Source organism: Pituophis catenifer, unplaced genomic scaffold (genome assembly GCF_029215685.1).
Source record: "Pituophis catenifer annectens isolate HBS135680 unplaced genomic scaffold, rPitCat1.0.hap2 SCAF_3, whole genome shotgun sequence".
Classification (NCBI taxonomy): domain Eukaryota; kingdom Metazoa; phylum Chordata; class Lepidosauria; order Squamata; family Colubridae; genus Pituophis; species Pituophis catenifer.
In genome coordinates, this window is record NW_027256883.1 from 41,067,951 (window position 1) to 41,356,308 (window position 288,358).

General features: G+C 37.4%; 11 protein-coding genes and 1 non-coding gene across 14 annotated transcripts in view; 8 read left to right on the forward strand and 4 right to left on the reverse strand.

The window, feature by feature from the left end:
• Window positions 1-34,952: 34,952 nt before the first annotated feature.
• PENK (proenkephalin) lies at window positions 34,953-47,487 on the forward strand. Its single transcript, XM_070942270.1, has 3 exons — window positions 34,953-35,001; window positions 35,954-36,094; window positions 46,855-47,487. The coding sequence occupies exons 2-3, from the start codon at window positions 35,957-35,959 to the stop codon at window positions 47,485-47,487; spliced, it is 771 nt and encodes a 256-aa protein (XP_070798371.1). The 5' UTR covers window positions 34,953-35,001; window positions 35,954-35,956.
• A 13,226-nt stretch (window positions 47,488-60,713) lies between these two features.
• SDR16C5 (short chain dehydrogenase/reductase family 16C member 5) lies at window positions 60,714-72,931 on the forward strand. Its single transcript, XM_070942272.1, has 7 exons — window positions 60,714-60,817; window positions 61,848-62,189; window positions 63,059-63,190; window positions 66,282-66,381; window positions 67,029-67,173; window positions 69,169-69,294; window positions 71,779-72,931. Exons 2-7 carry the CDS (start codon window positions 61,872-61,874, stop codon window positions 71,921-71,923), a joined length of 966 nt encoding a protein of 321 aa, XP_070798373.1. The 5' UTR covers window positions 60,714-60,817; window positions 61,848-61,871; the 3' UTR covers window positions 71,924-72,931.
• Window positions 72,932-79,812: 6,881 nt separating this feature from the next.
• On the reverse strand, window positions 79,813-93,124 carry CHCHD7 (coiled-coil-helix-coiled-coil-helix domain containing 7). The gene is made up of 4 exons (XM_070942273.1): window positions 93,048-93,124; window positions 86,366-86,470; window positions 82,710-82,808; window positions 79,813-80,134 (listed from the first exon to the last, which is right to left on the reverse strand). Exons 2-4 carry the CDS (start codon window positions 86,414-86,416, stop codon window positions 80,030-80,032), a joined length of 255 nt encoding a protein of 84 aa, XP_070798374.1. The 5' UTR covers window positions 86,417-86,470; window positions 93,048-93,124; the 3' UTR covers window positions 79,813-80,029.
• A 19,101-nt stretch (window positions 93,125-112,225) lies between these two features.
• PLAG1 (PLAG1 zinc finger) lies at window positions 112,226-114,601 on the forward strand. Its single transcript, XM_070942274.1, has 2 exons — window positions 112,226-112,657; window positions 113,134-114,601. Exons 1-2 carry the CDS (start codon window positions 112,416-112,418, stop codon window positions 114,395-114,397), a joined length of 1,506 nt encoding a protein of 501 aa, XP_070798375.1. The 5' UTR covers window positions 112,226-112,415; the 3' UTR covers window positions 114,398-114,601.
• Window positions 114,602-126,386: 11,785 nt separating this feature from the next.
• MOS (MOS proto-oncogene, serine/threonine kinase) lies at window positions 126,387-127,427 on the forward strand. The gene has a single exon (XM_070942275.1). It carries the CDS (start codon window positions 126,387-126,389, stop codon window positions 127,425-127,427), a length of 1,041 nt encoding a protein of 346 aa, XP_070798376.1.
• Window positions 127,428-132,367: 4,940 nt separating this feature from the next.
• RPS20 (ribosomal protein S20) lies at window positions 132,368-134,929 on the forward strand. Its single transcript, XM_070942276.1, has 4 exons — window positions 132,368-132,499; window positions 134,064-134,163; window positions 134,524-134,597; window positions 134,701-134,929. The coding sequence occupies exons 1-4, from the start codon at window positions 132,497-132,499 to the stop codon at window positions 134,881-134,883; spliced, it is 360 nt and encodes a 119-aa protein (XP_070798377.1). The 5' UTR covers window positions 132,368-132,496; the 3' UTR covers window positions 134,884-134,929.
• On the forward strand, window positions 134,397-134,461 carry LOC139316090 (small nucleolar RNA U54). The gene has a single exon (XR_011600340.1). It is a non-coding gene; the product is annotated as a small nucleolar RNA U54 (small nucleolar RNA).
• Window positions 134,930-140,188: 5,259 nt separating the features above from the next.
• Window positions 140,189-161,258, forward strand: LOC139315805 (kinesin-like protein KIF20A). Its single transcript, XM_070942277.1, has 18 exons — window positions 140,189-140,302; window positions 141,075-141,152; window positions 142,465-142,584; window positions 143,593-143,731; window positions 143,810-143,994; window positions 147,296-147,374; window positions 147,913-148,107; window positions 150,210-150,321; window positions 151,143-151,214; window positions 152,569-152,715; window positions 153,034-153,199; window positions 154,180-154,356; window positions 155,516-155,655; window positions 157,665-157,830; window positions 158,306-158,411; window positions 158,513-158,580; window positions 160,002-160,109; window positions 161,091-161,258. Exons 1-18 carry the CDS (start codon window positions 140,189-140,191, stop codon window positions 161,256-161,258), a joined length of 2,340 nt encoding a protein of 779 aa, XP_070798378.1.
• Window positions 161,259-163,664: 2,406 nt separating this feature from the next.
• LYN (LYN proto-oncogene, Src family tyrosine kinase) lies at window positions 163,665-202,742 on the reverse strand. The gene is made up of 13 exons (XM_070942278.1): window positions 202,705-202,742; window positions 182,777-182,914; window positions 179,286-179,331; window positions 179,083-179,191; window positions 177,094-177,192; window positions 176,895-176,998; window positions 174,633-174,782; window positions 171,861-172,013; window positions 168,837-169,019; window positions 168,426-168,502; window positions 165,544-165,697; window positions 164,803-164,934; window positions 163,665-163,867 (listed from the first exon to the last, which is right to left on the reverse strand). The coding sequence occupies exons 2-13, from the start codon at window positions 182,906-182,908 to the stop codon at window positions 163,665-163,667; spliced, it is 1,542 nt and encodes a 513-aa protein (XP_070798379.1). The 5' UTR covers window positions 182,909-182,914; window positions 202,705-202,742.
• A 25,627-nt stretch (window positions 202,743-228,369) lies between these two features.
• On the reverse strand, window positions 228,370-248,917 carry TGS1 (trimethylguanosine synthase 1). Its single transcript, XM_070942280.1, has 13 exons — window positions 248,750-248,917; window positions 247,211-247,275; window positions 245,528-245,709; window positions 244,042-244,855; window positions 242,265-242,367; window positions 240,737-240,823; window positions 239,629-239,803; window positions 238,492-238,783; window positions 237,948-238,121; window positions 236,741-236,884; window positions 236,142-236,360; window positions 234,193-234,269; window positions 228,370-228,517 (listed from the first exon to the last, which is right to left on the reverse strand). Exons 1-13 carry the CDS (start codon window positions 248,866-248,868, stop codon window positions 228,401-228,403), a joined length of 2,568 nt encoding a protein of 855 aa, XP_070798381.1. The 5' UTR covers window positions 248,869-248,917; the 3' UTR covers window positions 228,370-228,400.
• A 68-nt stretch (window positions 248,918-248,985) lies between these two features.
• Window positions 248,986-269,705, forward strand: LOC139315808 (DGAT1/2-independent enzyme synthesizing storage lipids-like). Of its 3 annotated transcripts, none has more exons than XM_070942283.1 (7): window positions 248,986-249,025; window positions 253,229-253,328; window positions 259,296-259,460; window positions 262,293-262,486; window positions 267,487-267,547; window positions 268,151-268,290; window positions 269,343-269,705. In XM_070942283.1, exons 2-7 carry the CDS (start codon window positions 253,307-253,309, stop codon window positions 269,442-269,444), a joined length of 684 nt encoding a protein of 227 aa, XP_070798384.1. In that variant the 5' UTR covers window positions 248,986-249,025; window positions 253,229-253,306; the 3' UTR covers window positions 269,445-269,705. The 3 variants fall into 3 exon arrangements, with proteins under 3 accessions (XP_070798384.1, XP_070798383.1, XP_070798382.1); XM_070942282.1 differs by lacking the exon at window positions 248,986-249,025 and adding an exon at window positions 251,748-251,791; XM_070942281.1 differs by lacking the exon at window positions 248,986-249,025 and having other exon boundaries at window positions 253,016-253,328.
• Window positions 269,706-286,069: 16,364 nt separating this feature from the next.
• LOC139315809 (DGAT1/2-independent enzyme synthesizing storage lipids-like) overlaps window positions 286,070-288,358 on the reverse strand; it is a 17,812-nt gene continuing 15,523 nt past the window's right edge. Inside the window, exons 6-8 of the mRNA XM_070942284.1 lie at window positions 288,146-288,206; window positions 287,162-287,301; window positions 286,070-286,174 (exon numbers count right to left, since the gene is read on the reverse strand). Of these exons, the coding sequence (XP_070798385.1) occupies window positions 286,070-286,174; window positions 287,162-287,301; window positions 288,146-288,206 (306 nt within the window). The remainder of the gene's footprint in view (window positions 286,175-287,161; window positions 287,302-288,145; window positions 288,207-288,358) is intronic.

Consider the following 288,358-nt stretch of genomic DNA (forward strand, 5'->3'; position numbering starts at 1 on the left):
GATAATAAGCCCAATTGGACTTTTGAGCGCATAGCAATAAGGCCAAGCGCTTATTTCAGGGTTCAAAAAAATATAAGACAGGATCTTATTTTCGGGAAAACACGGTATTAAGATGAGAAGATTACTGTATCTTCTAGATTCTAGAATTGGATATCTTCTCTATTAACGCATGTAACCTGGTGTTTTAAAAAGATAACTTGTTATTACTTCAACTGAAAATAAAACTCAATATCTCAGATGAAAATTCTGAATCTTTTTATATCTATCTGTTGTGAATCTAACTTAATGGGATTCTATTTCTATAGTTATGAGTTGTAACACTTATGCATCTAGACATTTATGAAAAGTAATAAGGAATAACATAATTTCTGCTGCCATGTTCACAGACTGAAGCACAAATCTTCAAAGCCAGTGATAGATGTCTGGCAGAAGGATGTTGCTTCCAGACAACCTGTTTTGATGAGGTGCTTCATCTTGCACAGAAACATTCACACTGAAACACAAGTTATCAAGATGTACTGCTTCATCTCAAGAGTGTTTTTGTTATTACTATTACAGTTTTAATATACTAAAAAGAAAAGGCCTGGGGGAAAATAATTAAAATGTGAAAAAGGAAACAGTTAAAACAAGAACATATGATGTTACAATGAGATGCTAGTCTGATTTTTAAATACAACGCTAAACTTTGAACGAATTGAATCAAACAGTTCAGTCTTCCAATCAGGAGTGAAATGCTCTCGGTTCAGACCGGATCGCCTGATCTGGTAGCAATGGAGACGGGTTCGGAGAACCGGTAGCAAAAATCCCTGCCCCCCCCATTGCCCAGCTGAGCCGCGCAATCATCAGAGGCTTTTTTTTAATTTTTAAAAGCATTTTTTCTACAAACTCTTTGGCCGAAAAAATGCTTTTAAAAGTAAAGAAAAAAGCCTCTGATAATCGTGCAGCTCAGCTGGGATCATCAGAGGCTTTTTAAAAAAAAGAAAGCCGGACTTCCTGTGCTCCGCGAACGCCGATGGACGCTCCTTCGAGAGCTCCAGCCCCGTGACTCTGTTAGCCGCTAGAACAGCGAAAATCTGCTGTCTAGCGGCTTAAAACTCTCCCCCAACTCCCGAGCAGGGGAAGAAGAGGGAGAGAAGAGCAAAAGGGTCTGGGTAGAGCTCCCCTAGACCCCCAGGTTTTTCTTTCTAAGCCTGAGGTTTGCAGGGTGAGAGCTTCCTGAAAGCCCATCAGTTGCTCCGGATCTGGGACAAGTCTGCTTTATGCAGACCAAGGCGTTCGTGACCACACCAGCAATGCAACTTTAAGGATTACAAAAATTTTGACCATGGATGCTGGCAGAGCAAACTCAGGAGAACAAAAAAATGCAAGTATTTTGAAACTCCGTTTAAAAGGAGAAGAAATGGCGCCTGAGGGTATGGAGACGAGGGCTGGAAGATTACTGCCGGGTGAGTCAGCAAACTCACAAGCTGTGACTGTAAAGGGTTTCAAGTACTTTTAAACTTCTTTACTTCTGCTCTTTTGGAATCAATTGATAGAACTTTTCAAAAATATAATTTGCAGCATAACAGGGATTTGCTGGTCGGGAAAGAGGCAGAAATTATCCAGCCTATTTGGGAAGACAAAGAAGTCGTTAAGATAAAGAACCTTAAGATGGAGGTTGACGGCGAAACAAAGGACTTGGCAGAGGTTTCCATACAACTAATCAAAAAGCAACAAGTAGATTCTTTATTGCTAACTGATAAATCTTATGGTGACAATTTTTGGTTCTACAGACAAAGGAATGGATTGATCGACCATACAAGCAAGAAGAGTCGATATGGGGGTTTCAAACCAGAGGAAATAAATCTAAGAAGGGAACGGGTTTTAAAGATTTTAAAGATACATCAATGTCAAATTAAAATTCAAAAACTCTCCAAAATAAAAGCAGAGGAGAAGAAGAAGGACTGGAAAAATATAGAAAGAAAGGAATGAAGAATGTTTTATTGATGTATTAAGATTTTAAAATGTTTGAATCTTGGGAATAAAAGCAGGAGGAAGAAAGGAAGAAGAGTAAAATGGTTAATTAAAATTTAATGGATAGTTTCCTGAAGGTTGTGAATTTGGGGGCAATGTAGGTGTTCCCATGGATTCCTGGAGGGCCGAATTTCCAACCAACGGCCCTGGCCCAGCAAGTCGAACATGAGGACAGCCTGCTGCGAGCTTTTGGACTCTTTTGAGCCGCTCGTGAGGCTGTCTGGGGCTGTGGAGCGCTGTGAGGCTATGGCGGCGCACACGGGAGGCTTGAAATTGATTGTGGCGGCGCCTTTTGCCTTGGCGTCCCCCCAGCGGTGGCCGGATGGGGTAGGGGTGTGTGAGGGTGATGGCGGCATGCATGAGCGCCGCTGGACACCCCCCCTCCCCGAAAAAAGCTCGGGACTGCCAGCAGCAGCGGCAATGTTGGGTGCGGCGGCTGCGGCGGCGGGACTGAAATGGCGGTTGCTGGGGCGACGCCGAGGGGAGTGGCACAACCCTGGTGGAACTTTTCAAACTTAGACCTTTTCCAACTGGTCTATTGCCAGCTGTGGAAGGGGAGTCCTGGCGAACTGATTTGGAGCTACCTGATTGGTAGCTCTCCTGAAGACCTTCTGAAGACCTTGGGACTTGGGGGGGGGGGGAATTAGAAGATCTTGTGGAGACTGGAGGGGTTGGGAAGAGCTAGGCTATGATTGGCCTATCGCCCCGGTCCATCTCCCCCTCCCCCCCCCTTCCCCCTTTTCCCACCGCGGCCCGGTTGTGGGCGTTGGTTGGGATCATTATCATCCGGATTGGAGCCTTTCCGCATCTGGACTCATTACCCCTTAAAATAACTACAGCTGACCCCCGCCTCCGGCTATATCATCAGTACTATTGTCATCTGTACTACCTTGCTGTCAGGAGATGTTTAAACCTGAGCATGGGCACTGAGGGAGTCACTTTGTTGCAGCTGTCACCGAAGAAGATCTGCTGTTACCAGCCGCCCTGAGAGGATGGCTTGGTCACTGCTTTCCCGGGGCAGCGGCCTGAGACTCCTCTCCACTGTAGTGAGAGGACAGTGGAGTCCGGTTGACCCATGCCGAAATGGACCTTCTCTCCTGGACCTTTTTTTAATCAGCACCATTGAATCCTTGGACTTGTTCATCTTCCCCAGACAGACTATAGGATGTATTCACCGGCTGAGCTCTTCGCGCTGCGAGACTCCCCCCTCTCGCAGGCCTGGCCCTCCATGTTGTCGAGGGCCTATCTTGATGATGGATTTTGGAATCCTGAGAGATGGCATGCAGCGAAGAGGGGGTTGAGGGGGTTTTTATTTAAATTTTTAATGAAAATTTTAAGGGGACCCGGGAGGAAGGGAGGGGGTTGTAAAAGTGGACCTGGGAGGGTACAGATAGCTACTGAGCGGGGCGATAGGTTGATTGGTTGCAGCAGAGGGGTCGGGAAAGGAAATTTATCGGGGGAACAGGGGGGCAACAGGAAGGGCAATGAAATTGAAATAATTTATTTATTTTATTTATTTATTTAATCAAATTTCTATACCGCCCTACTCCCGAAGGACTCAGGGCGGTGAACAGCCAAGATAAAGTACAGATAATACAAATATTAAAAATCCCTTAAGATTATTAAATATTTTGGCCGAAACACAGATTAAAACACCCAATTTATAAAATCACAAATTAAAAAATTTAAAAAATTTAAAAGAGGGGAGTTAGGCCAGGCCAGCTTGCTGAAATAGAAAAGTTTTGAGAGCACAGCGAAACGTGTGCAGGTCCGGGATCTTCCGTATCTCTGGGGGGAGCTCGTTCCAGATGATAGGTGCCCCCACAGAGAAGGCTCTCCCCCTGGGGGCCGCCAGTCGACACTGTTTGGCCGATGGCACCCTGAGGAGCCCCTCTCTATGGGAGCATACTGGTCGGTGAGAGGCTATTGGTAGCAGAAGGTGGTCTCGTAGATACCCGGTCTGATGCCATGGAGCGCTCTAAAGGTGGTAACCAAAACCTTGAAGCGCACCTGGAAGACCACCAGGAGCCAGTGCAGCTCGTGCAAGAGGGTGGTCACATGGGAGCGCCACGTCGCTCCCATAACCACCCGTGCGGCCGCATTCTGGACCAGCTGGAGCCTCCGGGTGCTCCTCAAGGGGAGCCCCATGTAGAGAGCATTGCAGTAGTCCAAGCGGGAAGTAATGAGAGCATGAGTGACCGTATTTAATGAGTCCCGATCCAGAAAGGGACGCAACTGGCGAATCAGGCCAAATAATGAGTGGGAGGGGCAGGTATGACGGGTGCAGGGGGCCATATCATGTGTCGGGGGTGCGCACACGCTGTTTACGAGCAATTGCTCACTCCGGCCCCCAATGTGCGACTTGTGGCCTGGGTTGTGCAGAGTCTCAGGCCCAGGGTCAGCGGCTGATGTTGTGTAATGCCAGGTCGGTTGTTAATAAGGCCCCCTTCATTTGTGATCTTATTTTGGAGGGGGGTGCGGACCTGGCAGGTATTACGGAGACCTGGTTGGGCCAAGAGGGGGGTCCCCCTCGTTGAAATGTGCCCACCAGGTTTCTGTGCATTTCATCAGCCAAGGGCCCAGGGGAGGGGTGGGGGAGTGGCGATGATTATTAGGGAAAGTCTTTGTCCGAGGGAGACCACTGTTCCTCAGATAGCCGGATGTGAGTCCCTTTTTGTGAAGTGGGGCCGTGGGGTGCAGATGGGTTTGCTAACTACGTACCTGGCTCCCTGCCACGTAGCAGCGACCCTGCCCGAGCTACTTGACGTCATTGCCGGGGTGGCGGTTGAGACTTATTGTCATGGGGGATTTCAACCTTCCATCCGTGGGTGAGGCATCAGAGGTGGCTCGGGAGTTCATGGCTTCCATGACGGCCATGGACCTGACCCAGTTAGTTCAAGGCCCCACTCACATAGGGGGACACACTCTGGGCTTGATTTTTGTCTCTGGTCAGTGGTTGAATTATCTTGGTAGAGGGGACCTAGATATTAAACCCTTGTCATGGACAGATCATTCGCTCCTTCACTTGGACTTTCCTACCGTTTTCCTCAAGAAGCCTTCCCTGGACCCAGCTGAATTAGCTAACTACCGTCCGGTCTCCAACCTTCGCTTTGTTGCAAAGGTTGTTGAGAGCGTGGTGGCATGACAGTTTCCCCAACACCTGGATGAAGCTATCTATCTGGACCCATGCCAGTCGGGCTTCAGGCAGGGGTACAGCACAGAAACAGCATTGGTCACGTTGGTGGATAATCTCTGGAGGGCTCGGAACAGGGGCTGCTCCTCTGTCCTAGTCCTATTAGATCTCTCAGCGGCTTTTGATACCATCGACCATGGTATCATGCTGCAGCGGTTGAGGGGGTTAGGAATAGGGGGCACCGTTTTGCGGTGGTTCTCCTCCTTCCTCTCTGACCGCTCGCAGTTTGTGTTGGCAGGGGGGCAGAGGTCGACCTCGAGGCACCTCGCATGGGGAGTGCTGCAAGGGTCGGTCCTCTCGCCCCTTCTGTTCAACATTTATGTGAAGCTGCTGGGTGAGATCATCCGTGGTTTTGGGGTGAAGTGTCATCTGTATGCTGATGATACTCAGCTGTACATCTCCACCCCAGACCACCCCAACGATGCCCTTGATGTGATGTCTCGCTGCCTGGAGGCCATGTGGGTCTGGATGGGGAGGAACAGGCTCAGACTCAACCCCTCCAGGACTGAGTGGCTGTGGCTTCCGGCGGCCCAATATAGTCAGCAGGTGCCATCGCTGACTATTGGGGGCGAAAATTTGCCCCCCACAGAGAGGGCTCGCAATCTGGGTGTCCTCCTGGATGCACGGCTGTCTTTAGAAGAGCATATGACGGCCGTGGCCAGGGGGGCCTTTTATTAGGTTCGCCTGATTCGCCAGTTGCAGCCCTTTCTGGACCGGGACGCCTTGCGCACGGTCACTCATGCCCTTCTCACCTCCCGGCTGGACTATTGTAATGCTCTCTACATGGGGCTCCCCTTGAAGAGCACTCGGAGGCTCCAACTGGTCCAGAATGCGGCCGCGCGGGTGGTTATGGGCGCAACTCGCTGTGCCCATGTGACACCCCTCCTGCGCGAGCTGCACTGGCTCCCAGTGGTCTTCCGGGTGCGATTCAAGGTGCTGGTTACCACCTTTAAAGCGCTCCATGGCATAGGACCCGGGTACCTTCGAGACCGACTTCTGCCACCAATAGCCTCCCACCGGCCAGTTCGCTCCCACAGAGAGGGTCACCTCAGGGTGCCATCGGCCAAGTTATGTCGGCTGGCGACACCCAGGGGGAGGGCCTTCTCTGTGGGAGCCCCAGCCCTGTGGAATGAATTGCCCCCGGAAATACGTAAGATCTCCGACCTCCAGATATTTCGCTGTGCACTGAAGACTCTGTTGTTCTGCCAGGCCGGGCTATCGACATGATAATTTTAAATTGGGGTATTTTAAATTTCTGGCGTTTTAAATAGAGCCAAATTTATTTAATAATTTTAAATTTTAAATTGATGTTTGTCTTGTGTTTTTAAATAGGCTGTACACCGCCCTGAGTCCTTCGGGAGAAGGGTGGTATAGAAATAAAATTATTATTATTATTATTATTATTATTATTATTATTATTATTATTATTATTATTATTATTATTATTATTATTAATTATATTCTGAGAAACGAAGTAAGAATATTTTATTGATGTATTAAGAGATTTTTAGAACGTTTAATATGAGATTTTAGTATTTTAAATGTTGAAATAGAATAGTGTTTGAGGGTTTGAATGAAATTTATCAGTGTTTGTTAATGTTTCTAAAACTCTAAAAGTTATTGGATTATGCTAAGAAAAAGGCTTTTATACTTAGGAAGAAAGAATTTAATTTAATTGATTTTCAGAATTTATAAAGGGAAGGTTGATGAATAATTTGTAAAAAGGGAGTTAAAGTGTGTGAGGGAGTTTTGAATCTTGCAGTAAGTTAGAATATTTTAGCATATGTTTGTTAAATGTTATACCCTGTTTTTGCTCTGGGAATTCAGGGGTGGGAGGTGGGGAGGGGGGGGGGTTGAAGGTTGGGTTAGGATATAAAACGGAGAGACAGATAATTGTATTAACAGATAAGTAAATGTGAGGGAAATGTTACATTAAATGAAATGAAAAGATGTACTTAGACGATACAATGAATGATTGATTATATATTGTATATTTGTTTGTTCATAAAATAAAAAACTTTTTTCTTAAAAAAAAAAAGAAAGGCAAGTTAGCTGGGATTGTCAGAGGCTTTTTTAAAAAAAAAGCCTCTGCCGATCAGGCTAGGAGCTGAGATCGTCAGAGGCATTTTTTTTACAACCTCTTCAGCCGAAGAGATTGTAGAAAAAATGGTTTTAAAAGTAAAAAAAAAAAAAAAGTTGGCCACGCCCACTCAATCATATTACCCCCAACACCAAGCCACACCCACAGAACCGGTAGTAACAAATTTTACATTTCACTACTGCTTCCAATTAAATAATAGCCATTGAAAGTGAACACATTTTATCAGTACAAAGACTAATAATGGATAGTCTTTCCAACTTTAAAGAGTAATTTTTGTTATTGCCTTTTTAACTACTCCCCATGAGGTTTGTAAACAGATAACTTTCATATAGTAATAAATCCCAAATTTGGGGTATATCATTTAAAAGCATAGTCACACCCTTAACTCATATTGTGGGTGAAGTTTAACCTCATCCATTCCTACATTTAAGGAGTAGTGAGTGGTCCATACTGATGATGAGGCAAGCAGAAAAGGAAAATCTGCTCTTGATCCCAATTCTTCTTGGCAAGGGGCAGAGATGATGCCTTTTCCTCAAGGTGTTTGACATCCAAAATTCACCAGGCAATAGTTGACTGGGAGCATTAAAGGAGGTCCTGCACATTAAAAAGTATGCACTCAGAATTTACTTCCAGAATTGCTGAGAGAAACTTCAGAACAAGGCAGAGCAATACAGTCTGACAATTGTGTATCATTTTAGGGCTAGGAGGAGAGGTTAATATATAGAACTGCTTCAAAGAGATGCTTTGCATGAACATATATCAAAGTAAAGCATCCCATTGAAGCTTAACGGAGGTCTGTACAACTGAACAGGTTTTTTTCTTTTAAAAAATATATGACTTGGTTTTAAAGCAGGACTAATTATATTCAAGCATCACTTTGATTGAACTTTTTTTAAAAAAATCTGAAGTAAGTTAAATTTCAATGAACGCAGAGTGAGGAAAATTACACATAGACAATATTATAACAAAGATTGATATATTTTGCCATGTGTTTGTGCTAGCAATCCATACGTCTGCATACAGTTAAAGAGTTAAATATCAGCACTACTTGAACGGTTGTATTATAGATGACCAAAAAAGTTACTTTGAAAAGGAGCTAGATATGCCTTTAGATGGTGGCAGTTTATTATGTGTAACATGATAAAGCCTTGATCCTTTAAAAGCTTGTATTGTTTGCTTTGAGTACAATGGCAGAACTATTTATTTACTTCTTACTTTTTATTACTGAAGAATTTTCCTGCTCTTGTACTAAGAAAAATAATGGACATTATTTCAAACTAATGTTCAGATGGAACAGAGGGAACATATTATAAATTTTGCAGTAGGGAATATGCTGTTATCACAAAATGAGCCCTATTCTCTTTTTTTATTGATTCTTTGTGTCTGACTCCTCAGCAAAACCTCAACAGAAATTGCCAGACATGGAACTTCATACAATTGAGTTTTAGGCATGAACTCAGCTAGAGGCTGTCAGAATAAGGAATTTTTCCTGACCATCCGAATAAAGATAGATTGACTAATTGTTCTCAGTTAATTAATCTCTACTAAAGTGGGGGGTACAAATTCCCTCTTTATATCACACAGTCCACAGGTGTTGCCTTTTGGTCTACTCTATGGGCCAATAGATTTTTCTATGTAGTGTTTTATAGCTTTGAATCTGGGTGGTTATTAACTATTTGTTTAAATAATGTCTATTTCCTGGAAATCACTGGTTCTTATCCATATGACTCTTCTATATACCCATTTTTCTAATTTCTGTGGTATATCAATTCTGAGAATCGCTACTTGCTTTAGTCATCCAAATATGTTAAGCCTTATTCTTATATATCAAATAATATAAAGAGGTTAAAAAAAACAATTTAAAAAGAAATCAGTAAAAGTCATTTCAAATCTCAAATTTTCCACTGACTGACCTTCAGGGAAGAAATAACAGACTGAAGACAGTTTCCTGAACAGCAGAGTGACAACAACAGCAGAATGAAAAGCCAACGAGTAGACAAATGTCTGTGAACAAAGAGAGGACTTGAGATTGACCACAAGTGTTCCAGACAGCTGCTCCTCATGAAGACATTACAAGATAATAGCATCAACAGAGACATCAGCCTCTGTGGAGAGACTGTATTTAAAAGATGTTTTGGAAGATGAAGAGCAGGAGTGTCAAACTCATGTCGTCACAGCAGTGTCACGTGAGGTATCATGATTTACCCTCCTTTGCTAAACTGGGCATGGGTGTGGCCAGCATATGATGCATCTGGCTCGCGGACTGCGAATTTGACACCCCTGATATAGAGGCACTGTGGAAGACCATTGTATTTTGAGGAATTAAGTGACATACTTTGATTTTTCCTTCATATTAAAAAAATTCTGAGCTATTTTACCTGCTTGATTTTCATTTTTGCTTGATGAATAAGGAAAGAGAGGAAGGGGGGAAAACTTCACAAAACTGTAGACTGTTTAGGTTAGCAGGTTGGCTTATCAGTAAAGTTTTCAGAACTCTCATTTCCATCCCAGTTATGCATCATCCAGTCAAGGTCATCATCCAATCTCCTGGCCATGGAAATGCCAAGTTTTAATAAAAACTCTGAATGTTGTTCTTTTTGGATTTTGGCTTGAGCACTCAGTGTTGTGCAAAACCGGCCTTTCGTGTCTCCCCACTATTGTTACTAGAGCTTCCAACAGCCAAAGTGAGAGCATCTGCTTGGTATGTTATGCTTTTATGATTGTTTACATCTGCCTGCTAAAGTTATTAATAAAGTTTAATATCTTCTTATCCTCTAGTGTGCTCATTATCTCTGGATCCTCAAAGAACCAATTGTCTGGCACCTGGCCACTATCTGACATTGGCAAAACAGAGTAAGTTTACACGACAAAATCAAGACTAAGTTTAAAGTACATTTACAAATGATAGGCTATAAGAATGATATGGGAAAAGATGCAACCCTGGACATACAAAAGAAATTGACTATGAATAATTAAAAGGGATATACAAACAATAAATCAGTAGCTATTATGATAGCAGTTGAAAGGAATGATGCTAGCAGCAGCTGCATCAAAGTTACCAAAATCTGATCTGCTTGTGACAGCAAGCTAACTTTTTTCTCCTTACATCATCATACTTTCTTCCAGTAATAGTGGATATTCTATTTCCTAGTAATAATGAATAGCATTATTTTTTCATATTTTTATATTTCAGGTACTGCTGATATAATCTTTTGCTTCAGAAATACATGCTGGTGTTGATCTAAGAGGAGATGCACAAATTCCTCTGCGTGCCCCTATAAGAAAATGTTATCTTATCTTGGGGGGCGGGGGCTTGTACCACTCAAAGCAGGGTCTGGAATGACAATCTGCAGATGCAATAAGAGTGATATACTGATGCTTCACCACCCTTACCACAACAAAGTTGGCCTTAATTGCAGTTCTAACCCATGTTTGTTCTAGTTTGCCTTTTGTTGAGTGTCAGAGATTCTGTTGACATCTCTTCTCTTGTTTCATCTCATTCAGATCCAAGGGGAGTGCCAGCATCCCAAGAAGAGAGAGATTGCATGGGCGCAATCCAATCCAAGACCCTTATTCAAAGCGGCAACCAAGATATTAAATGGACCATGCAACAGACCAACAGGGTTAACCCCCAGTTCCCTCTGAAACTGTTCTGGGTCCATCAAGTGCCAAGGGCAGACCAATTAATAGGTCCAACTTCCTTACAGCAGGCAGTGGTACTACAGAACCCATAGAAATCAGTGTGTGATTCTACCATGACATATGGGACCCTGAGAGCTTCTCCAATTTCAGATCACTTTGCCATTGCTCCAATAGGATTACAGAATCCAGAATGTGTCCCCTATCCTGAGTCAAGCTCTGGCTCTGGATAGGCACATGGCTGTCATGGTAGCAATGAATTCACAAAACACTTCAGATCCCATTCCAGGGAAGGGAGATTAAAGTCCCCAAGAACCATAAATCTGTGGAACTCTATGTGGAAATCTGAGACCACTAACTCAGAAATCTCATCAAGGTGCTCAGGCAAGGATGTTGCTATGCAGCAGGGAAGTTGGTGCAACAGCAACAATCCCAGCTGATTTCTAGAGCCCATTTTAAGAAACAGAGTCTCAAAATTCAATTTATGAATCGCATAAAGGTTTGAATTTTTGTCCGTCATTCCTCATATGTATCAAAGGAATAAGCGAGGCTTAAGTTAAATGATGGTTAATTCAATAAATGTTTTGCAAATGAAATTCACTCTACACGATAATGAGTCACCAAAAGAAGACAAACTATTTTGGAAAGACATTATAGCAGCATCACACAAAGAAAGAAATATTCATAAATATGCATTTTCCTTTATGATGGCAGAATTTTATTATAGAATCACAATGCCTTTGCCCACAAGCAAATGTTAAAGTTCTCACACAATATAGGAAGATTGAAATGAACTCTTCACTGAGAAAGTAAAAAACACTGGTATCTATTCATACTAGCTAAAATTGTCTCATGTTAAGTATTCCCAAACAGTGCAGAAAGTATATCACGTGTTCTTTCTATTGATGGTCTTATTAATCATGAGATTAAATTAAGGATCCATTCATCTGTGGAGACTGGCAGGCATATTTTGCTTTCATACATACATACCTATCCTACCATTCTGTTTCAGATTAAACAACATGATTCAGAAGACAAAAAAACGAATAAAAAATAAGAAGAGGAAAGAAAATCCAGCTAAAACTAGTTCAGATAAATATCCTCTATTTTTCAAATGTATAGATCACCCATTTTATAATGACTCTGCACAGTATACAAACTAAAAACAAAGTAAGTACAGTAGAAATGCAAGAAGACTAATGCTAATTTATATAACACGTCATTTTTTTTTATCCTTGCAAGTCAATTTTGCTTGCACCACGTTTCCGCCAGACTATATGTTGCCTTTCCTCCTTTTCTGGAGGAGCAAACACTTAAAATCAATGTGCAATTGTTTCCATGGCAAAATCAAGGTATACAACAACTCAAGAGAAAATGTCAGTCTTAAAATATGAGAAGGGAGACAATTAGTCTCTGAAAACTCAGGTCAGGTTTTTGTAAAGAAACAGTCATTTTCAGAAAATCCAGGAAATATGTGGGCCTTGCTACCAAATATATCCGATGAATATTACTAGGGAAAAAAATCTGGATTAATTCTATCTTCATTATACTGTAACTCAAGGCTTTTACTTGTAATTTTTAAAGATATGCAGTAGTATGTCAATTTAAAGACTATTTCTTTTAAAAAAAACTGCCTCAGAAAGTCATCATTTTTAAAATCAAATTCTACCTCCCTCATATTATCCTTCGGTCTAATGCATGCCTTTTTATTAGCTTTTATTTTCTATTTCAAATGGTACATTAAAAAAACTGAATAAAATAGCTTCTTTAATCTATCTGGGCCGTCAAACTGGTGGCCCACAGGCTGGATGCATCATGCGCAGGCCACACCTACTCCACTTGCCACTTGCAATGGCAAAAAATGTCACAATATGTCACGATACATTATGTGACACAATCAAGTTTGACACCCATGATCTATACAGTTTTTTCCTTTTTGTTTGCAATTCAGTTTTACTACAGTATAAGTAGTAAAGAAATTTCCAAATCAGATTTGTAAGAAGGAGCATTTTCAAACCAGATTTATAAGCAGGCTGGATTACTAGGCTGATAAAACTGATGATACCTTAGTGTGCTTCCACATTTTTAAAAAAACAGAATACAATATCATTGGAACATACTACAATTCATAGGCCCACCTGTTGTACCACAAAATATTCTGTGTATTTTTAATGATTTCTTTAAAACAGTATTTTATTTTTCCTATTGAACTTCAATACTGTATCATTAGTGACCACCCTTCATTAGCAAATGTTTATAGAAAAAGTGAAAGTACGTTAAGGAATGCAAATACAAAGTTCTTTGCTTTTCTGAAACAGCCTACATATTTCCTGGGCCTTATTACTTTCACCATTGGAAAATATTTCTCAGCATTTACATTTATTTATGGTTATATGTACAATTAAAGCAATATGTATGTGATAAGCATTTCCCATTGTGATCCCTTGTTATGAATCACATTGAGAATTCATTGTAGTATTGCAGTTATTGTTTAGTATTCATGACGCCGGGTAACACATTTTGTTCCATTATAATTTAGCTATACTTAATGGTTATATTTTTATTTCTTTTTTGGAAGGTTCAGTTTACAGCACATCTGCTGTGGAATACATATAGAAACCACATTTTCGAATGTTTCTTTGAAATGTTATTGGGTTCAATACTCTTCTGCAGGAGGTTGTGGGAGGTGCACAACAAATGTTATTGATAATTTCTATATAGTGATCAAAGCCTTTGGTATCAATGTACATGAAAAGAAACATACATATAAGAAACCAGTATAATCTTATTCTCCATGACAAAGAAGATTAGGCAAAAGTCTGCTCTGCTTCTCTTTGGAGAAGGGATACAAACTACTGTATATGTTTTTCAAGGAGATCTGAATTCAAATGGAACTGAACTAATATTGTCAAAATAATTTTATTTTGAGATAGCATCGAAGTCTGACACTATGATGGGGGATGGTCAGGTCTGGTGAGACTGAAGTAACCATAGTTAACTTTAAAAAAACCAACATGGACATGTGTTTCCTCTTTTTTGTTACACTTCTTTTGTCACTCTCTTTTTTCATTTCTTTCATTCATTCACAGAAGCTTATTTCACATACATTTGGCAGGATCTATTGAGTAACGGAAAAGAAAAAGCTGACTTCAAAGAAATCTACCTTCCAAAGCAATATTTTCCACTCTCTGTATAACCAACCATTTGGAAATTAATCTACCAAAAGAGACTAAGAAATACTGGATGAAGTAGAAATTCCTCAGCTGCAAAAATCTATTTTTCCCAGTTGCTCACCCCTAAACAGGAGAAAGCAAGCAACTGCAGACAATTTCAGGGTGGAACAACAAAATCAAGTACCATAAATTCTAAGAAACTGTCAAAGATGAAGGATGAGAATGAAGATGAACCAATTCTGGTCTTTTTTTGAGGAATGCAGTAATATCTTTCATTGTCTCAAAAATGCTAGGAAAATATTGCCATTTGAAAGGATATATTGTGGATTAATGTCACTCAGAAGATACTAAAATACATTCCTTTCCATGATTTTCACTCCTGTAAATATAATCATATGTTACCTTTGTGAAGGACTAGCGATTACAGTCACACAACATACTGATCCATATTTCTGAAACAATTCATTTTCTAGATTTCTATAATATATTGGAACATAATGCCTCAATTTTGTGTTAAGCCAATATGCTAAGCCTAAATAAATAAATGCATTTAACCAATGTTAACACTAACCAAGTTTTGTTATGAGTGTATCTGCTAAATATTTATTTTGGTCTGATTAAATGTATTTTGTGAATACAGTCATTGAGCTTTGGCTCTTAAAAAAAGAAACAAACAATCCAGAAACGCAATTTGAGGATTTGAAGCTGGTAGAAAAGTTCTTCTAGCCTTGATTAAGATTACAAATTGTTCAAGATGTGCTAACATTTGGCTATGATATTACCTTTGTTGGTTCTGAAGCTCTTATAATCATTTCAATAGCTATTGATCTTTCGGCGGCTTTCAATACCATTGACCATGGTATCTTGCTGGGAGATCTCGAGGGGCTAGGAGTGGGAGGCACTGTTTTGCGGTGGTTCTCCTCTTACCTCTCGGGTCGTACGCAAGCAGTATTGGCAGGGGAACAGAGGTCGGCCATGAGGCCCCTCACTTGTGGGGTGCCCCAGGGGTCGGTCCTCTCGCCTCTTCTGTTCAACATTTATATGAAGCCGCTAGGTGAGATCATCCGTGGTTTCAGGGTGAGGTATCATCAGTGCGCTGATGATACCCAGGCTTTTAAATCCACCCCGAACAAGCCCAGTGATGCCCTCGACATGATGTCCTGGTGCCTGGAGGCGGTACGGGTCTGGATGGGGAGGAACAGGCTTCGGCTCAACCCTGCCAAGACCGAGTGGCTGTGAGTACCGGCATTCCGGTCTGATCTAGAGGTTCCATCTTTGTCTATAGGGGATGAGGTGTTACCTCCGGTAGACAGGGCACGCAACTTGGGTGTCCTCCTGGATTCACGGTTGAGTTTAGAAGATCATATAACAGCCGTGACCAGGAGGGCGTTTGCCCAGATCCGCCTTGTGCACCAGTTGCGCCCTTATTTGGACCGGGATGCCCTACGCACAGTTACTCATGCGCTAGTCATCTCCCGTATTGACTACTGCAATGCTCTCTATCTAGGGTTGCCCTTGAAGACCATTCGGAGGCTTCAGCTGGTACAGAATGCAGCCACGTGGGTTGTGATGGGTAGTTCCCGATACGCCCATGTTACACCTCTCCTGCATGACTTGCATTGGTTGCCGGTTGCCCTCTGGGTGAGATTCAAGGTGCTGGTGATGACCTATAAAGCCCTACATGGCTTAGGTCCAGGATATTTGTCGGACCATCTGCAACCAGCAACAGCTCCCCATCGCCCAGTGCGTTCTCACAGGGAGGACCTACTCAGGGTGCCATTGGCTAGACAGCGTCGACTGGTGACCCTTAGAGGCAGAGCTTTCTCTGTGGGTGTTCCCACCCTCTGGAACCAACTTCCTCTGGGGCTCCCGTTGGCCCCTGACCTCCACACCTTCTGCTGCGACTTAAAGACATGGTTGTTCAGACTGGACTGGGGGGGTTAATATGTATTTTAACACGCTTTTATTTGGATATTTTATTGTTGCGAGCTGCCCTGAGTCCTAACGGAGATAGGGCAGCATATAAATCAAATCAAATCAAATCACATAAATAAATAAATAAATAAATAAATAAATAAATAAATAAATAAATAAATAAATAAATAAATAAATAAATAAATAAATATCCAAGGTCTTGAATCAATGTACTAAAATTGTGCAGAACACAATTCTGCAATTTTCACCAACTTGCTTTCCAAGGCCATCATACAGATTTCCACCTGATACTTCAGTCAACTTGTGATTTCTTGCTTTAGTTCAGTAACGTGCTTCCATGGCTTATGCAATATGTGATGAGCCTCAGTTAGGAAATTTACAATCAATTCATGGTTTACTCTGCTCAATTCACACCTAGGATCAAACCAATCTTTGCTTTTAAAGGACTTATTCAGCTGTCTGTTTTACCAATCAAATCTCATTCAGTTTTCAGAAAAACTAGTATGCATTTCAGTTCATTCACACCCACATACACTTCTGTGCCCTAATTAGGACTGTACTGGCATAAATTGATATATCAGATATATGCAATTCACAAAAGACACTTAAATTACATGCAAAAAGCTACTGCACCCAATATACTTTGACACAAAACAGTGATAAAACAACTTAACCAACTCAACAATGCTACATTATGCTCCTACCTTATAACTATAAAATGAACAGCAGGAGAATAAATGCAAAATAAAATACCAATAGCACTTAGGCTTATATACCACCTTATAGTACTTTACAGTACTCTCTAAGTGGTTTACAGAGTCAACATATTACCCCCAACAATCTGGGTCCTTCTACGACCCTCTAAAAGGATGCAGATTACCATCCTATAAATCCTTCCATCCTTCCAAATCCTTCCATTAGGTAAAGAAGCAAAAGATCTTCAAAAGAAAAAACAAGAAAGTCCAGTTGCCTCCTGAAAAAGAACCTTTGGGACAACCATGACCTGGATGACTGAGAATCTCTACAGAATTCTGCCCCATCTTCTACATGACAACTCTTTAGTAGTTGAATACAGCTACCAGTATTATGTCTCTCCCATAAATATCTTTTCTCTGGGTTAAACATTCTCATTGTCTCCAAACAATATTCATATTTTTCTAGCTTTCTCATTATTGTGGTTGGAAAAATTACAATTTCTCAATGGTCTTTCTAAAACATGGTGTCCAGAACTGAACCCATGGTGCAGAAGGGAAAAGAATGTTTTTTTTAAATACTTCTACTAATGTAACCTAGACTGCATTAGCTTTTGTTGCAGCTGCATTGTGTCATGTTCAGCTTATAATAGCAATAGCAATAGCACTTAGACTTATATACTGCTTCATAGTTCTTTACAGCACTCTCTAAGAAGTTTACAGATTCAGGATATTGTTCCCAACCATCTGGGTTTTCATTTCAGCATCCTCGGAAAGATGGAAGGCTGAGTCCACCTCAAGCCGGTAAAGATTGAACTGGTAGTGGGCAGAATCAGCCTGCAATACTGCATTCTAACGACTGAGCCGCTACGGTTCCTTTTGATCCACCTAAAATGATTTTTTCCCCCCACATTTGCTCCTAACCTCCTCCCTAAATCTTGTAAGCATTCCTTTGAATTTTCTTACCTCAAAAATAGAATTTGCCCTGTCGGATTCAACTTGTTTGTTTCTCTCCATTGTTCCAGTTGTCAGGCTCCTTCTGAACCCCAATTCTGTTTTATAAAGATATTTGCTATGTCCCCCATCTTTCTTTTAGCTGCGAATTTGATAATCAAATTTCAAAACACACATCCAGGTCACTTATAAATATCTTGAACAGCACAGATCCTATCACAAAAGCCCTGTACTATGCCATCTGAAATTTCCCTCTAGGAAGAGATAAAACCAATGACATAGAATTGTTTGGTATAGCTTTTTAGCCAGCTCTAGATCTCTCCTTCAAGATTCTGAAATGTAATTGTTATAGTACTAGAGATTTAAGCTCATTCAAATACTAAAAATAATTTATTTATTATTATAAATAAATAATAAAAGGGATGCAGTGGCTCAGTGGCTAAGATGCTGAGCTTGTCAATCGAAAGGTTGGCAGTTCAGCGGTTCGAATCCCTAGTGCTGAATAATGGGATGAGGTCCCGTTACTTGTCTCAGCTTCTGCCAACCTAACAATTTGAAAGCATGTAATAAATGCAAGTAGAAAAAATAGGGACCATCTTTGATGTGAAGGTAAGAACTTTCCGTGCATCTTTGGCATTTAATCATGCCAGTCACATGACCACCGAGACATCTTCGGACAGTGCTGGCTCTTCGGCTTTGAAACGGAGATGAGCACCGCCCCCTAGAGTCGGGAACGACAAGCACATACAGTATGTGCAAGAGGAACCTTTACTTTTACCTTTACATACTTGCTAACTATTTTTCTTAGCTAGATATTTGCTAACTATCTCACTATTTATCTTGGCTTAGCTTTACCACTTTTTGTCATTATTCAGTTTAGGTTCATTTGCACACAATTTGTCTTAGCAGAACCCCCTTTCGATACCCCCTACCCTATCATTTATTTTCCTACCAAAAGCCTTTCTTTTTTTTTTTTTTTACTACCGACAATTTTAAAAAATGGTTGTTATTTTTAGCTTGCCTTGTAAATTAAATTCCTTTTCCATTTAAACCTTTTTTTTTTGTCTGCAGATATTAGCTGCTTTGGTGGTACATCTCCTTGGTGATGAACCAATCTTCAATTTCCTTTATATTACTTTTAATTCTTTGCTCAGTCAAAAGCACTCTGTGTGTCCACAATGAGTTCCTAAGGTGCTTCTTTTAAACTCTTTTTTTCTTATTGGAATGACGTGCAATTATATTTTCAGTATCATATTCTTAAGAGGTTCCCGCATTTCCTATATTACCCTAAACTGAGGATTTCTGTCAATTGTGGAAACTGTTAGTCACTGCATATGCTTCCTTTGCCCAATTAAAAAAATATTTATCATGCTGATGAGTTTTTCCTCTTACTCCTTCTCTTCAAGCAGAGCACTCAACTTGCACTTGTAGCATGTATGGTTGTTGTTGTCTTCAAGGATGAAAACAGTCATGGCACAGGTAAGAGGAGCAATTCTGTTCCTTTTTGTGTTCCTCTGATAAGCAATAAATGTCTCCCACTTTCACACACAAAGTGTTCATGCACTATTTGTTGGACTTTCTATTTGCTTACTTAGTGAAGTGATTCTGTGGGGATCTGACTTTCTTATATATGTCCTGAAACTCCCTCAACTTGGACAATAGCAACTAATACTCTGATTACACAAAATTGACAATGAGCAACATAGAGTACAATCAGCAACATTCAGAAAACAATCAACAGTAGTAGTCAATCAGAAACAACTTATAGTCCAGAAGTCTCTTCAGAAAGTGAGTGTGGTCTAGATTATTAAAATATTGTTAACAACAAGTGAGGAAAGTGAGACACAAGGAATAAATTATTTTATAGATTCTGTGCTATTTGAAACACAGGATCGGTTGGATATTAATATCCAACTGCCACAGAACATCCACTTTAAAATATAATGAACTAAAATTATTTTAAGTCTAGACTTGGGATGGGCAACCTGAAGCCTATTAGCCATATATATCCCTAGATCCTTATTTGTCCATCCCAGAGCTATCCAAATATGCAATTTGACAGCAGCTTTTCTCCCTTTTTCACAAACAAAATAGATCTGTAACAAACAAAAAGATGCATAGACTAGATAGAGTACACTTCGGCATATTCAAAAAGTAAAACAAAATGACCTCCCTCTAAATGAGTTAAAGTGTCCACCTCTAAATTAGTTAAAGTGTAGTCTTTGGCTGAAAAGGGTTGGCTTCTTGGATAAGATTGTTTGTGTTATGACAAAAGTGGCAAAAAAAAAATTCCATTATTTCATTGCAAGATTATTTTCTCCAGTTTACAAATCGGTGATTTTGCCGAACCATCATCCAGTCAGTCTGACACCATAGCTTCCAGGTTGAGTTTGTTGAAAGGCATGACTGCACAGGAATTTGGAGTTCCCCTTGCTAGGATCAATGGGATAGTATTAAGCTGGATCTGGAAGCATGTGTAAAAATGAAGCTCTGGTGTAAACATTCTAAAATGGCCTTAAAGACTAACAAACTCACTGTGATGTAAACGTTACATCAAAAGCATGAGTTATTCTCATTACTATTATTGTTGTCAGAGCCTTTCTGGATGAAGAGAAAAGAAAAAGCACCTTGGGTAAATAAAATAAGAAATAGATGGATAATATATAATATACATCTGGTATTCATTCATAGATCCTTTAGGATGATTAATAACCCAACAGAGTTAGAAACTCAAAGATCGTTTTTGTTTGTTTGTTTGCTTGCACGGCTGCTGGACTGCTTCCTGCAAGTAGGTTGAGCATGAAATAATTAGATGGTCACCTCTCTTGCTGGGGCTTGCAGTCTTTCTAATTAAGGATCACAGTTTTCAATCTCCAGTATATGTTAATAGCAGATTCCTTAGGGGCTGAACTACATGTTATCTTCAGGTAAACCACCCACATACAGTTTCAGGTTTTCAGAGGTACAAATTGTCTTTAAGGACAAAATAAACTAAGAGGAAGCCGAAAGACCAGTAAAGACTTATAAAAATTACTGCTGAAGGAGAAAGGATAGAAATTAACAGATGTGATAGAAAGAATGGCATAGAATATACTGAAAAAGGCCACAGATAATTGGTTGTTTGGTGACATCACCCATCAGGCAATGTTTTGCTGCAGCTGTTTTCTCCATTTAAGATGAATCCAGCAGTAATAAGCTTTTTACTTGGATACATAAACATCTACATATACAAAACAGCCCTGTCCTTAGCATATAGATTGTTTTTCCAGAAAATGTCTCATGCAACAGGCGTAGAGTACATAACACAGATTATATTTTTGCAATATAGAAACCACCAAATAAATGCCTACAAACAAACTGTAAACACTACCATCTTCAGCTAAAACATTTCAGAACTCTGTCAAAACAATACTTTAGTACCATCAGAAATACTTTCTGAAACAGAGAAAAAAACCAGCCAAATACTCATTTCCTGGTATGCGAATCAGAGTAAAACTTATTCATCTGCAATAACAAAATCTTGGTGAGTAATTCGAGAGTCTGAATCTTTCATTTGTTGTTGCATCCATTTCAAAACTTTCTGGGCTGCTGAAAATGACCAAAATGGCCATATTTTAAACCTTGTACTGACAGCCTTTTGGAATTAGCAGTATACAAGGAGCATTTATACAGCATGTACACAAGGAAAGAGATATGTGTGTATGTATGTATGTAGGGTGTATGTATGTATGCATACACTGTGTATACAAGGAGGTAATGAGCAACACTGGGCTCCCTTTCCACCCACTATTCATTCAGAAATAAGTGTCCAATATGGTCTTTCAATGAGAATATACATCAGAGTGGTAACTCACATGCAATGTGAATCCTTAAGACTCATTTATGAAACTGCAAGAATCCCCGTGGTATGCAGTCATTACTCAAGAGTTATTCCATTTGTATGAATTTCAAATTAATAGAACATAACTCACTATAACTATTAGTAGGAAATAATTACTAGAAAACCCAGCACCTTCAAATCCTACTCCTCCAAATAGAAATGTTAGTTATACATATTCCAGTAACATGCTCTTTTACATGACTTAAAGTGAAGGGGAGGGAAGGGCATTAAGATTAGAGCATTAAAACTGGAATGTCAATATACAAAATATTAGCATGTTTATGTATATGTTCTCTTTTTCTTTCTTCCTAAAACAAATGTATCAGAAGCTCCATTGTTGAAAACTAAAGTTGTTTCAGCAGCACTGTGCTGCCACACCCATTGACTAAACCATATTATTATTCTGAATCTGATCAATGTTAGGTTTCTAAATTAAAACAATGAGATTTATAAAGCTCACTTGTCAAAAGAGGCTGATAAAAAAACCTACATTTTAATACCTTCTTCAATCGTGCCCATTAACTCTCATTGTTCTTTTTATACTGTGTGTGTACTTTATGCACTATGAATGAAACAGAATGAGTATATGTATCTATCAGTTACTTGATTCAATAACTATACCACCTCTTTATTTGTATATCCAAGGCAGGCCTAGGTGGCAGGCCTTTCTGCTATGGTGCCAACATTGTGGAATCTTCTCCCTCCTTAGATAAGGTTGGCCACATCACTGTTGAGATTCTGGAGGTCCCAAGACCTGGTTATGTTAGCAGGCTAGGGACCCCAGGGAATAGATGAGGTGGCTCTGCTATTTTTAATATCCCTTCAACTATTTTTTTCTTTTTATAATTTATTTTCCATCAAATTCTGACAAGATATCTTCTCAAGTATTTATCGTTAGGATAAACTTGCCAAAATTTAATATCTGCAGTTTTTATTCATTTTCGTGTGGATACTTTCAAAGAAGGTATCTAAACTGAGTAACTTTAATGCATTTACACACAATTGTTAAGAACTTCAAATAAATATAATTGCTGTTTCCCAGCCTAAAAATTACAAAACTGAATTCTGACTTCTGCAGTTTAATATTTTACTACCTTAGGCCATCTAAATTGTGCACTCTTCATTTCATCCATGATTTAATAAGATTTGATTTGTAAAGAACAGTCCATCCATATAGACTCATTGTTTCTTTTCTTTTCTTTTTTTGTCTTGTAGTAAAAGGCAACACTTTTGCAACGTTTCAATAACTCACAGAACACAAATTATTTTTCAGTGTGGATCCTATTTTAACTAATGATTTTATTAATGTTAAATTGATTTTTTTCCTAGAGAACGTTTTAACTAGAAAATATTCAACTCATGCTGAAGTAATTATTTATATGAAATATATGATGCATGGGAAAAAAGAGGTGTCAAAGTTGCCACCTTGACATTTTAATCTCGGTCCCTATGGTTGAAACCTTTGTTTCAACTATAACCCTTCTAACCAATACGTACATAAATGATTCAGACTTAGAACAAACACAGATATAATTAGCAATGGGAGATGCACTTCCTCCAAGTCTGACAACTCCTCCAAGCATGTTAGCTAGGTATAAAAGATGATCAATGCATAACTGTAGTCAAGAAATAATACAGTAAAAGATTGAAGGTTAAAACTTCCTCTCCCAGAAGCCCCTTATGTCTGCAAACCCTAGCTCTACTTTCTGCCTTGGTGTGTGATGCTTTGTAGTTATTGATGTGACCATCTAACTTCCAGGAGGGCACCTTACCTTTTAAACTCCCCATGTGAGAGACAGGGGTCCTACAACCTACATTGCTTTTCTGGCCTTGTAACATTCAAATGTGCAATTAGCAGCATCAGCAGTCTCTCCCCACCTGCCTCATTATAAGAGGAACCAAATTCCTAAGAGAGAAATCAAACTTTATTTTATGAAGGAGAAGAAACATAGAAATAATGCCTTTTACAAAAATTTAAATTATTGCATACAAAATCTTCAATGGCAAAAATACAGAAAACAATATGAATAGGTAACATATAGAATAATCAGAATACAGAATAACAGAGTTAGAAGGGATCTTGGAGGTCTTCTAGTCCAACCCCATGATCATTTGTACCATTCCAGACAAATTACTGGACAAATGACTGCTCAATCTTTTCATAAAAACCTCCAATGATGGAGTATCCACAGCTTCTGGAGGAAAGCTGTTCTATCGCTTAATTGTTCTCACTGTCAGGAAATTTCTCCTTAGTTCTAGGCTGGCTCTCTCCTTGATAACTTTCCATCTGTTACTTCTTGTTTTGCAAGTGGTTTGGAGAATAGTTGATTTGCTCTTCTCTGTGACAGCCCCTCAAATATTGAAAGACTGCTATTATGTTACCCTTAGTCTTTCTTCATCATATGTTTTAGCTACCAGTCCCCTAATCATCTTTGTTGCTCTTCTTAGCACGTTCTAGAATCTCAGCATTTTTTTTGTATTGCAGTGACCAAAACTGGATGCAGTTTTCCAAATGTGGTTTTACCAAAGCAGTATATAGTGGTACTAACACTTCACACCACTTATTTTATACCTGTGCATTTGCTTGTTCTTGCTTAAGTGTAAAACCTTACTTTTCTCACCACTGAATTGCATTTTGTTGGATAAACTCCAGTGTCAAGATTCTTTTGGATCTTAAGCCTATTTTCTAAAATTTGGCTGATTTCCCCAGCTTGATATTGTCTGCAAATTTGATGACTTCCCTTTCTATCCCCTCATCTAAATCATTTATGAAGATTTTGAAGACTACTGGGCCTAAGACAGAACCCTGAAGTACCCCTTGCATGTTTCCCTTCCTGTAAATATAGTTCCATTGAGAACTACATGTCGAGTGGAATTGGTCAGCCAGTCACAAATCCATCTGGTGGCGATGCTGTCTATTCCACATTTTTCAATCTTACCAAGAAGTAGGTTGTAGTCTGTCAAATATAAAGCTGTGGATAGGCAACTAAGTTGAAGAGGTTCCAATTTGCAAAAAACCCACTCAGAATTACTGAGCTTCTTCCAAGAAAATAAAAACCAGAAACAAAATATTAGACTTATTTACAAAATAAAAGGTTAAAAACATATACAATATTTGTACCTAAGCATTTTTATATCACTATTCAGAGATAACAAAAAAAATTTCTATCTCAATTATGTCTGGGCTCCCCTTCCAGGGTCTTGGGAACTGTAGCAGAACTGCTGGGAAAATGAATCAATCCTGTTCCTCTTCTTAATCTCAGTTCCTAGCTATTGTCTTCATTTTTAAGAGGAAGGGATTTATAATGGATCTCCCTGCCTACAAGATCCCAAGCCTTATCTCTGTCAGCTTAAAAGTTCATCGGAAGAGAGACATGTTTGGCTGTCAGTGGATTTCAAGCAGGAGCTTGCTTGTCCATTCACCATTCACCAAGTTGGTAGACTGTCCCAAATGCCATAATTCTCACAAAGTTTTTGAAGTCAGGGAACAGTTTCTTTCTTTATCTAGATATGAATATAGAGTCATAATACTGAGTATCAAAGAAGTAATTTGTAATACAGAATTTTAAAAATAAATTTTGAAGAAGTTTATATTGTAATTCAAGTATGGCATTCTACATAACCAGAATGAATATTTGTGATGAAAAGAAATACTATTCCTTCTTATCAGCTTACCAAACAAGTTTCAGAACTCCTTCCATGTTTTAACTGAATATTTCATGCCTATAGTCAACCTAATTGCCTGCCACCCAGCATGCAGTGGATATGATCTAAGGACAATCTGCTTCTTAGTTTATATGAGGCTGTTATTGTACTTTTCTTCCTGCCATTCAAACTTGGAGACTTAACAGAATAGCTGGAATTATTCATGTTGCCAATTTGTAACTGACTCACTACATTTCAGTGAAATAATTGCCTTTTTGTATAGAGAAGGACATAATGTCCTACAATGGATCACAGCAACGTAAAAATCTCCACATACTTACCCAATTGCATTATAATCTCTCAAATTCTTTTCAGGCTAGATACATAATTATTGCTTAAATATTTTTTTTTTAATGAACCACTTTACCTTTGATAGCATTTTCCCCTCCTTGCCTTCCTCTGTTCCTTCCCTTCGTTCCTTCTCAAAGCCTGAAAGTACTACTTAATGAACATAATATACCTAGCTAAACAATCTTCCACTAACCTATTTCTATACTTTAGAAAATTACTTCCAATGGTAATGGAGAATTTCTCCGTGGCTATTTTTCCCTTTTCTATCCTGTTATTTGTGCATTATCATGAGAACATTAATCCTTGGGAGAGAGAGAGAGAGAGAGAGAGAGAGAGAGAGAGAGAGAGAGAGAGAGAGAGAGAGAGAGGAGGGGAGGGAGGGAGGGAGGGAGGGAGGGAGGGAGGGAGAGAGAGAGAGAGAGAGAGAGAGCATTTTGATAGTATACCCATGCTGTCATTTAGCCAGTGTTTATCTTGTCATAAGCCATATGACAGTAAATTTCAGAATGTTACTGATATTCTACATACAGCTAGATCTAATGAGGCTCAAGAGGTAAACATGTAACTTGAAAGTTAGGAAATAAACCCAGAATTTTCTATAGTGCCATCTTTTATATATTTTTCATGATTGTCTGAAATCATTGAATGATGTTTGGATTCAGATATTATATTTGTTTTAAAAAATGAATTTTTATTGTTTGAAAATGACTCTGTCTTTATTCTTTTCTTTGAGAAAAGAAAAATTAATGTCCATCCCTTTATCATTGTTTAACTTTTGCCTTTTTTTTCTTTTTTTTTGTGTGCAGAATATACACTACTTTAACTAGAGAACATTCTATTGCACAGCCTGCAGATTTTTTGTTAGTTTTAGGAATCTTAACTGCAATCAAGATAATAGTTAATGGGTTTTGTTTAATTGTCAATGTGCCCTTAGATGCCTGCAATAATTATCTCTGGACTTTGGTGTACAAAACAAAATCCAATATTCATGTGAATACATATTCTTAGCCTAAAGGAAACAAGAGTAGCTTCCATTAAGCTAAAGAATCTGTATATGTATATCTATGTATGCTTATGTTATATGCATATATGTGCATATGTAAGCATATGTATGTATGTATGTGTTGTATATATGTTACACTTGCATAATATTTCATAACTGGCTTTTCTTTTCCCAACTTTCACCCCTAATTTCAGTACTGACATTAATTGCCTTTTTATGTTTCAAGCATGTTGCTGAATAAGAATTATTTCGGATGCAATTCTAAATTAGGAATAAACTTCATGAAAATCAATACTAATTCTGCTAAGACTGCACTTTTAAATGTTCTTGATGAACCTGTTACAAATGGAGGAAAAGAGAGAGGAAGGGAAGAGTTGTTGTTTTCCAGAAATGCAGCCTGTACTATTGGCATGCATTCATTCTGGTTCCTTTTTTCTGGATTGCATGAACAGTATGACCTTTCCTAGGTTATTTTTCTTATTGCTGCTGCCAATGCTAATTTGCTTGACCTCCAGCATTGGTTACAACCCAACTTCATCGCTGCTCAGGAAATGAAACCAAGATGAGTAACCATTTCTTGCTTGCCTGCTTGAAAAATGTGGCAAACAGAGAACATCATCAAGGCAGGAAGTTGAAGTCCCAATGGAGACATACTAAGCTGGAGATGGGTAATACATTGACAGAGAACGCACCAGCCCCACTTCACACAAGCCCCTTGATTTCTTTAGCCTATATTTAACTTTTGGAATTTAAAAATGATTTAATATTTGTAATTGCTTTTAATATTTATATTTTTATTGTATTGTGAGATGCCCAAAATGGTTTTGGATAGTGAGATCGGCAGCATATAATTTGAACAAAAAATAAATAATAAATAAAAGTAGCAAGGCCAAAAGCATTGAAAATGACTGCTTACTGTGTATCACCTTGTAGATATCTAAATGCCAGCCTCTGGCTCTAGTTCTAAAAAGATTGGCATTTCTGAAGGCAGCACAAAGTTTTGAAGAGGTGAAGAATTCCTCTTAAGATGTTTCACAAAGCAAAATGCTCCCAAGTGCTTCTAAAAGTAAATTGCTGTTTGTTTCTCCTTTAAAGATTGTGCCACAGTGTGGTGTAACCCTATACAGTAGCAAAAAAGTAACCCAACAAGGAAACACACACCTACAAGAGTCGTGGTGGTGCAGTGATTATAATGCAGTATTGCAAGCTAATCCTGTCAACTGCCAGCAGTTCAATTCTCACTGGTTCAAGATTGATTCAGCCCTTCATCCCCCCAAGGTCGGCAAAATGAGAATCCAGATTGTTGGGGGCAATCTGCTGATTTTGTAAACTGCTTAGAGAGGGCTGTAAAGCTCTATGAAGTGGTATATAAGTCTAAGTGCTATTACTGATCCTATTTTGCAAGGCTCTAGGACAGGAGTGTCAAACTCACGATCCGGATGTATCACACGCTGGTTACACCACCCATGGTTTAGCAAAGGGGGGAAATGTTGCGATACATCATGTGACAATGTGTCGCCGCGAGTTTGACAACCCTGCTCTAGGATATCTATGGCATAGGATTTTCTTCTTGATATCAAGATTTTATGATTACAGCCATAAAATGTGCAACAGAACTATATGACATAGAGCCACATAATATTGTGTAAAAGTGTCTACAAATGAAACAGTATTTCTTTTACTCCTCTTACATTTATTCATTGATATACTCTCTTAATTATTAAAGACAAAGAGATATATTTGATATTTGAATATTCCTGCTGTGGCTCATCAGCCTTCATAAGGAAGATGACAATTTAAAGTCCTTCCAATCTTCAATTCTTTAACTGTAATTCAACTCTTAGAAAAAGCAGATAGTATTAAGATTTTTCTTTTGAAGAAAATAAAAAAGAATTACTTTGGATGATAATATAAAAAATTAAGTTGCTGTGAAACAAACCAGAAGAGAGCCACTTCATGAGGCCTGATGCAGAAAAATACTAATTATTCACTCTGCACAAGAGACAGCAAATCACATTACTGATGAACGCAATTGGAATCACTTATCAATTTATGATTTGCAATGTTCTTCTACAACAATAATTCTTCAGCTTTGCATTTCTCAAATCAGTGAAGCACATTTTAGGACCTATTTGTTTTGTATGAATGTTGATTATGAAAAGGTCTCTCTATAGTATTAAAACTCCAAATTACAAATTGTTTATCACTGAGAATTCATTAACTTGATTATAATAAAGTTATTATTATAATTTCTTTTGTTCCCTTTGGAATTGCATTTTTATTTCTTTGATATAGGAGTTTTGATATAGGAGACTAGCAGCTAAATCAAAGATTCCAGCTGGCCTTTAAGTTGTTTCAGCATTCTATTCAATGGTATTATAGCTTTAAGAATTTCATTAAGTAAATCTTTCATCTATGAATTAATATTCAAGGAACTGGAATAAATGTAATTACGTCACTAAATCTGACTGACGACAATAGAATGGCTCATATGTAAACTGTGTACTAACTGGCACAACTGCATTCTATCTAGCTTGAAACAAGATATTGTTATGTAGTGTAGCTATGCATCACAATATGTATGATCCATCAGTTGCAAGCTGATTAAAATCCCAGTTGACTCTGTAATTTCATTGTTTATGCTTTTCAACAGGGTTTTAAATTGTGGTCTATCCACAACCATAACTGTCTTAACTTTTTGCTAATCCCACAGCTCTTGCATTAGTCAAAGTATTTGACTAATTATTTTATGGATTACTTTTGAGCTTTTTTCTTTTGAAAAGTATGGCTTTTAATTTGCTTACATGCTGTTCCTTGCCCACCATCTGAATTTAGGCTTGAAATAATTAATATTTATATATATTATCTCAAGATTTAGTTAGTATTATAACCAAAGTAAGAACTATTTATGTCTGGAAAATATACTTCAGTGTGACATTTAAATCAGCTGAACTATAAAATATAAAATTATTTCATTTTTTTTCCTTTAAGTATCAATGAGCATTACATAATTTGAGAGTATTGCAGATTAAAATTTCCAGTCTAAAAGCAAACATTATCTTTTAACCATTATGATTGTTCCATTTCTGTTTTAGATAATGCTAGCTGACCCTTTTTAACTATTCTGGCTTTTGTAAAGGAGGATTTTGTTGGGAAACAGATTCCAGGTTCCTTTCTGTAGATTACAGCTCACTGCTTGATTAGAACCCACTTAAACCATAAAAATAATTCTTGTTTGTTAGAAGTTTGTTTATGTGGAAAAATATCCAGCTATTATTTCTTTGTTTCATGCAAACCAGGCCAGAGCTATTAATCTGTGGGTCAGTATACAACCTTAGGAAATCATAGCATTTGCAGAATTCATAGTTAGGTTAGGTATGGGAAAGCAAATATGCAAATGAAGGCATGTGGTACTTATCCAATAGTCAGCAAGTGCCTCAATTTAAGTAATTCAATTCAACTCAATTCATTTAATTACAAAATATGGGAGCCTATCGGAGAATCATCAGGCTGTAGACTGAACTGGGAAGTCATAAAAACACCCCAGAAGAAGCCCAAATCATAGCACTTCTACAATGCTGCTAAGATAGCTATATGGATCTGTGTAGGTTGTTTCCAGATGCTGAGCTGCAAAGGATTCGTCTGTTAATTTAATAGGTAGTCACCTTTTAGGGCAATGAGTTTAACTTGCTCTTAGCATTAGATGGTCCTATTGACTACCATGATTATAAATGTAATAAAGAAAATAGTATTATAGTCAACTTTGTTTAGTAGACTAGAAGAAAATCATTTCAAGAAAAAGAAAATGACAGCATTCTTATAACCATAGAATTCTACTGCAAGAAAGTGTTGTGGTTTTCCACTTTTTGTTCCTTTTTCAATATTTAATTATGTTTACTGTTTAAATAGTTGCTACTGTTAGAATTTTACAGGAGTGAGGAGATTCTGTCTCATCCACAGCAGTTTCACAGAAACTAGTCAATAATTGCCTGAAGATTCAGGAAAATGTGTATTACATTATAAAAGTCCATCAGCCTCTCTCTCACAGGTGTACTGTTCACTGTTCAAAATACTTAGCAAATGATTACTCCAGTGAGTTTAGAAAATCATCCCTCCAGTTATAGAAAAGCTGAAGATATTTTCATTACTTTAAACTCTCAGATTATCAAAACTGAACTGCCAATAGCAATCTCCAATAAAACATTTCTGAACATTTACCTCCATGTTGATGGAAAAATGTACAAGAAGGTTAAGCATTTGCATTCTACAGAAACCTTCATATTTGCTGTGTGTTCATGTTATATTCTAATCATCTTCCAGACACAAGAATGTATTTAAATAGGGTGCTTACAAAACCATTACTGTAAGCTAAGTAACAAAATAAAGCTCATTGTCTACTTGTCAGAAATACTTTGCATTTTTGTTTTCTCATTTTTCATTCCTTTGCAAAAATTCAAAAAAAAAAATCTGAATAATTGACCTACACAACAATGGAAATGAAACAAAATGAATTTCTTGTCTTTAAAAAATTATCTGAAAAACAAAAACCTATGACATAGTTATGCTCTGGACTGAAAATCAGATTTTCCTCCCAGACATGCCTGTGGATTTTTTTTCTTATAAATAATTTATTTTAGGTTAAATTATAGCAGTTATTTTTTTTAATGACATTATACACTATAGAAATGAAAGATTGAATGTAATCCATGCTAAATTTGTAAAATACAGCTGATGATTATGATTTATTTTGTCAATGTATTTACCAAACTCTGGACTGATAAACTAAGCAAAAAAACTTGCAATTTGCAAAGTCAGTGAAGGCAAATCTGCAATCATTGGAAGATAAAAGGGACAAAATCCTATGATTATTATCAGACTATCTTAAGAGAGGCTTATATGAGCCAATTGCCTAATTCACCACAGAACGATGTTTTGTTTTCCTATAAATACAGATGTAGATTTAAGGATTTACCTAGCTCTCATTCATCCACTTTACCGCAAATTCAGACAGCACACTAAATCATGTAGTTCCAGCCCTGGCATCTCTCTGATTACTTTGAGACCATCAGTCGATCTGTTCCAACATTTCAATATTGTAGATACAAAGAGAAACCTTATTCAGCTTGTTTTCTTCCGTCCAGGTTTACAATTGACTTAAAGCTTTACTCTCTAGAATATGAGCTACACAACCACACAGCCATACCCTCAGATCACAATTACAATGGCCAAACATGTTGTGCTTGTTGTGCCTTAACATATGATTTTCAGTCAACATCAGTGTTGAATAAACTTTCCTTGCTGTTAAAAGTCTGCCTTTGAAAATCTGCTACAATGTAACGAGTGCCCTCTAGTGTACAAAACTGGCTGAAAAAGATGCAGGGAGAATTAAATGTGATGTTGAAGTCCAAGGAATGCCCAAGATAGCTGCTGCCTTTTGCTTTCGCCTGGGTTCTTTTTCTGTAAATAAAAGATGAAAGAGCGTCCACAAGAGGAAAAATTATAATATGATAAGGGAAGTGTTACAAAAATTTAAAATAGACAATACCTTGTGGGAATTATTTGTGGAATCATAGAAACATAATGTTGATACACTCATGTGATGTCTCCAAATCACTCCCACAATGAATTCTTCTTTCTCTGTCTCATATTTCCTATTAAGTTATTACATCAAAAATAGAACATTTTCTGGATCATTTGTAATTTGCAAACAATAGTGACACCATCTCTTCCCTAATATGAATGAAATAAAAAAGGTTTAGGGTAGCCAGAAGTGAATTTTCATCTGGAACAACTATGAGTTGCTATGATTATTTAATGGATTACTTTAAGAATCTTGGAATCCTCAGACTTCAGGATTCTATTTAAAAAACTATAAAGCAATTTGGATCCTGCAGACTTGAAGACTAAGTATTCCAGTCCTAGTACTCAGCAGTATTTTGAACTCTTCTTCCTCTTTTTGGCTACGGTGTTGCTGACCTTCTCAGTTGAAACTATAATAAGGACAATATCCAGTGAACAATCTTCTTTTCTTTCTTTGCTGTGCCTCTTCAACTTTTTTTTGCGAAGTATAAGTTCTGTATCTTTTCAAAACATCTGTATATCTAATTTTCATTTCAGTTTTTCTCTGAGTTTAGAATAGTTTTAACAGCTATCCATTCAATTTTTATGAATTCTAGTAAAGTATGAAGCAATCAGAAGCAGTCATTTCAGACCATTTTATGGGGATGCTTTTTATACATGGTATGAATAGAAATACACAAAAAATGGACTTCTGGCATCTGGAAAAAATGAATAATGAGGATAAAGGACAACAAAATAAGAGGACATGAATTACTAAATATCTCATATCTCAGCTAAGAGGAGCCTAAGCAGAACCAGATAAATAGACAGGCTAGACTAGATTAAAAAAAACTTTAAAAATCTGGATGAAGGTAATGGCAAACTATTTTTATATTAATATCAGTAAAATAAGATATAAATGTCCATGTAGTCATCAGCAATCAGGCTCAGGGAACTTTATATTCTATTTGGAGTTCATGTACAAAATAAGCACATGCCCCTTCATTCATTTCACCAATAATAGAACAACCAATTAAAACCTGCTTCCTTATATTCCACTAATGGGATTTATGGATGTTGTACTACAATATTAAAATAAAGAGAGATGTATTTCAATATAATTAATTGAGACACTTTCTTGGCTTCAAGCCTTTCTTCTAGTTATCTACCCATGGCATGAAGAGTCATTTAATTGATTAATCAGTGTTCTTCCTGACATAACTGAATTCATTGCTTCTCTTCTCAGAGATGCTTCCCAAAATGTACAGTTTTAGAATGGTAAATGTAAAAGACAGGTATCTGAACTTGTATATTTTTTTCTTTTTTGAAAATGGCATAAAGTTTATTCCAGAGTAAGGTAGTAAATAGAATCAGCCAATACTTTATATACAAGAAATGTTTATCACTTTTTAAAGATAATTGTTTTGAAGATATCTAAAAGTGTATTAAGAATCATTCAAAGCCACAGAAACCTCACCTAACATCACAAAAATTTTGTTTAAAAGTTTTGTTTCAACCGGTACATTAAACATTTTCTGCTGTCTTTGAACATTTATTGATTCTTGCTTTCTGTTTTCAGCACACACACACAAAAATCTAACTACTGTGTGGTAACATTTTTTCCTGTGTGGGTTTACTGTGTGGATACCATTTTTTCCAAAAAGAAATATATAACAGTTGTGTGTTATCTAAAGCTGCCCTTCATAACACAGTGTTAATTGTTTACTGCCACATTTTTGCAGTAAATTGTTTTCCTGATGGATCTCTACATAGCAGTCAAAGTACACTCAGGCAGTCAAACCATCGTGTGTTCTTAAAATTGGATTTCATTATTAGCAACAGACCCTTATACATCTGACAACACAAACAACAAAATCCTAAGTAGCATCTCCTAGAGCCTTTGAAAAAGATTAGGAATAAACGATATAGACTAGGTTTCCCCTACCTAGTGCTCTCCTGATGGTCCCTCCAGCTAGGAAGGGAGGGAAACTCTGCAGACTCTAGTCCCAATACAATTTAGACCCAGTTGAGACCATATCTTTCTGGCAAATTTCTGGATGTGACAAGTTTCTTATTACATCCTTAAGTGGCTTCTGTCAGAAAGAACTAAATAACACTCCAGCTTTCCCTGGAAACGAGGTCTGGATCAGAACCCTCCAGCAGAAAGGAAGAACTTTTGAAAAACCCATGTAGCCAAAGTTGATTGGACCCAAGGGTCAACATAGAAGGCCCCACTTGGGATGGTGGGGAGAAGCTATCCTGGAGTGAAATATCATTCTGATCAGGTGGGGATGACTACCACATCCACCCACTCACTCAAGGGAACAACAGAATCGTGAGTCTTGCTTTGGCCCTAGGCACGCTGATACGTCTCTCCCCACTTCCCCCCACCCCTTACCAGATGCTTCACTCCTACTGGATGTCGTAGATCTTGCGTCACACGGAGGGCAGTAGGCGATTGGGAGAATGCTGCCCGCGTCTCCTTTTTTGACTAATTATAAAGTCGCCTTCTCCACTTCTTTGCTCCCGATTTTGCTGAAGAGTTCCGAAGCCAGAAGAGATACCCTTCTTGGAAGCGAAGGAAGCAGTCCCACCAGCGCCGTCGTCGCTTCTCTTCGGTAAGATTGATTTGTATTATTGCAGCGGATCGTTCTTCGTCATCTGCCATTCCTTTCCTCCCTTCTCCTCCGTTGTTCATTTTTCTTTCTTTCTTTCGTTTTCCTTCCTCCTTCTGCATCTTCGTTAGTTAGCATCTTGGAGAAAAGCCCCGCGAAGTTCTTCCGTGGAATCTTCTGACCTCTGAGCAAGAGACTTCACCGCTCACTTCAGAAGCGCACCGTATATCGCGGAGCAGAGGAGAAATGTAAGTCTGGGCGTGTGGGGAAGGAAGGGACAATTGAGCTCCAGGGCTAGCTTTATCCAGCTTTTTCTTAGCCTGGATTTCACTCGCGCACCTCCCGTGGCTCATTGCCGGCGGAGATGTAAAAGGAATAAGATTACGCAGCGAACGGGATGAAATTCGTTCGTCGCTGGTTATATTATAGCATCTGGAATTGTTCATTGTTCAAGGTTAAATAATCCCATAAAAGTACGTGAAGTATTTTATTGTTTACTTAGTTTGTTACTAAGATTTCTCCCCCCCCTTTTTTTCCCCCAGAGTTATACTGAAACTCTGTAAAAAAGGCAACATTTATAAAAAGGATCGTTCTGTTTATTATGTAGTGAGCTACTTGAGATCTGATAAAAGGGAAAAAATTACACTCGATTTCAAATAATGTATTCTAATTGTATGTTCTTTAATTGTTTCTAGCATCATGCATGAAATTGTTCACATATGTAATAATAGACGTTATTGCAGGATCCAGTTTGGGTTGGTCAGCAGGATCAGAGGTTTAGTCTTCTGAGCTTTCGGATTGGTGCTGAAGCCCATCTTCAGGGAACTTCTCTCTAGCAGTGTGTGTGCTTTGGACTATTCTATGTGTGGTTATATGGCCGCTCAGGCACCTTATAAATACAACACAGAATAGTCCAAAGCGCACACACTGCGAGAGAGAAGTTCCCTGAGGATGGGCTCCAGCACGAATCCAAAAGCTTGTAAGTCTAAACTTCTGGTCCTGGTGACCAACCCAAATTGGATCCTGCAACATTATGCTGGGACACTTATATTCGATGTCATTCATGATATACATTATTGCTGGCGTAATACAGCTAAAAATACCTCGGATTCTTTTTCCATATGTATTTCTTAATGCAATGTTTGCTGGTATAAAAAAGGAAAATACTGTAACTGAGTTTAATTCTTCTTCTTTTTGCAGACCATGACATTGCTTCTGAGGTGTTATTTCTTGCTTTTGGCTCTTAACGCATACCTTATCCTTACCATTCAGGCAGAATGTACAAAAGATTGTGCATCCTGTGCCCATCAATTGGCATATCATGCTGATATCAACCCCTTGGTAAGCAGACTTTACTCATTGTTATTTTGAGATTCTTTCTCCCAGCTCAGCTTGATACTTCATAGTTGCACAAATAGATGACAAATTCAAAATTAGATAGATCACTAACTTAGATTAGTTACTCAACGATGGAATTGAATTATCACTGAAGAACTTAAGTTATAGTTTATTGTCCATGTATATTTTCACAGTCCATTGAATCTAATATATGTCAACTACAGATAGAAACACTACAAGACTGAATATTAGCATATGTTCTTAAGCAACAAAATTACAAAAGTACATAAAGTGTTATTTGATTTTTCTCCCCAATGTGTTTAAATGTTATAACTTCACTAGTAAAATATTTCTTAAAAATTGATGTTTTCTTATTTTATATTATTATTTTAATTTAATTTTTGTACTTTCAAGTTAATTTTGACTTCTGGCATTAGCCTGGACAAGTCCCTGCATTTTTCTTGCCCATGTTTCTTTTTTCCCTAAGTGGTTTGCCACCGATTTCTTCCTCGGGATCAGAAAGAGTGACTGGCAGGACTGACCCATCTGGGCTTCTGCCTAAAACTGGAACTCATGGTTTCCCAGTTCTGGCCCATTGCCTTAAACCACAACACAAAGTGGATCTCAATCTTAATATTACTATACATTAAATATTCAAGTTATATATACTTCATTGATTAATTAATAGTGAATATACATTAAATTAATTGGCTACATTCCTGTACTTCATCATAGCCAGATAAAGGAGTTCACTAGTCCTCTTTAACTCACTGTATTGGAAAATGCTTGCTCTTGCTGTAACCACTAAAGAACAGATGGAATAGCAAATAAGACAAAAGGAATGGAATGCCTTTCCCATAGTTCAGCTCGTGATGTTGCAGACTTAATGGAAGCTATGCATTTTAGAATTAGTACAAACAACAGTGTCTCAGTTATATAGTTTATTATTGTCTCCCTGTATCCTGCTAATCTCAAAATATTATAGTGATGGCATAATTATTGCCATTGTTGGTTTCTGTAGTGCCTTCTTTGGGTCAGTTTGATGAAGACACTGTCAACCATCTCATTTTATCAAGCTGGATCAATTATATCTCACATGAACGCTTAAGTGAGAATAATATGATCCAGGAAAAACTGAAATTTCTATTTAAGTTTGGGAAAGTATAGCACACAATCCAGTTCTTATCTGGGTATTCTTGATTGTATGTATACCACATGTGCCATATTTATAGGAAAGGTTTTATCCAATTAGTGTCTGCTTTCTTACTTTTTTATAAGTACGTAGCTACACTGATATGCAGAGGAAATTGAGCTTTTATTGTTTAAATAATGTTCCTCTCTTCTAGAAAGCAATTTTTTTTAAAAAAGATACATGCATACATACATACATATATATATATATATATATATATATATATATATATATATATATATATATATATATATATATATATATATATATATATATATATATTATATGCCACCCTTCTCCGGAGACTCAGGGCGGCTTACAATGCGTTAAGCAATAGCCTTCATACTTTTGTATATTTATACAAAGTCAGCTTATTGCCCCCACAATCCGGGTCCTCATTTTACCTACCTTAGAAAGGATGGAAGGCTGAGTCAACCTTGATCCTGGTGAGATTTGAACTTGCAGTAATTGCAGGCAGCTGATGTTAATAACAGTGCTTTAGTCTGCTGCGCCACCAGGGCTCCTGGTGTTTGTTTTATTCTGTCAAGTCTAAAAATAGGTCATGATTCTCTTCTTATTGTCTTTTCATATTGTTCTCACAACTTTAGGAATTTGGTGTAATGTGACACCAAATCGGGTAAAATGCTCCTGGTTCTGACCGGATCACCTGATCTGGTAGCAATGGTGGCGGGTGATTTGAAGAACCGTAGCAAAAATCCCTGTGTGCCCTTCCCCCATGCCCAGCTGAGCCGCACAATCATCAGAGGTGTTTTTTTTTAACTTTTAAAAGCATTTTTCTACAACCTCTTCCGACGAAAAAATGCTTTTAAAAGTAAAAAAAAAAAAAAAAAAGGCTCTGATGATCGCGCGGTTCAGCTGGGAACAGGCTGCGGTGGGGGCCCTGGATCGAATCGCACCTTTGCGGCCTCTGATCCGACGTAGATCCCGGGTGGCTCCTTGGTTTACCGCGGAGCTCAGGGAAATGAAGCGTCGGAAAAGACACCTGGAGGGTGGTTGGAGATCCTCCCGATCCGAGTCCGACCGAACACAACTAAGAACCCATATTAGGTCTTATCTTGTGGCAATGGAAATAGTGAAATGTAACTATTTCGCCACTCTCATTGCATCTGCAGAAAATCGCCCAGCAGCCCTGTTTAGAGTGACCCGCTCCCTCCTTAATCAGGGAGCGAGGGAGGACCCCTTACAGGGCCGTGCTGAGGACTTTGCACAGTTTCTGCAAGATAAAATCACTCAGATTCGGACCGGGTTGGACTCCGACTGGACAGAGTCCGTTGAGGTGACAGGGCCTAGTCTCGGTGGAGACATCTGGGTTGAGTTTGAGCCTGTTTCATTGGATGACGTGGACAGGATTATGAGTAGGCTGGGGTCTTCCACGTTTACTGGACCCTTGTCCCTCCTGGCTTGTTTCGGCAGCCAGGGAGGTGACTGGAGACTGGATCCAGGCTATTGTCAACGCTTCACTAAAGGAAGGGGTCTTTCCCGCTGTGCTTAAAGAGGCGGTGGTTCGACCCCTCCTTAAGAAGCCTAACCTGGATCCTGACGTACTTAACAACTACCGTCCAGTCTCCAACCTTCGCTTTTTAGCGAAGGTTGTTGAGTCCGTGGTGGCACAGCAATTACCTCAATTCCTGGAGGAAACTGACTACCTGGATCCTTACCAATCTGGTTTCAGGCGTGGCCACAGCACGGAAACGGCATTGGTCGCCCTAGTAAATGACCTCTGGCGGGCCAGGGATGGGGGTTGCTCCTCCATCCTGGTCCTTCTTGACCTCTCAGCGGCATTCGATACCATCGACTATGGTATCCTGCTGCAGCAGCTCAGGGGGATAGGGTTAGGAGGCACTGTTTTACAGTGGTTCTCCTCCTATCTCTCGGGCCGTCTGCAGTCTGTTTGGGCAGGGGGTCAGGGATCCTCCCAGAGGCCTCTCGCTTGTGGGGTGCCTCAGGGCTCGGTTCTCTCTCCTCTGCTCTTTAATATCTATATGAAACCGCTGGGTGAGATCATCCGTGGTTTTGGGGTGAGGTATCATCAATATGCTGATGATACCCAGCTTTACATTTCCACCCCTGACCACCCTAGGGATGCCTTTCCGTGATGTCCCACTGCCTGGAAGCGGTGCGGGTTTGGATGGGGAGGAACAGGCTTAGACTCAACCCTTCCAAGACTGAGTGGCTGTGGATGCTGGCATCCTGGGATCTGGAGGTTCCATCCTTAATGATCGGAGGTGAAACCCTTGCTCCCTCCGATAGGGTCCGCAACTTGGGTGTCCTCCTGGATTCTCGGCTGTCTTTAGATGACCATCTGACGGCTGTAACCAGGGGGGCCTTCGCACAGGTCCGTCTTGTGCGCCAGTTGCGCCCGTTCCTAGACCGGGATGCCCTCGCCACGGTCACTCACGCCCTTGTTACCTCTAGGTTGGACTACTGTAACACCCTCTACATGGGGCTGCCCTTGGGATGTGTCTGGAGGCTTCAGCTAGTCCAAAATGCAGCTGCGCGGGTAGTTACGGGGGTGTCTAGATACTCCCGTGTAACACCTCTCCTGCGTGAGCTGCACTGGCTACCGGTGGCACTCCGGATACATTTCAAGGTGCTGGTGCTCACCTATAAAGCCCTTCATGGCTTAGCCCCGGGGTACTTGCAGGACCATCTCCAGCCGTTCTCCCATCGTCCTGTGCGCTCTCACAGAGTCGGCCTCCTCAGGGTGCCGTCGGCCAAACAATGTCGGCTGACAACCCCCAGGGGGAGGGCGTTCTCTGTGGGAGCCCCGACCCTCTGGAATGGATTGCCCACTGAGCTCAGGACAGCCCCCGACCTTCTTTCCTTCCGTCGCAAGCTGAAGACGTGGCTCTTCCGCCAATTAAACTGATCCGTTTGGGGGTACACTGGTATAATTTTAAATCGTTTTTTAATTGGGTTACTGATTTTAATTTGGTATTGTATTGTGATTTGTATTGAAGTTGTCATTTTGTAAGCCGCCTTGAGTCCCTAGGGAGAAAGGCGGCATATAAATCGCAATAAATAAATAAAATAAATAAATAAATCATCAGTGTCTTTTCAAAATATTTTTTTCTGCAACCTCTTGGCTGAAGAGGTTTGAAAAGTCTCTGACGATCCCAGCTGAGTTGCCTGATTGCAAGAGAGGCTTTTCAAAGCATTTTTTAAAAAGCCTTTCTGACGATCCCAGTTGAGTTGCCTGATCATCAGAGAGGCTTTTCAAAGCATTAGAAAAAATGCTTTGAAAAGTTTAAAAAAAAAAGTTGGCCACGCCCACCAAGTCACATTACCCCACCACCACCAAGCCCCGCCCACAGAGCCGGTAGTAACAAATTTTACATGCACCAAATGGTCACATTATTTCAGTTACAGGTGATACTTGAACCTGGCTTGCATTTTACCTTTTGGGGTCTAATCTGACCCAAAACAATATAAATTTCAAAAGCACCATATATTAATGGAGGTCTTTTCTTTTTCCCCTCCCTCTGTCTTTCTATTTCTTCTTCTGTGAATTTGTTTTTAAAATCTCATCAGATCCATAAGAGAATGTGCGTTTTTCTATATAATCTCCTTGGTTAATAATTAAGTAAAGACAATTGGAACTAATAAGATTGTCATAGAGAAAAACATGTTTTCTGCCTATATTCTTAGATACCAAATGCCCTTTGCAATTCAAAAGCAAAATAGCAGCCGATACTTCATTTTATTAAGCTCCCAGACCTTCTTCCAAAATATATTTTTGAGGAAAAAAAGTACTGTTTTTCAAGTTTTACACTCCTCCTTCAGCATGCACATGAAAAGTGAGAGAAACAGTTTGGGCTTGGGTTCAATCATAAACCTGTTAAATAATTAGCATCATTAGTTTCATTATTATTCCAATAAATTTATACATTTAAAAGATAATATTAACCTAAAATCAGGTTATTAATTATTATAAAGAAAATGGAGGCAAAATAAAAGTAAACAGCAGAGCCAAACTGTTAAGCCCATCTTCCTTTATCAGACTTTCATTGTGAAAAATGAATAACAGCCCTCTGAAGATAGAGAAAAATAGTACAAGATAGAACTATGGCCACCAAAGGCAGTTACAATAAACTTTTGAAGAACTTCAGGAATGTATTGGTTGTATTGGCCAAAAATAAGAGTTATACTCCAGTATTATTGAATAGAATCTGGTGAATAGTTCTACGTAGACTTCCAAGAGTCCATCCCAATGAGTAAAGATGGACATACTTCTAAGCAAATAAGCATAGGTTTACATCAGATGAGGAAGCAAAATAAACGGAAATTAATTATTTGATATCTTAGCTCATAAATATCTTGTTTAAATTTGATCAGGCTAGTCATTTATGTTTCCTTTTGTTTACTCACATCCTGAATAACAAGTCCTTTCCATAACTATCTTATTTGATTTTCCTTCTTAGTTTAGAATAGCAGAAGTAAAAAAACAAAAAGAAATAAGTATTATTCCCATAAAGAACAAAATATTTTTCATAAAGTAAAATCATATACTGGAGATAGCATAAACTAATGCTACAGGGTTATCACAATTCAATAATTACATATTTGGTTCTTGTTCCTTTTAGCTTGCTACAACGTTTTTGGCTGTTCTTTAACGCTAATCTATTACATTCACTTAATTTCGCTGTTTCGTTCTTTTTCCCCATCAGATCTATTAAGTTAGGTTATCAATCAATGGTTGATAGTTATCCTGGTGAATATATATACATTCACACCATAATCATAATAGGATATACCAATTGAATCTGCCTGTAAAGATTAAAAATGTTTTGGATAAGAGATTTAACATTAGCAGGAGGCCAAAAAAAAAAAAAAAAAGGAGCAAGAGCTAAGTATTCTGTTAGACTTCAAAAACCAAGAAATATTTCAGTATAATAATGTTCACATACAGCTTTATGCTGATGATAATTGCATCACGATTCTATTGAAGTATACTGTATATAATTTATAGCCAAATATTCATATTTAAGCATGCAGGATTTTCTTACTTCAGAGAAAAGTCATGATTCCCTATGGGTTCTCAAAAGATCCCTAATGAATATAAATTATTCCTTCATCAAAACTGAGCTGTAAGAAGTAAACTGGTAGAAGAAATCCGCAGTAAATCTGGTAAATCAAGCTAGTTCAATTCCAAGCATGAAAAACAAAAGCAAAAGTAAGAAACAAATGTGTAAGTAATGCAATAGCAAACTCTTGGTTTGAACAAGAAGCATTTATTATAAAGAAAGCTAATGACCAACCTCAATAGCTTGAATTAATCCTTCTTTATTCTAGCTTCTGAAGTTCCTAACATCCTTTTAGTAATCAGAAATTGGAGAAAAAGTCAGTCAAGGAACGAAATTATATATTTCATCTTGCAAGAATGTGACCTATTTGCTTCCAACCATGATGAATTCAAAACAATTACAATTATTCCTCTTTTGAAAAACTAAATTATTTCAGTTAGACTGACATATGGAAGAAGACAATGAGTGTCAGAGACTTAATAAAATCAAAAATTGCTTTCCAAAAACTATGCATGTAAATGGTTAGTCTAAATGACCATACGTTTTAGTATTAAAATTTGCAGATCTTAATGACATACCAAGAATAGGCCAATTTTGAAAAAAAAGTTATCAATCTCCACAATACAAAAAAGAGACCCTATAAAAGTACAGAGAAGAGCAACAAAGGGGTCTGGAGCAGGTGGGTTCTACTTACCTCTGCTACCGGTTTGCAACGGAAGCGCACGCATGCACACTTGCAATGGGAAGGTGGGCAGAGCCTCCCGCTGCCGTTACTACCGGTTCATAAGAACCGGACCAAACTGGGAGCAACCCACCACTGGTCTGGAGTCTGATCCATATAATGAACGGTTGAGAACTTGGTATGCCTAGTTCAAAGAAAAGGACTACGGATGATATGATAACAGTTTTCCAGTACCTATGGGGCTCTCACAGAGAACAGGGGGTCAACCTATTCTCCAAAGAACCTGAGGTCAGGAGAAGAAGCAACATGTGGAAGAACCTTAAAGAAAGATCCAACTTATAACTAAGGACAAATTTCCTGACAGTGAGAACAATTAATGAGTGGAACAACTTGCCTCCAGAAATTGTGGGTGCTCCATCACTGAAGGTGAATAAATTAGGAGTAGGTTCAGTATATGTATTTATCTTTGTTCTACTTGGCTATTCCAAATGAATTCTCATGGTCCAAAATGTTTTAATATTACGTGTACAGTTTTTATACAATTTAATCTTTAATAGAATATATAGGGATGTCAATTATAAAATGCATTTCTTTCTTCAACCTGTGTTTGAGATCATCTTTCATATAATTCAACAACTACTCATTGAATCAAGCCAGCAAAATATTTTTAAAATATTTTATTTGTATGCATGTATGCATTTTTATCTGTCTTGTTGCCTGCCTGCCTCCCTGCCCATCCATCCATCCATCCATCCATCCATCCATCTATCTATCTAACAACATTCCTACCAAGATTCTGCAAGACAGTTCTTAAACCAATTTCCTTGAAAGCAGCATTTGAGTAGAATTTTTAATTATACCATATTCCATATACCAGAATGGATGCCATTCCAGTTTCTGAGAACACAATAAGGAAACTTTTGTCAGACCCAAGCCCAAAGACAATATAGTGAAATCCAATTGAGTCCAATTCTTTATTTGCTTATTCCTAATATACAAAATCTTGCCAGACTAAAGCTAAAACTCTCTAACATAATAGACCGATGCTAAGAGATCCTAGGATGTGGCTACCCTGAACCTCTTTCTTCCTTACCCATCCAGTTTTGGATTACCCAGTCTCTTAATTTGGGTTTATCTGCCTCCATGGGAAACTGTCCCAGGTGCATATTTCCTCACGTACATATTTCATCACACATTTGACTTATCAGCATCAGTGATTATAGAATATCTGGAGAAAACCTTACTAGTTTTAAAAGTAGCTGAACTGCCAACTAATACATGCTTTTTGTTTTGCTTTGCTTTTATCAGCTTAAATCCTTAAACTTCATAGACATATATAATCGTTTAAATGGAGAGAGCATAGATATGTGTATTTGTATATGTTATCTTTATTCAAAATTGTTTTCAATCCCTTAAATGAAGGACAAACAGGGGATTTATAACTTATATGTGATTCAAAGTATTCAAATATAATACATGATGAGATTTACAGATGGTTGCTTGAATTATCATTCCAAAGAATTATGTAAGTACTGAACTACTTATGCAACATTGCTGACATACATCTCTTTAACCTAGTTGTGCAATACAAAGTAAAGGTAGTTAGCTTAGGCAGCACCAGTAATCTGTTTGGATAGCCGCAAATCCTTGCGTGAGAGCTTTACTTTCAGTTCCATCAGATAATCAGAACGATCAATAATTGAGCATGCAATTATCTACTAAATATGGGTCAGAATATGCATATAATCCTAGAAACTAAATCCAGAGATCATACTTAAGCAAATGTGCAGGCTATACCTCCTTTATTTCCAAACATTGCCCTCACTGAAATGGAATGAGCAACAATGTAAATTCAGCAGGTAGGGAAGAATGGGATTTAGGTCTGAACCTTAGTGTTTCTATGAGCTATGCAGGGCCTGGTGGCTCAGCAGACTGATAGCATTGTGATTAACACCAGCTGTCTGCAATTACTGTAAATTCGAATCTCACCAGGCTCAAGGTTGACTCAGCCTTCCATCCTTTCTAAGGTAGGTAAATTGAGGACCCAGTTTGTGGGGACAATAAGCTGACTTTGTATAAATATATACAAAAGTATGAAGGCTATTGCTTAATGCATTGTAAGCCGCCCTGAGTCTCTGGAGAAGGGCGGCATATAAATCAAATTAAAAAAAAAAATTCTGGAATTACTTTACTAATCCAACTAGATCATTTTAAGCATTACCCCCTATTTAAAAATGAATATGTCTTATTGGCATCAATTGCTCAAATTATAACACTGTATATAGCCATGATGGCGAACCTATGGCACGCGTGCCACAGGCGGCACGCGGAGCCATGTTGCCTGGCACGCCAGCTCAGCTCCGGTGTGCATGCGTCAGAGTCTCTGGAGGCTGGGAACAGCAAAAAAGTCACTTCCTGTCCAACCAGAAGTTAGGAAACGGGCCGTTTTGGGCCTCCAAGGGGGTGGGGAAGGCTGTTTTCGTCCTCCCCAGATGCATAGAGAGGATCTGGAGCCAGGTGAGAAAGAAAAATGGTCCTACCGGGCCATCGTGTGCTAGGAGCGGGGGGAAGGGGGGGTCACATGCACGGGGCGGGGTGCATAGAATTATGGGTGTGGGCATACGTGCACGTGAACCTCCCCCCCCCCTTCCTGGCACACGATGGCAAAAAGGTTAGCCATCACTGGTATATAGAATAGACAAATTCATGTTTAGTCATAGACTCATTAAAACAGTGTAATTTTAATTAATAAAAACTGATGTTTCTTGTTGATTTCAAGGGATCTAAACATAATTTAGTATAGTCCTTTTCATGCTATAGAAATGGGGCAGGAAATAATTGTCATGATTCTTCCCTATCCCAAAGTTCTATGTATTTTTGCAAAGGCTGGGAAAACTAAATGCAATATGCATTTAACGAAAATTACTCTTATTTCCTTCCTTTAGTGGAAAATCTCCTAGTGTCTCCATGAACATAATGAAGAAAGACCATATATTCATTATTTATATTTAAAGTTGTTAATAAACTTAGTAAGGTTTTACTTAGGAAGGCTTTGGGGATTAATTTTAATAAAGTTATTCTGCAACATTCTTAAAAATTTAGCTAATCTAAATTATTTTTTATGAAGTGATTTTGTAGCAGTTTTATTGATATAACATGCAAAATTTTGAAATACTTATTTCAAAAAGAAGTATTATAATAACCTCCTTTAAAAACAGTTTTGTGCAATATATATCTATTTATTTGCAATGAGTTTATATAATCTGATCATTGTTTCAGTCACTTTTCTGCCACTGCTCTTGGTTTCATCTGCCTTTCTTTATTTCTACACTTTAGTTATTCCCAAATATTTTTTACAGAATTATTATTTTTCAACAATTGGAAAGACAGGGGCAATCTGACTATATTCATTTTCATTACTGTGTGGGATATGTGCTAAGCAAGCAAAATTTCTTCACATGTACATTTTGCTGAAGATATGTTTGTAGTAAGTCATGAAGGTGTGTTCCAGTAGTATAAGGATATGTCATGTATAGAACTTTTGAGACATTATTTTTTTCAAGAGCACTTTCTTCTATCCATAAACTCAACAATCCTGTATTTCACAAATCATGCAAAATCTTTATCACTATTGCCAGATTACTGTTTTGAGGAGTACATCTTTTTAATTCCAACTTTTCCATTCCTATGCTTAGAAATTGATCGTTTTGATCAACTTTGATAATCCATTCAGAAAGATACCATATTTGGCCATATTCAGAATTTAAAGTTCTGAAACCTAAGACGATATTTCAAATGTTATTTCTACTTCTAAAATAACTTTATAAATCAAACTATTTTTCAGGCATGTACACTAGAATGTGAAGGGAAACTGCCTTCTGCCAAAGCCTGGGAAACCTGCAAGGAACTTCTTCAGATTACTAAACTGGACAGTCCAAAAGAGGATGAAAGCCATTTGCTAGCCAAAAAATATGGTGGCTTCATGAAAAGGTATGGTGGCTTTATGAAAAAGATGGATGAGCTCTATCATGTAGAACCAGAAGAGGAACCCAATGTTGGAGAAATTCTTGCTAAAAGATATGGAGGGTTTATGAAGAAAGATTCAGATGATGATGCTTTAGCTAATTCGTCTGATCTTCTGAAAGAGCTTCTTGCAACAGAAGAAAATGCTGAAATAGGACACTATCAAGACTTGAGTGATAGTGATAGTGAGGTCCTCAAGAGATATGGTGGCTTCATGAGAAGCATAAAGCGCAGTCCAGAGCTGGAAGGTGATGCCAAAGAGTTACAAAAGAGATATGGTGGATTCATGAGAAGAGTAGGAAGGCCAGAATGGTGGATGGACTACCAGAAAAGATATGGTGGATTTCTCAAGCGGTTTGCTGATACTCTTCTTCCTTCAGATGATGATGGAGAAAATTATTCCAAAGAGGCTCCAGAGATGGAAAAGAGATATGGTGGATTTATGAGATTTTAGCATTCCTTATTTTGTCCTTTTGATCCCAAATCAAAGACTGCCTCATTAACCATAATTTATTGTAATGTGTTGCTTGTACTGTACAGTTTTTTACTGTCCTGGTTAATAATGCAACTTATTGTCTGTTATTTCAGGTTTTGTGGTCTTTTAAGTTAAAAATAATTTGTTTTAGTCTAATTTGTCTATATTGTACTTTCATGCTAAATCTACTTTAATTACCATATCCATTTCTTTAAAGAATGTAATTGTTTAACTGTATATATAATAAATTATTCATCTTAACTGCATAAAATATCCTGAAGCAATTTTTGTAGTCACTAAATTTATGAACAGCAAAGATTTAACAGTAGACTGTTTTATGTGAATTTTATGCTGTCCATGAAATAGAAGTTATTCACTTTCTGAAAATATTCCACATGGTTACTTTTAAAACTCTTCTGTATTTCAACAGCTTAAGAAAATCTTAATAATTTATATTTAAGCTTACTCTTTACCATACCAGCCTTTATGTTTGTAAAGAACACATTTCATCACTTCAAAGCAATAATCTAATTTGATTTAATCCAAAGGGATATTATTTTCATAACCATTTATATAATTGGCTTGTAAATTGAATAAACAAATGCAATTTTCCTAAATGTTAGTTTCCTTAAGAAAATTAAGAATATAATCCTATAACCTTCTATTATGTAATGATTCAATTAATTCTACATAATAATTTCTGAGAATTTCACCATAAAACTTTTATAGCTATGAAATTAAATAACTACTAATAGATCTTAAATTCAGCAAACACATAGCTTGTAACAGAATTATCAATTTATGTAAATACATTTCCTAAATTCAGAATTGCTTTCACATGCTATATTTCAGGATTTTAAAATTTTCCATGTCTCCAGATATAATTAGTTGCTTGTCTTTTGCGATCAGGTCTGGGCAGCATGAACCCATACAGTAGCTATGTTACCTTCTTCAGTTATAAGAGATTGTATATAGCTATAGTTATTTGTAAGGGGTACAGTTTCTCCAAATGCTCATTAATACTAATTTGTGACTTTATAATGGAATATGGATGAATAAAAAGAAAACAGGCTAGAATGTATTGTATTCATCCCCCTACCCTGCCCCCAGAAATAGTAAAGTTAATAAGAGCAGCCTACATCTTTTGAATACTTCATGTGTTGCATTGCAAGTAAGAATAGAAGAACTGTATATACTGAAATGCAAAATTGCAGCATTCCTCTCTTCTAACCTAGGTATGGCATATTTAGACCAATACTTTTATAGAAAGACATTTAATAAAGAGTACTTTGCTGAACATATTGGGAGAGAGCTAAACAATTTTATATCTCATGCACTATATCAAAAAGACTAGCTCCTTTTGGCCCACTTCACCTAAATTTTGAAAAAAAAAACCTTAATCATTCTGCATTGAGGAGATACAAAATAAGGTTTTAAATGGTTCATGCTCTGTAACAAGCATAAAAATGATGCTGTGAGTTGTCTAGGATTAACACTACACTAGTTATCCCATTTGTTCTTTGCTTCTACATATAATTCTTGTGAGATAATGGTCAAGGCCAATGGTGGTATTCAGCCGGTTCTATCCGGATCAGGCGAACCGGTAGCAGCTGCAGGAGGCTCCGCCGAGCCTTGACATAATCACGTCCCATTTAGCCACATTTTTTGCGCTCTGCGCATTTGTGGAAGATGGTGCACACTCACATTTGCTAACCGGTAGCGAAGGTAAGTGAATACCACCCCTGATCAAGGCACCAAAACCACCCTTCCATCCTTACTTTAAAGAAGTCCGCTAAGAAAGGAAAGGAACCAGGTTCTTCACATGAAGTGGCATAGGTTCAGCAATAGCACAGACTAGTTTACATACAGATTATTCCTTGCAGGGAAAAGTTGATTTTATTATAAAAAGTAATGATACGTACTAATTTGGCTTGGTGTATGTAAATCGTCTGAAGTCTTATTTTCTTAGTGTGATAAATTATTAATTTCTATCTATTTCTGCATATCCTAATTTATATCAATTTCACCCATCATAAAAAGTCTATGCTCAATCCTTTGGATTATCTTTTATTTTATCGTATAATTTATTATATATTTTAACCTACAGTTACATTCTCTATTCTTGAAACCCCTCTGTTGATTTCTATCCAACCTAGCTATAGTTCTGTTTTCCTTTAATAGATAGTGAGATTCACAGCCTTTGAGGCTGGTTAATAGCTCAGTAGCTCGAGTCCTAACCAAGGACTTAGGAACTGTTAAGGTATCGTCGGAGGATGTAAGCTGATCCGAGTAAGGTGGTTTTTTGTAGAGTCAAAATGTTCAAGTCCGGTAAATTTAGAATTTCTAAATAGCGGGGTAGCCCTTTGGGTATTGCTCCAAGGGCTCCAATTACAATCAGGACAACACACGATTTCTTTTTTCACAGTCAACTAGGGTTGTTTGAGAATAGAGGTTTGTGACTTGATCCTGAAGAAAACTTTGTGCCCTCCATTTTGTTCCATGCATGCTATCTCTAAACATTTATTTTATTTTATTTTATTTTATTTTGAATTTATATACCGCACCTTCTCCCAAGGGACTCAGGGCGGTGTACAGCCAGATAAAAACATACAATACAAACATTAAAAAAAATTAAAAGAATATATATTAATTTGGCCCCAGTTTAAAATGACAAACCAATTAAAAATATTTAAAAATATGTTAAGGCAGCCCGGCTTGCTGAAAAAAGAAAGTTTTAAGGCACGGCGGAAGGCACCGAGGTCTTGGATTCTCCTTATCTCTGGGGGCAGCTGGTTCCATAGGGTAGGTGTCCCCACAGAGAAGGCCCTCCCCCTGGGGGTCACCAGCCTACATTGTTTGGCTGATGGCACCCCGAGGAGGCCCTCTCTGTGGGAGCGCACGGGTCGATGGGAGGTTGTCGGTAGCAGCAGGTGGTCTCGAAGATAACTAGATCCTATGCCATGGAGCGCTTTAAAGGTGGTAACCAACACCTTGAAGCTCACTCGGAAGACCACATGTTGGATTGCAACATGATAAACATGTTGCAATCCATTGACATTTGTATTGTCACCACCACTCACTGACTTTTTTGTCAACTGACGCTCTTAATTCCTGCCATACTGGTTTCTTGAACGCTATTACTACTCTTCTCTAATGCTGCCATTCCTGTTCTGGATGCTGCCACTATCACTTAATCATTGCCTCTGCACAGTACTTGGATTCATCCTCTTGTGATAGATAGATAGATAGATAGATAGATAGATAGATAGATAGATAGATAGATAGATAGATCAATGCTATTTTTTTAAGGACAAGAATGTTTAACAAGAAAAGCAGCCTGGACAATTTTAGTTTTGTTAGTAGTCAGGGACGTGTACATGTCAGCCTATAAATCTACAACAACGACCAAAGCCCATACTAAGTAAGTGGGAGGGGATGGCAAATAAAGAAACAAAATTTCCAATCATTGTCTCCAATATCTGTTTTGGAGGTGAGAATGTTTTGGAGAAGAGCCTTGGTACTACAGTGGTTTAAAGCACCCTGTTATTAACACAGCTGCCTGCAATTTACTGCTGGTTCGAATCTCTCCAAGGCTCAAGGTTGACTCAGCCTTCCATCCTTTCTAAGGTAGGTTAAATGAGGACCCAGTTTGTGGGGGCAATAAGCTGACTTTGTATAAATATACAAAAGTATGAAGGCTATTGCTGAGCACATTGTAAGCCGCCCTGAGTCTCCGGAGAAGGGCGGCATATAAATCAAATAAAAAAAAAATGTGTTCTGCAGGGAACAAGAAGAGGACTTGGCATACAGTTCTATGGCAGATGAGAGTAGTTGGCACTAAGTAAACAATATATAGCACCATGACTGAAGAACCAAAGATTTTTCAATAGTGAAGGAAAAGCCAGGAGTGATGGTAGCAGAGCTGGGACAAGTGAAGTCATGGGTGAGTGAAGCATAGGCAGCAGCAACCCCAGAGATTATTTATTTATATCTGTTAGTTGTTTGTTTGTTCGTTTATTTATTTATTTATATTCTCTCTTTATTATTTTTTACAAAATAATTAAGGTGGCAAACATACCCAACATACCGTCCTCCTCCTATTTTCTCTACAACAACTCTGTGAAGTAACTTGGGTTGAGGGAGAAGGACTGACTCAAGGTCATCCAGATGGTTTTCATAGTCAAGGCTGGACCTGAACTCCAGCCTCTTGCTTTGTAGCCATTAGACCACACAGCCCTCCACAGTAGGATGACACACTTGGATTAGCAGCACCAGCAAAACATTATGTAGATCCCAGTGGCAGCTCAGAGCCAGAGAGAACAGAAGTTCAGTTGTGGGGAAATAATTAGTTCCTCTCTATTCCACAGCTGGGAAAATAGCCAAAACCAGTTATGCCCTTGGTAATTGCCAGCAGGAGGCTATAATAAAGACCCATTCCAAAAAAAGGCAATGGAGACAAAATATAGTTAACGTAGCATAGATTTATGAGCTAGAATTAGAAAAGCAAGCAATTGAGAATATAGATAAGAAATAAAGGCTATACGGTAACTATAAATAGCATATAAAAACTATAGAAGGGTCTATTTTGTATAAGGACTATACAAGTTATGAACATGATCAGTGTAGAACACTGTATAGGACATAGGGATTTTTATGAATTGAGTATAAAATTACTGCACTAAGAAATCACAGCCTGGTTTGATTAAAAGCAAAAAAAAAATATTTTGTACCTTCCTTTTTATAATAAAAATACTTTCTCAATGGAAGTTGGCTTGTCTCCCTCCTGGGTCTGCCACAGTCCCTCAACCTAGGAAAGTCTGGTCTCCTTGGCCAAAATCTGCCAAATTTTTTTCTTGAGTAATTTTATACTGCTTGGAAAAAGACAAATACATGTCTATTGGCTCCATGTGTCAGCACTTCCCTCATCCTATTACTTCACAGGGAATAAATACATATTTTGTTTCACATGTGCAACTGATGCAGATTAATTGTGGGTGTTTAATTTAGATTGGGTTTTCCTTAAATCTAATCTTTTCCTTAAACCATTTATGGATCTGATGTTATTTCTCATGTAGGCACAGTATTACTAAAACAAAGAAAAGAAAAAAGAAAAAGAAAATGTAATTGGCAACCAAAAAACGTGGAATGGGAGAAGCTGCCTAAGTTGTTCTACAATATCTTAAGGTGTGAAATCTTTCGACATATAAGCAGTTGCAAGAGTATAAGGTGCAATTTGACATGAATTATGTAAATGACTTGGCAGAGACTGACAGAATTAAGAATTAATGGCAACTCACCTGACTGCATTACCACATTTGGACTAGAAGAACAAATAAAGTGGCAGTTTCCGTTCCTAAAAGTAAATCCATTCAGTTGCTTTAAGCTATGGACCTTAATAAAATATAAAATGAAGTTAATCGACTATATTATGATTAAATCAATACAAATTATTTAAAAGTTGAGGTTGCCATTTTAGTTACCTTCTATATTACTTCTTTTTCACTGATATTAAATGAATAGTAAAGGCCATTCTGTACATTCTATACATTCTATATACATCAGGTAACAGAAAACATCTCCCAAATTATATTTATAGAACCAAATTAAGACCAAAAACAAGTAACAAATTACAATAAAATAATATAACAACCTAATCAAGGAGAACCCCAACCAACACTGACAAGGCAACCTACAAGTATATATAAAGACAGGAAACCCCATTCCCTTCTAGCATTGATGATGTTACTTAGCTTGGCAATGAAACGTGTGCAAGAAACAATCAAGCTCAGAGAGCACCAAAGACCTCACACTTCAATCCTGAGCTACTACATCTAGTCTTTTCTAGCAGTACCAGGGGTGAAATGCTCCCGGTTCAGACTGGATTGCCTGATCTGGTAGCGATGGTGGCGTGTGGTTCGGAAAACCGGTAGCAAAAATCCCTGCACCCTCCCCCCCACCATGCTCAGCTGAGCTGCACGATTATCAGAGGCTTTTTTTTTAAAGCATTTTTTCTACAACCTCTTCCGATGAAAAAATGCTTTTAAAAGTAAAAAAAAAAAAAGCTTCTGATGATCGTGTGGCTCAGCTGGGATCGTCAGAGGCTTTTCAAAGCATTTTTTTTCTGCAACCTGTTGGCCGAAGAGTTGGTAAAAAAAATGCTTTGAAAAGTCTCTGACGATCCCAGCTGAGTTGCCTGATCGTCAGAGAGGCTTTTCAAAGCATTTTTTAAAAAGCCTCTCTGACGATCAGGCAACTCAGCTGGGATCGTCAGAGACTTTTAAAAAAATGCCTCTCTGATGATCAGGCAACTCAGCTGAGATCGTCAGAGAGGCATTTTTTAAAAAGCCTCTCTGACGATCCCAGCTGAGTTGCCTGATCGGCAGAGGCTTTTTAAAGCATTAGAAAAAAATGCTTTGAAAAGTTAAAAAAAAAAAAGTTGGCCACGCCCACCCAGTCACATTACCCTCCCCCCACCAAGCCACACTCACAGAACCAGTAGTAACAAATTTTACATTTCACCCCTGAGTGGTGAATATTAAAATATGTATCTAAGTGGATTTTGTTTCTTCTTTTAAAAGTCTGCTCTATTCTAGGAAAGTACATCAGGCAACTTTGTAAAACAGAGCCAATCTAATCATATTTAAATGAAGGAAATCTTATCACACAATGAATAAGAATGTGGCTTATGAAAACTGTCTTTTGTTGGGTTTTGATGAAGTAATTTCATCGCAAAAAAATAATTAAAGGTTATTTGGAATAACAAAAAATTAAAAAATAAAAGGTGGTGACAGTGGTAGAATTTGGGTTCTAGCTTTTGTTACATAGAATTAATTTCTTGCAATACTTGTTTAATTGCAGTCTTAATTATAATTTAATTATAATCTTAAATACAAGCCACCACTTTCAGTGAGCCTCTAAATACTTCCTGATTATTTTTTTCACAATCCAATGTCCTTATTTAATTTGTGGAATATTATTAGAGGGCTTTAAAATACAGCTTTTTCATATATTTCTTCATTACTTTTTCTATTTTTTTATGATACATATATTTCCATTTGAGCATGCTGAATGGTTAGGCAATGTAAGTTAAAGAAATCTAAAATGGGTAGTATGACAAAAATCTGGAAACTTACATATTCAGTAGCATCTTTAATAACACTGCCATGTTTCCTTTTTCATGCAAACAGTCTGCTTGTGCAGGGTTTTTTTCCAGAAGACCTCCAGAATCTCTTTTAATTCTGTTATCCTATTATTTAGCAGCTGCTTCCTCTACTCCACAACCCATCCAGTTCCCTTTCAGTCTAGCAGAATCTACTGCCAAGCTCCCATCACCACAAGTCCCCCTCTACCTTCTATCTTCTCTGACATATTTAATGCTTCTTTCTTTTGAAATCTCTGTGCCAGCTTGGAGTTGTAAATTTTCTTGTCTTTCCCAGTACCTGGCTGAGAATATGCAGGTGCATATTTAAGGTATGCACCTGCCAGTCAAACTACTGGAAAATATTTCATCTTGAAAGTGATATATAACCTTTTTTTTTATTTGACTTCAGGGCATCACATTCTTACACTTAGCAGTAACTGAATTGCTATTAGATCCTAAGCATGAAGAGTAAAAAGGAAGCAGCCAATCAATAACACTACTAACAGGACAGAAAATGAATAATAATTGTATTGTAAGTTATGCTTGAAAATATATATATGAAAAGTATATCATACGTACAAGGTCTGTATTGTGAGATTTCCTGAAAACAGGGAGAAGCAACAGCATGATCAATTTGTTGCAGAATATTCTTGTGTGATTGGTTCCAGGATTTGTAGTTTGAGAGAGATTATGTTTCCTTACATGAAATGGTCTGTCAAGAATAAAAAAGTTCAGTGTCCCTGGTATAAATGCAGAGGAGAATGAGACAGTCAGATTTCAACTTTTCTTTCCTCTCAAGAGTGTCTGGTTACATGTACAAATGAGGCAGCTTGAAGTGCAGTTAGAACAAAATGTTTTAAAAGATAATGCAGGACAGAAATAGGTAGTTCATTTTATTTTCTTCTGACAAAAGCAACATGTCAGTAAGTTGTAGATAAAGAAAACAGCACTTAGATTTATATACCGCTTCATGGTGCTTTACAGCGTATTGCCCTCAACAATCTGGGTCCTCATTTTACCAACCTCGGAAGGATGGAAGGCTGAATAAACCTTGAGCAGGTCAGAATCGAACTGCTGGCAGTCGGCACAATTAGGCTGCAATACAGCATTCTGTGGTACCATGGCTTCTCTAATAATTAAGAATAAGATTACAGGACTTTAATGGCTATCAATGAAAACTTACACTAGACACATGCTGAAAGTCTAATCCTAATACTTTCAAAATATAGTAAAGCAAGTACTACCAGTACATTCAAAAGAGTATTTGAAACCCCCTTACACAGAAAACCCCCCAAGAATATGAACATGCTGAACATGCTTTTTTTAAAAAAACAGACTTGTGATCTAAACTGATAACAGATTGTGCCCGACAAAAATAATTTTATCTGGGATCCTATTTGAAGAAATTCAGAAACAATACGAATTCATTATAAACCTCTGAGAGAGGGTTGTAAAGTAGTGTGAAGTGGTATATAAGTTTAAGTGCTATTGCTATTATGTTGGTTAGCATCAGTTTCCAAATTTTCTTTTCATGTGTAAGGCTTCTTTTGGAGAACAGCTGCCGAGAAACTGGTTTGCCTAGAGTTTTATTAATCAAGCTCAATATTGTTTCATGCCAGCTATTTCTGAATATTCATAATCAAGAAGCTAGAAACAGGACAAAATTATGCAAGGACAAACTTACCTTTCTGGAAAGTGTTTTCTGAACACTGCTAGAAGAGTATGCAAAAAGCCCTGCTTGCTGGGAATTGGAGCACAAAGAATCTTGATTTATTAAGGTTTTATTACAATATTTAGTGCAGATAAATGAAAGTTTTAATTTACTAAATTGGATTTAGGACAGCATTTTCAGAACCTCACAAAAATATTTTTCTGAGATAAAATTTCAGGATATAATAACGCTCATGCTTTTCTGATAAGCTTTGATTTTTATTCTCTTCTCTAGCTTCTAAATTACACTGCTACAAAGCCATCATTTGGCTTTTTGTAGCTTAGTAGGAAGAAAGGCTATATCATGATCCATTCAAGTAACATGAATATAGAATTTGTACTCATTAATAGAAAACTATATGCTATGCTAACAGATGTGCACTTCTCAGCTAATAATAAGAATTGGTCACAAATGGTGAATGTCTTGATTTATGTCTTGATTTACAAAGACTTAAAATGAGAAATCTTAATAGATGCAGAAAACTGATAATAATACAGGAAAAAGTACATAAATAAATTCAGACCTTTTTGGTAGGTCCTATGCTGTTCAACATATTTATAAATCATTTGAATGTAGGGTTGGAAATTGTGATTTGATGTTATAACACAAAGATAGGGGGAGGGCTAATATCTTAGGGAATAGTAGTTGATGCTCCCATTAGATGAATACATATCTGGGTGAACAATTACATCAATGAGTATACATCAGAGAATATAGTAGAAATATAGATCCAGTTTGGTCTATAGTTAATGCACCAGGATAGAAGCAGGAGACTGTGAGTTCTAGTCCCACTTTAGGCATAAAAGCCAGTCAAGTAACTTTGGGCAAGTCACTCTCTCTCTCACCAACTCATCTCACAGGGTTGTTGCTATTGGGAAAATAGAAGTGTATATTCGCTGCCTTGAGTTATTTAGAATAATAAAGGCAGGATATAAATAAATAGTGTGGGGCTCTTTTCCTAGCCCTCAGTTATTCAACATACTCATAAATGGCTTAGAAAAAGATTTTAAAAATATTATCAAATTTTCAGGTGACATAAAAATAGCAAGGCATAGCAAATGCCTTAGAGAATCTTAAAGCACAGAAGGATCCTGACAATAGGAACATTAGGCAAAATTCATTAAGATGAATTTCAACATACAGAAATGGTGACTACTGTGAAAAGGATTTAGCGGATCACAACCTGAACATGTGTGAACAGGATGTTGAAGTAATTAAAAAAAAAAAAACAAATACAGTCCAAGGCTACATAAACATATGTACAACATCAAAGTCAAGATAACACATTATTCTTCTCAATTCTACAATAATCAAACTGCAACTAAAATATAATGGCCTTCTCTGGGCACATTTTAGGAAGGACATTGACAAAGTGGAGTATGTCCAGGGGAAAGCAAACTGGACAAGGGCCCTGGAAGAAAATCTTATGAGAAACAATTTTGATTGAGTGGTGGGGAGTCTTATTTCTCCTTGTTGGTTCTGCTGGAAACTGCCTTCTCACAAGGATGGTGCCAAGCTGAATACAGGCCAACCAATGTCAGGCTTGAGCAACAAGCTTGTTAGTAAATTTTTATCACAACTAACGGATCAACTATTTGATTCTGGTTGCTGCATTGGTCACGTGAAATGACATTTGTTAATCCAAAAAGCAGACCCTGCACATGGGAAATGCTAGGATAAAGAAGAACAGTTCAAGTCACTAAATGATTGGGGGAAAGACTGCTGAAATGTCTTCAAATATCTCAAAGGTTCTTATGTAGGAGCCGGGGCAGAATAGTTCAGAACTATTCAAAATCAGAACAAGAAACTGTGGGTTTAGAGAAATATTTCAATTAGCCATCAGAAAAAAAACCCCAAAAGATAAGAACTTTTCAATAATATAAAATCATGTGTCAGAAAGTGATGGACTTTCTTTCACTGGGAGTATTTAAACAGGATGAATGGCCATCAGTTGGGAATAGTACAATAGTTGAACCTTGTAAATTGGGCAGAGTTAGACAAGATTCTAACCTTTATATTATTACATTATATTTATATTTATATTATAACATTTATAACATTATTTATAACTGTAGAGGTAAAAGGTCATGGTGTCAGGCTGAGTGCAGCACACTGCCTTGCCTCAGACACTATGTATCTTGCCTGCTTGTATGATCTCATTCTGGCTCTCATTTGCATTATCTCACCTTGCGTTCACCATCAGGAGGATGCAGCAGGATGGCATCTTAAGGGGGGGGCGAATAGTATCTACCAGTTAAAACACTGTTGCTGGTTTGCCTTTTCTGCTTGTAAAAAACTGTATAAAAAGCAATAAATGCTGCGAAGGAGAGAGACATCTTCGCACAGAGCAAATGCCTGGACCCTGATTTCTACATATAACATTATAACCAATGTTCTAACCTTTATATTATATAAAATGAATTGCATTAGGTATAAGAATTTACATCAATTCTTAGAGCAACATGTCTTAACTCTCTAGAAATACTATTCCATGTTCCATAACTATTTAATGGATACATAGGTATGTCACAATGTATGTATTATTGCTTATTGCATGTATTATTGAAATTTAATACATATTCTATGTATACATGGAAAGTTACCTACTAAAGAAGTCAAGCCTTGAGTATGTGTTTGTGTGTCAATGTCAGCTCGTTTTGAGTCCTAAACCCTTTCCTCTTGCCATTTCGAATAAAATAACTTTTAGGCATTTTTTTTTTTTTTTTTTTTTTGGCAATCAGAGTTTGAAATATTTGTTTCATGTTTTCATAATAATTATTTCTAGCTTGAAAATTGCTAGTGCTCCACCTTTACACCAGATTATCTATTTGATTTGACCTTTGGATAGTAGGCAGATGCTCAGGATTATTGATTACATTTTTCTTAAGAGGTACGAATATGTAATATGAAAAAAGTACCGAATGGAAATTTGTCTAAGATATGTGTGACTGTCATCCACATTTTAATAAGGATTTCCCCTTTTAACTTCCCCAAAGAGAGGGGATTATCCTTCCCAAGAGAGTGGTTTAAGTTCCCTTCCCTAAAACCTTTTTACTCATTTTCCAAGATATTACCCTGCTTTAATTAATCATGCAGCTTTTTACAGAGATGCTTAACATATACATTTGCTAATTAGTTATGAAGCTTGTTTTATATTTAGTGCATTAGAAAAAAATGTTGTGTACAGTGTGCTAAAACAAATATTACATAGCATACAGCAATAAGCAGCTTTCTGGGAGAAAACAATACTTCTATTTCACAAGCTCCAAAAAGAAATTGCACAAGTGATTAGATTATGTAAATAGTATTATTCTACCATGGCAATAATGTCAAGCTCACCGATAATAAACTGAAACTTCACATTTTGACAGTTCCACATTCTCCAATCTTTTGGTATTATTTGGCTTAACTGTTGAGTTGCATCACCTAACATCAATCTTCATCTTCATATGTATCTTCATATCTATCTTCACGATTTACAACACTTGACTTTTTTTGAAACTCATTCTGCATTTTCACTAACTTCATCACATGGCACATAATTCAATTTAATAATTCAAATTTGGGAAGAGTTTAATTGGGCTAACTAAATTCCAAATGATCATAAACTGCTAGATTGTATGGCTGTTATAATGAGGTAAACCCCATGCTTTCAAATTTTGGGGATGGAGAGTGGGGATTAGTTTCACAGGCTAAACTTGGTCTGAATCTGTCTTTCCCTGACCACACTCCTCTTTTTCACTGCCTATGCTTAGCGTGTCTTTTCTGTTTCCTGAGACGACCGTCCTTCCTCCACCGGACCTCGCGCCCAACAATGAGAAAGTGGCAAGAAGCGGCTGCTCCGAGTAAACTGCCTCAAGCACATTCACCTGGTTGGCGCAGAATGTGCCGCTTTCAAGTGAAGAGTTATTACGCCCTGGGTCGCTCAAGACCGGAAAGAACAATTACTGCGGCCAGAGTTGGCAGGGATCCAATTGCAACAGAGATTTCAGCTGTGCCAAGCGGAACGAGAGGCACAAGTGGCGCCGAGCATTTTTTCCCTCTCTTTAAGGGACGCGCTGCCAAGGAGCTGCTCAGTTTTCTTGCCCCTCCTCCCGCCCCCTCGGCAGCGAAGTTGGGATAACTGGGCTGAACGATGGAGGGGAATTTCCCGTCTCCTGTGGAGAACCCACCCCCTTCAGTCAACTTCTCCTCTCCACTGTATTGGCTGAACAATGGGGAAGATAAACTCGATCCTGGAACTGCAGAATTAGGCTACAATTAGACTAAGGCAGTCGTCCGCACGTAAAGCAGGTGGTAGGACCGCCTTTGGGGTGGATGGGCGTGTCTTCTTCTGGACTGCCATCTAGAGAATCGGCGCTGGCGATACTACTTCGTGGTGGCCTTCTTGTTCGCAGTACGGACGTAACCTTTTCCTCTTCAGCGAAGTCTGGAGCCGGGAGGAGTAAAAGAACTGAGTAAGTCGGTGCGCGGGGCCGATAACTAGCTGGAGAGCTTTTACGGCGTAGCTCTGGGGCGTTGAGGATTGTGGTTGTTTCACGTTCAGGGCTAGGACCCGAGAGACGCTTAAGAATACTGTAGTTTACATTTCACTTCGTGTGTGTACGCTCTCTCTCTCTCTCTCTCTCTCTCTCTCTCTCTCTCTCACACACACACACACACACACACACACACACACACACACACACACACACGGGTGGGGAGGGTGTGGAGGAATAGAAGGGGCCGCTATCTGCGGGTTCGCCCTGTTGTTCTTTATGTCACTGCTTCCTCTAATCCAAAGTTCAGAGTTACGTCGCCTGAAATGGCTGGTAAGTAAATACAAGAGCAGATCCTTTTTAGTGAGAGGGAATTTCCTCTTGTTTTTGCACAACTTACGGTCAGGCCGTATCTTGTCGAAATTAGCAGAGGCAATGTTAAACTTTTTGCCTAATCCATACGTCTGGTTTGCTTCTGCTACCCAACAAGACAGACACAGACTTCAGAGGATAATTAGAATTCCAGAAAAAACAATTGCTACCAACCTGCCTTCCATTGAGGACCTTACGATTTATATTGTTTCCTAGTATGATTTGATTGCTTATTTGAACCCAAATAAGCAATCTTATATGTACCCTTGGGTACCCCAGGGTACATATAATAACTATACCATGAAATCATATTGAATTTTGAATTATCTGTAATAAATTTATAAGAACATAAAAATGTTTCTTATTATTTAATTTCTCTATGCATAATTACAAAATTTTGAAAATGTTAAAACAGCCAAAAATTATTTAGAGCACTTTGTTGCTTTAGTTTCATCATTTACACTGCCCACAGGAATGATATACACATGCCTCTTTCTCACTGATAAACCCTATCAGTTTTGATCTACTCCTCTGGAGGATCCCAAGGAAGGAGGAAAGGATCCCAGCTGAAAGGAGGTGAAAACAAGACATAAATGTTTGGCAATAGATTTAACTGATCTTTGAATTTATTCAACAGGTAATCTGAAACGTGGTCTCCAAAATGAATTTCTTCCTGGAAACGCTGAAAATCATTTTGCTGTGTATATATTATCTGATGGAGTTTTTCTTATCGTTTATCTATGCACGGAAGAAAAATGTTGCTGGTGAAATAGTGCTTATAACTGGAGCTGGAAGTGGAATGGGAAGGCTGATGGCTTTAAAATTTGCTCGACTTGGAGCTACTTTAGTTCTTTGGGATATTAATCTGGAAGGAATCAAAGAAACAGCTAGATTAGCACGTAATATTGGGGCTATGAGAGTACATGACTACATTTGTGATTGCAGCAAAAGGCAAGAAGTCTATCAAGTGGCAGGCCAGGTAATTATATAGTTATAGATTTTGTACAACATAAAATAGTTTATTTAGCCATCAAACATTTGTTCCATCTGCTAACATGGCATCTGTAAATCACTGGAATCATATATTGTATTAAACTATAGTTTATAGTTTAAACTATAGTTTATTTATTAAGCACTGTGTCTGGTTTTATACAACATATAAAATCAAAATCATGTTATAGATTCACATGTGTGAGCCCAGTTGTAAGAGTGCATAATATGTAAACCTCCAGATATTGAAGCAGAATCCCCAGTAGCTCTAGCCAACATGACCAATAGTGAAATATTCTGCTGGCTGAAATTCAGAAATATCTGAGGACTGTACATGGTATTCAAAACTACTTGCATGTATATGACACCATTATGTCATTTTAATACCACCTGTAGTCTTTGATTTATTCAGATAACAGTCTTTTTCATGGAGACTTCTAGGATAGCATTTTGGACCTCCTGCTCATAAAACACATGCATCCCAATTCTTGTGATGTCTTTTTAAACAGCAGTGAAGCCCGTACCTTTACCACAGATCCTTAATGCTGAATGACAAATTGAATAGAAGGGAATGAAGGTGAAATTTAAATTAGAGAAAAAATGTTTTATTTTCCAATTTGCCCCAGTGTTTTTTCCCTTCTTTGAAATTTAAAGTCTACTTTGCTGAACAGTGAAGTGTATCTATAATTGAGAGATGAAATAAGCCACCTCCATTTCATGTACTGTAATGTCTGATGGCATGCTTAATGTAAATGTATGAAAATCTCTATATGAAGATTTTGGTAACTTGGCTTTCTTTTGAATTATGTAAATTTACTACAATTGTTTTAACTTGGGCCTGCTCTGTGGCTGTTCTAGGTGAAAAAAGAAGTTGGTGATGTTGGTATCCTGATTAATAATGCTGGCATCATAACAGGAAAGATGTTTTTAGACACCCCAGATATGCTTCTAGAGAAGAGTATTCAAGTGAACACAATGGCACACTTTTGGGTAACAAGTTTTTGATTAATTTTTTTTTTATTTGATTTATATGCTGCCCTTCTCCGGAGACTCAGGGCGGCTTACAGTGCGTTAAGCAATAGCCTTCATACTTTTGTATATTTTATACAAAGTCAGCTTAATTGTGAAAGTATATCCAATATTAACTTGAATTGTGGTTTTTTTTATTAGTAAAAATGGCGTTACAGATAGAACTCTTGTGGAAAGTCCTTTGTCTTTTCTCATCATCTTCTGACCAATAAGAGAAATATTTCATAGTAGAATATCTTCTCTCACTAGCTTCTGATCAAATTTCTAAAGAGCAAACAAATAAACAGAATCCAAGAAAGATGATAGGGGCAAGAGAGACCACATGAACATGATTGTAAGAAAATCATAACTAGAAATCCTGTTTCTCAAGCAATTTCAAAGCTATGCATAACATTATCCTCAGCCCCCAATCAATTCTATCACCACATAATACTTTTCTATCCTACTGAAGAAGCTATTAGAATTGCACAAAGGCTCTCTTAGAAGACAATTCAATAATTTCAAAACAGTAATTCTACTATGATGGGATCATGTTCATTCACAAAAGGACTACTGGTATATGGTGATCTCTAAGATGCAGCCATATAGTGAGCCCCTTAGCATTAATAAACCCCTTACCATTTTCAACCTACAGAGTGCTTGTAGCCCACTGTCCCTGATCAACAAAAGATTATATTTTTAGTAATTTGTTTCTCCATTTTTTTAATATCCCTTCTTAACCCTTCTCTACTCAACTATTGTCACTCAACTTGAGAAGTTGAAAATAATGAAAAAAGTTCCCCACTTCTAACGTAGGCCGTATTGGTATACATTTATGGCTTTTGTGCTGCTATAAAAGAATAGTATAATTATTGTAAACGTGATAGAAATCTGGACAAGTTTTATTTTAGTGGAACAAGTTGAAACGAACAAGTGGAACAAGTTGGGCGAACATAATTAAAATGGACAGGATATTATCTAACTGTCTTGATTACTGGCCATGCAGATATGAGATGTAAGCCAGCATTCAACAAATTTTGGAAAGAAAAAAGTCCCAAAATCTGGAATGCTACCAATTGCTTAAGCAGATAATATTGATGTTGATTTTGACGAAGATTCACACAATCAGCCATTGCTGTTGGCAATCACAGGTTCAACCCTAGAAGTTTTTAAAAACCTTTCAGTCATGCTTCTCTAAGTATAGACTTTCTCAAGAAACAACAAAAAAATCTTCTGTCTCCATAGCAAAGATATTCAAAAATGTTGTTTTTCTTTGTTTCTACCTTTGACTTCGGTCTTGATTCCTGGCAACTTCCTCAATTAGTCCATGCAGTTTTAAAGTCTGCATTTTTGCTATTGATGCCCTCTAGTGGTCTATTAAAAAAAACAAAACAAGAATCATAGCTGTGGTTAGCTGTATATACGAAATAGTAAATTTGAACATATCACAGCAATAACATAGAAATGCATAGCAGAAAAAGAGCCAGTGATCCATTGAATCTGCCCTTTCAGAGGTTTGTTTTGTTTTTAATTTATTTTTTTTAATTTAATTTAATTTTTATTTTTGTTAGATGATAGACGTGTTTATCACCTAGCACATTTAAATTCAGTTACCTAGGATTGATCCACTACCTCCACTGTAAGTTGGCTCCAAGTTTCGACTACTCAACAGCAAAGTACTGTTGAACTTCTGAAATAGAGCTAGATTAGATATATTAGCATTTATCAAGGGTTCAGATTTTACAAGGGTATTATAATCTCTTGCATATTTTTTCATTGGTCCTGATGAGAAGATTTCTTGCAAAATAAACTAACATATTTATTTATAAAACCAGCAATGATATTACTTTAATCAAACACCCTAGAAAAAATGGAATAGTATAGTATAGTATAGTATCAAATTTTATAGTATAGTATAGTATAGTATAGTATAGTATAGTATAGAATACAACACAACACAACACAATGCATAATATGGACAAATAGCAAAACTAACTGAAAACTAAAACCATTGCTAAATATAACAGCCCTAGTGAAATGTAAAATATGCAGAATTTTAAACAATGATATTTATTATGCAGATGACAATGTTAAACTGGGTTAATTGTAAAGAAATAAAACTTTCAATCTCTGGTACACTCTCATAAATGATTATTTATTTACATAGTGGAATAAACATTTATTTCTCCTGAATGTATTGTATTTCAGCCTAACATTTCTTGATAAAATTAGAAATCTACTCTGGAACCAAATAATTATATTAGGAGAGTGGCTACAGCAAAATCTAACATTGCCTTCTAATGTAGTACTTAGTATTTACATAAATGTTATTTCAATAAACAATAGCCCTGCAGATACTGTGATTATTATTATTTAAACTTGTTATAGTCATGAGGCATACACATTTGAGAAGGCCTGGGTTTTTCTATCAACAGATGAGACTGATATCTGAGGAAGGAGGTCAACCAGTAAAAGTCAGTTCCTCCCACTTCCATCTACCATAGCTAATCTAGAAGGATACCAGGATAACATGGTCAATGGTATTGAAAGCCACTGAGAGATCAAAGTGCCCAAGAATGGAGGTGCCACTCCATCCTGGCCCCAACAAATATTATCAACAAGCACAACCAACCTTTTCTCCATACTGCATTTCAATCCAACTGAAACAAGTCCAGATAATCTGTTTTCTCCAATATTCTTTATAGCTAAAGTCCATCACCTTTTCCACAACATTTTCCACAAAAGAAAGTTTGGAGACTGGATGATTATTATTCCAAAAAGAGGGATTTAGTAGTAACCTCCTGAGGAGAGAATGTACCCTTCCCTCTTTCAAAGAGATTGATACCACACACAGACCCATCCTTGGTCACCTTCAGATTGCTTTAACATTCCAGAAGAGACCAAAATGAAACAGATAGTTGAACTAAGACTGGAAGACTTTTCAGAAAATCTGAAATATTGTTGTATCTACCCGATTAGGTCATTTTTGAAGTAAAATTTTAAATTTAAAAAAATATATATTTTTTATATATTCATATGCTGAAATGTATTTGTTTTTACATCTTCTTCATAGACTGTCAAAGCATTTGTTCCAGCCATGGTAGCTTCTAATCATGGACATGTGGTGACTATTTCAAGTGCAGCTGGTTGTTATGGTGTCAACAAAATGACAGGTTAGTATATGGCAAAACTCTTAATTTGACAGTTGAGGTAGGCCAAAGAGTTAGCAACCTTTGTTACAAGTCATGTTTCCTTTGAACAAGAGATAAAAGACTGTAGTAGGAAAAAAGAAGAAAGAAATATGAAAGAAAGGTAATCAGATTTATAGAAGTATTAGTCATTTTTGAAAAAATGATAGGGCAATGTACTTCAAGTAATTGAATTAAATACAGTGAATATGATGGCTGCCCATTTATTTAGTTATTCCTTCTGTCACATTTCATGATAATATTTGAAAGAACCATTTAGGGGTTCCCCTCAAATAGTTTTAGGTATAGCGCATTTTATCATAAACATGAGACGAGCTAATAACAAATAATTACTGTGGCTATTAAGTATAACATGTATGCATAGTAATTAAGAAAGTTGCATTTTCACACATCTGGAAGGACTTCCTTCTTTACCCTCAAAATTCTCAGCCTCTTTTTAGCAGCAATGTTGTAAACATAGAAAATAGACCTCTGAAGGTACAAACAAAAGATGCCAATTGCCATTGATTTTTATTCAGTTAGTTATGCTTATGTGTGATATCCAAAATATTTTTATAGGAAAACTATTCTGCTTCGTGCACATACTATTCTATTTCTTTCTCACTTTTCAGATTACTGTACAAGTAAATTTGCAGTTCTGGGTTTTGCTGAATCTCTAGCTTTAGAGATGTTCGCAATGAAAAAGAATGGTGTTAAATCTACAATTGTCTGTCCATATCTAGTGAACACTGGAATGTTTGAAGGCTGTGAAACAAAGTGAGTTGTTTGCATTTCATAAATATATGTGTGGCCTTAAATAATTACATAAAATAATGACAGGTTTGAATAAAAATAGTGATAACAGATTTAAATATAGCAGAACTTGCTTTTGCAAGTTGCATTTTGCAACCTTAGTAGCAATTGTGTATATGAATTTTTCCAGTTTCTCTACCAGAAGCCATTTCTGATATTTCTATAGTTGAAGTCCACACATTTGGAAGACTTCTGTTGTATGTTGAAGTCATATACATGGAAGTACATTCTTTTGGAGAAACTCTTTCTAGTCATGACGTCCTGTGCTCTGAGGAGTATTCAGTACTGGTTGTGTTTCAGCCATCTTGTACTTTCCCCAAAAGGAAAGCCAACAAGAAAAGATGCTTTGTTAAAGAAACTGCATGTTCAATTGTGAATCATGCAGAAAGGGATGATTATGGTGACTGGCTCAATCCCTCCCTTTCCGATCCCCAATTCACTGCTTCTCATTGGCTATCTTCCAAGTCACTTTCCTGATTTCTTCTTCGTCAGGTCACAGGAATGTCTCCTCCCTCCCCATCTCCGAGGAGACTGAATCTTCAAAGGGATTTAGCAGGCAAAAGTTCAGGCTTCTCCTCCTTTTGTATGTCAGTTCTGAGACGCTGACAACTACTTTATTCAGCCTACCAGATCTTTCAGCACAAGAAAATCAAGACGTAAACAATACCCTAATCAAGGAACAGCCAGACAAGCTAACAGTAAACAGCCCAACTAAAAAAACCTCCAAGACTACCCCAATCCTCCCACACACACACACCAACACGGACAGGGCAAGCCACTGGTATATAAACGGAGAGCAAACCCCACTCCTTTCTAGCACTGATAATGTTACCTAGCTTCAGTAATGAAATGTATGTAGAAAACAACCAAGCTCAGAGATCACCAAAGACTTTTCAGCTGTGGTGGCACAATGGTTAGAATGCAATATTTCAGACTAACTTTGCCCACTGCCAGTTTTATCCTGACTGGCTCAAGGTTGACTCAGCCTTCCATTCTTCAGAGATTGGTAAAATGAGGACCCAGATTGTTAGGGCAATATGCTGATTCTGTAAACTGCTTAGAGAGTGCTGTAAAGTACTATGAGATGATATATAACTCTATTGCTATTGCTATTTCAACCCTGAACAACAAATATTCTCCTTTATTGGTGAAATCTGGTTTTGGTAAAGCCTGCTAAAAATCTGGTAAAATGATTCTTTACATGTATAAAATGCTTGAGCCATGCATGCTGTTATAGTGATGTTTCTATACTCTTAGCAACAGATTTTACACTAGATTTTACACTAAATCCACAAAAGAAATCTCACATTTGCAATGTTAGATGTGCTTCTCTGAATGCTATTAATGGAGTATTTGCAAATTACTCCATTAGAATTGTGAAAACTACTTATAAAAAGTTGAAATGTTGTCCTAAGAAAATAAAGAGTTCATATTCTGATAAAACAGTATAATAAGCCAAATGAGAAAATATGGATAGATGGTAGTAGGTACATAGGTGCACAAATGGCAAAAAATGCCTTAAAATATTATAGAAGGAATTTGCTGGATTGATAAAATACCAGATCTAAAATCAATTTTTGACAAAGGTTGAAAAATTAAACTGAGGGAATTATTTATATAAATTATAACTTGCTTGAAAGCCTTTTATAGAAAAGGCATATGAAAAACTGAGTAAAGTAATATGACAAATTGAGGATAAAATATGAAAAATTAGTCCAAACATTTTAAGTTGTATTATTGTAATAGTAAGTGAACATGTATGTTTTACAAATAGACACATAAGAAAAAGGGCACGAGGAAGAGAAGATATTGAGGTTACTGAGAAAGAGAGGGAGACAGTATTAGTTGGTTGGTGCTGGTTCCAAGCATATTGATAATTGCTTTAAGCTTCAATTGCTATTATTACAGATGAAATTCAAGAAAAATGTAATTCAAAGTGGTGGTGTTTTATTCTGTCAGGTGGTCTCACTTGCTGCCCATTATAGATCCAGAATATGCTGTTGAAAGAATTGTGTCTGGGATACTTCGAAATGAGCGATATATCTTTATACCACGAAGTCTACAATTGTTTAACATAGTAAAAAGGTAAGATTATTCTGCTAGAACTAATCGAAAATGTCAAGAAAGGACCAGTGAACAACAAAAAAGTGGTATAAAAAAAGTCCCCAAAATGTGTGCTCTATTGAAAGAGATCTCAGGTGTATGTAAATTAGACAAAATCTTACACAGGTTAATTTTATTTTGGAAATTGATCCAATTCAGTTCAGTTATTTTAATTGAATTAAACTGAATTAGTCAAAGATAAAAGAAGGCACCAGGCTAAGCTACCTAAAATGACACCATTTCTCTTTTAGAACAGATTCTAAAATTGATGTTTCGTATAAAAGTACAAAAAAAGATGGATTCACCTATAGTTGGCATTTTTTAAAAAAAAAATAAAAGCAATGAGAAATCAGTGTCGTAACATACTTTCATCCAGTAGCACAAATAAGGAACACAGAGTGAAGACTGTATCTGAAATGTAGCAGAATGGTACTTCACAGAAAAACAAGAGCAAAAAACAGTGTAGCAGATAGAGCATTAAATTCCTGATGTATATTCTTTGAGTGTGCCACCAGTCCTTGGGAAGATTTCTTTCCTTTAACTTGAAGTGATATCCACTAATCTTTGTTTTGAAAAGATCAAGGGAGAGCTTTGTCACATACCCCAGACCAGCTGCACCTATGCACTGAAGTCAGGCACCATCAGCATTCTTTTTTGTTTTTGTTGTTGCTTTAAAGAAAGAAAATCGAATCATATCCATGGGGATATGAAAGTTTTACAGAATATTGGAATGTGTAACAACAGAGACCACCATTGATTAGTGGGCATACCTGGAATTCTGAGAACATATTGGGAATTCTTTTACAAAAGGATTGTCCAGAAGCCTGCCCATTCAAAAGAGGCTGCTGTGGAAGATGTATCCAGCGGTGACACTGATTTTACAAGACACTGTCTTCCTCTCTACTACCTTCTGTCTCACTGCAGAATTTACCATGCTACTTCCATTTATGCTCCTTTCTTTGCCCTTTTGGGTGGAAGATTAAGTACTAGTTTGCAACCATTCATTTTTCTTTACCAATAATATAAAAAATGATGGGCACAGAGCCATAGTTGGAAATGCATATGCTGTTAGAAATAGGTATTTTGCTTTGTAGTTTATTACTATTATATTTTAATTGATTTTAACTTAAAAAGTAGGGGCAATAAACCTGGTGGGTGCAAAAGATTAAAAGTATGGCAAGCATTTTATCAATAGAATCATTTCTAGGGAGAATGTCAGAAATTCAGATTCCATATCGTAGTTTGGATATTGTTGAAGGCATATTTTACTGCTTGCAGGCAGCATAAAATAAATAGTATCATACACAATGCAGAACAAATATGGCTTGTCTCCAATGCTTTCCTGCAGTCACACTTGGAGCAAAATTGAAATGTGGTCATCTTCAGGTATTGTCTAGAGCCCTGATACTGTAAATACTCCATCAGGAAAAGGGGCTGACCCTTGGGATGGGTTACTTGTAGAGATTAAAAATCTGCAACATAACCTTTGCTTCAGTGATAGCCCAGCAAAGGAGAAGATAGCAGTTAGCAATAGCACTTAGACTTTTATACTGCTTCATAATGCTTTACAGTCCTCGCTAAGCAGTTTACAGAGTTAGCATATTGATTATTCTTTCTAGTCTTATACTCAAAAAGGCTGTTCCTTTTTGTTTGAGACAGAGCCTGGATGAATTTTACTGTAAATCCAGCCCTGGAATAGGGTTAACATTTCTGGATAAAATGGACATTGTTCCCAAGGGAAGAAAGCCCACAGTTCAACCAGCATTGTGTTCCTATACACAAAACATCAGGACAAAAAGAACAATCGTATTAATGTGAAGAAGAAATAGACAGGTTTTATTTGCTTCTAAATTGTGAGAAGGGATGCCTGAATCATACTCATAGTAAAGCCAAAAAGCAGCAGTTGGCAGGGATGTTAACAGCTAGTGATGGCATGAATCCAGAGAACTATTATTACATATCAGTGTATTTTTATTTGTGGATCAGAATAGAAGAAAGAGTGGTTTACTATACTCTGCATTTCTACATCTCCAAGAAAATTGGTAAATCCAAATAAGGACATTTCTGTTTCATCAATAGCTGATCAAAGACACTAGGATATTTAAGAAAATTTATATGTGTATATGCCCCCGAGTTATAGACATCACTTCCAAAGAGAATTAAATTGGTTCTCTTATCTGCTGTCATCCTTTTAATATGACTGAGAGGGGCTTTTATTTTATTGGCTACTACAGATTATCTGCTGTCTACAATTTTATTTTTTTTCTATGTTATAAAATTTAATTTTTATGTTGTTTGTTTTGCAATTAATATTTATTAAATTTCTATACTGTCCCATCTCACCTAATTTTGTTTAGCTTCTTAAACAATCTGTAAAATTAGCATAACACTAATTTAGCAAAACTGACAGCAACTCAAAGTTTAATACAGTATAGAGTGGCTTATGTTCTTCTCTTTTCTTTTTAGCATTGTTCCTGCAAAAACGCTTGATATCCTTTATGACTATTTTGGAATTTTAAAAGTTATGCATAGATTCAAAGGTCGGACAAAGAAGATGGATGATTACAAATATCAGACAAAATCAATAAAACCTCCAGGTTCTCTTGACTAATTATAAATTGAGAAGCCAATATATAGAACTTCCAATTTAATTATGTTGTTGCAAAGGGTACACTTAAAACAACAAATCTGGAATGGCTTATTAGCAACAAGTTAAATACTGGGAACAGGGTATGAATAATTTTAACCATAACTGTTTTTACAATTACTGAAATATAACCTAATGGTGATGCTTTATTTTAATGAAATTACTTAATTATAGGGAACAAATTACTTTTTGGTGGACTGTTAGTAAACCAAGGAAAATAGTAAATTAATAAACTAATGATATATAAGGTGAAGGTGCTCAAACCTAGTTTAGTCTAATTTCCCCATTCTGACCAGGAGATTGTGGTTTTTCACTTTAGATCAGAAGAGGAAGAGGTTCCTGTGACTTCTCCCAAAATGCTGAGTTATTATTTCATAGTTATGTTTTGTATCCTAACCCAGACTGACTACAACTGCCTATCTAGAAATTGAATGGGAACATCTCATGAGCTCTGGCTTTCCAGACTTTGCAGTAGAAAAATCTTAGCTTCAAGGTACCCAGCCATGACAATTTTGTTATCAGCTAATTTGGCATTTTAGATACAAAATGAAGAGGCTTGCAGCACCAGCAATATTTTTGAGTTCAATTATTGTTCAGATTTTACACAACCAAGAATATTTAGACCTCTGCTTGGATATGCCCCAGTAAGAATCATAGGCCTTTATCTAATTAAATTATCCATTTTAAAATACAATGACTAAAAACAATATTTTTAATATTAGCAAATTTTAAATTGTATAATGTAGCAGTCTACATCAACATTTTCTTTACTAACATTCCGCACTTCAGGGGCCATCTATTCGATGTGAAAACTCTGTGGGAACCAGTTTATGAACGTTTTGATTCACTGCTCTTGCAAAATGTTTCTTTCATTAAACCGTTGTTTATAATTATTAAGATTATATTACAGGATCCAATCTGATGCAAATGCTTCACATGAAAATAACTGCACTGTTCTTGTGAAATATAAAATGCTTTGTCTTATACCTCTAATTTTATTTCATCCCAGTGAAGAATGGAAGTGGGTACCATAGTTTTGTTTTTACTATTCCAGATTATGTATGAGAGACCAGGTAATAGATGTCAGTTGGGTCAACTGATTGACTTCAAATCTATGAAGTATAGGGCAGAGTCTAGTTGAAAAAAAGTGGGGGGGGGAACAACACCCTACCACCACCATCACCACACCCAAATGTATAAATTGCCATAGATATAATAGTGAATTACACTCCCAGATGTTTTATACAGCTTAGAACTAGTTTTATACAGCTTAGAACTAGTCCACGATAAAAGTTTTATCTTGAGTGTTTGAGAAGTCTGTGGAACTCTAAATGTAGCAGCCTTGTTAAGGTTAGGGCTTGATTCATTGGTCTGAAATCTCAGAAGAATAAATCTCTTTTTCTGAATTCTGCTTCTGATCTGGAAAAGGATCAGGTAATTTCCAAAGATTAGGCCTCTGTCAGCTTCCAGAAAAAACCCCAACTCCAAGTAAACTCCAGCTCACTACATATCCCTAATACAGAACATATATAATCTCTTTCATTTAATCAATAACTTTAGATACCTTAGCTCAGGGGTATCAAACTCTGGTTGTCATGTGACGTATCGTGACTTTTTCCCCCTTCACTAAACGGAGTGGGTGTGGCCAGTGCGTAACGTATCCAGCCCATAGGCCGCAAGTTTGACATCCCTGCCTTAGCTGGTAAAGCTACTATTTCATATAAGTAAGTAGTAAAATGATCATCACATGATCAATTTATGCCGAGGAACCAGTAAAGGCTTACATTTAAATATGAAATTCTGCTTACAATAATTGTATTCTTTAGCTATTACTGTTGAAATCATTCCTCAAAATTATTTAGCAAGCATAGTGCTTCCATTGTGTTTCTGGAATCCTTTGTCTCAATAAGACTGAAATGGTGATAGGCAGCTCTTCTCTCTCTCTGTCTTGATGTATAGATAAATAGTACAAAAGTAGCTTAAAACAAAGATAAAACATGCTTTTTGTAAACATGCTTACAAATAATACCTTATACATTGGTTTCATTTATTACAAAGAAATGCAATAACATACAAGATATGCCAACTCTATATGTGTTCTAAGAGTTAAAAACATAAATTAACTGCACTTTATAGATGCCCATATTCAACTTTAACGATACTTGGAAGATAACATGGTTAAAAACTACAAAAACACAAACAGGATCGATAAAATATATAGTGGTTGCCAAGGACAACTGTCACAACAATAAAATGGATCTCGCAAGCCTATCAGCCTCCTCACCCACAGGCTAAAAAAAACAACCATGTTATAAAGTTTTATGGAAGTCCAGAAGAGTCATGCCAGCTGGATCTCCTGAAATATGGTGTTCCAAGGAACAAGGGCTATAACAGAAAGGGGGGGGGGGCATTTCCCAGGTTACATTAGTTGACATTTCCTAATTTCCTAATATTCCAGCCTCATGTCACAAAAGGCTTTAGAGGTGACTGCCAGGACCTTTTAAATACTACTAAGCCCAGTTAGAACCAGTGCAGTTTACTCAGCAGATATAATATTGATATACAGTGGTGCACTCAAAACTGCCTGCGACTGCATTATTGATCAGCTGAAGTTTTCAGATGGTTTTTCAAGACAGCCCAGTTAGATCACATTGCAATAATTACACAGTAGGAGAATATGAGCAATACCACCCAATTTAGGAAAGGGTACAATTGCACAAGTTGTAACTGCAAAACTCTCTGGCCACAGATGCCACATACTTTAGGCAAAAACATGAGGTCATAAGACCTCCCAAATAACACATTGGTTCAGTTTGGGTACTGCCATGCCATCAAGAACTAAAGATGGCCAATTGTAATTTTATTATAGTTACAGAAACAGAATATTGCAAGTCTGAATGTGTGTCCTCCTTCCTGTCTTTATCTTAAAGAAAACTAGGAAGGATCAAGTCTGAAATGTTTTCTCAAATTACATGCTTTGGACTCAGATTTCTTTTATATGATCTTTGTCTTGGCTGCAATTCTCCTGTTCCTCAAAGTTATTCTCCCATTACATCCCCTATAGCTTCCAGATATGAAGCATCACTTGGTTGTCCTTGGGCAGAGATCATGAGTATCATAAGCATATTGAAAATGTTTCAATCCATGCTGACAGATAACCAGCAGCTTCACCTATATTTAATAAAAAAGAGCAGGAAGAACCATTACAGTAATCCAGAACAGAAAATGAAACAGACCACCTATAGACCATCTTTCAAAAAAAAAAAAAAAAAAAAGATGCCCACACAACTTTATCCAAAAATGCCTGACTACTCAAACCACTATAGCACAACCAACATAAAGTCTGAAAAAGATAAGATTACCACACATTAAAAACATCTTACAATCAACACACTGTTACAACAATATGGCATCATAGCAGTACACAAACCAACTAAAACCCTTCAAAACGTCTTAAATAAACCAAAAGACACAATAGCCCAGGAGACAAAATAGGAGTCATCTACAACAGGGATCTGCAACCTTGGCAACTTTAAGACTTGTGGACTTCAACTCCCAGCAAAGCTGGCTGAGGAATTCTGGGAGGTGAAGTCCACAAGTCTTAAACTTGCCAAGGTTGCAGACCCCCGATCTACAATATACAATGTAAAGTATACAATGTAAAGATTGTAACAGCCACTATGTAGGACAGACAGACAGAAGACTACCAGAGCGCATCCATGAACTAGAACTCAAAAGATATAATGAAAACTCCTTAATCTTACAACATGAAGACAGATGCAAGCATACTTTTCACTGGGAAAGTGAGCAACCTAAACCAAGCTAAATCCAACACACTAGGGAATTCATGAAAGCTTGGCATTAAAACAGATCAGCCACCAATTGATATATAGAAATAAACCATATTTACACACTATGCAAAAGAGACAATAAAAAAGCTAAACAAAAAGAACAGAACACATCCTCTCCAACAGCCAACACCTAAATAAATAGGAATTAAGATCAGGCAAATAATTAAATAATTAATACCATAATCAAGGAACTATCAAGGAGAAAACTGCACCCACACCCACACTGGCAGGAAAGCTACTGTACATAAACAGGCAGCAAACCCAGTTATACTTATGACATTATTTAAGTAGGCAATGAAACATCTGCAAGCAAAAACCAAGCTCAGAGAGAACAACCAGTTTAGCATTTAATGAGTATTAACTAAGATTCTGGGTTAATAAAATATATTCTTTATTCTAATCCTTAAATAAGTGGATGAAATTTATAATGGGCTAGACATAGGCCAACAAATGAAGACTTTATCCAGACTGAGGAAATAGACTTGACTGCATGACTTTAGGTTGCAAAAGAATTTAGTTATTTGCAGATTCAGCCAGAAAGGCATAATGGTTAAGATGTTACTCTGGAACGGGTGTCACAGCAGCATCATGTGATGTATCAGAACTTTTCCCCCCTTCACTAAACTGCGCTTGGGCATGGCCAATGCATGACGTATCTGGCCTGTGGGTCAGGAGTTTGACAGCCCTGCTCTAGAACAAAATGTAGATTCAAGTCTATTTTCAGCTGTGGAATCTTACTAGGTGACTTAGTTGATTTGCTACAGGGAAGCACATTAATAAAAGAAATAAGATTTATTTAGCAGCAATATTTCTACTACTTGTTTTTAAAAATTATATATTGCAATATTTTCTCCTGAAATGACACTGTAAATGTGACTTGGCCCACTGGAGGTAGTGGAGTTATTGACATTTTTAAGTTTCTCTAGTTTACTAAATGCATGTTACTACTACTACTACTAGAGAACAAAAATCTAAACTCCTTTAATGAGAAGCATGTGATTAGCAATAAAATGAAGTATTATTCCAGCTTCAGAAACCAGGAAATGATGGAAAGAATGAAAAGAATGTATATATTCAGGTCTAATGATATATTTCTTATATTCTAAATTGTTTTTAATCTTTAAGTTTTACTTCCAAAACTTGCTAGTAATTAGGAGCTACTGAGACTTTATTTTATTAAACAAATTTATATAGCTGCCCAACTCACAGTGACTCGGGATTATGTAAATTAAAAACCCAGAGTTTGACCCACATCCTCACCTACAAATAATTTTCAATAATTTTAGAATAATTTACCTCACTGTACAATGTAGAAGTGTAACTTCAAGACTAATGGCTTGAAAAATAAATTATATATTTTAATGTATACTACACAATTAAATAGAAAAATACAACAGCAGTTACCTTTTCAGATCTTTCTCTACAACAAACTGTTGCCTCCCAGGATAGTCATCAACTCAAGTAAAAAATAGTCTCTTCTGTTAAGCTCAATTCCAGAAAACTCATGCAGTTTTCTTGGCAAAAATATAAAAGTGACCACTTGGGGAGGGTGTTCTATTCTATTTTTCCTACCGATCTAGATTCTACAGCCCTTGTATTCCAGAGATCTTCCATCAATATTAACCAAGCCTGATCCTATTTAGCATCTAAGTCCAGAAATATTACCTAGTTGTTAAACAGGCATCAAAGCAACTTGAGTTGCAGTAAACTTAATAAATGCTTTTTAATTTAGTAATTTAAACACCAAGTATGCCTTACTATTTTCCCCAATGAATTACATATATCAATATTACACTTTCATATTTCTAATAGCATCTGAAATTACTTTAATTATCTAGATGACAAATAATAATTTATTCTAGAAAAAAGGATAAAGCCATGATTTTGTACATGAAAGACTCCAAATTCTTCCTTTTCTTGTAAGATCATGAACAGGAAAATAATATAATAAATAAAATTATTATATTAGTAATATATTAATATAATAATTGTGTCATAAAATCTAAGTCCCTACTCATGCAGAAATTCAAATTACAGCATTTCAAATAAATCTATCTAGTTTGTTTCTGTATATAAATAAAGAGGCACCTATCAGCTCTTTAGTTGATTGATTCAAATGCATTATTTTCCAAGATTGTCAATTTTTGTTTTTCTGTATCTTAAATCCATTTCACGGTAGCCTATATCTTGTAATATAGTAATAGAGAAAAAATCTTGATCTTTTTGTAAATGACATCATCAGGTTTTTGAAAAATCCCTATGTTCCCTATCTGTAATCTTAACATTGCATATATCCAGTATAGTCATAGAACTAAATAGACCCATTTCATCCACCAGACCTGAACAAATACAAGTGAAGGATATTGTAAAAAACAATTGAACTATTTATGAATATTGATGGATTCTGAAAAATCACCAATGGAATATTTTAAAAGATCAAGCCAATCAACAGCTTCACATCAATACTGGATTTGCAGACATTCTAGGAATGGTTGACAACTTGTCACCTCCCTCTAGTCACTTTTCATTCTTAATTCTCCGTAATCCAATTCTATATAATGCCATTTTGAAAAATTGAAGATTCAACAGTTGAACAGGGGCAGAAAACATAAATGTAAAATCCAAACTTTTGTGATGACACGACACATTAGTTGAGTTCAGTATTAAGTTATAGTAATACACAATTGTTTATTTAATAATTGTACTAAATATGGGAAGTTTCAATATAGTCTGAAATGTTGCTGTCAATTTTTCACATCCTCATTTCAGTTTAACTGCCTAGTAAATAATGTAGAACTGTTTCTAATCAGCATTGAAAAATATTTTTTTAAAAAAATCATAAGATTTATATGTAGAATTGCTCACACTTAAAACACACTTGTTTCAACACTATGGCAGTACTGAGTAAAAGTAGGAATGAAAACATCAGCTGAAATAATTCACAAGATCAAATCTGCTGTAACACCCCTTCCTCTAAAATAATTAAATATGGTTCAGATACAAAGGTTTCATACAGAAGGATATATATAAATCTATTCATTTTAATTATTTGTGTAACTCTGACAGTGTTTGTAATTTGATTTAACTCTTCTATACAACATGCCCTTTAACAAATAGCTGCCAAGTACTTCCCAGCTCACCTGGCTGTTCTTTGCAGAAGACTTTCCTCATAATTTTCAAATTATATCCTCTAAGCAAGAGATGAACAGCGGAATTTAACCAGCAAGTTGAAAAGTTTCTCAAGAACTTTACCAGCATATCAAAATACATTTAAGTACTACTCAGTTGAACATTTATTATTTAAAAATAAATAAATAACATAAATTAAAAATTTATTAAAAATATTCATTAAAAATTAAAAAAAAAGGCCGAAGAGGTTCATAAATAACATTTTGAAGGAACAAAAATATTGCCAAAATTAATACATTTAGTGACCTATTTTTAAAGGTCTCATGCAATAGATACAAAACTAATATGAATGCTGTGATATCCTGACACTAAACATAATATGCTTCATATGAATTCAGTGATTCTTGATTCCATCTATACTGAAATTTATATATAAATTACAAGTTGATGTCTGCTGGACATGCGGAAATGTTCAGTTTTTCCTAAACTTTTTGAAAATACTACATACCACCTTTTCTAGGAAACTCCTGATGTATACCAAACTGAATGTATTAATGTTAGTTAATACCACTGAATTGACAGACTTGAGGTTAAAGGTGAAAATATCTATAGATTGATAACCATCAGCATTATAGTGAAGAATATCATTCCTTAAAATAATAATTTTAAGATAATAGGATATTAAGATTTACTAATGATACACTGATCTAAAATGAGCCAGCTTTGCCTTTTCTTGGGAAATAAAATTTATGAGAATGGTATATTTTCAACTATTTCATTTGAAAATTAATTTTACATTATCTGTTATCTATTTGAATTTTCTCCATCTATATAATATATGACATTATGTGGTACAATAAATACAAAAACACATGAATTTGCAAAACCTTATTTATTTCTACAAATTTTTCCCATATAAGAATGCATTTCATTCTTTAGACAGTTGAAGTTTCAGGGTTCTTTGTTTTTGGTAAAAATTACAGTACAAGGTAGTGGCAATGCAGCTATCAAGAAACCACTTTTAAAAATAAAATAAAGCACACTGTTATAGTAAAATCATTACACATCCTATATTAATAAAACTGTATGGTCAATATGGTGCTCTTCCCAATGAAGCTAGAATTTTCTTTCTTTCTTCTGCTATAGGCATATATGGTTTTATTCCATCTTGTCTTCTCTGCATCATAATCCCATGCTAGAAATGAAAACAAATAATACACTATGATTAAATCCATTTTGCTGTTAGCAAATTAATATTTAATACATTTACATATTTAGTTCAGCAAATCGAATACTTACTGTATAGTTGGATAAGACTTGGTCTATTAAAATAAATGTTAATGCTGTCATTTAGAGTACCTATTTTTGAAATACTATTTCAACATCAATAGAAGATAAATCACACTGTTTAAGATACACAGTCATCACTCAATAGTTTGGAGATGGAACTTGGCCATTCATAGAAATGTGAGTCAGGAGAGTTTGCACATGACAGAACTATACAGAGAACATCATGCTTTGACTTTCTCTTTATATACATAGACACTGATTTATATACATGGACACTACTAGAATGAAGCCACAATGTGGTTAGGCCTAGAGGCTCAATGTCAATAATCTACCAGAAGAGTCACTTTTTTAAAATAAAAAGGGAAATAGTTTGGTAGATCTTAGCTGAACAGACTGCAGAGGTGAAATGCTCCTGGTTCGGACTGGATCAAGCGATCTGGTAGCTATTATGGCAGGTGGTTCAGAGAACCGGTAGCGATGGCAGCGTGAGCCTTCCCCCACCCACCCAGGTGTTGTTACTTCCTGCTTTTAAAAAGTAAAAAAAGACTGACGATCATGCACCAAAGCTGTGATCGTTAGAGCCTTTTTTATTAAAATAATCTTTATTAAATATTTACAATAAAATTAACACACAATATAGGAAGCAATATAGGAAGCGAAACATAGAAACACTTAAACACAGGATTAAAACCAAACAACAAACAAGACTAACCGAGAGTTAAACTCACTCTCCAATTAATATTAACTAATATCATCCTAGCCAAACATTTCAATGCAATCAAGTTCTTTTTACTAACTACAAAACAATTGATCTGTTTTTATCAAAATTATAAAGAGTTATAAAGCCTAGTAAATATCTAGTTAATCTAATTAGACGATCTTATCATCCTTTTCCTAAGTTTAACCTTCTTTTGAGCCAAACAAAACATCTGTCCCAACTTCTATTATATACTGAATCTTTCTTGTCTTTTAAGATATACGTTAGCCTGTCCATCTCAGCACATCGAAGAATCTTGTTTATTATCAGATGGTCAGGGGTCAGAGCCTTTTTTTTTTATCTTTTAAAAAAATTTTCTTGGGGACTTTCTCTGCCCCGAGACATGTCTCCCCATATTCCTCTTGCCGCCTCCATGGCTGCTTGTTGCTTTTACACTTAAACTTGGCGCGCTGCACAATGGGGGAGACGGCGTCCCCTTCTCCTCCTCCTGGAGCCCATTACGACGCGGAGCATTGTCTGCAGCCAGGCAGCCCAGCCAATGTCTAGGCGCGGAGAAAAGTCACGCATTTCCCAACAAGGGCTGTAAAAAGACGCAAATAGAGGGGTGCTTCGCTTCCACTCTGGAATACGGAGTGAGTCTCCATCTGCCACCGTCGCCCTTCTCTTCTCAGGATAGGCGACGAGTAAGGGGGAGGGAAGCGCGAGGAGGGGCAGCCAGCCGACAGGGAACCAGAGCAGGGGGATGAAAGAGCTTCATTTATCTGGGAACCTGAAATGACTCTTGATTTAAATCATACGGTAAAAAGAACCCAAAGAAGAAACAACATCAGCAAAAGAAACCAACCCTCACCTGTTTTTGGAAATGGTTCAAGAGGGAAGACACACACACACACACAAACGAGAGAGGGAGAAGGAGAGAGAGAGAGAGAGAGAGAGAGAGAAAGAAATATGAGAGAAAGAGAGAGATGAGAGACAGAGAGGGCTGCCTGCCATTTCCTGCTGCAGTCGGGCAGAGTGTATGTATGTGTGTGTGTGTGTGTGTGTGTGTGTATGAGAGAGAGGGGGGGGGGAGAGAGAGAGAGAGATTCAGCTCCATCTGCTCCCCTCGAGGCAACCTCGTGGTGCTCTGCTGTGACAGCCTGACTGTCACTCCTTTTCCAACGCAAGGTTTATTTTGGTATCTTTCCAGAGACAGAAAGAACGTGGCCAACTTTCCTTACAGTTATTCCCTGGGTGTGGGGGGTGGGAAGTGAGGGTGGGGAGTGGGGGAGAGGGAGGAAGAGAGAAAGAAAGAGAAGAAATGTTTGGATTTCACCACTGGTTTGTACGGAGGATGGGGGGGGGAGAATGCATGACCCTCCGGGATGGAAAGGGTGGCAAGAGAAGGCTCCGATGTTCACTTAGGTAGTGGAGGGAAACTCAAAGTGTTTGGGGCTTCAGAAGGGGCAGAATGTGCTTCCAAATGTACAGCTCCTGGTTCTAAAAGTGAGTGATGTCAAGTTGGCCATGCCCACCCAGTCACATGACCACCAAGCCACACCCATCAAGCCATGCCCACAGAACCAGTAGCAAATATTTTTACATTTCATCCCTGACAGTGTGGTATAACATCAGAGTATGCTCAACTAGTTTTTTCACAAAAAATAGGTGGGAATAAATGAATGCCTTCACCCATAATATTAAGTGCCTCCGGAAGACCTGACCGGGTCAGGTCTTTGCTTACCTGAAAACGTTTATTTAAAAGCCTTTCAAATCTACTTACCCAAAATTTTCGGCAACTTTTATACTTTAGAAAAAAGATTGCACACATATCCTTATCGGATTGATTCACTTCCAAACACTTTCTAGAAGCATCGCTTTCCTTGAATATGAAAGAAAATAAAATATAAAATAGTTGATTTCCACAGTTTGGAAGAGTGCCATCTTCATTTGTTGAAAGGCAACTAAACAATAAGGCTGTGATCTTACAAATAATTATGTTAGAATTAAATCCTACTTAAAAGTAGTGTTATATCTGTTTATTAAAAGTATTAATCTAAGACATTAAAACTAAGTTTAGGCTAAAAGTTAAAACTATAGTTTTGTAAATATTAAGATAATAGATATCTTAAAATTCTCCCAACAAAAAAATATTGTTACCAAGAAATGCAACCAAATTTGATAAGGATGCAAACTTTTTGGTTTTTTTAAAACTAAAATAGAATTGATAATCTAAAAGATATACTAGAATCCCAAGAAATATGCAAGAAATAAGATAATTTCCTTATCTGACTGATAGTTTCAACAGCTTGCTCAAAGGTTTTATAACATCATACGATATCACCTATAACAAATCACAATTATAATTTAGAAAAAACCTACATCTTCAACTGAATTACTTCTCAATTCATAGAAAGGAACTGGGAGATAAAAAAATAAGGCAAGCTGAACTCGGGAAGTGGTACTTCTTTGCAGAGCCAAAGCAAATGCATCAGCAGAACTTCCTTCATAGAGCTTATAGAAAAAAAAGGAAAGAAACACGGAATTCTTGTTGCTGAAGAACAGTACCATAATAGCACTGAACAGCCCATGTTTTATTTGTATATATACCAGACTTAGGTCAAGTTTTGTATAAATATTTTTAAAAGATTTTAAGTTGTTAAAATAGAGATTACAATAGCCAATAAAAACATTTGGTTTATGATAACTTCAAAAGTTTTAATAAAACTATTCTTTAAAAAAATATAGCATGATAATTAGTATGATTATTAGTATTTAAAGTTGTTAGATGTAATCAATATTCTATTGATTTCTATTAAGAAATAAGTTGTTTATAGTTATATTTTACTTGTTCTGCAAAGGGTTAATCTTTGTGCTTGAAAAACTAAATAAAAGAAAAATAATGGATCTTGAATTATATTATATCAAATCAGTTTATTAGTCATAAATCCAATAAAATATCCAATAGTAGAACTGCTATATTACACATGTGACAGAAAAAACAATGAATATAAGACTTAAACCAAAGGAATTGTATCTGTATTCAACAGGATGTTCTTATATTAAATGTCTATTTTTTTTCAAAAGGTAGAAATTTTTGAATTCATAAATATTTCTTAAACACTTCAAAACAAGTCCTTAGACTTCAAAACTAGTTTAGTAGCAAATGGAAACTTCAAAAAAGCCTTACTTCAGCACATATTTCAAGAAAGAAAACATTATTTTATCTAGATAATATCTAGAAAATATTATTTCTTATCTAGATCCGTTCCAGTCAGGTTTCAGGTCTGGGCACAGCACGGAAACGGCATTGGTCGCGTTGGTTGATGATCTCTGGAGGGCTCGGGACAGGGGTTGCTCCTCTGTTCTGGTCCTGTTAGATCTCTCAGCGGCTTTTGATACCATCGACCATGGTATCATGCTGCACCGGCTGGAAGAGTTGGGGGTGGGAGGCACCGTGTTGCGGTGGTTCTCCTCCTTTCTCTCCGACCGGTCGCAGTTTGTGTTGACAGGGGGGCAGAGGTCAACCTCGAGGCCTCTCATCTGTGGAGTGCCGCAGGGATCGGTCCTCTCGCCCCTTCTGTTCAACATTTATGTAAAGCCGCTGGGCAAGATCATCCGTGGCTTCGGGGTGAGATACCACCAGTACGCTGATGACACCCAGCTGTACATCTCCACCCCAGGCCACCCCAATGATGCCCTTGAAGTGATGTCCCAGTGCCTGGAGGCTGTGCGGATCTGGATGGGGAGGAACAGGCTCAAGCTCAACCCTTCCAAGACTGAGTGGCTGTGGTTCCCGGCATCCCGATATAGTCAGTTAACTCCATCACTGACTATTGGGGGCGAGTCTTTGGCCCCCACAGAAAGGGCTCGCAATCTGGGAGTCCTCCTGGATATGCAGCTGTCCTTGGAGGAACATCTGACAGCTGTAACCAGGGGGACCTTTTGTCAGGTTCGCCTGATCCGCCAGTTGCGGCCCTTTCTTGATCAGGATTCCCTGTGCACAGTCACTCATGCCCTCGTCACCTCTCGCCTTGACTACTGCAACGCTCTCTACATGGGGCTCCCCTTGAAGAGCACCCGGAGGCTCCAACTGGTCCAGAATGCAGCAGCGCGGGTAGTGACGGGAGCAGCATGGCGCTCCCATATAGCACCGCTCCTGCGCGAGCTGCACTGCCTTCCAGTGGTCTTCCGGGTGCGCTTCAAGGTGCTGGTTATCACCTTTAAAGCACTCCATGGCATCGGGCCTAGCTATCTTCGAGACCGCCTGCTGCTACCGACGACCTCCCATCGTCCCGTGCGCTCCGACAGAGAGGGCCTCCTCAGGGTGCCATCAGCCAATCAATGTAGGCTGGTGATCCCCAGGGGAAGGGCCTTCTCTGTGGGGGCACCTACCCTTTGGAATCAGTTGCCCCCAGAGATAAGGAGAATCCAAGACCTTAGTGCCTTCCGCCGTGCCCTTAAAACCCACTTTTTCCAGCAAGCCGGGCTGGCTTAAGAAGAAATTTTAAATGTTTTAATTGGTTTGTATTTTTAATTTTGGGCCAAATTTATATATATATTAATTGTTTTTTAATATTTGTATTTTATGTTTTTTAATTCTGGAGTCCTCAGGGAGAAGGGCGGTATATAAATTTAAAATAAATTAAAAAATAAATAAATTAAATTTATTATTGCTGTCCATTCCTTTTATAGTTGTTTTATTGTATTACAAGATGCAAATACATTATATAATTAAGATATTAGGTAGGTACAAAGGTATTTGCACTCTTAACTGTAGGCATCACAACAGAGCCAAATCTGGAACATGAAGAGTATATACACTGTAAGTATATCTGGAAAAATGCTGTTCCGGAAAGCAAGGTCAATAAGAAATGTTTTGTTTCAAACTACTGAAGTTCATAAGCATTATGACTTTGCATTCAACAGAAATATACCCAGAACATATTAGTAGTTACAGGAGCCCTTCAATATCAGCCATCAATTTTCTGGTCTGTCTGCTATCCCAACATATGATAATCTATTGTGATTTATATCCCACCTGCCTACCATCCCAATCTTCCCAACTTTTTACCTTCCTTCTCCTGCCACCCTTGATGTCCCAGCACAGCATATACTTTTCATTCCGGCATCTCCTCAACTGCCGCTGGTTAGGTCTTCACAAGCTGTTGCCAAGAAGATCCCTTCAGACTTAAACAAAAAACAACCTCTCAACCCTTTTCTGAATCACGCTTACCTGGACCAATCTTTCTAAAAGAACACAGCCCCATTTCATTCTACATATGAACTAAGATACCTAGAATACATGTCTCTGTTTGGACACAAACTATCCACAGTCAACTGCTATGTTTGCCGTGTTTTGCACATTCTTATGTAAAGCTACACTTCAGAAAAATAAATTAAAAACTCATAATGTCGATTTATAAGTATTCAATTTACCTCTAAACATGGATTAATGTCATGATCCTGCAATCGGCGTTTTTGGGACATAAAGTCAGTATTGTACTGCTTTTCTCTGTGGTTTTTTTCTCTTAAGGACAGCAGCTAAAAAAAGACAATTACAACATATCAGGATAGCTTTTGTCTTCACAAAAATTTTATACTTTTTCCTAGGGATTTGTAAATAATATTTTAAGAAAAGGTACATGTTTTGTAGAAAATTTTGAATAAGAAAAATTTTTGTTTGCAAATTAGTATAATGAAAATCAGCATCAGCTTCACGTTCATTAAGCATATTATGTATTAGTATGTTCAGTATTATTTTTTTTAAAATCTGGTTTTATGAGGTTTAACATTACTTTGAAAAAAGCACAAAGTTCTGAAAAATAATTTTTACTTAAAAATTGGAAAAGAATGTGGCAATAGATGACAATTTTTTAAAAAACAAATAATCTGTAAAGCAAATATGATATAACTTTGAAGCTGTCAGAGTTGGCTGAAGTGAACTATATTTCAGAGACAAATCTGATTCCAGAAAATCTGCACTGGCATATTTCTGAAAGAAATATAAAGAAGAAATACATTTTTGCCCATCCCAAAGTTAGGAATTTACAGTTTTCCACAGAGTATGGCTATTACATATGAATTTAAAGGCAAGAGGTCGGAGCTAGGTCAAACATATCTATAGGTGGTTCAGATAAGTCATTTGAATATATTTGTATAATCATGGCGTGGGCCGGGCAATACAAGGCCTATTTCTTTTACACAGCATTAACTGAGGCCTTGAGCTAACAGTCTTAAAAGCTATGAATTAAAAATATAAATTGCAATAGATATTATAGAAAAAAATTCTGGATTTTTTATTATAATCCCTAAGAATAAATTTTTAAAAGAGCAAACTTTCTTAGCTGATGCTTCCTGTTACTCTATCTACTATCTCTTACAGAATGGCTTTTCAGTGACAATTAAGGGAAAGACAAAGCACAATGAGGATGATTTCCAAACCAAATCAATTGTGGCTGGCTTTTCTTCTGCTGCATATAATTACTGGCTTAATTTAAAATGCAGCAAGTTATAATTTGATCTTTGAAATTCAAAGCAGTAAGAAATTTTCCAAGCTTTAGTATCTAAATTAATAATACTTTTACTTGTAAAAAATATTTTTACAAAAGTTTGTTACATTCATGTTGCAGGAAAGCCATATTACCATAGCCAAAATTCAGAAATATATAAAATATAATAATTTTCAATAAAATTTGTTAATCTGAAAATCTATTACCAGATTCCTATACAACATGGTAATGCAGGAAACTAGCAGTGTCAAGGGAGGAATTACACAGGGAATCAGTTTATTGAGTTTCTACATAGGCATAAGAGGACAAAGCCCCACTCCCTTGAATGCAGTTGACTCTTATCTAATTTTATCCAGGTGCAAATCCTTTGTTTGAGAGTGCATAGGCTTGAGAAATAAATCAGTAGTTTTGAACTTTCACATGTGGACCTGCTTGCTTGAGCCTAACAGTACAGCACTCTTGAAACGGGTCAACATATATAACTTAACTTCGATAATTCATATAACATAATAACTACTTAAGAAATATTGCCCGCTCTCCAAAAAAACCACCTGGAACTGTCTGTGTAGTCATCAAAGTCAAGGTTGACTTTAGGGATCACACATACATATACTGATTTGAAAACAAACTTATAGATGTGGATTTACAGCCTAATATTTGTGTGATTGTATACTACTTCAATCCTTATGATTCTTACATCATTTATCTGCTGACATTGGTCATTTCTTCATTTCAAAATAAGGAAAGACATTCATGTATTTTGGACACTGGTTTTGGAAAAAAAAAGGGGGGGGGCAAATTGTGCTTTTAAAGAATTTTTCTATGATAAAGCAGTCTACAGTATAGCTATACAGTCTAGACTTTTATCTATGCAGTAAACAATTTATGTAAAATTTGCAGTCTAATCCTATGTAGGTTACATTAAGTTCAACATGGCTTACTGTCATTTAAAGTTCTGTATTTTCTTTAAATGTTACAAAATATAACTACTAAATATAGTAACAACTAAACCATAGCTTGTGTGAACACTAAAATATCTGTAACTTTTTCTGAAATATAAGATATATTAAGTTTACAGACTTACTACCACTACAAAATAGTTTTTCTTTTTGTGTCAGACTCAGACTAAAGCCCCCTTGATGGATTACTGTCTTGTTGTGGCGAAGGGGCTTGCGTAGCTCAATGAAGCTATGAGCTATGCCGTGCAGGGACACCCAAGACAGACAGGTCATAGCAGAGAGTTCTGACAAAACGTGATCCACTGCGGAAGGAAATAGCAACCCACTCCAGTATCTTCGCCATGAAAACCCCATGGACAGTACCAAAAGAAAAAAAGATATGATGCCAGAAGATGAGCCCCTCAGGTCGGAAGGTGTCCAATATGCTACTGGGGAAGAGCAGTGGGCTAGTACTAGTAGTGCCAGAAAGAGTGAAGCGACTGGGCCAAAGCCGTCACACAGCTGTGGATGAATCTGGTGGTGAAAGTCAGATGCTGTAAAGATTTTTTGTCCATAGGAACCTGGAATATAAGATTCATGAATCAAGGCAAGCTGGATGTGGTCAAACAAGAGATGACAAGACTGAACATCGACATTTTAGGAATCAGCGAACTAAAATGGACAGGAATGGGTGAATTTAATTCAAATAGCCATCAGGTATACTACTGTGGGCAAGAATCCCTCAGAAGAAATGGAGTGGCCTTCATAATCAATAAAAGAGTAGGAAAAGCAATACTGGGATACAATCCCCAAAATGACAGAATGATCTCAGTTCGAATCCAAGGCAAACCATTCAATATCACAGTAATCCAAGTCTATGCCCCAATCACTGGTGCTGAAGAGGATGAAATTGACCAGTTCTATGAAGCCCTACAGCACCTTGTAGAATTAACACCAAAAAATGATATCCTTATCATCATGGGGATTGGAATGCTAAAGTAGAAAGCCAAAAGATAACCAGAATAGCAGGCAAATTTGGCCTTGGAGTTCAAAATGAAGCAGGGCACAGGCTGATAGAATTCTGTCAATAGCAAACACTCTTTTCCAACAATCCAAGAGATAACTCTACACATGGACATCACCAGACGGTCAACACAGAAATCAGATTGACTATGTGGTCTGCAGCCAAAAATGGAGAAGCTCTATACAGTCAGTAAAAACAAGGCCAGGAGCTGACTGTGGCTCAGATCATGAGCTTCTTGTTGCAAAATTTAGACTTAAATTGAAGGGAATAGGGGAAGCACTAGGCCACTCAGGTATGAACTAAATCATATCCCTGATGAATATACAGTAGAGGTGACAAATAGATTTAAGGAATTAGATCTGATAGACAGAGTGACTGAAGAACTATGGATGGAAGTTCGCAACATTGTACAAGAGGTAGCAACTAAAACTATTCCAAAGAAATAGAAAGGCAAGAAAGCAAAATGGTTGTTTGAGGAAGTTTTGCAAATAGCTGAGGAAAGAAGGAAACTGAAAGGCAAGGGAGAAAGAGAAAGATACACCAGTTGAATGCAGAATTCCAGAGTATAGCTAGAAGAGATAAGAATGCATTCCTAAATGAACAGTGCTAAGAAATAAAAGAAAACAATAGAATAGGGAGGACCAGAGATCTCTTCAAGAAAATTGGAGATATGAAGGGAACGTTTCATACAAAGATGGGCATGACAAAGGACTAAAATGGCAGGGACCTAACAGAGGCAGAAGAGATTAAGAAGAGGTGGCAAAATTACACAGAAGAACTATACAAGAACGAGAACATCCCTGATAACCACGATGGAGTGGTCAGTGACCTTGAGTCAGACATCCTAGAATGTGAAGTCAAATTGGCCTTAGGAAGTCTCAGCAACAACAAAGCTAGTGGAGAAGACAGAATTCCAGCTGAGCTATTCAAAATCTTAAAAGACGATGCAGTAAAAGTGCTACACTCAATTTGCCAGCAAATTTGGAAAACTCAACACTGGCCACAGGATTGGAAAAGGTCAGTTTACATTCCAATTCCAAAGAAAGGCAATGCCAAAGAATATTTAAACTATCGCACTATTGTACTCATTTCACATGCTAGTAAGGTTATGCTTAAAATCCTACAAGCTAGGCTCCAGCAGTATGTGGATAGATAACTACCAGAAGTACAGGCAGGATTTCAAAGAGGCAGAGGAACTAGAAATCAAATTGCCAACATACGCTGGATCATGGAGAAAGTTAGGGAGTTCCAGAATAACATCTACTTCTGCTTCATTGACTATGCTAAAGCCTTTGATTTTGTGGATCACAACCAATTGTGGCAAGTTCTTAAAGAGATTGGAGTACCAGACCATCTTATTTGTCTCTTGAGAAACATATATGCTGGTCAAGAAGCAACAGTGAGAACTGGACACGGAACCACTGATTAGTTAAAAATTGGGAAAGGAGTCCGGCAAGGCTGTATACTATCGCCCTGCCTATTTAACTTATATGCATAGCACATCATGAGAAAGGCGGGGCTAGATAAATCAAAAGTTGGAATTAAGATTGCCGGGAGAAATATCAACAACTTCAGATATGCAGATGATACCACTCTAATGGCAGAAAGCAAAGAGGAACTAAAGAGCCTCTTGATGCGCATGAAGAAGGAGAGTGCAAAAGTTGGCTTGAAACTCAACATTAAGAAAACTAAGATCATGGCATCCAGCCCTATCAATTCCTGGCAAATAGATGGGGAAGAAATGGAGGTAGTGACATAGTCAAGGCTATGGTTTTCCCAGTTGCAATGTATGGCTGTGAAAGTTGGACCATAAGAAAGGCTGAGCGCCAAAGAATTGAGGCATTTGAACTATGGTGCTGGAGAAGACTCCTGCGAGTCCCTTGGACTGCAAGGCGATCAAACCGGTCAGTTCTAGAGGAGATCAACCTTGACTGCTCTTTAGAAGGCCAGATCCTGAAGATGAAACTCAAATATTTTGGCCACCTAATGAGAAGGAAGGACTCATTGGAGAAGAGCCTATTGCTGGGGAAGATTGAGGGCAAAAGAAGAAGAGGACGACAGAGAATGAGGAGGCTGGATGGAGTCACCGAAGCAGTAGGCGTGATCTTAAATGGACTCCAGAGCATAGAAGACAGGAAGGCCTGGAGGAACGTTGTCCATGGGGTCGCGATGGGTCAGACACGACTTCGCAACTAACAACAACAGGCTAAAGCACTTTGTATTCTAACAGTCTATTCCTACATCTTATATTAGGAAATGAATCCTTTATTAAATGTTTCCTCCTTGGTGGAAATATATGCAGACTGAGCTCTGTGAAATTGATGGCCATTCTATTAGATCTCTGTGCAGATAGGAGAAATGCTTTTATTTCCAATGATTTAAAAATGGTAAGAGCAAATAACATTTTCCTCCTGCAACAAAAACTGTTGCAAAAATGAAGAGTTTGGCAAATTAACAAAGTGGCCCCAACACTGAAAATAAATTTCCAAAAATGCTTTTTTCCCATGTCTATATATGTTTCTGCACTAACCTTTCTGGTTAGACTTGACAAAGGCCAATACTCTTAAGAATACAATAAAGATTCCTTGAGTCTACTTCAACCTTGAAGACACTTCCTTGTTATTTTCTAGGCAACAGTATATGGAAGTGATCTTATTCTAAGATTTACAGCCCTGGGATTTTCTATTAGTCACTCATCTAGATATATACTTATAGATTCAAACTTGTTTAATGTTTTCAAGATTAGTTGAAGTACAAATCAATGGTACCCATCTCTACCTGACAAGCTCAAACTGTCTAGCAAATATGTATAAAAAACCTTCCCATCGTTGTATACATTCCTATGCATTCTTCTATGATAGCAGTTTATGGAAGAAACTGGTTCCTAGTTTTATTCACCCCTGTTAATTATTAATAGTTTCTAATATCTTTTACATCTTTGCTTTTATTATATTGTCAGCCTCCCGGAGTTGCTTGGATAGTGAAATGGGCGGAACATAAATGTAGTAAATGAATACGTAGTATATTTTCCAATGAAAAGCTTTCGGGAAGTCTATAAACACAAAGGAAACAGCTGTCTCTGAGCTTCGAATCCAACTTTTCCTACAATTCAATGGAGCACACCGCCATTCTCCACAGAAACCGAGGAAGGAAAAGGGGTGGGTGCAGAATGGCTAATTCCTAACCCCAAATCAGGGAACAAATTTAGAAGGAAGATTGAGCCTCGGTCGACTGAACTGCTCCCAGGGCCTTCCCGTGTAATTTAGCCGACAGGAACCTGGAGCATCATGGTGAATGGCGATTATGACCCCGTAAAGTCACTCCGGCCCGTTTGTGGACTACCCACGAAAGAAAAGCGAATCTGAGAGAGTCGGGATCACCGCGACAAGAGAAAAAGCCTTCAGCACCTGAAACGGACCGGGGGAGGGGGGGGAAGGGCGAGGCCCGCTTCGGTCACCTTTCCCTCAAAGCTCTTTTCCCCGCATTCTTCAGTCTCTTCAGAGCCGGGGGCAGCGTCTGTCTCGGAAGCGCGACACTCCGAGAGGAAGGCAGGTCTAGCGAGGAATATCTAAGCGGGCGAAGGCGCCCCACGCAGCACAGGTGAGATATTGCGTTCTCACGACGCCGCTCCACAGCGGATAACTCACCTCAGTCACCACGAGGGAACTCAACCCGACGGCTCGTCTCGGATTCGAAAGACGTCAGCGGCTTGGGCAACGACCTTATAACTGGCGCAGCCTACCCCATTTCTGGCCCCGCAGCCCGGCGGAAAATGACAGCTCCTTGACCCAATGGATGCGGCCGAAGCTCTTTGAAAGACAGCGCCAAGCCGCCGCAGACTGGCCAATCTTTGCTCGGTTCCTCCCCGGCCTATCCCGAGCGGCGTTTCCTCCCACCAACGGGGCAAGCTGTGAGCGCGAAAGGCGCCACCGACTGGGCGAGGCTAGGCGGCTGAGTGACAGGGGGAGGTGTCCAACCCGCGGCGCGTGTGGGCGGCTGGCGGTGTGGGCGCGGCGTGTGCGGCAGGCTGAGCTGCACCGCAGCGCATACACTACAATGGCTGCTGGAAAGAGGGGAAAGCAAACAATTTCCAGGCCCGCCGCGTCCAGCCCGAAATATGGGGAAAAAATTACAGAAAAATCGGAGAACCCTGTAAAAGGCGGGAAGCGGGCGCTGTGGGGATGCTGAGGCTCCCGGGGTGAGTCTGCTGTGGGTTGGGGGTTCTGCAGCCGGGGTTCAGCAGGGAAATATTAGGGTTATTTAAATTCTGAAGGGGGAGGAGGAGGAGGAGGAGGAGGAGGGACGCGAAGAGCGAAGCAACAGCAGCCGGAGCAGAGATGGGGAAGGTTTGCGTGGCTCCATCTCTCTTTTTAGCCCTTCTGGGCTTCTTGGGGGGTCCCTGAGTCCAGCCCGGGAAGGCACCCTAAAAGTAAGCCTCGCTTTCTCCAGACTTGGCTGGGACTTCTTCCCCGTTCTCTCTCCCCCCCCCCCTCCCTTCCCCTTTGCCTCGGTCCGGGTTTCTTGGAACGGTGAAGAAGTGCCCACCCCGCGCGCGCTTGTTTTAGTTAAGTGGGGGAGTTTTGCAGAAACTTGGGAGAAAAGTCCCCCCCCCATACACACACACTTCGTTTCTCTGTATGTGTGTCTTCTCCACCCCCCTCCCTCCCCTGAGCTCCAGCGTCTGTGCTGTGAATATAGTGACAGCAGCGGTAGCAGCAGCAGCAGCAGCAGCAGCGAGGAAGGAGCGGAAGACATTAGAGTCCGCGGTGCCCCAAAATGAGAGAAAATTAATGAAAATTCAGCGGTGTCGCCGAATCGGACACATTTTGCGCAGAAACGTTGCTAGGGGATTGCTCTTCCCGGACGGAGTCCCGGGGTGCCCGCTGATGAAGCTTTAGGGGGATCTGGAGTCACTTTGGGACATCCAGCGCCCTTCTCCCTCTTTTCATTGGACAAAAGTTTTTTTTTTTTGGCTCCCCCCCCCCCCCGCAGCATAAAGAAACGAATTTGCCTCCTTTTTGACTTCGGCAGATGCGGAGGCTTTCTTTTCCTTTCTCGTGTGGGTTTGGAAGAGAAGCTTAGGAAGGCGAGCAAGGTTGAGGGTGGGCAGCATTGGGGAGCGGGGTTCGTTAACTGAAAGCAGGAGAGATCCGGAGAGAGAGCAGGGACAGCTTGTTGTCAGTATCATAAACAACCAAAATGGAGGGAGAATTGAGGCATATAACAAAATTAAAAATAGCTCGAAAATTCCTAAAAAAAATCCCCAAGGCGCCCGAGCTTCCGAATTGGCCCCTAAAAGATCACTCTGAACCCGCACACCTTCGTGTTGAGTTTTTAATACTCTCGGAGAGCAAGGAGTTAAAATTGATGCCTATTTTTGTTGTTGATGAGCGCTTTAGAAAGGCAAAAGCCCTTTTACAGCTCATTCCCGACACTGCGAGAACGTGAAAAACCCCTTTCTTCCTTGAATGGTGGCGGGAGGTGGGAATGCACGAGCTGCACAGCTTTGGGGCAATGTGGAGCTGATTGTGAAGAAGGTAACTGCTACATTTGCCAAACTTTGTACCTTCCTTTTCTTTGTCTGGGTGGTGGTGGTAGAAGCACAGATGGAAGAAAGGGGAGGTGGCGCGAAATGAATTACCTCGAGATTGCCTTCCCCAGTTAAGATGTAATGCAGTGTAAAAAAGTAAACCTGGCCTGTCTATGGAATATCTTTAGGCTGATTATGGATCTCAAGTGTTTGGGGTTCCTCTTTGTAAAGTGCATTCTGTTTGTACAATACAGAGTTACAGCAGCGTGCCTTAGAGTGAACTGGCAGAAAATACATGCAATGAGGTTCTGGGAAAGAATCAGTGACTTAAGTCTAGCATACTTAATTCACTTGGTTTGTATTTTACAAAGCATGCAATCTATAATTTTCTCCAGATAAGAACGATGTATTCTTTGCATCATATTAAAGTTGATGTGAAAGTGCTGCTGATGTTGGTTTCCACGTGGGATCAGAGACAGCAGGGTATCTTAAAGAGACAGCTCCTCTTTTAGCTATCCTCACCTATGTCAGAGCTCTAGCTAAAGCAAAGCAGTTGTCCTGTATTTGCTAAAATGTAAAGCCATAAATCAAACTCAGAATGGAGACTATGACCCATTAAGGTGACAGAATTGCACTACTTCCAGTGTTATTTCTATAGCTGTTGATTGGATGTAAGTATTTACATGCTGTGATGCCATAAGCTGTATTGTACAGTGGCTGAATTTAAATTAAATTGTGCTTTGGAAATTGATTTTGTAAAGTTACGTGTAGAAACTGAAATAGTTTCTGCAAGTTATAGCATTATAATTTCTTAGAATAACAAAGTTTCCTTTGAATTAACATACATTCAATCAAAGGCATGAGGGAGCTGATAATTAGACAATATTGGGAGGATATCAGTTGAAATGAAGTAAAAGTATGTCTTTTTATGATATTCAAACCTGGTCAAAATATATGGCTAGAGCAAATAGGGGACCCAATCTGTGTGAAATTTTTACATATGCTTATGATATCTCTCTTGTTTTCATTGAAATACAGTATAAAGTGAAAGCAGGTCACATTTTTAGAATCTGTGGTTAATACTCACCTAATAATTTGAAGTACCAGTGCCTGTCTTTTAAGTGAATAATGGTAATCTTTGTGATATAGAATTCACCATACTTGTTTTAAAAGCTTATAGCAATATACCTGAAAAATATTGTAACAGCTCTCAGCTTTGTCATGAACACATATCTAAAATACTTGCTTTTACACGGTATAGATTATAAAGTGAATTCAGATAAGTATTCTACCCAAAAGGGTGAACTGAATGTTGAGATTAAAGTAATCAGTGTTTATTTTGTGTACCTGAACATCTGTTTTAGTGTGTCTTTTATGTGAGCAACTGAAAGATTATAACCTTGTGATCATACATGTCTTGTCACTTCCTTGGGTGTATCCAATAAATGTATTGACTGTGAACAATCCTGTGGCTTAATACCTTTGCACACCAAATTTTCCAGTTATCTCTTTTAAAAAAAATAATTGCAATTATTTTTAAAGAATATATTAATTCATTTGGGAAGGGATTAATTTATTTTTATGAAGATGCTGTATAAACTCTTTTGCTGAAGATTTACCTATTTTTGCTATATGATCTAATATTTCTAATACAATAAAAAGAACTTTAAGAAAAACAAACTTTCAAATAACTGATGCACACCACGGGTTTAAGAATGTCACTTGAGTGACTGGGGTTTGTAGTACATAAGCAATTTTGAATTACCAAGTAAAGTCACTACGTTCATAAATATATGTAGGAAAATAAATAGGAAATAGACATGTAGTCTTCCACTCTTACCCTAAATACATGAAACACTATGACATTTGTGGACCATGAATAGACATTTTCAACATTGGCATTAACCTTAATGCTGAGTTTTGAGCATGAATCTTGATTTTTCTACAATTCACATTAAATTGTATTTCCCAGAAGAACAAATAAAATTTATCTACCTTTCATAATATAAATTATCTAAAATAGATTTACAGAACTAGTATTTGAGTATAGTTTTATGTGATATACTGAAATGATAAATTCATTGTTAAAAATGAATTGTTCTGAAAAATACAATCTGAATTTTATTTTCTTGCTTTTTATGAATGTTCTCCATTTATGGAAAAGTTTAATGAAGTTAAATTAGACTGTGTTGTTTAGCCCTAAATATATTTAAAGCTAAAAGATTGAGAAAAGTATTTGTTTCTAGAATATATTTTATTTCCTGGCTTTTTTTTTTTTTAACAACAGATTAATTTCTAGATTCTTTTAATTATTCAAAATCTTTAATCTTTTAAAAATTGGATAGACCTCCAAGAATATAGATCTTTTATTACTGAGAACATACAATTCTTTTTAAAAAGTTAAAACAATGTTTTAAGAAGTTACATTGATTATAAAATTCTTGAATTAATATAAAATCCCACCTATTATGCTATAATGTTAGAAATTTCATAGTTCTTCAGTGTATTTTATTCTGCATGCTACTTTATAATTCAACCTTGTTTCATAAAATCTTTTAAATTTTAGTTTAAATTCAATTATGATATTCAACCTCTTACTAATATTTTATCAAATGGTTTCTTTCCACAGTAATTTTACTCTTTTAATATAGAGGTTTAAGTTGCTCAGTTTAATGCATTATCTCAGTCATTTATGTAAATTTGTTTTACACTTAGAAAAGTTTTTGAAAGCGGCTTTAAATTATGTACTTTACACTTAGAGATTATCATTTGTATCTGATAAGTTTAATTGTAATGGTTTTCACACGTTAAACTTTAAAGGGATACTGAATAATTAATTATGTGTTAAGGTTTATATCCAAATCTTCAGTGAGTTACACTAAAATGGCAAAATGTCTTAAGTGATGACAATATCCTTCTGAAAGTAGATAGGATTAATAATTCCAGTAGATTTCAGCGAAGGATTTAGTAAATATCTGAATGACATGCTGATCACCTTTAACCAATTACTGTTTAAAAAGTGTTAGAACTATGAGAATAAATGAAATTTGCAAATATATTTCGTACTTGTCTGACATAGAATTTGTTTAAAGATTTACATGACAGACAGCTACTGCTTTATGTAAGATTCAAGAAACAAAAAAAGTCTACATTTAAAGAAAGCAAAAAGCTGTTATAAAATAGTTTTTCTTTCTTTGCAATAATGCAGATTTTTTCAGATAAACAGAAGAGTGTTTTTCCGAAAAACAGTAAAACTGATTTGTCTTAGTTTTATGCATATTTAGTTGCTAATGAATAGCCCAATTATATGTATAATGAACTCATGTAATCTGAACATGTGTCTGTCCTATAACTGCACAACAATTAGATTACTAAAACCACAGTACTAAGGTAACCATGGTATAAGTTAGTACTTTCAAATAATGGTGTAAATTTTTATCTTCAAACAACTAGTATGAATATATAGGTTAAAAATTACAATTCTTATCTATTTTAACAATTGCTTAATCCTGTATTTTACTGCAAAAATACTTTATCAGAATGTAAATGTGAATGTGAATGTGTAGAATTTGGGCAGCTTTTTCATACTTTGTAGAAATTATAAAACTGAGTACTATAAGTGGAAAAAGGTTTTATTAAAATTAAAAAGCTTTCTTAATCTGTTCCAAATGAACTTCTTACCATGAAATTGTGTGTATTTGTATATTTTTGCCTAGACAACTAAATACCCAAACAATTAAGAGATATAATTTAAAATGTGACATCTGTTGTAATTTTTCAAAACAAAAATCGGAAGCAAGATATATATGAATGAGAATCTACTTCATTTCATATCTCTCTGAAAGGTTAGGGATATGCTGTTCTATTGGAGCTAAATGAACCAAGAGACTAAGGAAAAAAAGAAATAGGACCGTGAAAAAAGATAATGGAAACATACTTTGAAGGGGGAAAATGAAAAAACGAAAAGAAAACATGTTTCAAAAAGCTATTGTAATCACAGTTGTTTTGTGTCCAATATCCCTGGAAATCAGATTAGAAGTATTTAGCAGACATTACTTTTTAGGCAGTTGTCAGCTAAAATTAATTTTTAAAAGGCTAATATGATTCATGTAATGATGGGATAAACTGGATCACTTTCCATTTTAATAGATCTTTTTGTATTTTTCATCTCTTTTGAGAAGTTGAAAAAGTTATCTTTTTTATGTTACATTATATGGATATACATGTTATATCTGTTAAATTCAGAATGCTGTTGTAAAAACAATTTAAAATAAAATATCAGCACAACAATTGATGACTAAGAGATGAGTTGTAATTTGTTGAAAAAAGATATTTAGATGAAAATAATCGTAGAAATAGAATCGGTAAATACTGTTTCAGTCTAATGTTCCATTATGCAACTCAAATTACATTGAATTAATGGTCCTGTAAATGTATAATACTTCTGTATTGGATTAGGAATACTGTGATTTTTCCCATAGATGTTAAAATTATATTGCTAGTCTTATGTACTGTTTATTCTGAAGTTAAAATATATACAACATATATTTTCTTCCTGTCTTACATCCTCCTAAGTGTATGAAATACTTGTAGAACTATTTATCATGAATGACATTTCAAATGTGGAAGTTACATACAAGTCTCTCCAAACACTGTTCTAGTGCAATTTTTTCTTACTAAGGAATATTTCCTTGTTGTGTATGCTTGCTTGCTTACTGATGCCTGCTTCTTACTAGTTAATTTAGTTTCTCAATGATTGATTTTCTCATTTTAGTTTTTCCAGTTTCTTAGATAAAATGATTTTCTTTAATAATCTTATACAAAACATGTTGAAATAATCTAACCTACAGTGTAAGGTATATAAAGTGTATTATACACAGTATTTTAGATTTGCTCAAAAGTGAGCAAAGTTAAAATACTGTGCATAACACTGTTTATATGTATGCTTAAAAGGAAGATTCTGGGAAATATTTGTAATGGAATAATTTTTATTTTCTTTCATAAAAAATAGTCTGTAATAGATTAAATCAGTTTGCAGTGGTTTTAATATGGTACAAAATGGGAAGTTCCTTAATTATCATAAGGTTTCAGGGAATATTAATACAAATTCTAGTTTTAAAAAATGATAGACATTTCTTTGGTATTGTAATAAAGTTACAACTGCATTTGAAGAGAAGCCTATATTTCAGTATCCATGATTTCATTATACCAGAAGTTGTTTTTAATAACAAGAAGTTGAAATTGGAAGCAAACCATAAACCACAGCAAAATGGGGACCAATTCTGAGACTTAACTATCTGACGAACTGGATCTACATCTTGTTCATTTTGCGTATATAAAAAATACATTTAGTAAAATTTATGTGTTTATATATATGAAACTAGTTCTAAAACAGTCCATGGTTTTAACCTGTTTTCTTTACTTTTGGATTTTGTGATACAGTAAATTAATAAATTGAGAACAAAATAATTTTATGTTATCTTGTACATTAACTGTCCACATTAGCTGTGGACAAAAAAAAAGCTTTGAGTTACAATTAATGAAAGTCTATGCCCAGAAAATATTTGAGTTTTTAAAGGGCCACAAGATTACTTAAATATTGCACTGTGTGATTTACTTAGTTTTCTTTTATTTCTAGATAAATAAGTGTTTAAAAAATACTCAAAACCATAAAGTTTGCTTAGTTCATTTATAACTTTTTCTTATTTATGTATGATGGCTAGTTTTCATATTTACCAAAGTGGTTGAAACCTGCTAAGTTAAAAAAATTATTAAAGTTTTAGGAAACTCATCTCTATCCAGGAAATTAAAGTAATCTTTCAACCATCATATACATTATATATTGCTTTGATCTGAGATGCACAAACAAGTGCAATTTCATATCATTCTAGCTTTTAAGTAAAGTTAAAGTTCTAGTTTTTTAAGTTAAGCTCTTAGATCTTGTGTCTTAATTAAAGAATTAAATGTAATTGAGAAATGAGTCCAGTGAGTTGAATCCCAAATTTCCTTGATTTTTTTAAAATGTCAAAGCATTTTTCTTTACTCTGCAGTCTTTGTGCCTTTTAACAACTGAGAAGATAGTGTGGTAAACTGCAAAAATAATGAATGGGCAAAATAGAGTTAGGTAAAGTTAATACAGTACTATACTAAAATCTAAATTCCATTTTAAAGTTTTGCATTTTTGTAATATTAATGTCAAATCAAATGTGAAACAGACATTCCCTGAAAGCTTTTATAACTGATGTGTTTATTAGTTTTAATGCAGAAAAACAGAATAATTGTATTTCTGAAAATATATACTGATATCATTTATAAAACTATAAATTGGTAATTTCTTTCAAAAACTTTTATTTTGATCACATGACCATAGGAATGTTGCAACAGTTGTAAATGTGAAAACCAGTCATGAGTCATTTTTTTCAGTTCTGTTATAACTTTGAATGGTCACTAAACGAATAGTTGTAAGTCCCGGACAACCAGCACTTCCACAGAGAATGCTACTTCCAAAAGAATTCTCAGCCTGAGGATCTGGACCTTTTCCCTGATAAATGACTATCAAGTATGAGAAGTTTAATATGAATGACAGTAAAATAAACATTTGCAATATAGTTGAAGAATTGTTGGTGTCCAAAAAATCCTATGATTGTTTCAAATAAATATTATTTAAGAATTTATATAGTATGTGATAATATTGTAATTTTAATCTCTGTTTCATTGCTTGGAAGAATTTTATTTAAATTATTCATAAACATTGCTGTAATGATAATATGAAAGGAAAGGGAATTTATAATTTTAACACCTGCAAAAGTATTGGGGTTCACTAGATATTCTAGTTTGAGGTAGTTAGCTGTTATAGCAAGACTGTTTCCACTTGCAGCAATTTTTTTTCTATATACAAGTGCATAATCTACAGAAATGAAAACGAAGAGTTAATTTGAGGAACATAATCTTACTTATCAGTGGCTAATGGAATAGCTGGTTTAGGCAATCCTCCTCATCCCATCTTAGTACAGGCCTCTAAGAGTACTTGGAAGAAAGCTCCAAGATAAATGATATCTACCCACTAATAAAGATTATACGAGATATCACTGTATGGTAATAGAATAATTAGGATACAGGTTTTTTTAAAGCCTTAACATTGAGGTGGGAAATATTTTTAATAGGGTTTTCATTAGGACTTGTCTTCTCAATTGTAATCCATAGCCTCAAAAGGATCTTTTAAAAAATGTTGCTGTTAGATATGCAATTTTACATGTTCAATGAACCCAAAATTGGAGGATGGAGATATTTTTTTAGTAACAAGAGTGAATATGTGAACTCAAGCATTACAATTTACTCTATGTTGAAGAATCATTTATGTCCTTTGCACAACAGTTATGCAAGAGTATGGAAATTTAGAATTCAAGCTATGTATATATAAATTTCAAAATGTGTTTTCAGAATTCAATTAGTTTACATCTCTTTAAGAAAGAAGAAAAAACGGGCTTTCTTCAACAATGTTTGTTTTATAAAACAATAACAAAGCATGTTATTGTCTTTAATTTAAATATTAGAAGATAAAAAATTACAATGAAACTTCAGTTTACCAAAACTATGCAACAGACTGTGTGTGAAATACATCAATTTTGATTATTTGTAATTTGTGTAATAAAAATATATAAAACACACAGATAATAAATGTTCTAAAATTTTATGAGCATGTGAATAGTGGGGATCCTATGTTCCAATTAGTCAACTAAAATGAAAATTATTAATAATGTGATCATTATCTTCGAAGTCCTAGTGACTTGAAAAACAAAGACCTTTCCTGAAAGGATGAACAAGCCATGTGCTTTGGAAGAATCATACAACTCTTATGTGAAGTCAGAGTACTGTTGCCTGTGCACACACATTAATACAACTGGAACATTTTTTAATCAGCTACACAAGCCTTCCAAACATACAGCTGTGCCATGATTTTATGCAAAGCAAGTGCTTTCCATAACTTTATTTTATTGTAATATAAAATTACTAGTAATATAATATAGTAATATTACAGACTAACTGTTCAGTGTGGTGGTAATCGCTCTGAAGTTATCAAAAGTAATACAGAGGAATAGGAGCCTTTGAGCAAACTATAAAAATAGTTTTTGCTTAGTCCAGATAATGTTTTAAACTGTTTATTTTTAGTTATAAAAATAATCTACCCACAATATATAGACAACACTACAACAATCAGTGCAAGTTCTGTCCCTAGTATTGTTAGCCATTCCTTTATCTTTTACATACAGTTTGCATTGCTGCCTAGGATGGAGTGGATAATCAAATTCATTTTTTTATTTATCCAATTTACATAACTGCCCAAACGCAATTCTGGACAACACACAACAAATGGGTAAAACCACATATAAAAACTACAGATATAAAAGAGATTAAAATCACGTTAATAGTAGATTTTATATGAGGTACATCCCTAGGCAAAGAGGAAATTAAAAATAGCCACCTCAGTGATTGAGCATCAGCTGAGGAGTAGAAGCAGGACCAAAAGTGGGTAGAATTTTAGGATTATAGTCTAGCTTTTTCCTTATGGCAGCCCAGTCGTCTTGTGACAAATGCCTTAAATACATATGAATAGTAACTTCCAACAGAATAGTGTGAAGATCAGGATAATTTGTAGTCCTCTAGAAAAACATGTGTTTCTTGGTTTGGATAAAAAAAAATCCTAAAATCTGGAATGAAACAACAGGCAGAAGCCACTTCTGTGTGTCTGCAATATATTGGAATGTTTCTCAATAATGAATCTGCCATAGCTGAAAAAGATGTATAAATTAAACAATTTTTTATCCAGTACAGAAATACAGCATGTTTCCCTCCCCCCCAAGTCTATTGTAATAAATTATAGTCATTAAAGATCTTTTAATAAGCCACTGAACAATTCCACCTGCATGGTTGGATGCCTTTTGGTTGTTTAAATTAGCTGCAGAAAATTTTTTAGTTTTGCTGCCGACTAAAAATATAGCTTTGGGAGAAATTGCTTTAGCAGAATGTTTGCTTTAGGAAAATTAATGCTTCTTTAAAAACTCTCAGGTTTCAAAAGCTCTCCCATTCTCACTTTGTACATTGATAGATATTACAAACACCATGACTTTCCAGAATAATATCAAAAGAATGTGCCCTATAAGGATTACTGCTATTGGTTAAGGAAATAAGAAACACACCACAATATTGTTACTTTCGTAAGAATGTGTCTGAACAAGTTATAGGTGGTTCTTCCATCTTTCTTAAGCACAAACCAGACAAACTATTTTAGCATGATATGTGAATCCAGGCAAAGGGTCCTCTACACTACAGTTCCAGCGCTTTGATTGATATTCAGGATGACTGGAAAGATGAGAATGTCTTTTTCAACTTGGATGGATTGAGGAAGAGAGACTGCAGGCTGGAAGTGGAAACCCGAAGCTTGCATCCACCCATGGCCCAGAAGTGTTTGGAGCTAGATAGTTGTCTAGCCAACTATCTATCTATGTCCTAGACAGCCAAGTAATGCTTCTTGCAAACTAGTTTGCAAAATGACTAAGCATATTGTCTGAACATTAGATTATGTTACCTATAAGACACTTTAAACTGTTCAACTCTAAGTCATGAATACATATTAAAGTTTGCAGGAGACCAGAAATACTTTTTATTCAGACAATACCCATAAATAATTAGCAAGCTAGAGACATCATTGTTCTTGTCACATGCAGCAGAAGTATATATTCTTATAGTGAGATGTGATAATGTAATGAATATTTTACAGTTTCTTTTGATTATTCTCAAAGACTGGATTCACGCATCATGCTAAGTTATAATAGGGAGGATGTTTGGTCATTTTGCTTAGCATATTATGTGATTCCAGTAATCAAGTTGACTTGCTAAAAATTATCATAAATGAATGATACTAACATTTTAGAAATTCTGCATACCATGAAATTAAATTTGATGACAGTAAGGTTTTCATAATTGTGAAAACTAATTGCTGCATCATTAATACTATCAAATAGATTATAATTAACAGACATCATAAAAATTGTTAGAACTCATACATGGACATAGAATTATTGATTCCAATACATCAAATAGATGTATTAAATATATGAAGATTTGTCCTTATCTGTCCTTAGTTATGACAACTATATCTGTCATTGTGAATTTATATGAAGTCCTATTGTTTTAGAGAATTATTTTGTTTTCTTCTAGCTTTCCCTTTCCTGGGCACCAAGTTCTACATATTCCAATAATAGTAAGATGCAGAATATATAGAAAGTTTTACTTGAGATAGTTATCATTGGAGATACTTTTTTAATACATGGAAAAGATAACATTGACTGAGCTTGCGTGTCACCATACCATTATTTTGAAACCAGTACCTTAAGCTTCGATATATTGCTTGAGTGATATATCATGTTTGTTCATTTTTCATGCTTCTACAGTATGTTTTAACGAGAATTTCCAGAAGCAGCCTAGGGAAGAACTTTGGTGTTGCATCGAAAATTGAAGACCATAGAGGACACTCTCATTATCACAGGCTTCTTTCAGTAAAGTAATTTATGTGTCATGTGGGAGGGTGGTGGAGGAAAGATAGTAGTTGTAATGTTACTTGATTTGTTATGTATGGTTTGGTGTAGTTTGTTAACCTAACCTGCAGAGAAAAGAGATTGAGGCTGACAGACCAAAACATTTGCAGAGGTATAGAACTTAATTGTAAGCAGGCATAATACAAAGTAAAATGCAGTGTACAGCATGTGAAAGTTGTACTGAATATCAGAGCTTAAAATGAGTATGCTTTTTCATGCAGTAATACATTTCTAGGCACTTGTTTCTTCAATCAAACTTTTTGTATTCCTGAAATAACTTTTTTTTCTAACCATGGATGTACATATATCTTTTCCTAAACAAATGCATCTAAACCTGCAGTTCATATACATAATCCCATATCTGTCAGATGAAAAGTGACTATTATTTAATGGTCATGAATGCAGCCCTGGAAACATGGATCTGGTTCACTGTTAACACTTACTATATACCATGAAATAACTTTTTGAAAACACTGTCCTATATTTTCTTGTCTTGTCCAATGCAGTCCTGGACCTTGGGGATTTTTTATCAGTTAGTTCAAGTTTGTATTTCCAAGTTTGATTTTTAGATTAATGGTGTTTTGCATGGCAATATTTCATGCACTGAGTTGTGATCATACATATATCTGTTGCTATATAATGTTTTTCTAGTTTTAAGATGCTTTGATATGAAGAGTTTACATGGTTGGTTTATTCAGCTACTTTCCTGAAAATTGTTTAAATAGAAAGGCAAATTATTCCTAAAATAAAGGTACCATATAGGCTGCCATAACAGAAACTCATAACAAATTGTGTTAAATATTTGTCTTGGATCATATGATGTCTAGCTCTTTCTTTTTCTTTCTTTTTTTCAGATCAGCAAAAATGGGAAGCAGTAGATTCTGGTTTACTTCTAGAAATGTCAGTGGAACTGGTTAAGACCAAAATCTGAAGGTTTATCTTCGTTGCCCATCACCAGGTGTGCACTGACAGAGGCTACCATAAAACTATTTTGAGTATGAACATCTTTTAAAATGGTATAATATATATATATATGAAAGTATTGTTTTGTAATATAATTTTAAATGGTAATTTATACTGTATCATTCATTCTACAGTTGTGAAAGAACGAATGTGAATAATGTGTACTGAAGCTGAAAATAGACATTGCTCAAATTTTTTTCAGCTGGTCTTTGAGAAGTGTAATATTTGAGCAACAATATTAAATACTGTCTACATTGCTCAGCCTGTACATCCACAATTGAATTAGTAATATTTGACAACTACAAATAATAAGCTAGTGTTTTAATTATTTAGAAATTTACTCTAGGGACAACAGAACCAAAAGCAGCTGGGCTTCAAAACACTATGCGCATTGTTCATCATTTACATGAGAACGTTTCTGATAATCTTTCTGCCCTGCTCCTCATATATATTTTCTCACTCTCTACCAAAAAAAAACAAAAAAAAAACCTACTGCTTTCGAAAACCAATCATTTTCTGTGGTATTATTCAATAATGTAACTTTAAGGGAAGATCAGTTTTTTCTTCAGATATTTCATATGCGCACACCTTCGGATCCAGTCCACCAAAATCCTTTTATTTTGTTTTTTAAAGAACCTATAATTCTGAATTTTATTATCACTTGAATTAACATAATTAATCATAATTAATTCATAATCAAGTTTAAAGCAGCAGGCAACAAGCGCTATTTTCCTTTCTCTCATGGGTTGGATAAATGTATATCTTTTGGGGATCACGGGCTGCCTGATTTCAGATGGTTAGCCACATCAAGCCCAGAGACTAGGTTACTGACCCTTGTTCTAGGGAATGCATCTACAGTTTTCTGAATTGGTTCAGGATTTTGTCTCCAGTGCAGGTAGAATTACGGGAAACATGTAAATGAAAACTTGGTTTCCGTATATTTTCATATATTGAAAGTACAAGTAGTCCTCAACTTACAATTCATTTAGCAATCATTCAAAGCTAGTAACAGTGCTGAAAAATATGTCCTTATACGTGCAACCATTACAGTGCACCTATAGTCACATGATCAGAATTTGGGATCTTGGCAACTGACATGAGTTTATGAAAGTTGCAACATTCCAGGGTCACATGATCAACATTTGCAACCTCCTTAGTTGGCTTCCACTAAGCAAAGTCAGGGGGTGGAGGTGGAGTTCGCTTAATGACTGCATGCTTCATACAACAACAATGGTGTTCACTTAAAATCTAGAGCAAACCTGGTTATAAAATTGGATACAACTCACTTAACAACTGCCTCAATTAGCAACAAAAGTTCCAGTCCCAACTGTGATTGTAATTGAGGACTACCTGTAAAATGCTTCCTTTTTCATCTGAACCTGAGGTTCTTATTATGTACCATACTATTAATATTATGGAACCTATACTGCATAGTTCCAAGATGCAATGAATGAGACACATATGTATCCTGTGAACGTTTGTAGTTATTCTTGAGAAAATGAACATTTGTTGGTGTATGCTGTGCACTGGGGAAAAGAAAGCAGACTTAAATACTAATAGGGTCAATTTCCTATTAAGCCTTTGCAGGGTATGCAGTAGTGGGAAGAATGGTTTGGTGAAAATCACTGTCCCTTTTTCTCCAACAAAATTCTGCTGAACCATTAGTTGAAGCCAACTAATATAAACATAAAGGACAGGAGAGATGGTAAGAAAGAAAAGTTTAATTTATTACCCTCAGTTGAACGTTCTAAAAAGATTTTATCACAGCTGGGCTTGAAGATCAATATTAAATATGGACAGAAAAAATATGTTGGGGATAGCTAATTTAGGAAATGGGAATGCAGAGTCTGAGAAGCAAGAGTTCTGTTGGCCATCACAACCTAAAATGCATTTATTTTTAAGAATTTGAAGATTAACTAATGGGAAAATAGTGAGCAATACAAGATATTATCCATTCTTTCCTGCTCCATAATTCAATTCTGTAAAATCTCTTGCATTTTATTGTTTTTCTTTCTCTGCTTACTCAGGTTGTTTTTAGTGTTCTTTAATCATGATCGTAATAGAATCTACGGTGTTTTACTTATTAGTTCCACATCTTTATATACCTTTATACCTTTAGTTAAATAGGCATTAGTGTTAATAAGACTAGTTATAATGTTAGTTGTAACAATAGTTATGATTGTATTGCTAATTTGAGGTAGAATTATAATTAAAAAATAAGATTCTAAAATTCAGCCTAATTGAATTAAATATTGAAATTTATAGAGCAACATATGTACCAATATTATTAATTTGATTAAGATTCAGTTGTTTTAGAAACTAGGCCTTCTAATGCTTTAAGACAGGTATCAGTTATTTTTTTATGATTATGTTCAGTGTTCTCCCCTTCCTTAGCATATCAGTTATAATACTGAATTGTTTAAGATATGACCACATTTATGCTTGATAAATACAAATTGTATATCAAACTTTTTTACCAATAAATAACCCCATCCTCCTGTACTTAAGTTTTTAGAATGACTTCAGACTTTTCTGGTGGCCAATTGTTGTTAAGCAATCAACAGTGTCTTGTGGACCTGATTTTTTTTCTTTCTTAAATGCCATTTCTTCCTCATCATTTTTGATTTAAAAATAATTAATATTACTGTATAGCTGCAGTTTTACCAGTCATAGCATTAAAACACATTTATAAAGAATTTATCAGTTATATTTGCAAAAACTGATAAATAAAACTTCTGTAACCTCTTTAATTGCAATTAGAGTAAATCTGAAGGATTAGGAGTATCCAGGTACTTAAAAGTCAGTATTTCTGCCTACCTAAAACCAAATAAATTAATCTGTCCATATCTTAAAGTATTTAGCTGAAGTGTTGAATATTTGGATATTTGTGAGAACACTTAAAATAATTTCTTTTTATAACATTTGGATTTTAAAATACGTATTCTTTAGAACAATTTTTCCTTAAAAATTATGTACTTACTGCAATTATTTTCTCCATTACTAAACAAAGGCTATTATACAAAAAGAAGGAACTTTATATTGAGTGTATACTTTTTACATAGCAGTAGCAGTTGCTAGTAAAGACTTAATTTGGATCACATAGTAAATTAATCTAAGCCCCTATATGGAAAAGCATTGTGCTTTTTATTTCTGCCATAGCTTTGCCTCTAAACATTTCTCTGAATATTTGAAAACCCTATTGAACAATATGGGATGGGTTATAATTTTCTTTTACCTAACACTTCACTTACCTTGTACAAGAGGAAACCTGATTTGCAAGGAGAAAAGTGGGAATGATGAATTTACTAAACTCAAGTTTATTGTAGGATCTAAACCTGTGAATTAGTATAACAAAACTCTATCCACTGCAAAATCAGTGAGCAGCAAAAAAGAGACATAAATATTTAATCCCTACTCTGTAGCACCATGACCATCAAATGAAAGCTCCATAAATTTCCAGAATAGATTTTGATGTCAAAAGGGAAAGGAGGGAGAGAAAGCGGAAAAAAATTCATTACACTCCATTGATTGAAATCTATGTTCACAGAAGTATTGGAGTCAATATTATGTTTATAGTAGAGACTCAAATAGACATAAAAATTGGGGAACTATCTAGCAACTAACAGAAAGCAAATACTGGATTATTCAAAGATACAGTAGTTATTTTCTCTACTGTTTCCAGTAGAGATCCAGAAGTTATTTTCCCCAGCTGCTCAAACATTCAGGAACACTGGTTAAAAATAAAAATGGGACTTTGGAGCATCAGCAATTCAAATCAAAATTCAAAGTAACATTCAGAATAAAATGTCTAACTAAGAAAGTAAATAGAAGTCCAAGGCTGGATTTACTGCTCTTTCCCAACAATCTTAATAAGCATTACAGCCTAAACTATGGGCATATATATAACTCCTTACTTGTATAGTCTCTGGCTCCCTTCTTTTTCTCTGATGAAGTATTTGCAAGTTGAGGAACCAACTTTCTTGTCTGTCTGGGCAATCTGCTAATCCAGATGGTGGGCAGAGTTTAATTTTACTGACCTAATAAGGATAATTCATCAGGTGTTTTCTTTGCAGACATCTTTGCAATCTCCCTCAGCCTTCATCTTCAACCCCTACCTGCCCTTCTTTCAAAGCTACCTTTATGCTCTCTGCAAACATTGCTTGTTGGTTGCTCTCAAGGAGGTTGGTTTGTAATTTAGTTTTAACTTCAATTCAGGATTCACACAGCCATTTTTGATAGGTTTCTTAGGCTTCAAATCTAACATGGGGTAAGAAGGGACCAGCCATACTTGTTTCTTGATTTCTCTGATAACTTCTTGCCTGACTAAGCCACATAACACAGAAGAAGTATCTTGACTATCTATTTTCTGGCTCTTAACACATCCTAGTGAAGACTGGTCCTTCTGTGCTAAATAGCTAGCTTATTCTGCAAAAAACAAATTTTAATATATAAAAATAAATCCTTAAGAAAAAAAAAGGAAAACAAAAAAGTCAGCTGTGAAAAATAAGATTCAATTTTTTAAAACTAAAATAAAATTGAAGTTAATCAGGAAGATTAATGTTAGGTTGATTTATGTTTTCTACAAGAAATTATCTTTTTCAGGGAAGTAAAACAGTTTTTTGTCAGTTTTAATATGTTTTAAGACATGGGTGTCAAATTCGCCACGTCACGTTGCCGTAACGTGATGTTTTGTGACATTTTCCCCATTCACGGAGCTGGGATGGGCGTGGACTGCATGTGACGCATCCAGCCACCAGTTCAACACCCCTGTTTTAAGATATTGGACATTTTAAAAATTGATTAACCAATTAGGAGGACTGTCCAAAATATATCAAATTCTGTAAACAAACTAAGCCTTACTCAGCTTATTATGGCATCTTCTATGCTTATATTTGTCTTTTCTGGATCTATATCTGTCAGTTATTCCAATCTATTTCTCTGGCCTTGCTATCTTTGATACCATTTTAATTCTACCTATCTTAGGGAGATAAAAATTAAAGCAGTTGCACAGTACCTATAGTACTAATACTTAGGTTTAGGTAATTTGGATATAAGATATTTAAATAATTAGCTAATAAATATTAGGCCATTTTCATATGTTAAAACATTGCATGGAAAAACTTATTGAGGAGCTTATCACTTCAGAATATATCTGGAGGATCTGCATCTGTGAATATTCTCATAATATTTTTAAAAGTTTTTATTCAGGATAAGATGTTAAAGAAGGAGCTTGATTTAAATTTTTCTGATGCAAATAAAAAGAATGGTTTGGATTGCCTGTTCTGCTTTTATTTTTATATAAAGTTTTTCTATTTTTTACAGATTGTTTTTTTATTTAAGACTATTCTAATTCTCTTGCAAACCATATAGGAAGAAGAGAGATATAAAAGTAAAATTAATAATATAAACATGAGACCCTTCAAACATGCAGACCTTCCTTCTGTTCTGTAGTATTACTTCCATATTGCTGTATTCTATAGCATTTATATTTCACAATGCTATGATTCAGACAACAATCCTTTGGAAGTATATATTAGCCAACTTGAATTTTGATGCTAAAATTTCATGAAACAGATAAATTAGTTCAAAAACTTATAAAGCAGTATAAGGTACTTCAGAGTACATGTGGATCTGTCCATTCTGAGCAGTGAATTTTGAGCTTTAATAAATAGTCTAAAAAGCGCCTACATATATTACATTAGACCAGCTGAACCTAATTTTATATATGCTTTATTCAAAAGCATCACATAGCAAGTAAACTTCAAAATTAAGTGTAGTTACAAATAGTTGTTTCTTATTTTTTTTTCCAGTCCCCTTTTGCTTTCTTTAACGACCACATGAAACTTGAGAAGCCATCTAAAGCTAAATCATTTAGTGGAGTTGGGCAGTTCCCAAGTGTCCAACAAGAAGGCCTGGTTTAGGCTGCGATGGCCACTGTCATTCCTGGTGATTTGTCAGAAGTAAGAGATACCCAGAAAGTCCCTTCAGGGAAACGTAAGCGTGGTGAATCCAAACCAAGAAAAAACTTTCCTTGCCAACTGTGTGACAAGGCCTTTAACAGTGTTGAGAAATTAAAGGTTCACTCATACTCTCACACAGGAGAGAGGCCCTACAAGTGCACACAACAAGACTGCACCAAGGCCTTTGTTTCTAAGTACAAATTACTAAGGTATTAAACTCTATTTATTTTTCAGATTATATTATGTGTTGGCCATTTTAATATATATCTGTGTACACTCAGCTGACTTTTCTGAGAGGAAATGTTAATTTAGACATCAAATTGTACAATTATAAACTACAGTGCTTAATATTATAAACAAATCTGAATATTGTGTGTGTTTTTGATGAGAAAAGTTTAAATATTTTCAGTTATATAAACTTGTTACAAAGAAGTGAACGGACTGAGCACTTTGGGTATGGCTATAATAAGTAATAATAATAAAATGTTAATGTAACTTAAAATCACCAAAGTAGCAGTTGACTAAATTAGCTTATAATGTGTGTTGCTACATTTTAGTATGATGTGTATTGTCTGTAGTGACATGTCATGTAAATTTCTTTCAAAAATATTTAGTATTTAGGTACCGTAAAAATATGTATCTTCTGGTCAAAATAAATACTTACAGAATATATCTGTGTTTAAAGGCATATGGCTACTCATTCTCCTGAGAAAACCCACAAGTGTAACTATTGTGAGAAAATGTTTCATCGAAAAGATCATCTAAAGAATCACCTACATACACATAATCCCAATAAAGAGGCCTTTAAGTGTGAAGAATGTGGAAAGAACTACAATACGAAGCTTGGATTTAAGCGTCACCTGGCTTTGCATGCTGCAACAAGTGGTGATCTCAACTGTAAAGTATGTTTGCAGACATTTGAAAGCACAGGGGTACTGCTGGAGCACCTAAAAACTCATGCAGGCAAATCATCGGGTGGAGTGAAGGAGAAAAAACACCAGTGTGAACATTGTGATCGACGGTTTTACACCCGAAAGGATGTCCGAAGACACATGGTAGTACACACTGGAAGAAAGGACTTCCTCTGTCAATATTGTGCACAGAGATTTGGCCGGAAGGATCATCTAACACGGCATATGAAGAAAAGTCATAATCAAGAACTTTTGAAGGTCAAAACAGAGCCAATGGACCTTCTTGACCCATTTACTTGCAATGTTTCTGTGCCTATAAAGGATGAGCTGCTTCCAGTGATGTCTTTATCTTCCACTGAACTGACATCAAAGCCATTTACAAACACTCTACAATTAAATCTATACAACACACAACTTCAGTCCATGCAGAGTTCAACATCTGCACACCAAATGGTTGCCACATCATTACCTTTAGGAATGCCTTGTCCAATAGATATGGAATCAATCCACCCTTCTCACCAGCTTTCTTTAAAATATCCACTCAGTTCTACCTCATATACAGTTTCTATGACTGAGAAAGACCAGCCATTGAAAGGGGAAATGGAAAGTTACTTAATGGAACTGCAAAGTGGTATGCCTTCTTCATCCCAAGATTCTCAAGCATCATCATCTAAGTTAGGGTTGGATCCTCAAGTAGGTCCACTAGATGATGCATCTGGGGATGTTTCTCTTTCCAAAAGTTCTGTTTCTATAAGTGAACCTCTAAATACCCCGTCACTGGACTTCTCTCAGTTATTCAATTTTATACCAGTAAATGGACCTCCTTTTAATCCTTCTGTTTCTGTGGGAAATCTTGGAATGAGTTACTCACAAGAGGAAGCACACTCATCTATGACTCAGCTTCCTCCACAGGCACAAGACCTTCAAGACCCTGGTAATGGTATTAGCCTTGGGTCTCTTCACTCATTGTCTGCAGCTTTCACTAGCAGTCTAAACACAACCACAACTCTACCACGTTTTCATCAAGCGTTCCAATAAGATGAGAAAATCGCCTTGTGACAAATCTGTAGAAATGCCTTAGATGTTTTTAAATACTGTAGTGCCTACTATGTCATTTGTAAATCTACTTTTGTACAGTACCAGTCTCATTAAGCCAGTATAAAATTCAAATTAACTTTTAAAATATTTTGAATGTGTTTGTTCACAGTTGTTTACTCTGGTTGTTAAAACAATCTGTATCGTCACTGCCAATAGATCCACAATTTTTAAAAAGTCTATGAAAAAAAATTTCCAGAATGTTATGGATCTCTTGTTTTGAAGCTTCATTGAGATTTGATAATTTTTATGGTAATTAAATGAGGCTCTTCTGATAATTTTAAGAAAGAATAAAATATTAAAAAATTTGGTTTCATGAAAAATGTATAAAACAATTGAAACGATTTATAAATGAATACATTTGTTACCAGTATGAAAAATTGTTCAGCTTTTTACGTGTACATTTCTAAGAGGGTCTGAAGGACCTATTATTTTTTCTTAAATAATTTCATAATTAGGGGTATAAATGTATTTCTTCATTTAAGTGCAATTACAAAGAAGTATGATTTGGCAAAAAACCCCTATGCCTTATTGGCAACTTTAATAGAGACAAAATTAAGAGCTTATTTTGAAATATAAATATTTTTGTTTCATCATTCTGTAAATATCTGTTATTTTCTATTCTCATTTAAAATATGAGTCAAAATCTGCCAAAAGGTTTCACATGTTAATTTCAATTTGAAGTTAGAAAATGAATGTAAATCCACAAATATGTTTTTTCCATAATTACATTGGAGCTAATCACTTTTGAGTTGTATTTCATGACATATATTGTCCCCTGTGCAAGACCTTTGATGGTAATCTTCCTTACCACACCTGGGTATTTGGCTAGTGATTTTTTTTCAATGCCAAGAATTTAAAACAGGACTCTCAGGAGTGAAGTAAAAGCATATTGCTTATGCCACTTTTACTTAATATTCAAGGTATTTAGAAAAACTAATAGCAAAACAGCTATTCATGCTGTGTGTCAAATTGCTACTCCTTTTCAAAACACATTCTTATTTTCCCAGTAACCAAAAGAAAGAAAAACTGTGATATAAAAATGGAAAATGTACTTTTGCTGTAATTTGGAAACATATCCACTGATACCTTTAGATTTTTAAATCATATAATTATGTCTATTCATTACTGTGGTTAAATACATGAGTTTTAAGTAGTTAAAGGAAATATATTTAACAGAAACAAAGTTGCTCCCATTAAGGAGCTTTGGCTCCCAATATTTGTATCATAAGTTCCTACTTTATCGTAGGAGCAATATGCAGGTATGATTTTACTATTTTATACTGATGTATTTAAATTTTATTACTGAATAATAACTTTTATAAGTGTTTTGTTCCAAAGGCATTAAAATAAGGATGTATTAATAAGGAAAAGACCTTTTCAAATTTTGTAAGCTGCTCCAATATGCTGTGAGAATACTTTCTCAAAGTAGTCATTAGCTCTGCTGCATGATTGCTTCTTTTAGTTTCTATGAAACAGATTGCTAAAATGTATCTTTAATGGAATGATTTGTTCAATATTGCTTTTCAAGCTTTTAGCACCATTATTTTAATCCCAGGGGTTGGCGGGATTTCAGAAAGGAGAAGTCTTTGTCTTTTCAAAGGACTAATATTCTACAAGAAATGTAAAAGTCCTTATGTGCCTTTTTTGTAGATGGTGATTACTTTCAGCCCTTAAAAACAGAATTGGCTTCAGCTTCATTGTCTTTATCCCAGTTTTTTTTTTTTTCATTATTCATAATTGTTTGTGTTCCTAGAAAAATACTGTCATTAGACAGATAATCGAAAACAAATTTTCAATCATTAAAGAAGTGAAATGAACCAATTTTAACCTATCAGTTTTTCATATTTACCACTTCATATAATTACTTATAATTTTTGACAGGGTTGGTATGTATAAAGCATGTTATAACAATGTTATCTGTTTTCAGTATTAGTTGCTGGTTATCTTGTTTTTAGAAATAAGAACTAGTTTTTCCAGTAATCCTTGATCCATGTTAAAGGTCCATATTGTTATGGCAGCTCTTTCAGTTTCTGAAATGGGATTAATTAGAGAAACGGTGCATTTCAAATTAGCAATAGAATTTCAGACAAGATATTGAACCTCATTCAGTTAGTACTTTGATAAATGGCTACACCTTGTGTGACTGTCACTGAAGATGTATGAATATATGGAAGCAGAATGACAGTGTGGGCGTTATTTACACACTAGTGCTTTATGACTATCATTTAAGCAGAGATTTTGTTTGGCAACTTTAAAATGACAATTTTAAAGCCTATTTTATAATTACCAGGTTAACTCTTAAGAATGAAGTGTTGTGTGTGCTGGCTGCTCATGCACCACACTTTGTATACTATGGATTTAAAATATTATATATATATATATCTATATATATATAATTTGCTTATGTTTTATTAGTAGTGAATTGTGGAATAGAGTGATTTATTCATTTGACAGTAGAGGTTTTCAAAAACCATATACTGACTAAAACATGAGCCAGACCTGATTGCTTTATTAAGCTAATAATGAATGTTAAGAGTACATATTTTCAGGATCTTTTACCTAGTGAGCTCTATATGTATTTTACGCTGTGTGTGTGTGTGTGTGTGTGTGTGTGTGTGTGTGTGTGTGCACATGTGTGTGTTTTAAACTAAAGCTCGATCAATTTCTGTGTTACACATAATACAAGATATAGCACTTTCAAAACAAAAATATAAATCTTATAAAAAATTTCTTGCAGGTTATGCTTTCTGCTTTTTTTAAAAAAAATATTACTTTTTCAAGTGCCATTAGATGACATATGCAGGCCTTTGGTATAATGCTTTGGGTACAATATGGTAAACAGTGTAACTATTAACAGGTACATCATAAAGTATTCTTTTTTATCAATTTGCTCTATTGCACAGAACTAGAGTGTCTTTTTAAAGAGTTTTACAGTAGATTCCTAGGTTTACACGTTTCAACATATCTTTTACTGCCATTTAATATCAGTCCAATAATTGAGTGGTTAACCATATTTAAGTGTATACATAGAACTTGGAGGTTGCAGTCATGTGCCCACAATTGTTAGCGGAATCCCATATAATTCAGTGGGAATTACATTAAGCACAGGGTTTTAGGCTAACAGCTCAGCCCTGTACATTTTATTTGGAATACCTTTTAAGTTTAGTGAAATTTATTTTATGCATTATTCAAAGAGAAATCTTCAAAATGTTAATAAACAGAATTTCAAAGTGTGATATCCTGCCACGCAGTGCTGTTGTTAAAATTCAACATAGGTTGATCTTATGCCTATTAATATAAAGAAAAGGATGAAGCTCTTAATTATTTGTCTCATACACTGGTTGATCAGGTTAAAATAATGTGCCTCTGAGTACAAAGATCTCTACATTTACATTAAATGTAAATGAATGACAGCTGCCTATCAACATCCTATCAGTATACAGTAAGTTAACCACCCATTTGAAATTAGAGATCATTTAAAGTAAGTCATGTTGATTAACATACCCTTCACCTTTATAAAGGTGCCCACATGTTGAAAGTTCTTGACTTTCAATAAGTATTTATCCCTAATTAATATAGAACTATTGTTAATTGCATGCAAAGATTTTTCAGTATCCGCATCAGTGGTACAATTGAACCAGAATGAATGTTTATTGTCTCAGAAACACTCCTACAAATATATTATAGTGGATCATGCTGCTAATATAACTTGGGATACAACTCCTCTCATGGTGCTACAGATCTCCCTGTCTCATTTAGACTGATGTATTTTTATCCATAGAGAAAGGCCTATACTAGATTTATAGATGTATATTTTTATACTGTGACTTAATTTGTCATTTAATGAATTTTGTATACCACAATTTTTTCATATACACTTGCAAAAAGTAAAAACTTGGACATATATGCCCAAATAAACCTATCATCCAAACTAAAACTAATAGGGCTTTTAATATGGTGTGAAGTGAAGAACATACTTGTTTATAAAAGCTCTTAAATATTGACAGACTGGGAATTAACATAAAAAGGATGACATCTGAAACAAGCTTGGATTGCTGAAACTATATTTTTAGATAGTGAGAAATGTTTGAACTTGTGTGCTAAAAAGTTTCAGTGATACAGATTTTGAGTCAAAATAGAAAAATGCATTCCAGATTGAATTTGTGTATTTCATTTAAAATTACTATCCTGTGATATGGAAATTTGTGTTGCTTATCATGTATATGTACTTTACAATGTATTCACAAACTACTGTTGTATTTGTATAAAATATAGACAAAAGATTGCATATATATTTTTGTGTATAAGCTCTGTAAAATAGCTATCACATTATGAAGCTGCAGCAGAAATTCATTTTAGACATTCATATCCAAAGAAACAGACTATTTATTGTCCACATACCCTGATAAAAATATAACTTGCTGCTATTAAACAATAGTGCTGCAGCTTCTTGTGGCCTACAGTGTTATGTTTGCTGTACAAAAAAGTATGTGAACTCCACAAAATATCAATAAAACTACAAATGGTTTTAGTTATGTACAAAATATGCCTGAATTTAAGCGGCTGTATGTTGTTTATCTGTTGTTGCGGTAACCACTAATGTCTTTGAGCTACTTTTTAAATTTGTGGATAATTGTCAGTCTTACTGTTTGAAAGAAGAATGATAAATAGCATCACTGCATCATTGGCCTGAGAATAAGGGGAACTGCTTAGTAAAATGCATACCCCACATTATAAATTTTTGTATGACAGAGAAAAAAAGTCTCCAGAGGTTTTTCCTAAACGAAGAATTTATAGTTTGCCACTAATTATGCTGCATTTTAGAACATCTTACAGATTATCCTGGATTTTTCTTTTCTTTTTCTTTTGCCCTTTGAATCAGTTTTTAATTCCTGGAGATTGCCTGGACTAGTTGCTGCAGTTTCCTTAGCAAAGTTTTTAAGAAATGGCTTGCCACAGCTGCTTCTTAAGGCTGAGAGAAAGTGACTAGCTCAAGGTCACCGGCTTTGTGCCTAATGCTTTCACTTTTCTCTCATGATTCCGAAACACAAAATTTAATAAAACTTATAAAAGAATATGCAGTTTCTGTTGAGGACAAATTTAAGGGGTTCCACATTAATAATAGATCAGTCCAGGATTATTAGTTTTTGTGTTTTGAGAATGTTAATGAAATGCGTATCATGTTTCTGAAAGACTTTGACTTTTAGTCCCTCCTCCATGAAAAGTGGGTACTGGAAGATTTATCCATGCTTAGGAGGAGAGCTCAGAAGGAACACTGGCTGCTTCTTGCAGCCTTAAGCCCTTAAGATCACAAAGCAAAACTGTGCAGCCCTAAATGTGAAAATATTTCAGTGAAAAATCCCAATTAAAATAACATTGCCAGTATGTTGGCTACTAAAAAGAATTCCTTTTGAAAGATGAGGAAACGGAAAAATATGAAAAGGGAACCATCAATTGTTTCCCACAAAATGTTACCCCCGAAACAAACTTTGTACTCTCTGTACAATATGTGAACCCATTCAAATAAAAATAGACTAACCTTGATATCTGAAAATTATATAGATAACAAGTAAAATCTTATTAGAGAAAGGATAGTCAGAATATTTTAGAAGGATTAGGTTGAGAAACTCATATTTTTGTGAAATTGAAATGTGAAAGCCATGGTCATACATATTTGATGGTTCTATGAGTTCTTTCATGTCTAATATTAATCCAGCAATTTGAAAGTATTATACTAATTACTATTTGAATCTATTTTTCTCTAAATTTCAGTAGTGAAACAAATGCCCTGTTACACAGTACCTGAACAAATTGTGCAAATACAAGATTTAGACTAGTATTGGAAGATTCAATTTATTCACGTTTCTCACAACATTACCAATTCTAGTAAGCTGAAGAGGCTGAAGTGAACAATTTCCAGTAGCCAAATCCTCTAAAGCTGTGTTTCTCAACATTGGCCATTTGTGGAAGTCCACTGCCAGAATTTTCAATGGTCATGCTGACTGTGGAATACTGGGAGTAGAAGTTCACACGGCCAAGGTTAGGAAACACTGCTATAAAGTCAATGGTGAAAAGTAGTATTAAAGCTCGAGATCCAGATGACTATAAACTCTGGTGTTCTGCAAGTGTAACTGAATTATATAAGAAATAGGAATTCTTTTATAAAAAGTTATATTTCATAGAATTTATCACATTATTCAGATCCACTCAGTTTTTTTTAATTGACACCATTTCGTATCAACATTGGAAACATGAAATACGAGGTGAGTGAATCTAGCAAAACTGGTTTCTTCATAAGAGTACACTTAATTGAGAATAACCTGCTAAGCCTTTTTTGATATGGGAACAATAAAATAGTTGATGATTCATAAACTGGGTTTTTCCTCTTCACTTTGCATTGGAAATTTGAAGAACATATAAGATTTGTGATTTCCTCACAAATAACATTTATTTATAGAATTTATATAGCCTCCCATCCTACTGGCATGTGACTCTGGGAGGCCTACACAATTAAAAACAAACTAGCAACATAATTCAACCATTAAAACATAACAACAACAAACACAGGGAAGAGTGAAGTCTACACTTACACCAGCCAATTAATGGATTCCACACTTCCATGGGACTCCCCAAGCCTGATGGCAAAACCCAAATTTGACAAACTTCCAGAAGTGCAACAGGGTTTGGTCCAATCTTACCTTGTGGAGGGGTGATGTTCCAAAAGGTGGGTGTCAGGCCAGAAAGGGCTGTCTCCCTGGGTCTCATCAAATAGTTCCTTGAACCACAACATTCATCTTCTGCCAGATCTGATGGGATGAGTAGATGTAATTGGGGAGAGGACTTTTTTCAAATAACCTGACTCCCTGCCCTGTAGGGTTTTGAAGGTTATAACTAATGCCTTAAATTATATCCAGAATCAAACTGGCAACCAATGCAGCTTATGGAACAGAAGGGTAAGATAGGCATACATGTACTTGGGGCACATATAATAGCCCCTATTGCTGTATTGTACATCAGCTGAAGCTTCCGGATACTCTTCAAGGACATTCCCATGGTATGAGTGACTGAGTTAAATCTCTCAATCCATATCCCGGTATATGGATATCTTATCCCAGCATGAACTCCTACATTCTCTAAGAGTTTGAACATAATACAGAAGATGGAAATGTTGAGTGAAGTTGGTAAATGAGTAATAATTAGATTTATGTTTTCATTTATAGGATTAAAATCTAATGAGATTCTTTTCTATCAATACTAGCAATTTAATGAAATTACTTTAAATGTATTGTTCAAAATTGTTCTTTAGCTACTTTCATACCAAATAAAAGATAAGATTGCCCTCTTGTGTAGACAAACTGTATTAAACATTTTGTTAACCTTAAATCCATAGCAGGAAGGCAGTACCGGAATTCTAAAATAAAAATTTCAGCTCAGAGATTTGTTATCATTATCCAATTCTAAATTCAGCAACTTGCCACTTTATGTGAGTAGAATTTAATTTGGTACTTTTCTGCTTAACATTTGTAATCAAATTATAATAGGAAATGGCAGTTCTTTAAAAAGCCATCCCTGTTACTTGAAGTCATCATTGCTTTTCATCATAATGTAATATTAATTCTAAATTACAGACATATTAATATAAGGATCAGAAAACACCTTGAACATCATCCAACCCAATTCTTCTCCAGTTCAGAAACTTAGTACTTATAGCTAGTAGTAATGTAGCTATACATTACTACTACTTGTAGATATACATCTACTACTACTTATAGCTTCCATTCCTACAAGAGGACTAGAACTTACTATTTCTCAGTTTCTACTTCAGCATCATAACCAGTGCAGACCCAAAACCTTTAGAAAGAGAGTAGCTATTAAAGTACAAGTATAATGCAGCATAAGAACTCCAAATACATGGCACAAAAATTAGTTCATTAATTCTTTAGTTCAATGAGAGTTTACAAAAGGCCAGGTAAGCTTCTCTATAGGGGGAATTCTTTGGCTTTGATGATCTATCAGAGTAATTTCTTCAACCAGACCACTGATGATTAAAAACAAGGCTTCAGGTGACAAATATAATCAGAAAGAGGAACCAATTCTGCAAATGCTTACAGTCCTTTATAATAAACATTGCTTTGACTTGCTCTTGAAACCAGTTTGAAGTAGCTAACTTAAAGTTAACCAAATCTGAATCCTACATGCCAAAGTAGAAGTCCTAAAGCTCCAAGGACTGAATTTTTGCAGGAAGAGTGGATGCTTTCAAAGGTAAGATTTAAGAATATTTTATAATATTTAATATCATTTAAATGAATCAAATACATATCTATTGCTATATTTCCTTTACCTGAGACAGTGGATTAGCCAAATCTGTTGTAGGGCACCCTCAAACACACAACAATGATCCTCCAAAGACAGATCAATTATGTCTAACGCAGACATTACTTCTTTAGTTCAATGAGAGTTTACAAAAGGCCAGGTAAGCTTCTCTATAGGGGGAAGTCTATTTTGCCTAAGAAAACTTCAGTTCATTACCTACAGAACACCCAATCTTCACACCCAAGCATAAAGTCAGAAAGCTAACTGTTACGAACATAACTGGGCTTTTTTTCCCATTAAGGTCCTCTCATTTTGAGAATCATTAGCAACATATTCAACCTCCAAATCCTTAGATGACTTTTAGTGTTAATGGTATTTCATTAATTGACTCAACTCCAAAGACCAATAAAGCCTTTGAAAGTCTTGGGAATAAACCTTCAGGTTTAGTCAATGATCCTGCAAATGTTTGGATCTCTGCTTGTACAGAAGAGCATTGAAATTTTATTACCTATTTTTGTGATCTTCATAAATTAAAACTTAATTCATGTGAGAGTGGTTATGAAAGGAAGTACTCTCTTTCAAATACCTTAGGACAATATTCCATAACCTACGATCCTGGAAAGCCCATTCATGTGTACATCAGCTACATTAGAAGATTCTTCTGTATCAGAAGAGTTTACTCCTGCACACATTAAAGTGTCTAAGGACAAACTCTTGAACAGGGCAAAATCTTGTATGTGACACAGGTTGACTATTTGTTAAAAACACTCCCAATGAGGTTCTATAAACTAAAATTTTAAAGTCAATACTTGCTGCATTAATCTCTAATGAAGGCATCAGATTTGAAATAGGTATGCCCAAAACTGAACATGGGGCTAGGAGAGAAGTTCTGAGTTATGGTTAAAAGTTTTGTTTCCCTCAGTGAAACTTGCACCTCTCACTTTAATGGATAACAATGCTTCTCCATTGGCCTTGTAGAAAATAAATTACCCAACATGGGTCTATCTAAAGAATAACCAAAATGAGCATATATAAAAGCTGGAAAATGAAGAATTATAAACCAAATCAGCTTACTAAGATAGCTCCAAAATGTTTATCATTTGGAAATTTGTGAATTACGTACATGAGCATAATTGAGCTAAAGGAAAGAATTCTTTAGTTAGGAATAGCATCCTACCTTCTGCCTTTCTCTATACATGGAAGATTATGTCCATTCTGGAGAAATAGAAACAGGTAGTAACGTGTTTTGTTCAGTGCATATCCATTATGCCCTATTAAAGCATTCTTGGGGGGGGGGGCGGGAATTCTTCAAGGAGAAATGTGCATTTGTTTTTAAAAGATATTGAATTTCTCATGAGACTGAGAATTAAACATGTTTTATTTTTGTAGAACCTTTATTCCATCTATTTTTATTTGTAATTATACATTGAAAAAGTTACATAGCATCACAAATGCTATCACATAACAGTTAGGGATTCCACTAAGAAACTAATAGCATTTTTTTCTCTTTGTTTTTGCAAGACACATAACATTGGTTGTATTTCAATGAATGCAAAATAACATGAAAACCACAGATTCTCTACTGGAAGCAATAGTAAACTAGCCTATAACCAACAACTGGGAAAGTATAATTATTTTATTATTACTATAAAATATAACTATTGTACAAAGGAAAGAAAAAAGGATTAGCATAATTGTATATTAACTAATTAGTTCTTTTAAGGAAAGGAGATTGGTTACAGACTTGTTGGAACAAAGCATCAAATTTGATATGCTGTTAAACATAACGTATTCAAGCTACCATTAAACATTTCATTGCCAATCCCCTTATGGAATATAATTAGGGTTAGGAAGTCAGTTATCTGTATTTGATTCTGTCCAGCCCAGGTTAAGAAGACAAAAACACAATTTCTTTTAAGTAATAGCTATTTAGTTTACTGCATAAGTAGGTCAGTATCTCAAACAATTTATTCTCCCATAGTTTCACAGAGTTTTCACTCTTGCTGGTTTTGGTAGCCACCCATCAACAATCCTTGAGGGTTGACATAAGAAGATCCTTTATAACAAAAGATGGTGCCCATGAAGAAATAGATCATCAGGAATTATTGTTGCTGAATAGATAGCATACTTATTGAACTTTGAACTTACAGTATATAAGTATCTACTTGGAGATAAGGATCCAAACACTACAAGGCAAGTAGCAAAATTCTTTCTACAGCATGCTGAATAAGAAGATCCCTTAAGGAGCACCAAACTTGGCTAAGATTTTAAAAAAATAGGATTATTTTGTTATATCACAGAACTCACCTATGTAGCATCTATTTGTATCTGAATAAAGAATTTGATAAAGTAGCTTACAATAAGTAGGTCTTAAACTTAAATATTCTAGTATTTCAAATTTTAAAGGTTTAATAATTTGGTACTGCCTATGTTCTATATTGTTTTAAGCATTTTATAAATATACTATTTATCAAGTTATGGGAGTTTTTATGACCAGTTATGCATTTGAGCTTCTCTTTTTTAATGACTCCTACTAACAGCATATATTTATCTATGCTCATTTTTGTGTTCTTACCTGGTCTTTACAATTTTACTTGTAAAACATGTATTATATCAGTTAGTGACTACTATTGATTCTTAAAATTGCCCCTCTGAGACTCAGTACAGTAATTTACAATTCAGCAGCTATTGAAAGGCCAATCAAGGAAAGAAGTAACCCTTTGATCTCTGCTATTCTGATCTCAGCAAGATTCCCGCTGAAGCAATTTACCTCTGAAGGAAAACTGTTATTAGTGCCAGCGGTTACCACTTTGGTTTATAAAAGGGAGTGGGAGTTGTTAATGAAATAATTGTAGCAAGTCAGATGGATGAAAAATTCATTTCATTAATTTCACCCATAGTACTTGTTTAAAAAACATACCTAAAATACCCAGAATTGTAGTATATAAACAATCTGTTTTGTAAAATTGCAGCTAATACTTCGTTATTTAGTTTTGTAGCTCCATAAAATTATCACTTCCAAAAGACTTTTTGCTTTTAACTGCTGTTCAAGAATACAAAAAGTTGACTTCTTGAAGTCATGATGAAATACCTTCAGATGTTTGCCTGTTATACAATTTAAAATAAGGAAACTGTGGCGAAGAATTGTGTCGAGCACTGTGTAATGGGATAAGCTCTCATTCCTGCTCCAGCTCCTGTCCACCTAGCAGTTGAAAAGCATGCAAATGCAAGTAGATTAATAGGTACCACTTTGGTGGGAAGGTAACAGCATTCCTTATACTTTTGGCTGGTCACAAGTCCATGGAAAATCTCTTTGGATAATGCTGACTCCCTTGAAGAAATAAAAATGACCGGAAGAAACAAAAATGACCAGAGTCCACCCTAGAGTATGACTTGATTAGACAGGGAAACCTTTATTTTCACCTATTATCTGAAACTGATTGGTGTTTATTATCTGATAATCGCTTTTATGAAAAGTATATAACTTGGTATACTATATTGTGCTATAATAGTATATAGTACAAAAGAACAGAAGAGTACTGAATTTGCTTTCTATTCTGGAAACATTTTCCCTCTTTGTTAATCTAGTTTTGCCTAATCTTTTCCTTAGATAATCATGCCATCCCCTCTTTCTCTTAATCGTCTTCTCCATTTGGAATTCTCTCCATCTGTGAATGCACGTCCCTGCAGTAGCCCTTTGGTCTGTCCTGCTAAAGGAGAAAAGTTCTTTGGGATGGGAAGCGTGTCTAGGATTCGTCGGCTACCCCCCCACTTAGCTTGGTGTTCAATCGACTGGGATCAGTTATGTCTCCTGCATCTCCTCGGCTCTGGCGGGTTTGGTTCTGTTTATAAGGCAACTTACCATGGAGCTACAGTGGCTGTAAAACAAGTGAAGAGATGTAGTAAAAACCATTTGGCATCACGGCAAAGCTTCTGGGCAGAACTAAATGTAGCACGTCTTGACCATAACAATGTGGTACACATAGTAGCTGCTAGCACATGTACCCCTACTAGTCAGGATAGTTTGGGTACCATAATTATGGAATATGCAGGTAATTGCACTCTACATCATGTTATCTATGGGACTGGTTATTTAACAGGAAATAATGATGGCCTTAAATGTGACCATGGGTTTTTGAGTACAGCTCAGGCTGTCATTTACTCCTGTGATATTGTGGCAGGATTAATATTTCTCCATTCTCAGTTAATTGTGCATCTGGATTTAAAACCTGCTAACATATTCATAACAGAACATAATGTTTGTAAGATTGGAGACTTTGGATGCTCCCAAAAGCTAGAAAATAGCAAATCTTCAGGACTACATCTTTGTCATCAAGGGGGAACATACACACATCGTGCTCCTGAACTTCTTAAAGGTGAGAAAATCACACCCAAGGCAGATATCTATTCTTTTGCTATTATTCTCTGGCAAATGGTAACACAGCAAGAGCCTTATCTGGGTGAGCGCCAATATATACTTTACTCTGTAGTAGCATGTAACCTGCGCCCCTCTCTAAATGCAGCTGTGTTTAAAGGTTCAGCCACTGGCCAACAACTTGAGACAATAATTGAAAGCTGTTGGGGAGCTGATGTAGCCAAGCGTCCTAGTGCAGAATGTCTCCTTCACGATCTTCATTGCTTGCCTGTAGGAGTATAAACAGATTTTGTCTTATCTTTTGCTATCTGTATTATCTTTGTCCTAGCTAAAGTGTGTTATTGATCTTAACTTTGATGCTTTTCAGAAATATATATATATTTAAATAAATATGCTCTAAGACATGAGGGTCTTTATAAAAAAAAAGTGACAAGTTTTTTCTTCTTGTTAGGATTTACAGTATTCAGTTTCTTAATTATTTATTTTCGAAAGATGCATTTACCTCTTAACACCACAATAAAACAAAGAATCCAAAACTTTGTGCTGTGAACCTCGGACAAATTATGATGTGCTATTCTCCCTGCCCCATTAAACATTATATGGCTTATCAATAAAATGTTGACTCATTTTGAATTACTGCCATTCAAAATATGTAAAGAATATATATGTAACTTTAAATATGGTACTGTTCATTTGTGTATGAATTGAAAACCATAAATAAGAAAGATATTTAACTGCAGTTTTTGTATATATTTTCTGAGACAATTTCTGCAGTATGGTGTTCATTCAGTTCTACCATGGAAATTGGGAAGGAAGCTGTTGTAGAAATTGTTAGTTCACATATATTATTTCTCTTCCTTCTATGCCCTCTTCCATATAATAAATGCAAGAATTTGTTCTTATAGTTAAGTTATTGGTCTAATTAATTAATCAAGTGTATATTATTTTACTGATCTTTTAAAAGAAGTTACTTCCTATACTTTCTGCCTAAATAAATTGTAAACTTTCTAAAAAATATTTGTCAACTGTTCCAAAAAGTTACAAAAGGTTTTGTTCATTTGAAAAGAAAATCTGCAATTCTAAAGATACTTCAAAGGCAGCATACTTATTGTGACTTATTTCAGAGAACAAATGCTAATCTAATACTATGTATACTTGTAGTTTAAATTTCACTGAAATTAGTGGAAATTACTTTTAATAAAATAAATAAATTTAGACTGATAGTCTGTATTATTTTGTAAAAATGTTAAAAATAAAACTGGAGTTTGATTTGTGATGCATATCTACACAAAGCTCTAAGCCAAATGTTGAAGAAAATATCTGCTCCTACTACTCTTCTTTTTAATATAATGTGCATTATAATTTGATATCTTTAAAATTTTGAACAATAAGATTTTTGATTTTAAATTAGAATTACAAAGCATCAAGAAATAAGATAAACCAAAAATGCCCTTAATCTATTTAGCCTAACTTTTATTGATTACTCTTAATAACTTATTTAGCAATATAAATAATTTGGCCAACTAAGAACAGAATAACAATGAAGAATCATTTAAATATGAATTTATAACTATTGAATTTTTGATCAATTATATGAGTTGTTGTTTAATCCTTTCTCCCTATGAATAACGAGTACGATCACAGTTCAGAGTGGTCCTCCAAGAAAATGATGTCTCCAGCGTTTTCTGCTTAGGCAGAAATGTCCATTTTTATAGTACGTCAACATCTAATGTTATAGATTGTATTTTTTACAAAACTGATAGAATTGAATAGTTACAATTCCAATTGTTATATTAAGAACAGTCTTTACAATAGTATGGCTTTCTGAAATCTGTATTTCAGATATTTTAAATAGCAGCTACAGCTTAATCACTAAATAGTGGCTAAAAAAATCAGAGAACAGCTAACACACTTGAATTTTTGCTGACAATTTTCCACCTCAGTATCTACTGAAAAAATGCCATTCCCCTTCCATATCTAAAATTGTCCTATGATAAATTTTAGAAAAATAAAATATTGGATAACTTGCTATACAACATGTTCTATAAATACATGAAAATACAGGTTTTTGAATAATGAAATAAGACTTCCACCTTACCTGATTTTTTCCAGCTTCTAAAGTGATTATCCCTTAGCTAACATTTTTTTTTGTATTTTTTGTATTTTATTAAATTTGTATACCGCCCTACTCCCGAAGGACTCAGGGCGGTGAACAGCCATAAAATAAAACATATAGATACAAAATTTAAAATAGAGATAAAACAAATTAAATAAATTTGGCTGAACCATTTTAAAACCCTAATAGTTTAAAACCAAATTGAAAATTCCCATTTAAAAAGAGGAAAATTTAGGTCAGGCCAGCTTGATGAAATAGGAACGTCTTAAGCACGCGACGGAAGGTACGCAGATCCGGGATCCTCCGTATCTCCGGGGGGAGCTCGTTCCAGATAGTAGGTGCCCCCACAGAGAAGGCTCTCCCCCTGGGGGCCGCCAGTTGACATTGTTTGGCCGACGGCACCCGGAGGAGCCCCTCTCTATGGGAGCGTACTGGTCGGCGGGAGGCTATTGGTGGTAGCAGGCGGTCCCGCAAATAACCAGGTCCTAAGCCATATGTACTTACATATGTAAACAAATACATAAATAGCACATAAAGAAAAATATTCCTGTATCTGATTGTTGTCATATCAGCCCCAGGTCAGGCCAGGAAATTCCATAGAAAGGTTAGAAACTGACTATTAAAAAAAATCTTGCAAGTCTGATTGTGCTGTTCTTCTTCATCCTCATTCTTCAATGAGAGAGCAGCTGCCTGAGCAGCTTACACATTAGTTTGACTTAGGCAATGTATTCTGCATATATCCATCAAGTTAGTCTTCCTTACATTCTCTTTATAATTATTCCCACACCTAAATGGAATGACTAGATGTTACCCAGAAGCTGATTTTCTATGTTCTCTAATAGAACACTATATGAATATTTTTATACCATACTCTGCTCGTTGGCATACATAGCAATTAACCCCCATTTCATTAATTTATCCACAATTCAATATTTCTCATCATTCCACCAATTTTCTCTTATTTCCACTGCATCTGTGTTCTTATTTAAAATCTACAGTAGAATTCTTCAATCTCAGCTTAGAAACTTTTTTAAAAAAGACATTCAGCTGTATTTCATGTTACTTCAGTAAATTTAGCTGCTAAGCATCTACTGTATTATAAGGTAAGTCTTTAAACCTAGCTCAACTTTTGAGACACATCCATAAAATTTTCTTGGCAACACTGTGAAACTGATTTGTCATTGCCACCTTTTGGAAAATATCATGGTACAGTCTAGATAACATCATGTTCTCCTATATTCCTAGGATATTTTCCAACCTGTTTTCATTTAGGTAAATAATATTAATTTCTTGCTAATTGGCTAAGGTTGTTGAAACACCAAACTTTTTTTTAAAAAAAGTTGTTTTGCAAAAGCAATCTGTTTCTATTCTGGGTTGTAGACCTTTTGTGTATACTATTCCTTGAACAAAAATTCTAGTCTGTTTCTCCATGTCCTGTCATCTCACTTCTGCACTGAGATATCACTATTGTACTTTGTCACACTGTGTGTAAAGTCACATGTATACTGAATTTCTTATAGTTCACATGGTTGTATTATGGTTAACATGGAATTCGCAGATTTTTTTTTCTTGCGCCCTAGGAAAGAAATATCTGCTGGTACCTACTCTAAACTTTGCAAGTAGGAGGCAAGCATCTTCATCTCTAGGCCACCAAATTATGAGACAATATCTCTTGCAAAAATAGTGATTTTGTTCAGGGATTGTATACCTCTTTTTTGTTGTCATTAGCCATCTATTGGAACAAATTTAAATTTACAATACTGAACAGTTGGTTATCAATTTTGCTTCAATATTACCTATGATATTATGAAAACAAAAGGTTTCCCATCAACTGAAATTGAAAAGCCTACTTTATTTGTCCTCTAAACCTTTGACAAAGTTGAAGCTATCTATACATTTAAGGAGAAACTGTAATATTCTAAAGAATCATAAGATTTTGTTTTTGTTACGGAGCCATTTATTTATTTATTTATTTATTTATTTATTTATTTATTTATTATTTATTATTTATTATTTATTTATTTATTTATTATTTATTTATTGGTTCGATTTATATGCCGCCCTTCTCCGGAGACTCAGGGCGCCTTACAATGTGTTAAGCAATAGCCTTCATACTTTTGTATGTACCTGCTTAGTAGGGCTTTCGGTCCCCCTAAGCGGTGTTTTTTTATACAAAGTCAGTTTATTGCCCCCACAATCCGTGTCCTATAGACACTATAGAGCACTGCACACAAGGAGTTTTTCCCGAATGCCATCACTCTGCTAAACAAATAATTCCCTCAACACTGTCAAACTACTTACTAAGTCTGCACTACTATTAATCTTCTCATCATTCCCATCACCCATCTCCTCCCACTTATGACTGCATGACTGTAACTTTGTTGCTCGTATCCTTACAATTTGTTTCCTAATATGATTTGATTGCTTATTTGTACCCTATGACTATCATTAAGTGTTGTACCTTATGATTCTTAACGAGTGTATCTTGTCTTTTTATGTACACTGAGAGCATATGCACCAAAGACAAATTTCTTGTGTGTCCAATCACACTTGGCCAATAAAGAATTCAATTCAATTCAATTCAATTCTCTATTCTGTTCTGTAGCTTCCTTGGTGGACATTAAGGTCTAATCGGTGTTTCTTAACATCAATCAAGTTTAAGATGAATGGACTCCAACTTCCAGGATTGAAGTCTTGGGGGTTGAAGTACACACATCTTTAAACTTGATTGAGATTGAGAAACCACTGAGGTACTTGACACAATTACTCGAATTAGTGGCTACGGAGAGATTTCCTAACGGCTAATATAGCCTATTTTGACGCAGTTTTACTCTCCTCCAAAATAATTTTAAAAAGTGACAGGAGAGAACGCCACCATCTCCAGACGACGCTTCTCTCCCGCCAAGGCGAAAGAGACCCCTCCCTCCCCAAAAAACAGCCTTCGCTGTTTTCCGGCACCAATAGGAGCGGCCGCTCTCTCTGAGGCTACGCCTACAGATCTTCCACTACCCACTACGTTTCTGGGCCTAACGATATCAGTTCCGGTACAAAGGGCAAAGAGGCGGGGAATGGTTCTCCCTCAGACTATATAAAGATGCCCCTTGAGAGCGTGCTTCCTTTGGGCGGTTGTCTGTGCTGCGGTTCCTTCGTTGTTTCCTGACTCACCGCTGTTCCCTGGGCCTCTGGTGCTCACTTCGGCCGGGATTAAGTCGGTCAGGAAGGTTTCGCGGCAACTATGGTGAGAGGAGGAAGGGGAGAGCCCCGCGCCGAGGGCTGGGCTGGGGTAGAGTGGAGAGGATGTACGAACTCGAGCGGCAGGAGAACTCTTAGGCCGCCTGCCTGCCTGCGCCTGCGCCGTGCTCGCTGGCGGCTCGTGCCTTTCTCTGGCAGCCCAAAGGCGCTTCCTGACTCAGAAACTGGAGCAAGGCAAACCTGTTCGTTGGAGAGGAAAAAGGGCGAAGTCTTGTTATTAGCTATTCCTATGCTTGTCTTTTGTGATCCGAGGCGACTTTTTCGCCACTGGGCTTTGAAGTCCCGCGCAGGTCGGAAAGGTCTCTGCAGATGGTCCAGTACAGAAGTCTTCAAACTTGGCAGGTTTAACACTTGTGGACTTCAACTGCCAGAATTCTCCAGCCAACTATGCTGGCTGGAGAATTGTGGGAGTTGGTCCACAAGCTATGCTGTGGAGTTGAAATCCACAAGTTATGCTGGCTGGAGAATTCTGGGAGTTGAAGTCCACAAGTCTTAAAGCCTCCAAATTTGAAGACCTCTGGTCCAGTAAAACGCGTGGGAAGGGGCTACCTAAATACTTCATAGTAGGGCTTCACGACCACTAAGAAGAGAAAGGACAGAGTATGAAGGAGACATAGTTCTCAACCTATTTTTCATTGGGTGTTATTTCAAGGTTTCAGGGTGTGTTCCGATTTCTCAGAAGACTTAAAATGTATCCTGAATGAGAAACTAGAATTCTACCAAGCTAGGTATTTCCTGTGTCTCTCTCCTGCTCAGATATAAGTACTGCTGTATTTCTGCATTTGCAACACGAAAACCAAGAAGTTTTCAAAAACTGGGAAAAACTAATTTTTTTTCCACTTTAGTATGAAGACTGATAATAAGGATAATTAGAGAGAAAAAATTGTATCACGTCATTACAATTCTGTCAAATTATTGTTCCTTAATTTAAAAGTTTAAAGGTAAAACTTCAATGTTTGTATTTGAGAACATAGAACCTTGTTATAAGATAATAGATGGATTTCACAATTCTGGCTAAAATTATTGTTCAAAAAATAATTCAGTGCATTATGACAGATTTGTATATTACAGTCAATGTAGTTCACATTGCTTAATTAGTTCAAAATTGCATAATTTTGATTGTGCCTGATTAAAACAGTCCCTCAGTTATGACTTCCTCTTAGTATAAGCAAACTGAGCATCCTTCAATGGATAAGGGCAACCTGTTCTTCAAGGAATGCACAGACTGCTAAACAGTCTGGGAAAAAGTTTTATTGCAGATGCTCATCAAAAGAGCACAGGCAAATATTTATATACTAAGATGTCATTTCTCTTATTGTGTGAAGCCCTTCTCAACAAATCACAAAAGGCTGATAAACCTCTTTTTGAAAGGTTTTTCTAGCTTTCTTTGATAGTAAGGTCTGTCTATTACTCTACAGTTCCTAATGTGTAAGTAAGCCAATAATTGAACAGTTTCGTCCACAATTTCCTTTTTTGGGGGGCGGGAAGCGTTCCAGAAGTAGTTTGCTAATAGCTGAGTTGCTAATTTTCACTTTGGTGGTTTGTTATAGGCATTTAAAGATACCGGGAAGGCACCTGTGGAACAAGAAGTAGCAATTCATCGAATCAGAATTACTTTGACAAGTCGGAATGTGAAGTCTCTTGAAAAGGGTATGTCACAAAATAGAACAAACATTTTTAAATGGGTGGTAGTAGTTTACATGGTATTGTCCAAGCTTGTGTGTTCTTACATAGACATAGAGGTCTCAGAATAATTTTTATTGGCTCATATATTTTGTATTATTGAATCATATATAAAGTAGCATGATGTGTTTGGGCTTTGTATTTTTATTGATAGAGAAATAAAATGTTCTATATTGGTTATATTAGTGTTACTATATAGTTGGCAATGAGGACAAAGGCTTAATTGAATTACTATGATAAATTTATACGCTATTCTGAGCCAACATCCAAAGCAATGCTAAAGTGATCTGTATGTAACGTTTAGTTAAAATTCTTGCTTTTTTACAGTTTGTGCAGATCTCATCAGAGGTGCTAAAGAAAAAAATCTAAAAGTGAAAGGGCCTGTTCGCATGCCTACTAAGGTAATTAATTTGTGGAAGGTTTATTTTTTTCCTATATATCAAATTATTAAATTGTATTAGAAATAGTTTGGTTATTGAATACGTCTTTTTGCTTACATTTTAGACTCTGCGAATCACTACAAGAAAAACACCATGTGGTGAAGGTTCCAAAACTTGGGATCGTTTCCAAATGCGTATACATAAACGCCTCATTGATTTACACAGTCCTTCAGAGATTGTCAAACAGATAACTTCTATCAGCATTGAACCTGGAGTTGAAGTTGAAGTTACTATTGCTGATGCTTAAATGATTGTTACATGTATCAATAAAAGCTGTTAAGTTTTTATCATTACTAGTTGTGATAGTGACTTTATCATGAAGATTTGAGAAGTCTAGCTTACAAGTTTTAAGAAAGGAAAGTGGTGATCAAGATATCAATACAAAATTCTCTGGTTTATAAATTTGCAATGGTTTGTATAATTAAATAGACTAAATCTGTGATGGTGAACCTATGGCATACGTGCCCGAAGTGGCATACAGAACCCTCTCTGGGCATGTGCATTGTCACCAGTTGCTCTTCCGGGTTCCGGCGCATCAGTGCACCCTCCAGTTTTGTCACGCTGTGCCGAAAAGGTTAACCATCACTGGACTAAAACAATACACACACACACACATATGTATATATACTGGGATCAAAAAAATAATCTGATTCTTGGGTATTTAATTCTTCTGAAATAATTTCTATGATGGACAGTTTTAACTCTAAAAAAGGCACTAAATTTGTTGCGCATTGTAATCTAAACCCATTTTTTCCTTTTTTTTAAAACTATCCTGAGAGAGTTTAAAGAAATTGTTTTTTAAAAAACTGTTCCTGAGCTTTTTTTCTGAAGTCTCTAGAATACAGTATATTCTTTGATCATGGGGAGGTTGCAACAGTTGTGTGAAAAATCAGTCACTTTTTTCACTTTAAGTCAACTAATTAACTTACAACTAATAATAACAGCTAATAATAACAGCTGGAAGTTACAGCAGACTGAAAAAGTGACTTGTGACTTTTTCACACAACTGTTGCAGCAAACCCATGATTACATGATCAAAATTCGGGCATTTAGCAACTGGCATGTATTTATGACAATTGCAATGCTCTAAAATGGGACAAAAAAAGGCATAAAATGGGGCAAAGCCCACTTTCTTGCTCAGCAACAAATTTTGGGCTCAATTGTAAGTTGAAGACTGCAAATTAATTGGAGTTAAATAATAGGCAATTGTTTATTATACCTTGCAAAGAATGGCTGATTTTATTTGAAAAGAAAGGGATCTTTTGCTCCAAATAATAGACTTTTAAATCAACACTGAAAAAATCGCTTCATAAGCAGGTTCATCACAGATAAAAATACACATTTTGGTGGGTATAAACATTTCTCAAAAATGAATACAATTTTTAAGAAGACATCACAATTGGTTTCCATAACACTAACAACATTGTGAAATGGACTTGTCATGGATGTGTCTCCTTCCCTGTTAAGAGAATTATGTAGACAGTATTTTGAAAAACATTTACATTAGCAGTGATGTTGCATGCATAAACCACAAACTTTTTTAATTAAAGACTGGTAGAGCTTTGAAGTAAGCAACGATGGATGTTGAACTAAAATTTACTTGCTTATTCTATTGGACATTTGAAATAGTCATAATCTGAAGGATTGGTAGCTTCAGTAATGTTTGTTAATTATTACTCATTATATGTGAAAAATATTTTTGCCTAATGTTTTTAGGGCATTTTTGTTAGTTCAATTTTTTTATTTCTTTGTTAATGCCCTCTAGTGGATTATTGCAGCCACTGTAATTTTAAAAGAAACCAGACTAGTTCTAACTAACTGGCTGCATTGTATTTGAACTTTTCACAGGAATCTTTCCAGATGTTAACAGCTGACAAAAAAATGTTAATCTCATTCAGTGCTCATTTGCAGCAGGAGCTATATTGCATGCAGTACACTTGGATATTTATAGAAATATAACGCACTGGCATGTAAATACATATGCAAAATATTTTTCTAGCCATATAATTTAATAGTGGGAAATTTTGCATATTTCCTTGCAATATGAGGGGATTTGTCCTCATGTTCTCATAATGATAATGAGTGTTTTTGCCAAGTAGAATCAGGGAAGGGGATCGCGGGTTCGGGCGGCAAACCCGTGATCCCCTTCCCGATTCCAAACATGGGGTATGTGCAGAGACAAAAAAAAGTGTACCGTGTTTCAGGCGGCGGAACTGGCCAGGAGGAAAGAGAAGTGTCTGCTGAGAAGAAGGATGGGGGCGCGCGGCTCTGCAATGTGCAGAAAAACACTTTTAGGCGTCAGCACTACAATCTCCTCCCCGAATCCAAAGCACTTCCCAGTTCCCCGCTGCACATTGCAGGGGAACTGGCCGCCACCTGAAGCGCGACTTGAGTTTGCATTTTGGAATCCGGGCAGCGATGGCTGGAAAGGAGGAACGTTTCCCTTTAGAGGCTCCCATTCAGCTCGGTTTGGCTCCTGGGCGCAGAGAGGGTTAGGCAGCAGCGGCAGCGGCTCCTCACATTGCTGAGGAGTGAAGTCAGCGCGGCCAGAGGGGTGACCAGCCACAAATCGTGGCACCCGCCTTGTTCCCCAAAGCTGCTGGGCAGATTCCTCCGCCCCCACACTGTCCCGAAGAGGAAGGGTTTTCCTCAGGCTGTGCTCTGTCCCTCCCCCCAGAGGTGGGTTTCAGCAGGTTCTGACCAGTTCTGGACAACCGGTAGCGGAAATTTTGAGGAGTTTGGAGAACCGGAAAATACCACCTCTGATTGGCCCCACCCACATTTATTCTCTGCCTCCCAAGTCCCAGCTGATTGGGAGGAAATGGGGATTTTGCAGTATCCTTCCCCTGGAGTGGTGTAGGAATGGAGATTTTACAGTATCCTTCCCCTGCCATGCCCACCAAGCCACGCCCACAGAACCGGTAGTAAAAAAATTTGAAACCCACTACTGCCCAGCACAATTACTAAGCTATTAGGTTTTTTCTTCCCCTTTTCTCTTGTAGGAGCAGCTGCACCACGTTGTCGTCTGATAAATAGGTATTTTGTAATACTGTTGTTGTAAATGACTTGGAGCAGGCAATTGAGGAAGACCACTTCCCTCCCATACTCTAAACCAGTGTTTCTCAATATTACCAATTTAAGATGTATAGAATTCAACTCCCAGAATTTCCCATCCATTCCACACATCTTGAAGTTTCTAAGGTTGAGAAACACTCCTCTAAAAATGTTAAATATTGCACCTGCTCATATTAGCCAGAACCACTTTAATGGTTCCTTTGTTCTTTACGAAGTTTAGTCTGTTCTGAAGGTTCACTGAAACTACTACTTCAATAAAAAAAAATACTTCCAGTAAACATCTATGGACACACAAACTACACCTCTTTGCTGATAACTTCTAAGTATAAATGCTTATATGCAGTACATACAATATTAACAGCCCAATAACAACTTGTTTAGATAAAAGTCTGCTCAATTAAGCTTACAGTCAAGTGTGGAGATTACACAGCTGCCTCTCCCAGAGGTATCAGTAGGATATGGGGAGGGCATATAAGCATAAATTTACTTGCTGACTTCTAATTGGTCAGAGGCCCTTATATAAAACCTGAGGTACACAATAACTTTTGCTGGGAAACTTGGAGAAACATTTTTAAAAATCTTTAAATAGAAAGGAAGTGCTTCTATGTAACTTCCAGAGAAATCAAAACAGGTAAAATATTGTTCAGGAAAAAACCAGAAGTTTAAATATATCTCTAATAACTATAAATGTGTAGAGAAAAAGAGAGCCTTAATTATGCTTAATTATGCTCTAAAGAGACTCTAATGATACTTTTCTTGAAAAAGTTTGTGGCTAATTTGCCTGTGGTGATATACTCTAAGATATTTGTTTAAACCATGGTTTGTTAAATAACCTACAATGGCTGGGTTTACTCAACATATTAACCCATTATCAAACAAAGTAATTTAAGGTGTAATATTTGTGAAAGACCTAAAACAATCTTATATGAAGGTTAAGCCTGAAATGAGGAAAATACATAAAATATGTATCTGAATGAACAATTATAATTAAGGAATACATTTTCTGAACCATGTTCTCCTAACATATTCTAGAATTTGAATCAATGTGTAAAAAAGACAACTACTATGTGGGTTAGCTAGGTTCAGAAGCTCTTATCGACTATCCTTTGGAATTTTACTTGTGGAGAAAGGTTTACTAGTGGTTTATTTAATAACATGTTTTGTATTTTCACAAAGCCCTACCAGACTACCATAACGGGTCTAAAAAATTCTGAAAATTACTACAGGGCAATAATTTATTCTCGTCTTAGATCCTGTTTCTCAAATAATAATGTACCTTTAACTGGCTTCATTGATAGTTTGACATCTACAGGCTAGTACCCAATAATGCCAATTTGAAAGATGTGAATAGATATTTTCTACTATCTGAGACTGTTGCAAGTGGCTTGATATGAAGCCACTTTTCACTTCTGTTTATTAAATAATCCCACAAAGACTAGAAAGGAATCAAATGGAGTTTACAAATTCAAGCAGACATTCTTTGGTCTGGAATTCCATTCTTATGGCTATCAGATGAAATGAAAGACTTTTGGTTTTGAAAGTGTAGAAGCAAATCAGTTGAAGCAAAAATAGGATGTGTAGCTAAATCAAAATCAGTTTGTATTTCTTACCAAAACAATGATGCGATTTTATATTGCTCTTACAACCATGCAGTGGTCATTAAATTTCTTTTGTGATGGGTTACAAGTTTTTTTTTTGTTACCTTTAAAGCTCTACCTTCGCTAATACATCAGTATCTTAGGCCTTAGTTTTATTTTGTGCTACATATGATTTTTGTTTTGTTTTGGTGAGATTCAAAGAACCATTTAACTTTAATAAAGAGAAGCTTAAATTCTGGTGATTTCATGAATACAACTACAGTATTTGGTTTGTATTACAACATGGAAGTCCTTAATTGTTGCCTTTATTTTTTATTTATTTTTAAATATTTTTATTTACTTCGATTTCCTGCTAGCTCATAGCCCTTATGTTTCCCAGTGATCTTCCCTCCAAGCACCTCCAAAATCAACTAGCTGAGCAAAAATAAAAAGATCTCAAGTTGTGCATAGCTGCTGACAATTTCCAAGCATTGTGTGTGTGTGTGTGTGTGTGTGTGAACAATATATAAGTGATCTGCCATTCTGCAAGAAATTTGATCAACTTCCTAGTCTGTTCTGCAGCTTTAGGGTCAATCTTAGTTTGTTTCTAATCCAGGCAAAATTAACTAGCTGCACCACCTGCAGTGTCTCCAAGTACTCTTAATTTAGCATTTGTGGTAAATTTTAGATACATTGGTTTGGATCCTGAATGATTAAGCACATTTGAATTGAAATCAATGGATCTTTATGATCATTAAAAATTTATATTTTAATTAGTTGTCTAATAGGTAATACTAGGTTCAAAGGTTGATAACACTAACTACAGGGGGGTTTTTTTGCTTAAAAAGGATATTACATACAAGCTAGGATTTTTTTTTTTCTGCTGTCATATAGCGAAGAATGAATTGCCAAGAAAATTATGGAACTGCTTTCATGGGATGTGGCCTGGTAGAAGCAGTATCTCGTGAAGAATTGTCTGAAGTATCTAGTCCTGAAGAACAACAAGAAGTGAAGGTAGATGACTTCATGTTTAACCACTAAGGATGCTTGTCTAGATTTCTGTGGTTTGACGTAACATACTGTATGTGAATGCTAAATTCTTTAACCCTCAAGTCTATCCCATGAAACATTGGAGAAATCTCCTGTCGTCTCACTGATGAATCTTAAATTATATCATAAAAGGACCAAGTAATTATGAACATAATAAACACAAAGAGAGTTAGAGCAAAGTGTTGTTTTTGTTACATGGTTGCTTCTCACAGTGATTGAAAACACAATACAAGGAAAATGAAATAAAGTTAAGATGAGCAGCATGTACTATGTTCCAGATTAATGGACCTAAATAATAAAAAATTGCAACCAACTTAAACTGTGTGGCCTGATTTATGGATTGTGTGAAGCAATGGTTTACTGATTCATAATTTGTTGTATAAACTACAAGTTGTTGCATTCACACCACAGACTAAGTCATAGATTCTGGTTTACAAACTACAACAGTAGTTTGTAAATCTAACAAACCTCATTAGGGCATATTGTGATCTTGAACCCTGATACAAACTTTGATCCCTTAAAATCAGAAATATTTTTTACCCCATCCCCATATGTAAAGTTAAATCATGAGCATGCACAGAGCTGGTTTTGCTAAACAAATAATGTTTAAAAGAAGTAAATTTTTAGGCACAAAAGTAAAATTGAGGCAATTTAGAAAGTAAAGGGTAGTATATTCAAGACTAGTAATTCTAAAGGATAAAATAGACATTATATATTTATTATTTTCTTCTTTAAGGAATTATATCAGCCACTGAAAGTTTACTTGAGAGTTCGGCCCTTCTCAAAGGCAGAGCTTGAAAATAATGAAAACCAGGTTTGTTATACATCATTTTGAATATTCAGAACAAGTAATCTAAAAATCTTATTTTCACTATTTTGGTTTCTTAACAAGCTCTTAGATTGTTTTTCATCATCATTGTCTAAATATCACCTATACTAGAATGTGTTATTGATTTGCTTATGATTGCCTTAACAATGGTTTTGCCATTAATGGAAATGTGTCTTTTCCAGTGTATTTCTAGTTGAGTTCTGAAATCATTGCTGTAGAAATCATTGCTGTTACTATGGCTCTCATGCTACAGGGGTCCTCATTTAATGATCACTTGTTCAGTGTCTATTTGAAGCTACCACCGCACTGAATGAGAAGACTTATGACTGGTTCTGTTGCAGCCCTTACAGTGTCTTTGTGGTCATGTGATCATAATTCAGGCAATTAGGGCATCACAAATATCCTCACATGATCACCATTATTGAGCTTTACTGCTGGCTTCCAACAGAAAAAGTCAGTGGGCAAACCAACAGTAGGCTGCAAATGGCAATCCTTCACATCATGCCTAACAACTGTGCAAGATTTTTTTTAATGACAGAAACCAGAACTGACACAGTTGTTGGAAGCCAGTGTGGTCATGTGACATCATGCTGCCTAGCAATAGAGTTGCTGCTCCCAATTACTGTTTTTAAGTCTATACAAGTCTATACTACTTGGCAGCCATTTGTTTTAGCAAGAGCTCTTCAGTTAGGAAATACTTTTGGTATATATTTTTATTTTATGCATTTAAAAGTATTTTAATTTAACTTGATTTTTTTCTCCTGTTATGCTTTTAAATAGTTTGATTTCTGCATAAGACTGCTATTTTAAATTCTTTTTAATATGTTTTATATTGATTGTGTTTATATAGATTAGGTTGTGCTTTAATTAAACAGCAATATGAGATGTTTTAGGTATAGGATAACTAATGCATTTTTAAAATAAACATACAAATAAACAGCTGGGTACGTTGAAAATGTACAATGGAGCATAATATTTAGATCCTAAAATCTAAATATGTTGGTTCTCCTGTCTGAATGTATATCAGAAAATAGCTTTTCTTGGTATAGAACAGTTTTAACAACCTTAGCAATGTTAAGATGTATGGAATCAACTCCCAGAATTCCCCAATCAACATAGTTAAAGTTGTCAACGCTTGAAAAATATTGCTGTATCAGAATATCTTCTGCGATGGGCTCCATCAAGTTGTTATGAACACTAAATGGATAATACAAGGGGTTTGCATATACTGCATATCTTGGACATTGTGTCATATCATTTAATTTGTAAAGGATATTAAAAAGCTTTTTGTATTAAGGACTGCTTAATTATTGAAAATCAAGAGGCAGTAACACTTCAGGCTCCAAAAGAATTGGCCCAAATAAAGACTAATGAAAAGAAGATTGGACAATCTGCACATCAATTCACCTTCACAAAGGTAAAGTGCCCCTCTTTCCCCCATGCCGCATTTTCAGAGTTTTGAAACACAGGTAAATTAGTGTCAACAAATTTTTTTGTTCAGTAATTTTTAAGAAATTGCAGTCTTAAATATACAAATATTCAATTTTTATACACTATATAATTAAGTACAAATTAGTTTTCAATAGTAACCAAGTAACCAACAGTAAAGGGACACACTGTTCCTTATTTCAGTGGAATCAAAGCTTTCAAAATCAAATTGGCTGCTACACCCTCTGGTCAGTCTAACATCACATAAAATTCTAACTCTTTTAATTGAGTAATTTAGTTCTTAATTTGATTTTAAATTGGGGGTGTTTTAATTGTTGTGGGCCAATACTATTTAATTTGTTTTAAACTATTTTTAAATTTTGTATTCTATGTATTTTTATCTTCAGCTGTTCACCGCCCTGAGTCTTTCAGGAAAAGGGCGGTATATAAATTTGAAAAATAAATAAATAAATAAATAAATAAATAAATAAATAAATAAATAAATAAATATGTATAAACATGATCATTTCTAACAGCAGTTCCTGGAGAGTCCAATTTAGATCAGAACCATAATACTTGAATTTGAGGGTTAACCTTTTAAAAGCTAAAATAATTTATTTTCCACAAGTGCTATTTTGAATGGAAAATCCAACATGCATTTTGCTGCTTCATGAGTTCAACTATCTAGACAGAAATGTTTTCTCATCACTTTTTTTTTTCCATCACATAGTCAATATTCACCACGGAATTTTATATCTAATATCCATGTGCCATATTTACATTAGATAAATTATGTTCTGAAGCCAATGCAGATTTTTCTTGTGGTTTCAAAAATGGAAAACTTGATGAAAAGGGATGGGAAAAAAATCTAATAGAAGTGTTTTTGGAATAATCTGCACATTCCTAAAAAAAAAGTAAAAGTTGTAAAGATTGTTTGTAAAGCTTTCATGCATCCTGTTTAATTTGTCTCTGAAAATAACTTGTATTCTCTGTGTAGGTTTTTGGACCAGATACAACGCAAAATGAATTTTTTGAAGGCACAATGAAAGACATCGTAAACGCTTACCTTGACGGAAGAAATGGCCTTGTTTTTACTTATGGTGTTACTAACGCAGGCAAAAGTTTCACGGTCCAAGGTATAATTTGAGGTTCAAAATTCAGAACATCTTCTCATTTTACAGCATGAAAGGAAACAAAATTAATTGTATCCTTAGGTTGTCCAAAAGATGGTGGCATTCTTCCTCGTTCTCTTGATATGATCTTTAATCATATAAAAGGAAGACAGTATTCAAAGATGAATTTAAAACCTTGCTTCAGTAATCTTACCAAGAGGCTAAATGACATGCAAGTTAAGCAAGAAGAATCCATGAAAACTGCACTTCTTTTTTCTTTGAAAGAGGTAAGTGGACCAATATGTTTGGTATTATCATGTGTTAAAAGTCATATAAGGCTTCATAGGAAAAACTCCACATAATCCTAACTAGAATTTTCTACGTAATTCATTGTGGTTCTTATTTAGCAGTGTGTATGTGTAAGAGTATAACCAAGCCAATTAAATGTACCTAGACAGACTTTAAGATCAAAACAACAAGGTATTTAAAGAAGTTATCCTCTGTGATAGAAAGCTCACAATTTTGAGCTCTCTGTTCTAAAGCTTAAGAAGAAAAAGAAACTATCATGCTCTTCATGTAGAAAGCAGGGTGAAGGAGAAAGACCAAGAATATAATGCCTTGGTAAGGCCACACTTGGAATAGTGCATCCAATTTTGGTCGCCACGATGTAAAAAAGATGTTGAGACTCTAGAAAGAGTGCGGAGAAGAGCAACAAAGAGCCGAGGTGGCGCAGTGGTTATAATGCAGTACTGCAGCTACTTCAGCTGACTGCTAGTTCAGCAGATCAGCGGATCAAATTTCACCGGCTCAAGGTTGACTCAGCCTTCCATCCTTCCGAGGTGGATAAAATGAGGATCCAGATTGTTGGGGACAATATGCTATTTAGTATACTGTCTTTGGTATAAGCTGCCCAGAGTCCTCGGAGAGTGGGCGGCATAGAAATATGACTAATAATAATAATAACAACAACAACAACAACAACAACAACAACAACAACAACAAAGATGATTAGAGGCAGGGGTGAAATCCAGCAGGTTCTGACAGCTTCTGTAGAACCGGTAGTAGAAATTTTGAGCAGTTTGGAGAACCGGGAAATACCACCTCTGGCTATCCCAGAGTGGGATGGGAATGGTAATTTTGCAGTATCCTTCCCCTGGAGTGGGGTGGGAATGGAGATTTTGCAAAATCCTTCCCCTGGACTGGGGTGGGAATGGAGATTTTTCCGGATCCTTCCCCTTCCAAGCCCACCAAGTCATGCCCACTAAGCCACACCACACCCACCAAGCCACGCCCACAGAACCGGTAGTAAAAAAATTTGGATTTCACCACTGATTAGGGGACTCGAGGATAAAACATATAAAGAACAGTTTCTGGAACTGGATATGTCTAGTCATGAAAAGAAAGACTAGGGGTGACATGATAGCAGTGTTCCGATATCTCAGGGGGGTTGCCACAAAGAAGAAGGAGTCAAACTATTCTCCAAAGCACCAGAGGGCAGGACAAGAAGCAATGGGTGGAAACTAATCAAGGAGAGAAGCAACTTAGAACTAAGGAGAAATATCCTCACAGAACAATTAATCAGTGGAACAAATTGCCTTCAGAAGTTGTAAATGCTCCAACACTGGAAGTTTTTAAGAAGATATTGGATAACCATTTGTCTGGTGTAGGCTTTCCTGCCTAATCAGGGGGTTGGACTAGAAGACCTCCAAGGTCCCTTCCAACTCTGTTATAATATTATTCTTCAACTTAGAATCAAGCAGTGCAGCCACAAAGGAACAAAGAAGAATTTCATTTTTTGCTATTTCTCCTATTGTTCATGGTGGTCAATAGAAAAGAAGATGTAAGGTTGATATATTAGAATTGCATTTCCAGTAATAGCTAGACATTCCCTGGAAATTCCATATTCCATACAGGTTTTTTTTTTTTTTTGCTTTAATTTATATGCCGCCCTTCTCCGGAGACTCAGGGCGGCTTACAATGCATTAAGCCTTCATACTTTTGTATATTTATACAAAGTCAGCTTATTGCCCCCACAATCTGGGTCTTCATATTACCTACCTTTGAAAGGATGGAAGGCTGAGTCAACCTTGAGCCTGGTGAGATTTGAACTTGCAGTAATTGCAAGCAGCAGATGTTAATAACAGTGCTTTAGTCCACTGTGCTACCAAGGCAAACAGTGTTTATGATGAGCAAGGATTATTGGCAAGAAGAATAAAGAAACAGTGTAAGTCCTTTAAGTCATATGAACCCACCATTTCTTTTTTCTAGGATAGGAGCTGGTTGTTTTTTTTCTTAGCCAGAATTTGAGATGGGAATGAGTCCACAGGCAATGAAAAAAATTTAGTAGGTGGTGTTTTCTATACAGAACAAAAAGCGTAGAATCAGTTAAGCAAATCCATGGGTGTGCTCTTTAAACTAGAAGTTAATTTCTGCCTTCATATTATAGTTCATACGTTCACCTATGATACAGAAGGTTAATTACTGGGAAAAAAATAATATAAAAATAAATCTAAAGAAAAATAGATAAAACAAGAGCTAAAACAATTCCTAAAGCTAGACTGAAACTATTTTTATCTGCACCTATTTTTGCATTAAGGAGGATGCGTGAAATAATGTTTTTAATTATCATTTTGGTGATCCAACATGCAGCTCAAGTATTTCATTGTACAAGTAGTCCTCGACTTACAACAGTTCCGTTAGTGACTGTTCAAAGTTACAATGGCATTGAAAAAAGTGACTTATGACTGTTTTTCACACTTATGACCATTGCAGCATTCCCATGGTCACATGATCAAAATTCAGATGCTTGGCAAAGGGTTCATATTTATAAGGGTTGCAGAGTCCTGGAGTCATGAGATCACCTTTTGAGACCTTCTGACATACAAATTCAATAGGGAATTCAGATTCACTTCACAACCATGTTACTAACTTAACAAGTGCAATGATTTACTTAACAACGGTGGCAAGAAAAGTCGTAAAATGGGGCAAACTCACTTAACAAATGTTTCACTTAGTGACATAAATGGGGGTGTTAGTTGTGGTCGTAACTTGAGGACGATCTGTATTTTACTTTTCAGTTACCAGTAGTTTCTAGAAGCTGCTGAAATATGTTAAGACATCCAGCTCCAAGTATATAACTGGGTCTCAAACTTCATCACAGGAGAATTGCTTGTCTTGAAATAGTCACATATTCAAAAATAAAGATTAAAACCTTGCAGGATTGCTTACAAAATTATTTAAAGTTTATATGAATAATAGAATAAAAATACATTAATAATACACAGAACATTGCTGTCTGTGAATTAAGCCATATGATGTATTAAAAATAGATGCACACATAAGGCAGGAGAATGGCAAAGCATGTTAATTAATATGTTAATCTCTGGAAAATCCTGACATGCTTTAGTGTTCTCAGAAAAACATATATGTGAAGTTTTGGGGAATATGCATTTAATGCTAGATTCATTAGAAGCTATAATAGCTTTTTTTAAAAATGGAAAGTGTGGAGGATTTTTAATTTTTTAAAAAAACAAATTCATATAACTGAATAAGAATAAAATATAATTAATCTATATAATATTTTTTAAGGAGACTGAAAATATTTGGAAACCTTCAGATTCAATGTCATACAGCTACAACTCACCAAACCTTCCTTTGGACCAGTTAGGTAAAGTAAATAATGATCTTTCTTTCTTTCTTTCTTTCTTTCTTTCTTTCTTTCTTTCTTTCTTTCTTTCTTTCTTTCTTTCTTTCTTTCTTTCTTTCTTCCTTCCTTCCTTCCTTCCTTCCTTCCTTCCTTCCTTCCTTCCTTCCTTCCTCTCTCTCTCTCTCTCTCTCTCTCTCTCTCTCTCTCTCTCTCTCTTTCTTTCTTTCTCTTTCTCTTTCGCACACACACAGAGAGAAAGATGCACAAGATGTGCATGTACATCTTGTTAGGATAATGTGAAAAAGTGCCATGCCCTGGAGATTAGATATAAAATGCAGAAATTTTGTGTAATAATATGGAATATGTCAAAACAAAGCTGTATGTCTTCCACCAGTTTTTCAAAGCCAACATTCTGAAGCATCATTAGGCATCAAATTAGGTCCTTAATACTAGCATTTAACAAGGATAATAATGTATAAATGTGAATAAAATGTCATTACTTTGTTGAATAAGTATTGCCTTCTATTCTCTTTGCTGACTCTCAAACTTTTGTAAACAGATTACAAGTCTGAATTTGTAAAATCAGAGGCTTATACCATGGATCAGAAAACCTTGGCATCACTTTGGGTTTCCTTCTTTGAAATTTATAATGAATATATTTATGACTTACTTGACTTACTACCAGTCTTGAAAAATCAGAAGCGCAAAGTCTTAAGAATCTGTGAGGATCAAGGAGGAAACTTTTACATTAAAGGTAACACTGTCACTTTGTTGTTACTAGCTAGACAATTACTGGGTCTAAGATCAGTTTCAATGATTATTTTGGTAGCCTAGTTGTTAGTTCTTGGGACATTGTCCGGCACTAAATGAATATACAATTTTTGCAATAGCAGATGGAATCTATTTTTCCTCTTAGGGCAGGGGTCAGCAACCTGCTGCTGTGGAGCCGCATGTGGCTCTTTCATCCCTGTTGCGACTCCCTCTTGCTGGTCGGCTCCACAATTGATAGGACTTTCAGCTTGGACAGGTAGAGGAAAAAGGATGCCACGCTAGGAAGAAACTCTATGGTGAGGGAAACCAACTTTCGGTCGGCTCCAAAATTGAACATGGGGGGCTTCCGGTTAGGATTTTTGTGGCTCTTTGAGTGTTTAAGGTTGCTGAGCCATGTGCTAATACAACATTTAATAAGAAGGCACTGTACTTTAAAGTTTAAATGGCCATACAGTAAATTCTAGATTAGGAACACAATAAAACTCACACACACATCCCAGACTCGTGTATTTAAGCCCCAAAATCATTATTGCACAACTCTGCCTAGAAACAGGCACTTTTTATGATGGAGTCCACAAACATTTACTATAGTCATGTTCTCACATGCACCTAATCAGGGTACAATTATTCCTTAGCAAGTTGTTTGTTCTATCATATCTCTATGAAGCTGTCTTCAGATGGTCTTTACCCCATGAGTGAATCACATTTGATATCTCCCATAATTGCCTCAATGCTAAAATAATTCAATTCTTTCTCCTGCTTATTCTGACAAGGGCAGCCTTAACATGTACAAAATCTCCACTGTATTGATCACTGACATCATGATAGCATTATTCCAATATTTGAAGGGCTGCCAAAGAAGAGGGAGTCAAGCTATTTTCCAAAGCATGTGAAGGCAGGACAAGAAGCAATGAATGGGAACTAATCAAGGAGATAACCAACCTAGAACTAAGGAGATATTTCCTTACAGTTGCCTTCAGAAGTTTTGGGTACTCCATCACTGGAGGATTTTAAGAAGAGATGGAACAGCCACTTGTCTATGGTATAGCGCAGGGGTCCGCAACCTGTGGCTCTGGAGCCGCATATAGCTCTTTCATCCCTCTGCTGTGGCTCCCTGTTGCTGGTCGGCTCCACAATTGATAGGGCTTTCGTTTAGGACAGGTAGAGGAAAAAGGATGCTAGGAGGAGACTATGGTGAGGGAACCGGACTTCCAGTTGGCTCCAGAATTGAACGGTGGTCTTCTGGTTAGGACCTTTGTGGGTCTTTGAGTGTTTAAGATTGCCGACCCCTGTCTTAGGCAAATTCAGAAATTGATTATTGTAGCAAAAAAATGCTCAGTTTCATATAAAGTTTGTTATTTTTCAAAAGCAAGTAATTTAGTTTGAGTCTCTTATTTAATGAAAATCCCTTTTCATAATAGAAGATGACACCTGTATTAACTTCTGTTGGTTTCCAAGTTACAACTTGGAATAAGAGTGCCTTGTGAATTGGTTGTTCTATAACTTTTAAAACAATGTTATATTTTTTGCTAATAATAATATTTGCTGATTATTTGGCTAATCTTAACATCAGCTTTATTGAATATGTAGGCTTCTTGTTAGTTATATGTAATTCAGACCAGAATTCAAATATTATTTTATAAATAGAAATCTGTCACAAAAATTAGGGTGAAATTTCAGCTCAAAACCAGTGGGACAACTCTGGACAGTAAAAGGTGCTTTTTATACTGGTCTTGAGTCAAGACTTTGTGAGAAGTCGAAACCCTATCTTATGTTATCACTTTATTCTCTTTTATTCATCTTGTGTCATCTTTTTATTCTGTTTAAGGCCCTGAGAATTTTTTTCTGGGCACAAGAATGAAACATGTGTGTCCATTTTCTTATGTTATCTTATGTTCATTATCATTATGTTCATATTATATTTTATGTTCAAAAGCAGGGTTAGTTTGAACTCAGCAGGAGTACTTTCTGAATAGCCATGTACAGGAATGCACTGCAAAGAAGCAACAAGTTGTATAACTGCACAGTGAATAAACAAAGCTATAGTTTCATTTTTAATGTATGCTGATGTTATTTTTTCCCCAGATTTAAAATGGGTCAATATATCAAATTCAGAAGAGGCCTGTAAAATACTTAAAATAGGAAATAAGAACAGAAGCTTGGCATGCACCAAGATGAACCAGCAATCCAGTCGAAGGTTTGCTTCATTTAATTTAGTTTTACTCTTCCTTCTTGAGCTAATGATATTGCATGCAAAGTATAATAAATGGTATGATGGAAAAGGATTGAAGAAAGTATGTACACAAGACTGACTACAGTTTACGCTATAGAACTGCAAAAAAACAAAAACAAAAAAAAAACCCATCCACAATTGTTCACAGATTTCAGTTTTCTTCTAGCACTGTGAAGTATTATAAAATAGTATTAACACTTCATGTGATCTTGATTATATCAAGGGTGAAATCAAGCAGGTTCTGACAGGTTCTGGAGAACCAGTAGTGGAAATTTTGAGTAGTTTGGAGAACCAGTAGCAGAAATTTTGAGTAGTTCGGAGAACTGGCAAATGGAGATTTTGCAATATCCTTCTCCCGGGAGTGGGGATGGAATGGAGATTTTGCAGTATCCTTCCCCTGGAGTGGGGTGGGAATGGAGATTTTGCAGTATCCTTCCCCTGCCATGCCCACCAAGCCACACTCACCAAGCCACACCATACCCACCAAGCCACACCAACAGACCTGGTAGTAAAAAAAATTTGGATTTCACCACTGATTATATCCCTCTGTTAATGCAGCCTAGGACTGTTGGTTTTTTTGGCAGCTGCAGCACACTGTTGGTTCATATTTATGTGATTGTCCACTAGGACAATTCACTACTTTACTAGAACAGTCCACTAGTTTACTCAAATACTTTTCTAAACTGATAATAATAGTTATGCTATTCATATGCCATAGTGAAATATTAAAATGCTTGACAAAAATTAGAACACAACATAACATATCTGGTGCTTTTTTCCCCTAGTCATAGTATATTTTCTATTCGACTCCTCAGTTTGAGTGATGAAGATGTGCCACGTACTCTTGGAATCTCTGAGTAAGTGTCACTTCACTAATGGTAGAGTACAGTATACTAATGTAGATTTATTGATTGATTGTATTTGTATGATGTCAAATCTCCAGCACTTACAGCAGCTAACAATAGTAAACTATGCAAGATGCATAATTAAAACATCAATGGTGAACAATTTACAATATATAAAAATATATAACAACCAAAAAAGTATACATATAGTATAAATAGTTGAGAACATCCCATTAGTCCCAAACGTCCCTTCAGAAGAGCTGTGTTTTAACTAAATTCTACAAAGCAACCAAATGAGGAATTAGCCTTACTTTCAAACAAAGGTAGTTTCAAAGTATAGGACCATAAGGGGGAGGGGGGGACGGAATCCTGGCCTCCAGCATATTCATCTCATCAAAATGTGATGATACCAGTAGTTTTTCTCAGGAAAAATGTATCTGAGAGTTTGCATCTAGTTGGAGAGGGCACTCCTGCTGGTATCTAAACGTAAGTGTTATAAAGCTTTATAGGTTAAAATCAGCACTTATGATTGTACCTAGAGTTTATGGGCAGCCAATCCAAGACTCACAATACAGCTTTTAGATGCTGATAGTAGCAGACACCTACCAATGACTAGACTGCTGTATTTTATTTATTTATTTATTTATTTATTTATTTATTTATTTATTTATTTATTTATTTATTTATTTATTTAATTTCTATACAGCCCTTCTCCCGAAAGACTCAGGGCGGTGTACAGCCTAATTAAAAACACAAAGACAGAATATTTAAAATAATTAAAATTATTAAATAATAGGCCTAATTTATAAAACCCCGAATTTAAAAACCCAATTTAAAACCAATTAAAATTATTATATTGATAGCCCAGACTGGCGGAACAACATGGTTTTGAGGGCACAGCGAAATACACGGAGATTAGAGATTTTGCGAATTTCTGGGGGGAGTTCATTCCAAAGGGCAGGGGCTCCCACAGAGAAGGCCCTCCTCCGGGTGTCGCCAGCCGACATAGTTTGGCTGATGGCACCCTGAGGAGACCCTCTCTGTGGGAGCGGACTGGCCGGTGGGAGGCTACTGGTGGCAGAAGACAGTCTCGAAGTTACCCAGGTCCAATTTTAACTCCAGTGCAGTTTCTGGATAGTCTTCAAAGGCAGTTTCATACAGATTGCATTGCAGTAGTCCAGACAAGTAGCAATAAGGCCATTAATCACTGGCCTTATATTTGCTTCCTACAGAATTGTAGCACAATAGCTGAGAGTGAATTCATTTTCATAATTACAGTTTAGCTATCTTAATGACAACAGCTGCTTTCATTCATTCAACTAATGAAAGATCAAAAGAAATTAGATGGATGTGTTGATTTGTACAGACTTTCCCTCTGTGACCTGGCTGGTTCAGAAAGATGCCATAAAGCTCAAACCTTTGGAGACAGACTGAAAGAAGCTGGCAATATTAATAATTCCCTTCTTATTCTTGGAAAATGCATTGCAGCTCTGAAACAAAATCAAAACTCAAAGTAAGTAAGATAGATAAAAGTTTGGTACAACTTCAATTTAAAACTGTTTAATACATTAATAACTTCAAATAGTATGAAAGGATAGTTATGGTTTCCTTAAAATAATCTGTAATGACAGCATGACACAATGCAATTGTTTACTGCAGCAGGTAATAAAAAATTGTTATGTTTGCGTATCATTTCCCAAAAACCACACGTTTTAATTGCTATACAGAAAAATGGTTTATCTCTCCTTTTCTCTGACTCTTACCTTACATCTTTGGATTTTGCAAATTATCCTGATTCTGAAGTTAACATTTATACAATTTTTACTCCAAGATTAAGGCCAACTTATATTCCTTTTCGAGAGAGTAAACTGACTCGCCTCTTCCAACCCTTCTTCTGTGGTAAAGGCAAAGCCTGCATGATTGTCAACGTTAGTCAATGTGCTTCCACATATGACGAAACACTTCATGTAATGAAGTTTTCTGCTGTAGCAAAACAAGTAAGAAAGATGCTATATTCTTCACAATACAGAGAGCATATCACGTATCTTATACTACCACTTTTGCCATAGTGATTGGTTTGTTTTCTTTGTCAGCTTATCTTGTTTGAATTGAAAAGATGATTTTACTCCTTCCTTCTTTGATGCTTAAAATTAACCTGAACTACACACTATGCATTTAACTGCTTTTGTGTGAGAACAATAGTATTCAATTGTTGAAGCTGCTGTTAGTGATTTTTCCAATATATGTAATGTTTATAGATTATAGATACGTTGAGGTCCAGTTCCCTCCAGCCTCAGACTGCCTGTCCAATTTCCAAATAGGATGGAACATACATTACCTCATTCTATGTTGTTTATTTCAAAATAGAAAATTATACATTTGTGGTGAAAATTTAATTTTGAATGACAGGGTACATAGATTTACTCTGTGAATGGGTATTTACTGCTGAAAGTACTAAAGCTAGTAAAAAAAACTTAGTAAGAGGTAGTAACAATAGCTAGAGGTATCTACTGTATTTTATACTAGCAGAATTTCCAGTCTTCCATCATTTTTTTAATTAATTTTTTATTGATTAAAAAATACAAACAAACATATATACAACAATACAACAAACACAACAAATAAAGATAAATCAAGTCTTGCGATTTCTTTTCCAAGTTTATCACATCGGTAAACTATATTTATATTCCTATATATATATCTACATATTTACTTACATAATAATATCTTAAACTCCATATTTAACCAATTATATTACTTGCTTGGTACTCAATTTTTGTCTATGAATTTTGACCAGTCTTCCATCATTAAATTACCCCTTGATGATGAACTAAACATTTTTTCCATTAAGTTAATAGAATTTCTCTGATAGTTTTTCAAAGAAAGTAAAAAAAACAAAACAAAATTAAGTTAAAACAATGATCTTATCTTTTTAACCAATCTTAAAATGTGTTTTGTGTCTGTTTGTGTGTTTTAGGTCATTCCAACATTTCAACACAAACTCTTCGATTATTTTCCTCCAAAGTATAGCAGGAGAGAAGATAAACCTACAGTGCATTTTGATGACATATCAATTGAGCAATTTCCCACCTATACCGACATTCCCTCTTCCTCTGAAGATGAGGAAATAGACATTACTATTCTGAACCATGAGGTAGTCAAAAACCAGTTCCTTACAATACAATATGTTCAGGAAAAAAAAATATTGTGTTTTGTTTAACAAAAAAATTGTTGTGTAAATTATAGCTGGTTGAAAAACATATAATTGTAAACCATAAACTATAATTTGTAAATCCAAAATGGTTGAACATGTATCAGATGACGAAAACATATTATGGCATGGTGAAATGAAGGAACCCATAACTTTTCCAATTCAAAGCAGTTAGATGTGGGTTGTCCATATGCAAAAAGAATCATGACAAGTTAAGAGCTATGGTTTAAGGACTGGAAACTTTGATAAGTAAACTCAGATACATGTTGATTGTGCCATAGGACTACTAGTGACTTTGTGAAAGTAGTAATGAAGTCAGAAAAAAGCAGAGGAGGTTGATCATTTTGCAATAAAAGTCACTGATTTAGGCCTCATTCTCTTGAAGAACCTGAGTTAAAAAAAGGATAGAAAGAAATAGTTTTCTATTATCTGAGAACCTGTCTAAAGAACTACAGATATAATTAAATACACAAGCTTGTAATTCAGACTGGAGTGGGTGCATATGATAGATTTAGACCTCCTCTCCCCATCTATTTACTTTCTGAAATTCAATATCCAGAATAAAGACTTTTTTAAAAAAAATATTCAATTGTTCATCACCATTAGTGAATTTCAGAACTCAAATAAGAATGGCAGGAATTTAGGCATTATGTTCCTTGCCTGCAGTTTTATTCTGAAATATCTGCAAACTTTCAGTAAAACACAAGGAGTCACTGGTACACTGTATGTTTTTATTCCTGCATTACCGTGCTATGCAATATGCATTCTTAGTTGAGAAATCACCCTTGATTTCTGCATGAACAATTATGGCAGCCATATGTTCAGCTACCAGTGTAATGGTAATAATTTTTCCATTTATTTCAACAAAAGAGGATATACTTAATTGGGCCAAGCTTTTAGTAGAATAAATTTTAAAATCAATACAGTTCATATGTGAAGTACATTGGGCCATTTTTAGTAGTACTGCACAACCTGAGATAAAACGTCTAAAGATAAGCCTTCTGGCAAGTGAACTTCCAATATTAGGTTTGACTTCTTCATGCATGATGTATCACTTCCATTTTTTTCATGTTTCTATATATGGTTCATGTTGATACTATAGGATCTCTTGAAAACCACAGAGATACTAAAGAATAAACTGATTGCAGAGAGGCAAGGCAAATTACTCCTTGAAGTCCAAATACGCAAAGAGATGGCCAAAGCAATGTTTCAGCAACTTATGGAAACAGAAGAAGCTTGGAGGTATGCCATAGAAAGATATATTGGTAGAACTGACAAAAGTCATCTGCCTGTCCCATTTCAAGGGCAGCCAAATGAATCAGCAGTTGCATAAAAAGAATCCAATTATAAATATGAACTGCGGCAATGATAGATCCCTGATTAAGGTAGATCTGATCTACCTTAATTTTGTGTAGCAGCTATCTAAGTTACTTCGAAAGAATTAGCTTAAAGCTTATTTTCATTTTGTTTTATTAAAATTAAAACTTTATGGCAATTGTGTACATATTTTTGGCTGCTCCACATCATTTCCAAGTCTTTTGAGCACTTCTATGCTTCTATAATACACAGAAAACTTTGGTAATATTGTGGAATATATTATGCGATTAGAACCAGTAATTTTGATACATCATTTCAGTTCTATCCAATTAACTATCAATAAGGTGATGCCAACTTTAGAAAGCTAAAATACATGGCCTATTCATGTATGTTTATTTGGAAGGGACTATTAGATCAAGGCTTGTTACACACCATTTATGTTTTATGAAATATTATATCAGAAGGAATACTGAGTGTATGTATCATTAAACAAAAGACAGAAGTGGATGCTGGAAGGCAAAGCATTGTGTATATGAGAGAATTCCTGAAAATGAGAATTGTAACAGAAAGGATATTTGTTTACAAGAAATACAATACAGGGACAGGCAATGCTGATACTGTACTAGGGAGAGTCCAAGAGCATTGCCTGGGAAAAATACAAGACAGAGAAAAGTAATCCCAAATTAACAATAAATTAGACACAGTGCAGGCAGAGTAATATAGAAAATCCTTAACACTCTAGCTCAGTGTATGTCAATCTTGGCAACTTTAAGATGTGTGGATGTCCGCTCCCAGAATTCCCTAACTAGCATGGCTGGCTGGAGAATTCTGGGAGCTGAAGTTCATGCAAGTTAAAGTTGCCAAGGTTGACACTGGTCTAGTTATACTGTATTGTCTCTTATGATCAATAAGTCACAAGTACTCAAGAACCACTGTTCTTGGCATTTGCATCTTCAATGGAGGGAGGGGCAGAGGAATTCACTAACAGCCCTTGTTAATGGATTTGATAATGAATCAAACTAGCTTTACAGTATCTTTTCTGCAGTATGATTCCAGGTTTTTAAAGATTTGCCTGTATCAGAGGTACAGTACAGTAAGTGTCAAGAAATAACTAGCTAAATAAAAACACTAACAGGCATGATGTTTTCATAGCTGATGGCGAAAGTCAGCCAACTTTTGCTAAGCTAAATAAGTTTAGACCTTGCTAGGACCTGGATGGAAGAACAACCTGGAAAATCCAAGCTTTCAGGGTAGATTGGAGAATCAGAAATAAAAAATAACAAACCAACACTCAGAAAAAGTAGATGGAATGGCAAATAATTTCTGTATTGTGCCTAGAATGATGCATGAATTTGCTTATGTACCGTAATTCATCAGTAACTGAGTTTAACATGAAGGTGATTTTTCTTTTTACTTTATAAAATATTCCAAGGAAAGCTAAAATGGCTGACAAGGCAAGTGGATTGATGAAAATGATTCTTTCCATTCACTAGTGGGGGAATAAGATAGATGCATTATGGGTCCTTGGGACTCACTGAACTGGCACTGATCATGTTACCTTGTTTAGGTAATGAAATGTCTGTAAGAAAACAACAAAGCTCAGAAAGCACCAAGGGCTCCTCATTTCAACCCTGAGCTACAAATATTCTCCTTTATATATGCATTATCTGAGAAGTGGTTTATAGTTGAATATGAACATGCACCTCTTGTATTAAGCTTACATCTATATCTTGATCCAGATATAAAAAGTTCTGAGCAAGCTCATATGTAAAAGGAAATGCAAACAGCTGGTATCTGAAACTAGTAAGCATTATATCAATCATTCTCAATAGTTACCGGTTGAAATCAAGGTCAGTGAGCAAGGAATTGAATATAACAATAATTAAGTAATAAAAAGTTATCTGTGTTCTGGTTGTTGCACCTTGCTGATCCAGTAAACGCTTAGAAGACTTGAAAGAAAGTTATGAAGAAAAATTGGAAAATAAATTTGTAATGTATAAAGATGCCATAAAGAAGCACGCATACACATGTGCAATGGACCAAGTTGAAGAACGTTATGTTCCAGTAGAAGAATTCATAGCTGAACAAGAAAAGGTTCAGGTATGCCTGGATTTAACCTATTGTAAATTTTGGCATTTTTGTATAGCTATCTCCAGGAATTCTATCCCAAAGTATAGTTGATAAATGTAAAACATGAAAATATATCCAAGAGTACACTGAATGGCTTGTTTGTTCATTGGTCTCATTTGTCATGTTTATAAGGCCACCTAACTTCATAAAATCTCTGCTTACACGAGCAGAATTATAAAAAACTTTAGAAATGAAATTATTTACAAATTCAATACTGGTAAGTCAAAACAGAATCAAGCATGAGGTGTAAATTGTTTCTTGTGCTTTTTAGAAAGTTTCATTTTGATTAAGGAAATAGATTTTGAATTATCATTTAAAACAAAAAATTTTGGACGAAGGACAAAGAAGAATCATGTTAAACCAATATCCAAAATGATTTTCTTGCATTTCTAAAACTGTTTGATTTGTATGAAGCCCTAAACTATTATAGAATATTATTGCTCAGGAAAGAGAAATGAAAATACTAGAGCTGAAACTAAAACTTGGAGAACAAAATAGCCTGTCTTCGGAAATTCCCTGCTCAGACTCTACAGAATGGAAGATAAATCTAGGTAAGAAGACTGTGTCCTAAACTTGCCTACAATTTAGAATGCCGGTCAGTATTCTTCAGTATTCAGTATTCAGTATTCTTATCCTTGTTTGGTGTTCACAGATGCTCAATGCAAGATGATGGAAGAAACTTCAGGTGCTTTACAGAAGCCGTATAAAGAGAGAGATGAGGTACCTTTGTTGTTTATCATAAAAAATAATTTATAATCTAAAATATGCATTATCATAATCATTCTATATATAGATTAAAATATATATAGTGTAAAAAATGTAAAAATATTGAAAAGAAAAATCGAAAAACAATTAAATTGATGCATAATTCTAAGAAAAAAAATACTTAAAAACACAATTTCAGTGTAGATAATTTTAGTATTATTAAACACATTTGCATATCTTGAAAGATAGGACAAGTTACCTTGAACATTAATTTGAGTATTTCATGAACATATGAAATGATTGCAAGGGTGTGTAAAATTAACTATGGATCTTGGCCCAGTGCATGATAGCAACCTTTCCAGTGTTGTTTGGTGTGAGGATGAAGTGAACTGGCTCACTGCACATAGACTTTACATATTTGATATATTATAATTTTGCTATTCATTGAAGGTCCAGCTTCAATCACAAAACTAATTGTTGGCTCAAGAGCAGGGGTAATCAAACTCAAATTCATTGAGGGCCGCATCAGGGTTTTGTTTGACCTCGGGGCTGGTGTAGGCATGGCTGGGGGGGGGCTGGCCAGCTTAACGTCACTTGTGTCGGGTACCTGTGGTGGCCAAGTGCTTAGGCAATACTTCCCTCAGACGCTCTCTCACATTATAATCTCCCTCCCTCCCTCCCTTTTCTTCTTTTTCCTTTCCTCTTCATTCTCCTTTCTTCTACCTTCCCTTCTTTCCTCATTTTTCATTCCTTGCTCTCTTCCCATCTTCCCTTCTTTTTCTTTGTCTTTCCTCTTTCCCTTTCTCATTCCGGTCCCTTCTTTCATGCTCAAATGCAAAAGGGGAAACATTTCATTTTGTTTTGCTAGCCCTCTGACAGCGAAAATGGGGCCTGCAGGGCCGCACATGCATCCCGCCCGAGCTCTGTTTTTGCTCAGAGAGGCACCATGGGCCAGTCCTTTGCTGTTTCCAGGGTGGCCTCATGGACCACATCTAAGCACCTCATGGGCCTTGAGTCTTGACACCCCTGCTCTAGAGGCTCTCTGGCACATGGACAGCTACATAACTTTTTTTTGCAGTCATTGCCTTACCTGCAGGCTTAGAATTTAAAGATTGATATAAAAGAAAAGAAGTGGGGAAGAAAGTGAAATAGGCATTTGAACTTATTAAAGCCCTGTTTCAATAATCTTTAAGTGTTGGAAGACAAATGAAGAAAGTCCAGGGTTCTTTTGAAGCAAGTTGTAACTAAAGAACTGTACATTTGCTTTTCCAAATGGCTTTTTTCCCAGTGGATTGGATACGACTCCAGCATATTAGAACAATATATTCCTTACATATGCAGATTTTATAAAACATTTAATAATATCATGTAGCATGATGAAAGACCATAACCTGGCAGTTGATGATAGCAATACTTTCAAACACTTTGTTTTGCAGTTAATAAAATCATTGAAATTGAAAATTCATAAGTTAAACGAAATGTTGCAAGATGCCAAAGAAGAATATAGAAAAATAGTTGAGGAGAACACTACATTAAAGCAGATGGTGAGTCTTAAAATTAGTCACATATCTGTTTAAAATGTATTTAGAGCTGTGTTCTGCTACAAGATTCAAAATAATATGCTGAGATTTGCTTTCCAAAAGGTGTTCTTGGCCTTATTTAAAATCATTTTAGCTTTTTCACTGTTATTTTGCTTCTTCAGTTAAAAAGTAATAGTGAATACAGGTAATTCTTGCTTAACAATGCTAATTGAGACTTCATTTTTAAGTGACGGGATTGAAAATCCCAAAATACATGACTGCACCACTTAGGGCCAGCAGTTCCAGTGGTCCTGGTTGCCATTGTTAAGCAAGGGCTGTGTGGGTTGTTAAGTGAGAACCTTATCCTCAAGTGACTGCAACTTCCAACTTTTGCCAGTTTCCCCTTTGATTTTTCTTGTGGGAAGCTTGCAGAAAAGTGATAAATCACAACCACGATTTATGCTGTGATGTCCATAAGTACAAAACCTAGTTATAACTGCCATTCATGCAGAATTGTTTTAAATTTGAACAGACACTGAATGAGTCATTGTTAAAGACCACTTATTATTTTATTTATTAATGAATAAACCTCCCATCTTACTATCTAAGCAACTCCAACGTAAGACACTAAATGGAATTTCAGAGTGCAATGCACTGTTTAAAGTTAACTCTGAAATGAATAAATCCTGGTTGTTAATAATACTCTTTTGGAAGACTAGTCATGGGAAGCAAAATAAATAGAATTTGGATATTCAATCTTATATGGTTGTTCAAGATTCTGAAAAGGTACCACAACCACTTCCAAAAGAGTATTATTCATTTATTCATATCAGAGTAATAGAATAAGTTAGGTGCTAGAATGAGTACAGATAGCAATGTTGGAGTGTCTCTTCCCCATATTTTTAAGGAAAATTCAGTTAGGATGTGCAGTTTTGGAAGAAGCTAGGACAGAAGGATTAAAAAGACAACGTTCTAATTCTATTTAAACAAATCTTGCTTTCATAGGAACAACAAACCATTTTCCTTCAAAATAGGCCTAAATGTGACCTTGAACCTGAACCCACATTATCTCACCTCCAAGAAGAATTAAAAGAAAGCAAAGGTCTATTAAGTACAGAAAGTATTAAACAACATAAATCCAAAAAGGGCTTCTTTGCAAGTCTGAAACATTAGTAACAGATGTCCCTAAGACATTGAAAAGTAAAATCTGAAAAAAACTGAGGTGTCACTTTCTGCATCACCCAGATTGATGTCAGTAGCACATAAAATGAAACTGTAATACTGATCACGACATACTGAATCAAAATTTATAAAAGTGGAAACCATAGGGATATAAATTTAATCTGAAAGGAATAGAATGTCCTATATTTTGTTCATGGTAATATTGGCATAAGAGTTCACTTGAAACAAATTGAAATTTTTATCTTGATGCTAAATTTGCCATCTTCCTGATGGTGGGATTACAACCCACAGAATTTGCCGTTGTGTCAGGAAGAGTTATTCTACTAAAATATTTCATGGACATTAGATGAGGGAAGCATGCTAAATAATATTTACATTAAGAATGCTATGGCTTCTTCTAAAATTCCTTTATTCCCGTTTTCCTCTTTTGTAAACTTATTTTTTAATTATTGTAACAGTGCATATAATATTTAGATCTTAACATTCACATACTTTATGTTTATAACCATTGTGAAAATGTGCAGAAAGCTGTTCTTTTGCTCCCCAGGAATTCAGCTAGGACAATTTTAATAATTGACATGTTGTTTATATTTTGATACTATGACTAATTCTTTGACACCAATAAACTATATTTCTTTTGTACATGTTCACCATCTGTAATTTTTTATTTCCATATAAGTGCAGTAAAATATATGGAACTCCCAAGACATTAAATTTGTATAACTTTATATATTTAATTAGTAAAAGACGATAAATATTTTGCAAAAGTTAAGCTGTCAGAAGTATATGGGGTATGTTGAGTGAGGTACTTTCATTCTCTGCAGTTATTATTTGTCAAAAATCCAAATTAATTTCTAGAAAAATCTGGATTTATTGTCCATACTAGAATCTATTTTAAAAATTCCAAGGAAAGGAACAAGTACTATAAGAGCTAGAAAAGACTACAAGAGAAGCTAGGTACATTACAGGAAAAATGGAAACGTGTGATATTCCAGATAGTGTCTAAGGTCTAGCATTCTTTATCACTGACCAGCTAGCTAGGACATCTATTTGATGTACTCAAACACCACATATCTGTAAATCCAGAATTAATTTGTTAAAGAAGCTGTACATTATTGTAATAAGGAATAAGAAATTGATCTTATATTGGTTCAGATTTTCAATAATGCTTATTTATTAAAATCACAAAAACATTGAAATTGTATTTACAAGTTGACAGTCTGATTACCAGTCTACCAAATAAATTTCTTCATTAAAAGTATATAACAGTATTGACCAGCACTACTGAGCATAGGTATAATCATTGTGTTCCAATAGTAATAGAGTGGTGAAAAGCATTTCAGAAAATTTAACCAAAACACTGTCCTCCCAATATATAATACAGGACACTCTGTGTGTGTGTGTGTGTGTGTGTGTGTGTGTGTGTGTGTGTGCGTGCGTGCAGGCACGCGCGCATGGGGCTGGATGGATGGGTAGAATTGCTAAAATCCTGATGCACAGTATTGTGAAATGTCTTTGGAAGACCCATATTGTTTAATATAAGTTGTGTACTAGGACTCTTGCTTCTAAATGGGTTCAGTTATTTTTCACCATATAATTTGTGTGTGCCAAAACATACTACTTTTAGTTGCAATATGCAATTGTATTTCTAAAGCTACACATTTTATTTGCCTTTTTCCCTAAACATATTAAGGGAATAATAAAATGACATAATCAGAGCGGAAAAACTAGGAATCGAAAATAGCTGTTGAATTCCAGAAAACCACAAAAGATTATTCTAAGGTAATATCATTTTCTTCTCAATTCCAGCATATTTCATACTATCCATTTTTGAAGGATACCTTTAAAGGGAAATTTTCAGTCATGCTTAGAGAATAGATTTTTTACAAAAACTTTTTTTTTTTTTGCAAAGAAATATTTTTTGTAGAAAAATAAAGGGATTCCCTCAGATCTTTGGCAGCTTTTCAGTAACCAAAATGCAGCATCTCATATAATTTCTAGCTCAGCTGTAAAACAGACTAATTTTTCCCCCAGATGCATGTTGCACAGAGTATTTGGAATAACTGTTGCTTGCCTTCATGGAGTTTTGATTTTGCACCAGGATTTTATACAGAGGATGATCTTCTGTTATATCATAATTCATTTCAACTAATTGTTTACTTAATATAAATACAAAGAAAGCATCAGTGAAGAAAAAAAAAAACTTCTAAGCCTTCAGCAAGATGTTGATAATCTGTCTTGCCCACTTGAGCTCTAGCTTTCAATTTTGGTATCACAAACAATTAGGGTATTCCAACACATGTATGTTTGTAAGTATAAAAGAATTGGCTCAATCATATTGTCTTATTAAAAGGTCCCTGCCATTTGGAAATAAGAGCAACAATTCTTTTTTTTCTTCTATGGTTGCTGCTGGTATTGTCCTTCAGTAGCTGTGTAGAAATCATCAAGGACACTCTGTAAATATTCAAATGTTGGTCTCTCTTCTGCTTTATCTTTCCAGCATGTTTTCATAATATCATAAAGCTCAGAGGGGCAGGATTCCATGCATGGCATGCGATAACCACGTTGAAGGGCTGCCATTACATCAGAATTACTCATACCTGAAACAATTAAAAAAAAAAGTAAAAGTTACTTTTTAATATGGTTGGTCTTATATCAAAATGAGAAGAACTGATTTAGAAAAGGAAAATATACATTTCTAAGGTAAAACATGTGCTTATATCCATTTTATTCACAAAATGGGCAGGATTTGCTTCCTGGAGAAATGCAATATTTAGGTATATTTCTTTAACCTAGATAAATTATTTGTGAAAATCATAAAAAAACTTCAAAACACAAAAAGGGCTTGTTGTTTTCCAAAGGCCTAATCTAAATTTCTTATTTCTAAGCTTTGAAGAAAAAGTCTTGCCACTGTATACTCGGTTAACAAGGTTGAAATGCTCCTTGTAACCTGGGAATGAGTAGGACCAAACCTCAATTGTTTTGGCGTCCGAGTATTGCAATTGGTTCTCCAGTTTAGCAATGGCAAAATGGGCCAAAGCAAACATTTCCACCTTTGCCCACAACAATAGGAGCAATTTATCCAATTATGCAAAAATAATCAGATTTACACTTTCATTGTCTAGGAAAAGATGCAACTAGTGAAGCAACCTAAGTTTTTGAATTTTAGTTACTTAATTGTGTGTTGTACTGGTGCTTTATTATTATTATATAATAAATATAATATTTATTCTTACTATAATAAAACATTGTTCCATCTGATGTACCATGTTTTCCCAAAAATAAGACCATGTCTTATATTTTTTTGAACACCTAAATAAGCGCTTATTGCCATGCACTCAAAAGCCTGATTGGGCTTATTATCAGGGGATGTCTTATTTTGGGGGAAACAGGGCACTTGCAGCCACATTTTCCTAGCAACTTTTTCTTTTACCTTTCACCAAATAACTATGTTCAATGCATACCTTTTATTGACTCCGATACTTCTCTATATAGTGGAAACATAACAGAACAATACATAGGAAGAAGCACAAACCTGGATAAGGAATTTTTCCAAAAGTAATTATTTCATACAGAAGAACGCCAAAGGACCACACATCTGATTTAATAGTAAAAGAACCATAGTTAATGGCTTCTGGTGCTGTCCATTTGATAGGGAACTTTGCACCTATGGAAGTACAAATAATCCCATATTAAATCTAGACATTAAGAAGTGAAAGGTAGTTAAGAAATTGGAAAGGATTGTGAAGTGATGGGGTAATGTCTTCTAGGAAAACATGAAAACCTATTTTCCTCTTCATCCCCTGCCTTACCATAATTGTCCTTCATGAACAGACAATAAGTAGGGAAAACATGCAGATCATGGTTTCTGGAATTCTTTCTACCCCTTTTCCAGCAGTGGTTATAGAAAGTCTCCATATTGTTTTCTGGGTAATGAAGTAATGTGCTTCCTCCACTTGTGTGAGTATGACACAGGAAGTTCAGGTTGGGTACATACTCTTTGTTCTGAATTGTATAATCAAGAGGGAGGGAGCCTTAGAATGGAGGAATTGACAATATATAATGTATTTCTCGCTTCCAGAGAAATACATTATATGTCTCCCTACACCCTCTCCCCACCGGATTGTTTGTAATATAGAAAATAACACATTATTCAATATATTAAATTAAATACATTAAATATATTAAAAGTTTAATTTATTACAATTTATTGATTAGAAACATCTAAGAGACCCATCATTAAATATATTAAAAGTAAAAAAAAAACAGTACCAACCTTCCCTGGCTGTGTATTCATTATCTTCAATTACTCTTGCGAGGCCAAAATCAGCAATTTTACACATAAGCGCGTCTGAAACTAAAACATTTGCGGCTCTAAGATCCCGATGTATGTAATTTTTTCTTTCAATGTATGCCATCCCCTCTGCAATCTGCAAGAAGAGATAAAAAGAGATAATTTTTCTACTGTGTTGCTTATACCAGTATGTAAAAAAATAGCTAAAAAGAACTCTTTAACAACAGTTTGTGTTCTATTTTAGTATGTCAGCTTTATATACAAGCCTAATATCTCCTTTTATTTGTATCTGAAGAATACTTGTAAAAATTTATAACCGTTTGTTAAAAAGTGGTGATTGTTTAAGCAATATTTTGTAAAAATTTGTCTAAAAGTTATATTTGGATTTGTTTCCAACCCAGAGGCCAGCGGTTTAAAGACAAATATGACATTTTCCATTGCTTTCCAAACAATAAAAATAGAGACAAAGTGGATGGATACTAGTTGTGTCCTATTTAAATAACTAGTATTTAAGTTATTGTTTTTTAAAATATACATTATTTGATTTTGATGGAAATTGCTTTTCTAAAATTTGTTACAACTGCAAATCTTTAAAGAGCACTTAATTTTATTTTTAAAAAAGGATTTATTAGGGTTTCAAGAGATCTTGGACAAATTCTATCTTTCTGAAAGATAGCCAGACAGGTGCCATCTGAACTTCTGGTGAAAAACTTCCAGAAGGTTGGGATAGGATACCAAAGAAATATATACAGGTAGACCTGTACGTATGTACAATTGAGCCCAAAATTTCTGCTGTTAAGTGAGACATTTGTTAAGTGAGTTTTTTCCCATTTTACGACATTTCTTGCCACAATGTTAAGTGAACCACTGCAGTTGTTAGTAACATGGTTGTTAAGTGAATCTGGCTTCCCCATTGACTTTGCTTGCCAGAAGGTTGCAAAAGGAGATCACATGATCCCGGGACGCTGCAACAGTATAAATATGAACCAGTTGCCAAGCATCTGAATTTTGATCATGTGACCATGGGGGTGCTACAAAGGTTGTTACTGTGAAGGACAGTTGTAAGTCACTCTTGTAACTTCGAATGGCCACTAAATGAACTGTTCTCAGTCAAGGACTATCTGTACTTCCTTTATGCCCCCACTCTTTCTAGCCCATATATGTAGGGAACCCCAAGGCTGTAGTAAGTGCATCAGTGGTGGGTTGCCCTCGGTTCGCACCGGTTCTATAGAACCGGTAATAAAACCAGCGGGAGGCTCTGCCCATTGACCCGACGTTATCAGAATGCTTCTGTGCATGCGCAGAAGAGCGCACGCAGGGGCCCATTGCGAACCGGTAGTAAAGGTAAGCAGAACCCACCCCTGAAGTGCATGTGCACCAAATAGGCCCAAACTATCTGAATCTGGCATATACTTATTAGTCAAGCCACATAGAGTCTGAAACAAGAATTTGAATTTGAATAAACAAAGTTTCTGGAAGTCGCAGTTAACCTAAGTTGAAGCTGAATTTCAGCAACTCAAAAACTGTAATACTGTAAATAGGTGCCTGTACACTCTTTAAAAACCGATAAGTATACGTAAAAAGAGAAACTGTTCTCTTCTTGTTCCTCTTCTTGAGGTCAGGTAATGGAAAAATATTTGTGGCTTTTCTCATTCTACTGTCATAATTGCTGAATGCTTTTTTTTTTTTTTTTTTAAATATGAGAAATATTCTTTAGATTTAAAATAAAAATGTATGAATTTTTTTTGAAAACAAAACTGGAATGTCCAGAGAAAATCATTCACTGCACTGGGAAAACAAAAAGAAAACCCCAATTTTAAACAGAGATATAAAATGCTGTTGATGTTAAACTAGTCTAGGCTAACAGAAAATTAAGTTCATGTTCAAAGCATACTTGTTAGACGGAATACCGTTACCTAGTATTTTGATCTGTGGTATATACTGGCCTAAAGACAATCATAATTTTTATTGAAACCTACCTGAAGCTATGAAAATTTAGATCTATTTATATATATATTGTTCCACTGTGCTAGGTTTTGATCTGTGAATATCTAACAAGATAGTAATGTATTCTGGCTAGTTGCTATTTTATTTAATGGGAAAGAAAGTGAGGAAGATAAGATGAAAAACTGTTGGCCTTGGCTTTACTGCATCTGCTTCCTAGTCGTAACAGGGTCCATCCTCAAAAATGAACCTATCTTTAAGATTTTTAAACCAGTTGGAAGGAACCTAGTTTCTCTTCCTTTTTCTAAATTGGCTTGAAATCACATGGGCAATGCATTTACATGGCTAAAGAAATTCAGTTCCTAATGATTTTTCACAATGATCCAAAGATTAGTCATTATAGGTCTAAAATTCTCTTTTCTCAAGTTCATAAACGAGAACAACAATGAGTCTTCTTGGCAAGTCAAGTTCACGCCTAGTTGGCATTTCTTGTATTCTCTTTTGTAGTACTAAATAGTCATCGTAAGAACCTAAGGATTGCAAGAACTGTTCTGAAGCAGGAAAAAAAAAACACTTTTTCTTGCTATGTTGTTCCTTGAAGTTAGAATATGAATACTTATTCCATGACATCAGAAAAGCCCCAGACAACAATTCAGAATGGTTGAAAGCTCTATAAACACAATTAATTACTGCTTCATAATTAAACTGAAGTTTACATAATAATACTAGCTTTGTTGATAAATCATAATTATGGTTTTCAAGGGATATTTTTACATGCTTGTAATCAGGTTGAGCCCAGTTACATCCTATTATACTGTGTAGTTTGGTAACAGTTTATATACTTTAATCTAGTCACATAGATCTATTATTTTACTCTATCAACAAGAACACTTCTTAAATTTACATCTAGTTTTGTTTACCTGAGCTGAGAAATCAATGAGCTTTGGTAGTAGTAATTTTGTCCCTTCTGTACTCTTCAGAAAATCCAGTAAGCTTCCTGTGTGGATAAAGCAAGTATATTGGCAAAAAATACAAATAAAACACAAGATCATCTGGTTTTCCAGATTGTGCTAAAGTATGTAATTTTAGATTAAGCTTCACTGACTAACCTACAGGTGATTGAATTTGGACCATTATGGATAAGTCCAAATTGTGAACTTTATTTTATTTTAATTTATGAACGATAGTTTTGTCCAGAAAAGAGCCAAGTTCCAGGATGAAAAGCCAACAGTTCTGCCAAGATTCAGAAGTTAATGTAGATTGACTCTCTATTTCAGATCTAATCACTATCAATAAATAATATTTTTAAAATAACATTCAATAATGCATACCTTTTGCCATAAATTCTGTTATAATGTAAATAGGTTCTTCTTTGGTGACTACAGCATATAGTCTGACCAGCTTGTCATGCTGAAGTGTTTTCATCAGATTGGCTTCTTCCATGAATGCTTGGACAGACATAGTACCAGGTTTCAAAGTTTTAACTGCCACTTTGGTATTGTTATTATAGTAACCTAGAATGAAATTGTAAGATGAATCCATTCATTATTATTTATATTCCATTAATACAAATCTACTTAAATATCTAGACATGACACTTTTACCATGCTGAATATATGGAAAAGTCCAACCTTATCCAGCCTGGTGTTCCTCACATGTTAATTGAGCTGGAAGAAGAAATTTGAATTTTGCATTTAATAAATGCAAAGTTTGTTATTCATTGAAGCAACTTTTTTTCAGGCTTCAATGCAATACAGAAAAAAGCTGCTGCTGCTTTATTGTATCCATACTTCCAAATCCTCACTATAGAAAATTGGGGGATAAATGGCTCTTCAAGAGCACATTAAGCTCTTAAATAGCTGGATCTTACACCTAAACCACAAGAAGAAATATAATACTCATGACAAATTCATATTTAATGATATCACAAAAATCCAGAAAAAACTGTATACATTTAATTTCTTTTATATTAGGAAGCTAAGTAAAGATATACTTTTATTTATTTATTTATCTGTTTCTCAAAATGATACAAAGTTGCATATATGACTGACATTTTGCTCCAGGTAATGAGTTAGGCCCATGACCACTCAAATAAACTGACTGGTAATGATTTTAAGTCTGAATCTTCGGGGTAGTGCTAATGGGATAACAAAATTTGATTTCAGATGCATTTTTGTTCCAAAGTTTTTTCAAATTTAATTTGTATTTTATGTTGTGCACTTTTTATAAAATTTATTAGAGTGCTTGCTTCCAGGTAATGATTTCTGTATGATCAATTCTCATCAAAATAATAGAATATATTCCTGAGTGCACATATTATATAATCTTTTGAATGAGTTTTGTTCTCAAAGCAGATACTGTCTAATGAAATAGAGTTTTCTCTTTTCCATGTTATAATATAGTTCAGGTTGTAAAATGCTGTGAGATTCTTTTCTGTTTTTGGTTACTGGATTTAAAAAGTTATTCTTCTATACAACTTAAAACGTAATAAAGGATTAGTATTACCCTTTAGTATCTCCCTTTCATTAACTGTCTTGGATTTATTTGCCACACTAAAATCATTATGGAGCAAACATACATGTCCTTTTGGAAAGACAAAGAAAACTGAAATTTACAGACTAATTGTGATCAGTTCCAAGTCATTTCTTTATGAGGTGTATGGCAAACTAATTTGCATGTTGGCAGACATCAGCAATAGCAAAGTTCAGTTTGGCTCTTCAGTGCAGTAATTTTGTCATTGTCTAGCAGTTACTTAAAGGGTTACAGTATGCCAAATTTAGATGTCAAAGTGGCTACATAAACAAGAGGAAACATCTTGAACCAGAAACGCCCTCCCTTTTTTTTTTTTACATAAAGATGCAGGAACATAACTTCCTGAAATCGGTTCTTCCTTTTGCAGATGACAGCACTTCCCTAACCTTCATTTTGCAGAATTTTTGGTATGGCTGTACTAAATAGCAAACATCCCAAGATGATGCCTGAGAAGCATATTATATCTGCATGTCTTATATTAAATTAACAAATCAATCATCACTGTGCCGGGAAATGAAGGCATGGCCATATGGAGTTGGGTTCCTAAATTGAAAAGAGAGGCAGTCATTTGGTGGGCAAATCGAGCCTGGGTAGTACAGTGGTCTAAAGCACCCTGTTATTAAGACCAGCTGCCTGCAGGTTCGAATCTTGCCAGGCTCAAGGATGACTCAGCCTTCCATCCTTTCTAAGATAGGTAAATTGAGGACCCAGTTTGTGCGGGCAATAAGCTGACTTTGTATAAATATACAAAAGGATGAAGGCTATTGCTTAGTGCACTGTAAGCCGCCCTGAGTCTCCGGAGAAGGGCGGTATATAAATCAAATTAAAAAAAAAAAATCAAAACTTGACCATGCAACTGAAGTCAAGAATCATAGTCAGCCAAGATTTGTTCTATGCTACCCAGCATTATCTTCCAAGTACTGCATAAAGCACAGTTTCATGATATGAGCAAATAGTTTTTTCTATATTCTCTGACCAAATAAATGTTCAGGGTAATTGGGCAATAACAAAGGCCCATTTGGCTTACTCATGACCTTAGGAGCTGAGACATCTGGGAATCTGGCACCATACTTTAATGCCAGGTCTGTTTTATTATTTTAATGCCAGGTCTGTGGTCAACAAAGTTCCCCTCATTCGCGAGTTGATTGAGGAGGAGAATTTATATCCTTTTATATTTCAAAGCAGTGTTAAGCCAATTTAGGGCTTTGTAGTATTGTTTACATGTATTTCTTGCCTCAAGATGCCAGAAAACAACATCCCCATTTCTCAGTAATCATGTCCATGATAGATTATAACAAGGAAGACTCAGGAACCACAGTTCCCCTATTTCCTCCTCCTTAATCTCTGTGGCTGAGGGTTGGATTCCGAAAGATCTCCTGTATGGAGAATTAGTGCAGGGAAAGCACCTCAGAAGGAGACCACAGCTGCGATATAAGGATATCTGTAAGAGGGACCTAAAGGCCCTGGAATTGGACATTAACAACTGGGAAACCTTGACTTCCGATCATTCAGCTTGGAGGCTAAAGACACAGCATGGCCTTCTCCAATTCGAAGAGACACTTGTTCGGCAGGCTGAGCCAAAGAGGCAGTCCCAGAACCAGCGAAATCTGGGGGCTTGGCAGGGGACAGAATGTATCTGCCCTTAGTGTGGAAGGGATTGCCACTCTCAAATTGGTCGTTTTAGTCACACTAGATGCTGTTTTAGGTCCTCTTTCCAGAGCACGATACCATAGTCATTTGAGACTGAAGGATGCCAATGTAATCTCTGCCATTTACATGTTATTAGCATCTGAGAAATTATCTATTTAATATGAGTACCTTACCCATCCAAACTTCTCCGAATTGACCTGCTCCAAGTTTTTTCACTAATTTGATTGAATCTCGAGGGATTTCCCAGGCATCTTTATCCCACGGTTTCTGTGGTTTAGGACTAATGCATGCTTTCTCTAGCTTTCTGCATAAGCCATCCGCTTGCTCTGTTTAAGAAACAAACATCCTATATTAATGTCTCATTAGAAATTTTCAGAGATCATAAACCTGTATTTTCTTTCTAGGGATAGGATTACTTTTTATTTCCACAGATTCTGTGGCATTTGTTTTTCATCCCCAAGTTGACTATCAGTAAGATTAGTGTGATCCTGGGATACAGCCGCAAAAAGTTATATGGGGATAATTATATTAGAACTATGTGTATTTATCCAGCTTTTCTTATTTTCAATTTAAAATTTTACTTGATGAAATGCTACCTTGTGCCATTAATAAGAAAGTATTCTATTATAGCTGCATAATCATAAAACTAGAAAGCTTTGTTAATGGTTGATAATACATACATGCATGCATTTCAGTAAACTTTGTTTTACTTTATTCATTGGTGAATATCTAGCGAAATATATTTTGCTAATTATAACAGATAAAGCAGAACTTTTTGCTTGTATCAGCCATGATATAAGGCTTCCTTGAGTGAGGGTGCTTTTTCCGCCACCTTGAAAGAGGCGGTGGTGAGGCCCCTCCTCAAGAAGCCTTCCCTGGACCCAGCTGAATTAGCTAACTACCGTCCGGTCTCCAACCTTCGTTTTGTGGCGAAGGTTGTTGAGAGTGTGGTGGCACGACAGCTTCCCCGGCACCTGGATGAAGCTATCTATCTGGACCCATACCAGTTGGGCTTCAGGCAGGGATACAGCACAGAAACGGCATTGGTCGCGTTGGTGGATGATCTCTGGAGGGCTCGGGACAGGGGTTGCTCCTCTGTCCTGGTCCTTTTAGATCTCTCAGCGGCTTTTGATACCATCGACCATGGTATCATGCTGCACCGGTTGAGGGGGCACCATACTGTGGTGGTTCTCCTCCTTCCTCTCCGACTGTTTGCAGTTTGTGTTGGCAGGGGGGGCAGAGGTCGCCTCACATGGGGAGTGCCGCAAGGGTCAGTTCTCTCGCCCCTTCTGTTCAACATTTATGTGAAGCCACTGGGTGAGATCATCCGTGGTTTTGGGGTGAGAGTCCATCAGTACACTGATGACACTCAGCTGTACATCTCCACCGCAGACCACCCCAACGATGCCCTTGATGTGATGTTTCGCTGCCTGGAGGCCGTGCGGGTCTGGATGGGGAGAAATAGGCTCAGACTTCCTTCCAAGACCGAGTCGCTGTGGCTTCCTGCGTCCCAATATAGTGAGCTGGTGCCATCGCTGACTATTGGGGGTGAATCTCTGTCCCCCCACAGAGACGGCTCGCAATCTGGGTGTCCTCCTGGACGCACGGCTGTCTTTAGAAGAGCATATGACGGCCGTGGCCAGGGGGGATTTTTATCAGGTTCACCTGATTCGCCAGTTGCAGCCCTTTCTGGACCAGGATGCCTTGCGCATGGTCATTCATGCCCTTGTCACCTCCCGGTTGGACTATTGTAATGCTTTCTACATGGGGCTCCCCTTGAAGAGCACTTGGAGGCTCCAGCTAGTCCAGAATGCGGCCGTGCGGGTGGTTATGGACGCAACCCGTTGTGCCCACGTGACATCCCTCCTGCGCGAGCTGCACTGGCTCCCAGTGGTCTTCCGGGTGCGATTCAAGGTGTTGGTTACCACTTTTAAAGTGCTCCATGGCATAGGACCCGGGTACCTTCGAGACCGACTTCTGCCACCAATAGCCTCCCACCGACCAGTTTGCTTCCACAGAGAGGGTCTCCTCAGGGTGCCATCAGCCAAGTTATGTTGGCTGGTGACACCCAGGGGGAGGGCCTTCTCTGTGGGAGCCCCTGCCCTGTGGAATGAACTGCCCCCGGAAATGAGTAAGATCTCCGACCTCCGTGTATTTCACTGTGCCCTCAAGACCCTGCTGTTCCGCCAAGCCGGGCTATCAATGTAATGATTTTTAAATTGGGTGTTTAAAATTTTTGGGGTTTTAAATCTGAGCCGAAATTATGTAATAATTTTAATTATTTTTAACTGATGTTTGTCTTTGTGTTTTTAATAGGCTGTACACCATCCTGAGTCCTTCAGGAGAAGGGCAGTATAGAAATAAAATTATTTAATTATTATTTATTTATGATATTCAAACTTAGAAATATGAAATTAATGTTTGGATTTTTAACTAAACATAGAGATTTACCAGGCATGATATATTCAAAGAAACATGGAATAGTATTTAAGGCATAGTAATCAGATATAGCTTGACCAAGTGGTAAAGATAGGCATAAAGGGAAAAGAAAGGTCTGAAGATATGTATATAAAACGTTAATGTGAATGAACTAAATTGCACTCTCTTAAATATCAACTGTGGTTTTTCTTTCCCACAGCAAATATGTTCACAAGACTGCCACAATGTTATACAAATAATTACAATGTTGATAATCTGAAAAGTGTTCTGTTTCAAGCCAATCTGATATTCCTCAATCTGCACTTAGCTTATCCTTGTTTCATGCTGATATATGCCTTTTGATTATTTCAAACTCCTCCCTTATGAGAATTCTCCTGGACTTATAATGATGCTCACTCTTGACACAATTTACCCTGTAAGTCAAAATCTATTTGAATTTGAAATGCAAAAAAGTTTTCAGTCTTGGCTATTATCTTTTAGGTACTTCAGAAAAGCTGCTGACTTACTTTGATAATGTTTGATCATATCACTGATGCAGGGAAAAGTGATTCTTGGAGAGATGTAATAGCCTCCATTATCTAAGCTTCTGATTTTGTAGTGCTTAACAACATCACCATTTTGTCCATCATGGTCTCTTATTGATAATGAATAACTACCTGTGGACAAAACAAAACCAACAATAAACCATAAAATAATTGTCAGTTGGTTACTATCTTTAAAATAATAACTTATAAACAATGTTAATAAAGAAAAGGTTAAACTGTAAGTGTCAGCTTTGTAAGGTAGTCCAGACAAGAAGCCCATTCAGAAGTGCTACTTCTACTCTATTGTAAGGTTGTATTAATATGATATTGCAAGTCTTAAAGTATGTTTCTCCCCCGCTGCCTTCAAACCCCAAAATACTAAGAAGGGTCCCTTTTGAGATGTTTGCCTTGCCCATATCCCTTCTGCATGCTAATTGCCTCATATCTGAACATTGTTCTGGATGCTTCTCTTCCTCCATCTCTCAAGATCATTGCTACCTATCATTGCAGTAAGACAATAAAGACTAGGCCCATCAAATTGATATTTTTCTAATATCTGCTAAACAAGTTGCAATAAAACAATATTTACTTCAGAAAAACAGGCTTCTGTTAGTACAGGGGTGGGTAAATGTGGCTCTTTTACAACCTGTGGACTTCAAATCCCAGAATTTCTGAGACAGCTTGGCTGTCTCAGGAATTCTGGGAGTTGAAGTCCACAGGTTGGAAAGAGCCACATTTGCCCACCCCTCTGTTAGCACTCCCATTTGTTAAAAAAAAATGCTTCTTAAAAAAAAATAAAACAACACTTTTCCTGGGTGAACAATTCTGACTTGTCCAAACAAACAATGATTCAGAACAAGGAAAATAATCATGGGACTCTGGTTCTATTTTCCCACTATAGTTAATCATCTTATAAGCTATTTTTCCCACAGTATCACTAATTCGAATTGCATTTCTTACAAATGTGAACAATTACATTATGTTATAGCTGAATAGTGGTAGAATTTGACTTTAATAAGAGTGAAACGAATGTAAAATAGAATCCTAATCACCTTTTTCCCTTAAACACTTTCCTTTTCTTCATTCAACATAAACCTGGAAACCATAATCATATGGCTGAGCTGGCATCTGGTGGAGATGGAGGGAAATTTAACATTTTTTTTCTGTATGGGTTCCTCAGGGTTGTACTCTCTCTCCACACCCCTATTTAACAGCTAACAAAGCCACTATGTACAAAGTCATATACCATCACTACTGATGATATCCAATTATATAACACCAACCTAGAGCAACCAAGTCATACTGCTTAGGTTCCTTCCTAATTTCTAGAAACTCTGGAGACCTAAATGGCAAAGAACAGCCTTTGGTCTACCCAAGCTATAGTCATACACTGTGAGTTTTGGGACCCCCAGTTCTAGGGACTTTCTTCCATCCTCATTCAGTTCTGCATAAAATTGTATTCCCTCAGACAGAACTGGAGCACAGTTTGGAGATCCTCTTATGGTCTTGATTCTGCTGAAACAGGAGATAGCCTTGAGGTTCTTTCAGATACTAAATTTCATACATTCCCAGATTTTGGGACAATCATATCTTAGTCGCCTCCCATGTGGACTAATGCAACATGCTTTATATAAAGCTGCCTTATACCTAGGAAAAATATTATTGTATGAATAATTATGCACACAACTTGATGTACCATTGTGTGCCATCGCACATGGCCATGTTATTTATGGTACACCCGTGTCTCTGCTAATCTCTTGATATCTGCCAGGCAAGCATGTTTCAGGTCCCTTCTTATATTACCTGGCAGAATGCAGCTGCCATCCCTTCTCTGTCACAGTCCTCTTAAGATTCAGATGAATAGAATAGAATAACAGAGTTGGAAGGGACCTTGGAGGCCTTCTAGTCCAACCCCTTGCTTAGGCAGGAAACCCTACATGACTTCAGACAAATGGTTTTCCAATCTCTTTGTAAAAATTTCCAGTGTTGGATCATTCACAACTTCTAGAGGCAAGTTGTTCCACTGATTAATTGTTCTAACTGTCAGGAAATTTCTCCTTAGTTCTAAATTGCTTCTGTCCTGGATTAGTTTCCACCCATTGCTTTGCCATAGAATGCCCAAGATGTTTCAAATAAATTTGATCATACAGAAGCTTATTCAAAAGTTTGTGTCATAAAGATTTAAGAGTTTTAAGACAGAAAATTGAATTTATTTTCAGATCCAATGAAATACAGAAAACTTACCTTTTAATGTTTCACTCTCTCTGATCAGGAATGCTCCAGGAGCATTTCCTGGAGCTAAAAGTTGCCTTTCTGCATCTTTTCTGGTTATGTCTTTAAAGAACCATCTGAAAAGTATTATTTTAAAAACATATTTTTATTGTTATCCAAACATGAGAAAAAAAGCAATGGAAATCAAATATTTAAAAGATAAAAAACCTACTCTTCTGTTTCTAGGGTGTTGACTTTTGCAACATAATTGCTTGGGATAAATCCTTCTTTCTTAGTTACAAGGGATTTAGCCCTCCACCATTCGCCATGTCTAAAAAAAAGAGTAAAATAAACACTGTTATTTTTGTAAAGAAGACATTACTGATCAACCTCAGTAGTATTCAAAGAAGCTTACATTTCAACTGAAGGAAATAATAACTATGTTTAGACATCATACTAATCAGGATCAATGGTTTGGCATGAATCACATACATTGAAATAGTTGCCTCATTTAAGACTTATTATGCTAATGCAGAATATACTACTTGCTTTGTTTAACTGTAGATGTAAGTAAATCACAGGTAGTTCTCAACTTATAACCCGGAATTACTGTCATAAGTTGTTGTGGTCATAAATTTAGGCATCATGTGACCAGATCCCCAATTTTTCAACCTTTCTGTGGTGGTTGTTAAATGAATGCTGCAATTGGAATGAGAAAATCAACAAAAAAATGTCACAAATCACAGTCATGTGACTGCAGGAAGCTGTACATGGTCATATTGATGATCATGTGACCATTGGGAATATGTCTGGTCACCACAATTCCAGAAATGGGTGGTAAGTAGCTTTTGTGGGGCTGTTGTAACTTCAAATCCTTGTTAAGCAAATGGTCGTAAATTGAAGATTATCTGTACAAAGTATATTTTTTTTCAATGACAGAAGTAACCTCATTCTCTGATGGTAAGGCACACTAAGATACCAGGGAACCGGAAACATTCTTAGGTGGCTTAATTGTTGAGCTGGTTATTTTTATCCCCTCTTTGCTAAGAGCCTGTATCTGTTTTTATAAGGTTACTGTAAATGTGATTTTTATATCTTTTTACATCTATGGTTTTTATATGTGGTTTTATCAATTTATTGTGCACCACCATATTATCCTTTGGTGAAATGTGCAGGGTATGAATTTTATAAAGAAAGACATCTTAATTTGCTCATAATAACGTTCTCAGACAGGCTGGGTAGAAAGCTAAGCCAAGCACTTATCTTCCTTTCATAGCTAAAGGTAAATGGTTTAGCATGCTTTCAAGTATGCCCAACATATTACCTGTTAACTATGTTAAGAATCAAAACTGGTTTGAGACCTCATTCATATTAAATCCTGCATTCACTTCCAAAACTAGTTTTTGCTTATCACACAGTTTTAGATGACTGAATGATTAAAGAAATATATAGGACAGTATTATATAGGCCACATTAATTTCTGCATTTGCATTTCTATAGAAAGTGATAACAAAACAAATCCTAACAGTCTAGAGATTGATAGTTTTTATTAAACTAGAAAACTGATGGCAGAAAAAGACCCAGGGGCTTACTCGAGTCTTCCCTTTGAGATTTTTAATTTTTAAAAATTTTGTCGGATGGTGGACGTGTGTTAATCCCAAGAATGTTTAAACTCAGTAATTGATTAATATTACTAAAGTAATATTTCATGAACAGAGGAGAAGCATGGAACTTTTAATTGGAAACAAATATTACACAGCTATTAATGGCTATGACTTTATAGATATATGTATGTTTTAGTATTATATATGTAATACTAAAAAAAAATATTTTGAATGGGGAAAGAATGGGAACAAAAACTTCCTTTAAAAACTGTAGGACATCTGCTTTTGAACTTCTAACCAATTCTTCAATAAGAGATCATAGAGATTGAATTTGAAAGTATACAGCAGCTGTATGTGTTCCAATAGTTCTTTTATTATATCCTTCCAATTGGCCAGTTGGTCAAAACAGGTTAAATTGAATGACAGTCCATATCTTGTGAACTTCATGGCCAATAAATACAGTCCTTCCCAGTTTTTACCCAGCACAATGCTACCTTCATTATTTTAACCAGCTTTGGTCTACTGGAATTAAAATGGCCAGTCTAACTGCTGAGCATACCCCTAACCTCATGATTACATAGAAGTAAATAAAAGTAAGACAAGACCTCTATACTTACTCCTCCAGAATTCTCATTTTTTCTCCCTTTTTGAAGGACAAGTCATCTTCATGCATGCCTTCATAAATATATAAGGCTATCACAATGTCCCCATGTTCTTTCTCTTCGTCTAATTGAGAAATGCAATAAATATATTCTTACTCATTTATTACATTCAAACAATAGCAGTTTGTTTAGCAATCAGTTATTTACTATAAACATACCTTCATGATAGAACCTTTGACCTGGCAAAAGAATATCTTCATTTCCCTAAAACAAAATAATAAGTTATTTGATATCACCAAACTTGTTTTAATTTAAAATACAGATCCTGTAGGGCTTTTCTTAAGTTGATTATTTTATTTTGGGCTGTGTTTTAAATTTCTGCATTTAGGTTTGAAATGTCTGCACATACAAATTTATCAGGAAATTCATGTCGGAGTACAGCCATTGTGGAAACTAAATGGTTGCTCTTTTATCTGAACCACCAGTGTTCTTCTATAAGCATCAAATCTATATAGATTTATAAAAACATTCCTGAAAAACTTGCAAGAGCCAACTGGGAGCATGTCTATTTATAGAACAACAATTAGAAATTGTTCAATACACCTATAAAAATGAATTCCATGTCAACAAGGACTCATACAACCTAATCTGTTCCACTGAACAATGAATAAAATTTATTCAAAGTCAGTATGCATTTTTAGGTTATTTTAAATTGTTGGGCATTCTGCTATACTAGCCTATTTAATGCTAAAATATATTTATGGCACAATTGAACATTTTGGCTGGAATATCAGTATTTTTGTGGATTTCCTGAAAACAAAATTGATCTACTTTTGGTAAAAACAAATTTATTTATTTCTCAAACTTATATTTTATATATACATTTATTTTAGGAGAATGCTTTTCCATTTAAGAACATGGTTTGTGAATATATCACTAGATAATTGACGATTATTCTTCAAAAGATCTTTCAGTTATCCAGTAAGTAGGGTAAAGTTGACATATTAAGGGACTCTTGGCACAGTGGTCCCCTTTTCGATCACTTGAGTTCCAACTGTGTTATTCTGACAGAAGGCAATCCAGTGCAGAAATAGCTCACCTTTTCAATGGTGTTCCAATCAGTCTACAATACTGTAAGAAAATTAAATGGATCATAGCTTTATTTTAAAAGGGGGAACTGATGAAATCCAGCCAATCCTGAAATCCTGCTGAATTGAAATACTAATCATCAGCAATGCTACTCCTTATTATGTTAAAGGAAATACATATGAGCAGCTCACGTAACTTGTAAGAAGAGTCAGTCCCTTAGTTGCCTAGGCTGAATTCACACAAAATATGTTTTGTTAAATAATCTGGAAGGACTGAAATTATATATTGTACTAATCTAAAATATAATTATAGTTCATGCAGTGGTAGTTGGTGGACACTTTTGGAGTTATGAAGGCAGATTTTAAGCACTTTGTGTACCAAATGGTTATTGCGATGGGCAGTAAATGGAACAGAAGCTCCATTTATCAGATGGTAAGCAGTTTTCTTCCACTGCTAGTCTATAGCTTCCTGAGACCCTTTTCCATAGGGCTCTGGAATAATTGAGATTTGAATAAAAAGGTGATTTAGAAAAAGTGTATATGTCTCATGTACTGTCACCTCCTTAATTCAAATGCATCCTTTCTTGGACCAGAAAAAGTTCAGCTTCTAAAAGGATTTGCCAGCAAGGGCACAATGAGCAACTTGGTGCATTCAAAAATTCCCTTTCTCTTTAAAATCCAGATTGCTGCACATTCCTATTGTCTATCATCTCATCTTTGCCATATTATTTTGGGGCAAGTAGGTCCAATAATACGATAAAGTGCCATTTATTTTTTTAATAATGCTCTGTACCTGGGGGTATAATTCACTGAAATGCAGATTTTCTTTAAGGGCAATACTTTGTGTTCTATTAGTTGTTCTTCTTCATTAAAAACAACCTCAAATGAGTAAAGTCATGCATGGCAGGCTTTAGCACGGGGTGTGATCCCAGCTGGTTTTCTTACCATATGATAACTGAAAAACAGTTATCCTATAATGGATAAAATTGCCAGGTGCATTATATAGTTCTCAGTTCCCAAACTTTAAAAAGAACAATAATATTGAATTTTTGGCTTTAAGACTTTCTTACACATTAAGTTTCTATTGCAATTTATCATTCTTTTCTGTAGCAGTTTTTATTAAATAAAAAAAAGTACTTTATGAAGGCATCCATCTTGAAAATGGAGAGCCATCTCTCCCCTTAGTATATGTTTTATGAGAATAAATGCAGTATCTATGCAGCATGTTAAGAGTGCATAGTTTTAAAAAATATTTTTGGATGCTGAAATAGTAAAAAAATTAATAGTTTTTTTAAAAAAATCCTGGAAGCTCCTTAGATGGACACTTTGCATGCAGCGCTCTGCAAAGGAATTAGGATTAGGACCATCTTAGTTTAATACAGACAGTCCTCAACTGAGCCCAAAATTTCTGTTGTTAAGTGAGACATTTGTTAAGTAAGTTTTGCCCTATTTTACGACCTTTCTTGCCACAGTTTAAGTGAACCACTGCAGTTGATAAATTACTAACCTGGTTATTAAGTGAACCTGGCTTCCCCATTGACTTTGCTTGTCAGAAGGTCACAAAGGTGATCACATGACCCTGGGACACTGCAATGGCCATAAATATGAACCAGTTGCCAAGCATCTGAATTTTGATCATATATATCATGGGGATGCTGCAAAGGTCATAACTCTGAAATATGGTAGTAAGTCACTTTTGCAGTGCTGTTGTAACTTTGAACGGTCACTAAATGAACTGTTGTAAGTCGAGGACTACCTGTAGTTTGTTTCCCACAAGAGTAAATACTTTCACTGTGCTTGCAGAAGTGGTGGGTTGTCCCTGGTTCACACCGGTTCTATAGAACCGGTAGTAAAACTGGTGGGAGGCTCCGCCCACCGACCCCGATGTCATCAAAATGCTTCTGCGCATGTGCGGAAGCTTCTGCACCTGTGCGGAAGCTTCTGCACTTGTGCAGAAGAGCACGCGTGTGTGCGAGCAAAGTGAGCGTCCGCGTGCTGCCCCGCTGTGAGTCGGTAGTAAAGGTAAGTAGAACCCACCCCTGGCTTGCTGTCATAGTCTTCTCCTACTATCCCCCCCACCCCCCGCAGCTGCATTGGGAGGCATTTACTCCCAACCTGAAGTCTATGGAGAATCATCCAGGTCATGGTTGTCCCAAAGATGCTTTTTTCAAAAGGCAACTGGAGTTTCTTTGTTTTTCCTTGAAGATGTTTTGCTTCTCATCGAAGAAGTTTCTTCAGTTCAACTGAAGAAAATAAATTCTAAAGCGATTTCCTCCATCGTGAACATGTTAAAAAAAGAGATTTTTTTAAAAAAAGGAATTAATGTATTTCCAAGATTCCACAGTGAAACTAACACTGCTTAGTGATCTATAATGCAGGGCTGTATATTCAAACTGTTCTTAGTTGGAACTGAGGACTCAAAGACATAAGGTTCTGGATTTTAGGTACATTCTTTATGGGCTAATGAACCCACTGCCACAAAGTTAAACTGCAATCCATGAAAATGTAATTTTCATTCCTGGTTATGTGTTGTGTTGGTTTTTTTAATGAAATAAACACAAGATATGCCAGTCAAACTGCAGTCTCAGTGTTGGGATTCTTCCCTGAAACTATCTACTTACTGGCCTTTGCTGTTTATTGGACGTTGGATCCCTCACATAAATAGTTCGTTCAGTTTTACGTACTGATTTGTTCTTCATATCTAGCCCATCTCCATGCAGATTCTCTTTTTGTTTGGATTTTATACATCCCATATTTTCCTGTTGGGACAAAACAAAACAATGGAAAGATTAGACAAAAATGCTGTCATGTATTCACATAGTCAAATCTATATGAATTTGCGAGGGATTTCCAGCTTGGCAGCAGAATATAAATAATAAAACATTGTCCCCAAAGAGATTTATGTGGTATCTTTAAACAGACAAAATCATATAAGTGTTTCACATAAGGTTTTTATACTGCATGTAACCCTGAAAACTAATATTTATATACAGCATTTATCATATCTAAATAAAAGGGATTTTTGCTTTATCTTCAGGATGAGTCACTGACATATATTACATTTACACAATAATTATTGATGTTCCATAATATTTTTACAATATGCTTTATAACTAAATATAAGGAAAACTATAAGGAAAATATAAGGAAAACACGTCAAAATCTATTTCCTTCAAATCATACTCCAGTAATCCATCTGTTAACAGAATCACTGTACAAATGCTCATAATAGATGTATAAATGAAAAAGTCAAAGTATTGAAATCAACACCTTTCAAATTTGATACTATTCCAACCCTACATTATAGCTCCTACAAATGTGAACTTTAACTGAACTGAATTCAGTATGTTGAAAATATAGACATCCTATTTAAAATAGAATTTAGCCTGAGAGGTCCAATGTTCCTAAAAGCTTTGAGCTAAAAACCAACGTTTTCAAAACTGCAAAAAATCAGTATATAATATGTATACATTAAAATTTTATATTTAGATATTGTGTGGTTTGGGTTCAAATCTATCAAAGGAAGTATTTTCATTTCTACTCTATTTTAACTGCCCTGGAAGTTTTAATGGGGGATTTTTTAAAATAGAGTGTTACACAAAAATAAATATACTCAAGGATTAATTAGATAAGCCCATGAAAATAGTCAGAATTGCACAGAGCTTAGTGCCAACTGAAATATCTCTTCATTCATTCCAATAAGAATTTTCAAAACAGAAGGATAAGGAATGGGGAATTGGATACTTTTAAAATAAAATTAAAATTAGGCTGAAATCTGTCTCTAAAGTTCCTAAAAAGTACAGGTTTGGGGGTTTTTTTGCTATTGTTACTTTTTGCCTTCTCTTTTTCTAGTGTCTTCTCTTTTTCTATCTTATGCTCTATTTTTTCATTCTCCTAATGTCTTTTGAAATTATTTTTGAGTTTACTGAAAGGTGAGTGAAAGGTCGCTATGTTTTCTATCTACAATTCCTGTATGTTCATCCTTTCTAAATTAAAACACCTCATGATTAGTGTCCTGGGATTTAACTCAGGTTTTGGAAATTGGAAAAGTGTATATTGCTTGAGGGAATGTCTTCTGAATGTTTACTGCAATCATGCAATATTTCTTAAAATCATCAAAATCATGTTACGTTTCATGATCTCATAACATTGCTTTTATTATTTATTTGGAAAGATCAGAAGGCTCTTGCAGATTGGTACCTGGTACCCATAGTGACCACTTTGTACTCCTGGCAGAATGAAGAAATGTTCCATAGGTATCATTTCAGCATACCTCTAGAATAGGGGTGTCAAACTCAAGGCCTGTGGGCCACATCTGGCCCACTGGGTGCTTAGATCTGGCCAACGAGGCCAACCTGGAAATCTGGAAGGACTGGCCCACAGTGCCTCTACCAGCGAAACGGAGCTCAGGAGGGCTGCATGCAGCCCTTCCGAGCTCTGTTTTCTCTGGCAGACAGTTGCAGGAGGCCGTTGCACCCAAAAATGGAGCTCAGGAGCCCGTTTTCGCTGCAGAGCCCTCGGACCACCACATGCATCTCCGACATGAGTGACGTCGAGCTTGCCATGCCCACCCTGGCCACGCCCTTCCGAGGTCAAACACAACCCTGATGAAATCAAGTTTGACACTCCTGCTCTAGAAAGAGGAAAAGGCTAGAGGCAAGCCTATAAGAGTCAATTAAGAAACTAAAGCAAATGTCAGTCCACTGCTTCTTTTATTCATAATAAGAAAAATCCCACATGAAGCAATATAACATAGTGGTAGCTTGATAAAATCCTATGTGTAAATAACAGAAAAAGAAACATAGTTGCTATATAAATTCCTAATATGTATGAAGTTCCATCTAGGTTCTCAGAGAGATATCAACAAATTCAAATATTCTTAAGCATTGGAGAATCGTAATCATGCAATCAAAATATTTAAGAAATATAATACTAATGAACAGGGATGAAGAAGTACTTTCCTGTTTTAACAAATAATATTTCCTGTGTAATTCTCCTTTGCATAGCATTATCCTGAAGTCAAAGTACAAGTATAAATTATCATGTTGCAAGAAGTTTGCAAAAATGCATAAGTTACTTGTACCCATGATTTATCAGTACCTTTAAGTTGACTATCTGACCTTTGATCCCATGAGTTCCTGGGAGAGTACTCTTCCCTACCTACACACTTGGGAAATATTAACACTACAGGCCAGGCCCATTCTTTAGTACTGAGAGATTTGTGACAAATCCTTCCCCTCATCTCTTTTTCCCCCCACCCAAGTGAGAAAGAGAAATATTACAAATGCTTCCATTGAATGATCCAGAAATTTGAAAGGGGAAGGACATGAAGTTTGAAAGACAGAAATTAAAAACACGACTTTGGTTTAATGCCATAAAACTCTGCTACAATCTGCCTTATTTTTAGATTCTTTTAATTCTGTTTTGAAAATGTAGCTAACATCTTAAGGAGTTAGAAGAGATGATTCAATTTATTCTTAAAAGAATCATGTAAGAAAGCAAAATCAAGATTAGCCTAAGTGCATCTAGTGATCTTCACTGATCTATGAAATCTGCCCCTCAGATCTAAATATCAGTTGCTTTTTACTTTATGCCAGGCCATTAGATGTAAAGTCTCTCTTAAAGGCTCAAAAGAAATCCCCTGAAAAGGGGAAAAAAGTATCATTATCTCTTCATGGGCTAAGCATCTTTCTACAAATAAATGTTCAGTATACTCCAATATTCCTTTCGCTCAGTACCTAAAAATACTGTATTTTAGATTAAACATGACTATTCAAGAGTTGAAGAATAACTGTAACTCAGCATTTCTACAGCAATGCTTTAAAAGCAGGTTTCACCAAGAAAATGTAATTAGGACTAAAGTTACGTACTTTTAATTTTCTTCCAAATAGTCTTTGGTTTGGATCCCTTACATACAGTTCCAGTTTATCAGATTGATCATACTGTAATTAAATCCTTCCTTGCACCCTTAAAAATCATATTTGCTTATTCAGTAAATCTTCTTTCTGGAGACAAGTCTCTTTTCTCTACCACTACCAATTATCTTTTTGTCTCTTTTTTTCCACTAACATCTCTGAATTTCATATTGCAGTTCTTCAAAGTTTAGAACTTTTGATTGTCTTCTTGAGAACAACTTCCACTCTTTAAGGAGGGAAGTAAAATTTGCCAAAGACTGGAAACTGCTAATGCAGCAAAGAGAACAGATGAAGAAACTGTGAGGAAAGCAACAGGAAGAGCGAAAAGGAGATAATGTGCTGTTGGGTAAGAAATTCATGCTATAGCTGTTACGTAGAACACAGATCTTCCCGTGATATCCACAGGTCTGCCGGTTAATTATTTCTTGCCAGTCTGTTGTTCTGAGCACATTTTGCTTCCTAGTTTTGATACTGGAATTAAGTAAATAACAGGAAAAAAAAATCTTTAGAAACAAACAAACAAACAAAAGAGTAGCCCAGAAATGTATTGTATATAGTCTCCCCCATACATTCTTCTTATTATCCCAAAGACAATCTTTATTATGATGCCTCTAAACAAGAAAAGGTAGAAATACAATCAGCTTCTCAAACTTCATCTTATTTGACAAAAGAGTCCAATTTTACTTCACTTTTCTTTAAATATCAACAAAGTTTGAAAGCAAAATTTAGGTTTTTATAATCAGTCCATGGAATTTCTCTGAACACTGGATAAGTAAGAAATGACCACAGAGTAATTCTATTCTATACGATGTATATTGACGTATTGTGATGTTTTTTGCCTTTGCGGAGCTGGGATGGGTGTGGTCTGCACGTAATTCCGCAGGCCGCCAGCTTAACAGGCCTGCATTAGAGGGATATGTGTCTTTCGGGATGAATTCAGATATGTCTATGGAAATATGTCCTTCTTTGATTAATGTTGCCATATTCTCAGCCAATTAAAGATATGCACATTACTGTCTTATAGCAACATGTCTTTAAAGGAACCTCTTTGTTAGAGAAACATAACTTCTGCTGCACTGCATAGAAAGCCAGCATTCTGCAGTAAATACTGACAAGAGGAAAGCAAGAGAATAACAACATACTCTGTAACCACACTGGAAACTTGGCGGGATATACCCACTCAGTAAAAGGAACTATATCTGACAATTTGTGTCCAGTTCTACCCAGAATTAAGAATATTATTTGGCAATTTTCTTTAAAGCAAAAAATGTTGTGTCTTCCATTTGGCATATGTCATCTCTCAGAAGAGGCTGCAATTCCTGAAGATTTGATTCAAATTCAGTTTACTTATAAAGAAAAGCAGACTACAAAGTGATTAAATAAGTACAATCTATCACACAAGGAAATAAATAATCGCCACTTGGGGCTTTCTCATTATAACTGTGGACTGGCATGGTGGCTTGGATTTTCAAATTAAATACAAGATTTTAGTCTAAGTCGTGAAGAAATCAGTACCAGTTCTTTGGATTGTATGCATGTGTGGGATGCATTTGTGGGAGGAGGAATTAATGCCAAGAGCCATTTGGGTATACCTTGTAAGGAAGACCAGAAACGGCATGCCATCACCTTCCCATGAAGAGGTAGCCGCCTCTCTTGATAAAATTCACTGAGTTTGCTGAAAAATTCCACTCTATTGCTGCTGTTTCTTGTTTCTTCATTACTCAGTTAGCGATACTCTCATATATTAGTGGTTATCTGAAGACAAGGAGTGTTTGAGTGATCCTGGTTTCATTGCCCTGCTGTCCTCAGGAGTCCCACAGAAGAAAGCACCCAAGAAAGAATATACAAGTCATGGGTTACAGAACAGTTGAAATGTTTGCTTATCCTATCTGTGGACCCGTGGTGGCTCAGTGGTTAGAATGCATTATTGCAGGCTAACTCTGCCCACAGACAGGAGTTTGATCTTGACTGGCTTAAGGTTCCATCCTTCCAAGGTCAGTAGAAAGAGGACCTAGATTGTTGGAGGCAATATTCTGACATTTGTAAACCACTTAAGAGAGTGGTGTAAAGCATTGTGGAGCAGTATACAAATATACAGTATACAAGTAACGGGAGTTTGCCCCATTCATGGGGTGAACTCCCATTACTTGTCCCAGCTTCTGCCAACCTAGCAGTTCGAAAGCACATAAAAAATGCAAGTAGAAAAATAGGGACCACCTTTGGTGGGAAGGTAACAGCATTCTGTGCACCTTTGGGGTTTAATCATGCCAGCCACATGCCCACGGGGACGTCTTCAGACAGTGCTGGCTCTTTGGCTTTGAAATGGAGATGAACACCACCCCCTAGAGTCAGGAACAACTAGCACATATGTGCAAGGGGAACCTTTACTTTTATACAAGTCTAAGTGCTATTGCTATCCTTACCATTACTGTACTGCTGGTCTTAGCTATGTAGAGCAAACTGACAGTTCCAACCTGAGCTACAAGGGCTACTGTCCCATCTAGGCAAGGAGCTTCGTTTTTTCCATAGTCCTAGGGAAGATCCATGGAGCCTGGCACAAATCTACATCCTGACTGATTCCAAATGTTGCTCTTCTGCTGCATGAACATAGCGACAGAAAATAATTAGAGGCCAAGTGTGGTCTAATGGCTGGGAGATTAAAAACCCTGATTTACTAGAGATATACTTGACCGATTTACATAGATTCTGCTCAAAAGTCCTAATCGACATTGTGCCCTTCCAGATGTTTACCATATCCAAAATTAGGTCTGAAGTGGCTACAAAAATAAAGATGGAAGTCAATATGTCTCTTATTTCATGTAGATTGCTTTATAAAGTTAGCTTCTATTCTCCTTAAAAATGTTGCCTTAAACCAAAATAAATTCAGCATTAGTAGATGTCAGTAGGAAAGTTATGAATCCAAAAGATAAACATTAAATGTATTTATTAAATTTGCATACAATTGTAATCAAGAACTTGATTTTTTAAATCCAGTTTTAAAAATAAGAACAGCATATATAACTTATAAATGTGTCCAGTGTAATCATTACTATTATTATTTCTAAATAAATGAGGCATAAATCCAGAGTTACAAGAAAAGCAGTTAATTATCTTTTCTGCCAAATACACTGATATTGAAGTCATATTGATATAATCACAAATAATCAGGGGTAGTTATTAGTTTTTTTTTTTAGCATTAAGCAATAATCACCTTTTTGATGGTGATGCTCCAAGGAATAAAACAATCTTGCTTTAAAGAGGAAATGTTCCTTGAATATAATTTAAGCAGCAATTTCACCAGTCAGGAGGATCTGAGTCATGCCTGGAAACCCATCACTGTGCAAGAATATATATATTTTTTTGTCTGTGACGGGTGAGGGAGAGTAGTATCTTGGTAGCATTATGACATAAACTTACTGGAGACTAACTAACAAAATATCTTTTCAGCAGAACTAATGGATACAAATTTGTGTAGTTATAAGCTGTAAAAGTAGTCAGTATATAAACAGGCAAAGAAAATGAAAACCTTGTGTTGCACAGATACATCCAGGAAGTATTATAAAGGCATTAATTGCAAGATGTCTTTAATATGGTATTTTTTGACTAAGCAGCATAGCCTAATTTTATTATAATGCAACAATGCAATGTGCCCTCAAATATAAAGAACATGAAGTCTATATCTAAACAGCAGATGGGGGAAAAAAGAGTATTGATAAAGAATAATGTTTGTAGGTCAGAATTGAAATGAGGGGTGGTTGGTATTCTCTAAGCTTGGTTGTCCCAAAGGTGCTTTTTTCAAGAAGTAACTGGATTTTCTGGTTTTTCTTTGATGACGTTTCGCTTCTCATTCAGGAAGCTTCTTCAGCTCTTAAGAAGCTTCTTGGATGAGAAGCAAAATGTCTTCAAAGAAAAACCATAAAGTCCAATTGCCTCTTGAAAAAAGCACCTTTGGGACAAGCATGACCTTGGATGACTGAGAATCTCCATAGACCTCTGAGCTTGGTTGTTTTATTGCAGACATTCCATTACCCAAACATCAGTGCACTAATGATGTTACCTACTTTGAGTAAAGAAACATCTGCAACAAAACAACCAAGCTCAGAGCACCAGGACCCTTCAATGAAGAGCATATCTGAATTGTCTTATATCAAGTCACATTTTTGGATCACAGAACTCCGCACTAAGATTTCCTAAAATCTATGGAAACAATATTTTCCAGAACTACAATCTATAATCCAAACTTTTTTTTCTTGACATTAGGGAAACAGCTTGCTAAACTTTAAAAAAGTATTAATTATTATTAAATTAAATGCTATATTTTTATTTGATGTTTGTTCATAGCTACTCTAGACATAAAGAAGATCAATGTACAGAGTTACAAAATAAATAATTGTCAGCTATAATACACTTCCTTCTCGGAAATTCCAGCAGAATTAAGTGAGCTATAAAAATGAAACAAAACACTTTCTTAGTAATAGACTGATATAATATAATAGGAATGGCTCACCTTTTTATGACCAATGCCATAAATTATCTCTTCCACTTCTATCTGGAAATGCCAGACTGTATGCAAATGCTGAACTTTGTGAGATTATTAGTGAGTCATGACCCTCTTACTCTATGTAAATTCTGGCCAAAATGACTTCAGAACTACAAGGCCTTCCTCCATTTTTCGTTCCTATAACTTAATAGCTTCACTTCAAATATTTCATTAGAATTCTGGCTACTTTTGTTTGAAGTAATCAAATGGCACTAAGAAATCATTTCATAATTTATTTGTTCAACTTATTTATTTGTTCAACTTGTATGCCGCCTTTCTCCAAAGACTCAAGGCGGCTTACAATGCATTTAAAAACCATATATAAAAACATTAAAAATTAAAACATTAAAAACAATTAAAACCCATTCACACAATTCATGGCCGGATCTCGCCAGATCACAACAGCGAGATCAACAGCCCCAGGCCTGCCGGAAAAGCCAGGTCTTCACCGCTTTTCGGAAGGCCAATAGGGTGGGGATGGTCCGGATCTCAGGAGGTAACTGGTTCCAGAGAGCTGGGGCAGCCACGGAGAAGGCCCTCCCCCGCGGGCCCACCAGACGGCACTGTTTATCTGACGGGACCCGGAGGAGACCAACTCTGTGGGATCTTACCGGTCGCTGGGAGCTATGCGGTAGAAGGTGGTCTCGAAGATAACCTGGCCTTGACCCATATAGGGCTTTAAAGGTAATAACCAATACCGTGAATTGTGACCGGAGACCAATAGGGAGCCAGTGCAGCTCGCAGAGAATTGGTGTAATGTGGGTGTACCTAGGTGCACCCATGACAGCTCATGTGGCTGCGTTCTGGACCCACTATAGTCTCCAAACACTTTTCAAGGGTAGCCCCATGTAGAGCGCATTGCAATAATCTAACCGTGAGGTGACAAGGGCATGAGTGACTGTGAGGAGAGCCTCCTGATCCAAGTAATCATACAGAAATGAAAAAAAGATATTTAATTAAGCTTCTATTGAAGGAGGAAGATTTTGTTTTATGTAAATGCAAACTATTAAAAACCGCACTACTATATGTTCGTTATTTGGTTGTTACTGCTGCATAAGAATTATAGGAAAATATTATGAATGCTGTTTCTATATTGGTATACTGTTTCTCTTCATTATTCTCTTCCTCTTATCGGTCTCTTGTCTTGTTTCGTTTTTTAAATCGACCTTTGTTAAATATTATTCCTTTTATTAAGCTTTCCTTCCTCTAACTACTGATTTACATAGCATTAGTAAATGGTTGATCAGTATTGTTAATTTGTGTAGAGGACAACTGGAATATGTGGCATGACTTAAAATAATATTTTATAGCTTTTTTTTTTTTTTTTTTTACTTTAATCACTCTTATTTGGGGGAGAATGCTTTGGTCTTTGAAATGTTTCAGCTATAGTACGGATGGTTTTTTTTTAAATTTGATTTATATGCCGCCCTTCTCTGGAGACTCAGGGCGGCTTACGATGCGTTATATGCGTTCTGACATATGCCTTTTTCTTGGTTGTTTAAATTTTAATAATTTGTAATTTCCTTTGTAACATGACATTTTAAAAGGTTGGGATTCCCAGTTAGGTGAAGAGAATTGTTAGCTAAATATATAAAGATGGCATCTGAAATTGCTTCATTTTTCAGAACACACTGACATTGTTCCTAAAGTTAAAAAGCTGTTTTAGAAAGCTTGGGCAGGGCAAATTGATGTATATAATAATAACTTTAACATGCAAATGGTATTGGCATTATATTTAATAGGTTTTTGATGAAAAATGTTGCATGAGATCACTGTACCGCTCTCCTGAATTTCTATGGTCCAACCAACAATTCTTCAGAACAAATAACTATTTATTTTCAACCCCTATATATTAAGGGTTTGTTTGTTACCTTTGAATTAATCTTGATTCCTGGTGACCATCCAGACAGGTTTTAATAGAAACATTTTTGGAAGTGGTTTGCCATTGTCTTTTTCCTGTGACAAAGAATGACCGTCCAAAGTCACTCAGGTGGAAGGATTCATGCCTAAGGCAAGTCTAGACTCCATTGTTTTGAATGATATCTTTAGCCACTGCATCTTATACTGCCTTGATAGTACAGTGGTCTACGCACCCTATTATTAACACAGCTGCCTGCAATTTACTGCTGGTTCGAATCTCTCCAAGGCTCAAGGTTGACTCAGCCTTCCATCCTTTCTAAGGTAGGTGAAATGAGGACCCAGTTTGTGGGGGCAATAAGCTGACTTTGTATAAATATACAAAAGTATGAAGGCTATTGCTTAACGCATTGTAAGCCGCTCTGAGTCTCCGGAGAAGGGCGGCATATAAATCAAATTAAAAAAACAAAACAAAAACAAAAACTGTATATACTAAGTTAAAGGGTAAAGCCAGGTTGACGGTTGTGTGAATCAAACTTTGGATCCTTATTTAGATCATAGGACATATAAAAGTAGTCCTCAACTTACAACAGTTCATTTAGTGACCATTGAAAGTTAGAACAGCCCTGAAAAAAGTGACTTACAACTGTTTTACAGATGCTCTGTAGCATCTCCTTGATCATGTGATCAAAATTCAGATGCTTGGCAACTGATTCATATTTATGAACATTACTATATTCCAAGGTACTGTCATCATCTTTTGCAACTTCCTGACAAGCAAAGTCAATGGGGAAGCCAGATTCATTTAACAACCGGGTTATTAACTTATGAACTGCAATAATTCATTTAACAACTGTGGCAAGAAAGGTGGTAAAATTGGGCAAAACTCACTTAACAAATGTCTCACTTAACAACAGAAATTTTGGGCTGAATTGTGGTCGTAAATTGAGGACTACCTATAGTTGGTTCCAGGTTCAACTTGTCACTGTGGTTGCCTATACTTAATCTGAAGCTTTGAGTGCATAACATGAGGAGTTTTATTTATCAGACAGTTTGCCGCAGAGTGCAATGCCGATTAGGGCTGAAAGGAAGTGACCCGCTCAAGAACACCAGGCTAGCTTCTGTATAAAAAGGAAAACTAGAACCTGGAGGTTCTCCTTGTTGGTAATCAAGAATTTTAATTATTAGACCATACTGCAAGAGTGTACATCTACAATTCATTTAATAGCTATTGGCTTGCTGTTCTCTTCAATAGGAATATCATGAATCTGGCATATGAAAACATTTTTTACTAGATAATTTCCTGATAGCACTTCTTTAATATGTGGTAGAGATGCCTTCAGAGCCTTTTTACAAATGTTTATAGAAGTTATAAAGTTTGCAGCTTTGAGAAAACTGTTAACTGTACTGTTTAACAGGTATTTTAATGCATCATTTCTGAATGATGATGATTTTATTAAGTAGAAGGAACTGAAAAAGCAAGATTTTAAAATTAGGATGACTTGATTATGTCTTGGATATGAAGTACTGCTACAGTCTTTATCTTGGATGAATCATAATTTTCATAAATTATAAACATACAAAGAAGCTACAATCAACTAATGTTAAAGTTTGGGAGGAGAAAATTAAACGTGTCTCTTTATACATTACCTTCACTGTCTAATCAGTAAGCTTTATAATTCAAAAACATTTTTATTACACTAAGACATGGGTGTCAAACTCGATCACGTCACGGGCCGGATTGTCATGTATCGCAAAGTTTTTTTTGCCTTTGGGGAGCTGGGGTGGGCGTGGCCTCTGCATGACATATCCAGCCCGCGGGCCACAAGTTTGACAGGCCTGCACTAAGACAATGACATTGGGAAAAAGAATAACTATCTTAAATATAGCTAATATTGATCAATCTACTAAGAATATAAAAGATAATGTAAGATGTTGCATTGTATGTGAGGTTTTGATGTATTATCCCATGACCTTATTACAATTTATTGTTTTAATGTTTAAGATTTAATTGATTGTTTTATTGTACGTCACCTACGGTCGTATTACTAGTATGAGCAGTTATATACATTTGATAAAGAAACAAAAAATTGATTCCAAGATTGATTAGTATTTAGAGAACTTTTATTGTCATATACTTTTAAATGGAATTTACACCATATAGAATTAATTTTGTTATATTTAAAGATCTGGATTGAAATTGGATTGTGGTTTATAAATCAGTAATCTTCTTTCATAAGAGTCCTGAACATCTAGCTCTTTTCTCAAGCACTGGGCCAATGCTCATTACAAAATCTGTTTGGATTGTGGTTAATGTTGTAATTGTTTTTGTTCAGCATAAATAAGCCATAGTTAAATAGCTGGCAAATCAACAAGGGTTGTTTCAAATTGTGTGAAATATGTTTCCTATGATCTTAAAACTACACCTAGTGCTTAACGATCACAACCACAATTGGGATTGGCAATGCGGTTAGGTGAAACATCACATAACCTCATGTTTGCCATGGGCATTAAGCAAATCATCCACAGTAATTGAGCGAGAGATCATGTGATTGCAACTCACAATTTTATTGCCAGCTTCTCCATTGACTGATTATTGGAACTCATCTGTGAAGCATGTAAATGGTGAGCATGTGATCACAGAATGTTGTGACAGTTGTAAAAACTCACCAAATGCAAATTGCCCAAATTATGAACATGTGACCACAGGGATGCTGCACTGGTTTTAAGTGTGAGAATCAATACAGTACAAAGCTATTTTTTCAATGTCACCATAACTTCAAACAGTTGCCAGTCAAGGTCATCATTAAGTGAGGACCTTCTATAGGATAATATTAGAAAAAAAACTATCTGCATGTACAGTATATTGGATTCTTTAGTGAATGTTGAATAAAAGTTGCTTAAAATTACCTTGCTGTTGGATACACAACTCAAATTCTTAATTCATATAGTTTATTTTTTTGCTATTATCACATTTAGGATGACTAAAGGACTCTGGATTGATTGCAATGTATTAAAGTTGCATATTACCTCCTTCTTAGGCTAGGAGAGTGTGACTGACCCAAGTCACCTGCCTGGCTTTGTCCCTGCGGCAAGACTAGTCTCCTAGTTTCTAAACTAGTGCCTGGTTCTCATACCATGTACGGTAGAACCAAATATATTAAAGATCTCTCATACAACTATTTTTATTGGACCACCAGAATTCAAGAATTAAAATCCATTGGTTATTCTGATGTTAGTCTAATATATCTGCATGTTTTCCCTGTGTCTATCCCCATTGATAAAAGTTGGTATTCCTTAGAATTCTAAATAATCTTGACATTGTTGGAACCTATTGAGATTTCATCTCCCTTCTCTCTTCATAAGGTTTGTGTCTGAGGAGTTCATTCAATCAGTTGCTTTAACTTGTTTATCCAATCCAATCAGTTTTCAAAACTTATCTGATCACTTGACTAGCTTTCAAAATGTTTTATGTTTTCGGAACACATATAAATAAATGGGAAGGGGAAACAAACTGCCAACAAGTGCTTTTCTCTGCTTTCTATAAAAGAGGGTTTTGTAAATTCTAGTATGCATTGTTTCTTAAATACAATGGAATCTCTGCTGATGGGCCTCAAGAACTATTGAGTGATCAGTTTGGACAGCAAACATTTCAACATCCCCTGATTAACAAAGTGGATGCAACTTTAAGAAATACAAAGTTATAGACTTGTAATACAAATTTCACTGGTTTTATATCAGATTAGCAAAATACATGTGGGACACCTGGAAATATTCTAAGGCATAATATAGTATTTATTTTTGCATTAATGTAGCATCTGAATCTACAATGCCGTATCTAACAATGATAACAATATAACAAAATGTGGTTTGTGATATAACCCTTCCCAATGCAACCATTCATAATAGGGATGTTGAGTTTTCATTGTCACATCTTGGTTCATGTTAATTACTTTTTTCATGTCCCCAGAGATGCTGATACACTCTTTATGTGAATCACAATTCCAAAGCTTAACAAATTAGAAGCACATGGTTGAAAGAATCCTGATCTATATGAGCTTCCAATCAATAATTTTTCTTTTCATCAACAAGTATAGTGTCTACTTAATCTGTGGTTGTTGGATTTTTTTTTTTTTACTTTAGTATAAGATCTCTGGATTTCATTGTTTTCATGCCTGAAGGAAGACACACATATATTGTATATCTAGTTTACATATAATGTTTAGCCATAATGTAACCATTGTGTCCGAACACAATGTTCAACATTTATTATTTGAAAATTTGATAGTAAGGCTATAGATTCAGATTCAAAAAGCAAAATGGGATTCTGAACACAAATGTCCATGCACAAAGCAACTGGAGACACCTTAAACCAATTATGTCTTTTTCTATCTTTATTTGGCTACCTTTTGCATAATCTTAAGAGAAAATGAATTTAATTTAAAGTATTCCTAATACGTGCTACATGCACATTCACATGCACTTTTAAAGACATTCTGTTTTCTGAACTTGATCATCACCTAGCTGCATTTGCTAGTTGCTTCATTTGGTTTGTCTGTGAGGAAAAAAAACTGAATGCTATTGAGAATATAAACCTAGAAATTATGTGCACTAAAAGTAAGCAATCAAAAAGGTACTTCAGCACATTTATTATATAATTTATTTATTTTACATAGCAATTATCCTTGCAGTTGTCATTATAGGTTGATACATGGGGTAAAAAGTGAAACCAAAACCAACAATTAATAATAATGGTGCTTAATGACAAACCCAATTCAAACCTTAAGAAAACACAGAATCACACTGACAGTTCACCTAATCATCTGATCTCATGCTGAAGTCTTCAAGGATTTATGAAATGCTACCAGAGTCAGGACCATATTATTCTCTAGGGCAGGGATTCCTAAACCTTTTGCCATTAGACCTCCTTAATGTACACACTTTCCCTAATAATCCAAATAGCAAAATGAATACAAATGAACAATGAAAATGATATAAGGTAACTTTACTTTTAACATAGACATAAAAAAAAAAAACTTTCACACCTCTCCTGGACTCCCAAGGGAAGTATCCTTGTTGGGAAACTCTGCTCTAGAGTTATGATATTCCAAAGGACAGATGCTCCAGGCGTATTTCCTGGATCTCCCCCAGAAGACAAAGTTAGTAAAAGGACCTGAAGCATGTTCATCTTCTTACATTTGGTGGAATGGCAGAAAAGGATGGGTACTTATGATCTATGTGGTAAGAACCATATGTTTGATATTTTCATTTTAACTGATACATGCCTTAATTTTGAATTTAAAGTTTGTAAGGCATACTATTAAATAAAAGGATGTTTCCCACTGCAAAATAACTTTCACATACAAAGCAAATATACATTATTGATGTAATGTGTTAGAATCCAGAGTGGCAAGACTGAAAGATAAAATGACTTATACAAATATTTAATTTGTTAACTCTACTTACAAGTTCCTTTCAAAGTTTACATTTCCCAAAGCAATTGCAATGATTACTGGTTCATTCAGAGGAAAAACAGACCTAAAGAAGAGATTGTAAAAGTTTACGCAGCATACACCAGCAACTATAAATGTAGTCCTCATTTCATGACCACAATTGTGACTGGCAACTCGGTCATTAAGCAAAGTGCTCATTATGTGAAAATGTATTTGTCTTATAATTTTACTCCAGTTTTCCTTTGCATTGCAGACCCGCAAAAGTTGTAAATGCAAAAATTCATCACAAATTCCTCACCATACTAGCTGCAAATCGTAATAAGGCATTTGCTAAACAAGGACTACTATAAAGACTTGTGCTTTTCAAAGAGCCAAGGGATTAGATCTGGAAAGTCTTTCTGAAAGATATTTCCAGAGCCACAATTGAAAAAAATGGAATTTTTAACAGGACAATCTAATTTTCTATGTGACTTGAATGTATACCTGCTTCATCACTATAATGAGGTATATTAGAGAACAATGGGACTATGTTGCAACATGCCCAAAGAACAAAAAATAAAATATTAAACAATAATCTAAACAAGTGTGGCTTTATTTAAGGAAAATTAGAGAGATGTATTATTTTTATGATCTATACTTAGCAAGCCTACATGTTTTTAGTGACAAAATACTTAAAATAAATTTATCTCAAACACTGGGTTTCCTGCTGGTGTTAACATGCAATAATGAAACTTCAAGAAAAGGAACTAACTATGAAAAATATTATCCACACACACTTTCTTTAGTAACCGGGTAGGTTTACAGTTCTTCAGTCACAATATCCACACTATAACATAGCAGCTGTACAGCTTTTTGAATTAGATACCTTTCTTTTTTTTAAAGCAAAACTTCATTTTTAATTGAAACTCAAATATCTTAATTACATAGAAACCCTTCTCATAAACATGAGTTTGTGCAGTGGGTCATAAAACAAATAGTATAAACAAATAAAAATAACCATTGAAAACAATTCAACATACACGATAAATAAGACAGTGGGAGAATGGAGCAACATACTACACACAACGCAACCACCTCATGGGCTCCCCAGGCTTGGTAGGGAAAAAAACAGGTTTTGAGAGAATTCTAGAAGACCAATAGGGCTGGGGCTAATGTAACTTTGGGACAAATGATGTTCGTGGTTTTTGTTTGTTTGTTTGTTTTTGAGTAAATTCCACTAAAGAAAAGGCCCGCCTCCTGATTCCCATCAGATGTCACAAATACAGATGTGAATTGTAATATGCCCCTCCTCCCAGTCCTTCTGGTATGGTTGTTAACAGCATAGATTGTAACAGACCATTTATGATGTTTATTTCAAAGCATTCACATTTTTAAATTAATGATTATAGATGCCTTTCAAACTCTTAACAAGAAATGGCACAATCTTAAGTATCTAAAAGATGGTAGATAGCAAAAAGTGCCTTGCTGTGAACTCTGGCAATGAACTTTTTTTGTTGTTTCTGCGCATTTGAAAGTTTGATAGACCAGTATAGGCATTTTCACAAAATGTCTTGAAAAAAGTTAAAGGTTTTAAGATGGAACTCTAGAGGATCCTGGGATTTCATGAGAGAATTACAAACCTAGAGAATAGTTTTATTAATTAATCTTGTCTCTAAAGCAGACTATGAATATTGGTGGTCTGGCAAGTGAGAGAGACCTGAATAGTGACAGATGTCTGAACATTTTTACTGATAAAAATTATATTTATTAAATGTACATGCCATCATTCCCACTACTAGTGTGACTCCATGTCCATATACTGCTTGGTTTTTTCTTTAACATAATATATCTTGCTGAAATTAAGAAATCATCTGCTCTTTCATACGATCTGTGCCTATCCTTAATTATCTAATAATTAATCATTATGTTCATATCTTCCAATGGTTTCATTGTCCTGACCAAATAAAACATATCTGCAAATGTTAATCATGTGGATATTTTTCCTTTTCTTCACATAGAAAATTTGTCACACTTCATAAAAAGTTGGATAGAGACATAGAGTCACTCTAGCGGTGAGACCCGTGGCATATATATTTAATAAATAAATATAATTTTCATCAGTAAAACAAATGAACAAAACATTGTATTCCAACATACTGTACATATGGAATAATCAACATAGCAGTAATTATCTGCTGCTTTAAGCCTAAATTTGCATGCATCAGATGTGGGGGTGGATGGGTCAGAAAGGAACTATAAAGTCATAGTTTGCCTGACTGGAATATTCTAGCCACCAAGATGCAATCGCCTCTTTTTACCATCCTTACTTCTCTATATGCAATGTGTGAAAGGACACTCCAACTTGCCCTTTTACCAGTAATCTTTTCTAACTATTTTTTTCTTAAAACTGGAAGATACTTTGCTTCAGTACATTCCGTATAAACATATACTTATTAATATGATTTCTGAATTTGAAAATAGTAATTCACTTATCTAAGGAGTAAACTAAGAATAGACAGAATGTGATTTGGAATCATGACTGATTAAGCAATTTGTGAGACAATATTATTTATTCTAAAGACCACTACTGTCTACTTATAAGCCTTTCTAGTGAACACAAATGGATTGTAACTACACAAAATATATACTATGTCTTTGTTCGTTGAAGCTTCAAATGTTTCCACATACACACACAAGAATATCAACCCTACTCCAAATTTGATTTTTTTTTAATTTAATGACCTAAACAGGAAACAATTTCCCCCTGATTCAAATTACAAAGAAAATCTTTTTAAGAACAAAATCAATTAAAAGTTTATTTGTCCAGTATTATAAGTAATTGTTTAACATTCCATTTTGAGTAATAATTAACTTTTGCTTGTATCAGAAGGCTATAAAAACAATGGACGAGAATGCTAAATAGTAAACAACTATTCAGATAGCCATATCAACATTGTGAAATAAGTGAAAATCAATGAGCAACAAAACAGAAGTATATTGTTAAGATGAATACCCTATATTAAGACTGTAGTTTTTGTAAATCTTAAGTATCTAGAACATCCTAACAGGTAAATAAGGATAGGATTGAGGAATTAAAGACAGTTAACTTCAACTGCTCTTCTAGATTTAAAAAAAACCCTCACTATAATTAATATTAATAAGAAAAAAGAACATTGTATCTTGTAGCAATGATTTAGTTAGTTTAGTTAGTGCTAATATCTAAAAGCAGCTCCATTATTATTAAACTGCACAAGACAGTAACATATTATGTTCACTAGTATTATCCAGTTGAGGAAAACAGCTAATAGTATTCATAAGTGGGGAAAATAGCTAATATCTGGTATGGTTTATATTTCTTAAAATAATCAATCATGTCATAAAACAACCTACTTTTAATAAGACTGAAAATGTAGTAACACTTGCAAAATATTCTGAACAAGAGAGAAAATGTCTGTCAAAATTAAACATCTGAACTGCATAAATTTACTTCCCTATAAACTGATGGATAGAGGAGCTATTGTAATAATAGTACTGACTTCCTTTCAGCTAATGCAACTGTAACATAGCTGGTATACAGATAAAACTTCCTCTAAGGGTCAGCTGTATAAACTGCCCATTTAGTATCACACTTCCTCTTTTTTTAAAGAACTGTTCAGCATACAGTTCAAACTGTAGAGCATTAAAAATTTAATTAACAAAGCAGGAAATGGCACTATGTTGTAAATGATTTCAGAGCTTCATTAAAAATATGTATTTGTACCCTTTTGCTAATGTTATTATTATTCACTTCTACAAACTACTGTAACAATTTTATCTTATCCATGCCAGACAAAAGTCTATACGAAAGTGCATCTGAAGCATCCCTAAAGAATAATATTGTATAAAATAATGTCTAGACTACTGGACCCCAGATTCAAATCCTAATTTTGCCCTGAAGCAGAGTTCAGAGACTTAAGTCACCTTCTCCCAGCCTTGTGGCATTTTTGCAATGATCAAATGAGAAGACAGCAAACTAGGCATCTTGCCTTGTCCTTCTGAAAGAAAGGTGAGACATAAACTTAGCTAAGAAATACTTACAAATTAAATCAGTGCTCTCCTGATATCCTTGTCAATGGTTTTCTGAACTAACCCATTTTTTTTTTACGTGTGCAGACTTCATTGCATCATCTATTACTGGTTCGAGGCACATTTCTACAATGTCTAACCCAACTAACACCTAACAGTCTGAAGAAAATTGGTTCGGGGAAGGCTGATCTTCCCACTTCCTCTAATTTCATTATATATAAATACTAACATCATACGTTAATTAAATTACTGTAGGCTAGATTGTCTGCCTAACTTGGGATAATTTCAAGAGATCTTCAATATCTTGTAGGGGCAAAGATTCTTAAATAAAAGGAAAAAGATGGAGAGATAATGCATGCATAAGGTACCAAAACCAAGCGTTGAGTGAATTTACAATAGATTCCTTAGTTTCTTGAGAGCCAATGGGCCCAGAGACACCCCTTCAACTGTCAACTTCATCGGAGAGCAAAATCCCCCTTTCCCCTATCCCCCAGCGCCCCACATCCGTCAGAAGGAAATCCGTCAGAAGCAAAGATCCACTCTCCACCGATAAGACAATTTATCACTGAACAAAGCAACAGCCAACTAACCCAAGTCGAAGCGGACGGGTAGAAAGATCGTGGTCTGATCAAAGGAAGTTCCACAGACTCCAGTAAAACCAAGCCATCTCCCAGGACAGGAAGGGAGAAAGCGGCCGTCAAAAGCCCCTTAAAAAGTGGTCGAAAAGAAGAGGGACTTACTTTCCTGAGCTTGGAGAGTTGAACTCCACACCAATTAAGTCCACCGTTTCTTCAGCCCGGAGGCTGGGGAAAAGGAGAGCGAGCCCGCAGCCCAGAAGGAGCCTCTCTGAGAACGCAGTGGCCCAGTTTTCGGAACTTAAAAACAGGGGAAGTGAAAACCTAACCAAGAAGAACCGGCGAGGCTCATTCTCGCCTCAGCCAGTCCTGCTGCGCTGCAGAGAGGAACTTCGGGCGCCTTGCAGAGGCTACTGTGCGCTCCGGCTTTACTTCCTGGTCGTAGGCAATTTGCATAGTTTTTCTGGAAAGGGCGCGCGGAGGGGTGGGGGCTGCTCTGGGTAAAAAGAGAAGTAAAGTAAATGTGGGCATTTTCCTAAAAGGGGCGGGAGGAGCCGAACTTGCCAAAAAAAAAAAAAGTTGTGCCTTAGAAGTAGCGTCCTCGCAAACGGACGCAAGCCACCGGCTGCGGGGGAGGGGTGTGCGCGGGACAAAGGTTTGGCTTTTGGGCTCAGGTAACGCCGATGGCTAGAAGGAGCTTTCCTCGCTTCGTAAAAGAGGGAACGGATTGGGCAGAAACTGCAGTGAGCTCACGGCGAGTCAAACCTAAATGGATTGCTCCTGCAGCTTCCCTCGTCCCTTTTATTCCGATTTGCCTCCCGAATCCGCCGCTAACTGGATTCCTCTCGAAGCCTCCGGATTACAGTTCCTAGAGTTTCCATATAATGTGAACTATGTAAAACGAATTTGAAGAGTCCGAGTGTATCTGTCGGGGAAAGTTCTGTTGAGGTCAGTGAGGTTATTCTCAGGGGGGGAAAAAGTACAAGAAATCACACCCGCAGGTATTTCAGTGGGCTAAACATTCATTTTTGTTCAACTGTATGAACTCTAAACTATATATTGGCCAGTCAGTAAAGAGTTAACTTTTCTTGTTGCTTTTGTGAAGGTAACCATGAAACACGTTTGTAATTCAATCATTAAAAACTCTTTGGTTACACCCAGGGGTGAAATCCAATAGGTTCTGGAAAACCGGTAGCAGAAATTTTGAGTAGTTCTGAGAACTGGCAAATACCACCTCTGGCTGGCCCCAGAGTGGGGTGGGAATGGAGATTTTGCCACGCCCACCAAGCCATGCCCACAGAACCGGTAGTAAAAAAAATTGAATTTCACCACTGGTTACACCGCGTCTGTGCTTAATTTATATGTACTTATCTACATGCTTGCGTGTACAACTATGCCAGCAGACGAACATGGGAGTTTGTCAACCAGATCTGCAGGTGGGGAAAAAGTTTTTTTTTCTTCATGTAGTCCTCTGTCTTCTCACCAATTGCCTTTTAAAAGAGGAAACCTAAAATTAGTCTTACAAGAAAGACAAATGCCATTAGATGCTGAAATAAAGACAAAAAGTACAGTATATTATTCAATCTGAGAAAGGCCTCTTGCTAATAGGGTTTTATTTGATAGTATTACATTTTTGCAATCACTTTATCTCATCTTTATTTTTCATAAATAACTCATGCAGCAAACAAGCCCTACTCCTTACTCCTCCTAAATTCCGCACAACAACAAATCTCGGGGGTGAGTTGGGCTGAATGTGACTAGCTCAAAAAGTCACCCAGCTGGTTTTCATACCTAAGGTAGGATTAGAATTCATGGTATCCTAGTTTTTAGCCTGGTATAGAGTAAATGGGCTATTGATGGTCATCATTTCAGGGCAAACACAAAAAAGCAGCATTTTACTATGAAGAATAAGAATAATTTTATTTCTATACCGCCCTTCTCCCGAAGGACTCAGGGCGGTGCACGGTCTATTAAAAACATAAGACAACATCAGTTAAAATAGTTTAAATTATTAAATGAATTCGGCTCAATTTAAAACCCCAGAAATTTTAAACCCAATTTAAAATTGTTATGTTGATAGACCAGTCTGGCGGAAAAACAGGGTCTTGAGTGCACAACGAAACACCCGGAGGTCGGAGATCTTACGTATTTCCGGGGCAGTTCGTTCCACAGGGCTGGGGCTCCCACAGAGAAGGCCTTCCCCCTGAGTGTCGCCATCTGACATAACTTGGCCAATGGCACCCTAAGGAGACCCTCTCTGTGGGAGCGAACTGGCCGGTTGGAGGCTATTGGTGGCAGAAGTCGGTCTCGAAGGTACCCAGGTCCTGTGCCATGGAGCGCTTTAAAGGTGGTGACCAACACCTTGAATCGCACCCGGAAGACCACTGGGAGCCAGTGCAGCTCACACAGGAGGGGTGTCACATGGGCACAACGAGTTGTGCCCATAACCACCCGCGCGGCTGCATTCTGGACCAGCTGGAGCCTCCGAGTGCTCTTCAAGGGGAGCCCCATGTAGAGAGCATTACAATAGTCCAGCTGGGAGGTGACAAGGGCATGAGTGACCGTGCGCAAGGCGTCCCGGTCCAGAAAGGGCTGCAACTGGCGAATCAAGCGAACCTGATAAAAGGCCCCCCTGGCCACGGCTGTCATATGCTCTTCTAAAGACAGCTGTGCGTCCAGGAGGACACCCAGATTGCAAGCCCTCTCCATGGGGGGCAAAGATTCACCCCCAATAGTCAGCGATGGCACCTGCTGACTATATCGGGACGCCGGAAGCCACAGCCACTCAGTCTTGGAGGGGTTGTGTCTGAGCCTGTTCCTCCCCATCCAGATCCGCACGGCCTCCAGTCAGCGAGACATCACATCAAGGGCATCGTTGGGGTGGTCTGGGGTGGAGATGTACAGCTGAGTAACATCAGCGTACAGATGACACTTCATATGAAAGGCCATGATTGCCCTAACCTGGTGTTAGTTAAAATGGATTAAGAGAGCTTTATAGTATTTGAGGCTATGATAATTTATGTATATTTCCAAAGGGGTATTCATAGAAAAGATAATCGGAGAATGGCTGTCAGTTATGTGCTCCTTGGAAGTGTATCAAGGATGCTGCTTTCAAAGATGTAACATGGTTAGTTTTCATCATTGCATGTTGTGTGAATCTAACCATTGTGGTTTTTTTAAAAATAGTCTTTATTCAACCTTTTTAAATTTTAAAAGCACATTTCCATTTTTACAGCTTTCAACTATCGGTAACACTTCAAGTTTCATAATTCAAATTTATGGCCTATTTTATACATTTGTACACCTTTAAATATATAATATCCTTTACTATAATCTATTTTTGTTCTTCATTAACATCAATTTAATATATTCTTCACATATATATATATATATATATATATATATATATGTAGGTCTTTGGTTATTCGGGTCTTCTCCCACGTAAAATTGGAAGTGTCTTGGCGACGTTTCGACGAAGTCTCATTCGTCATCTTCAGGCTGGTGTTCTCGGCTTCGTGCTTCCAGGAGCAATGTGAGATCGCAGCTGTCTCTTCCTTTTAACTGCTAGTGGAGGTGTGAGCTGATTGGGTGGGAACTTGGCTGTGTTCTGATTGGGTGGAGGTGTGTTCTGATTGGTTAGGGGCTTGGCTGTGCTCTGATTGGCTGGGGTTGTGTTCTGTTTGGGTGGGGGCTTGGTTGTGCTCAGCTTAGTCTGAGTTGCAGGGGGATTTGAGCTGGTGAGCTGCGTTGTTGTTGTTTGGTTTCGTGTTTGTGGCCGTGCGAGCTCTTCATGGTGGGTGTCAGTCTGCTTCGTGTATGGGTTGGAGGGGTTTAAAGTGGCTAATGATGCAGCTGCGGTCTGGCTTCTGGTCCTTGGTCGTGGCTCATTATCAGTGTGGGTTTGAGTCTGCTTTCTGCGTGGATGTGTGGTGGTGACATCAGGTGTGGCACTCGTGAGTGTGGGTCTGGTGTCATTCGTCGTGTTAGGGACTCGTTTGTCAATAAGGGCGGGTTTCCAAATGGCTGATAGGCGGGAGGTATCGTCTCGTTTGTTCATGCTGTGTGGGCGTTTTTCTATCTCAATGGCTTCTCTGATTATTCTGTTGTTAAAGTGTTCAGTTTTGGCGATAGTTCTGGTCTTTTTAAAGTCAATATCATGTCCTGTGGCTTTAAGGTGTTGGACCAGGGAAGAAGTTGGTTCCTCTTTTCTGACTGAGTTCTTGTGTTCTTCTATGCGTGCACTTATTCGTCTGTTGGTTTGTCCGATGTATGTGGTGGGGCAGGCGGTGCATGGGATTTCATATACTACTTGATTTTCTAACTCAATTTTGTCTTTGGGGTTCCTTAGGATGGTGGATATTTTTCGGTTTGTGCAGAATGCTGTCTTGATGTTATGTTTGTGGAGGATTTTGCTTATTCTGTCTGTGGTGCCTTTTATGTATGGGAGGAGGGCCTTGCCGTTTTCTTGTTCTCTGTCTTGGATTTTAGTGGGGGTTTCTTTTTGGATTAGGTTGGTGATCTTATTTCTTTGGAATCCATTGGATGTGAGTACGTTAGTGAGGGTGTGTAGTTCGGTTTTTAGGTGTTGTTCGTCAGCTAAGCGTTTTGTTCTGGAAATGAGTGTCTTGGCTACAGAGTTGATCTGGGCAGGGTGGTGGTGTGAGAGTGCGTGCAGATAGCGGTTTGTGTGTGTTTTCTTCTGGTATATAGTGTGTCCTAGGGAGCCATTGGATTTTCTGTAGACTAAGACATCCAGGAAGGGAAGTTGGTTGTTCACTTCTGTTTCCATGGTGAACTGTATTTTGGGGTGTAGGCTGTTGAGGTGTGTGAGGAAGTTGTCCAGTTTTTCTTTCCCATGTGGCCAGATTATGAAGGTGTCGTCCACATATCTGAGCCAGAGTTTGGGTTTGTGATCGGATTTTTCTAGAGCTTGGGTTTCAAAGTATTCCATATAGAGGTTGGCAATGACAGGTGAGAGGGGTGATCCCATGGGTGCTCCTTCTGTTTGTTTGTATTTCTGTCCATTATAGATGAAGTATGTGTTGGATAGGCAGTGGTTGGTCAGATCTAAGATGTGCTTGGGGGGGTTATATTTGTTTTGGATAACTGTCAAGGCTTCTTTGATTGGTACTTGGGTGAAGAGGGATATGACATCAAAGCTCACGAGTAGGTCACTGGGCTGTAAGTTTTGTTGCTTTATGATGTCTATGAACTGGAATGAGTTTTTTACGTATGAGGTGATGGATTCTGCATAGGGCTGTAGTTGTTTGGCGAGAAATTTGGCTAGGTTTTGTAGAGGTGAGCCTATGGAGCTGACTATGGGTCTAAGTGGGGTTCCTTCTTTGTGTATCTTGGGGAGACCATAAAGCTTAGGGCATCTGGATGATTTCTCTCTGGGTATGATTCTTTGCTGAATCTCTTCGCTGATGGGGGAGGCTTTTATTTTGGATTTGGTGGTTTTTTCCAGGTAGGTGGTGGGGTCTGTGTTTAGGGGTTTGTATATGGAGTCTTGGAGTAGGTTGGTTAATTTGGTTTGGTAGTCAGATGTGTTCATAACCACCGTGGCATTGCCCTTGTCTGCTGGTAGGATTATTATGCTGGTGTCTTCTTTCAGGTTAAGTAGTGCTGTCTGTTCCTCTTTGGGTAAGTTACTTTTGGGTGGCTTGCTGGTGCAGAGGATATTGGTGATTTCGAGTCTGATTCTGTTTGCATCGTCGGGGTTGATTTTGGTCAGGCTGGTTTCAACTCCACATATAATGGTTTCAGTGGGGATGCTTTTGGGAGCGACTGCAAAGTTGAATCCTTTGGAAAGGACATTGGTTTCGGCTTTGGTGAGGATCCTATCTGAGATGTTATGCACTGTTTGTTTCATGTGTGGCTGTGAGGGTGGAGGGGATTGTTTCTGGCGTTCTTGTAGTCTTCGGAGTTTGTTGGTGTGTGTGTCTGTCTTGAGGGTGGTCTGTGTTTCGGCTCTCCGGACGGCAAGTTGTTTGGATTTGTCCCAAAGTGCGGGGTGGATCTTGTTGCTGAGTTTGAGGTGAAGTGTGAGGAGATCTTTGTTGATTCGGTCTAGGAGGAATCTTTTTCTGTGGAGTTCATTTCTGATTAGGGCTAGTTCTGTTCTTTTCAGAATGCGTTTGGTGGCTGCAGAGTTGAAGTGGAATTTCAGTTGGAAGCCTGTGGGGATTAAATTTTGATCTCGGCAGTTGCGTAGGAATGCAAGGTCACATAAAATGGAAGCTCTTTGGACTTCGAGTTTTTCATAGGTCCTGGTCAGATGGTGGATTTCCTCCCCGTAGAGGTGGGATATTTGTTTTCTCAGGTTTTCGCGGGTGTTTGTATGTAGGTCTTTGGTTATTCGGGTCTTCTCCCACGTAAAATTGGAAGTGTCTTGGCGACGTTTCGACGAAGTCTCATTCGTCATCTTCAGGCTGGTGTTCTCGGCTTCGTGCTTCCAGGAGCAATGTGAGATCGCAGCTGTCTCTTCCTTTTAACTGCTAGTGGAGGTGTGAGCTGATTGGGTGGGAACTTGGCTGTGTTCTGATTGGGTGGAGGTGTGTTCTGATTGGTTAGGGGCTTGGCTGTGCTCTGATTGGCTGGGGTTGTGTTCTGTTTGGGTGGGGGCTTGGTTGTGCTCAGCTTAGTCTGAGTTGCAGGGGGATTTGAGCTGGTGAGCTGCGTTGTTGTTGTTTGGCTTCGTGTTTGTGGCCGTGCGAGCTCTTCATGGTGGGTGTCAGTCTGCTTCGTGTATGGGTTGGAGGGGTTTAAAGTGGCTAATGATGCAGCTGCGGTCTGGCTTCTGGTCCTTGGTCGTGGCTCATTATCAGTGTGGGTTTGAGTCTGCTTTCTGCGTGGATGTGTGGTGGTGACATCAGGTGTGGCACTCGTGAGTGTGGGTCTGGTGTCATTCGTCGTGTTAGGGACTCGTTTGTCAATAAGGGCGGGTTTCCAAATGGCTGATAGGCGGGAGGTATCGTCTCGTTTGTTCATGCTGTGTGGGCGTTTTTCTATCTCAATGGCTTCTCTGATTATTCTGTTGTTAAAGTGTTCAGTTTTGGCGATAGTTCTGGTCTTTTTAAAGTCAATATCATGTCCTGTGGCTTTAAGGTGTTGGACCAGGGAAGAAGTTGGTTCCTCTTTTCTGACTGAGTTCTTGTGTTCTTCTATGCGTGCACTTATTCGTCTGTTGGTTTGTCCGATGTATGTGGTGGGGCAGGCGGTGCATGGGATTTCATATACTCCTTGATTTTCTAACTCAATTTTGTCTTTGGGGTTCCTTAGGATGGTGGATATTTTTCGGTTTGTGCAGAATGCTGTCTTGATGTTATGTTTGTGGAGGATTTTGCTTATTCTGTCTGTGGTGCCTTTTATGTATGGGAGGAGGGCCTTGCCGTTTTCTTGTTCTCTGTCTTGGATTTTAGTGGGGGTTTCTTTTTGGATTAGGTTGGTGATCTTATTTCTTTGGAATCCATTGGATGTGAGTACGTTGTGAGGGTGTGTAGTTCGGTTTTTAGGTGTTGTTCGTCAGCTAAGCGTTTTGTTCTGGAAATGAGTGTCTTGGCTACAGAGTTGATCTGGGCAGGGTGGTGGTGTGAGAGTGCGTGCAGATAGCGGTTTGTGTGTGTTTTCTTCTGGTATATAGTGTGTCCTAGGGAGCCATTGGATTTTCTGTAGACTAAGACATCCAGGAAGGGAAGTTGGTTGTTCACTTCTGTTTCCATGGTGAACTGTATTTTGGGGTGTAGGCTGTTGAGGTGTGTGAGGAAGTTGTCCAGTTTTTCTTTCCCATGTGGCCAGATTATGAAGGTGTCGTCCACATATCTGAGCCAGAGTTTGGGTTTGTGATCGGATTTTTCTAGAGCTTGGGTTTCAAAGTATTCCATATAGAGGTTGGCAATGACAGGTGAGAGGGGTGATCCCATGGGTGCTCCTTCTGTTTGTTTGTATTTCTGTCCATTATAGATGAAGTATGTGTTGGATAGGCAGTGGTTGGTCAGATCTAAGATGTGCTTGGGGGGGTTATATTTGTTTTGGATAACTGTCAAGGCTTCTTTGATTGGTACTTGGGTGAAGAGGGATATGACATCAAAGCTCACGAGTAGGTCACTGGGCTGTAAGTTTTGTTGCTTTATGATGTCTATGAACTGGAATGAGTTTTTTACGTATGAGGTGATGGATTCTGCATAGGGCTGTAGTTGTTTGGCGAGAAATTTGGCTAGGTTTTGTAGAGGTGAGCCTATGGAGCTGACTATGGGTCTAAGTGGGGTTCCTTCTTTGTGTATCTTGGGGAGACCATAAAGCTTAGGGCATCTGGATGATTTCTCTCTGGGTATGATTCTTTGCTGAATCTCTTCGCTGATGGGGGAGGCTTTTATTTTGGATTTGGTGGTTTTTTCCAGGTAGGTGGTGGGGTCTGTGTTTAGGGGTTTGTATATGGAGTCTTGGAGTAGGTTGGTTAATTTGGTTTGGTAGTCAGATGTGTTCATAACCACCGTGGCATTGCCCTTGTCTGCTGGTAGGATTATTATGCTGGTGTCTTCTTTCAGGTTAAGTAGTGCTGTCTGTTCCTCTTTGGGTAAGTTACTTTTGGGTGGCTTGCTGGTGCAGAGGATATTGGTGATTTCGAGTCTGATTCTGTTTGCATCGTCGGGGTTGATTTTGGTCAGGCTGGTTTCAACTCCACATATAATGGTTTCAGTGGGGATGCTTTTGGGAGCGACTGCAAAGTTGAATCCTTTGGAAAGGACATTGGTTTCGGCTTTGGTGAGGATCCTATCTGAGATGTTATGCACTGTTTGTTTCATGTGTGGCTGTGAGGGTGGAGGGGATTGTTTCTGGCGTTCTTGTAGTCTTCGGAGTTTGTTGGTGTGTGTGTCTGTCTTGAGGGTGGTCTGTGTTTCGGCTCTCCAGACGGCAAGTTGTTTGGATTTGTCCCAAAGTGCGGGGTGGATCTTGTTGCTGAGTTTGAGGTGAAGTGTGAGGAGATCTTTGTTGATTCGGTCTAGGAGGAATCTTTTTCTGTGGAGTTCATTTCTGATTAGGGCTAGTTCTGTTCTTTTCAGAATGCGTTTGGTGGCTGCAGAGTTGAAGTGGAATTTCAGTTGGAAGCCTGTGGGGATTAAATTTTGATCTCGGCAGTTGCGTAGGAATGCAAGGTCACATAAAATGGAAGCTCTTTGGACTTCGAGTTTTTCATAGGTCCTGGTCAGATGGTGGATTTCCTCCCCGTAGAGGTGGGATATTTGTTTTCTCAGGTTTTCGCGGGTGTTTGTATGTAGGTCTTTGGTTATTCGGGTCTTCTCCCACGTAAAATTGGAAGTGTCTTGGCGACGTTTCGACGAAGTCTCATTCGTCATCTTCAGGCTGGTGTTCTCGGCTTCGTGCTTCCAGGAGCAATGTGAGATCGCAGCTGTCTCTTCCTTTTAACTGCTAGTGGAGGTGTGAGCTGATTGGGTGGGAACTTGGCTGTGTTCTGATTGGGTGGAGGTGTGAAACCAGCCTGACCAAAATCAACCCCGACGATGCAAACAGAATCAGACTCGAAATCACCAATATCCTCTGCACCAGCAAGCCACCCAAAAGTAACTTACCCAAAGAGGAACAGACAGCACTACTTAACCTGAAAGAAGACACCAGCATAATAATCCTACCAGCAGACAAGGGCAATGCCACGGTGGTTATGAACACATCTGACTACCAAACCAAATTAACCAACCTACTCCAAGACTCCATATACAAACCCCTAAACACAGACCCCACCACCTACCTGGAAAAAACCACCAAATCCAAAATAAAAGCCTCCCCCATCAGCGAAGAGATTCAGCAAAGAATCATACCCAGAGAGAAATCATCCAGATGCCCTAAGCTTTATGGTCTCCCCAAGATACACAAAGAAGGAACCCCACTTAGACCCATAGTCAGCTCCATAGGCTCACCTCTACAAAACCTAGCCAAATTTCTCGCCAAACAACTACAGCCCTATGCAGAATCCATCACCTCATACGTAAAAAACTCATTCCAGTTCATAGACATCATAAAGCAACAAAACTTACAGCCCAGTGACCTACTCGTGAGCTTTGATGTCATATCCCTCTTCACCCAAGTACCAATCAAAGAAGCCTTGACAGTTATCCAAAACAAATATAACCCCCCCAAGCACATCTTAGATCTGACCAACCACTGCCTATCCAACACATACTTCATCTATAATGGACAGAAATACAAACAAACAGAAGGAGCACCCATGGGATCACCCCTCTCACCTGTCATTGCCAACCTCTATATGGAATACTTTGAAACCCAAGCTCTAGAAAAATCCGATCACAAACCCAAACTCTGGCTCAGATATGTGGACGACACCTTCATAATCTGGCCACATGGGAAAGAAAAACTGGACAACTTCCTCACACACCTCAACAGCCTACACCCCAAAATACAGTTCACCATGGAAACAGAAGTGAACAACCAACTTCCCTTCCTGGATGTCTTAGTCTACAGAAAATCCAATGGCTCCCTAGGACACACTATATACCAGAAGAAAACACACACAAACCGCTATCTGCACGCACTCTCACACCACCACCCTGCCCAGATCAACTCTGTAGCCAAGACACTCATTTCCAGAACAAAACGCTTAGCTGACGAACAACACCTAAAAACCGAACTACACACCCTCACTAACGTACTCACATCCAATGGATTCCAAAGAAATAAGATCACCAACCTAATCCAAAAAGAAACCCCCACTAAAATCCAAGACAGAGAACAAGAAAACGGCAAGGCCCTCCTCCCATACATAAAAGGCACCACAGACAGAATAAGCAAAATCCTCCACAAACATAACATCAAGACAGCATTCTGCACAAACCGAAAAATATCCACCATCCTAAGGAACCCCAAAGACAAAATTGAGTTAGAAAATCAAGGAGTATATGAAATCCCATGCACCGCCTGCCCCACCACATACATCGGACAAACCAACAGACGAATAAGTGCACGCATAGAAGAACACAAGAACTCAGTCAGAAAAGAGGAACCAACTTCTTCCCTGGTCCAACACCTTAAAGCCACAGGACATGATATTGACTTTAAAAAGACCAGAACTATCGCCAAAACTGAACACTTTAACAACAGAATAATCAGAGAAGCCATTGAGATAGAAAAACGCCCACACAGCATGAACAAACGAGACGATACCTCCCGCCTATCAGCCATTTGGAAACCCGCCCTTATTGACAAACGAGTCCCTAACACGACGAATGACACCAGACCCACACTCACGAGTGCCACACCTGATGTCACCACCACACATCCACGCAGAAAGCAGACTCAAACCCACACTGATAATGAGCCACGACCAAGGACCAGAAGCCAGACCGCAGCTGCATCATTAGCCACTTTAAACCCCTCCAACCCATACACGAAGCAGACTGACACCCACCATGAAGAGCTCGCACGGCCACAAACACGAAGCCAAACAACAACAACGCAGCTCACCAGCTCAAATCCCCCTGCAACTCAGACTAAGCTGAGCACAACCAAGCCCCCACCCAAACAGAACACAACCCCAGCCAATCAGAGCACAGCCAAGCCCCTAACCAATCAGAACACACCTCCACCCAATCAGAACACAGCCAAGTTCCCACCCAATCAGCTCACACCTCCACTAGCAGTTAAAAGGAAGAGACAGCTGCGATCTCACATTGCTCCTGGAAGCACGAAGCCGAGAACACCAGCCTGAAGATGACGAATGAGACTTCGTCGAAACGTCGCCAAGACACTTCCAATTTTACGTGGGAGAAGACCCGAATAACCAAAGACCTACATACAAACACCCGCGAAAACCTGAGAAAACAAATATCCCACCTCTACGGGGAGGAAATCCACCATCTGACCAGGACCTATGAAAAACTCGAAGTCCAAAGAGCTTCCATTTTATGTGACCTTGCATTCCTACGCAACTGCCGAGATCAAAATTTAATCCCCACAGGCTTCCAACTGAAATTCCACTTCAACTCTGCAGCCACCAAACGCATTCTGAAAAGAACAGAACTAGCCCTAATCAGAAATGAACTCCACAGAAAAAGATTCCTCCTAGACCGAATCAACAAAGATCTCCTCACACTTCACCTCAAACTCAGCAACAAGATCCACCCCGCACTTTGGGACAAATCCAAACAACTTGCCGTCCGGAGAGCCGAAACACAGACCACCCTCAAGACAGACACACACACCAACAAACTCCGAAGACTACAAGAACGCCAGAAACAATCCCCTCCACCCTCACAGCCACACATGAAACAAACAGTGCATAACATCTCAGATAGGATCCTCACCAAAGCCGAAACCAATGTCCTTTCCAAAGGATTCAACTTTGCAGTCGCTCCCAAAAGCATCCCCGCTGAAACCATTATATGTGGAGTTGAAACCAGCCTGACCAAAATCAACCCCGACGATGCAAACAGAATCAGACTCGAAATCACCAATATCCTCTGCACCAGCAAGCCACCCAAAAGTAACTTACCCAAAGAGGAACAGACAGCACTACTTAACCTGAAAGAAGACACCAGCATAATAATCCTACCAGCAGACAAGGGCAATGCCACGGTGGTTATGAACACATCTGACTACCAAACCAAATTAACCAACCTACTCCAAGACTCCATATACAAACCCCTAAACACAGACCCCACCACCTACCTGGAAAAAACCACCAAATCCAAAATAAAAGCCTCCCCCATCAGCGAAGAGATTCAGCAAAGAATCATACCCAGAGAGAAATCATCCAGATGCCCTAAGCTTTATGGTCTCCCCAAGATACACAAAGAAGGAACCCCACTTAGACCCATAGTCAGCTCCATAGGCTCACCTCTACAAAACCTAGCCAAATTTCTCGCCAAACAACTACAGCCCTATGCAGAATCCATCACCTCATACGTAAAAAACTCATTCCAGTTCATAGACATCATAAAGCAACAAAACTTACAGCCCAGTGACCTACTCGTGAGCTTTGATGTCATATCCCTCTTCACCCAAGTACCAATCAAAGAAGCCTTGACAGTTATCCAAAACAAATATAACCCCCCCAAGCACATCTTAGATCTGACCAACCACTGCCTATCCAACACATACTTCATCTATAATGGACAGAAATACAAACAAACAGAAGGAGCACCCATGGGATCACCCCTCTCACCTGTCATTGCCAACCTCTATATGGAATACTTTGAAACCCAAGCTCTAGAAAAATCCGATCACAAACCCAAACTCTGGCTCAGATATGTGGACGACACCTTCATAATCTGGCCACATGGGAAAGAAAAACTGGACAACTTCCTCACACACCTCAACAGCCTACACCCCAAAATACAGTTCACCATGGAAACAGAAGTGAACAACCAACTTCCCTTCCTGGATGTCTTAGTCTACAGAAAATCCAATGGCTCCCTAGGACACACTATATACCAGAAGAAAACACACACAAACCGCTATCTGCACGCACTCTCACACCACCACCCTGCCCAGATCAACTCTGTAGCCAAGACACTCATTTCCAGAACAAAACGCTTAGCTGACGAACAACACCTAAAAACCGAACTACACACCCTCACTAACGTACTCACATCCAATGGATTCCAAAGAAATAAGATCACCAACCTAATCCAAAAAGAAACCCCCACTAAAATCCAAGACAGAGAACAAGAAAACGGCAAGGCCCTCCTCCCATACATAAAAGGCACCACAGACAGAATAAGCAAAATCCTCCACAAACATAACATCAAGACAGCATTCTGCACAAACCGAAAAATATCCACCATCCTAAGGAACCCCAAAGACAAAATTGAGTTAGAAAATCAAGGAGTATATGAAATCCCATGCACCGCCTGCCCCACCACATACATCGGACAAACCAACAGACGAATAAGTGCACGCATAGAAGAACACAAGAACTCAGTCAGAAAAGAGGAACCAACTTCTTCCCTGGTCCAACACCTTAAAGCCACAGGACATGATATTGACTTTAAAAAGACCAGAACTATCGCCAAAACTGAACACTTTAACAACAGAATAATCAGAGAAGCCATTGAGATAGAAAAACGCCCACACAGCATGAACAAACGAGACGATACCTCCCGCCTATCAGCCATTTGGAAACCCGCCCTTATTGACAAACGAGTCCCTAACACGACGAATGACACCAGACCCACACTCACGAGTGCCACACCTGATGTCACCACCACACATCCACGCAGAAAGCAGACTCAAACCCACACTGATAATGAGCCACGACCAAGGACCAGAAGCCAGACCGCAGCTGCATCATTAGCCACTTTAAACCCCTCCAACCCATACACGAAGCAGACTGACACCCACCATGAAGAGCTCGCACGGCCACAAACACGAAGCCAAACAACAACAACGCAGCTCACCAGCTCAAATCCCCCTGCAACTCAGACTAAGCTGAGCACAACCAAGCCCCCACCCAAACAGAACACAACCCCAGCCAATCAGAGCACAGCCAAGCCCCTAACCAATCAGAACACACCTCCACCCAATCAGAACACAGCCAAGTTCCCACCCAATCAGCTCACACCTCCACTAGCAGTTAAAAGGAAGAGACAGCTGCGATCTCACATTGCTCCTGGAAGCACGAAGCCGAGAACACCAGCCTGAAGATGACGAATGAGACTTCGTCGAAACGTCGCCAAGACACTTCCAATTTTACGTGGGAGAAGACCCGAATAACCAAAGACCTACATACAAACACCCGCGAAAACCTGAGAAAACATATATATATATATATATATATATATATATATATATATATATATATATATATATATATATATACATACATACATACATACATACATACATACATACATATAAATATATACACATTCTTTTTATCCTTTAACAAGTTTTATATTATAAATATCATTTTCAATTTAACATACTTTCTATATTATCTTTATGCATCAATTTTACTTCTCGTTTCAAGCCATTGATACCACATATTCCAATTTTTGTAATACTCTAATTCCTCTCTATCTTTAAGCTCCATGTTAACCATTGTGATTTTTAAATAGGTAATACAATGTTTGACCCAGTGGTAAAATCCAAATTTTTTTACTACCGCTTCTGTGAGTGTGGCTTGGTGGGTGTGATGTGGCTTGGTGGGTGTGGCAGAGAAAGGATACTGCAAAATCCCCATTTTGTCCCCAATCCTGGGGAAAGGATATTGCAAAATCTCTATTCCCACCCCACTCTGGGGCCAGCCAGAGGTATTTGCCGGTTCTCCAAACTGCTCAAAATTTACACTATTGGTTCTCTAGAACCTGTCAGAACCTGCTGGATTTCACCCCTGGTTTAACCGCTAACAATTGTAGCTTATTGGGCCAACTACAGTTTAGCAAACTGTGTGAATGCAACCAGTGTATGAATTGTAACTTTTATCTTATCCATCTTGGCAATTTAGCTAGCTTTCTTCAGATTGCTTATTGAATAATGCTGAATTGGCTTTCTTAAACTCCATCCAGTTATTTTCGCATTGTAGCACCCAGAATTTCCAGGTGAATTTTGATCTTAAGCAAACTAATAAACTGCTATCTTGTCTAATTTTGGAATATATGAAGTTGAATCTTGGCATAGTGGTTATTATATGTACTAGTTTAGATCAACATTTGTTGCCCTGTTCCCCAGTACAGAGGGTAGAAATTTACCTAATCTTGGCATGAACTATCCAAAAAATGAAGCAATAAAAACTTGAACAGATTTGCTCAGTTTTTGGTATTGCCAATGAGACAAGCCATTCCAATTAAAATGTGTCATATAGATGTAAACTGTAATTTTCGATCTTCTTTAAGTACCTACAGGTAGCTCTTAACTTACCTCTGGTCAAGGTTATGACAGACTTCCAAGGGTATTTATGACCTGGATTAAAAGATCTGATCGCTCTCTTCATGCAGTCATATTATTACATTTTGGGCAATTATCACATTTACAGCCATTTGCATCATCTTGCAGTCATTTCACCACAATTTGTGACATTTTTAAAAATGTGAACCAGCACCTCTTTCCAACTTCTAGCAAAATAAAATGTCCATTGTGCTCACTTTATGACTTCCATGTTCTCAATAGAGATTGTAAAATCAGGTGCGGGCACATGATGACCTGATTAAAAACCGGTAGATTGATTATTGTAATTCCAGTTATATATATGTTGAGGGCTACCTGTATATTAAACTGATTATATTATGTACATTTTGTATGTATTATTGCAAACAATATATTTTTAAATATATTTTTATTCCACATTGCTTTTATGCTATCTATACAGATAATTTTAAAACAACAACAACAAAAAAACCAAAACAAATGAACATGAAGTTCCATGTCCAAGATTGTTAATAATTGGATGTGTATATTATATAGACAGCAGGATTCATGTTGAGCTGCTTAAAAATATTTCTAGCCAATTAAGTACTGTATAGGTGGAATGAACCACCTGCTGTCCTTTGCATTATTAAAGCTTGTCATAAATGCTGAAGAAAATCATCCTGCTCTAAAATATTACCCTGGTTATATTTACTCAGCACAAGTGCGATTGAATTGAAAATAGGATTTCAGCCTTGTATTTTAAGCTAATCACTCTATGCATGCTTAAAGTAATTCCCATCTGATTTCATATATACCGGTAATACTCCCCTTTCAATGGAAGCATGGAGACTTTATATTAAAAAAGGAATAAAATACATTCTCCCTCAACTGCTCAAAGCTTTCCAAGTTATAGAACTATGGGTATAAAATCCAAACAACAATTAGGGCACATTGATCTTATGTTAGGCAGTCAGATCATAACTTGCAATATATGCTGATTCTGTAAACAGTTTAGAGAAGCTGTAAAACACAGTGAAGCTGTATATAATTCTACGTGCTAGTGCTTTTGCTATATGTTCCAAGCCTTTACAAAAATAAAGATCTTCACCTGAATTGAAAATAATGTATCTATCATAAGGATATTATGGCTTTAAGGAGCTGTTTGTAAGCAGATACCTGTTAGTCAAGCTTCACTTATTAAGCTTAAATTATATTATACATATTGACTCTCCATTTCTGTGGGATGCTTATTGCTGTTTGAAGTGCTGCTTCTATGTGTGTTTTGTTGTCTTCCTGGAAAGGACTTATTTGCCATTTGAAGTGACTTCACTATGGACCTTGGGCTGCAATAGCATAGACAAAGAGCACACATGGACCAGCAAGTGCTACAAAGATCTCTCTAAGTGATTCAACATTCCATTGTTGATATGCATACACTGTAAAACAGAGTAAACTTTTAAATCCTTATTGATATTTGTTACATATTTGTATATCTTTGTTTTAGTTTTTATGTTTCATTTATGCAGTGCCAGTTGAACTGATATAAAAGAACTTGGCTTAATTCCATCATTAATTCAGATAACTATGGAAACTCAGAGATCAAATTTTGTTTCATAAGAATAAATACTAGGGGTCACTGGTCCTATACATAGATTGTTAGCTATGGTAGTGTGTGCCAATGTTGAATTCTATGTTAGAGAAGGTTACTGGTCAGAGAGTAGATCACCGACTGCAAAAATTATACATCTTTCCCAGGCCATGGCAAACCATCATTAGGTCTTATTATCTGTCAACCCAATTATCTTTTGGATTCAGACATTGCATTAAACTGAACAATCATGTCAAAGCTTAACATAAAGTATGAACCCACCATTGTACTGGATTATGCAACAGTGATCTAAAATCTATGTATGTGTAATGCTGGGCTTTCCCAGAGTGACATAGACTAGTTTTAAATGGCTTATAGGTGAAGGTATAGCTAAATGATTAGAAAAATGAAAGTCTCTTTTCAATTTCACTTGCTAGAAATGTTGTTTTTATTCTGTATGTTTAGTGTAACGTGCATTCATAAATCATAGGTAGGTCTATCAGACTTTGACTGGCAAAAACTTGGATGACTATTAGTCAGTAGCAAAGTCTAGGGCTATCTAATTGTCAGGGACTTTGTATTTCTAGTTCTGATAGCTAGAGTAGCTGAGAAGTAAGATAAAATGACACAAAAGTGTGCGAGCTTTTCATCTGAAAAAAATGGTACAAAAAGCAGGGTATAGTAAAGAAGCAAAAGATCCAAATTGTGGTTGCTAACCAAGTACTACCTGTATTTGCAGTGGGTGGACAGTGTGGTTGTAGCAACCACAATTCAATCAGTTGAAATCAATTCTACAGGAAGGCTAAAATTTGCAAGTCCGATGGTCTATCCTTTATTTACATTCATAGAAAACTAATTTCCCCCCTGAATGGCCCTCACTTTACTCATAAAATTGATAAATTAATTACAGAAAAATGTACTGTATTTAAACTAGCATATAGTAAATTGAATTGTACATATGCTCTGCTGCTAGAAATCAATATTGAACAATCATTGAGAGAAAGAAAATTGTCTTTGCGTCTTTGATATGTAATTAAAAGCTGACACTTTCATGTCTCCATTTAGAATTGGGAGCAATTCCTTTCTGAAATCTCAAGAGTGAATATAGCATCAAAGGGCTATATTCACAGGACAAAGTATCATGTAAGTTTCTAATTGATTTTAAAATAAACTGATACTTCTAATTCATATCTCATATTCAAAATGCTATGTTGTATGACCATGTGGTTGGGGAATGGAATGAAGACAATTCCTCCAGGCCCAGCCATGGAAGAAGCACTATCTAAATAATGCTTTATTTGAAATGATCAATATTTTTCATTCAAGTCTATAGATATCAGTGGCCAAAAAAAAAAGTGCTGATATAGGATGCTATAAGAAAAGGAGATCTTAAAATAATCCACTGTCCTCAGCCTCTCAACTTGTTGAAAGTAGTTGGCTAAAGGAAGAGAGACCATCCCCCACTGACAAGGATCATGAGTGTCAGCCAAGGTACAACATTCTTCTGACGTTTTCAGCATATTTTCCAATTACCTAAACAGGAGGTGCGGGGAATACTACAGGATACCACCAAGTGCAAACTGTTTTTGAAAAGTAATTGCATCAGAAATGTATGTTAACTAATTTTTAAGCAGGTTATTTCATGTATTTTAAATCCAACTGATTGTTTTACCTCAAGGAAGTACACTTATTTTTCTCACTTGTGCACTGGTACCAAGAAACAAGCAATTTCTCATAAACAAATATCCCAGAGTGGTTACTTGAGGTGAGGTTTATCATAAGGAAATAAGTAAAGAATAATAATGACTTACTAGATAAAAGATAAAAACATAAAAGAAAGCAAGTATTATAGGAACAAAAATATTTGAAGCTAACTCACTAAGTAAACTGAAAAGCTTTCAGGTATTTAATAAAAGATAATCTTAATTTGAATACAATATTTTCAAGGACAATTTGTTGTATTCTGCCACACCATTCTGAATTGAAGTTTTAGTAACTGACAGGATGAGTTAATTGAGTTAGCTGGGACTTCTGCAATATTTAATTGCATTAAAAATTTTAATGATCAAGTATGGATTTTCTTACAGTTTAATTTATATCATCCTGCTTCTTTGTTTTAAAAGTCAGCAATTCCTGACCTTCTGTTTAGTGCAAGAGGAAAAATGCTTTATTCTTTTCTTCTGAATATAACTATACAGCTAACATTACATGAAGTCTACTATGACATGAATAATGGCAGAAGACTGAATCCTGCTTTTTCTTAATTTTTCCATTTCCTTGTTGTTACTTCTTTCTGCTTCTAATCCTCATGTTCTGTGAACCTGATAGGCCTGGAAGTTAGTTGCCACTTTTATCAGTGTTGCTGCTTTAGGATTCTTTTAAAACAGCTATAAACTAATTATACTATATATACATGAGCTTTTGATAGAAAGTAAACACATTTTAATGATTATAGCATTTTTTCTTCCAAATTCTATTTTTCTAAATTTATAGAGGAAAAAGGACACACAAAAATGAAGAAGCAAAACACAAAAGCTGGCACATCAAAACAAAAGGCTTCTACATAAAATGAAATGCTCACATAAAACACCACTTGCCAATTTTTTTACACTTATGTTGTGAAACTGCTTTAACAGTATTCTGAAAGCAAAACACAGTCACCACCATAGAGGGAACACCAGATTTTCTAACTTGCAGTCAAGTAAAAAACATTACTAGCACTATAATCATTGTGAAGTTACATCCACAAATAATTTTAGGAAACAAGGAATACACAGACATGAAATGGCTAAAGCAGAAATGGGAGAAACTTCCTAGGATCCAGTCGCCAAGTTACTTGGTTACTTGGAAGCCACATAGAAGCCAGTTCCCCTCTAATGCTTTCTCTCTGTGCCCTGCTGAAAATGGGAAGTGAAGCCACAGCAAAGAAAGATCAATTCCTTCAAAAGTTACTGCTTCAAAACAGCTCTGCCTAGGAACCTTGTTTCAGTCAATCCTCCTGTAGTAGACTTCCTTTCCTCACTAGTCTTTCTCAACAAGATGCAACAGACTCAGCACCTGGGCTGTGGGTCGGTGTGCTCAATAACGGGGGGGGCGGGGCGGGGCGGGGAGCTTGAGGCACCACATGCTTCTAAAGCAACCATTTTACTATCTAAAACTTTACATGTTCTCCCCCCTCCCTGACATAAAAGAAAAAACATGGGAACAAGAAGTTTGGGTGCACCTAGGGACCTAAAAAAAAAAAAAGATGAGAGATGCCATTATCATTTTCCCTGTTATAATGATTTTGTCTTAAAACTCAAAATAAATTCAACTTAGAAAGTTATTGTTTCTTTTAATGTTTGTCACAACCTACCTACTTTCAATATGTCTATTTAAACTTTCTGACTGCAAATCCAAGATCCATGAGGAAAATAGTTTAACACGGAAGTTATTTTTTATTTCGGTGTGCTGAAGAAAGCCACACTTCTGTTCTCTTATAGCCCTTGGTAGGAAGTCAGTGATGCATTTCATCTGAAAATACTGGCAGTTAACAAGACAGCAAAAGGTGAGTAACATTTAGACTAAGATATTAAGCAGGATAGGGCCTAGTTAATATTCGTATTGGAAGGAAATAAAGGCCATAAGCTATTCTAGAAAATTTGATAAAACTGGATGATGTGCAGGATGGTTATTGTTTATAGACTAGATGCAGTTAGTTTTGTATATGGAAAAAGGAAATAGGCTTAAAAAAAAGCAGTACTTTTATCAGCTTTCAAAGTCAAATATCTAAGCCTAGTTGAAGGGAAAAAGAACTCCATGTCTCATACTACACGTTTAGCTAAGCATTCCGATTAGTCTTTTCATATAATTAATTGTATCTCTCATTTCTTGTTGAAATATAGTTGCAGTTAAATAGCATGATCACGGCACAAGTTAAATAATGGTGTTGTGGCCTGTCGGCCGCCAGCCCCTCCAACAGCCGAATTAGATGAGGCAGCAGTGTGGGAGTCAGGGCCAGCATCAAGGCAATCTGAGAGCTTCGAGGGGGAAGAGGGAATAGAGCTGACAGATATAGAGACAGAGGTGGAGTCTGGGCCGTCCATCAGCCCTCAGATGGAGAGTCAACAACCCCCAGATGGAGGTGGCTGATGAGGAAGAGGAGGAACAGCTGGGTCCAGTGCCTGAGAAACGGATGCGCAGAAGGCAGAGGAGAGCAGTGGGAATCTATGGGCTGGTTCTTGGGACAGAAGAGCCACCACTGCTAGTGAAGCTCCACCCTAGCTCGGGATAAAAGGCAGGGGACAGAGATGAATTGGTGTGGCAGACAACTATTCATTTCCCTGGCGGTCAGGCACTGATAGCCTGCACAGTCTGGAAATGAGAGAGAGAGAAAGAGAGAGGGAGGGGCGACCGGTGGCAGTGGTGAACGGTGGCAGCAATAGCTCCAGCGTTCCCAGGCAGAGGCAGCAGACACAGATGAGGCAGCAATAGCACTGTTTCTGGTTGGCCAGCCTGCTGATTGGCTGGGCTAAAGGACGACCCAGCTGTTGGTCAGCTGACTGTGGTGGGCGCAACGGAGCAGAGACTTGATGTGCCACATGCTGGGCTAGGAGGCAGAAGCAGATTTTTTGTTTTCTTGTTTTCTTCTCCAAAAGGTAGGAGCGTCTTATGGAGCAAAATATACAGTAAAGACAGAGGACATGTCGTGTTTGGGAGCCGGGTCAGAACAAATGACTTTATTATTTACAAACTGATTTCTTCTTTAATTTTGTCTCAGTATTTCACAGTTGAGAAAAAATGATTGAGGCAGAATCATGTTTTATCTGAAAATAGTGATATTTATACCATTAGTTGACAGCAATATGTCAGATCCTTTACCTACTGCTGATAATAAGGCAAGAGTTCAATGAAACCCAAATATATCAAGGCAGAGGTTAATTCAAAGAGCACTAGAAAAAAAAACACAGCACATTCAGTTGTAAATTATATCCAGCATTTAATAAAACGAAGGAATTGAATACTCATTAATTTAGAATGACAACTATTATTAGGCCACCACTAAAGTGTTCCTACAAGGAGGACAAACTATTAGCCATCATAACACTGCTTTGTTCTTATGAGAGTCAGTGATGTTATGTCACACAGTTGTTTATCCTTTCCTAATATTGATGCTACTAATAAGCCCTGGATGCAGTTTTGTTCATTTGACCTATATTAAAGGAAATAAGAGCCACAAAACTATATACCTGTCTGTAATTGGATCAATTTCATACAGTTAAGAACTGTTTCAATATATCCTTTTGTCTAGGAATGTACCTGTTCTGGCCAAGAATTTTCCTTAAGCAAAATGATTTTTTCTTTTTTTCTATTCCATTTCTTTTTCAACTTTTTTTCAAGTTATTGCGTAACTACCATAGATGCTCAGTACTTATTGCTTAAATACTTCTCCTTTAGTATTTGCTTTGAAAAGATATGTACTTTTCTAAACGTTGTGACCATCCTGAAAAAAACTGATTTCTATTCTTTATCCACAATGCTGTTAGCATTCATAGTTTACTGTGAAAATGACAGGCAGTCCTTGTACAGTGACCACTTGTTTAGCAATCATTTGCAGTTATGATAGTGCTGAATGAGGAGATTGGTCCTCAAAGTTGCAGCTGTTGCACTGCATATATGATAGATAGTAACTTGACTGCTTGAAAAGCAGCACATAATTATGATGGTCACAGCATCCATGATCTTGTTATTGCCATTTGTGATCATCAGTGTCGGCATCTGACAAGTCAAAAAGGAAGATAGCAGGAAACTGCAAGTCATGGTCATATGATGTTGTATTATTTACTTAATGACCCCAGCCAGAACTCTGTTGTAAATTATGCATATTTTTGCTTTACAGTCATATCACTTAGCAAAGGAGTTTCTGGTCCCAATTACAGATTGATTGATTGATTGATTTTTTTATTTTTTTAATTTTTTTATTTATTTGAATTTATATACCGCCCTTCTCTCGAAGAACTCAGGGCGGTGTACAGCCAGAATAAGAACACACGAATAGAAAACTTAATAACAATTTAAAATATATATTAAAGATTATGGCCCGTAACTAATTAAAAACCCATTTTTAAACCTCAAGAGTTAAAAATTAAAATTGAAGATTAAAGGTTGAAAAGAATTGGAATTAGACCAGCCCGGCTTGCTGGAACCGCAGAGTCTTGAGGGCACGGTGGAAGGTTCATAGGTCCGGGATCCTCTGAATCTCCGGGGGCAATTCGTTCCAGAGGGCAGGTGCCCCCATGGAGAAGGCTCTCTCCCGGGGGTCGCCAGTCAACACTGCCTGACCAATGGCACCCGGAGGAGACCCTCTCTGTGGGAGCGTACTGGCTGATGGGTGGTTATTGGTAGCAGAAGGCGGTCTCGTAGGTATCCAGGTCCTAAGCTGGAGCGCTGTAAAGATGTTAACCAACACCTTGAATCGCACCCGGAAGACCACCGGAAGCCAGTGCAGCTCACACAGGATAGATGTTACATAGGAGCGCCACGTCGCCCCCACAATCACCCGTGCGGCCACATTCTGGACCAGTTGGAGCTTCCGGATGCTCTTCAAGGGCAGCCCCACGTAGAGTGTTACAGTAGTCCAGGCGGGAAGTGACGAGGGCGTGAGTGACCGTGCGCAAGGAGTCCCAATCCAGAAAGGGGCGCAATTGGCAAATCAGGCGAACCTGATTAAAGCCCCCCCTGGCCACAGCCGTCAGATGTTCTTCCAAGGACAGCTGTGCATCCAGGAGGACACCCAAGTTGCGGACCCTCTCCATGGGGGCCAAAGACTCACCCCCAATAGTCAGCGATGGTGTCAGCTGGCTATATTGGGAAACCACTCGGTCTTGGAGGGGTTGAGTCTGAGCCTATTCCTCCCCATCCAGATCCGCATGGCTTCCAGGCACCGGACATCACGTCAAGGGCATCATTGGGGTGGTCTGGGATGGAGATGTACAGCTGAGTGTCATCAGCATATTGATGGAACCTCACCCCAAAACCACAGATGATCTCGCCCAGTGGCTTCACATAAATGTTGAACAGAAGGGGCAACAGGACCGACCCTTGCGGCACCCCACAAACAAGGCGCCTCGAGGTCGACCTCTGCCCCCCTGCCAACATGAACTGCGGCCGGTTGGAGAGAGAGGAGAACCACCGCACCACGGTGCCCCCCACCCCCAGCCCCTCCAACTGGTGCAGCATGATACCATGGTCGATGGTATCAAAAGCCGCTGAGTGGTCTAGTAGGACCAGGACAGAGGAGCAACCCCCGTCACGGGCCCTCCAGAGATCATCAACCAAAGCGACCAATGCCGATTCCGTGCTGTACCCAGGCCTGAAGCCCGACTAGAACGGATCTAGACAGCTTCATCCAGGTGCTGGGAGAGCTGTCACGCCACCACACTCTCAACAACCTTCGCCACAAAGCGAAGGTTGGAGACTGGATGATAATTAGCTAAAACAGCCGGGTCCAGGGAAGGCTTCTTGAGGAGGGGCCTCACCACCGTCTTTCAAGGCAGAGGGGAAGAAACCCTCACTCAAAAAAGCGTTAACAATCCCCTGGAGCCAGCCTCATGTAACCTCCCGGGAGGCCAGTACCAACCAGGAGCGACACGGGTCCAATAAACATGTGGCCCCAGTAAGCCTACCCAGATCCTGTCCACATCCTCGGGAGTCACCAGGTCAAACTCCTCCCAGATAACATTCTCAAGACCCCCCTCCATCACCCCGCCTGCACTTACCCAGACCAAGCCCTCCCGAATCTGAGCGATTTTGTCGTGCAGATATTACACAAAATCCTCAGCCCTACCCTGCAACCACCTGAATTATCAATGTATTTGTAAATGAATGTTTCATTAATCTTTTTGAAGTTGGTGAGATGTATATAGTTAGATGTATCTTTTATCCCAGTCAATTTCATTCACAATATAGATAAAAATTACTCCATAATCTCAGCCAATGATGATGAAAAGCAATTGATACAGCATTTCAAAGGAGTAAGAAATGAAATAGTTCCTTAAATAACTTCCTTCCACTGTGCTGAAAAAGCAGGCTCCTCTCTTTTTAACCTTTTCATAGCCAAAGTTAAAATGGTTTATTAGGATAGAAACAAATAGATTAACTTAAGTAATGTAAAATTGGAAATATGGAGTCTCACTTCAGTCGATTCTCATCTTTTTACTATCAAAATATATTTAAGTCTTTTTTATAAAACATTTTATTGGTATTTGTGACAAACATTTTAAACCATTGTTTTCTCAAGTTCAATATAACATGGAACATTTTGCAATAAAAAATTAACAAAAGTAAATAAAAGGAATGATACATTAAAATTTGATTATCTCTTTTATCCCAATAAACAGCTTACTAATAAATAAGTCAGGACACATCTTGTCTAATTAAATTTCCAAAATAAGCAGTTATGGTCTTCAATCTGTTATTCAGAAAATTTTGTTCTATTTCAACTTTTCCTCCTGGTCCAGCTAAGGAAGCTACCTGTAAAAAAAAAAAAAAATGGTATCAGAAAACCAGACATTTGAGATATAGTTGCATTTATTATGGGAAAACCCCTTATATAAGTTTCAGTTATGCTTTATTATTTACCAAGTGGAACATTTCCTTCAGCAATTTAATTTTAGAATTAGGGTTAGAAATGGTTTCTTTCCATAATGCCTGTGCTCTCTTTTAGCACTAACTTATTCCAAACTCACAATAAATGGATAGACAATAACTAATTTCAAAATCCTTTTCAAGAAATAACTGGTCATTGTTAAAATATTTTCCTCATATCAACCCTGAGATACAAATATTCTCCTTTACTAGTACCAAATATTTTCCCCTCCTCAAAGTGCTGAGTGGGTGAGCAAGAGGATTAAAAAAAATAAAATAATCAAAAGTGGTAAAAGTAAGACAAAGAGAAAATTATGTTTCCTTCCACTTTTTGTTCTGTTCATTCCTAACCCTATTTCAGGCTTTTTCAGACCTGCTGTAAAAATATAAAAGCAACTCTGCTATATCACATCAAACATCCAGCCTACAAAATATTCTGATTAATTCTTGTTCCTATCAATACGCAAGTGCTTTATGCAGTATATAGATTTTCCTTCTAGACTATATAAGCTCAACCTGTGAATGGCTGCAAAAGCTGTTGGAAATGGGTAATGTGCTCATGTGTTCAGCATTTCATGTTTGTCCTGATATCATCTGGCATGCCCACTGCCAGCCATAGAATCAACACCCATCTGTGTCATAAAAGATCCTTGCGCAAAGATGTAGTCAAAATAGATTTCCCCAACCCCTATCTTTCTGTAAAAGAAAAAAAAAAAAAGCATTTGCCTTTTCAGCATCCAGTCAGTCCCACAGTAGGAAACCAAAAAACAAGAAGTAATGTATCGAAGCAGGAAATACAAAAACCATGAAGGCTATTTAAAAACAACAAAAGAATTTTGAAAGAGGCAATAGATAGGAAAGAAAGACTTGGAAAAGAGATAAAACCCAAAGCATTAAAACTTTAACACTCCAATCCCAAAGATTTGGTAAAATATTAGTTTAGAAACTATCTACTCAGGAAATACAGGATGAATGTAAGAGTATCATAAATTAATTACACATTGTGCACAGAATCATTGTTTACTCTCATAATTATTTAGGGTATTAACTGGTACAAGATATTATAATACTAAATAATTAGTATGCTTTAAAAGGGTTCAGTGAACAGTGAATAAGTTTATCAAAGGATCTTGGGAGAAAAAGGATGACAAATCAGCCAACAAAAATGGAATTTTGCTGAACTATTTGAAAGTCAAGAACTATATGACAATTTACTGATGTTCATAAAGTTATTAATATTTCTATTTAGTAGAAAAACTAGTCAATGTACAATATGTTCATTATATTATTCCCCCAATTCTATTAACATCACTTAGAAGAGTTTCTTTCAAATTTTGTTTACAGTCATGCATGAAAGACCAAATAATTGGTTTTTTTGCATTTTCCATTTAATATGAATTCCTAACTGTTATATGACAATTTTGACTTTTCTCTTCTTTTAAGACTTAAACACAAGTTTAAATGCACAGAACTTTTTCTTTGTTTAAATGATTATTAAAAATAAAATCTAGCTGTGAAGACTAGAAATGAAGGAAGAAATGAATATTATTTTTAAAAGAAATTGTATGATTCTTTTCATACAATTACCCTGGGATGCAAAAGTAGAAGTAGTCAACCATCTAAAAAACTGCTTAAAATAAAACAAAAAAAAAATCCCCAAAGAAAAATTCCAGATTCAAAATTTAAACAGTATCAGAAACTGTTTGTTACACTGTCAAATTCTGGGAAGGTATATTTTCATTCTTTTTCATTCTCATGTGCCATCAAATTTGTGTTGACTCTTAACATCCATATAGACCTTCTCTGTGATGGTCCATTAATTCCAGAATTCCTACTGGAGGCACAAGTGACCATAAAATATGCTACACTATCTTGAGCCTCCTTAAATTATTCTATTTGTGTTATGTGCTGTTGCTGCTTTCAATAAAAGTTTAGTGACTTTTACATCATTACCTTAAATAAATCAGAAAAACTTTCTTAATTGAACTGGTCAAATAATGTAAATTGCAGGTAGTGCAGGACCTACCTAGCCATTTTAACTATTGGGCCATTAATCATAAATGCAGCCTAAAGTAAAATCTGAGTTGTGCCACATAATTGTACCACCCAGTTACAGAATACAGACCATTAGCTGGCCATTCAATAATTACTCTCCTGCTCCTTGTGTCAATAAGATATAGGCCACACAATACCACTAGGAGAGTTATAGGGATTGAAAATAGCTGTAACTTTATAATTCAGGATTCTTCATAGGTCACTGAACTTTGACATTTAATACTGTAAGGGGAACTTCTGTATTACACAATTCTTTGTAGAGAAATTGTGTACAGTATTACTCAATTCTTAGCGCGAAAGATAGATGCATTCAATTGTTCCTGTATGTTTAGTCAACAAAATTTTAATCATTCTATTTAATAGCTTTTCCCACCTTTTCCCATGGAGTTTAGTCTCAAAATCCCTATGCAGATGCAATATTGTATAAACATACATGGAGAGTACATATAAGTATTTTGGTTTTAAGTACATTAAGCCTATGGGCTTATGTTACCATTTTAAAGTACAGTATTTCTTTTCTAATATAGTTGGAAACATGCTTGTTGATTTTCCATAAATGTGGTCAGAGGGGATTTTGGAACCCATCAAAAAGGAGTTGGGGCAGCAAAGAAGCATTCAATACCCTCGGGTTATCTATTCCTGCCTTAGGCAATTTGATTATACTTAAAAGACATGATTTTTATTTTTAGCGTATGAGAGTTGTAGAAACTAGTTCTATTCTTCTTTTAACTCATAATGGAGTTCAGTACAACTTGTAATTATTAATATTACACATTTATGTATTAATTGGTGATCCACTTTGTACAGTCACAGAATAGACAATTAGTAGGGAGTTTCAGGGGATTCAGTCCCAAATTTGAAGGTGTTTATGAGAAATAACTGCATGTGCTATATGGTTAGAGCTCTTCTGCTTTAAGATTTTTGGGAAGTTACTGTATCATATCACTGACCAGGTGGCTATGCCAACAGAAATCAGCAGGGATTTTAGCCCCTCAACCATCTGGGGTCCCAGGGCGTGAAAGCTGCATTCTGCTTGGAAAGTAATTCACAACAGTAACTCATGTTCCTGTTACTATGAAATTGCATTTTTGGGTCACTCTACCTTTAAAGGTAATTAGCACAAAATGCAACAACATGCCTGCTAACTGACATTTTGTGCCAGCAGCATATTATAGTTTTGCTGCAGGCCCTACAAAGATAACCAGTGTTTCCTGGTTTCCACATGCTATTTTAAATGCTTATTTTGACCTATAAAGCATTATATGGCTTCAGGACTGCCTCTCCAACTACAATCCAGCTGCCTCAGACATATCACTTGGGAAGTTGACAGAGTAAGGGCACTAGGCCAGGATTAGCTGTTTCTCCAATATGGTCCATTGTATGGAACATCTTGTCTGTGGACATTCAACTTGCCCTGACATTGATGGTCTTCTGGAAGGATTCCTTTTTAATTTAATGAAGGTGATACCATCTTGTGAATTTTCTTTTTCTGTGTTTCTATTTTTGATTTTACACCACTTGTTTCTATTTATATTTTGCTGTACTGTGGATATTTTACACTTGTCTACCATTGAGAATTGTATGATAATAGCACTACATAAAGTTAATAAATGAATAAAATCAAAAGTATTAACACTTATGAAAGTGATCTAAGACCACAATTGCTGACTTCAAAGTCTTGAACCTTGTAAAACCTTTTTATGGAGAATTCCCATAAAACATTTTCACAATCATCTGCACTTCTTATAAAAGAGAACTGGCTGTAATTACTGTTTGCGTCAGGGCAATAATGCTGTAAGTAATGGAACACATCCAATTTAACCTATGTACTAACTTAGTAACTTCTAAGTAACTTCTGATTGTCAGAGTTTTGGGCTGTGAATCTTAATAAAATACTGACGTGTGAAAATTTAGTAATTACAGAAGTTATTACCTCAATAGGATTCACTAAATTTTATACAGACTTGGAAAATTTCAAGATCCTAGAGAATAATCTAGAGTTCATTACTATCTATTCTGGGATTGCAATGAACTAGACATTTGATAGGTTGTATTGAAGTGAATAAATTTCCATTTAAATAACGTTTTGTAGCACAGAATGCTATTATGTTCAGAAACTCTAGATAGTATGGACCAGGGGTGTCAAACTCATGTTGTCATGGTGGCGTCACCTGACGTATCAGGACTTTTCCCCCCTTCGCTAAATTAGGCATGGGCGTGGCCAGCGTGTGATGCATCTGGCCCACGGGGCGTGAGTTTGACAGCCCTGGTATAGACAATGATTTCTCCTACTTTTCCCGACAACAATAAACCAAGAGAGTGACTGACCCAAAATTATCTAGTGAGTTTTGGTGGCTCAGGTTAGGATAGAACTTGAGTTTCGCACTCCTTATCTACTAAAGCACTACATCTTTGAGCTTTTAAAACAAATTAATTTATGTTAAACACGGACTATAGTGCCTGCAAATGCTGTCATGGTTTTAGCATTTATCTAACCCCAACTAGTTTTGCTCCAAATGTGTCAAATATGCTCTGAACAGTCCATCTTTTTTCTGTTTTAAAATATAACAAATCTTCACATTACATATTTTTGAAATTGCTGCTCCCTCTAGAGGAAATGTAAAGAAAAAAAGTTTTGATAGCTTCAATAAATAACAGCAGTATACATATCAAGTTATGTTTTAATTCCGGATAATAACTGTTTTGGATTTGACAATCCACAGCAGGATATTGATATGTCTACAATTAAACTATAACAAAAATAGAAAGTCAATGCTACATATGTCACAAACACGGAATGTTGATGACAGACACAGAACAGACTCCCAAAACACAGTAGTTGGAAAGCTCTATCCATAGCCATTCAGCTTTTACTATTCTTCCCCGATCTTTTTCTAAAGTGTAAGACTAGTGAGTGTAGGGAGTGCAAAGATAGTTTAGTAAGAGGAACGCAAGAGTCATTAAAACCTTTAGGACAAAATAAGCAACATCTTGGTCAGGAGAAAGGAAGAATCAAAGAGATTCAAAATAACTCTACTTTGATTCTGTTTGGTGTAAAATGTGAAAAATAAGCATTTGTGAAAAATAAGCACTTGTTCTGCATCAAAAATAAGATATTTACACTATCCCTTATATACTTTATACCAAGATTAGGCAATCTACATTCTCTTGGAATTTCATAATAGTTCTGCAGAGAAAGATAATTCCATCTCACTATTGAAGTTTTGAGGTGGAGGCGAGAAGAAACAGAGAGAGAGAAGCTTAGCTAAAGTTGCCAAGTAAGATGAAAATTTATTTTATTTAGTTGAATGGATATATAGATTAATCCAATTGCAAATGATTCTGAATTGCATACACTTTAACCTCTGTAAAGTGTGTTAAAAAAACAACACAAGAAAAAGAACACAAACATATCACATTATACAAATTTATAGAGACCTTAAACCCTAATTTACACTTTAATTTCTGACTAACAGTATTCATTTTATCTATAATTTATAACTCACCTGATCTATGTCAGCGTTACGTGGAAGAAAATAAACAATGTTGTTGGTAATCTTCTGTGACAGGTTAAAAATTTCGAATGTAAAATTGCATTAAGAAAAACACTGTTATATTGCAATGGTTCTTTCAGCAGAACAATTTTCTTAAACATACATCCTTCCACATATAAAAACCAAATACCAAATGTTTTTATCTAATCATGTCTAAATAAGAATTCTTTTTACTGAATAAGCCTAGGGAGGATTTATTATATTTTTCATCTGTTCAATAAATAAGGACAGAAACAGAAAATTGAGCCAGAATGGGGAAAACAGCTTTTGAACTTGCTTCCTTTTTAACTGATGGGCACTTATGGATCAACCCATATTGGAGGAGGGAGTATTATCAACTTGGAATGGTTAATTAAACAACAATAATTTCTATAAGTTCCTTATTAAAGAAATGTTTTACTTCCATTCTTTCTACCTCATTTTCACTCTAACATTATATACGGTATTCTGAAATGAATTAGTCCATTCTACCATTTGTTTCTATAGCCTGATTTCCATTTATTTTGCTGCATAACCATTCTGCTGACCAGCCTTAGGACATAAAGCAGAACCACTTCTCTCTGCCCAGCAATACATCTGAAATTTAATGATTGGCTGTGCTGGGCATGCAGAATAATGACAGGTGTGGGGAACTGGAAGCCTATCTCTCAGGACTGAGTAGTCAGTTTGGTTACTCATCCCAATCTCTGAGACATATATACAAATTCATGCTGAGTCAGTCATCTGTATATAGTTTCCATTATTCTAACTAGAACACTTGATAGATGACACTGTATTAAAGAACTTATTTAAAACAAAACTGAAGCATGTTAATCTGGACAGTATTTTTACACTGCTAATAATAATGGTTCATTGTAAGATTTGCATAGCATCTGAAATATTTCAGCTTTATGAGCTAATTTAATGCTATTAGTATTTGTTTTACTTTACAAATAGAACTTAATATACAATATACAAAATGTGCAACTTTGTAAGAACAAAAACTGTCACATTTTAACTGTAATTTTAAAAGCAAACGTACAAATCTTTCAGATGACTTAAAATTTATTTTTCAAAACTTTGTACAAAATCAGACATCTTCAAATACTGTAGTTCATATAATGAATGCAAAACTGCCATGAGAAATAATTAAAAAAAATAAACTCCACACTGAAAATCTTATTCTGATACTTCCTTTGATATCTCTTATAATCATAAGCAAACAAAAAGAAGCTATGTGGCTTTTTGAGAGGTCCTTGATACTTTGAGCTTGGTTATTTTCTTGGAGACATTTCATTATCCAAACTATGTAACATAATCAGAGAGTACCAAGGACCCCTGATTTCAACTCTGAGCTACAAATATTTTCCTTTATTTGTATATGGCTTTTTATTTACCACCTTATTGTTCACTTCTCTTGAAGTTAGAAATCTCTTCCCATTGGTACACAGATATCAATCTGCAACTTTATCATCTGCTTTGCCACTATTAACAAGAATTATACAAATTTTCTTTTAAGCTACAAAGATCACCATCTAATATCCTGAATTCCATTACGGAAGATCACTGTTGATTAGAAACAAAATAGCAATAGCACTTAGACTTATATACCACTTTACAGCCCTCTCTAAGCACTTTACAGAGTCAGCATATTGCCCCCAATGATCTGGATCCTCATTTTACCGATCTCAGAAGGATGGAAGGCTGAGTCAACTTTGAACCGGTGAGAATCAAACTACCAAACAGCTGGCAGCTGACAGTCAGCAGAAGTAGCCTGCAGTACTGCATTCTAACCACTGTGCCATTACGGCACAAAGGACCCCCTAATGTTATAATATAGAGCTTTGTCACTCAAAGGAAAATGACATCAGTTTTACCTTTATGGAATGAAGGCTAAAACAAAATGATTTTTTAAAAAGGATATCCATCAGGAGAAATCATTGTTTGAATATCAAAGATTTCTGCAGCAGCATATTCAGGTCCACCCCAGGGAGGACTCAAAAACACAACATCTGCTTTCAGACTGGATGCCAGCTTCATGAAATCACCACATATGAATTCTATCTGGTCTGCTACTCCGTAAACCATGGCATTATTGTGAGCGAGTTGGATCTTCACAGGGTCAATGTCAACTGCAATTACTGAAAACATGAACCAATTTTAAATATTAGCCAGCTTAAAAAGAAAACCCATGGAACAGAAAATTTCAGATACTTTCTAGAAAAATAGTAATTAGCCTACCTGTAGCTAATAAATATATTTCCTATGGTTATTGGCTACATCTGTAGTTATTTAGCCAGAATAGATTAAGAAACCTAAAAATTTTGAAGGGTGATCTATTTTTTTTTTACAATTAAATCTGGACTTCAATTCCCCAGCTGGAATGGGAATTGAAGTCCAGGTATCTTAAAGTTTCTAGATTGAGAAACACTAAGCGGGAACAATACTTAGTCTGAACTAGCAATCCATTATTGCTGCTATGAAATATCTAGTAAAGTTCAAACCTAATAAAAGAATTTACCTCTTTTTGCTGCCAAGGCAAACTGAATAGCATTTCCCCCAACACCACAAAAGGCATCTACTACTATGTCAGAGTCAAATGATAGCCTTACACGGTCTGCAATGTGTTGAGCAATCTTCTCAGGTGTTACGGAAAACCATCCCTCTAATAAAAAAAGCAGTTAATATATTCGTGAGTACATCAGTGCAACTACATTTTATCATATAGCCATACATAGTTGTATAAATTAAGAACACAAGTGTAACATTGCCCTGCAGAATCAGACAAAGGCATCCCTTGCTCAACTTCCTAATTCCCAGGGGGCAGATTCTTAGGTTCCATCCTGAATAGCCACACTGGCATGTAATAAGAAATCAGAATTCCTGGATTCTCCTGACATACTATGAGTAAGACGTTTGCAAATTCACAAAACTCACGTGTGTCTCTCATCAGTTTTTTTTCTCCCTTTCCAAGGCAGTTTGTTGTAATGCCTGAATCCAGCACCCTGCTGGATTCATAGTAGTCTTGGACCTCAAAAACATGCTAAGCTTTGTTGGCTTATGTTTCTGGCAATTCTGTGATTGACACAGTCAAGCATCACAGTAAGATTTGGCTCACTTCCTTCTCATGGGAACTGAACAGGCCGTATATACAGGTAGCCCTCGACTTACGGCCACAATTAAGCTCAGAATTTATGTTGCTAAATGATACATTTGTTAAGTCAGTTTTGTCCCATTTTACAACTTTTCTTGCCACATTTGTGAAATGAATCACTGCAGTGATTAAATTAGTAACACGGTTGTTAATTGAATCTGGCTTCCCCACTGACTTTTCTTGTCAAAAGGTTGCAAAAGATGGTCACATAACCCCGGGACATTGCAACCGTCATAAATACGAACCACTTGTCAAGATCCAAATGTAAATCACTTGCCCATGGGGAATGCCGTAATAGTCATAAGTGTGAAAAATGGCTGTAAGTCACTTTTTTCAGTGCCATCGTAACTTTGAATGGTCACTAAACAAACTGTGGTAAATTGAGGACTACCTGTACCAGTTTGGTGCTTGTTCACAAAATAAGAGGAATACTAGCTCTTCATTAATTGCAAACCTAAAAAATGACCACAGCATCAAGCAGCAATTATGTATGTGAACGATTCATCAGAGAACTTGGTTATTATTTGAAAATAGTTTTTAGGTCATAGAACACAGTATATCATTAAAAACTTACCTCTGTCTAACTGAATCCCTTCATCAAAACGAGAAAAAAGTCTATATCGTTGTGCCCAGTATTTAGTCAGCTCAGGATCATTGACTATTTCGTGAGGAAGGCACTTCAGGTTTCTGTTTTTACACTTCTGCATCTTTTTATTTTTTTTCTTCTTTTTCATAGTATTTGTTTCACCTATGTCAAAAAAAAAATCAACTTTTTTTAAAAAAAGAACATTAAAAAAAATCTTTAAGAACACCAAGGAATTTATTTCCCTTCATCTTTTAAGACACAATATTCCAGAAACCAAACATTTTCTGTGATGTGCTAAATTATTAGCATCTACTATAGTAAGAAAGCATAAATTCATTGGACATTTATTTAATGGCTGTATAAAATGTATGACACTTTAAAAATTGAAAAGAACAGAAAATTCCACCCAGAAAAACCCAAGTACAAAACCACCATTTGTTATTAGTCAATTATATTTTTTTCTTATAAATGCCTGTCTATGCACTATATAACTATGTACATCTATAAACACGTTATTTTTAATTTCACATACCTTCTGTTTCCATTTGTAGGTAGTCTGGAATATCCATGGGAATGAGTTCTCTTCCTAATGGAGCTTCTTCTCCTTCTCCTATCAGCTTTTCCTTGCCTTTCTCTTCAATACTGTCACATTCGTGGGTATCTGAACTAGGATATAGCAAGTCACAATTTTGGAGACTCAAATTCTTCTGTGAGTGAGAAGCATTTTCCTGTTCATCTGAATCACTGCTGGTAGAAGTATGATAGATTCTACCTTCAGATCCAATTTTCACATCTTCATTTGCTTTTTGCAAGAATTTCTGTACCTAAAAATACTACATGTTATGTAAGTCAACTTTAAACAAAAAGATTCTACCTTTAGTAGACACTGTGCTTCAAAAATCTACCTTGAAGAAACAGAAAATTTTGGTAATCAGGAGTTCTCATGTGCATGGGTGTTCTGCTCAAATTTGGAACTGTTCATTTTTCTTTCAAAATAGGCAGTCAAAAAGTGGGCAGAAATAACCCTTATATTTGTATGAATGGTTCTTTCCATACATAATGGCACAATCAGATTAGAATATTATCAGTGATATGCTGTTGTCTGTCAGATGCTGCAAAGGGTTCCCCCCCCCCAAGAATTTGGATATTTATGAAGAGACTGAGGCCCTCCCAAATCTACTGATAATCTTCACCACACTGTGTATTTAAGTCTGTTATCAGAAACAGGAAATGATATCTATGCTTCATGTTTGTCCCCAGGACCTCGCCATTGTATTTTTCTTTTCAAATGCTAACATCTTTTTAACATATACACTTTTTATAAATACATGCTACCTTTTCCCTTAATGCCTTTAGTGCAGAATGCCATAACAAAAGTCATTAGTTAAGTGTCTGCAAGCATTCTATATTGAGAACAAAGCCTTGTAATCATTTAGAGACTGCAAGTATTTCTTCTTCAGTTTCCCAAGTTAACAACTTACAGCTATCTTTTCTGTTGTTACTTAACATATGCTAGAAAATATATACTATTTTATGTCATTTAATTATTTGATATTATTCAGTGTAATACAGTTAAAACATTAACATTAGAAAATGTAGTATACTGTAATAAAGAAATAACAGAGTACTTTGTGTACTATACTATATTCCATATGCAAACAATATATACCTTATTTAAGGTCTTACTTTTCTTCAACATAAATGTTTCAGGTTCATCTGTAAAATATGTATGCTTGTTTTTAGTCTTGATTGTTCTACGCATGTCCAAGAAGTCTGATTTAAATTTAATATTTTTATTAAGACGAATCACTTTTCTTTCACTGAAGCTAGGAATGTCTTTGTATCTGAAGAGAAGAAGTTAAAAAATTACTATTTAGAAAGATGGCCTACATTTTTGTTTGTGTGTAGGCATGTGTGAGATGGAGAAATATAAGCAAAATTGTATTTTTCACTTTTTAAGATGAGTTAAGTATAATTTAGATGCAGTCTATCTTGGGATACAGAAGTTATAGCTATTATATGATGAGGCCAGAATGGATGTAATCCAATATTTTTAAAATGCATCAGGGTGCTTTAAATCTTGGCTTTAAAACACTTCCAAAACCATACAAATCAGCTGGGGTAGGAGAGACAGGGTTTTAAAGGATGAACCAATTTTTTAAGCCTTTGCAATGATTTCACCCACATTTTGTCCCTTAGTAATTATCATGTAAACATGTTTAAACTAGAGAAAAAAAATCTGAATTTGATATTTGGGTTGATATATATGACCTGTAGACTTTACATCTGTGATTTTTGACCTCCTTTAAAGTTGCCATATCTATAAGCCTATATCACAAGTTTTAGGTGTTATTGTTAAGTTATAATATACTACAAAGCCTTAATATATTCTGCATATTTTTTAAAAAACCACATTGATCTCAGGTTTACTCAAGGATTTGAAAGAGATGCAGGAATCGTTAGTATAATTTATATTGATTTCATTCTCTGTAGTCTTAAAAGAGTATTTTTTTATTGTCTTCAATGGTAGAAATCCTTCAATATTTTATATATTGAAAAATTCTGAGTACTCAATTGTATTTAGGCAGCACTGTGGGGTAAATCTTCACTTAAAGATACAACTGTTTTTAGGACAGGTCTAAAACAAATTTTACAATATTAATACATGTGGACTTCAACTCCCAGAATTCCCAAACCAGTATGCTGTCTTAATATTGCTAAGTTTGAGCAGCACCAGTCTATATGATGTTAAAAAAAAACTTTTTAGTATACATTACTTTTGTCCTGTGCCATGTTTGAGCCCCAACTGGTGGAAAATTCCATCTGAATCATCCTGAGGATTTTCTTCAACATCTAGTTCATGGCTTGAAAGAAATCACAATACCCATTACAATTCAAAACATGATGAATAATTAAAAGTAAAACTTTATTGCCTTTTGAACTGAAGATAGAGCATCTTTAAAATTAAATATTAGAAATTAGTATCATTTTCACTCAAAACAATTTCTTTCATTTAATCAGCAGTGACCAAAACCCATGTCAATTCTCTCCTATCACCTCCCCGGTGGGAAGATATCATGGGACTCCTTATTTACAGAGACTTTGCCCTTGTGGCTGCAAGGCAGAAACTCTCCACCATATGGTGCCCTGTGTATATGCCCCAAGCAGGGGTGAAATTCATTTTTTCCCCCTTCCGGTTATGTGGGCGTGGCTTGGTTGTCATGTGACTGAGTGGATATGGCTTGGTGGTCATGTGACTGGGTGGCCGGGTGTGGCCAACTCAATGTCACTCCGACCCAATCACATGACCCCCCCAAAGCCACACCTGCCCAGGTCTTGTGGCTCCAGGTGTTTTCTGTAGGAAATGGATCATGTGGCTGGGTGGGCGTGGCCAACTAGATTGGTCTCACCCTTAGGAAATTTCTCCTTAGTCTAACTCTCAATAAAATAGCACAATAAAATAGCACTGTTCCAGTGGTGGGTTCTAACCAGTGTTATCACTGGTTCGCTTCGCGCATGCGCTTTGAGAAAAGGAACAACAGACATGGAACAGAATAGCCTTCTATTTTGCAACATATCTGAATTACTTGTTAAACCAGGGATGGGTAGCCTGTGGTTCTTGGAAACACCTGCTGAATGTTGCTTCCTCTCATTTTAAAATAGGAATAAAAAAGTGTGTATACACACACACACATATGCTCCCTCCCACATTACATGCTGGGGTAGACCAGGTAGACCAGATGTCTCAATAGAAAAACTCACTCACTCACTCACTCACTCACTCACTCACTCACTCACTCACTCACTCACTCTATCTATGTATCTATGTATCTATGTATCTATGTATCTATGTATCTATGTATCTATCTATCTATCTATCTATCTATCTATCTATCTATCTATCTATCTATCTCCATGCAATTATGTGATTCTTGAACATCGTCTGGACAAGTCCCTTGGCAAGGTTTTTTAGAAGTGGTGTGCTATTGCGTCCTTCCTAGCGCTGAAAGAAAGTGACTGGCTAGCTTTGTGCATAAGACGGGACTAGAACTCAAATCTCCTGATTTCTAGCCCGATGCCTTAACTACTATAAAATGGCTCTCACATAAAAAAGTAGTGTAAGATTAAAATAGATGTTCATGTTAACAGGAAAAAAAGAGAAGCTCAACACAACCAAAAACAAGAATGCATAATGAAGCCTCATGCTGAAGCCCTCCAGCACAACTATCAAGTATACCAGCCCCCCACAACCTCCAAGCTAAATAGCATGAGAACAACAATCTGTTGACATAATGGATAACCTGCCTCCTCTTTAGTTTGACAGGTTTATGCTCAGGGGGCTCCTCATCACCATCATTACTGTCAGATCTTCCCTTTGCTGTGGTATCCAAAAATTCCTGCTGTGAAGCTAGTATGGAAAAAAAACATAACAGAATGATATATTTAAAATTAAACACTTTGAGGAAGAAATCATAGTGTTTTCTTTTCTCTAAGTAAGACAAAGACAAAGGTGTCACAGGAATGTATTATAAGTATCTGATTTAGGAATATTCAAATACTTTGTACTAGAAAACACTTTTTCATAAATTTGGTTGCTTTATTATAGAAATTAAAACATTTAAAAATAAAATCAGAAAAAATTAAAAAACCTAAAAGATATAAAATACTTTAAAAGTACTTAAGCTTTTATGATAGCATTAAAATTTGACCATGCCAAGCAAAATTGACCAATCCTTCTATTATATCAAAGAATTGGTTTATAACAAAAAAAAGCAAACATATTTGTAATCCAAGAATGTAAATCTTGGTAGGCACTATTGTATCATGAAAAAGAATAATATTTTAGCTCTGCTCTATGCCTAAACATAATAATTTTTTCTTCTGAAAATGATAACTTCCTAATATGGTAGGAGGTACTGTATGTAATACAAAATAACATGCACAATTTGAAACTCTATTATTATTTGCAAAACCCCATCAATGAACTTACAAATTTTAACCAAAATGAGATGATAGGGTCCTTTTTATCATTGCACATTTCCAGGATAATGAAGCTTCATTTATATGACCATCCAACTTACAAGAGTAAATCTTTGCAGCTCACAGTTGTATAGAAGCCTAAAGCCACCCTTTCAAAGCATTATCTAGGACAGCATTTAACACCAGAGGCTTAAGGGTGTGTGGACTTCTATGCCCAAAATACTCCATCCAGCTTTGGGAGTTGAAGTTTACACATTTTAAGTTGCTGAGGTTGAGAACCATTGTTCTAGGTCCGTGATGGCAAACCAATGGCACGCGTGCTAGAGTGGTACACAGAGCCCTCTCTGTGGGCACGCGTGCTGTCACTAGCTGCTGTTATGGTTTCCGGCACACACATGTGCTGGCCAGCTGGTCTTCATGCATGCTGGAGCGCTTCGTGCATGCGCCGGCCACCTGGGCTTTGGGTTTCCAGCATGGACATGCGCGCCGGCTCCCTGGTCTTTGGGTGTGTTGGAGCACCAGAAACCCGAAGCCAGCATGTGTACCGGCCACCTGGTCTTTCGGTTTCCGGCACTGCGGTGCGTGCACATTCTGGTTTGGGCACTCAGTCCCGAAAACATTCGCCATTACTGTTCTAGGTTGTTCAATAAACTTTAAAAACAATGAAACTGGTTTTGTAGTGTTGTGTATTGTGCTGGTTAGTAGATAATGTAACTTTTAAAAACTATTTAAGCTTCCCTTTAAGTGGAGAGAATCTAGAGGCCTCAAGTATGAGATCCAAGCCAAGAAATGCACAGAAATGCTCTATTAAAATTGCTAAAGAAATCTCAATTTTAAAAACATAATCAACATACTTTATTTTAAAATCCAACAACTGGTTTGCTAATATGGGATGTTCCAATGAACCAACCAGCTAATATTCGTATTAACAATATTTTTAAAACTATGGTAGAAACCGAATCATCCAAATAAATTTCAGTGCTGATTGCAATTCAGGAATTTTTGATGCTGCTAAGGAGCCTGGATCAAGTGGCTTAAAAACCTGATAGCTCAATTATTTCCAATAGCCACAAAAATACCAGATTAAGACTGGAATACCAACCTGGCTGATTTGATGATCCATTTTTAGAAGACACACTTCCTCCTCTTGTTCCCTTATCCGATTTCTCAGTTTGGCCACAATTGTGAGGACCATGCCTTGCAGTGCTTGCTGAAGTTGGTTCTTTATGTTTTTTAGTATCAGATGCACTTTGCAATTTACTGTGTTCTGCTTCTTCTGAATTTAAATTTATTTCACTGATTTTAGAAAAAATATAATCATTACTAGGATCATTATATACAACAGGATTTTCTTTACAAATGTCTTTGGAAGGAGGATAAGTATAAAAGGCTGAGTCCTGTACTTCTCCATGGTCTCCATGACTGCCTGAGTTTAATGGTTTTTCTGACTGCTCACTATTCAGCTTTCCGGTATTCATTTCTAGATCACTACCATGTGTAACATCAACAGTCCAACCTTGACTTGCCCAGTAGCGAAACTGTTCCCAGTAATACCAGTAGAGCTCATTATAGTGTTGCTCCCACTTATCCTTCATTTCAGGATTATTCCAAGGTTCAGGATTAGCCCCCTCCTGTTTCTTTTCCCAGCTTTTCCATAGAAGTTCTTCTCCAAACTGATGCCAGTATTTCTCCCAGTCTTCATTTATATGAAGTTCATTCAGTGGCATGCTTCCATTTTTACAGCATTCAGCGTCTTCCTTTTCCACTAAGATTTCATCATCAGAAACCGAATGGTCATCATCACCCTCTTCCAAGGACTGCTGCATGGCTTCATGGATATCTTCTTGTAGCGATTTTTTCTTCCTTTTCTTTTTCTTTGTCATTTTGTTAACTGCCTTGCCAGTCTTCTCAGGGGCCTAAAATGTAATATGAAAGCAAGCAAATAGAGTAATTCTGGATTGCAAGTTCAGGTCCAATATCCTAAATTTATTTCGTGTACCAATCTTTTCCAATTTGGCACTTTCTGATGGACTGAGATTATTATACCAGTGAAAAGATCAGCCATTAAAACTAACACTGGTGGAGACTCTGAATGCTTCTTCAGCATTATTAGAAGAGCAACAGCTTAAAAAAAAAAGTACAGGGTTTCTTTTTGAAGCCACAGGATGGCTATTTTATCAATAAAGACAAAAATATATTCAAAGATTCAGGCACTAAAGCAATATAATCGAGGGAAAAAATGGCCTGCATCTTCAAATGAGGAGCTTCTGGATTTCCAATCATGAAAACCAGCTGGGCAACTTTGGTCCAGTCACTGTTTCTCATCCCAACCCACCGTGCAGGGTTGTTGTGAGGAAAACAGGAGGACCTGTTATGTATCATGTATGTTCACTGCCCTTAGCTACTTATACAGTAATAAAGTCTGGATGAAAAAAAATCTATGAAATAAAAATAAAGAACAGTAACACATGGAAGTAAAAAGCACCCAAAAAAATCACTATTCTCTTTATATTCAATGCAATTCCATTGCATATTTCTCAATTTATTTTATAATTCAATAATTTAAACTGAATTAAACTGGGTTTTACCGCTTTTGTTTTATTGGCTGACAAACCGCCAAACTGTATGGGTAACCCCATACTCTTCATGAGTTCAGTTTCTGAATCTGGTTCAACATCATCCACTTCCAGAGCAAGACTGTTAAATTTTTCAGTAGTCTCAAAGATAGGTTTCTCCTCTTTTTCATTATCTTCAGTAACTTCATCTTCTCCTGTTAATACACAATAGAAGTTTATAAGGTAAGGTCTATCAATTTTGGATTTCTGATGAAGAAAACTGGTTTCAGGTCTAGCATCAGGTATTGGGATTATGGATTCTCTGTCACAAACTCATAGTGCTTCTAGACTTTCCCCCCATTTTCTTCTCTTTCTTGCTCTATTTTCTCTGGGTTTGTTTTTTTTTTCTTCTTTCACTTTCATCCTAACCCCTCTATCACATTTTTGAGATTTCCCTTAATCAATCCTTTCCCAGAAATTCATGACTTTTTTGCCATCAACCTTTTTTTAAAAAAAGAACAGTCCTCAGTTAATAAACACTTGTTCATCAACCAGATTTAACATGATGCTGAATGAGTAGTAGTTAATAGAATTATTTAGAATAAATAAGATGGTCCTCAAAATTCCAATCATGATAGCAGCCACCCCCCCAGTCATGTGATCACAACTCATGTGCTTAGCAGCCAACCTGGATTTTCTACCTTTGCAATGCTGGTGGTCACAAGATCAGATTTTAAAACCTTTCCTGTTAGCTTCCCACAAGCAAAGTTGATGGGGAAGCTGGCAAGTTGCAATCACACAAGATTCTCACTTAGCAACCTTTGGTGATATGTTTAACTGGGGTCTGCTGGAACTGCTGTTGCTAAGTGGTGTGGTCATGTCACATCACACTTTACAACCATATCACTTAGCAACAGAAATTCTGGTCCCAATCACTGATATTTAAGCAAGAACTGTGTGTGTGTGTGTGTCTGTAATCTCACTTATGTTAAACATTTCACCTTAACGAGAAGCATATCCTTAGGTAGGTAGGTAGGATTTATTTATTTATTAGTAACCCGTGGCAGAGTTCTTGGTGCAACTTAATAAAATTTGCATGCTAGTGCTCTGATATTCAATATGAGTCGTGGTGGTGCAGTGGTGAGAGTACAGTACTGCAGGCTACTTCTGCTGATCACTGTTTGGCAGATCGAATCTCACCAGGCCCAAGGTTGACTCAGCCTTCCATCCTTCCGAGGTTGGTAAAATGAGGATCCAGTTTGTTGGGGGCAATATACTGACTCTGTAAACTGCTTAGAGGGGGCTGTAAAGCACTATGAAGCGGTATATAAGTGCTATTGCTATTGCTAAAAGGATATAGGTATAATACAAAATCCTTTGCAGATTTTAAAATCGCATTCCTTCATGAAGAATTCTTCTTATAAAGTGTTCCCATTATTTGTTTTTGTATAATTAATGGAACTTAGTGTAATTTAATTTCACATAGAATTCATAAAATAGGAAAATATCTGACAATAAAAAGAACAAATCCAACTCTTGGCTGCAATCTAGTGGTTGGCTAGATATCTGCAGCTCAGCTACAGTAATGCCTTTTTATAAAAGCTTTAAATGTACTAGTCAATTAAACACACCTGAAGATATTAATTTTCATACTGGTCTAGAACAATGGTTGCAAAAAACCAAAATTAACAAGAAACTTTTCAATAAAAAACTCACCTATGCTGTCATCAGCATCTTTAACGTAAAAGCCTTTTAAGCCTAGTTTGTATAATGTTCGATCTCTGGAGAAAATAATCAGTAACATCAATGAGATATGGGAGTAAAGCATCAAGGAACAACACAAATGGATAATAAGAGGGGCTTTTTTCAGTATGTATTTCATGTGCTTAATTTGCTTTTAAAACTTAACTTGGTATATCAGTGCCAAAATTTCAATCCAGCCAAAAATAAGCGTACTGCACACAACCTAATTTAAACTGAAACACATATAGAAAAAAGGTTGCAGCTGCTTAATTTTACAGAAGAATGAATACTATTGTTAGGCAGAAAAAAAGATCTCTCTCACAATCAAAAGTAAGCAATAAAGAGACAGGTCTTATCACTTGGATCCCTTCAATAGCTAGAAGCACATAATCAGATGTTCTATTTGTGTTAGCAATGCTTTCCCTAATTTGGTGAAAAAGAGATCAGTACAAAGCAGGGAATCGCCCCTGAAAAAGACCTCTTTTTGTATAGGGAGGATATCTGGATGAAATCTCTAAATACTGGCAGACTTGTGCTGAGATAAATAATCCTTCAGATAGTCTTGATCTGAAGCAGTGAAGAATTATAAAAGGGAAGACTAGTATTTTCAGTTTGATTGTAAGAACCTATGTAGCATTTGTTAATATGATTTATTGGGTTAGGGATTTTCTGTCTTCACTGTGAGTTGTGTTGGGGGGTGCACGGAGGGAGCTCAACCAATCTCACTGTACATATGTTGTGCACTGACAATAAAGATTTGAATTTGAATTTAGCAGCTGAAGAAGAATATTATGAATAAAAGCTCATTCCTATTTGCAGTTTAGAAGACCTATTCCAGACTAGTTTACAAACATCGATTATAATACTACAGTAAGATAATTTGCAACTCTACAGTTTATTCTAGTAACATTTCCATGCAACATTATTATGTGTGGCTTTAATTAATGAATAATGTGGTTTATTTACTTTGGGGTCATGTTATTATACAAACACATTTGGGTAGACTGTGCTGTATCAAGAAGCACTGGTTAAATGGGCATAGCAACCTTCCCCTACAAAATGTGTCTTTACAAAAAAAAAAAAAAATGAAGAAAAATGCCCCCTCTTTCATTTTTGCTCCACTTCAAAAAAGCATGCCAGGCAACAATCAACCCCAGTGCGAGCATAAACTGCTCGCCTCCGGGCTTAATTTCCATTGAGATCTACGCGAGGATAATAAGGCCAACTTCCTAAGCGCTATTATGCTTTTGAATTGGCACAAGATGTTCTTTTTCTTGCAAAAGACTAAGAGGCTCGAGTCAAATCAGAAATTCGAAATCCTCGCCCCCGCATCCCCCCCACCGATCACGTAATCCAGTGTTTTTCAACTTCAGCATCTTTTAACTCGATGTGAGGACTGCAAGTTGTCTGGGGAATTGTAGGATTTTAAATCTAAAAGATCCTGAAGTTGAGAAACCACAGATCTAGGCGATCGAAAAAGAGGCACGGAACGACCGCCTGACCCCAACTCACTCGACAAACGCCCGGGTGCACAAACAGAAGACATCTCCCACACCGCTGCTGCCGTCTCCTCTGCTCAGCACCATTAGCAGCTCGGCCACCAGCAGGCTCCTCTCGCCCTCGCGCAGCATCGCGATCTGCAGCCGCCGCTGCCCTGCCTGCTATTCTCTTGCAGCAATTTCGATCCTCCCGAGGGAGCAAGCGTGAGATCGACTTTACAACGGAAGCGGATCTCCGCGCCCGTTACCCTCCCTTGGAGTCCGGAAGGGGAGGTGCCTACAAGCAGTTGTGAGCAAAGCCGTCTTTTTTTTTTGCGGGGGGTGTGAGGCTGAGTTGTGAGAGAGAATTAACAGCTTTCAATGTAAACTTTGAACTGAGACCTTCCTATAAAACAGGGGTCTCCAACCTTGGCAACTTTAAGACGGGTGGACTTCAACTCCCAGAGTTCCTCAACCAGCAAAGCTGGCTGAGGAACTCTGGGAGTTGAAGTCCACCCGTCTTAAAGTTGCCAAGGTTGGAGACCCTGTGTCAGGGGTGAAATCCAGCAAGTTCTGACAGGTTCTGGAGAACCGGTAGAGGAAATTTTGAGTAGTTCAGACAATCGGCAAATGCCACCATCTCTGGCTGGTCCCAGAGTGGGGTGGGAATGGAGATTTTGCAATATCCTTCCCCCAAGAGTGGGGAGAGAATGGGGATTTTGCAGTATCCTTCCCCTGCCACGCCCACCAAGCCACCGTAGTTTAAAAAATTTGCATTTCACCACTGCCTTCTATAGAAGACGACTTCACATAGAAACAATGAAAAAAGAAGCATTAGAGCAGATGTCTCTAGAAAGAGCTGGCTACCGCATCGCCTGGAAGAAAAGATACTTTGGAACTGTGTTAGTCAAACTTAGCTGGCTGGAGAATTCTGGAAGTTGAAGTTCTCCCGTCTTAAAACTTGCCAAATTTGAGAAACACTGCTTTATAGAAGGCATTGGCAAGTCCTCCCTAGTATAGGTAGTCCTCAACTTACAACCACAATGGAACCCAACATTTCTGTTGCTAAGTGATACAATTGTTAAGTGAATTTTGCCCCATTTTACGACCTTTCTTGCCACAGTTGTTAAGTGAATCACAGCAATTGTTAAGTTAGTAACATAGTTATTAAGTGAATCTGGCTTCTCCATTGACATTGCTTGTCAGAAGTTCTCAAAAGGTAATCACATGACCCCAGGACACTGCAACTGTCAAATGAATCAGTTGCCAAAGCAGCTAAATTTTGATCACATGACTATAGGGATGCTGCAATGGTCATAAGTGTGAAAATTGTCATAAGTTTTTACAGTGGTTCTCCTATCTCTAGGGCCGTACGCAGTTTGTTTGGGCGGGGGGGTCAAAGATCCACCCCAAGGCCCCTCACTTGTGGGGTGCCGCAGGAGTCGGTTCTCTCCCCCCTGCTCTTTAACATCTATATGAAGCCGCTGGGTGAGATTATTCGTAGCTTCAGGGTGAGGTATCATCAGTATGCTGATGATACCCAGCTCTACATCTTCACCCCGGACCAACCCAGTGTTGCCCTTTCTGTGATGTCCCAATGCCTGGAGGTGGTATGGGTCTGGATGGGTAGGAACAGGCTCAGACGCAACCCCTCCAAGACTGAGTGGCTGGGGATGCCAGCGTCTCCTGATCTAGTACCCCCACCACTTCAGATGGGAGGGGAGTTGCTGACTCCCTCTGAAAGGGTTCGTAATCTAGGTGTCCTCCTTGATCCTTGGCTGTCCCTGGTGGATCATCTGATGGCCGTGACAAGGGGGGCTTTTGCACAGTTGCGCCCTTTCCTAGACAGGGATGCCCTTTGTACAGTCACTCACGCTCTCATTATTTCTCGGCTGGATTACTGCAATGCCATCTACATGGGGCTGCTCTTGGGGTGCACCCAGAGGCTTCAACTGGTCCAGAATGCGGCCGCGCGGATTGTTACGGGAGCTTCCCATTACTCCTGTATAACACCTCTCCTGCGCGAGCTGCACTGGTTACCGGTGGCCCTTCGGATCTGCTTCAAGGTGCTGGTCTTGACCTATAAAGCCCTACGTGGCATGGGCCCGGGGTACTTGCAGGACCACCTCCACCGGCCTCCCACCGCCCAGTGCAGTCACATAGGACTGCCCTCCTCCGGGTGCCATCGGCCAGACAATGTCGGCTGGTGGCCCCCAGGATGAGGGCGTTCTCGGTGGCCGCACCGACCCTCTGGAATGAATTACCCACCAGGCTTCGGACGGCCCCCGACCTCCTCGCTTTCCATTCCGAACTGAAGACGTGGCTTTTTCAGCAAATTCCCTGATCTGTTATGAGATTTTAGTTGTTGGGGTTTTTACATTTGGATGATTTTAGTTCTATTTATTGTTATATGTTTTTTATTCTGTGAGCCGCCCAGAGTCCTACGAGAGAAGGGCGGCATAGAAATCTAAGAAAATAAATAAATAAATAAATAAATAAATAAATAAATAAATAAGTCATTTTCTTCAATGGCATTGCAACTTTGAATGGTCACTAAATGAACTGATGTAAATTGAGGACTACCTGTATAGGAATCATGGTAGCCTTTTATGATAGCCAAACCTTTGCTTGAAAAATCTGCATATGTACTATTAACCAGTGCCTCATGCTTCGATTTGAGAAATTTTCACTACCTATGGGAAGTCTGTGTTTCAAGTTACTGTTAATGGGAAGCAGGTTTACTTTTGGGAACGTCCACCACATGTGGTAATATGTTCCCTGGTTTTGTCCACATTTCCAGCAAGCTGGTGATGTATTCACAACCCAAGCTATTTTTAAGTGCATGCCAAAAGATACAGATGTGCAGTATCAAGGGTCTGTAATGCATCATGGAAGATTTCACAACTCACAAGTTACTTAAAATAGCCCATTTTGGCATTGAAACGTTTTATAGCTCAGTGTTTCTCAACCTTGGCAAATCACTTCCTCATTTAAATCCTTTGACCGCGGGAGGAGATTTTTCGCGCGAGGGGCTCAGCCTCAGACTTCAGATGGAGCGTACCACAACAGACTATAGGTAGGGGTTTTATTTTTCACTGCTTTCCCGCTCAAAAGCTCCATAACGCTAAAGATAATCTTTTAAAGTTAAAAACAAAGCAAAAAATTCTTGCTTATATTTCGGAATTCCGAGACGTGTGTTGTATTTAAAGCCTCTGCAGCCTGAAATGGTCCAGCCCAGAAAAAAGGCAAGAAAAAGCCAAATCCTTCCTCGCAGTCTCGGCTGCGCTTCGTAGTCCTGAAAGGAAAGACGGCGCCGAAGGTCTCCTCCTCCTCCTCCTCCTTTTGCATCTACATGATGCGCAACTTCATACTGCATTGCGGCTTCTCGGTATTGCAGGTTTCTGCGCAATTTCCCCGTTTGGTCTTCCATCGAACGCTTTTGGGCCGAGCCGGGCCGGGGTCATTCCTGCCACCCAGATTTGTTCGCGCCCGGGATGCGGTGCTGTGCTTAGAGCCCTTGGATGGAGCGCCGAGCTTCAAGTGAGCGAGGGCGCGGTTCCCGAAAGTTGCTCGGGCGGCATCTTTAGCGGCGAGGCAGGAGCTCCGCTGGTAGGAGGGATTGCCGTAGGATGAAGAGCCGAAGCGCCGCGGTCACAAACATTGGAAAATGACGCCTCGTTCTCGGAATGGAAAAGAAGCGCTTGATGCAAAGGCCCAGGGAACGCTCCCCCGCTGACCCTTGGCCTCTTTGCGGTCCAGTGAATTAGTTTGATCAGGGAAAAAAGGGCTTTTTCGTCCCGGGCCGCTACAGTTTCGGAAACGGCTGCCAGATTTCATAATTGCAGCTTTTAAGGAAGCCCCCTCTTTCTCTTCCTCTCAAGTCTTTCATGGCTCTCTTTCCAGTTCCTGGCAGAAACTTTCAATCTGTGGAAACTGCAGGTTTTATTTATGTTGTATGCTTACAATGTTATCTGTCTAAATTGCCTTGAACGAGTTTCTGCCTAGAAATACTTTAAATCGGAATGAAAGGGCATCCAGACTGGGGATTATGGGAATTCATATCCAATACATCTGAAAAGCACTCAGAAGACTGGCTTCTGAGTTAAATTTACCTTTTTTGCAGCTAGTGGTCTCCCTTGACTTAATTCGTGGAATGTGGACAATCTTTAGGATATGGAAATAGATTGATGCCTATTGCAACAATGACAGCTACTTAACAGTTGTCTGCATCCAGGGCCAATGTTAAGAAGCTGTTTTTCTATCACATTGCTTTTTTAGTTTTAAACAGAAGAGAACTAATATGAATTCATTTTCTGTTGGACAAGACAATATGACCTGGGTCATGGAATTACTGAACAGTATCAATATGTCTCCATATAATATCATAAACAGTTTCACGGATTACTCAGCATACTTTTTCTGGGTGTCAGTACTGTCCCTACTTCTCTTTTCTCCTGTTTTAATAATTCTTGGTTTTATTTATCTTTCTAATTTTCTCTTGCATATTTATAAGAGAAAAGTTAACTTAAAGGAAGATTATCTCAGTCAATCATGGGACAAGGGACGGAAGGCTGTGGCTCACCTTTGGGACATGTACAGTACACTGTGGCATGGTAAGTTTAATTTCCTGCTTGATCTACATGTTGATGTGGCTTTGTTCAATACGACAGTGGTTTATAATAACTTTAAATGGCACAGGACAACATGGAGCAATCATGTGATCTTCAGAACCCTCCATCAAGTTGCATTGTTTAATTATGTGTGGGGACTAATTATATCACTGCATTTAATGTGGAATATATAGGTAATGTAAGTGCATACACACATACCATACCAACCATGTAATCCCCTTGGTGATAAATGTTATTTTTGCAAAGCACAGAAAACCAGTAAGAAATAATAAAAATCGCACTGCATGTAACTTACTGGAGGAATGCAGGTAACAGGATGTTGGCTTGTGAAAAAAAAAAAGATTAGAAATCCTATCTTGTTAGAAAAGCATAAACATGCTTGGGGTAAAATTGTTTTTGTTGACTCATACTGCTATGTGCTAAAACTGATCAGTATTTTTCTTATTCTTATTTTCTTAGTGGAGAGTGCTGCATAGAAACAACTGAAACTGCTTTTTTATCTCTCTAAAATGTGTTTTGTAGATAATACCAAATTTAGGTTTTACTCTGGATAAATCCTCTTCATTGATCATTACTTTTTGACCAATGCTACCTTTGGGCTGGAAAAAAAAGTGAACCGAGATAATGATTTACTGAGGGCTCCTTGATTACAAACTAGTATATATTTCTAAGAGAGTTCAAGGGACTGCATTGTTTCATATCTGAAACCAAGTTTTGGAGTAGGCATGTGTGTATATGCATGAAAGTTGGAGTTCCCTTAACTCAACTTAAGTGCATCTTTTCCTGGGCTCACAGATAATTGTGCAGGTCCAGGAAACAATACATTTGTCTTAAGGAGACACTAGTACAATGGTTCTCAACCTGTGGGTCGCAACCCCTTTGGGGGTCGAACGACCCTTTCACAGGAGTCGCCTAAGACCATCGGAAAACACAATGGTTTTAGGAATAATTGTATGGTTGGGGGTCACCACAACATGAGGAACTGTATTAAAGGGTCGCGGCATTAGGAAGGTTGAGAACCACTGCACTAGTAGATAATAACAAAGTGCTTTGTGGAATTGTTTTATTTTAATGTTGAATTGATTTCTATGGCAATTTGAAATGTGTTATTTAATTATTTATTAACAATAATTATAGACCCGAATCTACATGACTCTGTGTGATAAATTGATATTTAAATATATATATTTCCCAGAATAATTGAAATGGCTGGAATATAAATTTCCAAAAAATAAAAAATAGGGCTCACCAATGCTTATTATATTTCTGAATGTTATGAAATGCAACAGTAGTGCTTTCTTCAATAATGTTTTACTGTTTGGTTATATAAATATAGAAGACAGGTAGATTTCTGTGGTAGCATGATACATTTATGAATATTCTGACATCCATTAAAGTAAAAGGTTGGCTAGCCAATTACATGGTTATCTGAGACGCCACTAGGAAATTCCAGGGCTGTAGGCTGGATAAGTTTTAAAAAGTCCAGAAAAAGACAATGGCAAACTACTGCCAAAAATTGATATATAGTATATGTATGTGCACTCATCAGAAGTTGAGTTAACTTTGAGAGGGACTTACTTTATTACATTATTTCTAAGTCCTCCCACTTAAACGTCCTTTCTTGTGGAATAAATTAACTGTCTAGTTGCTCCAGTCTAATGTATTGCTGTCAGCTGAAGTAGAGAATGCTTGTGGTCATAGCAGAATTAACATTCTTCTACTAATCCATCATTTGGTATATATAAGCCAAGGAGGACTATCAACTTTACCTTTAGCAACAAATTGATCTCAACTGTCTCTGGCAAAAACCTACTGTTATTTAAAGGTCATGTAACCAATGACTATGAAAAGTCCTTAACAGAATAAAGGTTTTGAATGGTGTAGTGCTATAATAGAGAAGATACATAGCTAAGGGTTGAATTCTGTCGGGTTCTGAACATCTGTTCTTCACAACCTTTATTACCAAGCTAGGTAATATCAACAAAGCAGGGCAGTAGAGTTTGCTGGGTGTTTATATATGGCAGCTTTGTTACCAGTGTTGGTTGCTCCTGGGGTGAGTATTGTTTCATCTTTGATCTTGTTTCTCTGCTGCTGATTTCTTCTTATTTGTGTGTTGATTAATAGATTTAGAATAAGGAAAGATATGTTACAGCTCTTTGCTGTTTCCTTCATCTATACAGGTAATCCTTTACCCATGACCATTTGTTCCATGAATTAGGATGGCACAGAATGAATGGTGGGTTACAATCAATCCTTGGAGTTCTGGTTATCCCAGCACTCCTGTGGACATGTGAATGTCCTGCAATCATAACATCACAATTTGCAATCTTCCCTGCTAGTTTCCCAAGAAAGTCAGTGGACAGCTGACAAGGAAGATTTCAAGTTCCTGTGATAAATCTCCCCCACTTGGCCCTCTGCGCTCATGTACCCTCCCCAAATCCCTTGTGTCATGGAGCTTGGGCCACTTCCTGAGGATCTGGCGCATGACTCGGCCGAGGACCTGGTGGCCGCCTGGGATCGGACGGCTGGTGGGGCCTTGGATCGAGTTGTGCCTTTGCGGTCTCTGACCCAGTGCCGATCCCTCGTGGCTCCTTGGTTCACCGAGGAGCTGAGGGAGATGAAATGCCGGAAAAGACTCCTAGAGAGTGGTTGGAGGGCCAGTCTCGCTGAATCTGATCGAACATTGGTAAGGTCGCATATTAAGACCTACCTAGTGGTGATGAAGGCGGCAAAGTTTAATTACTTTTCTGCTCTTATTGCGTCATCAGAGAATCGTCCGGCCACCCTGTTTAGGGTGACCCGCTCCCTCCTCCATTCGGGAGTGCGGGAGGACCCCCTGGAGGGCAGGGCTGAGGATTTCGGATGGTACTTGTATGACAAAATCGCTCAGATCCGGGGAGATTTGGACTCTGACTGGGTAGATTCGGGCAGGGTGACGAGGAACAGTCCTGAGAATGTTATCTGGGAAGAGTTTGACTCTGTGACTCCTGATGACGTGGACAGGATTCTGAGGAGACTTAGTGCGGCCACATGTTTACTGGACTCGTGTACCTCCTGGTTAGTACTGGCTTCCCAGGAGGTTACACAAGGCTGGCTCCAGGGAATTATCAACGCTTCATTGAGTGAGGGTTACTTCCCCACTGCCTTGAAAGAGGCGGTGGTGAGGCCTCTCCTCAAGAAGCCTTCCCTGGACCTGGCAGTATTAGCCAACTACCGTCCTGTCTCCAATCTTCGCTTTGTGGCAAAGGTTGTTGAGAGTGTGGTCGCGCGACAGTTTCCACAATTCCTGGAGGAAACGTCTTATCTAGATCTGTTCCAGTCGGGTTTCAGGCCTGGGCACAGCACGGAAACGGCATTGGTCGCGTTGGTAGATGATCTCTGGAGGGCACGGGACAAGGGTTGCTCCTCTGTCCTAGCCCTGATAGATCTCTCAGCGGCTTTTGATACCATCGATCATGGTATCATGCTGCACCGGTTGGAGGAGTTGGGGATGGGGGGCACCGTATTACGGTGTTCTCCTCCTTTCCCTCAGACCGGTCGCAGTTCGTGTTGGCAGGAGTGCAGAGGTCGACCTCAAGGCCTCTCATTTCTGGAGTGCCTCAGGGGTCGGTCCTCCCGCCCCTTCTGTTCAACATTTATGTGAAGCCGCTGGGTGAGATCATCCGTGGCTTTGGGGTGAAGTACCATCAGTACGCTGATGACACCCAGCTGTACATCTCCACCCCAGGCCACCCCAACGATGCCCTTGAAGTGATGTCCCAGTGCCTGGAGGCTGTGCGGATCTGAATGGGGAGGAACAGGCTCAAGCTCAAGCCTTCCAAGACTGAGTGGCTGTGGTTCCCGGCATCCCGATATAGTCAGTTGATTCCATCACTGACTATCGGGGTCGAGTCTTTGGCCCCCGCGGAGAGGGTGCGCAATCTGGGAGTCCTCCTGGATACGCAGCTGTCCTTGGAGAAACATCTGACGGCTGTAGCCAGGGGAACCTTCTGTCAGGTCCGCCTGATTCGCCAGTTGCGGCCCTTTCTTGATCGGGATTCCCTGTCCACAGTCACTCACGCCCTCGCCTGGACTACTGCAACGCTCTCTACATGGGGCTCCCCTTGAGGAGCACCCGGAGGCTCCAACTGGTCCAGAATGCGGCTGCGCGGGTAATCACGGGAGCCACCTGGCGCTCCCACATAACACCGCTCCTGCGCGAGCTGCACTGGCTCCCAGTGGTCTTCCAGGTGCGCTTCAAGGTGTTGGTTACCACCTTTAAAGCGCTCCATGGCATAGGACTTAGTTATCTTCGAGACCGCCTGCTGCTACCGATGACCTCCCACCGACCTGTGCGCTCCCACAGAGAGGGCGTCCTCGGGGTGCCATCAGCCAAACAACGTAGGCTGGTGACCCCCAGGGGGAGGGCCTTCTCTGTGGGGGCACCTACCCTCTGGAACCAGCTGCCTCCTGAGATAAGGAGAATCCAAGACCTCGGTGCCTTCCGCCGTGCCCTTAAAACTTTCTTTTTTCAGCAAGCCGGGCTGGCTTAATATATTTTTAAAATATTTTTAATTGGTTTGTTATTTTAAATTGTGGCCAAATTAATGTATATCTTTTTAATTGTTTTTAATGTTTGTATTGCATGTTTTTTATCTGGCTGTACACCGCCCTGAGTCCCTCGGGAGAAGGTGCGGTATATAAAGTCTAAATAAATACATACATAAATACATACATACATACATACATACATACATACATACATACATAAATGTTGGCCACTCATGCACCTCAATGAATCCTCCCAGACCTGCAGCTCCTTTTCATCTCCTCAGATCATCACTTACCCCCCTGACTCATACCTTGCAGCCTGCACAGCTTCCCCAACCTATGTCTGTAATGCACACTCTCTAGCATCTCCCCTTACAGCCCTGTGCACCGTTTCCAACCTGCATCAAGCCTCTCACACAGCCTTCCCAAACCACACATCTTATGCACCCTGGCACACTTTTCCCAACCCACACTGCATCTCTCATGGACCCTACTGCATCTCTTCCTGAAGTGTGATGTGCTTATCCATATTTGCACAACCTCCCTGATGCTCTGTTGCACCCTCCCCTACATTAACCTTGCTCTCTCCCCCATTTGACAGCACCTTCTATTCTACCTCCCAGCCTGGGATTTTCTGTAAATTTCTCCACTGACTTTGCTTGTAGGAAGCCAGCAGGAAATTACCTCACTTTATGATTGTGGGATTCCTTCAATGGGATTGTAGGAATTGCCATTGCTAAATGATGTAAGGCTTTATGACAGCATCATTTAGCGACAGAAATTCCAGTCCCATTTTAAGTTGAGGACAACTGCTTCCTTTCTTGAATAGTTTTTAGATGGAGCTTATCTCAATTCTTCTCACAATTTTCTTCCTATTTGTCTCACCTAGGGATTTTCCGAGACCTTGCATCTGATCTTGCAAAGTTGTCTGTTTCAACCTCTTTAGCTGTGTGCACACTGTTTTATGATGCTATGTAAATTGCTGTTATTTTCTATTATGATGACTGTTTCTTCTCTTGTAAATCTGATTCCATGAAAGCTGTTCATGGAATGACACATGTATCACCCATGTAAGAGATGGACCGTAACTCCAAGGGGACTATTACTTCTAGAGGTTGCACTACATTCTGTACTGTGAATCCTGAGATTCAAAAGCTTAATCCTCTAATCTGTTTCTATATTTGTTCCTCAAATTGGAAGTAGGTGATGAGGCTGAGATCTATCAGTCCCACAACTTTTGGTATTTTGACAGTATAACTGCTGAAGAGGATTATAGCAAAGAGTTTAGCTTTGAGTCAGTTTTTGATCTCAACAACTGTGCTTATATTGACTGCAGTTTCTTCTAGATTCCATGCTAATCTTAATCTTGATTTTTTTTAAAAGCAATACTGAAACTCTTATATTTTATCCTTTAAACAGGTTATGAGATACATGGGATGGATAAAGTACCAGAAGGACCAGGGCTTATCGTATTTTACCATGGAGCCTTTCCTCTAGACTATTTCTACTTTGTATCTAGATTATATTTAAGAACAGGCAGATTTTGCCGCACAGTGGTTGATTACCATTTTTCCAAAATACCAGGTAAAACATATTGTCTGTGCACAAACACAAATATTGCAAATCTTTTAACACAGACATAATTACAATTTATTTTAAAACATTACATAGTTCCTCTAAAATGCAAGTTTATCTGGCTTCTTGAATTATCAAGCAAATCTTGTATCATTTGACATTTTGGTTATTACTGAAAAATAGCGTTTTTGTAGCCTGAGCCAGAGCAGCTTAGGTCTGTTCCGCTATTATTAGCATCTTATTCTTTTATAGACAGTTTTGATAAAACAATATTTTTTGGTTATTTGAGAACAAAAAATGTCCAGGCAAACTATTGAAAATAAGTTTTCTGTTTCTCTTTGCCTATATAATCAGGGGGAAAAAATCTTTCTTTTAAGTGATCTTCAAAACATGTACAATTTTCTACTTATACTGTTCTGCTCATTCAAATATCATCTAACAAAATGCTCCCTAAAAATAAAAAGGTTTTCCCCTGTTGGTTTTGTCCAGATTTTTTCATTCCTCATCTATTGGGGAAAAAGTTTTTGCAAATTTGTCTGATTTTTATGTCACTTTGTATCAACCTTTGACTGAAGAGCTTGTCTTTAGTAGAAATGAACATCCTGCTCTTTACTGACAGTGATTTTAACTTTCTGTTAGTTATTGTCTAAAATCTCCATTCAGTAAGGGAGGCTGAAGGTTGTGTGGCAGTAATGGGGAAATTTATTTATTTATTTGTATACTACCTTTATTATTTTTACAAATAATTCAAGGTAGTGAACATATCCAACACGTCCTCCTCCTATTTTCCCCATAACAACAAGCCTGTGAGATTGGCTGGGTTGAGAGAGAGTGACTGCCCCAAAGTCACCCAGCTGGCTTTCATAGCTAAGAATTTATGGTGTCCTGGTCTCTAATCTGGTGCCTTAACCTCTAAATCAAACTGGCTCTCACCATGCTATCCATAACAAAAGTATAATGAATGGATGTTAGTGTCTATGCAAACTTTCACTGCCTTTTCCCGCTTAGTGTAGCAGGACATTACCTGTATCTGAATATGTGTAACTAATTACAGATTTATTAGTTAAGGTGCAGCCTTCTACTATTCCAGTTTCATACATTTTTATAGTCAGCAAAGTAATATAAGCCCTGCCAAACCTGTTTCATATTTGTACCCTGTCTGAATATAAAAGACATTATGTTCTAATAAATGTGTTGCTGAGTATACATCAGGGGTGAAATGCTCGTGGATCGGACTGGATCGCCCAATCTGGTGGTGATTTTTCCCTGTGGTGCGATCGCCGCCTGGATGTCATTACTTCCTGGTTTTAACCAGGAAGTAATGTTTTTTTTACCTTCTGTGCATGTACAGAAGGTGTGTGCGTGCACGGAGCGTGCGCTTCTGAACCAGGAAGGAAGGTAAGTAGATTTCACCCCTGGTATACATGCAGAATATCAGGTCCTAACGTTTTAATCGAAATTTACTTGTAATTATGTTTGGATCTGTCAGAAATGGACCAAACCAGGAAACCAATCCCACAGGAAGACTAGAACTTTTTAACGTCATTAAGGCTATAGCAGTGATGGCTAACCTTTTTGCCATTGCGTGCCAAAAGCGGGGGTCGCGCGGGTGGGGTCACGGAGGGTGTGTGCCCACCCATAATTCAATGCACCCCACCCCCCTCACATGCATACACGACCCCCCTGTGCTCTCCCCGCTTTTGGCACGCGATGGCACGGTGGGCCCAGTAGGTCCGTTTTTTCGCCCTCCAGAAGCTCCGGAAGTCAGCTAACCAGCATTTCCAGCCTCCAGAGGGCCTCTGGGGGACTGGGGAAGGCCGTTTCCACCCTCCCCAGGCTCCTAGAAAGCTTCTGGAGCCTGGGGAGATGAGAAACAGGCCTTCCCCACCACCCAGAGGCCCTCCGGAGACTGGAAACAGCCTGCTTTCCGACTTCTGGTGAGTCCAGAAGGCCTGAAAATCAGCTGGCTGGCGTGCACATGCACGCTGCAGCTGAACTAGGCCAATGCTTGCGTGCCCACCGATATGGCTCCGCGTGGCACCTTTGGCACGCGTGCCATAGGTTTGCCATCATGGGGCTATAGTAACAGAATCTTTTCAACCTGTCTACAGGGGGAAACCAGATTGGGCCTCTTAATACTACTTCCTTTTCCAGGATTTGAGGAATATATGTGTCCTTGTTTCTGTATTGGTTTATGAATATTTCTTTCAAGGCCATCTCCATGGCTTTATACAGCATCCAAAGAATACATTGAAGTTGGCTGTTTGGTACAAAGCTGGTACCAAAGAGCCAACTTTGGTACATTTGATCCCATCCTTGCAGTTTTAATTTGTAATTGGTTTTAATTGGATTGTTTTAAATTGATGGCCAAAATTATTTAATGTTTTTTAAACTGCTTTTAAATTTTATATGTTGTGTTTTACTGTGGCTGTTCACAGCCCTGAGTCCTGTTGGAGAAGGGCGGTATACAAATTAAATAAATAAATAATAATAATAATAATAATAATAATAATAATAATAATAATTTAGTAGCATTTCATGCAAAAATTAAATTATATCCATATTATAGGAAGCATTTGCATGATAATTCAAAAGCACAACAAGTCAGCTATGTTCCTTAATAATTATGTTAAAAACTGTTAACAACTGTTATCAAAAAACTGTGTATGTAATATTTGTTTCTTTATGTGCTCTCTCGACCATTGGTTCACAGGATTTAATTTTATATATGACTTACAAAAGAGAACTCAAGAGAGGAATACTTTTATTTGTGTGCGTAGAAAAGTTTTAGGTATAATACTGTATATATTCTAAAGATGCTTTTGCTGGTATCTTGTACAGGTATAAAACTGTTTTATAATGTGGAAGGCCTTACACATAATGGAAGGACAGAATGTACTGAAATTCTGAAAAGGGGATACTTATTGGGAGTTTTACCAGGTGGAACCCGAGAAGCACTGTTTAGTGATGAGAACTATGAGCTTTTATGGGGTCGCCGGACAGGCTTTGCTCATGTGGCTAGAGATGCAAAAGTGGTGAGTAGCTTTCTGCTATGCATCTAAAACATTATAATGAAGGTTACAATGGACACTGGATTAAATAGAAATCTATTCCAGCAATCATTAATTACACTTTCATATCATCTACATCATTCCAGTCATTGATCTAAGTTTTCTGCAAACTCCCCACCCAAAAACAACCACCACCACCTATGGGTAACTTGGATGAATTGTGTGGTGAACATTTTTGCCTTCTAGATAGTCATGAGTCTCAGCAACTTATACTTTAAAATGAACATAAAAATGGAGAAACAGATAATAGATCTCCAAAAGAAAATAGTAACTAAACAAAACAACAAAAATAATTTATAGAGGGTCAGCAGGCATACTACTCCAAGGTCTAAGAAAACAGTCAAGCTTTCGGAGTTGTATGAAACATCATTATGGTGGGGAGCCATATGGATCTCTTTAGAGATTGTCTTCCAGAAGGCAAATGCCACAACAGAGAAGGCACAGTATGTAGGTCCTGAGAAATAACATTGTTTAATTGAAGGAACCCGGAGTATGCCCAGCTACTCTGCTGATCTTACTAGATGGGCAGAAATGATGAAAGATAGTTCTGGCTGCATGCCAGAAGGGCTTTAAAGATGATAACAAGCACCTTGAATTGCACCCCAAAGTCCATCCATCAGCAACCACTGAAGTTTGCGGGTAGCCCACCACTGCCCATTCTAATGCATTCCACTAGTAGCTTCTGGAGAGTCTTCAAAGGTATTCTGTAATCCTACTGTGAGGTGATGAGGACAAAAATGACCAACTAAAGGGTGATTTATGAGTAGAATGATAATCTAGTCACCAGGGTAGATCTATTGAATGTCTTTGCTTTCAAGGGAAAATTTTTCTCAGACTCAAAGCCAGGCCTCAGATGGCAGGTTTTCAGAGCCCCAGGCTGTCAGCTGCTGCTGGTGAATGCTAAATTAGTCTGTAACAATGCTATCTTGATTTATGACTTAATTGTTGAGGAAAAGGCTGATCTGGCGTGCATCATTGAGAGTTGGCTGGGGGAAGAGGGTTGGGTTCTGCTCTCTGAGATCTGCCTGGGTGGTTTTCACGTTTGGCCAAAATCCCAAGGTAGGGGAAGTAGAGTGGTGGTGATTGTTTGGGATCCTTGGCAAACATTCAGGGCCCTTGCTCCACAAATTGTTGGATGTAGGATGCTATTTCTTAAATTGGGTACCAGGAGAGGTCTATTAGACTGCTGATGTTGTTCCAGTCTCCTTGCTATGTACCAGTAGCAACTTCCCTGCCTGACTTCCTTGATTCCATGACTGGGCTGGTGGTTGAATTCCCTAGATTTATGGTGCTGGGGGATTTCAACCCACCATCCCTAGGTGCAGGTCAGAGGTATCGGGAATTTATGGCCATCATGGCAGCTATGGACGTGACCCAAGTCATCCAGGGCTCAATTCATAGTAGTAGTAATTGGGGGAGATTTTGATTTCTCCCTGCCATGGACAAGCCACTCACTGGTGACCCTCAGTTTCTCAGATGCTATCTCCCTCTGCAGGGAGGCTGAGCCCATTGGATCAGCCCACCCAAGGAGAGTAATGAAACTAATTGGGTTCCAGAGGGAACTTGGGGTTATTCCGGAAAGTCTAATACTCAGTCCAATTAAAGCCTTGGTGGCTGCCTGGAATAACAAAGTGGCAGTATCTTTCTTTAGATCAGATTATGCCTGAGCAGTTTCTTTGCGCCCAGAGTTCCTGAATTTTCCATGGTACATGATGGAATAAAAAGAACTTAAGTGACTAAGAGATACCTAGAATGTCACTGGTGAAGACAATCAGACATAAGCTAGAGCCACTATTAAGGACTACCTAATGGCAGTAAGGATGGCGAAACATAAGTACTTCTCCACCTTTATTGTGTCTGCTCATGGTTGCTGAGCGGCACTGTTCTGGGTGACTTGGTCCCTCCTTGGAGAGAAAAATGCCAAAGTCTACCTAAAGGGTTACTATGAAGAATATACTGATTTGCAATGCAAATCAGTTGCATTCACTCTATGCTGGACTCCAGCTTTATAGCAAAGTCTATGGAGGTGATGGTGACTACATCTTGCAAGGTAATCTGTGAAGAGTTTGAGCCTGTTGAACCTGAAGAAGTGGACAGGGCTCTCTCAGCTGCTAGTTTGACCACTTGTATGTTAGATCCATGTCCCTTCTGACTAAAGCCTTGCAGGAGGGGACATGTTGAGTGGGTTTGGGCAATAGCTAACTTCTCCTTGAGAGAGGGAGTGGTGCTGCCAGCTCTTTAAGAGGCAGTGGTGAGCCCTCTCCGCAAAGGACCATTGCTTGACCCAGTAGCCTGGACAGTTTTTATCTGGTCTCCAACCTCCACTTTCTAGGGAGAGCAGAGTGGTTGCATGGCAACTTCAGAGAACTCTGGAAGAAGCAAATTATCTAGACCCCTTTCAGTAGGGGTTCAGTCGAGGGTTTGAACCTGAGATGGCATTGATCATGTTCATAGATGATCTCTTGTGGGAGCGGATGACCTCAGTGGCACTTGATACCATCAATCATGGTATAATTGTATGCTGGCTTCAGGAATTGGGGGTAGATGGCACTGTATTGTGCTAATTCTCCTTCCCCCAAGGCCAGCTGATAAAAGGAGAGAGATCTAGCCCATATCCCATACTTTGTGGGGTATGTCAGGGTTTGTTCTCTCTATTTTTCTATTCAACATTTACATGAGGCTGCTGGGTGAAGTGATCCATTGGTTTGTGGTGAGATATCATCAGTATGAGACCCAGCTTTATATCTCTACCCCAGGCCTCGTGAGTGATGCTCTGGACATCCTATCCCAATGTCTGAAGGCTGTTGGGGACTGGATGGTAAAACGAGCTTTGACTCAACCCTAGCAAGATGGAGTGGCTGTGGATATTTAGAGTCCCCAGAGACATGGTTCTTCCCTCTCTTCTGAATGGGGTTGCACTGCCCCAAACAGACCCAGTACACATTCTGGAGTCCTCCTAGACTCATGGCTCCTGCTCAAAGAGCAGGCAGCAGCAATGGGTAGGAGGACCTTTGCACACTTCTAATTGATGTGCCAATTGCACCTGGACCAGGAGGCCTTGTTCACAGTAACTCACACACCCTTGTAACTTCCAGGTTAGACTACTGTAACACACTCTACATGGGGTTTTCCTTGAAGGCTATTCAGAAACTCCAACTGGTGGTTGTTTGGGTAGTAAATGGTGCCAGATATATGGCACACGTAATACCACTCCTGTATGAGCTGCACTGGTTATCGCTGTGTTTCTGGCTACAATTCTGGGTGCTTGTGATTATCTGTAAATCTTACATGGCTTGAGACTGGGGTACCTGAGCATTGTCTTTTTTCAAGAGTCTCTACCCATCCAACTAGGTCAAGCACAATGAGCATGCTGCACATCTCATCAGCCAAAGAATGGCCCCTGCTGAATGGAATATCCTCCCTTCAGAGATCAGAATGGCCACTACCTTATTAGCCTTTCATAAGGCTTAAAAACCTGGCTATGTTCCTGAGCTTAACGTGCTGAATGTGCCAACGGCCCAATTTCCTGGCTGTATTGCTAACCAGGTTAAATACCTTGCTATTATGTATCTTAAATTGGATGCTTTTATTGTTTTAAAATGTTTAAATTTTTAGTTGTAATATATTTTATGAATTGTAAACCACCAGAGTCATTGACTGAAATGGGCAGCCCAAAAAAATTGAACTAATAAAATATATAAATAAATAAAAATCAAAATGGCAAAAAATAATCTTGGGCCAGAGACATAAATGGACACCAAAAGACAACTTCTCTGGTAAATAAACTTGTAAATGAACATACTTTCATTTTGCACTACATATACACTGCTGTTCATTAGTCATAATTTAATGAAACAAAAGAACTTTCATATTTCGTTGATTTTTATGGGATGATAATCCTTTCCCATTAAAAATCCATGAGATTTACAAAAAAATGTCTTTAAGAAAATTCATGTTTTATAATAACTGAAATATTCTGTTTTCAAAGTTGTGTAAAAGTGCATGGCGATTCTATTCCATACATTTATTACCACATTTATTTATTTGTTTGTTTGTTTGTTTGTTTATTTATTTATTTATTTAAATTTTTATACCGCCCTTCTCCTGCTGGACGGTGAACAGCCAAGAATAAAAACATCACATAAAAAATTTAAAATTTTTAAAAGAATTAAACAAATTTTGGCTCAATAAATTTAAAACACCCCAACTAAAATCATGAATTGAATATCTCATTTCTTTACTTAATAAAATTTATAGTTAAGAAAATTTATATGGCAAATTTTCATCTTGCATATAAAGTCCATATCAAATAGCAACAGTATTATTTAAAAAACTTTTTCTGTATTCATAACCATGACATAGTTTAAGGAAAAGGATGGCTGTGTTTAAATTTAAATTTTGATGAAATGCAGTTTGTTCTTGTATTAATAATCCTAAAACTCTTAGTGATAAGATTAGCACTTTTCAGTTCCAATTCAACAAAAAGTAAGATATCCATATCCTTAAAAAGTTGTTAGCTGCAATTTTGGTTTATTGAAAAGACAATATCAAATCTTGAATTATGAATGGGCTTATTTCAATAAACTCTATTGATGAATTGCCCCATTTCAGATTTAGATTGAATGCTAAACTATAGACAGTTGTAATGAAAGCTTAGAATTGCTACATTATGAATCTCCAGAAATTAAGGTGGAAAGAGCCCATTTGTATACATTGAACTGTTGTAGTTGAATTAATCCTCCAAAATCAGGGTTTTTTTTCCATGCATTAGATATTATGTGTTTTATTAGAAACTATTTTTAAAAGTGAGGTATCTAACATTGAGAAAGGTATAATTTCCTTTGTGAATGGAGATAATGTTTATTGTACTAATTATTCAGTGTATGATGCTAATGCATGATCTTTAAATTGTAGAGGCTGAAATGCTGCCCTAATTCTGGCTACTTTTCTCCCACCTTTCTCAGCCTGTCATTCCTATATTTACAAAAAATCTACGAGAAGGATACAGAACACTTGGGAAAATATGTAAGAAAAATTCAACTTGCATCTACTCATTGTGCTGAAGCATATTTTATGGAAGAAAACTATGCTGATTTCAACTGGATTTCTATTTAATTGTGTTTAGACTGTTGATCTTGGATTAAAAAATATACTAATTTTTTTGTTTTCTTATATCCATCTATTTCTCCATCTCTTTCGTTCTTGGCCTTGGACTTCAATCAAATTGGCTGATCCTATTATTTTGTGTTTTTATGTCTTTGCTTCTCTCTCTTTTTATCTGTGATTCTTTTTGTGTTTTCTTTAAATTTCTTCAGGTGTACAATAGTTGTGTGGCAGATGCAGCTTTACTTTAGCTACAATTTAGTTGCAGTTTTGTGTATTTATATTGATGGAAATTAACAAGACAAAATGGCTAATTCTATACAGAACTAGGACCTTGACATTTGTTCTGCGTAATAACTGAAGCATGCATTTCTATACAGTTAAGATATAACTGCATGGACTTCATTTCATTTCAGGGCACTTTGATTATTGTTCAGCCCACACCATGTTGTTGCTGTTGTTGTTGTGGTTGTTGTTGTTGCTGTGGTTGTTGGAACATGACCATATTTTTGATTTTGCACACAGGGCCATTCAAATGGTTGTATGAACGTACCCGATGGCCAATTGTTCCTGTATATGGTGGATTTCCTGTGAAATTTTGCACATACATAGGGGATCCCATTCCTTACGATCCAAATATATCAGCTGAAGAATTAGCTGAAAAGGTAATTTAAGTGAACTGCAGAAACTTCAATTATAACACTTGTCGTTATATTGATATTATTATTCATGAGTCACCTGATCCGGTAGCGATGGAGGCGGGTGGTTCAGAGAACTGGTAGCAAAAATCCCTGTCCTCCCCCCCCCCCCCGGTCCAGCTGAGCTGCACAATCATCAGAGGCTTTTTAAAAACCTCTTTGGTGGAAAAAATGCTTTTAAAAGTAAAAAAAAAGCCTCTGATGATCGCGCAGCTCAGCTGGGATCGTCAAATGCTTTTAAAAGCCTCTGATGATCCCAGCTGAGTTGCCTGATCGGCAGAGGCTATTTTTCTTTTAAATGCCTCTGACAATCCAAGCTGAGTTGCCTGATCGGCAGAGATTTTTTTTCTTTTAAAAGCCTCTGACAATCCAAGCTGAGTTGCCTAATCAGCAAGAGGCTTTTTTTCTTTTAAATGCCTCTGACGATCCAAGCTGAGTTGCCTGATCGGCAGAGGCTTTTAAAAGAAAAAAAGTCTCTGCCGATCAGGCAACTCAGCTGGGATCGTCAGAGCCTTTTGAAAGCATTTTTTTACAACCTCTTTGCCAAAGAGATTGTAGAAATAATGGTTTTAAAAGTAAAAAAAAATTGGCCACGCCCACCCAGTCACATTACCACCCCCCACCAAACCACGCCCACAGAACCGGTAGTAACAAATTTTAGATTTCACCACTGGTATGTTCATGATAAAGAAAGTTTGTGATGGCAGGCATCTAAACCACTGAAAAGATTACTGAACTTTGTTAATATTTCTGTTCAAAATATCATAGTATACAATACCTTTGGATTATATTCATTGCTTGTGGAATCACACCTTTTAAAAAATAAAGGCAAATATAATTTAAAGTATAAATCCAGTTACAAATGTGACATTGTTCACTTCAGCACTTCATTGTTCACAGTGGCATTTGAAAAGTATAAAATGAATATTTTATATTCATAGTTTATAGTTTACATATTTTTCAGAGAAAGAAAATAAAATAAAATAATATTTTTTTCCCTGTTCTTTGCTCTTTTACAGACCCAAAATGCAATAAAAGATCTCAGAGATAAATATCAAGAAATACCGGGTAACATACAAAGAGCACTATTGGAACGGTTTGAAAAACGCCCAGAGAAATGATGCCATTCTGCCTGTGAAAATGTAGATCTCCATTCGCCCCCACCAAGAAATATATTGTGCTAGTGATTTGAGGTTTTTTAGAAAAAAATAGTTCACTTCAGTCACTAAATTTTAATATATGTGTGTTAAATATGCAAGTGGAATATCTATTTGTTGCTTGTTTGCAATTTTAGATTTGTTGATTTATTGTGTATATTTCGCATATAGAAAAGAGATATAGGTTTGGTGATCTGAACTTCTTCACATTAATATCTTTAGTGATGACCGACCTTTTTGATGTATTTGCAATCATTTAATAAATATTGTTCTACTTAAAATTGGAAGAGAAAATTTGCTCAGACTTCTTATCCCTGAAAAAATAGATTCAGTAGTGCTCAACTTTTTTTTAATGGCACAGGAATGTGCAAATTCATATAAGATTTAATTCAAAATTCCTATATAAGATCCTATATAGATGTTACTCAGATTTTAAACTGATTCAGAATTTAATTTGATCACACATGCAACTATAGGCTATAATGAAGAAACATTAAAACTACACCTACTTCATATTTAATAATTAATTAATTAGGGGGGAGAAAGAGAAAGATTTAGCACAATGGAGCGAACATGGCATCTGCTGCCTACCTACTGTCTGCTTGTGGACCATTTAGAAACCGACAGAAGCTCAGATTTGGCCCTGAAGCCATAGTTTGCTGATCACTATAAAACCAGAACAATAAAATAAAAAATACAGGCTGCCAAGCACCAAAATTTCAGAAGTTGTAATATCCATACCCATCCACTAGGGTTCAGTATTGTATATGAATCATACAATTGTGTACTAGCCAACAAATTATGATTTATTCTGTCTGAAGATGATGTATGAATATGAGCAATGATGCTTATATAACAATGAATGCTTACCATATATCTTATCATATAGTTTATGGGAGAGACACTCTTCATCTATTTTCTCTGCAGAGACTGGTCCAGGACGGTTGAACGTCTGACATAGCTCTCATGTTTGTCAGAGCAAACAAGCTCCATAACCGCATTATGTTTGTGCTCACTGGAAGAATACCCAAAAACATGAAATCACAGCTGCCAATTCTTCAGCTTGTGTTGACCTTCATAACATCAAGTTCTTCCCAGGGACCTAGGAAATCATAATTTATCAGTATAGTAAATCAAAATAAAATATCTTTATTATCGTCTTTGACCAGCTTTTGCAATAAAAAGAGTACAGTAAAAACAGAAATAGTTTGACACAACTATTTGTTATTTGGAAGTTACAACTGGTGCAGATTGCAGCAGCAGTTTGGGGACCCCCAAGAATAGCCCCAAGAATACCCCTGTAACTAGGGGCGAAATGTTCCTGATTTGGACCGGATCACCTGATCCGGTAGCGATGGAGGTGGGTGGGTGGTTCAGAGAACCGGTAGCAAAAATCCCTGCCTCCCCCCATGCCCAGCTGAGCCGCACAATCATCAGAGGCTTTTTTTTACTTTTAAAAGCATTTTTTCTACAACCTCTTCGGCCAAAAAAATGCTTTTAAAAGAAAAAAAAAAGCCTCTGATGATCGCGCGGCTCAGCTGGGATCTCCAAAGGCTTTTAAAAGAAAAAAAAACCCTTTTTTTCTTTTAAATGTCTTTGACGATCCAAGCTGAGTTGCATGATCGGCAGAGGCTTTTTTAAAAACCTCTGCCGATCAGGCAACTCAGCTGGTTTAAAAGTTTTTTTTTCTTTTAAATGCCTCTGACGATCCCAGCTGAGTTGCCTGATCGGCAGAGGTTTTTTAAAAAGCCTCTGCCAATCAGGCAATTCAGCTGGGATCGTCAAAGCCTTTTGAAAGCATTTTTTTTACAATCTTCGCCGAAGAGGTTGTAGAAAAAATGGTTTTAAAATTGGCCACCCAGTCACATTACCCCCCCCAAGCCACGTCCACAGAACCAGTAGTAACAAATGTTAGATTTCACCACTGCCTGTAACACCACTGTCTCCTTTAAAGCCCTTCATGGCATGGGTCCAGATTACTTCAGGGACCGTCTCACCCTACTGGGATTGACCTGTACCACTTGTGCCCGCAGGAGGCATGCTGCGTCCCATCAGATCAATTGTTCTGACTGGTCCAGGAGGAGGACCTTCTCTGCTGTTGCTCCTGTCCTCTGGAACATCTTGCCCACCCCACCCCCCCATGAGGTTGGCTCTAACCCTCCTATCTTTTAGTAAGAGCCTTTCAGATGTGGCTTTGCCAGTTGGCTTGGGGAACAACGCAACAGTGATGGTTGATGGAGTAATACCAGATTGCACTTCACCCCCCCCCACTTTGTCCCCACTCTCCCCATGTGTCTTTGGTTTTAATGTTTGTTTTTAACTTTTTATGTTTTAGCTTAGATGTAACTATAAGCCACCCAAAGTTATCCTTTGGTAAATGGATGGCCAATAAGTTATAAATAAATAAATGAAAATTGAGGAAGGGAAAAGCAGTAGGGCAATAAAACAATATATCGAATTAAAAGATTTGCACAGTTGTATAACATGATGAAGATATTTGTCCACTAATATATGAGTATAAGGTTAACATTTCTTAAAAATAAACAATAAAATAGACATGAAATTTATCTATGCGGCCCTCAGATTTTAAGACGATTGAGGTGATCAGAGCACACCTTGGGGCACCATAGAAAGGACCCCATATGACGACATGAATGAGAATTTCTATTTCCCTGTATCCACAAGGGCAAAATCTTTGCAAATAAGGAGTTCCATGAAATCTTCCCAGTAGTACAGGTGATGGGAGTCATCATAATGGGCTCTTGAAAATGCCCATACGATTTGCTTAGATAAAATACCCTGCAGTAGAAGGCCTCTGATCATCTTATATTTGGTGATAGTGTTCAGGGCACTGCAGATTTCATTTTGATGATCAATGTCCCTGATTCTCTCTTTTACTATTGATTTGGCCTCCTCCATGGTGAATTGGCCTAAATATTCATGAAATAGGCCAAGACTGAAATGTTAGCTGCAGAAACAACAGTCCCAATGTAATAGGTAATTCTACAGCAATAGCAGAGGCATCAGGCCTGTAAAATCAGTCATGATTTTAAGTCCTGAAATTAGAATCCTAGTCCAGGCCTCCTCCTCCTGCTTCTGCTTCTCCTTCTTCCTTCTTTCTTCTTCTTGTATGTGATTAATTACAGTTAGTTTCACAATCTAAGACTAGTATAAATTTAATAATTCAAGTCCTAACAAAGAATTAAGAATTATTAAGGTAACATCTAAGAATATAGGCAGTTTCAAGCAGGGTAGGTTTTGTTTGCCTGCCTTATTTTTTCCCCAAAACAACCACCCTGAGAGATGGGCTCAGAAGGTGACAGAAAGAAAGTGACTGACCCCAAATCATCCTGACTGCTTTTATGCCTAAAATGATCTCATAATCTCTGCTTTCTAGTTCAGCATCTTCACCACGGCACCCAACTGGTTCTAATATGCTATTATGGTTCTCTTAAGATGTTATGCTTTTCATTGTAAGAATATGACTGTTTTGCAAAATCAAAAGCATAAGAAGTTAAAGGTGATCTAAACATCAGATGTTTAAGACATGAAATGCATTAGCCAGGTTTACATATTACATAAACTGTAACAGAAGTAGTAGGGCAATTGTGGTTAGAAAATTCAACCAACTGTATTTCATTCCATAAACCAAGATGACAGAACTCATAACTATTCAATTAATAAGATGTCTGCCCCCCCCTTTAATTATAACATCAGTTGTTTTCCTTTTTATTTTAGTAATCTCACCTCTGTATTCTACTTGTTTTCAAATGAAATTCCATGTGATCTCTGCAACAAGAGTGAATAGTGTCCCAATTTTGGTTAGCAAGGTGATGTATCCTTACAAGAATTAATAGTTTATGATTGATAGGAAATGGTATGTAAATGTTGCTTACCTTTATGTGTCTGTTTATGACCAATCTATCTGAGTGCCAAGAGGAAGAGGGCAGAGGAGGTTCGCGTGCATGCCCACACCTATAATTCTATGCGCCCCACCCTGCACATACGCCCACAACTCCCCTCCCCTCCTGCTCCTGGCACGCAATGGCCTCTCTAAAAGTCTCTGGAAGCTGGGGACAGCAAAAAACACCACTTCCTATCCAACTGGGAGTTGTGAAATGGGCTGTTTCAGGCCTCCGGAGGACCTCCGGGGGGGTGGAAAAGGCTTTTTTCACCCTCCCCAGATGCATAGAGAGGATCTGGAGCCAGGTGAGAAAGAAAAACGGGCCTTCCCCACCTTGCCCCAGGCCCTCCAGAGGCAGGAAACAGCATGTTTCCCTACTTCTGGTGGGCCCAGAAGGCCCGAAAATCAGGTGGCTGGTGTATGCATGATATGGCTATGTGTGCCACCTGTGGTTCCACCATCATGGTTCTAGGCATTCTGTAGCATTTCTGGACATGTCTTGGTCTAGGATGCTCACAATTGAAACTATTGTAAAGTGTATCCATGTGTTATATCTGTCGTCAGTGCTGACAAGGCATGCCACTAGTACATAAAATGAGAGCAAACACCACTACCATCTAGCACTGATGAAATTACCTAGTTTTGTAATGAAACATCCGCAAGAAATCAATCAAGCTCAGAGAGCACCAAGGACCCCCATACTTACCCTATCTAAATCACACATGCTTACAAGAATAAACTCAGGGCTCATAAAGTACATAAAGTACAAGGGTTTAAGAGAAAATTTCTGGAAAGAAAAGGAATCCAGCTTAAAAGTTCAATCTCTTATAAAGTCTATTAAATTCTACTTTCTAACATTGCAAATATTGTACAACTCTATCCTTCCACATGGATGGAGAAAATGCCCTCAATCCTATGAACAAGAATATGTTAACTATGAGACTAGGACAGAAGTTCTTATGCTCATAGCAAAAATCCATTAGCCTAAGAAGAACTTCAGAGAATTCAGGGCAAATGATTTTCTACAGTTGCAACCAGTTTTTTTGTTTTTTGTTTTTGCTTTAGTTTATATGCCGTCCTTCTCCGGAGACTCAGGGCAGCTTACAATGCATTAAGCAATAGCCTTCATACTTTTGTATATTTATACAAAGTCAGCTTATTGCCCCACAATCTGGGTCCTCATTTCACCTACCTTAGAAAGGATGGAAGGCTGAGTCAACCTTGAGCCTGGTGAGATTTGAACTTGCAGTAATTGCAAGCAGCAGATGTTAATAATAGTACTTTAGTCCACTGTACTACAGGCTCTTCTAGCTAGGCTAGCTCTTCTAGCCTAGCTTCTTGCTAGGCATGTTGGTTTGCTTCCTTCCCTCCTAAGGTTGGCTGTCAGCCATTGAGCTCAGCTTGATTGCCGGTGAATACATAGTTATTATAAGTGCAACTGCAACTATCACCTCCAACATAGTCTTACTAAGACCAGAAGCAAGGATACAATTTCCAAATGCACTACGTGGGTTGCAAATCATACTTTCTGTTCCATTGAACCTGATCATCTAGGAACCTTTTTCCTAAATGCCTCTTCAAAATGAAACAACAAAATCAATTTCATAACCTTATCTCTGCAGGCCTACTTAGAAATGATTCTACTAGATTTAGTACCCATAATATTGTCTAAGATTCCAGTTTTATTAGAATTATGTAATAAATTCAATACAAAATATACAAAATCACATAGCAGCAGATTCTTCAAATCCACCTGCCACTTCTTTTTCCTATCCTACACAAAATTATTGATACAAAACTCATTTTCCTTTTGAAGGATATGATAAATCACTAAACATTTTATAGAGAAAAAGTGTTTCAGCAGATGCAGTTATTTTGCATATTGGAGTCCAGTATGTGTTTATCACTACTAGAGTGAGCTTTCTAAAGAGAATTAAATAACAGAACCAAACAAAACTCTTCAGCTAATGGCGAAAAAACATTTCACAGAAAAGTCTAAATTTCCTTATCTGGGATATACACCTTGGTGATACCAATAACTTCCTGACATAAGTGATTGAAAAAGCAATATCAAAATCTGAATTATGATAAAAGTTTCAAGGCATTACTAGTTTGAAACCTTTCCATCTTCATTTTAAAGAGCTCAGCTGAAGAGTCCTTTCATTCTCATGTATATCCAGTGCCATTTGTCTTTGTTCCCCTTCTTGGTCAGAAAGGAAAAAGAGATGAAAAGGACACTACTAATGAAGCACATAGAATATGGTAATATATTCACCAATTCAGAGTTCACAGCCTTATGGCAATGGGTTAGGAATGAGGTTACAGAACTTAAGGCAGTGTTGGGCTTCCGACTTTAGTGATTGTGGCCTGAACAACAAATTTTCTGACATTACAGGTAGCCCTCAACTTACGATCACAATTGAGCCCCAAATTTATGTTGCTAAGTGAGTAAAAACTCACATTTTTAAAGTGAGTTTTGCCCCATTTTATGACATTTCTTGCCACAGTTGTTAAGTGAATCACTGCAGTGATTAAGTTATAACATGATTGTTAAATATATCTGGCGTCCCCATTGACTTTGCTTGTCAGAAGTTCTCAAAAGGTGATCAAGTGACTCTGAGACATTCCAACCATCATAAAAATGATTCAATTGCCATTTTGATGAGTCAATTGAATTTTGATCCCATAACCACCCACGGGATGATGATGCAACGGTCATAAGTGTGAAAAATGGTCATAAGTCACTTTTTTCAGTGCCGTTGTAACTTTGAACGGTCATTTAACTATTGTAAGTGGAGGACTACCTATATTCTGGTAACTGTGACTGGCATCTTTAGAGCCAAGTTGGTCTGTTCTGTCATCTAATTCAGTCCCTGCTCAGTTGCCTGTGGTTTGTTGCCCAACAGATGCTGAATATGAAAGGCTATACCAGCATAGGTTACATAATGTTGGAAAAGGAATATCTGTATTTCGGCACTGATTTCTCAGTAAATATATTAAGATGTGGCCTTACTATTGCTTTGTTCTTTGATCTATTAGGAAATCTTTAATGGGAAGATTGTTTATTTGATAGGATGAAATATTCATGTGTTTTAGTTCCACATTTAGAAATGGTCACTTTTATTCCCAGGCAAAGAATTTCATCAGAGAAATATTCATTGTGCAATACTAATGATAAGTCTGAATAATGGACATGTTTCTTCCAAACTCTAACCAGGGGTCAGTAATCCGTGGCTCTGGAGCCGCATGTGGCTCTTTCACCCCCTTGCTGTGTCTCCCTGTCACTCAAAATATGTGTCACAACTGCTGGCACGTGATTTATTGAGCTTTTAGACCCTTTGGATAATTCAAGAAAAGAAAAGTTTCAGAAAGCAGAATGTTTAATGGTACATGGGCAAATTCATTTGCTTTCACTGCTGATAAGACTGGTTTACCAGTATGCTTAATATGTGGTGAGAAATTGGATATATGCTGTATTATCTTTAATTTTAAATGTCAAAAGGGGTTTGTGGGTCCCGATGTTTTCTTTTCTGTGGGAAATCGGTCCAAATGACTCTTTGAGTGTTTAATGTTGCCAACCCCTGCCCTAAGCGTAACTATTGCTTACAGATTTTGGAAGCTCCATGAAAGGGAACCAGGTGAGGTTAATATGTAAAAAAAATAACTAATCGGAGAATAATTATCCTCAGGCTGGGAAAACCTTAATTTCTTATGTCTTCAGACTTTCCAGTAACTCTTCCTTAAACCAATCTGACACATCCATAGATAAAGTTTTCACATTCAAAGGTACAGATAAGTTTATCCACACATATCTTGCCACGCATAGCTTTGTAAACTGTGACACCTACAGCAACATATATTTTTATATTCCAGATGATCCCAGGACACTGCAACTGTCATAAATTTGAGTCAATTTATACGTGATGTAAATCACATGACCATGGGGATGAGGCAACAGTCATAAGTATGAAAAATGGTCAAAAGTCACTGTTTTTCAGTGATTGATTGATTGATTGATTGTATTTCTATGCCACCCACTCTCCGAGGACTCTGGGTGGCTTACACCAAAGACAGTATACTAAATAGCATATTGCCCCCAACAATCTGGGTCCTCATTTTACCCACCTCAGAAGGATGGAAGGCTGAGTCAACCTTGAGCCGGTGAGATTTGATCTGCTGATCTGCTGAGCTAGCAGTCAGCTGAAGTAGCTGCAGTACTGCACTCTAACCACTGTGCCACCTCAGCTCTTAGTAGGAAACAGGTGGGGCAGGGCATGTTGCAAGTATCTAGTCATTAATCTCTAGGTCTATGCAATATCCAGGGATGTTGTTGAAATTACTCTTCCTCCATCAAATCCTATTTTCATTCCATTTATGGCACATTGCATAAATAGACAAGTAAGTATTGTCCAGCCTTTTCAGAAGCATTCTAGTTCATTGTTGACAAAACTTTGTGAACATTATTTGGTCATTTTAGACATTTTTTGTCAAGTATTTGCAAGCCATTGGCACATATATCATACAGACACTAGTGGAGGCAGAACGTGCCCCCACCCCTATGTGGAGAGGAGGGGCTTACACTGAGTATAAAACCCCCTCTAACCTTTCCACCAAGCTCTCTTTTACGTTTGTTCTCCATGAGACATGATCTTTGATAGGGGTAGTCACACACGCTGTGTGCCCCCTATCCTAATGGATATTAAGACAGCCTTTGTATATAGTTAATATGTTTTGTTATATGAATAAATACATTTATCACATTTATTCATGCATCTGCCTTTGGACTCTTCTATGCTCCTGGGTGTTTCTACGATCCCAATTTCCACAGAATGGTAGCAGAGGGAATGGTAGCAGAACTCCACTCCAGGAGCTGTTGAAAAGGCGAGATGCCCTCCAAAATAACCTGTGAGAGAAGCTCCCCTGTTGCGACCAGAGGCCTTCAACGGAGGAGAACTTCACAGCAGCCCCAGACTGAATCAACAATGGAAAACATTGAAGGGGGTTTCCATCCAGCTACACCCTGGCAGCCAGAGGCCACCCAGATGCAGCAAGAGATCCCAGGGGCCGAGCCAGGCAATGTTGGAGAAGGCTTCTTCAGCACTGACGAAGAGGGGGCAGAAGGACCAGATGAAAGCCTGGACAGGCAAGTGGCTGAGATGTCAGAAGAGGAGTGCCGAGCAGCGCTCGCCTCCCTCCTGAAGACAAGGGCAGCAGCCAGAAAGAGGCCTGAGGAGGCAGCACCAGAGATGCCTGCCATCCTGGTAAGGACTCCCCTGCCTGATCTCTCCAAGATGGCGCCTGCCACCAGAGAGACTGCCCCCCCACCCAGTTTCCCGCCAAACAAAATGGCCGCCAGGCCACTTCCGGAGGCAACTTCCTCCAAGATGGCTGCTCCCCTGGGCACTTTGCCAGAACCACGAGCCAGGCCATCCCCAGCTCCACAGCCCAGGCCTACAATGCCAGCCAGTCAGTTCAGCATTCCAGCGGCCCAGAGGACCACTCCGAACCCACAAGCCCCTTGCCAGGCCCCGCCTGCCACGGCAAACATCAAAGAGGCCATAGAGGCCCTGGTCGCTGCCCTGGAACTTATGGAACAACCACCCACCGGCCGCCCCGAGGTCCCAGACCCAGCTGCCCACTTAAGGAGGGCCCCAAATCCAACCTCCCACCCCTGGAGGAACCCAGATGGACCTGCAGCCTCCCACCCCCCACTGCAGAGGCGCTCACCATTCACTGAATGCTCCAGGGAGGCCCAGGCTGAGGCCTCCGCACCTTTCTGGCCCTGCTGGGATGATCCGGAGCTGCAATCCTGCTCCTCTGATGGAGAAGAGGAGATCCAGAGACATTTCCAGGCCTATCCAGCCCATGGACCTCATCTGATGGGCCTCCAGTCTCCAGAAAGATCTCCAGGCCTTCTTCCCACTCCTCCAAGGCTTCCCCGCCACATCGCTGATGTCCGGCCCTATACTGAAGCTCCAGCCAGACCTGACTTCAGAGTTCAGAGAGGGAAATCGGAGCTCCAACAAGAAAAGGCTTTGGAGCATGCTCCATTTCCTGCACGTGCCCAGTTGCTTCAAACTACAGAAGGACTACAAAAAGAAGCCAGACCTAAGCAATCGATCCCAGTCTTAGGGATCCCAATGCCATTCACAACAGGCTTTTTCCAACCATTTGAACAACTCCCCATGCAGTTTAATGGCAATAATTTTGTAACTTTGCCAAATAATTTTGAAAAATTACATTTAAGTGGTCAGAATTTTAAAAAATGGTGTAAAGAGATTCAGATAATTCTCTTAAGAGAAAATACTCTGGACATGATCAAAAGACCATCCCCTTTACCTTGGAGCCCTGAAATTGAGTTCCTACATAAAAGAGCTTACACAACCCTGTTAAGTTCTATAGACACAGCTCTGTATGCCAGTCTTTCAGATGGCCTCACAGCTCAGGAAGTTTGGACTGCCCTATATAATTTGTTCCATAGTGACAATATGGCTGCAACCAGCAGATTGTCAAGAATTTTCCACAACTATAAACTCAAACCTGGTGTCAAAATGGGGGAACATTTGGCAATGCTTAAAGCCATGAGGGATGAGCTTATACAGAGGGGGGAGCCTGTTTCTGAATCCACTTTAATTAGTGTGATGTTGAACTCCCTAGACAAATCCTGGAGTCCCTTTATTATTTCTCTAGAAGGGGTTTCTAGGGAACAAAGAAATATAGAATACTTTTCTGGCTGCTTTATTGAGGAAGATTTAAGGCGCAGAGATGAGGAACAACAAGAAATGAAGGAGGCATATCACAGACCTAGGCCTCAGAGGAGGCGCCAGGACACAAGTGAAAGGATTAATATCCTTCCCACCTGCTTTGACTGTGGCATACAAGGTCACTTTAAAAGGGAGTGCCCTCGCTCTAGGGCCAACACAGCTGGACTTAAGCACAATAAAAATAAAAGAGGCCGTGGAAGAGGGGGAGGTGGTCATAAAGGATACCAATTCTGTAGTGTCACTAGTGACAATCACACCTCCCAGGTAAAGGATGCTGAGGGACTGTGGCTTCTTGATTCAGGTGCATCAACACATATAGCCAACACGAAGCAACGATTTAAGGTTTTACACCCACTCAAGTCCTCAGTAAAAGTTGCCACTGGGGACAGGGCAGAGGTAACTGGGGAAGGCGTGATCAATGTGCCTGGTATAGGAGATGTCACAGGGGCACTGTATGTTCCCTCAATCAAGAACAACCTTTTAAGCATCTTAAAATTGACTGAGGATAAAAATGTAAAACTGGTTTTTGAGAAGGGTGGAGGTTATGTTTTCGAAAGTGGGGGTGTTGTTGGCGATATTGTAAAAATCAACAATTTGCCTTATTTTTCCCCAAAAGCAAAGGTCAAAAGGCACAAGAAACCTAACAAGAGGGTTCAGGGAGCTAACGCCCAGATAGAGCAGAAAGCTTCTGTGCCAGCCCCCAGGTTGTCCAAACTCAAGGACCCTGGACCTAAAACCAATGAAGCTTTTAAACCAGCTCCTAGGACATCCAAAGCCATTAAGGCTGAGCCCATTAAGGTCACAACTCCTCAGCCAACCCTGAGGAACTCTAAGGTGACCATTAATCCAGTGCCTACTCTCATTACTGAACAGACCAAGGCTTGTAATGGTAAGATACATAAGGTTGACAAAGTATGCATGGGTAAACCTTTACATTTGGATTGTGCTCATATATTACACCGCAGGCTCGGCCATGCCAGCTTCCCGGTTATTAAGAAAATGCAAGATTTTTCTGATGGGCTTAAGATAAAGAATTGTAATACCTATTTGGAATGTGCCATCTGTAAGGCAGCAAAATCTAAAACTGCTGCTATACCTAAGGTCTCTTCCCGTCGTGCAAGGTACCCTTATCAGCTGGTACACATGGATTTGGTTGGTCCTTTTAGACCCTCCCTTGGTAGAGGGCGTTATTTTTTAACAGTAGTAGATGATTACTCTCGTTATGGCCATGTATTTATTTTAAAGGACAAAACTGAAGTCTTTACCAACTTCAAATATCTTTACAACCAGATCCAAACGCAACACAAGGTGTGCATCGCTCAGGTGCAGAGTGATAGGGGGACTGAGTTTACATCCAAGATTTTTGAAAAGTGGATGAAGGAGAGAGGTATCCTCCATTTTAAATCATCCCCTCGAACTCCATCCGAGAATGGCATTGTAGAAAGGAGAAATGGAGTGCTACAGAATGTCATGAACTGCCTACTTGCAGATGCTGACATGAGCCAAGTTTTTTGGGCAGAAGCTGTCAAAATGGCTAATTATCTAGTCAACAGGACGTGGAGTAGTGCCATTAACCAAACCCCATACTTCCTGGTCCATGGAAGGAAACCTAGCCTCTCACACCTGAGAATTTTTGGTTCCTATGCCTGGGTCCATATTCCCAAGCACCTCAGAAGAAAGGGGGGCAAGGCATCAAGGAAGCTCAGATTTATAGGTTATGCAACTGGCAGCAAGGCCTCTAGGTTTGTAGACAAAAATAACCTTGTCATTGTCTCTAGATCAGCTTCCTTTGAGGAGGGGTCAAATTGGTCAAAAATTCATTCCAATGAACCCGGTTATTCCCCTATTAGAAGCGACACTGAACAAGCAGCACCACCTGAAGAGGATGAACCAACAAACTCCAAACAACTGACCAGCGAAGATCCGGATGGTGATGAATCCCTACCTGACTCTGACGATTCAGACAAGGAATCCCTGGGTGACTTCACACCTCCTGCCTCACCTAAACGACCATATCTTCGCAGCGCCTGGGACAGAGGCCCGCCCCATTTTGATTGGAAAGATACCTCCGGCAGCTCCAATTCTGACACCCATGTTCCGGATGACAATGATGATGGTGAGTGGCAATTTCCCAGATGGTCAAAACGCTCCAATAAAGGGGTGCCACCCAAAAGGTTGGACATTGGCTGTGTTGCCTCGGTCAACAGCATTACCATGGCCCCTAAAACGTACTCAGATGTCCTTCAGCTTCCCGAGGAAGAACAGCGCAGGTGGAGGGTGGCAATGGAGCGGGAAATGGACAGTCTCAAAAAATTGAAAGTCTTCATCCCCATGGAAGTCCCCAAAAAGAGGAAAGCAATTGGCACCCGTTGGGTCTACAAGGTCAAGCCAATGCCCAACAACAAACTCCTCTATAAGGCCCGGCTGGTAGCACAAGGCTACGCACAGCGCTACTTGCAGGACTTTGATGAAACATACTCCCCCACTGTGAGAGCGGAAAGTGTGAGGGCTGCTTTGGTCACCGCAGCAGCACATGGGGAACACATTTTTCAATTTGATGTGCAAACTGCTTATTTACACGCACATCTAAAACAAGAAATTTACGTCAGAGGTGCCCCCGGATTTTAACGGCAGGAAGGCCACACCTGGCTTCTGTAGAAAAGTTTGTACGGCCTCAAACAATCAGGCAGACTGTGGTACAAATGCCTGACCAAAACTCTCAAATCACTGGGTTTCCATCCATCTCCAGCTGATAAATGTACCTTCACAAGGGATACCAAAGGGGGGCTGGAGAAAGTCCTAGTGTATGTCGATGACCTTTTATATATAGGGCCTGACAAGGGGGGAAGTATTATATTTGCCAGGACCCTACAAAAAAAGTTCACTCTAAAGTCTTTAGGATATGTGGACAAGTACCTAGGCGTACAAATCATCACTACACCAAAAGGTTTTGCTCTCTCCCAAAAGGAAAAGATAGAGGAACTCTTGGTGAAATGTAAAATGGAAGATAGCAAGCCAACGGCTATCCCAATGCAGACCGACTATTATGGATTGGCACACAAGGATAGCCCAGAGTTCCAAAATAATACTCTATTTAGGTCAGTGATCGGCTCATTACTATATATAAGTAACTGGAGCCGTCCAGATATTGCCCTGGCCGTAAACCTGCTATCTAGACAAGTGGAACATCCTACCCAGTTCCACTGGTTGGCCATTAAAAAGCTATTAAGGTATCTCAAGACCACAGCAGATTACGTGCTTCGCTTGGAACCTGAGAATAGAGACAAGGCCCAATTAAAATGCTTCGCGGATGCGGACTGGGCCGGAGATACCAAGACATGTAGGAGTACTTCGGGCTTCTTGGTACTATTAAATGAGGCACCCATCCATTGGCATGTGGGGCAACAGAAATTTGTTTCGTGCTCCACCGCTGAGGCCGAATATGCATGCTTATCAGAGGCAGGGAACGATCTGATATGGTTTGATGCCTTAATTTCTAGCATCTGGACACCACCAACTTTGCCCATCCAAATTTTAGAAGACAACACCGGGGCCATAGGCATTGCCAAATACTTTGCGGTGGGGAAAAAGGTCCAGACATATTGATATCCGCTATCAAAATGTTAGGCAACTAGTAGAGATGGGGTTTATATCTTTATCACATTGTCAGACCAAATATCAAACAGCTGATATTTTCACAAAACCTCTACCAGCAGATAGGCACAAAGATCTGTGTAAAAAGTTATGTCTCACAGGGTAAAATCTGTTGTGCATTGCATTTGTATGTTTGCATGCCATTGGCTCGCAAGGAGGGGAACTGTCAAGTATTTGCAAGCCATTGGCACATATATCATACAGACACTAGTGGAGGCAGAAAGTGCCCCCACCCCTATGTGGAGAGGAGGGGCTTACACTGAGTATAAAACCCCCTCTAACCTTTCCACCAAGCTCTCTTTTACGTTTGTTCTCCATGAGACATGATCTTTGATAGGGGTAGTCACACACGCTGTGTGCCCCCTATCCTAATGGATATTAAGACAGCCTTTGTATATAGTTAATATGTTTTGTTATATGAATAAATACATTTATCACATTTATTCATGCATCTGCCTTTGGACTCTTCTATGCTCCTGGGTGTTTCTACGATCCCAATTTCCACATTTTTATATACTGAAATTATCAAGATCATATCTTTCCAGAAATGAAGAAAGAGGAGGTGAATAACTCTGGTACGTAAATATTTAGGATATTACATGAGGGGTCTCCGGTAACTCAGAGTCAGTACTGTGAGGGCTCTCATCTCAAGCAATTCCATCTTCCAAGAACACCAACCCAATTTCAGGCCCCATTGTGGTATTCCTCTTGAGGTAACAATCAGGGGTGGGTTCTACTTGCCTCTACTACCGGTTTGCAACGGGGCTGCGCACGCGCTCTTCTGCACATGCGCAGAAGCATTCTGATGGGCAGCCCCTCACCGATTTTACTACCGGTTCTATAGAACCAGTGTGAACCGGGGGCAACCCACCACTGGTAACAATAGCCTTTTCCATGAGGGGCAGTAAGAAGGCAAGGCCAGAAGTCACAAGTTGTCATTTAGCACTAGCTAATTCACCTTGAGGACTATATTTGACAAAAAAGTCATTATTTATATAATTTCTGTGATATGTGCTGAACAAGGTTTACTTGACAATTGAGGGGTCAAAGAGGAAATTACTTCCTGCAATTTATAAACTATATTTCTGTTAAAGCAGCTTAAAATTGTATTTGCTTTCTCTTGTCTCAGGGTCTGTTTAACTACAAGTCAACCCCTCCCTTTAAAGTGCTATTACTGGTCTAGGTATTTTATAATCCTATTCTTATGCTTCTGAAGTTGACTGCATACAGTTATATTAATATGTGCTAAATTTTCATTTTCTGCTATTTCTGTACCCTGTTAAATTTTTATGAATTCGGTTTATGTTTTCTAGGTATGAATTATTTTACCGAGTCTTGAGAAATCTGTAAATTTGTTAAAACATTCGTCCTATAAGTTATTAATTAAATTGTTGAAGAGTACAGGATTCACAACTGAATATTGTGTGATGCTCAGTATTTGATGAATGATGATCACTCTTTGAGGATAATTTTCAAGTCAGCAGTGCACTCAATTTATCATCACGCAACCTATACACTAATATCCTGCTGCACAGAATAAAATACTCTTGTCAACTGCTTTGTAAAGAAAGCAACAGTGGTGGATTGCTACTGATTTGCCCCGGATTGGGGGAACTGGTAGCAGTGGCAGTGAGAGGCTCTGCCCACTTGCCTGGACATCTCTGCACATGCACAGAAGCAGAAACATCACACACGAGCGCGCGCACACCCACGAGCGAACTGGTAGCGACAGGATTTGAATCCCATTACTGGAAAGCAAGACATACTAACTTCACAAAATTCCTACAGTCTTCTAAAGAAGCTATCTAAAAAATATTAGATAAGGCAAGACAGGTTTCTAGTAATTGTTTTCAAAGTGTTTAAGGATAAATCTTTTTATGATAGCACTAGACACTCTAAATTTTTTCAGAGTATTGACATCAGAGTAACTGGTCTATATCTTGCTGTGTTTCCTTTTTCTCCTTTTTGAAGATTAGAATAACAGTTGGTCTTATCCAGTCATCTGCCAGTTCACCAGGATTTCGCAAACATAATTCATAAGGGTTTGGAAAAAAAAATCATTTAATGCTTTTGGTATTTTAGGATGCAATTTAATCTGGTGTTGGAGATTTAAACACATTGAAGAAATAAATGTTTTCACCCCATCTCAATCTTTCCCCAACATTTTGTTTTCAAAAAGTGCCTGATGGAATGCATGCACTACACATACATATATATTAGTTACATATATACATATATTATCGACAGAGATTGTTGATGTTATATCACTATTTATCTTTGTTATGTGCTTCAAAGCGTTGCCTAAGAGCATGCAATATGCTTCCTGGGATTTTCTGGTGTTTGTCCCGTAAATCTTCTATTGCCCTTTGAGTCTGTTGGAGCAGTGGAGTGGCATGAGGTGGGATGGAATGGGAGAGCAAAAAGAAAAAAAAAGATTTAATTTAGATTTATGGTTCAGGAACTATTGTAAGAACATTCCGGAACTAAATATACAGTATATGGACTCTTTAATTGAACACACCACATATTTAAACATATATATATATACATACATATATATATATATATAAAATTCTAACTTGCTGTTCATTACAGTCATTAACATACATTTGAAAACCAATGTTATCTTTGATTTTATCTAATGGCAAAGATTTTTTTTCTCTCTTCCTACTCATGCTATACCATTCATAATCAGATAAATCACATTTTCCTATAAATCTGTAAATATATGGTGTACAACTATCTGTCTCTTTTGCATATTGTCTGCAGAACAGTACGCAAAAGATCTAAGTCTATTGCATACTGTAACCAAGAGTAAATTCATATGAGTCAGAATAAGACCATGGTAAATTTAGTTGAACATTTCCAGCAATGTCTAGTTTAAAAAAGTCCCTCCTTTGCATCATGAAAACACAAACTTTCATCTCTTCTCTTTCTTAGAAATGGCCCTGCAGAAGAGTTGAAATTCTGCAGTATGGCTGGAGATGTTGTTCAAGCTTTCTTCTACATTGTCTTATCCTGACCTAGGCTAGACTGTCTGCTGCACACAGTAGTATTATTAAAAAGCAGAATGCATATTGATGCCTCTTATTTAATTTGCTCCTAACTGTGGTTTGTTGAATAAACCATAATTGGATGAATTCACCTTTTACTTGAAAATATAAACTTATTGGGTAAGAAGAGGTTGCGCCCTCCATGGTGAGACACTTATGTACCAAACACTCAACAATATTTATGCACATCTAATTAATGTATTTCAATCACTGTTTGCAAATAGTTATTATAGAGCTTATAATTTCATAAAGAATGAAGTTTTAATTTGAATGGATATTTTCCCCTTACAATAGAAATACACTTACCTTTTCAGCTAATTTTTCAGGAGTTATATCTGGATCATATGGAATTGGTTTTCCAATATGGGTTATAAGTTTAACTGGAAACATTCCACACATTGGAAAGGGTAACCATCGGTTTCGCTCATAAAACCATCTCATTGCTCCTGGGTACAAGTTTTAGAAAATCTCAGATATGCATATTAGCAGATCGCCAAGAGTTTCATATTTGACTTTGTTAGCAGCTTATATTTAAATAATTAATACCAGCACTGGAATCAACTAATGGAAAATGTTTGCAGTATAAAGAAACAAGAAAATAAGCCATCATGTTTGGAGCCTTACAGTTTGCAAAATACAATTTAGATTAAAAATTTGTGAAAAAAATAGAATTAGGAGAAGCAAGCTAATCCTGACACATAAATAGACACACAAATACAATTAGCCTGACAGACAGCAGGCTGATAGATAAGTAGACAGATAAACACTTTCCAGGATAAATACCAATTCATTTACAGAATATGGATAACTTTGCTGAATTTCCATAATTTCAGGGTCATCCCTGTGCCTTGTAATCCCATGAGATGACATCAGTTATGGGAAATGTAGTAAATCAGTTTTTTCCACCCATGCTCTGGTGTACTAGAATATCTATGCATGTATCAGTGGTGAGTTGCCCCCGGTTCACATTGGTTCTATAGAACCGGTAGTAAAACCAGTGGGAGGCTCCGCCCACTGACCCTGACGTCATCTGAAGAGAGAGCATATACAGTCTTTTCTCATTCTAGGATAAAACTCATACGTACCACCTCTTAAACAGTTTTCCTAGCAATAAAATGAAAATAATCCCAAATTAACGTACCCCAATTAGATTTTTACTTTACTTAGAACTCAGATTTAGCTATTCTTGCTTGAATCATTCAAATTAAACATGGTAAGCAAAGATGCAGATGTATAAATTTATAATCTTAAATAAATAACATTCCCAAGAATAGATAAAGTTTTACTTACTTGTATTTACATATGTCATATATCCTTCTCTAATATTTTGTGTAAACAAAGGAATGATTGGCTAGAAGAAATAAAAGAAACAAATAATGAAATTCTTTTAGTTACAGTACATGAAAGGAATGAAATGTATTGTTTGGACATAAAATACGTCAATTAAAAGGTTATATTGATAAACTGGGACTTCTGGTTGGTGCAGCGCGATCCAGTCAGGGG

Excerpts from the sequence above, each read along its gene's own strand:
- PENK (XM_070942270.1), top strand. The coding sequence starts at position 35,957 with ATGACATTGCTTCTGAGGTGTTATTTCTTGCTTTTGGCTCTTAACGCA. Across the intron at positions 36,095-46,854 it reads ATGCTGATATCAACCCCTTG|GCATGTACACTAGAATGTGA; the intron begins GTAAGCAGACTT and ends ACTATTTTTCAG.
- SDR16C5 (XM_070942272.1), top strand. The coding sequence starts at position 61,872 with ATGAATTTCTTCCTGGAAACGCTGAAAATCATTTTGCTGTGTATATAT. Across the intron at positions 66,382-67,028 it reads TGGTGTCAACAAAATGACAG|ATTACTGTACAAGTAAATTT; the intron begins GTTAGTATATGG and ends CTCACTTTTCAG. Across the intron at positions 69,295-71,778 it reads TTGTTTAACATAGTAAAAAG|CATTGTTCCTGCAAAAACGC; the intron begins GTAAGATTATTC and ends TTTTCTTTTTAG.
- CHCHD7 (XM_070942273.1), bottom strand. The coding sequence starts at position 86,416 with ATGTCCCAAAAACGCCGATTGCAGGATCATGACATTAATCCATGTTTA. Across the intron at positions 82,809-86,365 it reads ACATTAATCCATGTTTAGAG|GAAAGCGATGCTTCTAGAAA; the intron begins GTAAATTGAATA and ends TTCATATTCAAG. Across the intron at positions 80,135-82,709 it reads AAAGTTGCCGAAAATTTTGG|CATGGGATTATGATGCAGAG; the intron begins GTAAGTAGATTT and ends TTTCATTTCTAG.
- PLAG1 (XM_070942274.1), top strand. The coding sequence starts at position 112,416 with ATGGCCACTGTCATTCCTGGTGATTTGTCAGAAGTAAGAGATACCCAG. Across the intron at positions 112,658-113,133 it reads TCTAAGTACAAATTACTAAG|GCATATGGCTACTCATTCTC; the intron begins GTATTAAACTCT and ends CTGTGTTTAAAG.
- MOS (XM_070942275.1), top strand. The coding sequence starts at position 126,387 with ATGCCATCCCCTCTTTCTCTTAATCGTCTTCTCCATTTGGAATTCTCT.
- RPS20 (XM_070942276.1), top strand. Across the intron at positions 134,164-134,523 it reads TGTGAAGTCTCTTGAAAAGG|TTTGTGCAGATCTCATCAGA; the intron begins GTATGTCACAAA and ends GCTTTTTTACAG. Across the intron at positions 134,598-134,700 it reads CTGTTCGCATGCCTACTAAG|ACTCTGCGAATCACTACAAG; the intron begins GTAATTAATTTG and ends CTTACATTTTAG.
- LOC139315805 (XM_070942277.1), top strand. The coding sequence starts at position 140,189 with ATGAATTGCCAAGAAAATTATGGAACTGCTTTCATGGGATGTGGCCTG. Across the intron at positions 143,732-143,809 it reads CAAAAGTTTCACGGTCCAAG|GTTGTCCAAAAGATGGTGGC; the intron begins GTATAATTTGAG and ends TTGTATCCTTAG. Across the intron at positions 143,995-147,295 it reads TTCTTTTTTCTTTGAAAGAG|GAGACTGAAAATATTTGGAA; the intron begins GTAAGTGGACCA and ends ATATTTTTTAAG.
- LYN (XM_070942278.1), bottom strand. The coding sequence starts at position 182,908 with ATGGGATGTATAAAATCCAAACAAAAAGAGAATCTGCATGGAGATGGG. Across the intron at positions 179,332-182,776 it reads CCAATAAACAGCAAAGGCCA|GGAAATGAAGATATTCTTTT; the intron begins GTAAGTAGATAG and ends ATTTTGTTTTAG. Across the intron at positions 176,999-177,093 it reads AACACCCTAGAAACAGAAGA|ATGGTTCTTTAAAGACATAA; the intron begins GTAGGTTTTTTA and ends AATACTTTTCAG.
- TGS1 (XM_070942280.1), bottom strand. The coding sequence starts at position 248,868 with ATGCTGCGCGAGGGCGAGAGGAGCCTGCTGGTGGCCGAGCTGCTAATG. Across the intron at positions 240,824-242,264 it reads CCTGTCAAACTAAAGAGGAG|CCATGAACTAGATGTTGAAG; the intron begins GCAGGTTATCCA and ends ATTTCTTTCAAG. Across the intron at positions 236,361-236,740 it reads TGCCTTGGCAGCAAAAAGAG|TAATTGCAGTTGACATTGAC; the intron begins GTAAATTCTTTT and ends TCATGTTTTCAG.
- LOC139315808 (XM_070942281.1), top strand. The coding sequence starts at position 253,016 with ATGAATTCATTTTCTGTTGGACAAGACAATATGACCTGGGTCATGGAA. Across the intron at positions 259,461-262,292 it reads CCATTTTTCCAAAATACCAG|GTATAAAACTGTTTTATAAT; the intron begins GTAAAACATATT and ends TATCTTGTACAG. Across the intron at positions 262,487-267,486 it reads TGGCTAGAGATGCAAAAGTG|CCTGTCATTCCTATATTTAC; the intron begins GTGAGTAGCTTT and ends CACCTTTCTCAG.